A 279951-nucleotide genomic window follows, 5' to 3' on the forward strand; every position below is an offset into this window, starting at 1 on the left:
TCTTTCTTTCTCTCTCAAAATAAAAAGACATTTTTTTAAAAAGAGTATATATTCTGGTGTTGTTGAGTGGTATGTTCTATGAATATCAATTTAGTCAAGTTGGTTGATATGTTTTTTTATGTCTTCTTCCTACTGGTTTTCTGTCCACTTGCTCCATTATGGAGTGAGGAATGTTGAATACTTGATCTCTAATTGTGGATTTGTTTATTTCTCCTTTTGATCATCCTTAATTTCAACTTTCTATATTTTCCTCCTTAATTCTTAATGGAGTACTTCCTCCAAAAGTATTTTCAAAGGTAGTCTTTGTGTACAGCAAAGCTCTGACCCCTCATATAAATGAAGGTACTTTTTCATCTGCTATCACTTTTAAATGATAATGATTTGTATGGATAAAAACTTTAGGCCAAAGTTCTTTTTCCTCAGTATTTTCATGGTATCCCCCATGAGCTTATTGAATCTCCTGTGTCTTGAGAAATCTGAGGTTGATCTTGTTCTTTTGTCATTTATCAGTCTTTGCCTTTGGAGGTTATTGAATTACCCTTGACTTTCTTAAATGTCACTGTGATGCGTCTACGTATAGGTTATCTTTATCTGACTTGTATGGCTAACCTTTCATTGAAATATTTTTGTGTTCTTTAAATATGTTCTTTCCATCCCCTCCCCGTCAGCCTTTCATGCTGACTCCCAGGAGAGTTCCTTAGTTGTTGGTTTTTTCCCTTGTTTTCCTGTCTCGGTAAGTCATTCCTCAACTGTATTTATCCCATCTGTTATGTTTTTCATGCTTAATGTGTTTTCACATAGGCTGATTTCATATTGTTAATATTTTCTCTTTTTTCTAATGTTAGTATAGATATTAATGTAGATTATAACTTGGGGTTCTCCCAAAAGAATTCGTTAGTAATACTGTGCAGTTGGTTGTCTCTTTCATTGTGAGTGTATTCTAAGGATGTCTAGCTATTTGGGCCTGTCAACTCGTGTTCCCTTGGGGCATATTAAGCTATTTTGGCAATGACAGATTAGAAAAGAGGGAGAATGACACTCCCTCCCCCCCAGGAGAGAGCACCCACAGTCACCACAGAACCATTTGTTACCCACTCTTGTTTGCTGATGTTGCATCAGGCATGCAGGCTAGTTGGGGATTCACCTTCACATTCTTCGAAATAAACAGTATTGGGAAGGAGCAGTTTCTTTATCTGGTGATTTGTTGGGGGAAGGGAAGGCTGTAGAGGAAGAAGTAGGGGCGGGATGCGGTGCCGTACCAGCGCTGCAGTGTTGCTGACACAGGCGGCGGCCATCTTACCGTGAATTCTCGGTGACGGTTTGTGATGGGGCGCTTTGGACTGGCTCTGGTTTCCATCGCTCTTGGCAGTGCACTTGGCAGGCCCTGTCAGTCAAAGAACTCATGAATTTCTCTTCTCGAACTCTTCCTGAATTATTTTGATCATCTCCCTTTCCATTTTCTTGGTTCTCTCTTTCCAAAAATCCTATTATCTGGTTGGACAGGTCTAATTTAAGCCTTTCCCCCCCTCTTTTTCCTTTTTGCACTTTTTCTCTCCTTGCTGGAAAACTACTTCAATTCCATCTTCTAACTTTTCTAATTAATATTTTAAAGTAAACTCTTACTGAAGGGCAGCATGTACATGGAAAAGTGTATCCTAAGTTCAGAGCCCATGGAATTTTTGCACAGTGACATCCTTTTAAACACCATCCAGATAAAGAAGTAGAGCATTTCCTGCACTTTTGCCGCCTCCTAACCACTACTTCCTCCCCAAAATCTGTATTGACTTTTAACACCTGGTTTATTTTTGTCTGGTTTTGAACTTGGTATAAATGGAAATGTAGACTCCGTGTCTAGTGTCTTTCTCTCAGTTTCATCCATGGTGCTACACCTCTTAGTAGATCTCACTGTGTCATTGCTGTGTCGTGCTATGTCATGTGAGTCACTACCGTTTATCCGTTTGACTGTTGATGGACATTGGACTTGTTTATGATTTGGGACTATTACAAATACTTTTGCTGTGGACATCCTCAAACATGTCATTTCTTGTGTATATGTACACACCCGTGTTGGGTCTGAACCTGGGAGTTGGAAGCCGAATCAGGGTGTGCCAATGTTTACCTGCAGACCATGTTAGAGAATGTGTTGCCACTTTTCCTGTGGGTCAGGAACTTGGGAGCAGCTTGACTCGGTGATTGTGGCCCAGAGACTTTCACAACGTAGTAGAATACTGGCAGGGACCACAGTCCTCTGAAGGCCTCTTCAAAAATGGCTCACTCACATGGCTATTGGCAGGAAGCCTCAGTTCCTCACCACGAAACTGCCTAGATACTGACAAGGCAGCAAACTTCCCCCGGAGCAAGTGATCCAAGAGAGTTAGCAGTTGTTTTAGTCATTCTGGAGGGCATATTGTAATGTCTTATTGCCGGTTTTAGTTTGTATTTCCTTGATGACTATTGAGACTAAGTATATTTTTGAATATTGACTACTTTTAAATACTTCTAAATACTTTTGCTCTTCTGTTTTAATTTCCAGTAGTTCCTTTTTATTTTCAGAATATACATTTTTGCTGACATCTTGTTGTTTTTTTTATGGACCTAGTATTTTTTCTTGCATCTCTCATGATATTAAGGATAATCCCTGCCCCCTGTCAAGGTTTTCATTTCCCTGCACAGTTTCTGTTTCTTCTGAGTTCCTTCTTTTTCTCCTTGTTGTCTGCTTTTGATGTCAGGGTTTTTTCTTAAATGTCTCTGAGCTTTTGGCTATCTGTTTATATTTAAGAGCTGCCTTCTAAAAGGGGCCGACGGAAGTATTCCAGGCACTGAATGACCATGGACTTCACTATAGGGCCTCAGGATTGGGGTGTTTCACTATGAACTAACTCTCAGTATCAGGATCTGGACATTTACGTCTTTTTCCCCCTTCATGAATTGTCAGATTGCCCAAAGCATACTCCCTCGTCTACTGTCTGTAAGGTGTAAGCCTGGGAGTCTCAACATTTAGTCTGTAAGCCTTGGGTTTTAGGACTCTGTTTGGACTCTCAGGTGCGCATGGGAGCTCCCCAGTCCCTTGTTCCCATTTCTAGAGAAGAAAGCTTAGTCGTCGACTGGGTGGAAGGAAGACTGTTGGGAGAGGACCAGTGCTCAGACTGCCTCTTCGCCGGTCCAGGCCAACCTGGCTTCTCAGATCTCCTGTTGCTGGTTTAGTGTTTCCTTTTCGCAGACATGCCAAGTTAGCGCTCTGTTCCTCTTTTCCCACTTGGAGAAAATTTCACATTCATTAGCTCTGCTTTGTCTTTGTGGGTTTATGCCTTTAAAGAAATCTTTTAATGCCATTCTTACAGGGGTTTAGGAGACAGTAGAGAAGGTAAGGACATGCGCTTAATCACCATCTAACTGGCAATATTGTTTAAAAGAGTGTGTGTGTTTCAAGAAAACTTAAAATTTTGGGATCAACTTCCTTTTTCTCCATTGACTATATCAGGTTACCTCTACAAGCATTCAGAACTGTTCTTGAAAGTCAGGTTTCATCTCATTTCTCACCCTGTGGCAGCAACCAGGAGCATCTCTTCAAGGCTCCTTCTTTGTTTCTTTGCAGATTGCATTTTAGGCACTGACCTAGTGTTCTCTCTAATCTGCTGGAGGAGTGGTGGTGAAGGTGAAGGGGACGAGGAGGAACGTGCTTGGTCTCAGGATCTGTCTCCAGGAATTTAGCGTTCTGCTCATTTCTGCAAATACCCCATTTCCAGCAAAATAATTTTCCTACTAGTCTCATCATAGAAGGACCTTTCATGTTGTTCTTGATGATCAGGTTTTATGTGTGACATAGATGTTGCTTTATCCAGATTTTCTGAATCTACTTCTTGGCATTGCAAAGGATAAAGCTTTCCAGGAGTGGGCACAGATGATTCGGGAGGTTAAGTAACAAATGTAGTCATGCCACTATAATTATTTGATGGACCAATTTGGTTCTTTGGACCTATATAAAGAATCAGCCGTGGAAATTTAACTGTAATTCTGAATTTTGTAGTCCTTTGTTACAATCTTCAGTGTTACTGTGGTGAAAGTGTTGGCATCAAGAGGTGGTGTTAACTTTTAATCTTAAAAGTGCTAAGGGATCAGGTTCTCTAGCTGAGGGCATTGGAGAGTAGCCGCACACCTATAATCATCTGTGGTCATCTTCATTATCAACTGTTGGGATATTTTAAGGGAAGTGGGTATTGTGGGCAAAGTTAACAATAAGTGACAGTTAACTTTCTAAATTATTTGTCCCTCTGGCTTGAACTTGGAATAAATATTTAACATATAGATAATCATCATATCTTGAATCATGATCAGTGCCTTTATTTGGGAAGAAAATCTATATTTCTCAGGATAAAGATAGAGCCACCAGGACCTCCAAGTTCGAAGTTATCGTATTTATGTGTTTAGAATGATAGCTAAACTGAATTGAATGAATAGATATTTTAAATCTCTTCTGTCCTTTGATTCTTATTAAAAAATACTTTGTGAAATTGGTATGGTTATATCTCTTTTACTGGTAAGAAAGCAGATTCTCGGAGAGACTAAGAAATTTGCCCAGGAGTATGGGCCTCAGTTGACAGAGTTAGAATTTTGTCCTAGATCACTCTTAGATCTAAAAACAGACCTAGATCACTCCTAGGTATAAAAAACTGAATAGAAGTAGAAGCTGACAGGTGAATGGTTCGTCCTGTTGATCAGTTTGCAGAGGATTATGTTTGTGAGTATTGGTCACAAGAAATGTTTAGGGATTCTCTCCTAATGAGTTTCTCTTTATAAGGTCTGTTGTTGTTTAACTAAAGCCTTTGGAATTTCAGTCATTTCCTTCCCAATCTCTCTCGCCCTTCAATTCTTCCCACCCCCTCCCCCTTTGTCTTTTTCCCCCACCCATTTTGGCTCTCCTCCAGTTCTTCTTCTCCCCTTCCAGCAATACCTATTGGCTTGGCTAGACTTACCAGAGACTTTAGTAAGTAGATTCTAAAATGTGATTGCGCCAAGCAAAGTTGACTAATGAATGAGAAGTTTCTCAAAACTTATTTAGAATGAGAGATACGGATTAATAGCCTCAGCTCACAGGCTCTGGGAAAAGCTTAAAGGTGATTTCTTGCAGAAGCTTTTTATGAGCAGCCTTGCCCTCAGACTAGGTCACAGTCTCTTGAGAGATTCTTTCCTAGAACCTTTCTCACAGCACTCATCACCATTGAAATTGAATATCTCATTGTATAATGAGGAGTTTCATCTGTCTCCTCCACTAGCATATAAGCTTTATGCAGGCAGACCGCACCGGTCGCACTGCTGACTGGGCTTCAGTGAGCTTACTGGCTCCACATGGTGGACACCCGTGTTGGCTGGAGGGGTGAATGGATGGTGGCTGGATGGATAGAGTAAGTAAGTGAATGAAAAGACATTGGTCTTTGATTGCATTTCTTCTGCTTTTGCTTGGACTATCGCAGGAGCTTCCTACTGTTCTCAGTGTTACCATCTCAAAGCTGTTATCTGTACGGTTCCACCCTCCCCTCAGTTATCTCCAAAGGAGATCTTATCTTACTCCTTTCCGCCTTCAGAAACCTGTGACTTCCCACTGCTGTTTGTCAGTAAGACACCTCAGAGTTGAGCTCCAACAACCTCTCTAGTCTCATTCTCACTCCCCCCTTGGACCCTACACCCCAGCTACCGTGCATTATTCACCACAACCTATCATTCCTGTGTCATTTCACATCTCGCTGAATTTACGTATGCAGGCAATCTGATTGAAGCATCCTGTCTCCCTTGCTTGGCAGATTTCTGCTTATCTTTCACACCTTAACTTGGCTATCTCTACTCTGTGGAACCTTCCCCCAGCCAGAATTCATCAGTCCTTCCTTTGTGTTCAAGGTGACTTTATCTTTAGAAGTTACATGTAACATTTGTTATTTAGTTTTGTAATTATTTACCTAATCGACCCCTCTCTTAACTTGCTGCTCTCTAAAGATCGGGTTCTTCCTCTCTTTTATGGCTCCCTCAGGGTGGAGCGTATGGGAGACAGTGTGGAGTGATTAAGAGTGTTCTTTAGTACCAGAGAGACGTGGCTGTGATTGAAATTTTGGTCTGCCACATGCTATTTACTGGAATTATTCTTTTATACTAATGCCTTTTCTTTTCTTTTCTCCCTGTCTCTCAACAAGTCACCTCAAACCTGATACTCAGAAAAATATAAACATTGAATTTCAAATGTAAGTTTAGTGGTATTTGTAAAGGATTGAAATGTGGATTTATAAAATCATTTCCAACATCTTACCTAAGGAGAAACATAGAATCCATTCATTCAGAATTCTCAGAGTGTCTTTTTTCCTAACGAAAGTTGCCATCTTCCCACCGGTTCAGTATTTGGGTGTGTGATGCCGCGTGTCCAGCATTACTTGTTAGGAGTCAGTGAGCACACCACATCCGTATCCCAGGCACTGTGTGCCACCTAGATGTCATTTTAGTCCTCAGAATAATCGTTGGACGGGGCACCTGGGAGGCTCAGTCGGTTGAGCGTGTGACTTTGGCTCAGGTCATGATCTCATGGTTCCTGAGCTCAAGCCCCACATGGTCTCGCTGCTGTCAGCACAGAGCCCACTTCGGGTCCTCTGTTTCCCCCTCTTTGTCCCTTCCCTACGCATGCTCTCTCTCTCAAAAATAAATAATGGAAAAACATTCAACAACAACAACAAAATCAGCAGAAGAATCCTGTACAGTGGGGACTACTACCTTCTCCTTTGAGGAAACAGGGTCAGAAACCTTGAGCACCATTTTCTGTAAAGTGGTGAAAGAAAAATCATGATGGTAGAAGATAAGGAGAGGAAGCGGCTTCTGTTGCCTGACTTACGCATTTGATATTTCCCAGGGGCGAGTAGGAAATGAAATCGCTACTTAGTGGAATCAAGATATTAGTAATGTCTGAAGCCCAATGTCTTGAGAATCCAATAAAATGGCATTCAGAGTTTCTTCCCCTGGAGATTGCAGGTTAGTTGTGGAAGGAGACATGGGCTTTTCACACTGCATGGATTTCCTGGACAGTTTCAGTAGCCAGAGTGTCTTTCCAGGGGACGGACTTAACGTATCCTGTTTGAAAAGGGTCTGCAGGCTATCATCAGAGAGTTATGAAAAGCCACATGAGTACTGATGTTGTATATGAATGTGAGGACAGTGGCATAGTTAACCCAGTGTTCTCATCTTTGGTCAGGACTCTTAGCTGCATAGTTCTTTGCTATGTGGGGGGCTCTTGTAAACTGCAGGGTATTCAGTGACATCCCTGGCCTCCACCCACTAAGTGCCAACCCCTCCCACTACCCAGTCGTCACATCTAAAACTGTCTCCAGATCTTTCCTGCTGATGCTTGGGGGTGGGGACAAAATTGCCCCTGATGGAGGGGCGCGGACCTAAAGTGAGGTTTTCCAACGCTTCCCGGCTCTGTTTTGAAGTCCCAGAACAGGCATGTTGCTGAGCAGTAAGTAGAAGCTTGCCGAGAGCCCACGCCCTTGAGCTGCTGAGGGCCCGTGAGGCTGGTTGAGGTCTTTTGACTAGGGACAGTATTTCTAGTAGGCGACTGAAATAGCTCTGGTTGAGGCTCTTAGTAAAAATTTGTTTCAAAGAAGTTTAACATCTGTTTTCATTTCTGCTTTTGTAACTTGCTTTGCTACTCAATTCCTTTATTTTAGATGCCTTCCTCTTAGAACTTAAAATACTAGAATATAGGTCAGAATTTCCAGTTTAACGGGAAATACATTTTATTTGAGCAGAAATAAAAAATATTAATTACTTCAACTTATGGTAGGACAGTGGAAAGTTTAATGTTAGTTCTAGCTGAGATGACAGCAGAGTAGATAATAAATAGTGAAGGGAACTTGAAGTCTGGTGTATTCAAGATTCACTTCCTGTTCTTGTTTATCATTGGAAAGTTGCACCTTATGAAAGATTTGAGATTCAGATCATTGCATTATTCTAAGAAAAAAAACTCAAAATGCTAACCACGTCTCGGTAACCATAGCAAAATATACAGCACACAAAAATAATCTCATACCTATCTTCGGGTTGAATTTTTTTGTATGCGATATATACTGAGTTCTGAAGTATCCGATGTGCTTTTATTATCTGAGGTCAAAGGGATAAAGACCTTCTCAGGAGAGCCCAAGCGCGCCCATCAAGTGAAGTAATTGAAGTAACCAACTCCCGCTTATTTAGTGGAAAGGGAGTTTGTTATTAATGCAGTTCAGAGGATGTCTAGAAGGGCAAAGACCTAGTCATGGATGCAACAAAGCCAGAATCACACTCAAAATAATCCCCTCCCCTAAACTGATAGAATTTGTTAATTAATGTTTAATGTTGGCTTGTAGAACCTAAGATGAATTCACCAGGACAGGTTGGTCTATATTATTTTCAGCTCTCATCCTCGTGTGTGGAACAGTGTGAGGTTAATAGTAAGCCCTTAATTGACATTTGTTGTATAAATAAATTAATATAAGGATATATTAATGTTAGCAACAACATGGAGAAAAAATACATAGTAGTATTATGAAATGTTAATATTATATATTCTATTTGGAGATTTTTGATAGCTGAATTTACTCTTTCTTTTAAGGAACCTTGACAAATACATCTTGAATGACTATTTTGTACCCTAGAGCCTTGTTGTACGTATGTTCCTGATGGACATGAACATCCACAGCAGTCTTGCAAGAGTAGATGTTAGTCTCGCTGTGTCCGTGAGAAGGAAGAGGTTCTGAGAATCGGTTGCATCACTGGGGTCATGTCTGTGTATTTAAGAGGCAGATCCAAGGTTGAAATTCATGTCTGTTTGACTCTTAGCTCAGACATTTCCTTTTGTGTAACACAGCTTTAATGCAATTTTTTAAGGTAAAAGATATAGTTCATGGTTCTCTCTTTGCTGAACTAGAACGTAATTTGAGTGTGTAAACTCACCAAATTGGCACTTCTTATATACATTCTCAACTGCAATGTTGCAGATGTTTATAAAAGTATATGTTAGTGTCTAAAGGCAACTTTTAGATTGTATTCAAATTTTGTTGCTAAAATGAGAAGTAAAAAATAAGCACATGCTGCAAGAAACTTTTCAAATTGGGGGAAAACGCCCCATGGAAAAGGTTCTGAAAAAGCACTAACTACACACCACTCCAGTTATTTGGCTATTAATTTTCTTTTTCTTTTTTCTTACTTTTCAGAGAGAGAGAGACAGAGTGTGAACAGGGGAGGGGCAGACAGAGAGGGAGACACAGAATTTGAAGCAGGCTTCAGGCTCTGATCTGTCAGTACAGAGCCCACCAGGGGGCTCGAACTCGGGAACTGCAAGATCATGACCTGATCATCCGAAGTCAGATGCTTAACTGACTGAGCCACCCAGGCGCCCCTATTAATGTTCATTTTAACTTAATAGAAGAAACCGTGCTGTTCCTCTTCAGAGCTCTCCAATGCTGCCACTATGTTTTATACTTTAAAAACTTTTTTTAGTGCTTATTTATTTTCAGACAGAGAGGGACAGAGAGAGTGCAAGCAGGGGAGGGGCAGAGAGAGAGGAGAGAGAGAGGATTTGAAGCAGGCTCCTCTCCATCAGCACAGAGCCCAATGCAGGGCTCAAACCCATGAGATCATGACCTGAGTCAAAGTTGGCCCCTCACCCAACTGAGCCTCCCAGGCTCCCCCCAGACATTTTTGAAGTAGTTCTGGCTCATAGAAAAGTTACAGGAAGAGGACAGAGAACTCCCTTAGACCAAAAACCCGGATGCCCTGATTATTAACATTTTTTACATTTGCTTTATCATTTTCTCTCTATATTATGGTATTTTTCTGAATCATTTGAGAGCAAGTTGTAGATGTAATGCCCCTTTAACTCCTAAATGCATCAGTATGTATTACTTTATTCGTATTTCGCATTTGTCCAAATAATGTCCTATTTTATAGCAAAAAAAAAAAAATCTGGTCTTTGGTCCAGTCCATTATTGCATCATTCATTTAGTTGTTATGTCCCTTGACTCTTTAATCTGGAACATTTCTCATTCTGTCTGTCTTTTATGGCCTTGACATCTTAAGGAATATAAGCCAGTTACTTTATGGAAGACAAACCTTATTTTAATAATGTGGTAAAATTAAAGTTTTAAAAATGAAGCATTAGAAAATAATTTGTACTTTCCATGTTTCTCTTGGTATAACCTGTTAAAGGTTTTTATCATGAAAAATTTCACAAAAGCAGGGAGAATAAGGAAATGAGCCCTCTAACCCAGATTCAATAATTACCATTTAGCATTTCTTCCTTCTTCTGTTCCCCTAGAAACAAAGTACTTTTAAGTATTTTGAAGGAATTTCAAGACATCAAAATATTTTCCTTCATGTTTACATTCTAAAAAAAAAATTTTCTTGTATAACTATATTATTTTACCTAACAAAATTATTTGTAATTTCTTAATATTATATACTACAAAAACTATGTTCAGATATCTTCTCTTACTTTGAAGCCCTTTTATACTTGGTTTTGCATTTGACTGTCATGTCTCGTTTCTTTTTTTTTAATTAATCACTCCTTTCCTTTTGGTAGCATATTTTGGTATTTCCTATGGTATGATGGATACGGTGAGATTGGCTTGCTTGTTACCTGTTGCATGGTCCTCCTAGTGTACCTCCACATAAACCAGAGGGTGGAAGGCTGACTGCTTGATTTCTTAAGCCCCCTTGCATCCAGAGTTCTGGGTATGATTTGGCCTCCACCAGTCAGAAGAACTTGGATGGTGCCTGAGTTCAATGTGAACCAAGGCAGGAGCATACAGATACTAATTTTGTGATCCAGTTCCACAGACCCAACAGCACTCTGGAGGTTATAATTCACACAGCTTCCTGGTTCCTAGATCCTACAGTGATGATGTAATGACTTCCTGATTTCCCAGGGTCCTGAATGTGGCAGAGGAAGCAGTCTTCCAGGTAGACCAGTTGTTCTGTGTTGTTCCTGGAGCCACAGCCTGGATCTGCCTTTCTAGCACTTTCAGTAGTTTTACAAGTTTTACAATTCTGTGTACTAAGTCTTTTTCTGCCCAAGACAGCTTGAGAGCTATTCTGTTATCTATAAGTAAATCTTTGCTGACAGGACTGGTAATCAAGAAAATTCAACTTTTACATTTGACTTCAAATGTGTATATACAAAGTGATGTACCTGACTCTGAAATGCTTAGATTTGAACTGCAACATGCTTTAAGGAAAAGGAAGTGGCCCTTTGTGTTAGGAGATCAGTGGAGCATTATTGTGTGTGCATGTGTGGATGTTTATGAAACACTGACAATCTTTTCATGTGGATTTCTAGTATAACCTGTTCTTTGCTGGTGACTTTGTCACTAAAAACCGTCTCTTACCAGGACTTCTTGAAGGGCTGTTGAGACTATTCTTCCATGTGTTCTTAAAATATGCACATGACCACATGTGTCCCGTTCCTGTCTTTTTGTATGATTTGAGTTGTGTAGCTAACTCGTTAGAGACAGACGCAGCCACTTGATGTATGGCGCCATCTTTCTCTCAATCTTTGGTCAGGCTGTCCCTGATTTTTTGCTTCCACCCTTCATGTAATAAGAGTATGGGAATGTGTTGGTGACTACACTTAACCAGTTTTTAAAATGTACTACAAAAAAAATTTCAAACATACACAAATGCGGAGAGGATACTATAATGTCTACCATGTACTCGTTACCTTATTAGCATTTTGCCAGACACATAAATGTCAAGTAATTTGACAATTGGATCCCTTAATGGGATACTTTTTTTCTTTTCATGTGCCATTTTATTTTTACCATTTGCTGCCTCAGTTCTGCATGGCCAAGACCTACAGCATCTTTCAGCCCTGCCCCTGCCTCTGACTGACTGGCCTCCCCCTGGTTCTTTCCAGAGACCTTTGTTCATGGGAACGGGCACAGCTGAAGGCCATGTCCCAAAGCATTTACCAGTTGATGGGACTAAAAACAGGGGTGCTTTGATCTCCTAGTTCTGTGAGTATGGTGTGTATGGGTGTTTTGATGATGTTTTCTTAGCACCTCTTCTTTAGGGAAAGCTAATAATCTCAAATTCATGACCTTTCCTTGCTCTTGATCCTTTAACAGGGAAAAGAGGCAATCATATACAAGATAGCATTAATGATACTTTCCTTGCCCTCTTGTGTTGTAGTATGTATATGGTGAACCAGTGCATCGTCCAGTTGTTATTTATTTGTCAAACCTGAACGCAGGCAGTAACCCCATATATTTTCACTATATATGTTTAAAAAAAAAAAAAAAAGCCTGTGTTTCACTGTAAGACGTAAGGGGAAAATTGTAGAGCTGGTGCCCTCCTGCAGTAAGAATGCATCACAGTGTTACCATTTTTAGAGCTCGATTAAAACCTTTTGTAGGCTCCTTGTAGTTTCATTCTGACACACTTTTTTTCTTCTCAAAACCTGCCTGGGAAAAGTCATTCTTAAAAGTATAGAAATCAGAAATAAATGTTCTCACACTCTGAGAAAATTGAAAAATGTCAATCAAATGCTATTTGAATTCTTGGTATGGATCACTTGTGGGAGGTGGCCATATGGGACCAAAGAGTAAGGTGCCTATGAGTGGCTTGCCGTTTAGTTGAGTAGACAGGACATCCAAAAAGCATTATTAGCAGCGAGAAGCCACATAGTAGGTATACAAATAAAGACAAAAAGAAAGTCTTTAAAACTTTTGAGGAAGATGAACTGTTGAAAACTAAGGTCATGTATTTTCCCACATACGTTACCCTCTTACATGTTGTCTTCTCTCCAACAACTGCAGTGCGGCGGGTTCCTCTGAGGTAGAGCAGTCTGGATATGTATTATCAGGGGGACGTTAAACAAATGTATGTGTCATCCGTTGCTTCCTTGTATGTGGAAGGCAGAGGAAAAGGTAGGGGCACCCCTCATATTGCAGCAGAAAACCGCTTTCTGGTTTTTTTTTTTTGAAAAGGAGTCTTGATTGATTTCAGTGTCATTCCAGTTTCCAAATCAGTGTATTTTTCATGCTTAATTTCAGTATGAAGCATATATTAATTATCTGTTGCTGTCTAGCAAGTTATAATAGGCGATAGTAAAACTCCTTGTGCATATACTTTAGTAGTAGCTAATATTTGATGACCTGTAGTAAACCTGTATTTTATGAGCATTATCGATGTGCAAGATGCTGTGCCTGGAGTTACTCAGAATTGAGAGGGAAAAATGCAAGGTCTCTGGCCCAGAGAAGCTTATGTTTCACTTGAAGGATGTAGGAATGATGCACATGAAATAATAGATCATGGGCAGTGTGATGTTGGCAAGGAGTTTACACATTATTTTTTTTTGAGATGTTTATTTTTATTTTTGAGAGAATGAGCATGCATGTGCACACACGAGTTGGGGAGGGGCAGAGAGTGCAGAGCAGAGGATCTGAAGCAGGCTCTGTGCTGACAGCAGAGAACCCCATGTGGGGCTCGAACTCAGGAACTAGGAGATCCTGCCAAAGTCAGACACTTAATCAACCAAGCCACCCAGGCGCCCTTCCGCATTATCTAATGCTGTTGTTTTGCTGATAAGAAAACTGAAATCTCAAACGGCTAGAAGACTGGACAGAGGTGGTGTCGCTGATTAGCGGTCAAACCAGAACCAGGCCCCAGGCTTCCGGGCCAGTATGTTTTCTCTTTTCTTTTATTGTAAGATAATAGACATCTAAAGTTAAAACTGTGTGGTATTGAATATATAAAATCCAAGAAAGCTGAGGAAAGGAAGATGGGTGGCTGTAGGTGGTCCAAGAAGAATTTTAGGAGGTATGATTGGGATGTGAATATAAATAGAGGAAGCAGAATAATTCAGTGCTTGAGAATCAAATATTTGCCATAGTCATGGTCCAGAAACAAAACCAGCTACACTAACTTGAAAGGTACATGTTGGGCAATAGAGGGAAACTAGGCTGCAGAGGCTTGCAAGTGTGGAGAGGAACTTGGACTTCGAGTGGGGAACTGCTCTCCATCCTGGAGCCTGAAATGACACAGTGAAAGTGGGATTAAGGAAGATTGTTTGTTTGCCAGGAGAACTGGAGAGTGTCTGCATTTTTCTTTTCTTACGCTCTGTTTATTGGTCTGTTTCATTTTAAGCACACTAAATACTGTGTTAGTCAGAACACTGGGCTTTTGTTATAGCCACACATTCACCCTGAAATCTCGGTGGCTAAATACAGAAGTGGATTTCTTACTCCGCGCTCCTTGGCCAACACAGGCGGATGGGGTATGAGGTGGGAAGCTCCCCGTTTACTCATTCAAGGGGCCAGGCTGACAAAAATTGCCACCATCTAGAACATCTCTGGTCGCTGTGCTAGGAAACAAGAAGGGAATGAATCTCTCTCACTGCTCTCTAACACTTCATCTTGGAAGTGACATATGTCACATTTGCCTCCAACCTACTGGCCAAAAGTAGTCACATATTCCCCTAAGGGAATTTGAGGGTATTTGGTCGACAGTGCCTCTTCTCTTCCAAGACTCCTGGAGGACGTGGACCGTATAACTCTACTTGTTTAGGAGAAATCATACAGTGATTAAGAGGGCAGACCCTGGAATTGGACTGTGGGGGTCTAGAGCCTGGCGCCCCCACTTATAGCTGTGTGACGTTGGGTACCTTACTCAGTTTCTCTGGGGCATAATTTCCTTGTTTGTAAAACAGGGATAGTAATGAGATGAGCCTCACAAAAACGTTATGAGGCTTGAATGAGATTGTGTGTGTGTGTGTGTGTGTGTGTGTGCGTGTGTAGAGTGACTGTATGTATGTATGTATATTGCTCAGAGCTTTATGCCATGTAACTGTTAGCAAGTATTGGTTGTTGTTACTCTGCTGGCTTCCCGTAAAGCATCTGAAAGGAAGGCCAGTTTCTGACTGTAGTTGATGGACTGGGGGAAAGACACTGTAGTAAATATAGGTGTGCAGTGCCAGCATCTTTTCATCCCAGAAGAGATGGGCAAGGGAACATGCATCGGGGTGGGGGGGGGACCATCCAAGCCTAGATCCCACGGATGACAGGAGGGCCATCGGGTGTGGGTGTCTGAGAGAATGAAGCCTGAGTTTGCAGAGGAATTGGGGGCAAGGAAAGAGGGTGCATGGAAGCCCTGATGTTCTGGTGGGGGGCACCCGAGGCAAGGGGGAGGGAGCCGTCTCCTAATGGACATGCTTCTGTAAGCAGGGACATGCTTGCTCTCGGAGTTGGCCTCCAGGCACAGGCCGGATGCTGTGGATTTCATTCCTGACTCCACTTCTCCATGTGGCCTGGCACTCCATGTCCCTCATCAGCACAATGGCGATGATAATTGTCCCCATCTCTTAGGACAATGAAGAGTAAGTGAAATAATGTCCAGCAAGTGCTTGGAAATGTGGCATGAAGGAAGGAGTCAGTGAATATCATTCTTAGCTAATGGAGCTTTTATTTTAAAAGAAATTTAGGAATTATCTTTTAAATGACCATTTTCTCAGAGTTTGATCTAAACAGACCTGGATTGGCAGGGGTTCTCACAAGTGCTTTAGCCCTCCCTGGATTCGAGAGAATGGGCCATGTTGTCACCAGATGAGCTTTTCATTTTTTCGTTCTAACCTGAATGGTCAATCAGCAAATGTTTTTAGCTTTGCAAAGAATAACAAACTGGAATGGGCTAAAGATTGACCAAAATAGACCCTTTTAAAATTGTCTGGTACTTTACTGATTGGTAGGAGTCACTGCCCTTGCCTTCTGAAATATCAAATTATTTCCAAACAGAATATACTCTGTGTCTAGATTTAAATTGGCTTGTTGAGTAATTAGCTCTATTTTTTAATCTGCCTTGTTTAAAGTTGGGGTCTTAGGGGACCACTGTCTTCAATTATACAAATGTTCTAGTATATGTACTCTGTACATGTAATTAAGCATGTAAGGCATGTTTTTTCATTGAAAAATGAAGAACTTCACAGATATTTCAGTAGGGCTTTAGAATTTTGCTAGTACTAATACAAAACAGGTGCTATCCAGTTAGATGGCTATTTGAGGACTTTTTGTGAGCCAGGCTCTACCCCAGGTGCTGTGCACATAACTGATGGCGTCCTTGTCTTCATGGAACTCCCAGCCAAGTTTATAATCTACCTACTGCTGGCTCTTTGTCCTGTTTAAGAATTTGATGGTCTCCTGGCGTATAATAAAACAGTTAAGGGGCGCCTGGGTGGCTCAGTCGGTTAAGCGTCTGGCTTCGGCTCAGGTCATCATCTCACGGTTCGTGGGTTCGAGCCCCGCGTCGGGCTCTGTGCTGACAGCTCGGAGCCTGGAGCCTGTTTCGGATTCTGTGTCTCCCTCTCTCTCTGACCCTCCCCTGGTCACACTCTCGCTTGCTCTCTCAAAAATAAATAAAAAACATTAAAAAATTAAAAAAATATTAAAAAAACAGTTAAGTCTTCTGATACTTTTTCAGGGTCTGTGTGATGCAGTTCTGTCTACTTTATGGCTAGGATATAGAGTCAGGGTTACATTTCTGATGTTGCTTCTCACTTACCAGGTGCCTTTTCTGAACTTGGGTTTAATAAAGTATGAGTGATGCTACATGCTCCTCCTGTCTCACAGGAATATGAGAAGGAAGACATTACATAAAGTTTGGACTACTTTGTAAATTATGGAGCTCACCACATATACCCAATACTATTTCTAACACTTAACATTTACTATTCTATACCATCTATGCTAGTCTACACTGTCATGGAAGAGCTGATACATTTATATTGATTCAAACTAAATAGGTTTGAGGGTTTTTTAATTTTAAATTAACCAAATATCCTTTCAGAAAAATAAAATAAAATTATGGAGAGGGAAATTTAATTAGCTGCTGTAAAACTGTCAGCTTTCCTAGATGAGTTTTTCTAGTTCGAGATTACAATTTAAAATTGTTAATAATAGATGACCTGGTTCATGTAGAAAATACTTAGAGGTTTGTGATTTTCAAACAATGTGTTGTATATAAGGCACCTCCTTTGTTCTCTAACAGAATACAAACATTACACAGCGCCGTCCCTGGTCTCCAAGTTTACCAGCTCCACGAAGGAAATAAATGTAAAGCCAACTGATAATACAAGACAGTGGCAGGGTGCGCAGAGGCCATGTGTGAACCATGGCTGCATGAAGAAAGGAGTAAGGGCCTTTTAAAGGAGAGTAAATAGTTGAGTTTCCCTGGAGGACTGGCTGGGTTTTTTTGTTGTTTGTTTTTCTTTTTTAAGATTAGTTGGAGATGGGCTTAAAGTTTACCTTTTTGGCAATATGACTACTGATCGGAGAAAATCATTTATATGGATTTGCAGTATATTGGAGGCAGGAAGCAGAAAACGGCACAGATACGAATGTGGTATTTGCTGAGTGACATAGATGTTTACTTCCTTGTTTGAAGGATCTGAGATCCTCGGCACCGAGAGGACTTTCTCACGTGTTGCGAAGCCACACGCACGTTGGCTCGTGCATCAGCTAGTCTGTCTCACATGTCGTGACAAAACTCGTACGCCGTGAAGACACCGAAACTAAGGAGGCTTTGTTTCAGGTTTTCCTTCAGTTGCTTTCATACTTGTTTTTCTTTTGGGATCCAATTCAAATGGCTGTGTAGGTGCCCCTTGCATATCATGTAGTCCTCTGCCCTTTCTTCCACTTCACTTGGGTTTTCTGTGTGGCCTGAGGAAAGACCCTCACAAACCGACTTGCATCCGTGTTGTCTCACCTATCTCCATCCGCTGTGACCAAGGTCAGTGCCTTTTTTTTTTTGGTCCGGGGCTTCAAGGTCAACAGCTCTTTTTGAAATTCACGTAATACAAACCTGAAAGTACTCAGTATAATGGTGTTGACTCAACCGTAAAGATACATCTTCTTATAGGATAAAGGTTGAAAATGAGTAAGATAAGAATTCGAAAGAAAAGATTTCCAGGATATAAAGCCTAATAAAAATGTAAAGTATGACTCATGATGTAGCGCCTCACTTCTGTAGGTTCCATGATCAAAACTGGTAGTGTTGCTAATATAAATACTGCATTGGGGCAGCTTGGGGATTTAGTAAAACACATTTGAGCTGGCAGATAGGACGACAGTATTGCAAAGGTCTTGAGTTTGCCAGTACCTACTTATGCTCAGGTTTTTGTGTGAGCAAATGTATGATGTTGTGAAGAGCCCTGGGAACTCTTCAAGTTCGTAATTCTGCACTTTTCTCCTGGCTCACTTAGGCGAGCAGCAGCCGTGGCTCCTGCAGCTTATTCTCCTTGCCCTTTCTGCTAACCCCGGACCGTTGAAATGCAGAGCAGGGCACTGCCAACCTGTGATAAAAAAAAAAAAAAAAAAAGAGTGGTCCCCTAGACCCAAGGAAACCAAGCATATTTGCAAATTCTTTATTCCCAACCAGAATTCAGCAGTGGACCCTCCTCTCAGTGGTACGGCACCTCCACATAAAATCCTTGCTCTATTCCTGACCTCTGGGCCCTTAACTACTCTGCTGGCTGTTTGGGGAAGAGCCCGGTGCATTCATTTGCCTCAGTCACCATCATCATTTATAATGTTGCCATCCAAATCTGTTCCTGCCAATTCTGTTCTCTCTCTAAGTAAGCATTTAAAGACATACTCTTAATTTTGTAGCATCCTGCTCTTTATTCCAGAAGAGTTCTCTGAAACAAAATTTTATGACTCAGAACAAAAGAAAGCAAAATGCTGATATTATCAAGGAGATTAAAGTCAAAGATTGAAAGAAGTATGAGTTAAAGAAATATGTTAACAAAAAGAAACATGTTACAGTATTGACATTTTTACATGGCAATATACAATCTTACAGTCTTTTTTTCCTCTGCCAAATTTTTGGCAGGAAATATTGATGTTTAAATTTTTCAATAACATAAAAATCTTTTTATGCTGAGAGATATAAAATAGCCTCCCTTTTGGTAGAGTATTTTGTTACACATTAGAACTTTGCTTTATGTTGTTTTCTTGAGTATAAAAAACGATATCCACCCATTTACTTCCAATATGGAGGTAGGAACTCATGCCCAGTGAAAGGACTTTATAAGAATCCTAATTGGAAGTTGAACAATCGCTTTGCTTTATAAGAAAAGTTCAGCAAAGTTCATCATACAGTCTACTTTGCTATAAACTCAAGATTTAATTCTTCTTTTATTTTCCATTTAAAGACTTGGAATGTATCATTGTTTGAGTTTCTGTCATTTCACGTGAGTTTTCTTCAGGGGCTGACCTCACGGCACTGGAAATTGATACACTGACCTGACGCTTCAACATCTTCATAACCTTTCTCTTGTACCCTTTACATGCAAAGAAATATATGAAAGGGTCCATACAGCAATTGAAGTTCATCAGACATACTGTAAAGTGCAGAGAAATCTGGAATGAATGTCTTTGGCTACATTCCAGGAAATCAGGAAAATGAAGCTTCTTAATCATGTGTTGAATAATTGCAACATGGTAAGGTGTGAAACAGAGAACAAACACAACAATTATAAAAATGATTGTGTTGAGAGCCTTTTTGTTTACACCAGATTTCTCAGTCAGTGGGTTTTGTTTGGCAGTTTTAAAGAGTTTGCAACAGATTTGAGAATAGCAGATGAGAATGATTAGGAGAGGGAGCACATAGCCTATGAAACACGCACCAAGCAGAATCCAGGGAAGAGATTTTGTTTCTTCGAAGTTCGGATACTCCATGCATGTAGTCCTTTCTTGCTCCTCCTTTGACATAGGATTTATGAGTAGTGGGAGTGTTTGAGCGAATACTAGAATCCAGACAAATATGCAAATGCACTTTGCATGTTCAATCCTTTTCATCTTGTTGTAGCGCAGTGGGTGCACCACGGCGAAGAACCGGTCGATGCTCAAGCAGGTCATGAAGTTCACGCCTGCGTACGTATTGATGTAGAACAGGAGCGCTGTGATCCTGCACAGGGCCTCGCCCATCCTCCAGTCAAAGCCCATTGCGTAGTAGGCTATCCGCGTCGGCAAAGCCGTGGTGAAAAGTATATCAGAAATCACCAAATTTGTTGAATACAGCGTGGTTGAGTTGATTTTTTTCCTGTTTTGAATAATAACAACCAAGGCTAGCACGTTTCCCACAAGCCCGATTACGAAGACAATGCTGTAATGTAGAGGCATTAGTATCCTGGCCGTGTGGTGGTGTGAATAGAGGTCACAGTCACTTTCTTCAGTTGCTGCAGAAGGTGTAGTAAAATTGTTGTCCATTTTTGTATCCATCAGTGGTGTTCAAAGTCTCTAGGGAAAACCAAGGAGAGTACTTTTAAATAGAAGCATATTTAATTAAAAGTTATATAAACTGCCTTTTATAGATCTAACTTTTAAACTCTGAAAATTTATATAATTTTTAAAAATCTTTGATAATTTTACACAGTAAAGGAAACCATCAACAAAACCTTTAAAAGGCAACCTGGTGAATGGGAGGAGATACTTGCAAATGATGTCTAATGAGGGGGTCATATCCAGAACACATGAGGAGCTTCTATGACTCAGAACAAGAGTAATCTTGATTAACAGTGAGCAGAGGACCTGAATAGGCATTTTTCCAAAGAAGACCTACAAGTGGCCGGCAGACATACGAAAAGATGCTCAACATCCCTAACCATCAAGGAAATGCAAATCAAAACCACAGTGAGATATCACCTCACACCTGTCAGAATGGCTCGTATCAAAAAGACAAGAAATAACAAGTGCTGCCCTGGATGCGGAGAATAGAGAGTCCTCATGCATGGTCGGTGGGAATGCAAGTGTTTGCAGCTGCTGTAGAAAACAGTATGGAGCGTCCTTAAAAAATTAAGAATAGAAATACCACACATTTCAGTAATTTCACTACCAGGTATTTAATGGAAACAAAAACACGTATTCAAAAAGATATATATGTACCCTTGTGTTTATTTTAGCATTACTTGTAATTGCCAAGATATGGAAGCAACCCAAGTTTCCATAGGTAGGTCAGCAGACACCACACACACACACACACACACACACACACACACACACTCACTCACAAGAATATTACTCAACCATAAAAAAGGGAGATCTCGCCATATGCACAATGTGGATGGACCTAGGGGCTATTACACTAAATGAAATAAGTCTGAGAAAGACAAATATCAGACAATCTTTCTTACATGTGGGGTCTAAAAAGCAAAGCAAAACAAAACAAAACAGCAGGAATAGATCCATAAATATAGAGAACAAGCTGGTATTTGCCAGAGGAGAAATGAGGTGGAGGGTGGGGAATGGGTAAAGTAGCTCAAGGAGATTATTAAGAAGCACAGCTCCAGGGGTGCCTGGGTGGCTCAGTTGGTTAAGCATCTGACTTTGGCTCAGGTCTCGATCTCACTGTGAGTTAAAGTCCCACATCAGGTTCTGTGCTGACAGCTCAGAGCCTGGAGCCTGCCTCAGATTCTTTGTCTGTCTCTCTGTCTCTCTCTCTCTCTCTCTCTCTGCCCTGCCCTCACTTGTGTTCTATCTCTGTCTCAAAAATAAATAAACATTAAAAGTTGTTTTTTTCTTGGGGCACCTGGGTGGCTCAGTTGGTTGAGCATCCAAGTTGGTTTGACTCAGGTTATGATCTTGTGGTTTGTGAGTTCAAAGCCTGCATTGGGCTCTGTGTTGACAGCTCAGAGCCTGGAGCCTGCTTCAGATGCTGTGTCTCCCTCTCTCTCTCTGCCCCTCCCCCAGTCTCGCACTGTCTCTCTCTCTCTCTCAAAAACAAACATTAAATTTTCTTTAAATGTTTTTCTTTAAAATAAAAGCACCCCTCCAAAAGAAAAAAATCTATGATCTGTGTTTACATATATAGTAACAAGAACAGAGAATAAAATTTATGTTTTTACTCACAACTTGGTAATTTTGACAAAGCCCTGGCAGAGGAAATAAGAACCATCTATGTAGAGCAAATGTATTTTTGTGACGAGAGGGGACGTGATAACTTTTTAGTCAGAAATACTGCCCCCCCCCGCCTTTTTCGGAATCATTGTCTGGTTAAGAACAAAATGGTGTGTCACACCCCACATTTCAGATGGGAGTAAAACTTTGCTTTTAAATTGAATTTCAGTTGGACTTTTTTTTTTTTTGGCCAAATGCGTATCACTGCCAGGAAATGAAATCAGTCACACATTTATTTAGTGTAATAGAACTTACCACAGTGATCTGATTTGTGTTAACCTAAAAAGTATGAGAACAAGCTAAGGCCTTGTTAGGAACTGAAAGGTAGGTATACTTTAAAAAAGAGAAGATGATGACCACGACAACCACGACAAAAACGATGAAAAAGAAAGAAAAAACTGAAACCGTTTCAGGGGAAATGTTAAGATTAATTCTGAACTAGACTGTTCCCCATGTATACCACGGCTGCGTGCAGTGTACATTCCTACGTTTCGCACGCTCGTAAGCATTACACGTTGTGGTGTCTTGTGCTCTGCTTTCCTCACTTCACAGGTTCATGGACCAGTGTAATCTGTTTGTCATGTGTAGATCTTACGTGGACATTTGATAGATATCTGTGCAGTATTCCAGTGTGTTAATACATAATTTGCGTGGCTACTTCCTTGATGAATACTTGCAATATTTCCAGTTCTTTCTTGTTATAAATAATGTTAAGATGAAATTTCAAGTCCTGCGTTGAAAAGTGGAAAGCAATAAGACGACTCCTTATACGAGGCTGAGCTTTGATAAAACTTACGAGGAGCAGAGCAGTAAATGCTGTGAAGTTATCTTTAGAAGAAGAATGATATTCGGATAGGACTGTGTGCACAAATCTCATCTGAAAGCCACCAAAATTGAGGGGAAACGTCAGTTTATCTTGCAATGATGGTTTATGTTAAAAGAAAAACATTCTCTCCCTGCCCGTATCAAAACACCAACCACTATTCTGACCTCTGTATTAAATGAACTGCATCTCTACTAACTTAGTCCTAACAGTCCTAAACAGTGATGGTAACAGACAGTGGGGGTCTTCAGAGCATGCCTTCATGTTGTAGGTGTGTGTTATTATACAGCGTCGATAGGTTAATTGTTAAAATATGGAAATACAACCTCAAGCAAAAGGGAACAAAACTGGAAGTGGTACTTTCTGTTAATCAAGAAAATACAAGAAGGGAGACTGTGAGAAAGAAATTTAAATGGATTGATCTCACCTATTAAAAGACACTGTCGGTTTGGATTTAAAAAAAATCCAGCTGTATGCTGCTTAGAAGAGATATGACTCAAAAAAAATGACTCAGAAAGGTTGAAAATAAAGATTTGGGAAGACATGTATCAGGCAAATCCCAGCCAGTAGGAAGCTAGAGTTAGCAATGCCACCATCAGAAAACAAACAGAAATGAAGACAAATTCAATATTAATAGGGATGAACAGAGTCACCACAGAAATTAAAAAGAGCAGTTCACACAGAATATAAAAATCATCTTGAACTGTGCATGTAACAGCAAAACGTAAAGGAGGAATTGGAGATTTAGATGATGCCAGATACAGATTAAAGACTTAAAAAATTTACCCAGTGAGACTTTACAGAATTTGTGCTGAAGGTACATGAACATTTTATGGAAGTTTGGTGGTGTACAAGGTCCTCATAGAGCCTCTGAGCTTTCAGAAAAAATGTTACCTAGCAGCTGACGTTCCAGTGACTACAGTGCAACTAAATTAGGAATGAACAACATAGAGATAAAGGATACATTTAGAATCTAAAAAAATATATATATGTTTCTAAGGAACGCATGGGTTAAGAAATCACTATAGGAATTCTGAAAAACTTAGAACAAAATACTGAAATACTATATGCCAAACAATGGGATACAGCTGAAATGTTAATCTAAGATAGATGTAGAACCTTGAATGCATTTATTTTATTTGCAGCATTTTCATTTTGAAATAATTTTTATTTGAGTATAACTAACACGTAATGTTACTTTAGTTTCAAGTGTATAGTACAGTGACTCAGCATCTCTATATGCTTGTGAATGCATTTACTTTTTTAAAAAATTGAAAATAGATAAATATATAGCTCAGGAAGCTAGAGGAGAATTGTTTACCCTAAAAAAGTAGAAGAAAATAATAATAAAGGCAGTTGCAAAAATTAAAAAAATAGAAAACAAAACAAATGCCCAGTAAATACAGAATTTCCGTTTTGTGCAGAAAAAAAATAGAGTGATTCTTGAAAAGGAAATCACGGGAATTGCAGCTGTGGAATGAAAGTAGCAAAACCTTATCCAGTGACTTGAGAAAGGCTGTGAGAAGTTAACTTTTCAAGAACTGAGACTAGACACAGAGAGGTGAAAATTCCGGGCAGGGGTTGCGACTTAGGAACAGGTAGCAAGAACTTCTTTTTGTACTTTCTGTGAATTTTTTTTCCCCTGAAAATCTCAATATGTATATTTTATTTTGAGGAATATTTCTCAGCAGATCTGGGAAATGTTTTTAAAACAAATATTAGGATAGAAATTCTCCATATGAGTAAATATCAGTGTAGAGATTAGGAAAGATGCGTTAATGTAAGAGTCAGAGCAGAATGTCCCATTGCTGGCCCTGGTGTACATGCATGTCCAACTTCTTACTGGAGTGTGGCCTCCGGTAGAGCCACACGTGGCAGGGCTTTCAGAACATCTGAGGCTCAAGCCTATAACTAACACGGTGTTAGTTATAGGGATGCAAATTTGCAAACAAATCAAATGTCCATCATTAAGGCATTGGCTAAATATTTTATAGCATAGCCATAGAGTAGAAATGACTGTGCGCATGCCTGTTTCTTGACCGGGAATAATGGTAAGTAAGGAAAGCAGACTACACAACATGCCACTTTGCTGCGGAGGAAAAGCACGTGTGTGTACATACATGTATACACGTCTGTGCGGATATGTATGCCAGGACATAATTTTATACATGTAACTTTTGAGTTTTATCCATATACTCTTAAACTTTTCTTCTTTTTTTAAAATGTTTATTATTTTGACAGAGAGGAGCAGAGAGAGAAGGGGAGAGAGAATCTCAACCAGGCTCTGCATGAGCCCAATGTGGGGCTCAGCCTCATGAACCATGAGGTCATGATTTGAGCAGAAATTAAGAGTTGGTGGCTCAACCAGCTCAGCCACTCAGGTGCCCAAATATACTTTAATAAAATTTTTAATGAATTGACTATGAAATGAGTAAATAGGTAAATAACTTAATGTGAGAAAAAACATTTTTTTCAGTTCAGTTCTTGCAAAAATCTTGTCATCTCACATACATTTCAAGGGTAGCCCTTCAGTGCCCTTTACTCAGATTGATGCATTAATTTTTATTCAGAGCCTACCTTTAAGTCCTGTCCGGAAGAACACTCCTATTGACCCCGTGGGCTAAGTGCTGCTCTCCGCTACCTACTTGCCATGTGTGGAAAGCAGGTGCCATGGAAGTTAAAAGGTCATGCCGGATCCTTCTCTCTGCTGACCTGGCTTCAGGTCTCCTACTCTGTCCAGTTCTTGGCAAGGGCAGGTGGTTCTGTTCCCTTGAAGAACTGAGAGTCTGTGGTTTTGAAGGGGTCTGGGCTTTAAGAGCCATCCTTCTCTGGAAACAAACAGCTTGGGAACAGTGTGGCCCAGCCGCTGCAGAGCTGGGCACCGATCCTTCCTGGGGACAGTGGGGCACCCATTTCTAGGACAGCGTAGATCCCTGGGGGGAAGACTCTTGAGGGACCTCTTACTGCCCAGCCTCATCCTGAGTCAGTCAGAGAAAGACACCTGCACAGTGCGGGCATGTAAATGGGATGGCTCAGGATGGTCTTTGGCAAAGACGAATGTAGGCTGTCTAGAAATCGGGTGATGTTCCAGTAACCTCTCCAAGGTTGATTCTGTTAGTGGCCCTAGTATGTCACCTTAGTTCTTGATTATACCTGTCCTGGGATACTGATGCTGTTGTTTTAGTCATTTTTTATCTTTTCCAAATTGAGAGAAAAATTCTTTAATGGACTTGACTGTTGTTATCCCATTCTTCCCTGAATCAATTCATTTATTATCATCTTCCGTCAGATATTATTTTATACCCTCCTTTAATCATTTTAGGATTCAAGATTACTTTCCTGAACCTTATTTTTGAATACATTTTAAGTATTTTACAGTTTTTAAAATAAGTTTTCCCCCTCCTTTTTTTTTTTTTTTTTAAGTTAGCTCTATGCTTAACATGGGGCCTGAAATCATGACCCCGAGATCAGGAGTTGCATGCTCTCCTGACTGAGCCAGCCAGGCGCCCCTTTAGTATTTTACATTTTTATAATCATTAGACAACAGCTCTGTCGTGTTACTAGGATGAATACACAAGTCGTGCTTGGAGGTACCATGGCATACCGTTCCACTGCCTAGAGAAAAACATAAAGAAGCGTTTGTTCTAAATCTTCTTTTCCGTATAAGTATCTGTAGGAATTCTAATTCCCTCATTAGGCTTTCTAATGAAAAGGTATGTGTGGCCACTAAATGGTCCTTCCTGCCCACCCCCAAGGAACATGGCTGGAGCCTGTGCCCCGCGGGCGCAGCCAGTAACTGGGCTGCAGGACGTGTGGGGCCATATTGAGGGTCCACCTGAGGAGCCCCCGTGCCTCCTGAAAGGGAGCTGTCTGCAGCCACCCTGCTGATCCTCCGGCGGTCACGTCACTGAGGGAGGGGCTCTGGCCCAGGTTTGTCTCTGTGACACGGTAACGGTACCTCTCCTGCTCTGGTAACATATGTAAAACAGCGAGTTCTCCCACAGCAAAATATCCTGCACTGTATTTTTACTTATGTTTTCGGAAGTGGGTCTGTGTGTTTCTCTAGAGTTGATTTCATTGCTACTAGAGTAGCTAACGTATCTTAAGACATTATCATCTCATTTTTGCATAACCGGACGTGTTGACATGAACTGACAAGTTCTTTCTAGCCACAGAAAGAGGAAAATAAAACGTTCCCCCCAAAAAACTGATCTATTAATATTTAAGAAAATTGTCTGAGCACTAATGTAATTTTTACACTGGAAATATTTACCCTGGCGTCTGACTCAGAGGCTTTTGGGATTGCTCACAGATCTGCAGTCCCAATCTACTTGCTTGGATAGTTATTTTCTTAAATTTCATTTGTGGCAGAAACAAAACCTTCACTGCATTCATAGATTTAGTATGAACTAGAATACTGGCTTTTAACTTTTGCTTTAAGATTCTGAAATTTCACCTTTACCCCTAATGTTTATTCACTTAATAATCATCAACAGCCTTCAATGAAAAGGGGTTAAACTTCTAGTAATTTTGTTTAAATTCAGGCCTTAGCAATGAATTGAATGACTCAAGTCATGTGAAATGATAAGCCATAGAAGTGACTTCTCTATAAGTCCAAGTCTGCTCAAGGCCATGTTTACACTTCAGCACAATCTGACTCACAGTACCCACAGGGGCATGCACCAAAGAGGAAGTTCCAGGAGCACACTTTCGAAAACAAGAGCACAAAAATGTGGACATAAAACACGAATTGTATTTGTATAGTATTAAATGAGGAGTGTTGATTGATCTCTTTCTCTGATTTCTCTGGGGACACTGTCCTTTGGCTATTTTGTTGAGAGGTAAGGTTGAGGGAAAGCTTCTGGAGTCGGAAAAGATGAAATCATTGAGAAAGGAGGGTGCAGGCAAAAGCTTGGGGTTCCGTAGAAGAACGAGGATTCTGTCTACCGAGGAACCAGGTGAGCACAGACATCAGGATGGCAGGCAGAAGCTGGTCTGGGCCCTTGTGGGTAGACATACTCCTTGGAAGAAAGAAATCATTGCCTCTTCCTCTGGTTACCTAGTTGGTGAGCATTTGTCAGTTGCTTGAAAGAAACCGCCTTGCTCTGACTCACACGGGGACTTTGGAGTTTGGTCGTGGCCTAGCTTTTAACCAGTGGTTTTTTGCCCACCTTCTTTTTCGTTGACTAAATAACCATCACCTGAGCGGCTGTGTGGGCCATTGGCCGGTAAAACAGGCAGGTGGGAGACGTTAATTCCGAATTGTGGGAAAGAGCCCTGGGGCACAGCCTCTCATCACCCCACCAGCAAGTCAGATTGTTCCAGTAAGCTGCTACTCGACTGTTTAATGGTCAGTGTGCGCCCCAGTTCACTTAGTGAAATAAGTCCTTCTACACTGTCAGGCAACTTTACCCCCAACCAGCTTTGAGTCCCAAGTTGATGGCTCACTATGTCTGTGGTCAGGATTCATTTTTGGAAGGATATAGGGAACGTTGTCCGGCAAGGTTGCAGGCACACTGACAGCCGCCTGAACTTTCCCAGGACAGAACCTCACACCTGCCAGAATGTTAATGTTCAGAGTGCGGCTGTCTGTGGCCGGCCTGTCTGAGGGGACTTCCCGGCCCCGCCTCTGGGTTTGTGGAAGTGTGACCCTCCTGCTGACCCCAGGGCACAGGCTGGTCCTCACCACCTTGCAGTAGGTCCACAGAGGGTCACTTACAGGACAGTGCACAGAAAACTCCTTCTTGGCTTTTTTTTGGTTTTGTTTTGTTTTTAATTTTAGAGAGAGAGGGAGGGTGTGAGCAGGGGAGAGGGCAGAGGGAGGGAGGGAGGGAGAGAATCCTAAGCAGGCCCCAACCTGAGCCTGGGCTTTGCGGTGCTCGATGCCACGACCCTGGGATTACGACATGAGCCAAAATCAAGAGTCAGACAGTGAACTGACTGAGCCACCCAAGTGCCCCAAGAACTTCTTGAAGACATAAAAAACCAAACCTGTGTTCGCCAATTTGTAGTTTACTAGTGTCTCTGTGGCGTCCTGACCTAACGGGCAGTGACGGAGGAAGACCACCTCGCCTTCCATAAACATGTGCATTAGAATTGAGGCGAAAGTGAAAGGGGCCTGACATTTGATTACTTGATAACCACCCACTTGCACATTTGGGGTTTCGTATATTCCAGCGATTTTTCTTTCCCCTTTCACTGATTTTCTTTGTGTGGTTTTTGGCAGCTTTAATATACTGAGTAGGATGATGTGAAAGTTGCCTATACGAAGACAAAGGAGGTGGTAATACTAAGGACAAGAGTTACACCACATAATGTTCAGGAACTTAAGAAAACAGAGTCCCACTAGAGTGCTCTTCGCAGTGAGGAGGACAAATGTGTTTCTGTGGGGCATGATTTGACCTATAAGTACAATAACTGGATAATATAAAAAGATTGTTTTGTTTTTTAATGTTTATTTTTGAGAGATACAGAGTGTGAGCAGGGGAGGGGCAGAGAGAGAGAAGAGACGCAGAATCTGAAGTCAGCTCCAGGCTTCGAGCTGTCAGCACAGAGCCTGAAGCGGGACTCGAACTCATGAACTGGGAGATCATGACCTGAGCTGAAGCTGGACGCTTAGCCAACTGAGCCACCCAGGCGCCCCATAAAAAGATTCTTTATAGTAAAGATCTGGTTTTGTATAGTCTTCTTTTTTTTTTATGCTTTTTAATTTATTTTTGAGAGACAGAGAGAGACAGTGAGAGCAGGGGAGGATCAGAGAGACAGGGAGACACAGAATCTAAAACAGGCTCCAGGCTCTGAGCTAGCCGCCAGCACAGAGCCTGATGCAGAGCTTGAATCCATGAACCTTGAGATCATGACCTGAGCCGAAGCCAGACGCTTAGCTGACTGAGTCACCCAGGCACCCCTGGTTTTGTATAGTCTTTATCCCTGGAGTCCCAACTGTTTCTAGAAATAATATATATGTTTTCTCCTTAGAGTTCAAGGGAGTTTCAGGTTTTGTTTTTTGTCTCATCTCATGGAAACTAGTCTGAAACAGTAATTACCCTTATTTTATGGAGGAGCAGAATTCCAGAGAGATTAGATCATTTGCTCAGGGTCCTCCCTCAGTTTAGGTACCAAGTCAGGAGTCACAAAGGTGTCCAGGAGTCCACACCCTCCCTCACCTGCTCACTCTGCCAAGCCAGCGGTTCCTGTGCCTGCGGCCTCTCCTCCACACCACGCGTCCTCTGTCCATCCGCCTGTCTGTATGCTACCCCCACGTCCACTGCCCGCCTTCAGGGCGCATCTCTCTGATGCTACTGCGAGCCTTCCACAGGGCCTTTCACGTGCGGCCCAGCGAACTCTGGGCCAGTGGGCTGATGGAAAGCTCTCTGACTCTGTGGCTGGCCTCTGCCTTTCTCTTCAGCTGGCTCTCTGACCATCTTCTCCCTCTGATGCCCTGGCTCCAGCTTTACTAAATTATTTGCGGTTTTTTTGACATCCCGTGTTCTCTCACAGCTCTGTGCCTTTCTGGCACTTTCCTTCTGTAGGATGCCTCCTCTTCTTTGTCCTGTATCCTCAGCTCTTACTTTCCTTCAAGACTTAGTGTAGAGGGACGCCTGGGTGGCTCAGTCAGTTAAGCATCCAGCTTTGGCTCAGGTCATTACTTTATGGTTTGTGGGTTCGAGCCCCGCATCAGGCCCTGTGCTGACAGCTAACTCAGAGCCTGGGGCTTGTCTTCGCATTCTGTGTTTCCCTTTCTCTCTGACCCGCCCCTGCTCATGCTGTTTCTCTGTCTCTCTGTCTCTCTCTCTCAAAAATAAATAAAATCATTTAAAAAAGTAAAAAAAAAAAAAAAGGATTTAGTGCATCAGTCTGCTGTTCCTGGAATCTCCCTTGGGCTTACCCTCTCCTGCTCTGTTGCCAGCACCCTCTGGACAGACAGCATGGACTGTCCTTGTGAGAGCACTGTGTTCTGAATTCGCACCTGTAGGTTGAATTTATTTTTCTGTTTCCCACTAGCCTGTGGGGTCTTGTGAGTGGGGACTGTGTTAATTATTTTTATCTCCAGCCAACCCATGACTGAGGCACAATAAATACCCACTGAAGAACAGCAAAGTCCCAGCTTTCTAGGTCTTTAGGCAAAGGTTCTTCATCAGCATTCTTGGCTAGTATTAGGATCCAGTGTCACTAAGCGCGGACTCTCCTCCAGATGCCATATAGGCTCTGGCTATGCTCACTCACTGCACCATCACCGAGCTTTCCCAGACCCGTGTCCAGTGGTGCAGCTGAAACACAGAGCACTTACATGACTTGCCTAAAGACATCGCTGCTAAATGTTAGGATTCAGTCCTGGCAGCTTGGCTCCTGCAATCCTATTTTGTGCGATGTGTTTTATCCCTGGCTCCTATTCCCAAAGTGATCTGATGTTACTGGCAGAAAACAGGTTAAAAATAGGAAGATTTCCCAAAATTTAACATGTACCAACTCCTCCTTCTGAACTAGAGAGAAGAGGAGAGCTGGGGAGCTGGAAGGAGGCAGAGGAGGAGGGAACTATGTTGCTATAAATAAAGGCACTCATTAATTTACTTATATTTTAAAGTAAGTAAAGGCTTTACAAATGAATTTAAATTTTACCAATTTTAACCATATTTCCATAAACCAGTTTGGACTGAAAGAAAATGGTGAATACCTAGAGTAGTTTTGTGCTGTAAATTTATTTTTATGCTACTTTTTAGTATTTATAGATATTTAACAAAATATTTTTTATTCTTTCTGAGCTTTCAAGACACTGCAAGGATCTTTGTTTAACTGTACAGTTTTCAGATGATTTTCACATGCATTATCTCATCTGATAGTGAAGCCTCGTGTTTTACAGACTTCTTGGGAAGCTCAGGGACTACGGGGCTAGAGGGGCTTGCGCACCCTTAGCACGCGCCCACCGTGCTCTGTGGCCTTGACCGCTGCCCCCGTGGCAGGGAGGGAGGCTTCACTTGTAAACTCCGCTAGGCCGGGAAGCTCTTCTTTTTTAAATGCACTCTTCTTAAGGTGGGTGGCTTTCTCCCCTGCAACAGTTCACCCCGCAGAGTGTTTCAGAGCCATCCTCCAGTAGATATTAGTAAATGTCGGTGGATTTCTCACATGAAGGAAATTCATATAGTGATCTGAGGTAGAGTTTATTCTAGTAAATGATCGGTCATGTTACTAATAAGTTCTAGGAAGCCAGTTAAAGTCATTTATAAGAGGCATCCCCACTCCCGCCTCATGACAGGTGAGTGAGGGGACTTCGTGCAGCAGCGTGTTCTGTGTAGCGTTGTGTCCCCAAAGTATGATTAAGTCCTGGGGAGGGAGCACGCTCTGACCTACTAGCAGCTGCAGATGCAGACTCCAAGCACGTTAGATGCTTCCCCTCCATAGACTCCGGTAAGAAAAATACTTCTCACAGAGTGGTCGGGCGAGGAAACTGCCTACTGGATTCACCCTTCGGTAGTCTAATGGGTAGAGTAGCAGTTTTCTAGGGATTACTATGACAGCCAATGTGACAAGGGTTTGGCAGTATCATTACTCCCCATTTCACAAATGAGGCAGCTGAAATCAGAGCCTGCCCAAGGCCACACAGTTTAGGAGTAATCGAACCCAGGTCCAAGCCTGATTCCAGAGCCCTGAACCAGGACACTGTGTGGTACTTGGACTGATACCCTCAAGGGCCCCCAGACACACCTTCCTTTAGAGGAACTCTCCTCATAGCTTACATTTTGCCAGAAATTCCTATTACTGCCATTCCCAACCTGGACATAAATCTTGCCAATCATCCCAAGCACTGCAGTGTTTTGTGACATTTTTTTAGGCACATGGAAATTCTAGAAAAAATAGACTTGTTTAGCATTAGTGATCATCAAATAAATATAAACCAAGCAACAGATCCACTTTTCACTTATCACATTAATTGTTTATATTTAGAATTAAAATATTCATGTTGGCTCAGAAGCAGTGAAGTCCAGACGGGCAGGGGGCCAGTGTGGACAGCAAATTCGTAAAATGTTTTTGTAAACCAAAAAAATACCAATTTACATATAAAGCTTTAGAAACATTTATACCCTTTGCCCAAGGAATCCTAGTACTGGGATTCTGTCCAGAAAAATACTTTCTAGTATAGAAGTAATGGTGTATAGAAGAGACCTTTAGGTATATAGATACATGGTCAAATAGGAGAATGTAACAACTTTTTTTTATTTTAAATTGTGCTAAATAAGTTCTCTACACATGCACTTAAGTAGAAACACTCCATATTAAAATGATTTTGTTCCTTTCCCTTCATACTAGAGGACCCTGAGACGCTGGCATTATTTGCTGACTTATACTCGATACTGTTTTCTGTAACTGTGAGTTCACGTAGAAGCACAGAGTAACTGTGTTTGGCGTAGATTTTTTGGCCTGGCCCCTTGCTCTCACCTCCCTTGGTGTTAGCTAATTAGAAGGCCAATCATCAGAGACTAAAGTATATTCATGATACGATTTTTGTTAGAAATGTTTATAGTTGTCATTGAATAGATTGTATTCTTTGTACCTTAATTAGGCTTTTAAAGTTTTACAGAAGACTTTATTTAAAAGAAACAAAATATCTAGTACTCACCTCTCGGTGACTTGTTGGGGCCCCTGTGCAGGAGCAGTCAGTGTGTGCCCGACAGAAGTAGGTTACTTTGGCATGTTGCTCGAGGGTGCAGACATCCTTTTATGGTGCTGGTGGTGGCTGTAATGTCGCGCTGTGACTGAGCATAGCGATGATCACTTACCCTCACATATGCGTGTGCACTTTTTTTTTAAATGGGAAGTGAAATTTTTCTGTTAGTGATTGTTTTTTTTTTTAACAATTATCCAAAAACCCCTTGGAATTTATGAATTGCTAATATCTGTGGAACTTTGTAGGTTTTTTAAATAAAGATTTAAGTCAGTATTTAAAAAATTTCTTTGAAAGGAAGACTAAAGCAATAAACCTTCACCAGAAAAAAAAAAAAAAGAATGAAAATTACCAATGATTTTGTACCTACATTCTGTGTAAAAGTAGGAGTTTTTCAATGCTTTAAAGAAAACAATGTCAACTGTGACAGTTTGGGGACCTGGAAACCTGACACGGAGAGCCGTGTGCCGTTCTCGCTCTGAGCAGCGAGAAGGAAACCCAGGTTTCTGTGGTGAGTGGGAGACGATGCTCTGGCGCGGCACGGGGACTAGCTGGTGTTCAGGCAGGCGCCCGGCGCACAGGGCCGCTGACTGCGTGGACACGTGGGCGACAAGCGAAGCGTTGAAGGGGGACGTCGCACGGCTGACCGCCCAGCCTCTTCGCCTTTCAGTGCTGGGTGGCTCAGTGTCAGCCAGCTCCCGTCACGGGGCTGTCGAAGCGCAGCGTCTGTGTCGGCTACGTGATGGCCGTGCGGCGGCCAGAACGGAGCGGGCCCCCTGACACTCACTCGGAGCTGGCCTGGCCCTTCCCAGTCAGTCGGGGTGCCGCGCTTGGCGCAGGGCGTAGAGGACCACGGGAGTGGGCTGGCCGGGGGTCTGGATCCCAGGTCTCAGGAGAACCGATGCAATACACTGAGAACGTTTAGAATGTTTCGGCGTGGCCGGGATGTGGGCATCTTTCTCCTGCTCTGGAAGCTGCCCCGTAGAAACGGGGTTAGGTCGTGCCTGTCAGTCCTCCCGGCTCCAGAGAATAGAAAGAAGGCCAGTAAGAGGAAGTCACCAGGGACAGCTCTCAGATCCAAATAGGAAGGTCGTTCCCAAAAGCTCGGATCGTTACCAAAAATGGAAGAGGCGCTTTCTTATTTAGGTGCCTCCATAAGCTGCTTGACTGTTCTGAGGGAAGAGACAGAGAGAATTGAATCACTTGGTAGGAAATTATTCCTTTGACCTCACGTCCTCCCTCCAGAACCTGTCAGACTAGCGAAGCAGCTGCAGCGCCTCCTCAGTGGCGTCATTCCATCTCACAGCTTTCCGGGTTCTTCTACGCTCGAAAGTGCCGGGGATGGCGAGCACTGTCAGAAGACCAACCGCTCGCCCAATCCTTTGTGCCTCCACCTCCCTGTAAAATAGAGGTACTGAAGTAAATGATCGCCAAGATAGTTCCTAGTGCAAAAGTTCTGAGAGGGAAGTACAGAGATTTTATGATTTGGTGGTAGATATAATAAAATATTCTAGAATTAATTTATTTAAAACTTGGATTGAGGAATATTTGAAGAAGACACTGTCGAGAAGCTTCTCAATTTGTTGAGAGGACATATTGGCATGGTGTTTTGGCTTTTAATTTTTGAAAAACTTTTTTTTTTAATGTTTTTTATTTTATTTTTGCGAGACATAGAAAGCGCGACCAGGGGAGGGTCAGAGAGAGAGGGAGACACAGAACCAGAAGCAGGCTCCAGGCTCTGAGCTAGCTGTCAGCACAGAGCCCAGCGCGGGGCTCGAACCCACAAACTGTGAGATCATGACCCGAGCCAAAGCCGGACGCTCAACCGACTGAGCCACCCAGGTGCCCCGAAAGACTTTTTATTAAGTAAAACACTGTTTTATAATGAAGAACTCAACTAGGTAAAGTAAATGTTCCAGCGAACTGGATCTTCCTCCCGTTTGGGAGTAGAGTGGTTGAGTATATAAAGAAAAGGATGCAGGGTGATGGTCCTGGGAGATGCTGTGGGGGGTTGGTGGGCGCTAATTTCATGAGCCCACAACCCGTATTTTTATTGTTGTTGAAAGTTACCAGGATTTCTTTTGTTGTACTGTAAAAGTGCAGTCCTTTTCTGTAGAAGAGATAAGATGGACATTTGTGACCCAAACTGAGTGTTTTTTATGATTTTCTTCTATCATGTACAGTTGGGGTATACAGTAGATTATAAATATTACTGACAGTAGTTGAAAGAAAAAGAAAGAATGAATTATAACCTATTTTCCTCTTTTCTCTATTTCACCTCATATGCGCAAGTCAAATAGGGCTTCCAGAAGTTAGCTATTCACAGTTTGGAAAGGGTCAAACTGAATTATTGTTGACAATATACAGAACAGATGTTGTATCATGAAATAAGGAAAAGAGAAAAACTGGTCAGTGACTAATAACATTATGATAGTTTGTGAAGTCTGGGCGTATAGAAATAGCAACGGAAATTTCTACAAAACAACCTGTATATTCATGGTCTGAAATGTGTGCTTTTTTATTATGGGTGTATGTGGTCTAGTACTTAGTCATCTTTTAAAACTACACAGTGATTAATAACTTCTAAGGAATTTTTAAACTTCTTTTATTGGTATATAAGACATGAACTGTGGTCATTAAAATTCCTATCAGTATTGTCTTAGTTTACATTGAAATGTAATCTCAAACAAGAACATGACTTCAGATTGTCTATTGTAATATCATCCATTACACTTTATTGGAACTTCTATAAGTTAAGTACCTCCAAGAACATGTTCTGTGGTGAGATCTCTCAAGTACAACCAAAATAGAGTTTTCTTATTACCAGGAGACCCAAAGGCCATATTTTGAGTGTACATATGAAATTATGTTTTAATCTCACTAAAAATAAAACAAGATGGTTTTTTAAATAAAAGGCAAATTCTGGGTAGTTTGCCCTTTTAAAGAGAAACTTCTTTAGTGGGCAAATATTTCTTAAGCAGCCCCTCTGTGCCAGGCACCGTTTTAGAGAGTGGTGATAAAGCAGCAAACAAAACAGGCAGAAATTCCAGCCTCCGCGGAGTTTCCCTCCAGTCAGGGAGACAGATGGTAAGTCAGTCACACAGTAGATTATGAGCTTATAGGTGCTGTGGAGAAAGGAAATAGAGAATGCGGAGCGGGGATGGGTCTGGAAGGTAGGGTAGGGGCTGTGCTTTGGGACGAGGCGGCCGAGAAGCGCCTCCCTGAGAAGGAGCCATTTGAGTAAAGACCCGAAGGGCCTGAGAAAATAAATGGCGTGCGTGTCTACGGGAAGGTGGCCAGGACAGGCACGCACCGTGGGGCACCAAGTGCCTGCTGGTGCCGGGAACAGCGGCAGCCAGCGGTGGGGGGCCGAGCAGAGGTAGGAGTAGCAGTAGAAGACCAAGTCTTGAGGTCTGGGTTGCAGGGCCTTGTGGGTCTTTGTGAAGACTTTGGCTTTTACTCTAGGCTGGGGACTCGCTGCAGGATTTTAAGCCCAGGAGTGACTAACTTGCACTTTTTCATGGGGAGAATACACAGCTACTTAATCAACTTTGTTTGGGTTTAGATAAGTTGAATTGGAACAAAACAGTTTCTTGTGTAGTATTTAGAATGGCAACTTAAGTCTCTGTTGCAGAGTATTTCTGAAAGGAAATGTGTAGCTCAGGGTCTGGCATGGAATAGGTAAGGAGGTCAGTTAACATTTACTAGATGAGGGAAAAGAAGAATTTTCTACACAACAACCAGAACATTCTTTCAGGAAGGACAACTATGTCTTTGATTTGCTCTTGGACGTATGTCTCATTCAACTATAGTCACAAAGAGGAAGTTTGTTTATAGAGAGCTACTGCCAACATTTAAAGCTATTTTCTCTATTAATACATATTTCAAAGCTTAAAAATTCATGGAGAAGAAAGTTATTTTCTCTTATGATGTTAGTAAACTTTGCATCTTTGCTGAATAATTCTTAAGACTGCTGAGTGTACAGAGTTGAGAGATCAGCAGAGATGATGGTTACAAAGTAGATCAGATAGTTTTTGTTCCCTAACAAACCATTCTAAACCCGGTGATTGGGGCACGTAGGTGGCTCAGTTGGTTGAGCGTCAGATTTGGGCTCAGGTCAAGATCCCAGAGTTGTGGGATCAAGCCCCACATGAAACCTGCTTAAGATTCATTCCTTCTCCCTCCTCCCCTCCCTCTCCCCCTCCCCCTTCCTCTGCCCTCCCCCTTCCCCTCCCCCCCTCTTCTTCCCTCCCTCTGCCCCATCTCCCATTTGTACACACTCTCTCAAAAATTAAAAAATTTTGAAAATTAAAAAAATAAGTCTCTGCTCATTAAAGTTGCCTTGTCAGGTTTTTAAAATAATCAGACAAATATTGAGAGTCAATTATGTGTTAGAATTTACATTAGGTATTGGGAGACGCAGTGCTAAGTAAATATTGGACTTTCTGACAGAATTTGATAGGAGACTTTTTAAAACCCTGCATAGTTAAAATGTGATCATAAAAATAACCTCAAAATGGGTTAGACCTAAATGTGAGGCCTAAAACTATAAACCTCCTGGAAGACATAAGCAGCAACCTCTTTGACGTGGGCCATACAAGCTTTTTTCTAGGTATATCTTCTCAGGGAAGGGAAACAAAAGCAAAAATAAACTTTTGGGACTACATGAAAATTAACAGCTTTTGCACAGTGAAGGAAACCATCAATAAAATAGCAAGGCAACCTACCAAATGGGAGATCCTGCAAATGATTTATCCAATGAGGGGTTAATATCCAAAATATGTAAAGAACCTATATAGCACAACTCATAGAAGCCCCACAAATAATTCAATTAAAAAATGGACAGACCTTGAATAGACAGTTTCCCCCAGAGGACCTACAGATAGCCAACAGACAGATGAAAAGATGCTCAGTTGTCAGGGACACGCAGATCAAAACCACAGTGAGATATCATCTTAATCTGTCAGAATGACCACCATCAAAAATACAAGAAATAACAAGTGTTGGCAAGGATGTGGGAAAAAAAGGAACCCTCACACACTGTTGATGGGAATGCAAATTGGTGCAACTGCTGTGGAACACAGTATGGAGGCTCCCTAAAAAATTAAAAATAGAATTACTGTATGATCCAGTAATTTCGCTACTCAGTATTTACTGAAAGAAAATGAAAATGCTAATTAAAAAGATAAATGCTCCCCTGTGTTTATTGCAGCATTATTTACAGTAGTCAAGATATGGAAGCAACCCAAGTGTGCACTGATAGATAAATGGATAAAGATGGAGTGTGCATGCACACGCACACCTGTGCGTGCATGTACACACACACACACACACACACACACACACACACACTGTAATATTAGCCATAAAAGAAAGAATGAGGAATGAGATCTGGAGGGCTCTCGGTGATAGGAGCACTGGGTGTTGTATGTAAGTGACGAATCCCTGGGTTCTACCCCTGAAACCAGTACTACCCTGTTACGTTAACTAACTTGAGTTTAAATAAATCATGTGCTCAAAAAAAAAAAAGAGCTCTTGCCATATGCAACAACATGGATGGACCTAGAGTGAATAATGCTAAGTAAAGTAAGTCGGAGGAAGACAAATCCCTTGTGGTTTTAGTCACATGTGGAATTAAAGAAACAAGACAAATTACCAGAGAAAATAAAAGACAAACAGAAAAACAGACTCTTAAGTAAAGAGAACAAGTTGGTAGTTGCCAGAGGGGAGGTGAGCGTAGGCAAAGGGGTCAAGAGCACATTTATTGGGTGTAAAGGGAGAGAGAAAAACAGAAGGACCAGGCAGATGTCTACGTAAAGAATACTTCGAGCACCAGATCCCTTCCTTGCCTCAGATTGGTGGGTGGCTGCCCAGTCTGTTCTCACCCCAGCAGAAGTCTGGGGTTTTATTCTCTGGAGAGGGCTCAGAACTGCAGGATGCTAGGCATACCCTAACCCTGATCCCCTGGAGAGGTCTCTGAGCACATGCCTTAACTCTAACCTCAACCCTAACCCTAGATTAAAAAAAAAAAGTACATGGGATGAGCACTGAGTAATGTATAGAAATGTTGAATCACTATATTGTACACCTGAAACTAATATAACCATATGCTAATTATACTACAAATAAAAGTAACAAAAAAGACTACAATTATAACCGTTAGGTTATTCTCCTAAAATTCTCTCCCATTATATATTACCATATATGACGGTCATACAGCTGTCCAAGAGTAAGGACTATCTATCTCATGCCCCAAATTGAATGCGATGCCAGGCTGTGCCAAGCACTGTGGCGCTTGCTGGAGGATACAGTCCAGGAAGATGCATTCCCTTCCCTGCTACGGGAGGTGCTCTGTCTGGGAGGCGAGCCAGATGAGTGAGGCATTTGAAACTGAGCCACTGTCCTGCCTACATACCTTGGCTGCCCTGTCTCCATCATCCTTCCCACAAGACCAGGAAAGATTGCTTCTGACACATCGGTGTCTCCGGTCCTTGCCGGGTGTCTGGCACTTAGGTGCCCCGCTAATTGGGGTTTTCCCTCTTCTAGTATTTACTGCATTTTTGATGCCTATAGATGCTTCTGCCATTTTTCACATTTGCAGTGTATGTTTGTTTTCATTTTGTTTTTGGAAGCAGAATTGGGAGGACAGTGAGTGATTTTGTTTTTTTAATAACATGATCTCTATCAAAGAAGGGAAATTTTGCACAAGAAGCCAAGAGTGTTCTGTGTTTCGACAAAAATGGTAATGAGAACATTTCTTGCATTTTTTTTGTGGTAAAGATATATTCATGCCACTCACCAAACACATACAACAACAATAACACAGAGGAAAAAATAAAAGGTACGTTGAGTCATTAAGCCAAGCGTCTAGTGAAGAATGAGTGCAAGTATGTGCCCAGACCACTCTCCCATTCATGTTTCCTGCTTAGCCCTTGCGGGAATGTGCGTGTGCAATTCTGGAGCTAGTTCCTGGAGACTAGAGACTGCTCTAGTAGATGGGGCTTCTGAAGCTGGGCTGCCACCTCACCTGGTGCAGAGGAAATTCACTGATTGACTGAGACAGTGAAACTGAGGTAGCTTTTAGTGGAGAGGAGGGAGCTTCTGGCCACCCAGAGGAGCTGGAGTAGCGGCTGCAGGAAAAATTGAGCTGTTGAACGCTGAACGTGTTTCCTGAGCAGAGAAGTGGGAAGGACGTTTAGGTTGAAAGGATAACTTGTGTCAGTGAATAGTCAAAAGAGCCTACTGTGCCCAGGGAGCGTCTTTGGGGGTTGAGATGATGGGAAGGAACCAGATCGGGGGAAGGGAGAGGACAGTTGTGGGAAACTACACTAATAAGCACGAATTGGAGGGCTTTGCTATTTCATGCTAATATTTACATTGGATCCCAGGCACCTGTGGAAGGAGAGGTTTAAATGGGGTGACATGATCAGTGTTGTGTTTTGTTGTCAGCAGTGTAAGTGATGGATTGGAGAGAAACAGGACTTTAATTAGAAAGACACTTTGTGACTTCTGAGTATGTCAAGTCGAAGGTATCAAATGGAATGGCTTGTGACAATACCAAGGAGAGACTGGAGTAAGAAGAGGCTCTGGTGAGCCCTGGAGAGGGTAGAAGAGTGGCAGGGGAAATCTGGGAGGCCAGCAGGAACAGGTTCTAAGGTGGGGAGAGGTAGGGGATTGAGGAAGGAGACAGGAGTGGGAAGGGTGTCAAGTGCCATGGTGATCTAACAGGACAGTATGAGATGAGACTTCGGGATGTGAGCATGATAAATTACATTAGTTGCTTTTGTTAAAACCTCTTTCATTAGATTTAAGTCATTCAGGGGAAGAAAACGTAGCAGCAACTTTAAATTTTCTCGCAATGCCTGACAATTAGTAGATGCTGAACCACCTTTGCAGTCATTTTAGGAGAATCTATAAGTATTCAGATAGAGTTTTCATAAAACGTTATATATAACTAAAAATTATCTCAGATGTGATGCACATACACAATCCAGCTTGTACATCTGAGACCATGCTTTCAGATAGAGATAAAATTATAAGCAATATTCAAATATATATGTGCTCTCTGTATTTTAAATTGAGTACTTTACTATAGTGATTTTTTGTTTGTTTGTTTGCATAGCCTGGCACCTGTGTTTGCTCTGTTTGTACCATTTTACTGCTCCGTACCAAGAGTCCAAGTGGCACAAATTCTGGGCCCGTTGTCCATCACAAACAAGACGTTGATTTATATCTTGGGACTACAGGTACAGTACGCATTTTTATGTTCATGTTTCTTTAACCAGATCTTTTTTTTTGGTGGGGGGAGGTGTCTTCTCATTTGATCTCCTTGAAAACAATGTTTTTTTCCCATAAGTTTGGCTTCATGATCTATATCAAATGTTGAAAGGAAGTGTTACAGAACAAGAACATCAAGGTATATGAAGTACTAGAATACTTTCATAGTCTTTAGAAATCTGATAAGAGCTTTCACTGTAATTTGTATCAGTGGAAAATATTTTAATTTCATTGTACAATTCTGTGTAAGTACCTTTAAAAAATCACAGTATGAAGTGGAAACAAATGAGAACCATTGAAAGGTGGAAAGTGGAAATTCACTGTCAAAATTAATGAATACAGTGTCACAAATGGAGCGCTGAGGAAGAAACCAGACATGCCTCACCACCTTTGTAACTTCTGTGCTGCATGGCCACTTGGCTAAGCGGTTTGGTTCGAAGACTGTTGAGAGTTCTAATTGTGTGATTGAAAAAGGCCGTGTTCACCAGTATCCTGTGCCATTGACCTACCTCTGCCGGGTTCCAGGCCAAGTGACAGGAGATACCCCATTTTCATTTTCTCCCTGTAATAATACTCGTCACTTTTCTTTCACTCTCACAGCTTTTGATGTGAACTTTTATTCTACTGTTTCCTGCAGCGCCATGGCCTTTTGATCCACTGTTAATACTCATAACATTCCTTATTCCGCATGTATCAAACCGGATACTAGTGTCTCTGTCAAATGCCCTCCTCTCTCCCCTTTTAACCTTTGGTATTTCCTCCAACCTGTCTAGCGTGCTGGCAGGTGTTATCAGTGGTTCATCTGGGGTGAGTGTTTCCTCACCACTTTTACAACTGTTTCTCATGAAATGGTTGTTCATCTCTCGGCCTGCATGCAGTTACACTCTCCCGGATCCTTCCTAGTGTTGTGGCACCTAATAGGCCCTTTCTGCAGTTTATTCTTACTACTAGGATTTGCTGTGACATGTTTACTTTTTAAAAGATTTTATTTATTTATTTTTTTTGAGAGAGTGACTGAGGGAGAGAGGCAGAGAGAAAGAATCTTAATCAGGCTCCATGCCCAGTGCAGAGCCCAACATGGAGCTCAATCTCAGGACCATGAGATCATGACCTGAGCCAAAATCAAGAGTCAGATGCTTAACTGACTGAGCCATCCATGCACCCCACATGTTTACCTTTTAAAAAATGTTAACAGCAGAAGGCAAAATGCAGTGGTAGAAGAGTGCCCTGGCCCTGGGGCAGGAGACCCAAGTTCTAGTTCTACATGGCGACAAGACTTGGGTCAGTTGTAGAAGCCCTGTGAGCCTCTTGTTGACTCTAGAGTGCCTTCTGAAACAAGTTACAGAGCGTCCTTGAGGGTGAAAAGTGTTGTTTTATTAATTATGGGTAGGAATTCAATGGAGCATTATGGAAAGTCTTTGGAGCCAAATGGACTTTGGTTTCATTACTTGTTCTGGTAGTTATTTGCATTGTCACTTTTCTGAGCTCCTGTTTGCTGGTCGGTAAAGATAATGTCTATCTTACAAGGTCCCTTGAAGGATTAGCGATAGTAGTGTTGGTCATTCAAGATAATCCAAACAGATAATAAGAACTAAGTCATTTGGCTTCAGAATTAATTAATTAATTAATTAGTGTCTCTTGGTTTTTCTGAGATTGTGAGTATTACTTTTTCTTTTCTTCTTTTTTTTTTTTCTTTTTTTTTTGGTGAGTAGAAATTAGTATCAGAAAAGAGAGGTGGAGATGCCTCCTTGGCTTCTTGAAAACCTCTAACGTCCTGACCATGGATGGCATCCAGGGTTCCTTTTGCCTGTTCAGTATCAGCTGCCACCCCTCCCTACCTTGAGGTGAATGTGGACCCCTTATTCTCAACGTTTGTCTTCTCTCCCTACCTCCCTCCTCCCTTGACCTGCACATATGTTTCTGCATCTTTCTGTCTCCTGCATAACCTTCTTGAAGCCAGGAACATTGGATGAATGAGTGAATGAGTGAGGGAAATGAGTGAAAGATGGAATGATTTTAATCATTGTCAGAGGAGCAAAAATGTTTGTGATGGTATCAGATGGCCTGAGGGCCCATCATATAGTGCCCTTGCTGGGGGCTGTGGAGGAGAAAATGAAGTGTGAGGTGTGGCACCTGTCCCCAAGGAGCCCACACTGAGAAACAGCACTGACTGCTAAAACGCATGCGCAGGCACAGTGGGGCCCAGGCACGCAATAAGATGAGCGGCTAAGAGTCCAGAGGAAATAACTTTGGATTGACGAAATTGATGATACGCTCTTCTTACTCGTGTATGAGACGTGGCAGTCTGGAGGTCATGATCAGTGGGCAGCGGAGCCAGACCACGTGGGTACACTGCCAGCTCCACCACCCACCAGCTCTCTGACCTTGAGGAGATTATTTCACCTCTCAGTTTTCATGGTTAAAATACAGCTAATAATAGAACTTACCTCATAGGGTAATTAGGAGGATTCAATAAGTTTAATATATGAAAAGCGTTAAGATCGATCCTTGGCACACAGTAAGTGCTATGAAAGTGTTAGCTAAAAACAAACACACACACACAAAAGTGCAAAAAAGTGTTAGCTGTTTTATTCTTTATATTTTTAGAATAAAACTACAGATAAATATTTTTCCATGTAATTCTCATCCTTGTTATTTTCAAAGTTGTTTAGGCTGAATAAGCACCCATGCTTGGTAAAAGGAGTAAATTTTAGATCAAGGGATTAAATTTAAATTTGCAACCCGTGCTTCTTTCTCTGTAAGTTAGCACTGAGAGCACAATTTGTCAGCCTCCTTTTTGCCTGGGCTTTGTCATCTCTTACCTTTATATCTCTCTTCTGTTTATGCTTCTCTCTCACTCACTCTCTCTCTCTGCCTCTCCCTCCCTCTTTCCGTCCCTCCCTTTCTTTTTTATGGACTCTTGGTAAATGTGCAGAACTTTGAGATTTTCATCTAGCACAGTGGCTGTAGTTAAGCCCTGGTCCTGCTTCTCTGTGTAGGAGCAGAAGTCCTCATATGCCCAATATAATGGTATAAATATGAGCAAACAGCAGGCTCTAGATCTTTTCCTCCTCACAGCAGCCCTTTGAAGGGATGTCTCACGACCTTAGTTGTGTGCTCTCAGCACAGCTCTCCTATGTAAATGATCTGGAAAACAAAGGGAGAGATTTTATGAGACAATTCTGGACTCACCTCCGTATCACCGTCTAGTTTGCTCTTCCCTGAGTGACCTGGGCTGGGCGGCCCCGCAGGGAAGCCCAGCAGCCCCGGATGTGCCTGCGCGCTCGCACAAGTTGGCCGTCCAGAGTTAGAGTGACAGTGGTGAGGAGTTAAATGACAGAACCATGGGAACCAATGTCGCCTGTCATTACTCAGCACCAGGCCTGGGATGGTGGCTGTGTGGTTTGTATGTTGTTGATTGTAATCATTGCTTCGTACGTGGTATTTTACTTTGTTTAAATCAATTAATGTCCACAGGTAAATAAGAATATGCCTGAATTTCACTTATTTTTCTTTGCACAGGAGCGGGCTAAGTGCAGTCTAGTTTAGGCTATGGAAAGGCAGAGAGCTTGATTAAAAAAAAAAGAAAAAACATTATTTTCTTTTGGATGATAGAATTAATATTTCTTAATTTTCTACTTGTTTATATTCAGAAATACACAATTACTATTTAAATGGTTATCACTGTAATTATATGAACAGAAGTATGCTGTGACTGGCGGTTGAATTTCATTTTTAGTTGCCTTGTTTTTCTTTTATAGCTTTTTACCTCTGGTTCCTACGTCTGGATTGTGGCCATAAGTGGACTTGTAAGTGTGATTCCTACCCCCCCCAACTCACTTTTCTGAAGCAACTTTAGGGAAAATGTCGAGTTTGGATTATTGACACATTCCCTGGCCTCCACCATTCATTCGTCACGTGCTACTTCCTTAGTAATGCACCACAGCCAGTTACCGGGCAGTGAAGATCAAGGGGCCAGTTTGTCTCCATTTTCAAGGTCATTTTGATGAAAGTTTTAGCTGAGTTTCTTGTTAGTTTGTTTTTTTTTTTCAAAAAAATGTTTTTAAGTAATTGATTTGAGAGAGAGAGGAGAATGAGCAGGGGAGGGGCAGAGAGAGAGGGAGACCGAGGATCTGAAGCAGGCTCCCTGCTGACAGCAGAGAGCCAGTGCAGGACTTGAGCTCACAAACCATGAGCTCATGATTTGAGCAAAAGTTGGACACTTAACCAACTGAGCCACCCAGGTGCCCCACTAATTTTTTGAATTCTGTTTATTTTGAGAGAGAGTGTGAGCAGGGTAGGGGCAAGGAGAGAGGAAGAAAGAGAATCCGAGGCAAGCACTGTACTGTCCGCATGGAGCCTGATGTGGGGCTTGAATTCATTCATAAACCATGAGATCATGACCTGAGCTGAAATCAAGAGTCGGGCCTTTAACTGACTGAGCCACCCAGGCGTCCCTCTTGTTACTGTTCTTTAAAATTACCTTACCTGTTGAACTCATCAGAGGAAAAAAATGACAGGAAAAAAAATGAAGTTGGATTTACTAAAAATAACCTGAGATGTTCTGCTTGTTTTGTGAAGAGACATTGTCACGCAAGGGGAAAAATAAGGCAAAACGGAAAGTCAGGTGGACCGGAGAATCGTCGGGGTGCGTGGCTGGAGAAGGAGCAGGGACAAGCGGAAGGATTTGGGCCGCGTCCTCACCCGTGGGCTGGAATGGGGCCATGCCAGGATGCCCATCCCCCTGCCGTGCTGTTTTATTTTATCAAGTGTTTGTCTCAAACTCTAGTCGTGAGATATTTCAAAAGAAATCTAGAACATGAAGTTGAGTTTTATTTTTCGTCTATAACTTAAATTTCTACTCCCAAGTTTATATAAAAATAAGTTTAGAATTAGTGTGTATGAAATAGTTTTAATCTTTTTCTTGGGGAAGACTAATGCAGAAGGGATTCCTGGTGATTTACAGCCTCACGGGGAAAGGAATTTGAAATATCCGTGCACTCCCCTGTGGACGTTTTCGGTGCTCTCACGATTTAGTCTTGTTTCCTGGTGGGTGGGTTCGGGCCCCTGTGCTGTTACTTTAGGCCTGCCGACCTCTCTCCTTCCTTTATGCGCTCTGTACAGTTTCTTCTGTGTGCCCGTTCTTTTCACTTACAATGTAGTTCTTCATTCCCCAGCTGCCAGCCCTCGTCCTGAAGGTTGAAGTCACTTTGTTTCCCCCTCCCGAAATACCTGTCTCAGGCGCCCCGATGACTGCGTGGCCTCAGGCCCCCCGAGCTGACCTCCAGTTTGTGGTCTGCAAACCATCCAAGCTGCTTGGTGTTCCTGAGGCTTCGCAGTGACTTGGTGACAGTGTGGGATCCGACCCGTCTGTGGGGCACGGTCACCAGGCTCCTCATCTCCTCGCTGACCTGAACTGTCAGTTTGATCAACAGCTATTTCACTAGTGTGCAAACGATAGATAGTGCGATGCTCTCACGAGGGCAGCGGGACAGTCTCCTCGGTCTTTCCTGACACCTTCTGTCGGCCTTTGCAGGTCGGGGTCTCGCGTCCGTTGTGGGTATTTTCCTAAAGCACTCAAGAATTTGAGAAGCACTGGACTGTGCTGTTTCACCGTGTTAGTTGACTGTTGGTTGATTGTCTCTCATTATCCAAAGCCTTCTTTAATAACTCATTACATGACATTGGTTTTAAAACATATTTTATTTCTTTATTGATTTCAGACTTCTGGTTTTTTTTTTAATTTTTTTTTTATGGTTTTTATTTTTTTTTTTTTGAGAGACAGAGACAGCGTGAGCAGGGGAGGGTCAGAGAGAGAGGGAGACACAGAATCTGAAGCAGGCTCCAGGCTCTGAGCTAGCGGTCAGCACAGAGCCCGACGTGGGGCCCGAACCCACAAACTGTGAGATCTTGACTTGAGTTGAAGCCGGACGCTTAACCGACTGAGCCACCCAGGCGCCCCCAGACTTCTGTTTTAAATCAAGTGCTTGGTATCACCTCAGAAAGTTTTATTTTGTGGCATTCAGTGCTCTAGAATTAGAGGTTGCATTTTTTTTTTTCATTTCTTTGTAGTCTTTTTAAAATCTAAAATGTGCATGTTGTGGTCACAGTCTTTGCCAGTACATGTTTAACAGGTAGTGGGTTCTTGTTTAAATTTTTTCTAATTAAGTTTTTATTTTAATTCCAGTATAGTAAATATACAGTGTTCTGTTAGTTTGGGGTGCTTGTTGTGATAAGAGCTGAGTGACATATGGAATTGTTGGATTTTTTTTTAAATAAAAGTTTAACCAACTTTTAACATAAAAATCCCTTGTTTAAGAAGAGTAAGTAGAGGGGGCGCCCAGGGGGCTCAGTCGGTTAAGTGTCCAACTCTGGCTCAGGTCATGATCTCACAGTTCGTGGGTTAGAGCCCCGCATCAGGTTCTCTGCTGCCAGCACAGACCCCATTTTGGATCCTCTGTGCCCCTCTCTCTCTGCCCCTCCCTGTCTTATGCTTTCTCTGTCTCTCTCAAAAATAAATAAACTTAACAACAACAAAAAAAGTAAATAGCATTGCACAGTATTTGGAATATAATTCCTAGAATTGAGCATTTAAACAGTCCACATATTCGTGAACACCTCTGAGCCCATTGAATTTTCACTTTTAACAGTAATGAACTGAGCCTGTGTTGACCTACAATGAACACAAATCTGACAAATACTCATATCACTTTTGTTCTGCATTATATTCCACCGTAATTAGATGACACAATTTACTTCCAGTGATTAATATCAGTCATAATCACAGCCAGTTTTCCTTTCCTTTAGGCCTTAGAGTAATGTTAGTGCTTGTTTTGAATTTAATGAATATTTATTTCTGACTTCCCCCTAACACGTTTTTATTATAAAACATTTAATAAAATATGGTACATTTTGGATAAGGATAATTCTAAAGAAGGATAGTAAAATAATTTGTGAATGTTCAGTTTACACATTACTGATTATAGAATCAGAGTCTGAGACTCACAGAGCCACAGCTTGTCCCAGATGTCTGTTGCTCAACGTGACTTCTCTCCCGTGTATATCAAGTGACTTCCCTTTTTTTTTTCTTAATCCTAAATAAAATGCTAAAAAGAAAATAAAATTCTTACTACCAAAAAGAAATGCACAGATGGTATTCAGTGTTCTGGGAGAATGGTGGGAAACTTGTTAATGAAATTTCACCTTCCAGCACTGAATCTAATAGTTCTCCCGACATACTGTGTGTGTTAAGGAAGTGATTTTATTTCAATCTGGCAATTCTGTGTTGTTTAAGAGAAGGAGCTTTTTTTGAAAAAGACATTTGTGTAAAACATAAGTAATGTGTATCTGCTGTCATAGAAACCACAAACTTTACTCGTGCTTTTTTGGAAAGCTGCCAACTTCAGATGTATTTTAATATTTAGTTACTGGTGGATTCAATTTGGGTTGGCTAGTTTTTATCTCTCCATGTGTCATTTACTCTTGCATGATTATAAATGTTTCCGAATAGAAAACTTTAAAATACCTCACTGACTGAGAGGAGAGAGGTTGATAGAATTGAGTCAGGACAGCACTTAACTTAGATAGGAGTCCGCTTTCTGACTTCAGCGATGTCACAGAGAAAAGGAGGACTACATTTATTTCCTGGGGTGAGAGGGAAAGAGTATCTAGCTTTCCACGGGCAGTCCTGAGTCAGTTGCCTAGGACAGCTGTCACTCTTCAGTTCTGTTTTGTGATCCAGCCCAGATTCCACCTGCTGCCCAGAAAGGGCCAGGGGCATTCAGCTTTGCTTCGACATTACTTCGAGATTATTCCCATGTATCGTGAACACATGTTTTATGTTGTGCTGTTTCTCCTTTGGTAATTCTGGCTTTTAATACCAACAGTTAATATTTAAAATAACATGGGGCACCTGGATGGCTCAGTCGGTTAAGCATTGGACTTCAGCTCAGGTCATGGTCTCACTGTTTGTGAGTTCGAGCCCCGCATCGGGCTCTGTGCTGACAGCTCAGCGCCTGGAGCCTGCTTCGGATTCTGTGTCTCCCTCCCTCTCTGCACCTATCCCACTTGTGTTCTGTCTCTCTCTTTTTCTCTCTCTCAAAAAATAAATAAATATTTAAAATAACAACCATTTCCATGAAAGGTCACAAAATTGTAATTGGAAAGCTTGGCTACAATGGCCAAGTGAAATATCTCAGTTGGAGCATGAACTTCAAGGTGTTCGTATCCACCTCTTCTTCAGGCCTTTGGAGAGAGGCCTTCAGAAATGGGGGGGCACTCTTTAAATAATAACAAGTTCTCTGGTCTTGTTACACATGAATACTTTTCTCCTTAAAGATCATGTTGTTTCCGTATAGAACTTTAAGTTCTTTTGTGGTTCTGCAGAGAGCCTTTGGGCCATCCGTATCCCTGAACTTCTTCATTTTCTGCCATTTTATGAATCATAGTAGTGAGTCATTACCACTGGGATGTACCCTAATTCTCAAAAGTTGAAGTCTCAGGCCTGAGCTGATTCTGGAATGATTAAAACAGAAAGAGCCCGCTTTCGCCAATTTTCTTTTTCCAGTTCACATGTTTATCGTCATTTGGTCCTCTTTCGAACTGTTTGGGGACCCATATCTCTCAGACTCCAGGCTTCTCTCCTTCAGCTGTCCTTGCAGCTTGCCTGTTTCCTGCGTTCTTCTCTACAACATGCCAGACTTTGATTAGCTTATGATCAAGCAACCTAGTGTGGAAAAAAAGTCTGCCCTACCCAAAAATAAGATTAGAAACATAGATTGATGGCCGATTATTTAGAACTTTGAATGTGGTTTGAGTTTGTATTTTCTTCTGTAGGCAGAGGGGATCTTTAAAGCTTTTCAGAAAAAGAAAACCTCACGATGGTGGGAGATTACAGAAGTCTCATTAGGGTTTGTAAATCATGAAAAAGAGGAAGGGAAAAGTGAGCAATCCTGTAGAAGTCGGGATGCCTCATTTGTGGGCTACAAGGCTTTCTTTTCTCATCCGTCCATAGTGGTTTTAAAGAAAAAGTATAAAACATTGTCTTTTGGTAGCTGAGAAAAAAGCATCAGACAGAACCATATGTTTTTTTTTAAATAACATGTATTTATTTATTTTGAGAGAGAAAGAACAAGCAGGGAAGGGGTAGAGAGAGAGGGAGAGAGAGACTCCCAAGCAGTGACACGGGGCTCGATCCACAAATGTGAGATCATGACCCGAGCTGAACTCAAGAGTTGGATGCTCAACAGACTGAACCAGTGAGGCATCCCCAGAACCTAATGTTGACTGGCTTTCCAAGGGATGAAATGACGTTACGGGGAAAGCTTATGGGACTAGCAAAATCTGTGGAAATCTAAACTCTTTGGAGTTAAGTTTGGAGCCCTGACTGCTCCCTGGTGAATGAGAATGGCGTGTTGAGTCCTCTGTACCTTCTCCTCCTTTTCATGTCTTTTTCTTCTCCTCAGACCTCCTTTTCCTTTTTCTTTCTTCCCTTCTGTTTCTTTTCTGGATTGGCCAAAGAACGGTACAATAGAGTGGGTCAGCTAACTCCTCTGATGCCTGAGGTTTTCGGTCCATTGGACCGAGGGCAGGCCCAGCAGAGGGAAGTCAAGGCTGGATGGAGCCGTGACGTTGGCTGGGCGTGTGGAAGGGCCAGGTGGAGAAGTGGAAGGCGGCAGTGACTTCCCAGGAGCCTCCAGACGCACAGGGTGCCCTCACCTACTTACAGTTAACGTGGCGCTTAGGATCCCAACACCCAGCGGACTGCTTTTCGGCCCGTCGCACATCACACGCGCACGTTGTCTCTCTCATATGGACTCATTTGCTCCTCCTCCCTTAGCTCCCTTTCCTCCCCTTCCTCTCCCCGCCCCTCTCCCCCATCCTGACCACATAGCCAGGACCTATTGAAGGAACCCTTCTGTCCCTCTGCCATAGTGTGTCAGTTGTCACTCCGCTCAGGGCTGACAGTGTGAACGTCCTGTTAGACAGGCATCCACAGGGAGGGAGTGACCAGTAGACCTTGATTTTTACACGCTTAGTGTAGAATAAATGAGCTTACTATTACCAGTGTATTGATGAAGCTGTCACAGAAGTGCTCATAAAATAAAGGTGTAAAATTTTTATTGCTGCAATATATCTTACACCTGTAGGCAAAAATCTAGCCTCCTTTCAAAGCCTTTCAATATTTGGCCTCCGCTTACCGGCCTAACCCCCATGCGCCGTATACTTCAGTGACTGACTAAGCTTGCCCCTTCCCGAACACCGTGTCCTGCCTTGGGATTCTGTGCTGTTTGCCGTCGCAGCTTCTTTACTTTCTCCGTACCAGGCACGTGTGGGAGATTGTGTTCTTTCTTCAGTACTTCTGTTTGTTGCCCTTTTCTAGCCGGGGCTGCCCTGAGGGCCTCGCTGTGCTCTGTCAACAGCAGCCTCTACTCTGTGACTCACGGTAGCGCTAAAAGTGATGATGCTTCTCAAGCAGCAGTTCTGCCACCGCGGCACAGCCCCCCATTCCTCTGCTCCCTCTGCCCAGAGAGAAGCTGCTCCTTCAGCCCCAACGTCAGAAAGAAGGGCGCGCGTGGAGCATGGCTGGGCCGACATGTAAAATGAGTGAGAAATAAATGTTTGCTGTCAGCTGCTGGAATTTGGGATGCTCTGTTCCCACGGCATAGACGGCCTAGAGAAAGCAGAGTAATACAGCTCTTTTCCAAGTACTTTATAAATATTATCGTTTTTAAAAAATGTTTGTTTTTGAGAGAAACAGCAAGCAGGGGGAGGAGCAGAGAGAGAGGGAGACGCAGAATCTGAAGCAGGCTCCAGGCTCTGAGCTGTCAGCACAGAGCCCAACGTGGGGCTCGAACTCATGAGATCATGACATGAGCCGAAATGGATGCTTAACCGACTGAGCCACCCAGGCGCCCCTACAAATATTATCTTAATTAGCATTTATAAAAGCCTGATGAAATAGGGACTGTTTTCCTCATTTTTAAATTTTATTTTAACATTTATTTATTTTTGAGAGGCAGAGAGAGACACAGAACGAGTAGGGGAGTGGCAGAGAGAGGGAGACACAGAATCTGAAGCAGGCTCCAGGCTCTGAGCTATCAGCGCAGAGCCTGACGTGGGGCTTGAACCCACAAACTGCGAGATCATGACCTGAGCTGAAGCCGGATGCTTAGCCAGCTGAGCCTCTCAGGCGCCCCTCCCCATTTTATAGATGAAACAAAGGCACAAAGGATTAGGTAATTTGTTAAGAATACAAACTAATAAGTTGTGAAGACAGAGTTCAAATGCAGGTAGTCTAGCTTCAGTGTCTGTCCTAAGAGGTAGGTTTGTCTAACCACATGCAGTTTCTTCCATCTGTATCCCTCCTTTCACCGTCAGATCCCTTCTTTTCTGAGCAAAATCTCACTCATTTAGGTCCTGACTCTGAAACTTTTTCTGAGTCAGCTTTGTCTTTCAGTTTAGGAATTAGACATTATTCTTTATAATCCCCAGATAATCTATAAATAATTATTGAGTTTCAAAATTCACTGTTCACAAAATTCACAAAACAGTGTCTGTGCTCTGAAGCATTACTGTGTAATACGTTGTGACTGTCAGGGTGCTTTCAGTGTGCACCACCACACGAAGTTGTTACCAGGCCCCGCGGTGGTGGAGAAAGCGGGCTTCCCAAATGGGAAATCAGAGATTTCAGAGATGGGGCTGCTGAGCTTCAGATTGCACAATTGATGTGTGGCAGCACCAGGACCAACGGCCAGATGTCTGGTCCCAGCCCAGTGGGTCCAGAGCCTCCTGTTGCACCTTCCGGGGCTCTCATCCATGTCTGTTTCAACCACAAGACACGCACAAGGTCATTGTTAGATCCTCCCTTGACTACACCACTAACATGGGCCCTGTTCATTGTCAACTGTAGACATGATTCTGGAGGGAGATCCTGGATATGAAGAAATTTTACAAATGCCCAGCAGTGCTGAAAGACACGTGTCAACTTTCTGTAGCCTTTGTTGTGACTTTTGTGCCTTATCCCATTGGCTGCCCCTACTGCCCTTCTGATGTGAAGAATCTAGCCTATGGCTGTACTTGCTCTTCTAGGATGAAGATATTTAACTGGTCTTCTGTATAATGGGTTAAAGATGCAGCTCAGGGGCACTTGGGTGGCTCAGTCAGTTGAGTGTCCAGACTTTTTTTCTCCAATGTTTATTTTTAAGAGAGAGAGAGAGACAGACAGAGCATGAGTGGGGAGGGACAGAGAGAGATAGAGAGAGGGAGAGAGAGAGAGAGAGAGAGAGAGAGAGAGAATCTGAAGCAGGCTCCAGGCTCTGAGCTGTCAACACAGACCCCAACACAGGGTTTGAACTCACAAACCATGAGATTATGACCTGAGCCAAAGTCAGATGCTTAACCGACTGAGCCACCCAGGCGCCCCTCATGTCCAGCTCTTGATATCAGCATAGGTCATGATTTCATAATTGTAGATCAAGCCCCATGTCGGGCTCCACACTGAGCATGAGCCTGCTTGGGATTCTCTTTCTCCGTCACTTTCTGCAACCCCCTCTCAAAGAAATATTAACCAAAAAAAAGTACAGCTCAGACCTCACCTTTCAACAAACAATTCATTGCCTTGTGTTTCTGGCATTGTCAAGTACAAGAAAACAAAGTTTAAAAGGCTTTGGGAAAGTTGAAAGGATAATTTAAAATGTATTAACCTGCAGGTGCCTGGGTGACTCCATTGAGCATCTAACTCTTGGTTTTGGCTCAAGTCATGATCTCTGGGTGTGTGAGTTTGAGCCCCAGAGGAGGCACTGCCAGTGCGGAGCCTGCTTGGGATTCTCTCGCTCCCATTCTCTCTGTATGCGCCTGCCCGACTTGTGGGCTCTCTTTCTCTCTCTCCCTCTCTCTCTTTCTTTTTCTCTCTCAAAAATAAATAAATAAAACTTTAATAAGTAAATAAACTGTTAAAATATATATATATATTAACCTGGTTGAGTGTGCTACTGGTCAAAGGAGAAAGAAATGAAGATAAGGTCGCGGTTACCAAGAAAACACCCATACTCGTAAATTTTAGATGATTACTGGTAGATTATCTTGTCAGTTGAAGCACAGAGCATTTTCCCACAGGGTCTTCTCATTGTTTTCCTATCAAGATATGGAAAGTCTTCAGTCAATTTTAGTTATCTCTTTAAGCTTTCTTGGTTGCGTTTTTTTTTTTTTTTAATAGACGCATCCAATGTTCTTTTTTTTTAGGGAGTGATTGTGTTGATATTTCTCTTCTATCTTAATGATAGCCTGTGGGAAAGGACTATGGTAAAAATCAATGCATGTGATTTTGAATTTATTAATTATAAGCAGTGGCATAGCTTATTACCAAAAAGTTCTGTTAGTTCATGTTAACTGGGAACATTTTCAATATATCAGAAGTTTTTGTTGCTGAAGATTGTTTTTACTTCACTGAAGTCCCACCTCTTATAAAATTGAAAAGATTTATGCATCTAGAAATGTCTAGATCTTTCTAGATCTTCACATTCACTTTCTTATGAAAACTTCTTTTTCTCCAAAACTTTAGTTTATTAAAGTATTATTTATATCCAATAAAACTTACCAGTTTTAAGTGCACATTTTGGTGAATTTTGGTAATTGTGTACAGTCGTGTCACTACTACCACAATCAAGATAATTGTATACAGTCATGTACCCAACACTGCCGTCAGGGTAGTTATCGTTTTTTCATTCCTTTTGCTTTTGCTCTCTTTCCGCCCACCCAGCTGCCATTCCCAGGCAACCACTCATATTCTTTATGTCATTTTCATTTTTCCTTTTCTAAAATTTCATATAATCGGAATTATATAGTGTGAAGTCCTTTGTATTTTGCTTCTTTCAGGTAACATGAGGTTTTTAAGATCGGTCTTTGTCTTATTGGTCTTAGTCTTTGTTACTGTACTCACCTGGGGCACGGTCGAACCACGGTTTGTCCGTTCACCGGTTGATGGACATTTGGGTTGCTTCCAGGTGTGAGTTGTTAGAAATAATGTTGTGTTGGACATGTTTCCCCTTCTCTTGGGTGAATATCTAGGAGGAGAATTGCTGAGTCATATGATAAATGTATATATAACATTATAAAGTAGTACAATATGGTCTTACTGTGGCTGTTCCATTTTGCATTCCCACCGTCAGTACATGAGAGTTCCAGTTGCTCCACGTCCTTGCTAACACTTGGCTTTGTCAGGCGTTTTAACGTTAGCCATTCAGGTTGGCATGTAGTGATACCTTAGGTTTCATTTTGTATTTCTCTAATGACTAATGGTTTGAACATCTTTTCTTCTGCCTGTTGGTCATTTGAATGTCTTCCTTTGCAGGGTATCTGTTCAAATATTTTACGCACTTTTTCATTGAGTTACATTTGTCTTATAATAGTTAAAGGATTCTTTATATATTCTGGACATAGACCTTTGTTGGATATATTTTGTAAAAATTTTACCCCAGTCTGTGGCTTGCCTCTTTGTTTCCTTAACTATGTCTTTCAGTGAACAAAAGTTTTTAATCTTAATTAATTCAGTGTTTCAACTTTTAAAATAGTTTGTGCCTTTGGTGTCTTATTTAAGAATCTGTGGTAATCCAATTCCATGAAGATTTTTATTTGATATTTTCTTCTAGAATTTAATAATGTCTGCTATTGCATTTAGGTCTTGATCCCATTTGAGTGTAATTCTTGTGAGGTAAGAGTTGAGATAGATTTTTTCCATGCAGTTATCTAGTATCATCCCGTCACCGTTTGCTGAAGAGACTCTGCTCCTTTGCATTACCTTGACACCTTTGTTGAAAATCAGTTTACGGGGCGTCTGGGCGGCTCAGTCGGTTAAAGTGTCTGACTTTGGCTCAGGTCATGATCTCATGGTGTGTGAGTTCGAGCCCCACATTCGGCTCTGTGCTGACAGCTCAGAGCCTGGAGCCTGCTTCAGATTTCGTGTCTCCCTCTCTCTCTGCCCCTCTCCCACTGATGATCTGACTCTGTCTCTGTCCATCAAAAATAAATTTAAAAAATTAACATTTTTTTAAATTAAAAAAAAAAAGAAAATTAGTTTACCCGTGTTAGGTCTCTTTCTTGACTTTCTTTTCTATCCCAGTGATTTATATGCCTCTTTTGTACCAATACTATCATAGTACCATCCTGTCTTGAGTAATTTTGCCTGATGGTAAGTTGAAATCAGATAATGTCAGTCTTCCAGTGTTTTCTTTTTCAAAACTGGTTTAGCTATTTTTGGAACATTTACTTTCCATATACATTTTTAAATCAGCTTATCATTTCTTCAAAAAAAAGTAGTTAAGATTCTGTTTGGGATTTCACTGAAACTATAGATCAATTCGGGAGAATTACCATTGTGATGAGTTGAAAATATGCCCACAAATCCTTCTAGAATTCAAGAAATAGAGTTTAATTTCCCCTCTCCTAGAATGTGGCCTATACTTAGCAATTCACTATGGCAGAAATGCTGTGGGACTCCAGAGAGCAGGTCATAAAAGACACAGGTGCTTCCATCTTGCTCCCTCAGATCCTTTGCCCTGGGGAAAGCCAGCTGCCATGTCCCAAGGACACTGAAGCAGCAATATGGACAGGTCCACATGGCAAAGAGCTGTGGCCTCCTGCCCACAATCAGCACTGATTTGCCAGTTGTTGTTTTTTGTTTTTTGGTTTTTTTTGGTTTTTTTGAGCCACTGTGGAAGCTGATCCTTCATGTCAGGTCATCATATGAGCACAGGTGGGCTGATGTCTTAACTACAGCCTCGTGAGAGACCTTGAACCACAATCACCCAATGAAGCTTCCCTCAGATTTCTGACCCTTATATACTATGTGTATGACAAATGCTTATTTTAAGCCACTGAGTTTTGGGTAATTTGTTATTCATTAATGAATAACTAATATAAGCATTTCAACATTATTGGGTCTCCAGTCCATGAATATGGTATATCTCTATGTTTATTTAGCAAGTCTTTAATTCTCCTTTACAGTTTTTAAATATTCAGTTTATAGGCCCTGCACTTCTTTTATTAAATGTATTCCTAGGTATTTGTGGGTTTTGATACTATTTTAAATAGAGTTGTTTTTATAATTTTTTTCTAATTGTTTGTTGTTAGTATATAGAAATGCAGTTGATTTCTGTATATTGCTATTGTATCCTGCAGTTTTGCTAAATTTGTTTATTTCTGGTAACTTTTCAGTGGAATTCTTGGGGTTTTCTACATACGTGATCATGTCATCAGGAAATACATTTTGTGTATATGTTTTACCTCTTTCTTTCTGCTCTATGTCTATTTTTTTTCCTTATTGCATTACCTAAGACCTCTAATACAGTGCTAAATAAAAGTGGTAAGTGGATATCCTTATCTTACTCCTGCCTTAAAAAGCATTGGGATTTTCACCATTGAGTCTATATCTACAAATGTAGAAATCATTCTACATCTTCACATTCATTTTTAGTTTATTTAGGAAACAAGTTTCAATATAAATCTGTTTTCTTTTTGTTTTCTTAAATGAGTTTATGAAAGTGGATATCATTTTAAAGGGGGATGGTCTCCTTTTTAAAAGGAATATTGAAAGAGATTTACATTTATACATCTGATTAAGCTTTTTCCGTGTGCTAGAGACTCTAGTCTCCTGACGTAGCAGAACCTTCATCTTATTTGGGGCATTAGTACCTTCGACTAAATAAAATACCACATTTCCCAGTTTCCAGTGCATCGAGGTATGGCCATCACGTTAAATCCTGGCGTCCTGACCAGTGAGCTGTAAACCCGCAGGTTGGTGGGACTTCTGGAAGGGCTCCTTAAAGTAGCCTTTGTTCTTCTGTCCTCCCTCCTTTTCTTCTCTCTGCTGCCTGACGTGCAATTAAGATGTTAGAGCTTTTATAACGTGAAGAAGAATAAACTTATGCTGTATGTAAAGCCATTGTTATTTGTGGTTTTCTGCTTTGCACACTTTACCTAATAAAACTGATGCGTGATCTTCCAAAAGGAAAAGTTTAGAGCCGCCTCCTAAGACGGTGTGTTTAGAGACGATCTGTGGGGCGCCGGGGCGGCTCAGTCAGTTGGGCATCCAGTTCTTGATTTTGGCTCAGGTCAACAATCCCAGAGTTGTTGGATCGAGCCCTGCACTGTGCTCATGCTGAGGGTGGAGCCTAACTGGGATTCTCTCTCTCCCTCTGTCCCTTCCCACTTTCCTCAAAAAAAAAAAAAAATTATCTGATCAGTCTAATTAATTCTGTCCCTTTTCCAGTTAAACTTCCCAAGAATCGGGATACCCAGTGCTTTTAATTAGATACTTGAAAATGATATTAAAAGACGAGCCACAGGAAGTTCATCTGAATCATTTTTGCACTTGACAAAGAACAAGATTGCAAGAGTCTTTCAATAAGTACTGAAGTCCATGATTCATTCTGTTATGAAAAGAATAACCATTTCATAATTAATCATAAATGGCAGAAATAACTTTAGGCAGCCCTAATTTGCATACATATTCTTTGGGTAAAACGAAGTAACTCCAAAGTTTCTTCCTTCTTCGTTTAGCACTTTTAGTGAAGAAAGGGAATAGGTAGGTCTAAGTTCTGTTAAAAGAAAAGATTCTCCTTGTTTTGCTCCCCGCTGTATCCCAGCATTTAGAACACAGCCTGGCACACCGTAAGTGTTACATGTGTGTCGAGAAGCAAGTGTTGGATGAAAAGCCTCAGCCAGTCTAGTTTCCTCAGGACCTGCGTATGCCGGTGCCCGTGCGACAGGGTCCCAGTGCTGAAGGCCGTTTATTCCCTTCATTCGTCCCTGTCTTGTTACGCAGCAGTTTCTCCCCAGAAGAGCAGCTCCTGGTGTTCTTCCTGTTGCCCAGTCAGGTGATAGGTTTCTGAATGTCGGGACCATGGCTCACAGGACCCTAGGGGGCAGTTTGCTTGTAGGTTTCTGTTTAACCACAGCTGCCTGCAACAGGAGGTCATCAAACACCTGGGTGGCTGTCCTTGCCCAGTCATGGTTTCTTATCTTTGTCAGCTGTGGTTTCATGCCAATACTGAGAAGGACCAGGACACTTGAGGTTTACTGTCTGTGATCAAGAGGGTTTCATCTATTTTATGCCCAGCAAATTAAATTCTTTACATGTCCGATGCGCATTATTTTATGGTTCCCTTTCTAAAAGGACTACTAATCTGAAAAATCAGCATAAGTGTGTAATTGATGCCCATGTTTACTAATGGCCTAGAAGAAAACCATTGCCCGAGTTTTACATTCTCGGTTAGATTTATGAGCTAATAGCTTCTGTTGGCGCATGGGGAGCTCCTGGCACTAATCCTGGGCTGTGGCCTGGGTCTTTGGCCTGTGCTTTCCACTGCATGTGGCCTAGCGTGCTCTCCTGACCTCTGAGCTTCTTTTCCTGGGCCAGGGTTCCTAATTTCTGCTGCTTGAATGCTCGGATTCTGGCGCTAGCTGGCCTTCCCAGGGCTGTGTCACTTGTCCCATAGCTGGTCATCCTGGACCTCAGTCCCCACCTTCCCAGCACCAGTGCTACTGCTTTGTCCCTTGTCATTGGGCCTGTCAGCTTGATCTCGGGCTTCCCGCTCTGTTAGTGTTTCCCCTGGCCTCTCGACATGCAAATCTGAGCATCTAGTCTATTTTTAAAGCCTCTTTTTTCACAAACTGTGGGTTTCGAGAAAATTCTCATTCAGAAGTCCCAGTACATGGAAGGTTTATGAGATTATGAAAATTAAAGTTAAAAGTAATGTGTAAAGGGACGCCTGGGTGGCTCAGTTGGCATCCGACTTTGGCTCAGGTCATGATCTCATGGTTCATGGGTTCGAACCCTACATTGGGCTCTGTGTTGTCAGCTCAGAGCCTGGAACCTGCTTTGGATCTTTTGTCCTTACCTCTCTCTGCCCCTCCATTGCTCAAGTGCACGCACTCTCTCTCAAAATAAATAAACATTAAAAATAATGTATAGATGTAAGGTAGTATAATAATACTACTCTCTCAAAGCTCGTGGTAGTAATGAGGTATAACTTAGGGAGAATTTAATGCAGTCATTCTTAGCTTTCCCATCTTGTCATAGAATAGGGTGGTAATTATCAAATATTAATGGAAAACTAAACTGTCTAAGCTCTACGTATTTTAATCCTTTATGAATAGCTGAAACATTTATGAATAGCACTTTATTTATTTGACGACTTGAGGTCATGCTGGTGTGCCAGAGGCACAGACAGGTGAACTGTACCTTTGCGTCATGTGGGAAAGTATAAACTTAGCACCAAAAATGTGTCTGCTGGCAACTTTCTAATGTCCTTAAAAGAATCTGAAATAACGTATTTATTTTTGTAGAGCATTATTCATTTGCCCATTCTCCCAAGTAAATACTTTTAAGGGTTCTTATCATGTGCCGGGCACTGTTCTAGGTGCAGATCAAACTGATCAAAACCAACCACAGTTCTTCCTCTTCAGAGCATACATTCAAACAGGAGGCGATGGGGCACCTGGGTGGCTCAGTCGATTGAACATCTGACTTCAATTCAGGTCATGATCTCACAGTTTGTGGGTTTGAGCCCTGCATTGGGCTCTGTGCTGATAGCTAGCTCAGAGCCTGGAGCCGGCTTCTGATTCTATGTCTCCCCCTCTCTCTGCCCCTCCTCTGCTAATGATCTATCTCTCTCTGTCTCTCAAAAATAAATAAATGTTAAAAAAAAAATAGGAAGCAAACCATTAGGATGAAATTTAAGCAAATGAAATCAAAAACCCTATTTTATCCCTGCCAGAATTTGCCATAGTATACTTATTTATTAATGGGTTTTAAGTTATCCTAATTGTTCCAGGATGGTCTACTAACACTGAACACACAGTTTTGGTGAGTGTGTCCATGATGGAAGGTGAGGGGGCAGGCAGAGACCTGGGCAAGAGGGTAAAAATCTTTATCTTTCATCAATTCCCTGAAAAAATCTATTGCTCCCCCACTCTCCATATTAAGAACCCCTGCTAAATTGTTAACTCCTTAAATAGAGGCAACAGCTGTGGATTTTCATTATTTTTACCTAATTTCTGTAGCAGACATACGATTACATAAAGCAAAAGTAACATCATGCAGCATAAACTATATAGAGGTACACTGTATAAGACAAAAAAGTGGCATTGGCTAAGCACGACTGTGTACTCTTGCCAGCTGACTGTATTTTACTTGAAGTAATTCCGTATTAACACTAAGCACATTGCGGTAAGTTAAAGACGGGTTCTGTAAGATCCCTGCAGCAAACACAAGAAAAATATGCAGGGAGATATTGCTAAAAGCAAAATGAAACCCAATAAAATTAAAATGAAGTACTAAAAAACTATTGTTTTAACACAAAAGAAGATAGGAAAGGAGAAACAAAGAACAAAAAACAGATGAGACAAATAGAAACCAAACAGCAAAATCCAACTATATATCGAAGTAAGTACATTAAGTATGAAGAGCTCAACACTCTAATCAAAAGGCAGAAATAGTCCGACTGGAATTAAAAGTCAGAAACTGCTATATGCAATCTACAAAACACACTAAACACAGACACACACAAAAAGGTTGAAACTCAAAAGATAAAGAAGTATCATGGAAACAGAAAGCTGAAATCCCACATTCATATTCGACAAAATAGATTTCTATAGGAGTATTACTAAAAACAAAAAGGGATACTTTGTTATGATAAGGGCCAATTGCCTAATAACAATTTCCAGACGCGTACAAGATGTTAAAAGGGAAATAAAGGGAGAAATAGATAAACTCACAGTCATAGTGGAGGCTTTGAAGCTAAAAAACAAACTTTAAAAATTTTTTACTTAATTCAGATCTCTCAGTTCTAATTTGATGAATCATTTTCCTATTTTGTTAGGTTTGTAACACCATGTTGCTCTCTTCAGCAAAACCAGTGCAATACAGCCCCGTTTTCTGTTTTCCTTCCTACCCAGATTTTTAGAAAAGGATTTTCTAATTCCTTGCCCTCAATCCATTATGTATTTCTGCCATAATACTTCCTATCTCTTTCTTTGTTAAAAAAAATTATAAATATAAGCAGATAGTGCTACCCCCATCCCTCCCCTCTTCCGCATCCTGCCCTAGAAGCCTCTCTCCATGTTCTGCACTTAAGGTATAAGGATGTGTCCATAAATAGTCTATACTATTATTTTGTGTTTTGGAATCTCAGGGAAAAGATGGATACAATGTATGATACATTTAAAAAATATATTAACAAGGGGTGCCTGGGTGGACCAGTCGATTAAGCATCCGACTTCGGCTCAGGTCATGATCTCACAGTTCAAGCCCTGCATCAGAGCCTGGAGCCTGTTTCGGATTCATTTTCCTGTCTTTCTGCCCTTCCTTGCTCTCATTCTGTCTCTCTTTCTCAAAAACAAATAAACATTAAAATTAATTAATTTTAAAAATTAAAAAAAATACATGAGTACATGTACACCTGGCTTATTTTAACTGCTGTTTAGGGATCCCCTGGATGAGTAGCCCAGTCTGTGCCAGGGGTCTCGCGGGGACACTTGGTCTCATCTCCTGACCATTAAGGACAGCACTGCCGTGGAGCATTCCCCAAAGCGAGCCTGCCGCCCAGCTCGGGTTCGGTCACAGCCACATTGTCCTCCGGAGAGCTTGCGTCACTGGTCCTCGGGCCTGTGAGGCTTGCCACTTCTCCTCATCCTCACCAAAACGTGATCCCTGATCTTTCCATGTTTTCCAGATTATTATTATTTCAACATTTCATTTCCCTAAAAACAAGTGAGAATAAACATCTTTTCATATGTTTGTTGCCCTTTTGAATTTCCTCTTCTGAAATTGCCTTTTCACCTACTTTTTAAGTTGGGTTGATTATTTTTTTCTGATAAATGCATAGATTCTCTTTATGTATTTTGAATACTTGTTGACTTCAAGGATTCTAAATACTTTCTTTAGGCTCTTACTTTTCCCTTTACTTCATTTATGGTGACTTTTGGCACACTGTGGCTTTTGAATTGTAATTGAATTGGTTAAGCGTCTGACTCTTGATTTCGGCTGAGGTCATGATCTCACAGTCCATGCGATCGAGTCCCTTGTCGGCACCGTGTGCTAACAGTGAGGAGCCTGCTTGGAATTCTCTCTCTCCCTCTCTCTGCCCCTCCTCCCCCCCATGCTGCTCTTTCAGTCTCTCAAAACAAATTAATAAACTTAAAAAAATATTTTATTTTAAATTATATTGAATTTATATCAATTTGGTGAAAATTCGTATATTAACAGTTTTTTAAATTCCCATTCATGGATATGATGCCTTTATTACTAGGTGGTTTTTTAATGTGCCTTTTTATATAGTTTTTTAGTTTTCTTTATAACAGTTTGCTGTTCTGCAGATAGTTAATTGTTTTTCCTTTCTAAGCAGTCTATATTTTATCTCCGGTTACTTTTAAGGACTTCTTTCTTTGTTTCACATTAGTGAATCTAGATATAAATTTTCTTTTGTTATCCTTCTTGGGACTCCTACATTTCCAATCTGAGATTTTTATTCTTTATTAATTCTGGGAAAACTCTCTTAACTATTATCTCTTAAAATAGAGCCCCCCCTATCCCCACACCCACTCTGTTGTCTTCTGGACACTCTGTGAGGGCCTATCTTTTCTGTGTGGAATCTCGTAGGTGGATCCCCAGGCCTCCTCTGAGCTGGCTCTGCCCGCTCCAGAGCTTTCCTGCGTGCCGCGCAGAGCTCTTCCCCTTCCCCCGTGGAGGAGAGTGGGCGTGTGGGCGTGCCCTGTGCTGGGGGGGCGTGCCCTGCGCTGGGGGTGGGGCGTGCGCTACGTTGGGGGGCGGGGAAGGCAGGAGTCGAGAGTCGAGCTGCATCCTCACAGAGTGAAGTAGCGCCCCGTTTCACCCGCCTGCCTCTGATCCCGGAGCCGGTCTCAGCTCTGGGGCCCCTTGCCAGCATTTGGGTTTACCTTTTCTTCCCATATGCCCAGTTATTTTATAATTCCTCCATGTGTTTTCTGTTTTGTTTAGTTGGCTCGGATTACAGATGCTTGTTTTCATTTTCTATGTTGTTTTGTACCATTTTTGAGAAAAGTGACATGGAAATGATTTGAAACCAAAGCTCCTCCACTTTTACTCTTCCCTCTCTGCAGTCGGTCTTTGGCGCCTACTGCTGCACCACAGCTGTTTTTGGAAGGTCCTCAGCGGTGTCTGTTCTGCCAAGTCCGGGGTCATTTTCCTCCCTGTCCTGCTTGAACGTGGCGGAGCTGCAGGTTCTCCACCGCCTGTTCGCAGCTTAAAACACTCTTCTCTTTGCTTCATGGTGCTGTGTCCTCCTGGCTTTCCTCCTGCCCCCAGCAGCCCTCCTCAGAGCACGTCACTCGCTCTCCTCTTGGTCCACCCACAGAAGACTGCTGGGCTGAATCCTAAGTTCTCTTCACCCTTCTGTTCGTCCCGCAACCTTACTATTATCTCATGTAGTCCCATCGCTTTCACTGCTGTCAGTGCCGGTGACCTCTAATCTTTATCTCTCTCAGTTTTCTCCTAAGTTCCAGGTTTGTCTCACTATCCAGTCAGCATCCCCGCTAAGATTTCTAACAGACATTCCCAGGCTCACTCCTGCGTCAGGTTTGCTGTTTTCACTGCCTGAAGTGTGCTTCCTCCCGTCCTTCGAATCTCTGGCATCTCATTATCCTGAAGATCTTTGCTCAAATGTCACTTCCGCCAAAGCTTCCCTGACATCTGACCTAAAGATGGTCCCTGCTCGAAGCCACTTTATTTTGTCGCCTTCACAGAACGTATCTGGAATTACTGTGTTTGCTCATTTACTGTGTGTTCTCCGTGTTGACCACTGTTACCTCCGTAAGAGTAGGGTCTTGCTTACCTTGTCTTCTGGTGTCCTCTGAGTGCCTAGAACAGAGTACCCACTAGAGGCTCAACAAATCTTGCCTAATTAATTGATATAAATTTTATTAAGAAAATATTAAGTGTATTTATTAGCACATTATCAATTATGTTCTAATTTGGTTTGAATAACCTCTTATATGAAGAAGACTCAAATTCACAGAATTAAAATTTTTTTATTAAAAAAATTTTTTAATGTTTGTTTATTTTTGATAGAAGCAGAGCATGAGCAGGGGAGGGGCAGAGAGAAAGGGAGACAGAATCTGAAGCAGGCTCCAGGCTCTGAGCTGTCAGCACTGAGCCCAATGCGGGGCTTGAACTCACAAACCATGAGATCATGACCTGAGCCTAAGTCAGACACTAACTGACTGAGCCGTCCAGGCGCCCCTAAAGATTTTTTTTTTTTTACAGAGGAATTGCCATGCTCATTTTAACCTAACAAACCATAGAGTCTTCAGACGTCTATTATCATATAAATTACCTTAAAGGTATGAGTTTCGTAGGCTTGGTTGTGAATAGAATTGTTAATTACTAACTCTTGGTGAGAATTTTAAAACTAGAAAAATCAGTACCTGAAAAATGTATTAGTACACCATGTAAATTTTAGATTGTCTTTATTTTCTGACAAATGATTTTAAATTTTATTTTAGAGAGAGAGAGCATGTGCAGAAGCTGGAGAGAAAGAAGCAGAGAAAGAGAGAGAATCTTAAGCAGGCTCCACACTCGGCACGGAGCCTGATGGGGAGGCCTGATCCCACAACCCTAGAATCATGACCTGAACCAACATGAAGAGTTAGACGCTCGGCCAGCTGAGCCGCCCAGCCGCCCCTGTGTTCTGATAAATGTATCATGTGGCTGGATCACACCATTAAAGCTGTCATCTGCTGGTGTCTCTCTTTGATGGCCATCTGCCAGTAAGAGTAACCACAGCGTTGGTATAGTGTGAAAGTGTTTTGATGATCAGGTCTTATACAACCTTTTTTTTTTTTTTAAGAAAATATTGTTTCTTAAAATATTTTACCAGTACTTAGGATTTTGCCACCTCTTCTAGCTTTAACAAAACAAATATTTTTACTGAGTAAATTAAATTTTTGTTGATTTGTCCTCCTTATTAGTCAGCAACTTGGTAGGGTTTTGGTTATCACCTAACACTGCTGAAATGAAGAAAAATACCATCTGAACTACCTCGTGGTTCTTGATTTCTATGTTAAACGCGTTCTTTAACACTGTTGCGGTGAAGCAGCCCAGCTGGACTTTGCTCTTTCAGATCTCGGGCGTCTGCTACCACAGTGGAGTGTTTCAGGTCCACCGGGTTCTCTGCGTCCCCAGCTGGGCGGCAAAGTTCTGCTCCTGGACTCTCGAGCCCATCTTCTCGTCCTCGGAACCCGCGGCCGAAGCCAGGATCGGGATGGGGGCCACGGTGGACATCCAGAGACAGCAGAGGATGGAGCAGCTGGACCGGCAGCTGATGCTCTCCCAGTTCGCCCAAGTGAGGAGACAGAGGCAGCAGGTGAGTCAGCAGACACGCCCCGCAGCCCGGGCACGCTCGCCGCGACGGCCGTCTGTACGGCGGAGAGGGCACTTCACTCCTGCGTGTCGCAATGTGGATAGTTTGACGTTTTCCCAGGTAGGATGTAGGTCTCTGATCGTGGCTATTCTCAGGGTTTTTTAAAGATAAAAAAAAAAAAGGTAGTTGAAAGACTGGTCAAACTGGACATTCTCGTTCCACTCCTATTAGATAAACAGTATTTCTTAGAGAAACACCAACCTAGTTAACAAGACGTGATATTTATCTGTTCTTTTCATCTTGTAAAAGCCACAGTGTCTTCCTGTTAAAGTGCTTATTATGGCGTGCTCTGGAGTGAAGAGCACATGTAAAACTTCTTGACTTTCCTTGGCTGAAATGGTGAGAATATGGAGGTAAGAAAACTTCAAGAGAACAACCAGCAAATCAAATAAATGCTGTTTTCCTAACTTTGTTATCAGGCATCAGGAGATACTGAGCATTTATCTACCAAAACTGCTGTATTCCAACACTCTGGTAGCACGCTTGTCCTTCAAGGGTTCCTGTCTATCAGCCAGAACCTCCTACCTGGGCTCTCTTTGGCTGTGAGCCAGCCCAGTGAGTGGGCTCTCTGTTTCCGGTCTCCATCTTCTTTACCGTCTGGGACATGAGAGAGGGCACTGTTCTCTCCTGACTTCACGGGCATGAGGATTGGGGCCGCAGGCCTCAGTGGTCTGGGGAAGTGAGCGCAAGTGTGGCATCCGGTGTCCACTGGAGATTTCGGTCCCTGAGTCTGTATCGAGGTAGAAGAAGGGGTCTCTTATTAACAGGCTGAGTCCACTGATGAAAGAGGGAAGCACAGGTTGTTCCCCAGAGATGCATTTGAACTTGAGGTGACTCTGGAGCATACAACAAAGACACCTGTGATGTAGTTAAATGTGAAGAAGAGACCTCCCTCTCAGAGAGGTCAGAGCTGGGGTTCTAGATCGTGGAGTCAGCTGTGGAGGGTAGGGAGGTGAAAGCAGGGTGCCAGACGAGTTCTTTGAGAGCCTTATGTCCATGATGAACATAGGCTCAGCCTTGTATGCAGCCAGAGGAGGAGCTGGATCCTTCCAGGAAACAGAAGGGAGAATGAAAAGTATGAGAACTCAGAATAATCAGGGTCCCAAAAATGAAGTCATTGTGAATATAAATATTTTCCAGGCAGAACGGACAGAGCTGTGAGGGAGAGAAAGAGATAGGGTACAATTCTGAGGATACGACTCTGAGGTTTCTGGCCTCGGTAATTGGATACAGTAGATCGATGATAGCCCCATTTCACCAACGTCTGGAGAGCAAATTTGGGGGAAATAGACTGACTGAGGTGCCTTCAGAATGCCCAGACGCCCTGTTAGGTGGCTCTGGACCTTGTGCTCACGAGCAAGCCGGGCAAGTTGGATCACTCCGCCAGGCGTCTCCAGCCACATTTTTGCGCATGATGTTTCCCAGACAACAGTGTCTGGATCAGCATCTTTTGGGGGAGGGGTGGTGAAGGACACAGGGTGGCTGAATGGCAGTTATGAAGAGGGTCTGAGCCCGCCTCACGGGGGGCTGTGGAACGGAGGAGCCCCGGATTCGGCCAGGGAGTGAACCTCCCCCAGCCAGCAACTGGGTGCAGACTGCAGGTCTCGGGCCAACGGCTCTCAGGTGTGCTCCATCCACAGAGGGGGCAGCCCTGGAGAGGTGTCAGCTGCCGGCACCCCCATAGCAGGAAGGTGGGGCGCTTCAGTGCTGGGGGAGGTGTGGGTTTGGGGGGGCGGTGGACCAGAATATCCCCCTTGCATCGTCCTGGTTCACGTAAGTTCTCGGAACAGCAGATTCCCGTGGTGTTCTTTTCCCAGGAGAACCTTCAGGAGGAAGGTCAGCAGGGCACACTTTACCCTTCTGCTGGAGCTGGTCCCCAGGCCACACTGGCCATCATCTCCCTCCACTACTTCCCATTCCACTCTCAGCTGGAAGGCGCACTTGGTGAAGTGACACAGAGCCTCATCCCTGTGGGGTCTGAGTCCTCGTCACCATGCCTTTCTCAGGCTGTGTCTGCTGCCCTTGTTCATCTGTTTACTGTAAAATCCGGGGCACGGGAGTACAAGGGGGGATGGCCTAGTGCAGCACCAGGGAGTACCAAGTGACATCCTGGTGCAGCACCTGGGAGTACCAAGTGACGTCCTGGTGCAGCACCTGGGAGTACCAAGTGACGTCCTGGTGCAGCACTTGGGAGTACCAAGTGACGTCCTGGTGCAGCACATAAACCCATGGAGTCTAGAGTTTCAGGGGCAGGAAGCAGGATTCCCAAGTGGGTCACTGGGTAAGAGGGTAATCAGGATCCCGTCCCCTCCTGCCTCTTACTTCCAAGATCCACCTGTTGGGGACACAGTCCATGGATAACGTCTGTTGACTTAGGGTCTGCACTGGGTGCTGGGGCCACGAGTGCCGTCCTCGCAGGGCATCCTCTGCAAACTGGCATTTCACTCACACCTTCAACTGGCGGTCTCGTTGGTCTGGCCAGCTGGCAGCTCCCAGGTCGTATGAGACGTGAGAGGGTCACTACATCCCGTGGCCTTTTCACTGCTGTGCATGCTTTGTTGTAAGTGGCCTCATTATCTGATGCGATGTTAGTTGGAACCCTGGTCAGTAGCTGAAACTTCTGTGAACCCACAGGTAGTGATGCTGGTTGGCAGGAAAGGCAGACAGACCCATAACCAGAAGATGTGTCAATTTCAGTCAAGATTTGCTGCTCAGGCTGCCATAACCGAGTACCACCAACTGACTGGTTGAAACAACAGAAAAAAATTTTTTCTTATTGTTCTGGAGGCTAGAAGTCCAAGGACAAGGTGCTGGCAGGGTTGGTATTTGGAGAGGACCCCCTGGCTTGCAGATGACAACCTTCCCATTCTGTCCTCATGTGGCCTTTCCCTGGAGTATGCGTGCTCCTGGCGTCTCTTATGAGGACATGAGTCCTGTTGGATCAGGATCCCATCCTCAGGACCTCATTTAACCTTACTTGCCTCTGTAAAAGCCCTGTCTCCAAAGACAGTCACATTGGCGGTTAGGAACTGCAACTATAGATTTGGGAGTGGGCACATTCCAGGGTGAAGGGCCCGGTGCAGTCAGTGTGGCACTGCCCGTTGATTCTCCTTGAGGGATGGTGGTGTCCGAGGGCTCAGCATTGGTCTCTGCTGCTGTCAGTAGCTGGTTCTCCCTTGAAGTGGGACAGGGCCTCCATGTCTGCCCTCATGGCCACTGTGTCCCCGTGCCAGCCCTGGGGTGGCCGGTGATAGAGGCTGGCTCGTGTCTGTTAGCTGAGTCACTCTGTCCCCCTCTTGTCTGGTAGAGGTTTCTGATAGATAAGACTTCGGCATTATTTTGGAATGCTTGTTTCAGTGTATTCCTTTCTATTTCTTTTGCCTTGTTCTGTCATATTTCTCTCACTGCCTGGCAGCAGCTTAGTGCTCTCTGTCCCCTACCCCCTGTGGGCCCCACTCGGCTCTGGGGTCATGGCCGGTCGTTACTGGAAATTAAGCAAGACTGGTGAAGAATGGGTACTCTGTGGGCACAAGAGAAGTGAAAAACATGTCCTTTCCCTGAATAAATTTGTGACCAACTTCAGGGAGCTTGGACAGAGTGAGCTGACACCCAAAAACGACGAAACACTGGCCCGAGTTCCCGGAGCCGTAAGCAGTCTGAGAAGCACGTCAGCACAGCCTGAGACCACGTGGGTCCAGGGCCTGGAAGGATCAGCAGGATTGGGTGGGCTGACGTGAGGCAGGTTATCCCCTGAGCAGAGGACCAGCAAGAGTGGTGCAGGCGTGCCCAGGCCCCCTGACTGAAACATGGAGGGCACAGAGTGAGAAGTGGAAAGTCGTGCCGCACCTGTAACGGAGGGAGCAGTGTTTACACCCGACCTCAGATTTGGGTTTTGAATAGGAGACTGTGAAAAGCGGTTTAGACAGTAGTAAAGGTAGACAGTGTTCTAGAAAAATCCATCTTACTGCAGTGTGTCGGTGGAAGGGAGAAAGGGGAGAGCAGGGAGGAGGCCATCTTGAAATCCAGCTCTCAGCTGTGTGGGCACCGAGGCCCGGATGCAGCCAATCATATTGAGCACCGCCGGCTCCCTCCTGTTGCCCGAGGCCCACCCATCCCAGTAGGGGACCTCAGTCCCACCCATCCACCCCACTGAACTCCAGCTGCCAGATCTAGATCGGGACCAGACTCCTCCCTCCTGGGCTCCACACCTAACCCTCCCAGCGCCTACTGGGCACCACCACTTGAACGCTCCACAGGCACCTGACGCCTTCCATTTCTCTGCCTAACTGGGCTTTTCCTCCTCACTCACTCTTCTCATGGAGAGCACCACCACCTGCCCAAAGACCGGAGCCAGGACATCTGGCTTCACCTGAGAGAAGGAAAGCTGTCACTCCCTGTCTGCACCCCACCTGGAGCCTTGCCACGACCACCTCCCAGTCCCCACCTGGCCCCCCGACTTGTCCCCAGGGTGATCTGTTTAACAGCACAAATCTGAGTGTTTTGCTCCACCCAACTCCTTTGGAAGCGCTTCGTGGCTTTCAAAGTCATTAACACTCATTACCTGAGCCCTACCTGCGTCTCAGCCACGTGGCCTCCCCTGGCCCGACGCGCAGCCTTAGGCTAGCCTTGCCCAGCTGATTGTCACTGGCTGCCCTCACTCCTGCCCCTGCTCTGCCACAGCACACGTCCCCGTGCTAGCCTCCCGGTCCCCAGCACACACACGAGGCTTCACCCCTGCGTCCCTTTCAGGTCTCACCTCCTCTGGGAAGCCTGTCGAGCCTCCCAGTAGGCTCTGATCATCCACCTCCTCTGGGAAGCCTGTCGAGCCTCCCAGTAGGCTCTGATCATCCTTTCTCTGTTCCTACGGCCCCTGCGTGTCTCTTTCCTGGCGCTCACCAGCACAGCCCCTCCCTCCTGAGTGACTGGTCTGCCAGTAGACACACTACCAGTGTGCCTTGGGGGTGGGCTGAGACATTTTCTTTGTATCTCCGGTATGTGAATAATGCTTAGCACATGCTGGGAACTCACATAGTTAGGGAATTAATATTAAATATGTGTATAATCAGTATTCACAGAATTAATATACTGAGGCCAGCCGAATCCAGGTGAATAGTCAGGGCTGCAAAGTGTACAGATAACCTCTGAGAGGACAGGTGTGAAGCAAACCATTAAAGACACACTGATAGGGGCACCTGGGTGGCTCAGTCGCTTAAGCGTCTGGCTCTTGATTTCGGCTCAGGTCCTGGTCTTGTGTTTCATGAGTTTGAGCCCTGCATGGGGCTCTGTGCTGACAGCACGGAGGCTGCCTGGGATTGTCTCTCTCTCTCCCTCTGCCCCTCATGTGTGTGCTCTCTAACTCTCAAAAAAACAAACTTTAAATAATAATTAAATAAAAATGTGATTCATTTATTAAAAAAAAAGACACCCTGAGACCCACATGTCCTGAGCACAGAGAGGAGGAAGGAAAGCATTTCCAGGGAAGTGAGAAAACCAGAGTTCAGGCAGGGAGAAAGTGTCTGAGGGGTCGTGGGAGAGCGGTGTTCGCATTCAGGGGCCACCCACTCCCACCCCCACAAATTAAAAGCCAAGCAGAGGGGCACGTAGGTGGCTTAGTCAGGTGAGCATCCAACTTCGGCTCTGGGCATGATCTCACAGTCTGTGGGTTTGAGGCCCACATCAGGCTCCATGCTGACAGCTCAGAGCCTGGAGCCTGCTTCAGATTCTGTGTCTCCCCCTCTCTCTCTCTGCCCCTCCCCCACTCGTACTCTGTCTCTCTCTCTCTCTCTCTCTCTCAAAATTAAATAAACATTTTTTTTAAATGTAAAGGAAAAAAGAGCCAAGCAGAGTTAGCAGGAAAAGACCACGAGACTCGGGAAAAATTGGTTCACTTTTGAAAGGAGTGTCCTCCGAATGCAGCACCGAGCAGCCGCCCATGGATTGGATGAACACGCATCCCTTCCAGTCCAAATCGCTGGCCTCATTCTGGGACACATCTGTGGTCATCACAGCTCCGCTCGCCCAAGTTAACAGTGATGTTACACCACTGAAAACGTTTCTAGAATGCTCCGTAGCGTCTACAGATTGCATGGCTCTAAAGGACAGTGAGCAGTGGGGAGACTGTTGACTTTGCTTCTTCTGGAGCCTGAGACCCTAGCCCTGCGGGTCAGTGTGTGGTGCCCTCATGTTCATCAGGCACAGTGATGTGACCTTTCTGGACCTGCCATGGCAGTTACCTGCCGAGAGGCCCAGGACGGTGGTGGTGAGGACTTGCAGTGAGGATCGTGGAGCTCACCGCCTGTGGTTCCAGTGGGCGGGCTGCTCGGTCACCCTGACTCCCCTCGCAGGTGCTCCCCTCCCCCTCACAGAGGCGCTGGCCACGTGGCTGGTGACAGCGCCGACTCATTTTGGTACCTGCAGCTGCAGATCATTTTTCCATTCGGGGCCATCGCATAACTTTTCACAAGCTTAGCTTTTATTCAGTCGTCTAGTAGTAGGCGAACTCTTGAAGGCCAGGACCTGCGTGTTTTACATATTTTTTTCTCTCTTGGTCCTTCTGGAGCATGTAGCCGGGAGGGACTAGAGGACACTGCTCTGACCCCCCAGGGGTGTGCGGCCCCCCCAGGGGAGGGTGGGTGCGTCAGTCCCGGGTGCTGGGCTCCTGCTGGAGTTTGTAAGCAGCAAAGCGAGAGTCCCCACCTCCCCGCGTGGCTGAGGGAATCTTGAAGATGCCGACGTGCAGGTGGACGTTTCAGGCCGGGGCCCAGGGAGCCTCGTAAGGAAGCAGAGGGGTTCAGAGCAGCTCGGGGGGAGGGGCAAAGAGCAATTGTATTTGCCTAAGCGCTGGTTTCCCTAAGAGGCAGTGGAAGACGAGGCTGGGGAGAGTGCGGAGGCCAGGACCGAAGGGGTCTTGGGCCACACGAAGAGTTATTTTTCCTTTTGTTCTAGAAGTAATGAGTCATGAAGCCTTTTAAGCGGGAGAGCAGGTTAGGTTTGTTTTTAGGAAGGATTATTTGGGCCACAGACTGATCTGTGGAAAAGGGGGGGGGGGCGGGGAGGTGACAAGGACTCCGTATTTCAGGGTGTTCGCGGTGGCGAGGCGGAGCGGCCTCACTGCACAGTGGCAGTGAGGGGCCACAGTCAGGCTTTGCAGAGCCTCTGTGTTCTCACCTCCAGGGCAGTCACTGAAATGCCCTACAGTCGTGAGCGGCCAACAGGATCGCTGCCCGTGTCCCCACGGCTTCCGGGCATGTTGTTCCTCTCCGCAGTCCGGAGAGAACAGACCCGCGCTCACAATAGAAAAGCCGTGGAATATACCTGAAGGAGCAAGGAGTGTGCGGTTAAGGGGTCAGCCCTGGGTGACAGGGTGCTCTGTACACCATCTACCTAAGAGCCTTGTCATGAGAATAAAGTAACTTATACAGAATTACTTTACGTGCCGGGAGGATCTACCAGATATTAGTTGTTATGATCTCATTCATTGGACCTCTGCTTTCTGGCTCTCAGGAAGTGTGAGAGAGAGTTAGTTCTGATTTAGGAGCTAATCTGATAGTTACAGCTCTTAAAAACTTGTAACCTTTAGAACAAGGGTCAGTAGGCTATAGCCCCTGGGCCAAACCCAAAGCTAAGAATGGTTTTTACATTTTCGCTGGTTCGGTAAGTACCTGTGTAGTGTCTCCAGTTTTGCCTCTTGGTCTTCAAAGGCTAAAACTTTTACTGTCTGATCTGTCATTAAAAGCAAGCAAACAAACAAAACCTTTGCCAGCCCACTGCTCTAGACGGTTATGTAGCAGCAGCTTTCAAAGCAAGGTTGTACCAAGAAGTCTTTCTCTGGGTCTTGATCATCTGTTATTTGTGGGACCACCATTTTCTCTGTTGGCTGTAGATGATAATGCCATTGTATGCTGCAGTGTAAACTTGGTGATTGAACTTTCCAGAAAGTGCCTCCATAAGATCTCCATTTCCATTATAAGCAGAGTGAGGGTGAGGCCCACTGTGAATGCATCATGCCAAGTGGGAGTCTTGCCAGCAAAGCAATGGAGTGTCAGTTGGTGGTGATTTCTTCTTTATTCTTCACTTCTTTGGGCTGCCAGTGTTTTCCTGCTTAGCACTTCTGTTTTCAGCAACAAGCAGTCTGTTTGGCCTGTGCGGAGGGATGTTGGTGCCTACAGCAGCTCACCATTACTCACGCATGCGTGTCAGTTATTTTTGTGGTGTTCAGTTAAACTGAGCTAGATCTATTCTCACCCTCGCTTCGCCACCTTTTGTGGCTGTGAAAATTGCTTCTCTCGTTATCCACCCCGGCAACAGTTGTTAGGTAACATCTAACATATGCATTATTATGAGTCATTTCTGCCTTGTAAATCATGGGAGTTCCTATCTTTAATCAAGTATTTTTAATTTAGTAAAATATATTTAGTGTATTAAAAGTGCTTTCAAGTTCTCAATGTGTTTTTTAAGTTTTTTAATAGCTTTATTGAGGTAGACTTCACATACCTTATGATTCATCTACTTAAAGTATACAATTCAGTGATTTTTAGTATCTGCAAAGCTGCACAACCATCACCACATTCAAGGTCAGACCATCTTTATTACTCCAAAAAGAAACTGCCCAGTAGCGGCCACTTCCCAACCTTCCTATCTCCCTAGCCCTAAGCATTTGCTAATCTGTTCTCTATAGATTTGCCAGTTCTGGGGGTGCCTGACTCGCTCAGTCAGTACAGCACGAGACTCTTGATCCCAGGGTCATGAATTCAAGTTCCATGTTGGAGGTAGAGTTTACTTAATAAAAAAAAATTGCCTCTTCTGGACAGTTCGTACCCTGTCTGGTCCTTTGTGACCAGCTCCTCCCGATTGCAGTGGGCACAGTCCTCAATGCGCTTAACTAGCAAGACCCACCCAGGGGACCTCTGTGCTGCAGGTGCCGCCCCGTCGAATGAGTTTCTTTCAGGGCCCCTGCCTCAGCCCAGGTCTCTGAGTAAGCTGCTTACTCATCTCCTGGTCCCACCGGCACTACGGTTTCCATGAACCCTTACTTTCCACAAAATATGTTTAGTAGTCCAGCCAGGCCCCGGGGAGCGTCACAGTGACCGGGACAGCATGGTCCTTCCTCTCCCAGAGCTGAGAGTAGAACGAGGCTATTATAATAAAGTGTCGTGAGCACTCTTGTAGGAGAGGCACCTAGCCTTGCCCAGGGGGCTACACAGCTTCCGGAGGAGGCACACTCCGTGGGGAGCCCTGAAAACCGTATGCTGTACCTTCCCGTGCGTGTGTGAGCGTGTGAGTGCATGTGCACACAGTGGAGGGGTCCATCTTGAATCCTGAGGGAGCAGGCTCTCAGCCTAGATGAACCCAGGCCACTTTAAAGACAGCCTGTGGCATACTTCTCAGCACTTTTCCTTTTTAGCTTTGCTCTTTCACTTTTTGGTGCAATTTGATTTAAAAACCATTCTTGTTGATTTGCCGTGCTGCCTTGTCAGCCAAGCAATCTCATCAGTTAGAGCTGCTTCTTTTATGACTTTTTTCTCGTATGAGTATGAACTGTACAGCATCAGGTGTGGGATAAGCTACTAGGGCTTAGTTGATAAAAATCTGCAAATTAAATGAAAATTAGGTGCCAGAACTCTGTTTTCAAGTGAAATTAAAGCTAAGCTGTTGATTTCAATCTGTGCCTCCCTGCAGAAGCCGTTGTCACGGTTTTGGTGCTCCTCTGCTTGATCGCACTGACCTTTCTGACAAAATTCAGAAGAGAAAGATAGGATCAAGCTAAATTCTAATCCCTTCCAAGACTGACTCATTAAGTGACCTCGAGAAAATCATTTCTATTTTCCATTCTGCCTTGTGCCTTCATGAGAAAGAGGAGTGTGGCACAGTCTCATGATGACATAGTCAGGATTTTGGAGAGAGAGAAGGCCTAAGCAATCCTTGTCTTTTTTTATAACTTTTCTTTTATCCTTTATCGGTCACTTTTTAAGACCACAAGTGAATTTAGAGATGTAGCCTGAAGCAGACATAATGGCAAGGAGGGGCATATTAGAAAAATCATCTTCATAATCATTTGACAACTTTTTCCTCCCCCAAGAAAGCCATCCCTTTGGGTTTTCAAAACCAGAACATGATTCTAGTGCAGGAAAGATCACTGGAGTCCCTAGGAGTGTCTCGGGAAAAGGCCTTCTGATCATCTTGAAAAGGCTTGAATTTCAGGGAGCCCACCCCGGCCGGGCGCAGACCCTGCAGCCTGACTCTGCGGGTGACAGGTGTGGTTTTGTGAGCAAAGCAGCAGGAGCCCAGGAATTTCCAGAGTGGTGAGTGATGACTCTCATCTGAGATCATAACATAGATTAGCAATACCGAGATTTTTAAAAATCGCATTTTTTAAAATGATAGAGATTTATACACACATATATGGAGGCTGGATTCCCAGGGTGGACGGACCGTGGGGAGCAGGCTTAGCTGGTGGCTCAGAGCACAGGCGCTGGGCTGGGAGCGACCACCCCACACAGCACTTCGTCCTCCGCTGCTCGCTCAGAGGCCCTCCACGCTGCAGGTCTGGTAGCTGGGACTGCTCGAGGAGCTCATGGTTCCGGCCTTGATCAGTGCAGTAACACTCGAGAGGGGTGCAGGGGAGCGTGAGGCGGAGCCCCGGGACCAGCGTCGCCCAGGAATCCCTCCTGCAGCGGCTTGGGCAGGTAGGTGGCCGTTGGGCTCCCTTTGAGCGAGAACTGCTTGGCTTCAGGATATTCTTTAATAGATTGATTAGGAAGAAGCAGCTCATAATTAGTTTAAGGATCGTCTAGTCCAGCTTCCCACTTTCCAGATGAGGAAACACGGGCTCTGTTATATTCTCTAAAATTGGCAGCTTGACTGAGTTCTCTGGAAGTTGAGCAGAGAGAGAGAGAACGGTAAGAATTTGGATTATCAGGAAAGAAGCCAATTACAGATCCAAAACAAGGGCTAGGCCCTGTGCAGACTCCTGGGGGGAGGGAGGGGGAGCAGGGAGGGCATTTCAGGGACACAGGCACACTTTGAGCAGATGTTGTCACCAGGAGCACTTCCACTGACTGGAAGGAACGTGCAGGGGAGAGTAGGAAGTAATTTAGGATGGGCCTGGTTTGGGGGGACCTTCAAACAGGACAGGATAGTGTAGACATTATGTAGTAAGATTTTCAGTGGAGGTGGCGGCATTGTGAAAATAAGGAAGTTTCACCTGGGGGCAGCATTGGTGACAGCGATGTCACCTGCCCACGGTGCGTATTGGACGGGGTCGAAGTCGGTGGCAGTGATGTCATCCAGGAGGCTGTTGGCCTAACCTCAGGGTGTCACACGAAGGGTTTAAACAGTGGCGTGGCGTACCCCTTCAAAGGACAAACCGCAAACCTGAGGACGGCTGGATTTGCTGCGCAGAGCAGAGCGCCGGGTCCCAGAGCTCTCTGGGCGCGAAGCTGACCCCAGGAAGGAGGGCGATGCCGCCCTGGCTCTGTGCTTGCTGAAGGACAGGGACAGGCAGGGGAGCCAGAAGTGGTCACCGATGACGTGAAGATGGACGGCTTCCCTGTGGAGGGAGATATAAAAAGAGGGGAAATCTTGAGTAATACCCAATCTCATTTTTAATAATGAGTTTCACCTCTTCTGTCAAAACACTTATGGTAACAAGCACCAGCACTCATTTTAATTTTTACTTTTACTTAATAATTTTTGTTGAGAGCATAAGTGAAGGAGGAAAAATAATGACCAGAACTCCTTTAGACAGAGAAGGGAGACAACAGGAGCTGGAATGCAGAAGTGAGTCATTTCCGTACCGAAAGATGCTTTCACTCCTGTGTTCAAGGAAGCCGGGCAGGAGTCCTTGCCCTGCGCGCCCCTTGCCCCAACTCGTGCTCGGTGGTCACAGTGTGGAAATAAAACTAAGAGAAAACCCGTAGGATGAGAGCTACATGTCCTCCTCCTGCACCAGGCGTGCCGGGTCTGAGGGGCCATGTTGTCTTTCTCACACAGCCCCCACCACCGCCCCCTCCAGCCCAGATGGAGTGTTCTCATGCTCTACCAGAATCAGAACTCCCCCCAAAAAAGCCAGGGACCTCTTTGATCCTGGCTTTCCCTGGAGGAAAAGATCCCCATCCGAAGAGAGGGGTCAGCGCACCAGCCTTCAGAAACGGAGATGAGCTAAACGCTCCCAGCGCCACCCTGGGCCCTGGCCGTGGAGGGCGGGCAGCAGAGTGCACAGCCAGCCGAATCCGCATCTGCTCCTAGTCCGGATCCGGATCCACTGCTCTGCTTCCGGAGTCCTCGCCTTGGGCGCCGCCAGTGGCTCACGCCCCAGGTCCAGCGCCCATCACAGCGCTTTCTGGGGGCAGCCCCTCTGTGGCCCTCTTCTCACTGGCACCCAGGCTGGCCCCCCTCCCCACCCAGAACACGGCGGGACAGGAACAGAGGGGGGCCGGGCAGACAGCAGCAGTACCCCCAGAGACCTCTGCCTTCCGCACAGGGTCTCTGAAAACTGAGCAGCACGACGTGTTTTGTCCTGATCTCACTAGTGTGGAAAGTGCTCTCTGTTTTGCTAAAAAGAGTGGTATGACATATCTGAGCCCCAAAACTGGTCAGTAGCATAAACCACAAAGAAAAAGGGAAACCCGAGAGCTGTGAAACTAGCCTGGGATTTCATCTCGTCTCCCTCCAGCTTCTTATTTTCTCCCAACACCTGCTAAGATTGCTTACTGCTGGGAAAGACACCGGAACATGCCATGGATAGATGCAGGGGTGTGACAGTGTGACAGCTGTGGACAGGTGCAGGGGTGTGGCACCGTAACACACTGTGGACAGATGCAGGGATGTGACACTAACACACTGTGGAAAGACATAGGGGTGTGACACTAATACACTGTGGGCAGATGCAGGGGTGTGACACCTCACATCTCGTGGCTACATTCCGGCTCTGGCTCCAGGCCAAGCACTGGTCAGGGCTGTCAGCTACCGGTGGTGACAGTCGCTCTGACCCTGCAGGAGGGCGTGTTCTGTGCCTCATCCTTGCCCCTCCCGTCTTTTCCCCCCCGAGGGCTGAACGGGTTGCTGGTTCCTATGTGAGAGGGTGATTTTTGCATCTTTCCAATTTCGGCCATGAACTGCATTATCCTAAGTCTCCTTGAGATGCCCGTCACTTAGCCCTCAGCCACATGCCACATCTTTGTGCCTCTTGTTTGGTTTCATGTGACCCCAGCCGAGCTCTTGAGGGCTGCGGGAAATTAGTCACTCCTGTGGGTCACAGCCCAGTCCCCTGGCCGCGTATCACGCCATGCACGTGGCAGATGCATGAATGCACTGAGGCACATCCCTGCCTACCCACAAGCTGCAGCCTCCGCGGGGCACTTGGGAGCAGTACGGTGACATACAGGTACTGCGTTCACACACGAGAGGAGCCCGCGTGTGGTCGCACGGGCACCCGCAGGGGCTCGCAGCAATGGCGGGTTGTTCCTGCTCGGTCCTGCGCGTCCCTGTGACGTGTCCTGCACTGTCCTCGGAGGGTACGGTGCGAGCCTCAGGGCAGATGAGCATCTGGGGGTTCGGGGAGCAGCAGCCTAGGACGTGAGGTGGAGAAGGACCTCTGGAGCGGGGAACAGGAAGCTGGGAAGCCACAGGAAGAAATCCCAGCTGTACCCCAAAAGCAGTGGGGACTTGCTGAGAAGTGTCAAAGAAGAGCATCTACAGTTATCTGAGAAGACCCTTAGTGTACTCAGTTTTTCCCTAACTAGGTATCTGTTTGTGGCTAGATTTTCTTTGTATGCTTCGAAGGCCAAAGTAACAGGGGCTCCTGGGTGTCTCAGTCAGTTAAGCGTCCAACTTCAGCTCAGGGCTTGTGAGTTCTAGCGCCACGTCGGGCTTCTGTGTCTTTCTCTCTCTCCCTGCCCTTCCCCCTTCTCTCTCTTTCTCTTTCTTTCTGTCTCTCTCTCAAAAATAAACACACACACAAAAAGGCCAAAGTAACATATAACAGAATTGAATGCAGGAGCCAATGTGAGAATCCAACTATTGTTAAGTCAGACCTTTAAAAGATTTGCGGCAAGAGAAAACAGTGGCTTTCTTCTCATGGACGGATGCTTTTTCATGTCCCTAAAGAATGTATCAACCCTCATAGAAAACAGGTTTTGGAAAACACTGTTATTTTTTGTAAGAATATATTATCTTAGCAAGTGCTGAGTTCATGGTTGTTATTAATGAGTTAGTAAATATTTTAAGATTAATGAGAAGGCAGTGGGGAAGCATTGAAGGGTTTTTAAGTACAAGAGTGAGAGTGACATGAGGAGATTTGTATCTCAGGAAACTCCACCGTTGATGCAGGTGTGAAAGAAGGCAGCGAGAGTGGAGAGCGAAGGATAGATTCAAAGACACTGAGGAGTTACAGTCGGCAGAGCCTGGTGGGCTGCCTTACGCAAGTGGGTGGGTATTGACGTCATTCCCCAGGATTGGGGACAGGGGCAGAGGTATGGGATTGAAGATGAGTGTTGTTTGGGACATGTGTCATTGTAAATTTTTGTTAATGTTTTATTTTAAGAGAGAGAGAATATGAGCAGGAGAGGGGCGGAAAGGGAGACACAGAATCTGAAGCAGGCTCCAGGCTCTGAGCTGTCAGCACAGAGCCGGAATCAGGGCTCAAACATATGATTCGCCAGATCATGACCTGAGCTAAAGTCAGAGGCTTAACCAGCTGAGCCACCCAGGCATCCCAAGGGACGTGTGCCATTTTAGATGTCTCTGGAACATCTGAGTGGCAGTGTCCAGGAGACTGTTGGATATGTAGCTGTGGGGTGCAGGACACATGGTGCCTAAAGCCCTCAGAATGCACGAGCACCTAGGGACAGAATGTGGACAGAGAAGACAAGTGATCCTAAATAGAACTTTACAGGACACTTGTATTTAAAGGCTATAAGTAGGAGAAGATGGCTCTGAGAGAAGTGAGAAGGCCTGACTGGAGAGCTGGAAAGCCAAAGAAAGTGGGGCACCACAGGAGCCCAGGAGGAGGGGGCAGGGGGCCCAGTTCCTCTGGGGTTTCGGGCAGGAAGCCGAAGCAGCTCTGTTGGGTCAAGCAAAGGGTCTTGTTGGTACCCTGGAAGAAAAAGGAAAAAAAACCTAGCTTCTAGAAGGCAAGGCATTGTCTTACTTCTCTCTCCAGCCTCTTTGCCCGAGGTACTGGCAGGCACATTACTAGACACTAGGTAATTCTGGTGCTTTTAGCTTCACTAGAGCTACTAAAACAGACTGGTCTTTTCTGCCCTTGAGCCTCATGCTAGGTCATCCAGATCGCTCACGTTAAATGAATAGGTATTTCCTGAACATCTGTGGTAGAACTTCCCACCCACGGTGTTACGATCACAGGTGGGCTGAGATATCGATGCCCTCAGCCCACAGGGCAGCTGGTGGCCAGCAGCTTTGGCTGTCTGTCCCGTGTGTCCTGCGGACCTGTCTTCTCTGTGCCGTGGGAAGTCTTGGTCTGTAACCGGGTTACTGATTCCTTGTACGGGTGCCGCCTCGCCTCCTGTCTGCCCGAGGCAGACGTCACCTCACAGTCTTCTCACTGTCCCTGCTGAACCCACACCCTCCCTCTGAATCTTCCTAGCATGGTGCCCAGGCAGCCACAGACAGCGCAGGAGAGGGAGGTGGTCCCACTGCCTGTTTGACACCTCAGAATCCAGCACGCCGGTAAAGCCGTTCAGATCAACAGATGCACTTTTTTTTTTTTTACAGTGACCGACCACCTTTTTTTTTTCCTGAGAGAGAGCAAGTGTGCCCGCGCACACAAGTGGGGGAGGGGCAGAAGACAAGAGGGAGCCCTCCGCAGGGCTCTGTCTCAGGACTATGAGATCATGACCTGAGCTGAAATCACAAGGCAGACACTTAATCAACTGAGCCACCCAGGCGCCCATCCAGTGACCAGCCTTTTCAAAGTAAGATGAGAGTGCTTCCAGAAAGAATCTGAATTGCTCTGAACCATCACACCCATTGTGTCCACTCTGTAATTGTTCTTCATTTTGTTCTTTGGCAAAACGCCTCCTTGACTGGAGAATGAGTGCAGGCTGCCCTGAGCTGTAGGGAGTACCGTTCTCACCCCATCATGGCGCCGCAGGCTCCACAGTCGAGTTGGGCAGACCAGAAAGAACACACAATGCAGATAGTAGATGGTGGTAATAGCAAGTACATAAGCTTTTAGAAGTTCTCAAACTCGGTTTTAAATGCTTTACTTGTATCAACTCATTTATTTCCTGTCTTAACCCGGACTCAGGGTCGCGTTCCTTCACTGAGCCCTGCGTTGGGCGCCAATTGTCTAATCCCGGCGGCCGGGGCCTGCTCGTCCGCCCCGTCCGCTTCCATCCCAGGCTGGAGCGGCACTTGTGGGTGCCGCGGTGTGCTAGCTCGCCAGGTCTAGGGGCGCCAGGTCCCGGCTTTGAGCGCGCCTCCGTCGCGGGTCCTTCTCTTGAGGGAGGGAGAGAAAAAGGGGGCAGGAGAGGGAGACGCACAGAGAGTAAAGACACAACTCATGGTTTCCGATCAGGCAAAAGAGAGAGAGAGAGCTTTATTCAGAAAACTGTCTCTTATAAAGGTTTCAAGGCAGGAAGACAAAGCAGCTGACCAAGGTCAGTTACCAGGTAAACAGAGTCAAATGAATATCAAAAGAAATGCCCAGATTTGCCTCAGCAATACTGGGAAGGGGGGAGTTAGCACTGAATAATCCAAAATACGGTTTTGATCTTTTGTGCACCTTGGCCACTCCAGTCTGGCCCAGCATGACAGATGCCAAAGTTATTTTGACCAGGAAATGGCAGTCTCCAGCCTCTAGATGCAAATCTTGTTTACTGGTTCACTCTCAGGAGAGTGATAATCCTTGCCTGAGGCAGACAGAAAACTTGGCGGCCCCCAACAATTTCCTACATCCTTATGAGGTAAGTGTAGGTATTCCCATCTTACAGATGAGAAAACTGAGCCTCAGATCCAGAAAACTGGATTTGAACCCAGGTAATTTGGCCTTCAAGACCACTTGCAGTCACTCCGCTTCCTCTGCCATTTCCTCCTCTGTCACGACTTGTTAGCACCGCCTTGCCCCTCGAAAGAGGTAGAAACCTGTTTTCAGTTCCCTATCTCTGAGCGGGTGATGGTGGCGCTCCTCTCTGTTGTTGAGGTCATCTTCACCTTTAAAATTCAACTGAGCCTCCATCTGCTTTGACATTTGACCCCCGTGCTTGGCTGTGATTGGTTGGTGCCCACTCTGAACCTTCCGAGCCCTTTAACTGATGCCACTCAGCTTCCTTTTTAATTATGTGCCACCTTGCCTCCTGACCTGTTCCATTTGCGGATGTCTTGTGCTCCCCTGAGGAGATCATGGGCTCCACCTGCCCCTGGCTTGTGCCCTGCCTTGGAAGCTGCCCACAGAAAGCCCCTAGTGAGCTCCTCCTACCCAGCTTCTCCGTGGAGACACTTCTCTGTACACACCGCCTGATCGTCCCCATCCTGAAGCCTGCCAAAGCCATTAGAGATGCAGTCCCAATCCGTGTGATGCCACTTAATAAAAGGTTACAAATACTTACTATTCTCAGCTGGGAAATTAGTCATTTTTTTCAATTTTCACAAGAAATTTTATTTTATTTGAAAATCTTCTTACCGACTAATAACATATTTCATAAAATGGTGTTCAAAATGCAAGCTGTTTCCTTTTTCCTCTTTTAAATATGTGGTTGTTGCTTTTGAAGAAGACAAAGTGAAGGAAACGTTTCCTGTTTGTAGAGTCTCGGAGTTAACCTGCACCGAGACCAGATGAGTGCCAAAACATCCTAGCGCCGAGAGCTCCGCTAACTTTCTGCTTTTTAAGCACTTTTTCACCATCACAGGAGCAGGGGGTTAGGGTTCAGTTTTGCTTTGCCTGCTCTTCCACTCTCACTCCCTTTGAAGAAATAAAATGTTACAGTTTCAACCAAAGGCTCATTGTCCTTCCCGCTGTCCTGCAGCTGGTGGGTGGGTCTAAGCCTGTGCCTGTTTGTGTCTTTAGCACATGTTTTTGCGGTAGAGCACATCCTAGACACTGTGGACACTTTGGTCCAGACCATTCTCTGGTGGAGGCTGTCCTGCGCATTATAGGACATCCCTGCAGCGTCCCTGCCCTTGCCCCCACCACACACAGCACCACCATTGGGTCCCCCGCCTCCCACCCCCACCAGAAATGCCTCCCACCCCCTAGACATTTCCACATATCCCCTGGGGGGCAAAATCACTGCCAGTATATATCCACATAGTAGTTTCAGTAGTTTACTGTTATTCTGAGTATTTTTAAAATTCATGTAAGCGCTATATTCTCATACAGCTCTCTGTGTTCTTTCAAAATTGTATTTTGGAGACTTATCTGGTAGATCTAGTTCATTTATTCTGGCTGCTCGTATAATAGTCCTTTCTCTAGTAGAACCATTTATTAGTTTATTTATTAGTTTACTTCAGGACAGTTGCATTGTTTACATTTTCTTACTTAATATTCTAATCGGTGCTTCACAGAACATCGTCATAAATGCACCATTAGGCACTTGTAGCCACCCGGAGGTGAAACTGCTGGGTCATAGAAGGTCCTCAGTTACGCTCGATCTGGACACATTGTTCTCCAAAATGTTTGTCCAACTTTTCCTCTCACCAACAGTACACGAGCCCCATTTCCTTCACACCATCCCCATACCTGGTATTTTTAGACATTTTGTTTTTGCCAGTCTTGTGGGTATGAAATAACATTGCTATTTTAATTTGCATGTCCTAACCCTGGTGGGTCGAACGTCTATTCTTATCTTTATTGACTCAGGGTTCCCTCTTGTGTAAATTGTTCCCCTTGAACAACATGGGGGTTAGGGGCATCAAGCCTCAACACAGTCAGAAATCCATGTATAACTTTTGACTCCCCAAAACTTAGTTACTGACAGTCTGTTGTTGACCAGAAGCCCACCGATACCACAACTATACTGTGTTTATCAAGAACTGAGGATAGGTGGATCTACACAATTCAAACTCATGTTGTTCAAAACTTAGCTGTGTGTTATCCATTTCTTTCATAAGTCATTTATTTCTTTTCATTAATTCTTTATGTATTCTGGTTATTAGTTATATATATATGTACATCTGTATGTGTATATATGTGTGTGTACATACACACATACACATATATAATCTACACATCCACGTCTTCTTTATCTTTTCTTCTATCAGTGGACACTGGGGCTGCTTCCACAATTTAGCTGTTGTAAATAATGCTGCAATAAACATGGAAGTTCATGTATCCCTTTGAATTAGTTTTTTATATTTTGGGGGTAAATACCAAGTAGTGCAATTACTGGATCGTAAGTTTGTTCTATTTTTAACTTTGCACCAATTTGTATTCCCACCAACAGTGCATGAGGGTTCCTTTTTCTCCACATCCTCACCAACACTTGTTTCTTGTGTTTTTGATTTTAGCCATTCTGAAAGGTATGAAGTGATAGTTCATTGTAGTTTTAATTTGCATATACCTGGTGATGAGTAATGTTGAACATCTCTTCATGTGTCTATTGATCATCTGTATGTTTTCTTTGGAGAAATTTCTGTTCATGCCTTCTGCCCATTTTTTAATTGGATTATCTTTTGGGTGTTGGGTTGTATCAGTTCTTTATATATTTTGGATACTACCCCTTTATTGGATATATCATTTGCAAATATTTTCTCCCATTTAGTAGGTTGCCTTTTAGTTTTGCTGATTGTTTCCTTCATTATACAGAAGCTTGTTTTTGATATAGTCTCAGTAGTTTATATTTGCTTTTATTTCCCTTACCTCAGGAGACCTATCTAGAAAAATGCTGCTATAGCCAATGTCAGAGAAATTACCACCTGTGCTCTCTTCTAGGATTTGTATGGTTTTAGGTCTCACATTTAGGTCTTTAATCCATTTTGAGTTTATCTTTGTGTATGGTGTAAGAAAATGGTCCAGTTCTCATTCTTTTGCATGTAGCTGACCAATTTTCCCCAATACCATTTGTTGAAGAGACTTTTCCCATCACATATTCTTTCCTCCTTTGTCAAATATTAATTGACCATGTAATTTTGGGTTCTTTTTTGGGCTTTCTGTTCCATTGATCTATATGTCCATTTTGGGGCTGGTGTACTGTTTTGATTACTACACCTTTGTAATAGAACTTGAAGTCTGAAATTGAGGTACCCCCAGTTTTGTGTTGCTTTCTTTTCTTTTTCAAGATTGCTTTGGCTGTTCGGAGTCTTTCGTGGTTCCACACAAATTTTAGGATTGTTCTGGTTCTGTGAAAAACGTTGTTGGTAGTTTGATCGGGGTTGCATTCCATGTGTAGACGGCTTGGGTGGTATAGACATGTTAACCATATTTATTCTTCCAGTCCGTGTCTTTCCATGTATTGGTGTCATCTAAATCTTTAAGTTTATTTTTTAAACAGACTTATTTTTGTAGATGATATGAAGTGAAGGTCTAATTTTATCTTTTTTCCAGATGGCCACTTGTCCCATTTGCTCTCTTCCTACTGATTTGTAAGGTCTCCTTTACTGTCGACCAAGTGCCGGTGCTTCTGATTCCTAGACACTAAGGATCTCTTGCTGTTTATTGTACACACTGAGTCTTACTTATGATGGGTTTTTTCCTCATGGGTTTTGAATTTTGGGTTCTAAGTATTTCCCACCTGGAGTTTTAGCTATAAACCCCATGTAGTCCCAGGATAAGAGATGGCCCTCTAGAGTAATTTTACATTTGCTTTTGCTTGGTCCTTAGATCTATCCAACTCTGTCCCAGAACCAGTTCTTATGTAACTTTTGATGTGTTCTTAAAACACATATTTAATATAACTGCAACCTCAGATTTCTCATTTCTCATTTCTTAATTCTCAGGTGGGCCAAAATGACTGCCTTCTCCCTCAGAAAGATCGCCTTTCGGGTTTGTTTCTTCTCATCTTCTCGCCCACCGAGGGTGTTGCCATGTGAGGGTCGTGCCTCTACGCAGGTGCTAAGCTCAGCATCGCTGCCTCTTTCATACTCAGGCCTCATCTCCTAAACCTAGTAGATGGTGAAACCGCGGTGGCTCTAGGTCAGCAGGGTGTGCCCCCCCCCCCCGGCTGCCCCGCCCCCGGCAGCTTGCAGCTTGCTTGCTTACTCTTCTGCTTTTCCAGCACGTGTTTTAAGGACCCTGGGGCCTCCATTTGTTCCTCTCGTGTTCAGCTGTGCAAGTCAAATATTCTTTTATTTTGTCCAGCATTTTTAGACATTCATAGTAGTCTTAGTCTATAATTTTTCCTAAATCTAGAAATAGAGAAGGTATAAATTGATAAATAAAATATTGGCAGATAGCTAAAATCATGGATTTTTATTCTTTTATTTATACTTTTTTAAATTTTTATTTATTCTTGAGAGAGAGGAGGAGCGCACGCACAAGCAGAGATGGGGCAGAGGGAGAGGGAGGCACAGAATCCAAAGCAGCCTCCAGGCTGAGCTCTTAGCACAGAGCCTGACATTGGGCTTTAACCCACAAACTGTGAGATCATGACCTGAGCAGAAGTCAGACGCTTAACCAACTGAGCCACCCAGGTGCCCTTAAAACCATGGATTTTTTTTTTAAAAAGCATCACACTACACATCTTCCTTTACATGGTGGCCTTTTTTTTTTCATTGATGACATAGAATAAGCAAAAAATGACATTGCCTTCAATCCAGGTTATCCCTAGAGCCACTCACGAGAACAGTTCTGATCCTTACTTCCAAACTTCTTGTGTGTGTGGGTTTGCCTTCTTATTCTCCGCCCTGTCCCTTGAGCGGGGTTTCATCTCTGCCTGTAGTCTACTCGAGTGTGCATGCTCAGAAGTTACTTAAAGCAGAAGGAGAAGGAAAAGGATCAGGAGAAGGGAAGACAAGGAGTGTGTTAACCACCTGCTGTGGGAGCTCCGGCTGCTCTCCATGTCTCGCCGGCCACAGCTGGCAAAGCCCCGGGCCGCTCAGGGCAGCAGAGATGGAGCGGGGCAGTGGGCACCCACTGAGGCTGAAGTTGGGAAGGTCTGCACGCGTCTTCCACTGCCTTCCAGAGCCAAGGTGCACAAGTAACTCTGGTGGCATCTTTCTCTGTGTACCGCCCCCCGCCCCTCCCCCCACCAGGCCATTGCCTTCATCCTGGTGACTGAAGGGTGGTGTGATGCTTTAGGGTGTGGACTGCTTGCCTTCAGTAGAACCAGTATAACCTTTCATTTCCCAGTCTGGACATGTGAGCTCATGGCAGGAAAACACACTCTCAAGCATTGATAAGATGGCTCTCCTTCTGGGTCTGATCATTGTGTCTTGGTCTCTTTTTAGGGAGGAATGATCAATTGGAATCGTCTTTTCCCTCCTTTACGTCAGCGACGGAATGTAAACTACCAGGATGGTCGGCGGTCTGAACAACAAGCATCTCCTCCTCTAGAGGTTTCTGAGGAGCAGGTAATCGGTAACACTGGTTCTTACCCTAAACCTGTGTTTCAGACTTAAAGAGTTTTGGCAAACAAGACTTGAAATAATCAAGCATATGAATACAAAGATCTTGAGAAAAGTTAAACCACTAATCATGATAGACACTTGGGCTTTATTAGTTACTAGGGGTCTTGTAAGTCTGAGGAAGGCATGATTTAGGGGGAAAAACGCACTGTGACCACTTATTTGAAATCGGTAATACTTTATACATAAAGGAAACTACTGACATTTGTTCTCTGTAAGGGGTCGGAGACAACGGGACTGGGGGTGGGGGGTTGTTTCTTTGAGAGAGCCTTTGTGTGGTTTGACTTTAGGGATCAGGTTCGTGTTTTACATATTCAGAAAGCAGAGCAACAGTAAGGGAGGTGTAAAACCAGAAAGAAACAAATAAAAGATTCAACTGTATTTTAATGCATAACATAGGAGAGAGGGAAGAATCCATTTTTGTAACTTTTGAACATAATATATCCTCAGTCTAAAGAAAAAAAAGAACAAAGAAATCTTAAGCTCTTCCCAGGTTCGTTTTCACAGTAGTCTGAGTACAGCAGCTCTGAAGTGATGTTGGTTGTATTGTAGATTTGAGCAAACGAGGAAACGGGCTGCTCCTACCGTCGAAGAAGGAAAATACACACACAGGATAGGGGCATCGGGAGAGCCAGGGGGTGCTGTCGGGTTGGAGTGGAATTAGAAGTATCAGCATACACTCGTGATTTAGTAGGAGAGAGTGTGTGTGTATGTGTGCGCGCGCACACGTGTGTGTACCCATGTGTCTCAGCTGTGTCTACTTAAAGGAATCAGAAGCAAAGGCACCCCAGTAACACTGACCACCCGTGCCGCCCTGATCTAGTCTCCAAATAATGCTGGCCGACTGACAGAAACGAGCTTCTTGAGAGAAATGGTGGGGCCCAGGCCCAGGGTTGGCAAGGAACAAGATGACCCTGCACCGCCATGCAAGGAACTAAGGAAGTGCTCCCATAACTAAGGGATCAGGTCCCAAGGATATCCGATTTGGGTATCAAAATAAGTAAGGACCGTACTTAATATAATCCACTCGGCAGGGGGGCAGTCCATGCTGATGTTAGGAGATAAGTATTTATATGGGTATATGTGTCCACAAGGGAAAGGGATGTAAAGTAGTAAGTAGAGGGTTATGGATGGTATTAGAAAATTACAATTTTGCAACTATCAGTAAAAATCAACTCAGGGACAAATCATCAATATCTGAACAAGAGACCGTTTCTATAATCTCTGAGTATCTCCCCAAAAGTTGCTTATTAGTTACAAAAGGGAAATACTTAACCATATAGTGGAGAAACTGGACACCAGCGTCACCACGGTATCAGAGTCAGCAGAGAGGCTGGCGGCACGCCCTGGAAGGGCCCCAGGCACATCTTCCAGGAACTGGCCCATAATTCTCATCATAAGGAGAAAGCGGATAAGCCAGTTCAAGGGACAGTCTGTAAAATACGGCCCCGTATTCTTCAACAATACTCACGCTGCAAGCTGTCGCGGATTGAAGGGGACGAAGGCACGTTCACAAAATGTCAGACGTGATCCGACTGCACTCTGTCCTGGAAGTGCAGTGCGAAAGTTTGTGGTGAACGAACATTTTAGAGCCAGTTGATGAACTTGGACTGTGGATTAGATCGTAGTTTTACATTAATGTTAAGTGTCTGGGATTTGGTATCTACACAGACTGTGGTTAGGAGAGAGAATATTCTTGTTCTTGAAAAACACGCAGTGAAGTGCTAAGGGGTAAAGGGACACGGTATGTGCAACTTAATCTCATGTTTCAGGAAGAATAAGTGAGGAAGCGTATTGGCCGAGAGAGAGAGACAGACAGACAGACAGATGTGGCAAAGTAATAGGGAATCTGAATGAAAAATAATTGGTTCTAGGTACTATACTTGAAACTTTCCTCTAAGTTTTTAGATTATTTCAGACTAGAAAGTTAAATCTATGAAAGAAGTTTAGAGCATTGTAGTAACGACACTTTTAAGTTTCCTTCTACATATTTGTTTTCTTCTCATCAAACAAGTCAGGGGCAGCATCTCTTAGCTGGTCACACCATCCAGGCCATCACCTCCCCTGTCCCCAGAGTACATAAAGGTCATTTGGACCCAGGGCCCCCAGTCTGTGTGGCAAAGCCGTGTCCTGACTTTTTCTGGAACTCATGAGGGGCCTCTGGGCAGAGCTCCCATGGCCACCCTGGATTAGGCCAGTAAACACCCTGGAAAGAAACCCATTGAATGTGCCTGATGAATTGTTCCAGCTCCCCTCACCCCTGCTCACTCAGACCCACCGTTTTCATGCCTCCTCAGGACTGAGAGGTGGAGGAAGGAGCCCGTTCTCTTCCACTTCCGTTAAGAGAATTTATTTTTTAATGTTTTTAGGTTTATTTATTTTGAGAGAGACAGGAACAGCCTGAGCAGGGGAGGGGCAGAGCGAGAGGAGACGGAGAATCCCAGGCAGACTCGTGGGCCAGCGCAGAGCTGATGATGTGCGGCTTCAACTCACAAAATCGAGAGATCTGACCTGAGCCAAAGCCAAGAGCCAGACACTTGACCAACTGAGCCACCCAGGTGCCCCTAGAGAATTTCTAGAAAACTGTTTTCCCCATAACTATGAAAATAAAGCACAGTAACTCATTTTGTAAGATATTTATGGTAACATGTTGAGAAATAAGCTAAAGCTCTCAAATTCAAGTAAAAAGTAACAGTTCTCTTACACTACCGTTTACTTACTGTGCTAGAACCACCAGTCTCATTGCTCAGAGCAGCCGTTAAGGACATGAGGTGTTAAAGGTGAGAGAGCTCTTAGTGTTGGCACTTTGAGGGGAGAGAAAGGTGTCAAAAGTAACAGGGAGGAGAATGTGTGTGATTGAAGTCTTCGGGTGTTTTAATGAGTCATTTTCCTTGATCCTCCCAGAATGACGCCAGGTTAGCATGTTGTCAGTATCAATTTAAACAGCATTAACTTCTTCCTGGCTCGGGCATGAAAAGATGTAAATATGTGAGAGGCTGTTTTTAACATACGCTTCCTTATTCACTGATTTTCTAAACCTTGTTTCTTGTGTTTCTTGATTTTCCTGAGAATGGCCATCGCAGACTGTCATTGCCCTGAACCCCAGATTCTCCCCTGCCGTTGTTTAGGATGTAGACTCCTGGCGGTGTTTGTGAAAGGTGCTAGCCGGCCTGTAAAAGAGGGGAAATGTTCTTGCTTTCAGGTCATATACCGTAGTGTTTAGAAACATATAGTTAATATATAATCTCTTGGTTACTTTGAAGCTAGACACTATCTAAAATACTGTCTTTTAGTAACATAGTAAGATAGCTTGGATGAACAAAACCGCTTTATGTTTAATTCTTCAGTTACATGTGCTGTATCTTTTAAATATCAGAGTCCTGCCATTTTAATGCAGTAGGAAACTTAATAATTTTCTAAGTCAAAAACAATGAAAACTATTGTTTTTTTCTCAGGTAAAAAAAATACTTAAGGAATTTTAGTTAGAGTTCTTCTAGATCAGAAAACAGAATATTCTAAGAAAGAATGTGCATCTCTTATTACATCTTATATAGGCTAACATATGGCCACAGAAAAATTTAGCCACTTTTTCTCCTTTTGCTGTTGTTAAGCTTATGAATTTTTAGTTCTTCACAGTCTACTTTTTCTATTTTTCAACAAGTGGACTCAACACCTTTGCCAGTCTGTCGCCCCTTGAAGATGCCACCTCTGGCCACCCCCCCTTTTTAAAAATATTTTTAAATGTTTATTTTTAAGAGAGAATGCAAGGGGGGAGGCTGAGAGAGAGGACAGAGGATCTGAAGCGGGCTCTGTGCTGACAGCAGAGAACCCGACGTGGGGCTTGAACTCATGGATCATGAGATCGTAACCCGAGCTGAAGTCAGACACTTACCTGACTGAGCCACCCAGGGACCCCAGCCCCAGCCTTTCTTAAGAATATGTCACAACCAAGTGCCACCCTATAAAAACTCTTAATAATAACAAATGTGCTCAAATGTCTACTATCTTGAAATATATACATCATTCCATTTCTCTTCTTTTCTTTTTAACCAGGGATTTTCATATTTACACCTATAGTCAAAAATAACAATGAACTTCTGTCATTAGCTTCCTCCTTTTTTTTTTTTTAATCAAAGGAGAAAAAAACTTACCAAGTTTGTCTTTTTTGAACCCTCCTAAGCTTGGAAATGACCCTTCAGTTTTTCCTTAATGGAATACACAGGTAAAAGTGGACAAGGAAATTAAACAGGACTAAACCAGAGCTGGGGCCCGACAGAGCGAAGATAAGTGAACTGTTACAGATCCCAGCTTCCCGTCGTCCAGTCACACCTTTTCCTCCTCCTCAGCCAAGAATGATCAGCTGTCTGCATCAGGCTGGCCACTGGGCTAGGTTCTTGAAACACAGAGATAAATAAGGCATAGTTTCCTGCCCTCAAGTGGTGCAGAGCCTGTCTGGGGAGCCGGGCCAGCGACATCGCTAGTCAGCTCTGCACAAGTGTCCCAGTGCTGGAGGTGTGGCCCACCCCGTCATCCTGCAGACGTGCCAGAACGGCCACCTCTCTGCTGGAGGCACTGAGGAACCACAGCAGGGTCTTGGACCCGGAGTTGCACCGTTGGGTTTCCCTGGAGGGCAGACTACCATGGAGGAAGGTGTGCATTATAATCACGATGTGACTTCCTCCATCCCTGCCCAGGAGACAGGCTTACGAGTGCTTACGAGACTCTCGCTCAGTACGGCCGTGATACGTGAGACTCGTTGTGTGCATTCCCTTCAGGTTCTCCGAAATAGTCACTGACCCAACTAGAGAGAGAACAGCGTTCACACGAGACACTTTCAGTCTTAGCTGATAAATAGCAAAATGCGTTTAGTCGGAGAGAATCTTAATCTTAGTGAGGTTTTCTTCTCTCTTTGCTTCTCCAGAATCTTCACCACTGTCACCATAAGAACTCACCCCTAAACAGTTCCCTCGCTAATAGGCTACTTTGGGGTACACTTTGTACTTCTTCTGGGTATTTATCATTGTTGTGAGTTGGGAATTGGTCCAGCAGTGACTCAGGTTTTGTCTGTTTTCCCTGGTGACGGCAACCTCGTGAGGGCTAATATCATGTCTTCCTGTTTCCCACGCCTCATGGAGCCTGACACAGAGGCACCCGCAGTGGTTAGAACAGGGCTGAACGTGAGGCTGGTAGAGAGTGGGAGTGTGTCGGACCTTTCCACCGGGCGCTTAGCCTGGAAATAGGGTTTCTCAGAGAATAGCAAAGCTGAATGTCTTAGAATGAAATATTGGGTGGCGGTCAAATAATTAGCCAGCTTTTGGGGGGGGGGGGGCTCTTTCTGCTGGGTCGTCTAACAGATATAAGCAGTGGAGCTCATCCTGTCGGTCGTGAGGGCCTTCTCAGCCCCAGAGCCTGAACAAAGCAGAAACGCAAAAATAAGGGGCCTCTGAGCAGCCTGTAGCCGGGAAGGAACATAAAATAACCAGAAACCGTTCACTCCCCCAATACATGTGATCAAAGGGGTTCAGCATTTCTGAGGAGGAGGGGAGTGGTCAGGGGCCCGTGGAAGAGAGGCGCGCTTGCGGTGGGGAAGCCACGAGGTAGGAGAGCTGGCTTGCCCTGAGTGGCAGCAGGGTCGTTGTGCTGAAGCGGGGGAGGCGAGCCACATCCCCAAGGCTTCTGTTGGGGTGCTCCTCCCGGCAGGGCGTGGGCTTGGGGGGCGGGCATCGTTCAGGTGGGCATCACTTCCTGCAAGGTCAGAATTTGGGAAGTAGAACCCAAAAACCGTTGGTTTTTGACACCCTTAGCTAAAGGGAAGTTAAAGAAAACCACAGTCTCACTTGAACAAAACAAAAGGAGTAGGTCACTGAGAGGAATGCCGTCCACTCCATTGGGATGAGCGCCTAGCTCGGGGTGCCACCGCGGACCTGCGTCACCAAGAGAAGGCAAAGCAGGACTTTGTTTATCTTCTTTAGTGAGAATGACCTCGAGATCGGAGGCACACGTGTCCCAATCAAAGAGGATTGTTTTGTTTTGTTTTAAGTAAAGGAAAACCGATAGGGATTTATTTCCATGTAGGTTTCTTTCTTGTTCAGCAGGGTCTCTCTTTGGGAAACCTGCTCTGGGGAAAGATTGTTCTGCCTTGTTTGCATTCGGCGCACCCCTTCTCCCACGGGCTGGCACTGTACAGGGGGCCTCGGGCACTTGACCAAGAGCCTCCGGCAGAGTCGCAGGTCGCCGGGGGGACGTGCCACACTGCAGGCTACAATTCCAGTAGCGGCCCGTCCTTGCCAACCCTCACAGAGTTACTCTGAGCCTCCTCTAGAAAGTTAAGTCTTCCAGCACAGAAAACCGGCATCGTTGGTGTCACACTCAGGCCCCTTCAGTTTTTATGAATGAGGGGTGTGGGAGACAGGAGGGCATAACTCTCTCACTGGATGTTAACCCAGTTACCGTTTAAAGCAAACAGAACAGGATTGTTTTGGTGTTTAGACTAGAAGCGCAGATAAACTCTATTCTGATGTTCTGTGGTGACAGTGTTTACACGGAGGCTTCCCTGTGAGGCACCAGCAGGAGGAAGGGACTTACTCTGCTCCGAAATGGACAAGGAACGTTGAAAGAAATACTTTTCAGAAAATTCTATGGGCCTTTTTTTTTTTTTTTAAGTTTTCCAGACAGCCCACTGCCAAGCCAGCCAGTCCAAGACTGACTGAGGCACCAGCCGTGTGTGGCTGAGGGCTGTGCATGGCTGAGGGGTGTGCGGCATCCTGAGGGTTTTGCCAGCATGGGCATCTGGGCCCCGAGCCGTGTATTTGGTGGCCATCCCCCTGCAGACAGTCAGTTCCTCAAAGAACACACATCGCTGAACTTAAACTCCTTCTCTGACCACTGCTGGGCACCTTCTGTGTGCCAGGCTCTGGGTCAGGTGGGGGACACAGCAGGTGGGGTCCCAGTCCCCACGGAGCTCACCGTCTGCCTGCGGGGAAGGCAGACAAGGCCAAGTCAGCTCACCGCACACCTCACACGGACCCTCGGAGAGTCCGGGAGCGTCCGTTGAGTGAATGACATTCCACTGCTGTCCCCAACTTGATTTAAACTGAGTAGGAGGCGTTTTTGTATCTTTGTCTTCTAGTCAAGACCAAGAGCTTTTACACCGACATTTTCTCTTCCTTTGGATGTTCTATCTGATCAGGTACCAGATGGCTCTCATTCCAAAAGCTGAACTGAAAAGACAAGAAACAGCCTGTAGAGGAAACAAATTAGGTTTCCAGTGTGAGTTGGTGTGTTATGTGGCTGATACATATGCCCTGGACAGGGAGGGAGGTGGATGGAGTATCTGTAAATACCGTCATTTATATAATCGTCACAGTTGAGTATTTGCTGGAGTGTGTACAAATATAAAGTAAGGTCTTCTAAGAGTCACTAAAATAATGTGGGCTTTCGTTAGAATTTTGTGCTCATCTTTTAAGGAAAGATTTTTCCTACCTTTTTGACTTCTTAGGCCAGTTCTTACGTGTGCCTTTTAAACCCTGAAACCGTGTAACACAAATCATTCTGGCGCTGGTATTAAGTGTGGCTGTATTTAACTGTGGGGATGGGTGCAGGAGGGCGAACTCTGCCGCGATGCCCGTGTCTGACCCCGGGTCCCGGGGCCCTGATTTTCTGCCTGAGACTCTCCTTCCCGCTGCTCAGTGCTCGTTGGGGCTCCCGGAAAACCCGCATGTGCTTGATTGTTGTAAAAGACACAGCAGTTCTTCTGCCAACAAAGGATATAAAAAAGCAAAGTGAAAGCAGCTAAAGTGAATGCTGAAAACCAAGCTGAGGGTGGTTTTGTCAAGGTTGTGGGAACCTCTGAACTGCGCCCACGATGGTCACCGGGAGGGACCCGCTTACCTGGGCCAGCCAACTCCCCGGTGGGGTGAGAGTTATGACAGGGGCGGGGCTCCCGAGCACCTGTCCAGCGCCGGTCACCAGGCCGGGCAGCACTGGGAGCCCGAGGTGTCGTCCCCAACCTGGCTCGCGAGGTGAACACATGGCAGATGGGGGCCCAAGCTCAGGGCCCAGGCTCTCCCCGCCCGCTGACAGGCACCCCCCCCCCCCACAGGGTGGCTGGGGTGACTCTCTGGCACTTGGGTCCCATCTAAAACGGCTGCCGGCCTCCCCTGTGCTTTTCTTTCAAGGCATTGGGCACTTTGCGAAGCCTGTCTGTGTTTGCGTGTGACCGCAGGTCTGCACAGGTCTTGATTTTCTCTTTCTGCCATCTGAGCAGAGGGCGCGTCCTTCACACGGAGCCGGGGACGGAGCCACTGGCATCGGGCAGGTTGGGCTTCTCAGCACAGGGAACTATCAAGTCCGCAGCAAGTAGCTGCTACGTTGTTGTGACTGTTACATCGTAACGAGGTTGTTCTACCGCCCAGGGGAGCTGGAGCCCCAGTTCTGCTCCGGTTCGTGCATCTGGATGTGAGCCTTGAACCAGGCCCCAAGAAAGGGCAGCTGTGGGGTGCACTGCGGGATGCGGGCAGTTAGACAACACCCGTGGGGCCTGCAGTCTCTCTGCTTCTAGTCTTTTCTGGCTCATTATTGTCCACATTCCTAAGCCCAACACACACTTTCACTTTTCCTTGTATGTTTACTATTTGGGACACTAGGGGAAACTTACAGATGCACTTTCTTGGTGTAATTGTTCAGTTTTTAAATAGAACTATTAACATTCTTTATTTCTGCTTTGTTTTCTCATCTGGTTAAAGCGCCAGGTCATTTCGCCGTGAAAATTCTCCAGTCACACTTTTCCTCTCACCCCTAAACAATGCAGAGAGCCCCGAAGCCGGCTCTGGCTAACGGGGCACGCTCGCCAGCCTCCGGAGGGCGCCCAGAGCCGCGCGGGCTCATCAGTGCGGCAGACACGCTCCTGAGCCAAGCCTGTGAAAACCCAGCCCGGTTGTCAAAACCCGCACTGGTGCACGTGTGGTTGCCCATTTCTGAGAGACTGAACGAACTTGGGAGGGAGCCTCCCGTCGGCACCGACGTGGTGTGTGCACGTAGGACACGGCCCGGCCGTCCAAGACCGGAGGGCCCCTCCAGGGTGGTGTGGCCGACGCCGGGGCTGTGCCTTGGTGGCCTGTGTGGCCAGCCCGTCATCAGCTTCTTCCAGATTCCAAACTGGATTCCGAGTCCGTGGAGGGAAGACTAAGTGCCAGCTGGGAGTGGTGGCCCTCCCCTCACCTGCTGGCCAGGTGCCAAGAAGCGGCCCGTCGGTAGATAGCTGTGCTTGAAGTGCTGATGGTGACAAAGCAGTGATCGTGAGTGCAGCGGGGGCCACGCTGTTCGAAGTCCTTAAGAATGGCCGCGCTGGTGGGCGGTGGTGCTGGGTTCGCGGTAGCAGAGAGAAGGCAGGCGGAGCTGCCCACCCCCTCCTCCTGGGCCGCATTAACTCCACTAAAGGTAGTGGCTCTTAACTGGAAGTAAGTGGGATAAACATCACTAAAAGTTACCTCAGCCCAGGAACTAACCGAGAAAGGCTCGCCTGGCTCTGGTGTGCGTCCAGCCCAGGCCCCGGAGCCCGTCTCCCCGAGTGCTGTCGGGGTCGAGAACGCAGGGCGAGCCACTCTGTGAAATCCCCACGAGGAAAGAGCAAAGTGTGGATCCTCATAATCAAACGGCAAAATTGATGTTTCACATCTGGCAGAGCCTGAGACAGAGCGTAAGGTGACTCGAGTGTTAAAGGCACTGTGGTTTGCACTCACCAACCCGCTCCTGCTAACACAGGATGCCACCAAGACGTCTGATGACTGTAAAAGACACAGTGGTGACATGTGCAATGGATAATGTGAAGTGGGTTTTAAACCAGTTAAAAATGTCTTTAAAAAGTTGGTTAGCCACTTGAATAGAAAGGCAGGTCTGTAGGCAGTTGGGGGCCCTACCTTTGATTTTTGCCTGCTTGAAACTTTCATCAGTAACTTGAGGGACATTGTAGAGGCTTGCTACTCCAAATTGGGGGTAATAAAATTTTGATGGAGCTGAATAACCTAAGAGACAACAGAATTTAAACTGAAATTAGGGACGCCTGGATGGCTCAGTCAGCTCAGCGACCAACCTCAGCTCAGGTCATGATCTCAGTGGTTCATGGGTTTGAGCCCCATATCGGGCTCTGTGCTGACGGCTCAGAGCCTGGAGCCTGCTTCGGGTTCTGTCTCCCTCTGTCTCTGCCCCTTCGCCGCTCATGCTCTGTCTCTCAAAGATAAATAAACATTAAAAAAATACTAAATTAAAAAAATAAATTAGATTTGGTTAGCTAGAAAATGACCAGAGGGGATTTAACAGAAGTGTGCAATCCTAAACCCAAAAGACCAAATAAACTTACAGGGCAGGATTTGAGAAGCCCGGGGGGTGTTTTCAGCAGGTGGCAGCGTAACTGGCCACACCGGGAAGATGTGGTCTCTCACACGAGCACGGGCACATGCACACACACGTGTGTGCACGCTGCCGGAACGGGTCTGCTGTGACCAGCGCTGCGAGCACAGGACAGCAGCATCGGGGGAGCATTGCGGGGCGGGGTGGGGGGGTAGGCTGCACTGAAAGGAAGTGGAAACTGGGGTGCAGGAATGAAGAAAGCAGCACAGCCCCTGTTTTCAGGAGGCTCACGGCACAGTGACAGGGAGCCCAGGGCACAGTCAGTGGAGCCACAGAACTTTTTGTCTGGGCTTCCTTCTGGTCCGGGAGAACGGGACAGGGACGGGTGCTCCCAGAGCCAGTGGCTGGAGAGGAGCCACCCAGGCCAAGGACAGAGGGAAGAGCCTTCCGGCAGAGGGAGCACCGGTTGTAAAGGCGGGAGAGGGCCCCCGATGCCAGGCCTCGAGGAAGACACGGGAGGGCGGCCTTCGGCCCTTCGAAGTGCTTCACCCAGCAGAGGGAACAGGGTTGTTTTCTGTCACTTCCAAGGGCAAAATGCGGACCTGTGATGTCCCCCGGACGACAGCCAGCGAGAGGCAGTGTGCTTCTGTGGAGGCGGCGCCTTCCCCCCGGGCCATGCGGGAGGAGGGTGTGTGGTGCTCTGGGAAAGATCCTTTGCTCGAGCGGGAAATGAAAGCAGAAGATTCCCACCGTTCTGTCCACACTGCCCCTGGCCCAGGGAGTGGGTCCCCGACGTGTGCCGGCCCCTTTCCCAGGCACTGAGCGCCCCTCCGGGCATCAGCTGTCAGGTGTGTGCGACCACAGCCCGCGGCGAGCGCGACACGTGTGCAACGGAAACGGGGCTCAGCGGAAGGAGGGTCCCCACCACCTCCCGGTTTGAGGCCACTCCTTCCTCACGGGGTTCATGACGCACTGATGAGGGATCACAGCCCTACTTCGGAGAAGACGAGCTAGAACCCCAGCCGCTGACAAGTGTCCCCTGTGTGTCACTTCCACTCAGCGTCTCCCTGAGGCTCCTGGGGGGACGCGGGGTCTGGGTGTGGGCCCCTGGCTCCCGCTTGGCTCCCCACCCTCCTCCCCCCTCTCCTCCTTTGCTGCCCCACACCTGCCCCGACCCCACAGCATCAGGCGTGTTCTGTCCACTTTGCACCGAGGGCACTGATTTCTGCAGGAAGGCCAGAAATGGTGACTCAGTCCTCAGTCCACAAAAGCCTCTTTAACCCACATGTGAAAATCCCAACATTTGTGACAGTGTCGTTTTTCACTGTATCTTATTACAAACGTATGTTTCAACAGAAGTGCAAAGAATAGCTTCCTTTGACTGGTCTAGGGTCATAAATCTATTTATAACACATTTGTAACTGGGAAGATAGGTTACGCATGACCTTCAGTGGCACTGCCTGCTTCGCTGGAAATCGTATGTTGAAAGTGCAGGAAACCTCTGCGTTTACAAATTCGGGATTTATGGTCAAGAAAATGCAAGCCTCAGCCCTCCCTACACTTGTTGACTTTCACTACATCCTTCCCCCCTGTTCTGCGCCAGGCTTCACCTCCCTCTGCCCGCAGGCGGCCGCCTGGGAGCCCCCCAGCCGGGGCCCGAGCAAATGTTGCACCTCCACGAAAAGTTCATGGTCTCTGGCCTCGGGATCCCAGGAACCGGCACACAGTGTCAGCATCGGCGTCTGCGAGCATCAGAAATTCATCTTCAGTGAAGCAGTTGTTCATGTGCACAAGGAAACGCGGCTGAGAAGTGGTTCGCAGGAATCCAATCCAACGCTGAAGGGGCGTGCGGGCGTGTGAGCGCGGGGCTGCGGACGGCCGGCTTCCCGGGCCTCGTCCGGGCTCGTCCGGGCTGCCCGGCCCTGGGAGGCTCATTCCCGTCTCTCAAGTGAGGATCAGATGAGATACTTACACTTATGAGCTATATGTTAAGTACTTTAAAATGTGCCTGTTAAAAAATGTAAATCGTATTTCACACTGAAATTAAAATTATAGTGTTTTGTTTTGTTTTTAAAATCTTCCCTGCAAAACTCAGCTGAAGAACACTCTGCGGCGGGGGGGTGGATTAGCAGCGGAATCGCCGGCCTCATCAGGTTTCTGGTTTTCTGTTTTCAGGTGGCGAGGCTCATGGAGATGGGATTTTCCAGGGGAGATGCTTTAGAAGCGCTGAGAGCTTCAAATAATGACCTGAATGTGGCCACCAACTTCCTGCTGCAGCACTGAGGGTCCTGGGCAGCGACACGGACTGGCCACGGGGGGCGGCACCGTCCCCGCCACTCAGTCAGCCTGAGGCCACGCGCTCTGGCGCTGACCGTCCCCGTGTTCTCATGGGCGAAGGGTGGTCCCCGCTGCTCCTCCCTGAATTCCAAGATCACTATTGTTAAAAGAGTATCAAAAATAAGTTTGCCATTAAATTAGCATGTATTTTCTGTCTTTATTTTTTTATTGGGCATTTCCCTTAGTTTGGAGAATCGTCACTTGTTCCTAATGTGTTTAAAATGCATTAACATTGCAGGTTTCTGTAAGCAGTTGAATAGCATCCCTGATGGGAAATTACTGCTATTGTAATATTATTCTTCTTGGCGGTCACGGATCCATCCACGTCATCTCTGATCATAAATGCCCCCACTGGGGAAAGGGGTATGTTATTCAGGAAGAACATGGCAAAATATTCCTATGGACTTTTTCTCATCACTATTTTTTTCCTCAAATTTGCTTTCAAGCCACAGTGGCAGTTTCGTGCCCACTTTGCGGGGGGCGAGCAGTCCGTATCTTGGATGGGCATGGGTGCGGAGGGAGAGATGGAGCCAAACCCGCCCACACTGTCCCAGCCCGTCTCAGTCCGGGAGTCTTTCCTACTCCCTTTCCCTGACTTCCATTGAGAAATACTGATTCTCAAGTACTGATGCAAGGCTCTGGAGAACCCTGTGAAACTTCTTGGGGTTCCTTTTGCTCAGAATATCTACAGTTAGCCTCTCAGGTGGAAACGGGAGGGAAGAAGGGGCTCAGCCCTGGAACTTCTGGAGGCCCGTTTTCCCGGCCCCGGGGGTGACCAGGATCTCAGCGAGAGGCAGGACACGGCCGAAGGGAGGTGGGGGTGGGACAGGCAGTTGTGTGACTCTTGTGTTCTGCAGAATGAGCAGAAATGTATCAAATTGATGCAAATTTGGACAAGTGTAATACTTATAATAAAGTTTTTAATGTGTTTTACTTTGTGGTATTTTTTATTCGACTTACCTAAATAAAACTTTGTTCGAGGCTATATAATTTACCCAAAAAAAACTTTTTTTGCCTGTGCTCTTCATTCTTCAGATTTGGGTGGGGTTTTTTTGTTTTGTTTTGTTTTGTTTTGTTTTGTTTGGGAGTGAGAGAAAAAGTCCCTTTGTTCCTGTAAGACTGGTCCTGTGAGGCCCCATCTGTAGGCTTGGTAGGGCCTCAGGCTGTTCACGATGGGTGTTGGGGTGACTTTCTGGGAAGCCAGGCGGCTCCAAGTGTCTCGTGTCAGCCCGGAAGGACGGCAGTGGGTGTCCGCGCTGCACTCCCAGGCTGGTGGCCCGGAGGAGACGGGCACCGACCCCCATGCCCATGTGGATCCACCCCTGACCTTCCGGAGCAGAGGTCCCAGGGGACCGCGCCCCGCGTCCAGAGACCCTGTTCTCAGACAGCACTGAGCAAGGTCACACCAAAGCACAGGCGTAGTTGTCACTCAGCGGAGGCTTCTCCGTGCCCGCCTCACCGAGGATGGCAGCAGAGGGGCCCAGAGCGAGGCCTCAATCACGTGATCACATCTCAGAGACCCTCATCCTGCCCAAAGAGCCTAAGCGCCCTTCCAGGGTGGAGAGTATAATTTAATATAAATTGAGGCAGTGCTGGTGTTGTGACCACAGCCCCGCACCTAAGAGTGGTGGGGCCGGGAGACCCCCTCAGGCTTTTCCTGACCCCCAGCCTCTTTCCCAGCTGCCTACAGCTGCCAGGTTCCCAGTAGCTTCCATCCTTTCCACATGACTGCCTGGGCTTTGCCCACCTTCCTAGTCCCCCCCCCCCCCCCCCCCCCCCCCCCCCCCCCCCCCCCCCCCCCCCCCCCCCCCCCCCCAGCTCATCCCCATCCCGACCGCTCCCCAGCCCCACACACATCCGACTCTTCGGGCACATCCTCTGGACCTTGCTGGAGTTCCCATCCCTGGCTCACTGTTGCTCCCCGCAGAATTCAACCCAACAGCCACCAGTTGCGGGTTTGAATACCTGAAAACACCCCCCACCCTGTCAAGACCCCCAGAAATCTTTCAGGCTGACGAGACCCCCCCCCAAAAAAACCTTTTGTGTTTGATGCATGGTGATGTGTGCCAGGCGGGGGCATCAGTGAGCCATTGGCGTGGTTTCCTAACATCTTGAAAAGTTCATGTGGACATTTGACTTCGTGTGAATGGTAGCAAACAGATGGGCCTCGTTTTCAAGAAAGTCAATTCCAGTTGAAAAGAGGAAGGAGGAGAAAGTTGTCTGTAGCGATCCCCTCTCTCCCCCAGATTAAGGAGAATCTGCCTCTGGAGTCCTGATTCATCAGCATGGACTGTGTTTGGGATTCGAAACGTTTCTCAAGGAAATTGAGCATAAAATTGTGAGCGCACACGTTGCAGCAGGACTTAGAACTTTGTCCGAGTCCCTGAGTGTAGATTTCTGCCACAGTGCTTCTTGAGTACAGATGAAAGCGTCTAAATTGTTAACTTGAGGCGTTTTTTTTTTTTTTTCACTCAGGTTGCTGAAGTGATTTAATTTGGGAGAATCAAAGGGTCTTTTTCAGAATCCCCTAGCCCCTGTAGTGTGTGTATAAAGGGATGGTCCAAGGATATCATAGTTGCCTTCTGGCTTAGACTAAAACTTTAGTGCCGAAACTGAAGTCTCGTGTGTCAGAATCATGTGAATTTGCTAACCCGCTTGCTATCCAACAGAGAACCCACACTCGCTAAATGGCTGTGCCCCAGTAGAGTTGGGATTTCAGGATATGCCCCCGGGGGTTGGGGGCACAGGCACCGGATGTGGGAAATCAATCTGGAAAGAGGGGATTGGAGAAGGAGACCTGAAGTCCTGCTCTGGGGATCATGGAGGAAGGCGGGTGACAATATGGAGAGAGGAAAGAAGAGGGTCGATTTCCTGCACTTCTAGTGGAGGAGGTGAGAATAGGAGGTCTGCAGTGATGCAGGGCAAGCGGGGCACTGGAACGGAGGACAGGAGAGCGAGCCAAGGTCTGCTGCGTGCCCTGGTCCCGGAAGTGTGGGGAAGGAGGGGACAGAGGGCACTGTCCCTGGGTTGGCTTGTAGGTCTAGGTAACCAAGCCGGTGATGAGAGACCAGAGCTGTAGACCCTGGAAGGGGTATGATCAGAACCGAGAAGAGAGGTTGGCCTTGGGAACAAAGAAGGGGGCTCTGTCCTCCAGAACCAGAGACAGTTAAGGAAGTTAGAGGTGAGTTGTAAACTATGAACAAAATTGAAGATGTTCAGGTGCTAGTGTCTGTCTTCTTAATGAAGCAGGAAGGTGAGGGACCAGGAGCTTGAGGACAGTAGATGCTGAGGGGCAACCAGAGGTGGGTAAAGGCTCGTAAACACAAACACTATATTGGCCACTTTGGCTCATTGGTATGGCTAAGCCCCATATGCCGTGGGAATTTCAGAGCCCTGAGGGATTTAGACAAATTCAGAAGGTCCCAGAAACTAGCAGCACACTGCCCTGCCTGGTACCTTCAGGCTGACCCCCACTGTGCCCTTTCTGTTCTGAGCGGCCCCAGGTCTGGGGAGACTTGGCAGGAGAAGGCAGAGAAAGCCCGCTGCTGAGGAGTTGGGCACAGGGGTCCCTGACCGGCCCTGGTTCTCACCCAAACAGGAGAGTGCCTTAGGGACCCTGTGATTGCTCCGAGGCCGGGTGTCCCCACCAACCCCTAGCCAAACCCAGACATCCCAGGGCCTCCATTTGGCTGGTGCAAAAGGAGAAGCAGCAAATGATTGCAGGGTGACCCAGCCACCCACAGTGGTCACTGAGCAAACTTCCACAGTCCCCACTGCTCAGCCCAGGCTCGTGGGAACTACACTCAGTTGGATTTCTGCCACTTCACACAGACTCTTCAGTCCCCTTGACACTGACAGGCTGCTGCTGCTTCTTGGGTGGGGTCAGAGAGAGCCAGGGCAGAACAAGGACAGGGCGGGATGGGCTCAAGGCTAAAAGCGGTGAGCCTGCCCTGCCGGCCAGGCCTGTGCGCCATCCTCAGCCCCTCCCCAGGCAGCTCCTGGTGTGGGGCCACCACCCTCCAAAGTCAGCATTTCTCCCTCTGGCTGCTCTAGACCAGGGCTCTGCCAGCCTGCAGAGGAGTGTGGGGGCTGGTGGGCTTGGAACCTCCCAGGGGAGTGGCCTGAAAAATGTCCACAGGGCTGCAGGAAGTACTCTCACTGCAGGAGGCCAGGAGTCCTCTGGGGCCGGAGTTGTCTTTCCACACCACGAACGTGCCCAGAGCCATGTCCACCTGCTCTGCCCCACGTGCTTCTGAGAAACCACAGGTGCTCTGCTATCACTGCAGACGTTCAAGTTCAGGACGGTGTCCCTGCAGCTTTCCAAGAGCATTGCCGGAGGCGATCCTATGTCTCCTCTGGAGGTTAAACTGGCATTTAGGACAAGTCCCCTTTTCCAAGGTGGGACCCAAGCGGCAGACTGGATTTGATGCCTTTGGGATTTTTTTTTTTTTAAGTTTACTTAGTCTGACAGTGAGCAAGTGAGAGAGGGAGTAAGAGAGAGAAAGAGAGGGAGAGAAAGGGAGAGAGCGAGCATGGGAGGAGCAGAGAGAATCCCAGGCAGGCTCTGAGCTATCAGCACAGAGCCAGACTCAGGGCTCCAACTCAGGAACTATGAAGTCATGACCTGAGCTGAAGTCAAGAGCCGGATGCTTTGGGGGTCTTTAAACAGAGGCTGTGGTTTCCTTCGGGGCCGGCCCTCGGAGCCTTACTCTGAACTCAGCACTTGGCTGAAGTACCGAGATTGCAGGCCGGGGATCCCTCGCTAGGCTGGGCTGTAATGAGGAGGACTTATCAGAAATCCGCAGGGAACACCGAGGCCGAGGGCCTGTTTCATGATGGGAAAGGGGCTCCCAGCTCCTTTCCTGCCCCCCCTCTTCAGAGATGTGCTGCGCCCCCAGGGGCGGCCTGGCAGCCCGGCTAGCTGGCTTGTCTGTCCTCGTTTGTTCACAGGGGACCATGGTCGGTTTCGCTCTCTCGCTGTCTCAACAGCTGTCTGTCTGGAGGTTTTATTGTTAGGTTATGTGGTGATTTCGACAGAAGTGCCCATTGTATCTGAAAAACGTCCGGCCTCCTATTGTCTGTGCAGATCTTGCAAAACCCTTACTTCTGTCCCTGTGGACTAACCCCAGTCTTTCATGTGCATAAAGCTGCGAGGGTCACACAGGTCTTTCCAGAACAGGCCTCATCTGCACGCCAGGGGGTGGTGGCTAAGATGCTGCATCCTCGGCGGGTGGGGACCAGGTGGTGTGTAAATCCGCACAAAGATGAGTGTGATGTCCACATCCGCCGCCGCCCTGAGCACCTCTTCAAAGGGAGGAAGTGCACTTCTTTTGTTTAAGCAAAAAAAAGTCAAGGAAATACTTGGAAAAGCCAGCAGGCCAAGTCCAGCCCCTCTCCCGTCTGGGAGGAGACAGGCTGAATGAAGGTGGACAGAACAACCAATAAAGCCGAATACCGACTTCCAGCCTTGTATTCCTGATTGTATGAGGGGCCGTGTTAGATACTCACAAAATTTTCTAAACTCAGAGTTCAAAGCGACTCCAACATGATAGAAACAAATTGGGGATTTAATAGTTTTGGGAACAGAAGAAGGAAGTAGAGAAAGTGTGGGGCATAAGCGTATCTGTTTTTAATGTTTTTATTTATTTTTGATAGAGAGACAGAGCATGGGAAAGGGAGGGGCAGAGAGAGAAGGAGACACAGAACCGGAAGCAGGCTCCAGGCTCTGAGCTAGGGGGTCAGCAAAGAGCCTGACACGGGGCTCGAACCCACGAACGTGAGATCAGACCTGAGCCGAAGTCGGAGGCTTAACCGACTGAGCCACCCAGGTGCCCCAGGATTAGTTTTTTTTTTTAATGTTTTATTTATTTTCGAGCACGAGTGGGGGAGCGACAGAGAGAGGTGGGGACAGGCTTTGCAGTGGGCTGTGCTGACAGTGGCCTCAAACCCACGAACGTGAGATCAGACCTGAGCCGAAGTTGGGTGCTTAGCCGACTGAGCCCCCAGGCGCCCCATGTTTTTAACATCTTACACAGACGCTGCGTGTATGCCTTTGTGTTATAAAATACTCAATACGAAGTTGAAACCCTCCAGACAAAGAGATCCTTCTTCAGGACTTGCCGACTCCTGGGGGTTCAGACGGGGGATGAGTGCGCCCCGTGTCGGGAGCACCCCGCTGGTGGAGTGTCCTCCACCCAGAGGAACAGCACCAACGGGAGTTTCTCACACCCCCACCCTCATTTCCGTGAAGACACGGGCTGGGGGCAGAGCGCAGCGTTTCCCTGGGACTCACCCGGGAACTCTGATGCTTTCCAAGAGATTTCTGCCCGGGCTCAGTCTGTATCCTTCCTGCCCAAAGCTGGCGGCCATACCGTTAAAGAGCACCAGACCCAGGCCCCCGTACTGCGATGTCTGCCTGGGCTTGTGGTTGGGCGGAAATTAATCGTCCTTGGTCCTTGAGTATGCTGCAGCCACAGGGGGTCTAGAGCCCCCGCCCCAGGGAGGTGCGGGGACACATCTGCTGGGACTAAGGGCCTGGCGTCAGGGCCGGGGACCAGTAGCCAGCACCTGACAGGACAGGAGGTGGCATTTGACACAGGCCCAGCCCTCCAAGGGGACCCTCCTGGAAGCCGAGCTAAGTGACGCTCCTGGAACACTTTGACAGCCATTCTGCTCAGGCCAGTGATTCTCTGCTGGTGCCACCAAGGGCCAAAATAACCATCAGAAGCCCACTGTGGGCGAGTGCCATGCTCCCAGCACGGCCCCAGCTTTCCTTGCAAGCCCAGGCCTCCAGCCGGGGACTGAGTGAGTGAAGACTCAATGAGGGACGCCTGGCCGGCTCGGTCGGGGGAGCAGGACGCTCTTGATCTCAGGGTCGTGAGTTTGAGCCCCACGCTGGATGTAGAGATTTCTTACAACTAAAATCTTAGGGTGCCTGGTGGCTCAGTCAATTGGGCATCCAACCCTTGGTTTCAGCTCAGGTCATGATCTCACGGTTTGTGGGTTCGAGCCCCTGCGCTGATGGCATCGTGAGGTCTCGAATGCAGACACCACTCAGATCTCAGCAGCAGAAGGACGACAGTGATCATCTTGACTAATGTCCTCTGTCTGCACATGAAACCAGGTTTCAGAACTGCCAGTGACTCACTGGGGCTCCTGGGGGCCCAGCACCTAGTGAGGCCGCCATCTGGCATATCTCCTCTGTCCCCACCCAGCTGTGTCGGGCTCAGGCCGGAAGGGCTGGAGGTGACAGAACTCTCGAGAGCCACTTCCCAAGGAAGATGCCTCCAGACATGCGGCCTCTCTCCTCTTCCACCGGCCACGTGGAAGCCAGTTTTGCCAGCTCTGCCCAGGGAGGAGACATCAGAGGACCATGGTTAGCGTTCCCCTTCTCAGTCACAGCCCCACATACAAGATGAGCACATGGATCAAACAGCAGATAAGATGAACAGACTTCTGCAGAAGTGCATGACGGAGCAGGCCAGTTGTGCAAGTCGGAAACAGTCTTTCGGCCGTCGGGTGAATGGGGGCTCTACAGGAAAGCTCCTCCGTAGATCCGGGCATCACTTGGCCTGGGACAAGAAAGCATCGCCAAGCTGCTGTGTCCAGTACCCGGTGTCCCCCGGCTCCAGCCCCTGGTCAGCCTCACGCCACATGCTGCCCACCCCAGAAGGCTCACTTACAGCAGACACGATGCATTTGTTTGCTCTTGGAGGTGCCTAAAAAAATAAGTGGAAAAGTAACACTTGCTGTATTTTGGCCTCTACTCTTCTTTTAACAGGTGCTAGGAGGTGTGACGTTCGAAGAGAAGAGCAGGACCTATTTCTTTGCCTTAAATCAGGTAGAAAATTAAAAATACCATACAAGTGTGCTGGGGCTGGAGTAAAAAAATACACAGATGGGAGCGGCTTAAATGACAGAAGTTTTTGTCCTCACAGATCCGGAGGCTGGAGGTCTGAGACCAAGAGGCGAGCAAGGTGGTTTCTTCTGAGGCCTCTCTCCTTGGCTTGCAGACGGCTGCCTTCTGTGTCATCGAGTGGTCTTGCTTCTGTGGGTTCCTGTATCTGGTTTCATCTCTAGAGACACCAGTTTGTTGGATCAGGGCCCACACTAATGACCTCACTTTAATGACTCTGTCTCAGAGGCACCTGCGTGGCTCCATTGGTTAGACGTCCGACTCTTGGTTTCAGTTCAGGTCATGATCTTGGTTCAGATTCATGGGATCAAGCCTCGCGTCAGGCTCTGCACTGACAGCATGGAGCCTGCCTAGGATTCTCTCCCCTTCTCTTTCTGCCCCTCCCCCAGTCTCTTTCTTTCTCAAAAATCAATGACTAAACATTCAAATAAATAAATAACTCAAGACTCTGTCTCTAAATGCAGTCCCATTTGGAGGTTGGGACTTCACCATGAATTCTGGCTGGACGCAAATCATCCCATAACAAATCCCCCAAGGACAGAATGAAGGACGCTACTGCTGACGACGTGACCCACCGTGCTCCGCTCCATCCTGATGATGACCGCTGGGGCAGCGATGGCTTCCCAGCCCAGTTACAACCAGGCCAACAAATACGCTGGAGAGGCAGCCTGGTGTGTGAGACACCCCGCCTCTCCAGGTGTGACTCCGTGGGCCCCGGCAGCTGTGTGACTGCCGATGGCCGTGGCCTTCCCGCACGGTGAGAGCGCTGCCCGCCCAGCTCCGGGTGCCTCGGAGGGTTTCCTCGGCTGGCGGGCCTGCCCTCACTCAATGCCCTGCCACTGCCCCTCAAAAATGCTTCGCTTACCTGCAGTCCTTTGCCAAACTAGGCGGTGTCCAGGGCGCTGGCTTCTCCCCTCACTTGGGCCATGCCGAAAATGTAAAATTTCGTGCAGATGCCTGAGCCTTAATGTCTCAAGGGGTAGACCTTTAGCCGATGCCATTGCTGTTATTATGGGGCCAAAGGGAAGAACAGCGATTATTGAACAGATTTGGGGCAGACCCAAAGTAACAAAAGATGGTGTGACCGTTGCAAAGTCAACTGACTTAAAAGATAAATATAAAAATATTGGCGCTAAACTTGTTCAAGATGCTGCCAATAACACAAACGAGGAGGCTGGCAATGGTACCATGCTGTTCCTGTGCTGTCGTGCTCTACCGCCTCAAGAAGACTCGCAACGGTACTGATCCAGTGGAAATCAGGAGAGGGGTGACGTTAGCTGGTGACGCTGTAACTGCTGAACTTAGAAGCCGTCTGAACCTGTGACCGCCCCTGAGGAAGGTGCTCAGGTTGCTGCCGTTTCTGCCAATGGAGACAAAGAAACAGGCCACATCATTTCTGATGCAATGACAAAGGTTCGAAGAAAGGGTGTCATCACAGTAAAGGATGTGAAAAGAGTAAATGATGGATTAGAAATTATTGAAGGCATGAAGTTTGATTGAGGTTATATCTCTCCATACTTTATTAATACATCAAAAGGGCAGAAATGTGAATTCCAAGATGCCTATGTTCTGTTGAGAGAAAAGAAAATTTTTAGTGTCCAGTCCATTGTACCTGCTCTTGAAATTGCCGATGCTTGCTGTAAGCCCTTGGTCGTCATTGCTGAAGATGTTGATGGAGAAGCTCCGAGTACACTCAGTTTGAATAGGCTAAAAGTTGGTCTTCAGGTTGTAGCTGTCAAAGCTCCAGGTTTTGGTGACCACAGAAAGAACCAGCTTAAAGATATGGCTATTGCTACTGGTGGTGCAGTGTTCGGAGAAGACGGGTTGACTCTAAATCTTGAAGATGTTCAGCCTCACGGCTTAGGAAAAGTTGGAGAGGTCATTGTGACCAAAGAGGATGCCATGCTCTTAAAAGGAAAAGGTAACAAGGCTCAAATTGAAAAACGTATCCAAGAAATCATTGAGCAGTTAGATATCACAACTAAGGAGTGTGAAAAGGAAAAGCTGAGTGAACGTCTGGCAGAACTCTCAGTTGGAGTAGCTGCGCTGAAAGCTGGTGGCACAAGTGATGTTGAAGTGAATGAAGAGAAAGAGAGTTACAGATGCCTTCAGTGTGACCGAGCTGCTGTTGAAGAAAGCATTTTCTGGGAGGGGGTTGTGCCCTGCTTCGGTGCATTCCAACCTTGGATTCAATAACGCTAGCTCATGAAGATAAAAAAAATTGGTATAGAAATAATTAAGAGAACACTCAAAATTCCTGCAGTGACCATTGCTAAGAATGCAGGTGTTGAAGGATCACTGATAGTTGAGAAAATTGTGCAGAGTCCCTCGGAAGTTGGTCATGACGCTGTGCTTGGAGATTTTGTGAATATGGCAGAAAAGGGAATCATTGATACAACTAAGGTCCTAAGAACTGCTTTTTGGATGCTACTGAGCAGCCTCTTTGTTAACTACGACAGAACTTGTAGTCACCGACATTCCTAAGGAAGAGAAGGACCTGGAATGGGTGGAATGGGAGGTGACATGGTCTGATTCCTAGAATGGTGCTTTACCCTTGGTAATGAACTGTGAGAGGAGGCTCAAGGCGTGAGCCTCAACAGTAACTTCAGAGAAGTCGGTTGAAGGAAATGACTGAAGAAAAGGCTGGCTGACATTTAAGAAAATCACTATTACGATCAATTACTGGTTTCAGTTGACACATATAATGGTTTACTGCTGTCATTGTCCATGCCTACAGATAATTTATTTTGTATTTTTGAATAAAAAGACATTTGTACATCCCTGATAACTGAACACAAGAGCCATGTACCAATGTGCTGCTTTCAACCTAAGTCACTCAGGCTTTTTTACTACTGTTCTGTTAAAATCAGGATTTTAGTGCTTGCCATCCATCACCAGATGAAAAGTTAAGAAGCAGCCTTTCTGTGGAGAGTAAGAATAATTGTGTACAAAGTAGAGAAATCTCCAATTATGTGACAACCTCTGTGTAATAGAAATGTATTTAAAGGTAAAAAAGAATAAACTGTGAAACAGTGTATTTGTGGAATATTCTTCATGTGTTATGATACTAATAATAAGCTATCCCTGATTTTGAAACTGGACGCTGAAGATTCTGGTATCTTTAATGTCGGGCACCGCTCTGGCCGACCTTAGTCAAGAAATGTTCCCACGAAGCTGGAAACCTGTCCATCTGTGCCTGAACCTCCACCCCCACCCCATCCTTCTTCTCTCCTCCTGAAAGAAGGATTTGTTTTAAAATGGTGTATATCACCAGAGACTTATCCACTGTCTTCTTCCTTCTGTGTATCTTCACCTTCAGCCTCTTCTCCGACTTCTTCCCTTTCAAGACTGAAACCATAACAATTTCTCTGATTTAAAAAAAAAAAAAAATCCCAGGGCGCCTGAGTGGCTCTGTTGGTTAAGCGTCTGACTCTTGATTTCAGCTCAGGTCATGATCTCACAGTTTGTGAATTCGAGCCCCACATCAGGCTTGCTGCTGTCAATGTAGAGCCTGCTTGGGACTCTCTCTCTCTCCCCCCTCTCTGCCCTTCCCCTGCTCTCTCTCTCTCTCTCTCTTAAGAATAAATAAGCATTAAAAAAAAAGAGTGATAAATGTTTAAAAAATAAAATCCCAGCCCCTAGCCCCCTCTTCCGATTCATCCTTAAAGACAAATCTCTCAAGACGTGCTTGGACACCTGCTGAGCGCACCCCCTCAGCCTGCTAGCACCTGACCTCCGTCCCCGCTGGTCCAGGGTTTTGCCAAGTGCAAGGCCCCTCTTTCGGCTGCTAGCCACTTCCTTCTCGTTCCTTCATCTCCCTTGACTTTTGTAACATCGCCCTCTTGGTTTTCCTGCCACTTTTCAGTCTCTCCTGAGTTCCTCAGCGGCTTCCCTCCCCTTCCTGGCAGTGTCCCTCATGGTCCTCTGCTAGGTCTCTGTATTAATCACATCTTGTTATTTTCTGTGTGTGTTTTTTTTAAGTAGGCTCCACACCCTGTGCAGAGTCCAACACTGGGCTTGAATTCACTACTCTGAGATCAAGACCTGACTGAAATCAAGAGGCAGATGCTTGGGGCGCCTGAGTGGCTCAGTTGGTTGAGCATCTGACTCTTGGCTTGGGCTCAGGTCACGATCTCAAGGTTTGTGGTTTCGAGCCCCTGCATTGGGCTCTGTGCTAACATTGTGGAGCCTGCTTGGGATTCTTTCTCTCCCTCTCTCTCTCTCTCTCTCTCTCTCTCTCTCTCTCTCTCTCTCTCTCTCTGCCCTTTCCCTGCTCATTCTCTCTCCCTCTCTCTCGCTGTCTCGCAAAATAAATAAACTTAAAAAAAAAAAAGACACCTTGATACTTAACCTTAACCACCTGAGCCACCCAGGCACCCCTGGCTTCTGTATTCCAATGCATTGATGTCTGGGGCCTCTCTGACCCTGAAGGGACTGCCCTTCCCAGGCTTAGCCAATTCCTGGAGGTAATAACTCTCGCTCAAGAGTACACTTTTTCAAATGCAGGCCAACCAATCCAGAGCCCTTCTTCATCAGACTCGCACAGCCCCCTGCCCTACTCACCCCAGGACCTTGTACCAAACTTCTGGAACCAGATTCCATGCCCCAGAGCCCAGGGCGGTGATTCAAGCTAGCCTGTCCTACGTCTCTCTACTGTGTCTCACCTTTCCTGTCTTCTCTTGTCCCCTCTGAGCCCTGACCCCCTCCCCGTGCATCTGCATGCGGCCCTGCAGAGTGACCACGCCTTCCTCTTGGGAACTAACTTTTCAATGGCAAGTACCTCCTGACCTGTTAGCCCCGCCGATGCTGACGGTACTAAAGCCTACCTTGTCCAACGGGCTCCCGCAACTCTCTCTGGGAATTCTGTCTGCCTCTTCCCTCCCACATCCGCACCCTCAGCCTGAATCCCTGTTCTCGGCCTCAAGCGTCACATGCCCTGCTCTGTACTGGGCGCTTCCATATGCCTGCCCACCTTCCCCCGCCCCCACACTCTCTCTTATCCCAGATTCCCTATCGGGAATGACACCACCATCAATCCAATCTTCCAGCGCCAAACCTGGGATCCCTCCCAGCAGCCCCCAATCTCTTCTCCCATAGTCTGTGAGTCTCCACCTAACACCGAGCACATTCTTTGTCTGATTGCAGTTGTGCGTCACCTACTGGTCTACACAACCCACGAGGTTTAGGGGCTGTGTCCCCGCTTTTCCCCGTGTATGCACCGAGCCTAGGCTAATGCTTGATACACGTGTGAATTAATGAAAGGAGTACTGGCCCACAGACAGAATGGTAACTCACTCAGAAGTTGGGTGTCCCCAGCCTGCCCTTCCTTTTTTATTTTTTTAAGTTCATTTATTTATTTTGAGAGAGAGAGAATATGAGTGGGAAGAGACAGAGAGAGAGGGTCCCAGGCAGGCTCCATGCTGACAGTGGGGCTTGAACCGACAAACTGTGAGATCATGACCTGAGCTGAAATCAAGAGTTGGGTGTCTAACAAATTGAAGGCTGAAGAGGGAGATGGGAGGGGATGGGGGGTGAGGGTCATGGAGGGGGGTACTTGTGGGGAAGAGCACTGGGTGTTATATGGAAACCAACTTGGTAATAAACTATTTAATTAATTTTAAAAAATCTTAAGCAAGAAAAAGAAAGAGTTGGATGCTTCACGGCTGAGCCTCCCCAGTGCCCCCAGCCCCAGCCCGCCCTCCCCGCACGGGCTCACGAGCGTCTCTCGGAGCTGGCGGAGAAGTCACTTGTGGATTCAGCTGCTGAGGGTTTACTGGGACTTTCTGGCAAAGTTCCCAGCACTTTACCCCTTCCGTGCAGCTGGGCAAAGGGAATGCTGCCAGGCGGGAGCAAACAGAGGGCGCTGCGCCTCCCGGGACAGACCCCTCCCACGGCCATTGCCGGCTGCAGAGGCCACAGACACCTCTCAGGGCCTCTCAGGATCGCAGAATGCGGGCACGGGAAGGCGGCACAGACCTTTGGCGTTAGAAAACAAGACCTTCAAGCCCCCAGCAGTTACAGAGGATCAAGGACACCTACGTCTTGAGGGGTTCGTATGGCCCGGGGTGTGATCTGACCCGTGCACAGCAGGGCTGGGGTCTCTGAGGGGGATGAACCTGGCCCTGAGCCCGGCTGCCCACAGCTCCTGCCCTGCAGACGAGCCCCTTGGTCCCCGCCTGTCCCGCACACGGTCACTTGGTGAAGTGAGAAAGAGAAGTGCAGGGAAAGCCGGATGGTGGATGACGTGTGGTGTGCAGGAACCCCAAACACGGTTCTCAGTGACAACACACATTCTGGAGAAAGCCAGGAGGCGGCAGGGACATTTGGGTATCTACGACCTTGATTTATGAAACTCTCTGCTCTTCCCCCTTAAAATGTCAAGTGATTCAGATTCCTAGAAGTCTTCAGGAGACCCTCCAGCCCAGTGCAGAATCCCCTGCACACCTCTGCTGGGTGGGCACCCTTTGTCCACCCCCAGGGAACCGGACCGGGGGACCTTATCACAGGGCCTTGACCTCCAGAGCTGCTCTGGGCCTCCTGGCATACCCTGGACTGCTGTCCCGCGTGGGGGGTGAGGAGACCCTGATACTTGCGTGCTGGCATGCGGTTATTCCGACAGAGCCTGGAAAATAAGCGATGGCGGCCACACTTTACCTGGGGTTTAAAACAGGACCCTCTTACCCCTTCCTCTGAGCCTCACCTTCACCGTGGGGCTCTGAGGCGGTGTGAGGGCTTAGAGCTGGGGAGAGGCGAGGGATGGGGTGGGGCTCCAAAGAGCCTGGAAACACGGGTGTTCAGCAATGGATGGGTGTTACGGGTTGAATTTTGTCCCCCCACGAGGATAGGATGAAGTCTCAGTGTCTGTGTTTGTGACCATAATCGGAAGCAAGTTCTTGGCAAGAATGATCCAGTTAAGATAAATGTGGTCAGGGGCACCTGGGTGGCTCGGTCAGTTAAGTGTCCGGCTTCAGGTCAGGTCATGATCTCACAGTTCATGGGTTCGAGCCCCACATCAGGCTCTGTGCAGAACGCTTGCTCAGAGCCTGGAGCCTGCTTCAGATTCTGTGTCTCCTTCTCTCTCTGCCCCTCCCTGCTCACGCTCTGCTCTGTCTCTCAAAAATAAATAAATGTACAAAAAAAATTTTTTAAAGATGAATGAGGTCATTAGGATGGGCCTAACCCAAGATGACTGGTGTCCGTAGGAAAAGATGAAAATGCCACGTAAAGACGGAGACGCACCAAGGGCGTGCCACGTGGAGACGGAGGCAGAGATCGGGTGATGCTTCACAAGCCAAGGAACCCCAAAGATCGCCAGCAAGCCCCCAGAAGCTGAGGAGAGGCTGGAACGGATTCTCCCTCACAGGCTCAGAAGGAACCAGCCCTGCGGATCTGGGACTCTGAGCCTCTAGAAGTGAGAGAGCATAGGGTTCTGTTGTTTCAATCCACCCAGCTGATGGTGCTTTGTAACCGCAGCTTTAGCAAACTAACACCGTGGCAAGAGAGATGGGGCCGGAGTCTGGGGGGTGGGGGTGGGGATTGCCCCAAGGGTCTGTTCAGACACCCAGTGCAGGCCCCTGCCACAGAGGGGTGGCGCCCGAGAATGTGCATTTCTAGCACGTCTCTCGGTGCAGCTGGGCCCAAGACTGCACTGGGACAGCCACTGCTCTAGGGGCACGATGTGGCCCAGGCGCTGCAGCCTCTGAGTCCCGGCAGTAATTCCCTGATCTGACTTGTGCCATCTCCCTTAGAAAACCGCAGTGTCCACAGTCCATTTGCATTTTAAATCATCATTTTTAAAAAAGTATTTATTTTGTGAGAGAGAGACAGAACATGAGAGGGGGAGGGACAGAGAGAGAGAGGGAGACACAGGATCTGAAGCAGGCTCCAGGCTCTGAGCTAGCTGTCAGCACAGAGCCCGACGCCAGGCTCAATCCCACGACCCGTGAGATCATGACCGGAGTTGAAGTTGGCCACCCAGCTGACTGAGTTTAGTTTTAACTGGCTTACGCCCAAGTTGGTTCATGGACCTTCCCCAGCCTCCAGCAATAGTAACCCCAGGTGACAGGTGCCTGGGCCCCTGTTTACCCACCGGAGAATGCGGCTCAGGTGAGGGAAGGGTCCTCAGCAGGGCACGCTTCCCTCGCGACTCCCTGAGCTCAGGATCCCACACTCGGAGCCCAGCCTCAGAGCATCCCTGCCGAGCGCAGCCCTCAGAACTCAGATGTCCCTCTTTGTAAACTACGTCTGAAGAGCGAGCTGTCCCTGTCCGTCCCTGGCTGGCTTTGCAAACCCGAGGTGAGTCTTAGCTCAGCCCTCTTTCCCCACCCGCCAGGGCGGCCTCTTTGCCGGATCCCACGCCCTGGCCCTCTCTCCTGATCTGCCTTTATTCCCCAACGCCCTCTGGGCGCGCCTTCTCCTTCCTGCTCCCATGGCCCCAGCAAACCACCCGAGCAGCTCTGGAGCCGAGAAGCCTGGTGTCAGGGGGACGGAGGGGGGCGAGAAGGCCGAGTAAGGACCAAGGTCAGACAGGCCTGGGCAGCCCTGCGTGCCTGTCTGGTCTCCAAGGAGGAGGCTTCCTGGTCTTCAGGGCGGCTCCGTCTGTCCCGTCTGCCAGCCATCTGGGCCCCCTCTTGCGGCCCCCATGCCCTTTGGTAAGTGCTGGGTTAGTGCGAACAGAGCAGAAGTGGAAGCCTTGCACGACGAGGGCAGCTGGGGTTTGCTCAGCGCGGTGGGGGGGGTGGGGGTGGGGGACTCTCGGGGGCCTTCCGCATGGTGAACACACAGGACCCCCAGAGCAGAGTTCCAAATTCTTTAAACCTTTGGCAACCCCCGCCCTCAGCAGGCCAGAAGCGCCAACACTGAGCACTTGGCTCTCGTATCCCCACATCCGTGCGGGGACCTGTCTAGCCAGAGGGGCCCACGGCCATGGTGTCTGAGGGAAACGCAAAAGCTGAGTGTCCTCCCTGCTCGGAGCCCAGGGGAGCCAGACGCCAGGGCGGAGTGGAGGGAGAGCAAGCCCTGAACTGTGACTGACACCCCCCCCCCACGCCGCCGCCCCGGGGTCTCTGGATGGGATGCAGTGTATCCGACTGCAAGAGACGAATTGTCCGCATAGCCTAAACCAGCGAGAACGGACGGATCGCCACCTCTCCTTACAGGCGGAGGTGTCTGCACCGCGGGTGGGGGACAGCGACTCAGCCACCGGCGGGCTCAGGAACTCCTCAGGCCAGGTGACGCGTGACACCCCTTCCAGAGAGCGGAGCCTGAGGCTCCAAGCGGAGGAGAGTCATGTGCCCCAAATGTCAGAAACTGCGAGAGGCACGAAGCGGAAGGTCACTGCAGGACAGGGACGGGCGACTCCGCGGAGAGCCCCTGCGGCGCCTCGGGGCAGGGACCCGAGGGAAGGGCGGGGGCGGCTGACGCGGCGCCAAGCAAGGCACTGCGCAAATCGCCCAAGTCCAAACGCGCCGCCACGTCGCTTTAAAGTGGGGAAGGTGCAAAGAAAGGTTTGTCTCGGTCGCCTGTCATGCGTTCCCGTGAATAAGCACTTGCAGACAGGCGCTAAACTAGTGAGAAACCCGTATCCTCCACCGCCTTTGTCCCCCGCGGCACGGGTAATAGGGACGAGGTGGGTCCGCACAGGGAGCCTGGCGTCGGTGCACCTGCCACTCCTCTCCGTCCCTACCCGCGAGCCCCCAGATCCGGATCCCGAGTGCGTCCCCAGAGCTCTCTGACATTTCCAGGAAAACCTTGGCGTTTTAGTAAATGTTAACTTTAAGCCTTTACAAACTCTGTCTTGAAGGAGGGGCACTGTTGCTCCTCCCAAACTCGAAACATTGTTCTTTTGGTCTTTTCTGCATTTACTATGTAAATTCCCCCCCTCCCCCCACCACCCGGGAAGAAACTGCACACACCCGGCCCTTCGGAGGCCCAGGAGCCCCCCTGTTCTTTATTTCAATCCATTAGCAGTGCTGCATCAGGAAGCTAGCAAGTTCAAGCTCTGGGGACCCCCACCTACCATCCGAGACTCTGTACCTAATTTTGCATTTATTCCCCTATATTCTTATTCTTAAAGAACCCACCCCTCAAATTATATAAGCTTCAGGCCCCCAGTCCTGCACCCCGCCCTTGATGAAGTCTCACAGCCAATGACTCATTAGACCGTATTGTCTTCTAAGGGCTCTGAGCCTCCAGTCTGCTTGATTCTTCTGGTTTCCGAGGAAGTTTTCCCCGCAAAGAGGAGAAGGAAGATGCTGGCACTCTGAGTTTTAACACTTTTTTTAATGTTAATTTATTTTTAAGACAGAGACAGAGTTCGAACAAGGGAGGGGCAGAGAGAGAGGGAGACACAGAATCTGAAACAGGCTCCAGACTCTGAGCTGTCAGCACAGAGCCTGATGAGGGGCTCAAACCTATGAATTGTGAGATCGTGACCTGAGCTGAAGTTGGACACTTAACCAACTGAGCCACCCATGCGCCCCTGGCACTCTGAGTTTTAAAAGGCCAAGGAGCCATTTCCTTGGCAAAGAAGTAAATGATGGGGGTCAGTACCATAGTTCATGTTCACACGGGGCACGGTGAGCTGAAGGGACGGTCTGAAAGCCCTCTGCTCCGGGCAAGACGGCGGCCGGAGCGTCTCTCCCAGTGTGAACTGGATGAGGCCGAGGCGCTAGGGGCCGAAACACAGGGGCGCAGCCGCCAGCACCACCGTGATGAGCAGGCCCTCCGGTGGCGGCCTTTCTGGCTCATCAGAGAGTTTTCCAGGGCCGTCCTGCATGGCTTCGAGGTGATCCTCATGCAACAAAACAGCACGATCGCCACCGAACCACAGAAGCTCACAGTTCAGGCCGCCAGGACCATGGAGGGGGGGCTGCCTGAGGAGTCCCTCAACGCCATCATTCTCCATGCGGGTCAGCTCGCCTGCCACCGGCGTGGTCAGGGGGATGCAGAGCAGGGCCCCATCTGCAGCAACGCCGGGGCCCAGAGAGCCACCCAGATGGGCCTCGCTCGGCCGGTATCGCGGAGCTGGGGCCCCGGTGGGCGCAGACCACAGCCAGGTAATGGTCCACGCTCACACACGTCGGGAGGGAGACCCCCACAGGTGTTCACATGGCGGCCAAGTGCCGTCAGCCTGCAGGGCCCTCCGCCGAAAGGCCAGCTGCTGTCCAGCACGTGATAAGTGGTCCTTCTGGGCAGGGCCAGTGTGGACAGGAGGTCAGACGCTGCCAGGTGGACCAAGCAGACACCTGTCGAGTTGACCTTCCTGCCCTTTTGACAGGCAAGGCATAGGGCAAGGATGTGGAGCACCGAAGACTGAGAGGGCTGTGTAGAACAGAGAGAATGCCACACTGACTGCCCGGGGCGGGTAGTGAGGGAGGCAGGAGCCGGGCTGGGGCCACCCATGCCGGAAGTCCTGTCATTGAGGTCCTTGGGGAGACAAAAAAAAAAGGAAACATAATATTGCATCTGTGGGGTTCTGCCCATGTAGTAATAATAAATTTGCTGGAACAGCATGCAAATGAGCAGCGTTATCTCTTTTTAAGTCAACTTTGTGGGGACGCCTGGATGGCTCAGTCGTGAAGTGTCCAACTTCAGCTCAGGTCACGATTTCACGGTTCGTGGGTTCGAGCCCGCCGCCGGGCTCCGCGCAGCTCCCAGTTCTGTCCGCCATGTTACCCCCAATATGTAGCTGCTTCAGACACACTTTATTGTGTTCGCAGTCAGGATTTGAACAGGACAGAGTAGGAGTGGCTTTTCTCTGCCCCTGGGTGCTGGGAGCCTCCACTGGGAAGAAGAGGCACAATGGGGGCTACTCGATGGCAGAGCCTAGGACCACCTGGGGGTGACTCACTCAGACGAACGGCAGTCGGCGCTGGCTTGTGGCTGGCATGGTGCTCAGGGGCGTCAGCCACGGCTCCCGCACGTGCGCCTCGTGCGACCCGGGCTTCCTCACAGCCCGCGGCCTGGAGGGGACTTCCTTTCTGCCACAGCAGCTCTAGGCTTGAAAAGGTCCTAGAAATGAGACAGAAGCTCTGTGTGTTAACCACTCCTGTTACTTCCTGCATTCTGATGCTTTCAAGTCTTAGGGCCTCGCTGACCCTCAGGGACTGTCTCTTCCTGGGTCTCGAGTGTACTTTTTAGGTGTGAACCATCTGCAGTCACACCCCCGCCACCTCCTTTTTTGGGCTCTTACACTCTGGGCCACTGTCCACCTGCCCTGTCTGCCCGCAGGACCAGATGCCCGATGACCAGGGCAGCCCCCGTGGCCGAGGGCCCCCTGGAATGATCCAAACGAGCCAGCCCGAAGACGCACGTGGGTTTCTCTCTGCGGAAACCGCACTGGCAGTTCTTGCCCACCTTTCCGCCTTGTCTGTCTGCTGGCCAGCCTGGGTATTTCCCCCGCATGTCGCCTGTCCCCTCTGCTTGGAATCAGTGAGTAACACGCTATCTTTATCAATGGAAATCGTCTCCTGATCTGTTGGCCTTCCTGAACCTCAGTTTTTCTATTAATACACTGTAATTTACAACACCTTTTCTGACCTGGCCCCAGGAGAATTACATCATCACCTCCGCCTCCTATTGGTTACGAGAGTCATAAGCCCACTCAGAATCAAGAGAACATAGCTCCCACGTCTCCATAGGAGGAATGCCAAAGAATTCACACCCATTTAGAAATGCCAACACTTATGTGCAAAAGTGTGCACAAGTCATAAAAGGACAGCTTGAGGCTTTTCACAAAGTGAAACCTCTATGGGATCAGCACCCACACGGAGAAACATACCTCACCAGCCTGCCCACAGCTTGCCTCTGTGCCCTCTGTCCTCTGCCTCCACACCAGGGTAACTGCCATCCTCACTTCTAAAATCACAACTCAGGGGCGCCTGGGTGGCTTGGTTGGTTGAGCGTCTGACTCTTGATTTCGGCTCAGGTCATGATCCCAGGGTCGTGGGACTGAATCTGCCTCAGGCCCTGTGCTGAGTATAGAGCCTGCTTGGGATTTTCTCTCTCTTTCTCTCTCTCCCTCTGCCCCTCTCCCCTGCTTGCACACGGGTTCTCTCTCTCTCCTTCTCTCTCTCTAAAAGCAAATTAATAATAAAATTAGAAAATCACAACTCAGTTGTGTGTCTGCTTCCAAACTTTAAACCAATGAGGGGCACCTGGGTGGCTCAGTTGGTTGAGCGTCCGACTTCGGCTCAGGTCATGATCTCATGGTTCATGGGTTTGAGCCCCGAGTCAGGCTTTGTGCTGACAGCTCAGAGTTTGGAGCCTGCTTCAGATTTTGTGTCTCCCTCTCTCTGCCCCTCCCCTTCTCATGCTGTCTCTCTCTCTCAAAAATAAAGTAAAACATTAAAAAAATAAATAAACCAATGACATCACACACTATGTGTATGTGTATTCACACACGGGCAGCCTTCTTTTTTTTTTTTATAATAGTTTATTGTCAAATTGGTTTCCATATAACACCCAGTGCTTCTCCCCACAAGTGCCCCCCACCATGACCACCACCCCCTCCCTTTCTCTCCCCCTTCAGTCCATGGTTCGTTTTCAGTATTCAGTAGTCTCCCTTGATCTGTGTCCCTCACTCTTCCCTGCTCTCTTTCCCCCTTCCTCTCCCCATGGTCCCCTGCCAGGTCTCTTCTGTTAGACCTATGAATGCAAACATACGGTATCTGTCCTTCTCTGCCTGACTTACTTTGCTTAGCATGACACCCTCAGGGTCCATCCACTTTGCTACAAAGGGCCATATTTCATTCTTTCTCATTGCCATGTAGTACTCCATTTTATATATATACCACATCTTCTTGATCCGTTCATCATTTGATGGACATTAAGGCTCTTTCCATGATTTGGCTATCGTTAACAGTGCCGCTATGAACATTGGGGTACATGTGCCCCTATGCATCAGCACTTCTGTATCCCCTGGATAAATCCCTAGGAATGCTGTTGCTGGGTCATAAGGGAGTTCTATCGATAGTTTTTTGAGGAACCTCCACACTGTTTTCCAGAGGGGCTGCACCAGTTTACATTGCCACCAACAGTGTAGGAGGGTGCCCGTCTCTCCACACCCTCGCCAGCATCTATAGTCTTTTGATTTGTTCATTTTAGCGACTCTGACTGGTGTGAGGTGGTATCTCAGTGTGGTTTTGATTTGAATTTCCCTGATGATGAGTGACACTGAGCATCGTTTCATGTGTCTGTTGGCCATCTGGATGTCCTCTTTGGAGAAGTGTCTGTTCAGGTCTTCTGCCCATTTCTTCACTGGATCATTCATTTTTCGTGTATGTAGTTTAGTGAGCTCCTTGTATACTAGCCCTTGATCTGATGCGCCATTTGACGGGCAGCCTTCTTGAGTCAACACGAGCTTGTGGGATTTACCTGATTTGTCCGGTGTGGTTGGAGCTGGCTGGTTCTCCGGCTGTAAGATACTCCCTGTGTGAACGCACCACACGGAGTTGCCCATCCTACTGTGAGGACCACCTAGACTGTGTGCAGACGCGATGTCAAAGTCTGCGCTCCCCCTTCTCTCGCGTGTCTTTGGTGAAACACATACTCGCATTTTGCTGAGTGTTCAGCTAGCAGTCTAGCGCTGGTCAGTCCCCAGATCCCCAGGTTCTGTGCATGCTTGGTTTGGGTACGGCCTGGCAAGAAGTTTGTCAACGTAGCCATTTTTCACACCCCCAAAATGTGTGGGGGCTCCTGCAGCCCCTCGCCCTCACCAGCACTTGGCGTCGGCAGTCTTTTTCAGGTGAACCGCTGTGGTGGGTCTGTATGGGTGTCTTCTTGTGGTTTTAATTAGTGTTTCCTTAATGGTGACTGATGCTCAACACTTTCTGACGTGCTTACTGGCTACGTTTACACCTTCTTTATGAGGTGGCTTATGAATACTTTGTCCCTTTTTCTATTGGATTGTTTGTCAAAAATGCTTATGATTGGGGTGTCTGGGTTGCTCAGTCGGTTAAGTGTCCAACCTCAGTTCAGGTCATGATTTCACAGTCCATGGGTTTGAGCCCCACGACAGCCCAGAGCCCGGAGCCTGTTTTGGATTTTGTGTGTGTCTCTCTCTGCCCCTCCCCCACCCATGCTCTGTCTCTATCTCTAAAATGAATAAATATTTTTTTTTAAATTGTAATGCTTTTTATTTACTTTTGGGAGAGAGAGAGAGAGAGAGAGAGAGAGAGAGAGAGAGAAGAAGCAGTGAGATCAGGGGAGGGCCAGAGAGAGAGGGAGACACAGAATCTGAAGCAGGCTCCAGGCTCTGAGCTAGCTGTCAGCACAGAGCCCGACACGGGGTTCGAACCCATGACCGGAGCCGAAGCCTGATGCTTAACTGACTGAGCCACCCAGGCGCCCTCAAAATGAATAAATATTTTAAAAAATATTTCATGACATCCTATTTCCAATCCATTTCCCCCAATCTGCTAACTTGGCCTTGCCTTTGATGTGCACACCTCCATTTCTATTATCTGCGTTCTGATCATCCTTTAACTTTTCATCTCTATACCATGACGGTAAGAGCTGGGCCAGGTCTACCCAAAGCTCCCTGCGTGGCAGGGGGGGCCTGAGGGACTCTCCCCATGGTGCACACGTAAGTGCTGAGGTGACAGAGGGCGTGTGGCGTGTCCCAGGACCACAGTAGCTCACAGAACTGGGATCAGAGACCCAGCTGAAGAATGTTGAGCATCTGACTCGAAGGGCACCAGCTCCGTGAGCCCCCAAATCTCACTTGCATCAGGACATAGTTGTCCCCTTCTTGACCAACTCGGGGCTGGCTGGTGGGGAGCCTGCTGTAGGTTGTGGCTTATTTTAACCTAGGCATAGAAGGTTCTGTCTCGTCCCCACAGATGGAGAAGGGGCTTCCATTCTAATGGAAAGTAGGAGAAGTCCGGCTGAAAGAAAGAGGAACACTGACAGTCCTTTGAATCTCAGAGAGCTGGCTGGCTGGGTCTCAAGATGACAGACAGATGATCACATTAAGAGACGAATGACTGGACTCCCTAAAAAAATGAAGTAAACGTATTTTTAATTTTACCAAGTAATTCCCAAGTGCTATGCCAGCTACTGGTTATATACTGGTTATATTCAGAAGATGCAAAAGAATCAAGTTTTTACTACTTGAGCCTTACAGTCTGGTTGAAAAGATAAGGTGTGCAGGTGAAAATTGCTAAAGAAGAAGAAGGAGGAGATGCAGAGGGAGAGGAAGAATGAGGAGAAGGAGAGAGAGAAGGAGGGGAAGGAGGAGGGGAAGGAGAAGCAGCCATCACTAGCATTCTTTATACTTTTCTTTCTGCTGTTTGACAGGATAAATCACCAGTACAATCATGAATGTCGAAAACCATGCAATTCCCCTTCTGCTACTTTGTTTTATCTTGTTCTTTCTTTTTGCAAATCAGCTGTTTTCCCAGCACCCCAAGCCTGAGATGCATAAAAGGACTTGTGCCTCTTGGATTGCACCGCGGAAGCTGCCTTTGCCCGACCGTGGGTTTAGGCAGAGCCTCACCTGTTCTCACCTCTAGTCCCTGAGCTGCACTCGGGGAAGAGAAGGGCACGTGCAGGGACAACAAATATGAGGAACTGGAAGGGGCTCTGCAGCACTTGGCCCAGCTCAGGGTTAAGGATGGCCTCCGCAGAGAAAGGAGTAGCCCCCTTTATGCCCCCACCCCCACCCGGCTCATCCTGAGGCTCTGAACACAGTCCACAGGAAGCCCCTGACTCTGATTCTCTGAGCCCAGAGATTTCACTCTGCCCAGAGACATGGGAGAAACCGTCCCCAGGATGGCCTCCTGCCTGGCCTGGGAGAGGCAGCCTACACCTGCCCCGAATCTGGGCCGCACCTGCACCTGCCCCACACCTGCGCCTGCCCCACACCTGCGCCTGCACTCTGAAGCCCTGCAGGCAAGGAGAGAAGGTGATTTTCTTCCCTCCTTTCCCATGGCCCCGCGTGCTCTCTCTTCCACACTCACATGCACACACACACACACATGTTCTCTCACACACTCACTCTCGCACACCCACGCGTTCACTCACACATGCACTTAATCTCTCCCTCCTGCTCTCATGCTCATGAGCACATCACGGTCTCTCACACGCTCACACTCATGCGTGCCACGGGGAAGTATGACCCGGGGGGAAAGGCAAACGCTGCGACCTGGGGACCGCTGCCCTGTGTGTAAGCAGCTCCAAGGAGGAAACAGAGCACAACCCTCTCCAGGAGTCTTGCCGGCATCCACACAAGAGGGCAGCCTCTTCTTTCTTGTCTTCCTTCCATTCCTTCCTCCTCCGGCCACATGAGCGAGGGGGGGGAGGGGCTTCTGTGCACCCCAAGCAGGGGGGAGGGTCCGAGCAGGACAAGGGGAGCCTTTGCCAGGGGCCAGTTGAGTTCAGGAGGGTCCCAGCCCCAGATCGACTCGCCTCCCCCTCACCTGCTCTAGCCACAGAGATGCTGTTTGCTGCCCTGCATACTTGGGACGCGCATCCTTCCCAGTCTGTTTAGGACGCACAGGGCACAGGGAAGGACTGGCAGCTGTGGTACTGTCCCCTCTTCCTGATATCCCGCCTCTTCCCCAAGGCACGCCAACACAGGCCCGAGGCTCACCCCCCAACCTGCTCCTTTCCTCAGCTGAGGGGGTCCCCGTCCCTCCCCCGTAGGGCCCAATAAGTGCCACCTCCTCCCCTGGGCGTTTCCTTGGCATTTGCTGGCTGGTGACTCTCAGGTACACTTTTCACAGTGCCCGACACCGCTCACCTATACCTCTCTGCATCGCCAGTAACCGCAGGCCCCCGTGGGCCTCTGCCCGTCTTATGTTGGCTTATGACACAAGACCAGTGCTCTGGGCTCTGGGAGCCCCGTGGTCCCTCTTCCCAGGGACACCCACAGAGAAAGCACATCCGTGCCCCAAGGGCAGGTGCCCTTACTACTGTGAATCCAGGGAGATCAGACCCAAAAGAGGAGCCATGGAGAGAGGGGCGCACTGTCGGGCCTCCGACTGCCCACCTGCACCGCCCCCCACCCTCCGCTGGTCGGTCCCGTGCTTACTGCGCTGCTGCAAACCTCAGCGTGAACTCCTGCCCCACGAGCGGCCACTAACTGACCATCGCCAAATGGGCAGACTGTGCTTTGTGGGCTCTGGCCCACACCTGCCCAAAGGCGTGCCCCTGGGCCCCTCTGCGCCCGTCAGCCGCACCCCACGGGTCCTCCCCCACAGGCACAAAGCAGCCTGTTCCTCCTGCCCCATCCCATGTGCTCGTAGGAGATAACCCAGTCCTGGTCATTTATGACTTAACACGAATTTACTAATGCATCTCCCTCTCAGGGGTGTGTTGGCCTTTTGAGACGCAGAGTTGTGACTGCAAAGTGCAGCGTGGGCCCCGTTAAGGGATTATCAATTAGTGTGACCATAGGGGAGAGTTATAAAAGGAGCTTCCAGAAGGTCCCCGCCCAGGCCTGGCCCAGGGGAGGCAACTCGGTCCTGTCAGAGGGTTGCACTCAGTGACTTGACAGTGACGCTGGCCTTCATTCCTTCTGGCCTGAGCTGTCCTTCTGCTCAGACGAGAAATGGCAGGGGTGCCACTGCTGGGCTGGGGTCTGCGAGGACTCCGGACCCAATGATCGCAGAGCAGAGAGACATGGTGAGGAGCGGCTACAAGCCGGGCCTTTCTCTCGGAGCCCAGCGCCTTCCTCACACCCTGAGAAGAGTCACCTCTGGTCACCTTACCTGGTCACCAAGGCCAGCACCCGGGGAGCCAGGCAGAGCCCGGTCCAGGGCCCAGCGCCTTCCCAAGCAGCCGGGGGTGCCCTCTCCGCCCTGCAGAATCGACTCAGGGCACCGCACGTGACTCCTCGCTCTCCCTCCCTTCACCCACTCCTGCTGAAAAAGAAGAAACAAAGGGGAAACACACACACACAAACCCTGAGGGCGTCAGACGAGGTGATCTTTCTGCAAGAGACACACAGGCACGGCCGCGGCTGCTGAGGAGGAGGGAGGCGAGGGGAGTCGCCCGGGGGAAGCCGGTTTCCATTCTATCCCATCTCTGTGCCCCCCACAGGCTGTGATGCGAGCCGTATTCATGACCCTCAGTCACCAGAGTCAGGACATTCAAAAGCAGTCACCGGTCTCCCTCCTGACAGGGAGCAATGAGCTGGGGAACGCAAGAAGTTGGGACAGGGACACACCCAGCCTGGGAAAGTGGCGGGGAGCACTTTCCCGGGGCTCGGGCCCTGGCAAGATGTTCTCATGGAGCCGAGAGCCGGATTTGCAGCCCTAGGAGGCAGTGCCCCGAAGCACAGCTGGCAGGGGCAGGACGTCCCCCGGCAGGTCCCTTGCCACCGCTCTTTCCTTCCTCTCACTTCCAGGGAACGGTTTTCCTCACTGCACAGCTGTCTAGTGAATGAGGCACCAAACCCAGCGTTTGGTTACGACTGTGCCCCGCTCCTGAACTGTCGCCCCTGGCACTGTGGGCATTGTCCCTGCAGCCTCCTCTGAGCACCCTGGGGCTCCTCAGCCCAGCCTGAGACATGGGCTCCCAGACCCCACGTGCCTGGGTTGCCCCCAGTCTAGAATGTGTGTCAACACGCTCCCCTACCTGGGCTCCCACCAACAAAGGCCACAGGACCCAACTGTTGCCGTGTAGAAATGGGGCCCAAAACATGTCCCCAAAATCTCCTGATCTGTTGGAGAGAACTTGCGTAAAGAAGCCTTATCTTACCAGAAACTTTCACCATAAACTTCCCCTCTCCGCCCCCAGAAGGAAGAGCTAAGGCAGTTTCCAGAAGTGCCTGACGCATCACAGATCATGAGCCCTGGGAGAACCTTCCTCTGTGTCCTCAAGAATTTGGGATTCTCCTGGTCAAAGGATCCAGAAGGCCTAAGAAGGGCAACACAGTATGAAATATGTCCTGCACTGTTGTTCATTCAGGATTCATTCAATAAGCATATGCTGGCGGCCCCCTGGGGGGCTCAGTCGGTTAAGGGTCTGACTCTTGATTTCGGCTCAGGTGATGATCTCATGGTTCATGGTTTCGAGCCCCACTTCAGGCTCCGCACTGGCAGCACGGAGCCTGCTTGGGATTCTCTCTCTCTCTCTCTCTCTCTCTCTCTCTCTCTTCCTCCCTCCCTCCCTCCCCAGCTCCTCTCTCAAAATAAACAAATAAACATTAAAAAAAAAAAAAAAGCATAAGCTGAGTGCCCCCTGGGAATCAGGCAAAGTACCCGTAGGAGCAGGGGGAGGAAAAGCCGTCCTCCACCCTCCCCACCTAGGGCTCTGCTGATTAAACCTACAATCAGATTAACAGAAAAGGCGTATGCATTTTATTTGATGTTAATCATTTTAAGTGGCGTAGGAGCCTTCATCTGCAAATAGCGGGGACCCAAAGAAAGAGTTACACCTAAGAGTTGACAAAGCACTTTCACAAAAGCAATGCATGGGGTGGGGGTGGGGGGTTGTTGGCAGGACAGAGGAAAGTGGGAGGTAAAAGGAATTGGAGACCAGGCCTGTTGAGTGAGTTCTGTCATGCCGGGAACTCTCCGTGGGCTCTGGGCTATGAGCAATGCTCTGCTGGGTGTGGGGAGCGAAATAACTTGTAAACGGAGATTTGTATCCTGCTTGGAGATAGATGGGTGGGGGTGGGGGGACAGAGAGCCTTTCCCTCTCTTTCTTCTATTTCTTAACTGCCTTCAACCCCAAGTAACCCTTCTGCCACGCTGGCGCATCTGGGTGCCACATTCTGGTCGCCTTCGTGGGTACGTGAGCCTGGGAGTGTGTGACGGGCCTCACGGGGCCGTACAAACACACGGGCCAGTCGCTTAGCACACACCTGGCCTGGAATCTGGCCAGCCCCCCACCGAGTGGCCCCCTCGCCTGCTTGGCTCAGCAGCAGCCCCCACTGGTGAAGTGTCAGGGTGATGGAGGCGTGAGCCGGAGCCGATGGCTAAGAAAGGATTCTTGAAGACGACTTTGGTGCAAAAAGGGGGCTGTGTCAAAGCACGGGGACAGGACGCTCCGGGGGGAAGAGCTGCGCTGGGGCCCTGGCGGTGGATCCTGCAACCTCAGGGTAGGGATAGCCCGGGTCTCTGAGGAATTTTGGAAGCAAGGTTTCCAGGACCTTGAGGAGCTCGCTGTTGCGAGGCAAATGCCATGTATTACCATTTAATAAAACCTCAGTCGTGAGACCCTTCAGATGCATATCGGGCCATGAGCTTGGGGTGTGATTGCCAGCATGTATCTTGGGGCGGTTGAGACCAAGGAAGTAAACTTCCAGGATCCTCCAGGTTGGGACAACGTGTCCCCAGCAAAGTGACATCATCAGGGCAGCCCAGCTCCTAGAGGGAGGTCACTCTGCCGGCCTCAAGGACTGCCTACAGCGGTAAGGGAATTTGATTTTTCACTTTCCTTCGTTTCCCACATCGCCATGGCCAGCAATTAAACCCCTTTCCTTTGTTCTCGGGTAGCCAGCAGCATCCGGGCACTATGACACATATTCTGCCTGGGAGGGGGAGCTGTTAGCCTGTACTTTGCCCTCAGCTGGCCCCGCCCCCCTCATTAGCCGCTCTCTCCTTTCAGTTCCCCATCCTGTGACGATGGCCCGTAGGGTGCCCTGGATTTCCCGTCGTCTTTGGGCTGTTGTCCAATTGTTTCTCGTGGGGGTGGGGGCTGTCAGCCAGCAACCTGGGGTAGGGCCTGCAGCAGGCTCTTTTATCCAAGCTGATGAGGGAGCCTAAGGCAGGCTGAAGGCAAGGTAGGAGCTAGCGCGCGTGCGCACACACGCACCCCTGAGGTGGGACATGTGTGGCATTCCTCAGGCACTGCTGGCTGCCCGAGGACAAAGGGAAGGGCAGGAAACAAATGGTTAAACTGACAGAAGCTCCAACAGTTCACAAACATCTTGGTAAATGACAAGGAAAAGGCAGTCTTATCCACAATAGACTTTCCTGGAGCCCCAACAAAGGCAAGAAGGAAACAACAGGTAAAGTTAAACTTCCTCAGAGCCTGCAGCCCACTGGCAAATACTTGAGGCAAATACAGAGTATATATAAACGTTTCTCCAGGGGGGCCCTACCGTCCTAATGTTAATGCTTTGCTAAAGGGAAAAACAACCTTAGCTCGGTAAGACCTAGGCCTCCGGGATTCTGGGCGTTGTTAGCATATGAAAGTCTCTTTGGAAACTTCCCTTTTGGGTTTGCCTCCGAGTGCTTAGAATGTAACCAGTCATTCTACACAACCCCAGTGCAGCCCTTCCGGTCCCGTCCCCTTGCTTTAATAAAATCCCCTTTTTGCACCAAAGAGGTCTTCAAACTCTTTCTTGGCCATCAGCTCTGAACCCCACCTTCACCCCCAAAACCTTATCAAAACGGGCTGCTTAGAGTGGAAGGTACCAGGGACACCATCTAGTCCAAGGGGGGCCAGAACTTGGTCGTCATGAACCTGGATGGGAAACAACGCAGCTGTGTTGTCACTAGGGTCTGACTATGATGTGGCGCCACAGTCATGCGCGTGGGCGGCCAGCCACAGCGCTGCGACGGGTCCCAGGGACTGCATCGCTGATAGAAATCAGGGATATTCTCATCACCCATCACAGACGATTCCGGTACCTCAAAATATGAAGCACTTGGAAAATCTAGTCGTTATTTGTTAATAAAGAATTATATGTGGGGCGCCTGGCTGGCTCCGTCCGTAGAGCATGTTGACTCTTGATCTCAGGGTTTTGAGTTTGAGGCCCACTTTGGGTGTAAAGATTACTTTAATAAAATATATTTTTTAAATCATTTGTAAAATTATGTCCAAAATCTATTTTTTTAAATAGTTTAATGTATTTTAATAGCAAACTTACAGGAACAGCACTGAAGACAGGGAATATTAAAAATCGGGACTTGCATGTAGGACAACCCAGTCAGAGAATTGTAGTGAATGGATAGAATCAAATGTGTGATAAAAACGCCACAAACACCACCTAGTTGCCAGCAATAGGAAATTTACGTCTTTTTAAAAAAAAACAAATGCTAGCATTTTCCAGAAAAATTTAACAGGTTTATTTATCACTGTGATAAAGTTGCCCTGCCGATCCGTGTTCACTGAAACATTTTGACTTGTGTCTCCACATTTATATTAAAAGTTCACACCCAAATCAGGGTGCCTGGGGGCTCAGGGCATGATGTCACAGTTTGTGAGTTTGAGCCCCATGTCCAGCTCTGTACTGAGTCTGTGTCTCTCTCTCAAAAATAAATAGACATTTACAACTTTTGTTTTAATTCACACACAAATCGGGGTGCCTGAGGGCTCAAGCGTCCCACTCCTGATTTCTGTTCAGGTCACAATCTCACAGTTGGTGAGTTCAAGCCCCCTGTGGGCCTCTGTCAGGCAATGTGGAGCCTGCTTGGAATTCTCTCTCCCTCTCTCTCTGCCCCCCTCCCCTTCTTGCACATGCACGTGCGCTTTCTCTCTCTCTCTCTTCTCTCTCTCAAAATAACTAAATTTAAAAAAAAGTCACACACAAATGGACATGGAAAAACTTCTAGCACCTGACTTCTGTCCCTTATTTTTCTACTTTCAATCATAAACTTCGGTACCCTTTGACCCCACGGGAAAAAATATCTAAAGTTCAGAACTCCCAGTCACAGGAAGAAGAGGAAGAAAAGTTGTTTTTAAAGAATGAAACGTTTTCCATCGTAGTGAACTTTTCAGCACGTCCCCCACCCGGGCGGCGGGCTGGCCGGATGTCCTCTGGAATAACTGTTAACCCGTTCGACACGGATCGCACACTCGTTGGTGTCAAAGAGGCGCCCCGGCAGGCCTCCCCTGCCTCCCGGGCAGACCCAGCAGCGGTGCGTGGGGCGCACAGCGCTGCTCGGGGTCCCGACGAGGCCTCGCACCTGGCGCTGGAAAGGCGGTTCGCGGCGGAAGCTCCGCCACCTTCTGCTCACCTGCTGCTTCCCGCGGGCCCGAAACGATGAGGTTCCGCCCCCCTCCAGGAGGGGGCGCCCTCGGCCCGCGGCTTTTGTAACCCGTTGCTTCCCGGGGCGCCTGACGGATTTGGATTTGCGGGTGTCTGCTTTCTTGGCCTGGGTGTGGAGACCTCTCCTCCCCAGTTCTCCATCAGCAGAAGCAAGTGAGGCGGCCTGTTTTTTTTTTTTTTACTCTTTCTTTCCTTCCTTCCTTCCTTCCTTCCTTCCTTCCTTCCTTCCTTCCTTCCTTCCTTCCTTCCTTCCTTCCTTCCTTCCTTTTGGTGTTTATTTATGTTTGAGAGAGAGCAGGGGAGGGGCAGAGAGAGAGAAGGAGACACAGAATAGGGAGCAGGCTCCAGGCCCTGAGCTGTCAGCACAGAGCCGGACCTGAGCCTTGAACTCATGGACTGCGAAATCATGACCTGAGCTGAAGTCGGAAACTCAACCGACTGAACCACCCAGGTGCCCCACGTTTTTTTTTTGGTTTTTTTTTTAACATTTTCTTAACTGTATTTTAATATGTACTAGTTTTTGTAATTTTATATATTTTACTTCATGCATTTAAAACTGTTGCTCCAAGAAGGGTGTTTCGGCTTCACCAGAGAGGGCGGTGGCACATGCAAGGTGGAGGGCTGTTGATCTAGTGTAGCGCGCTGGACTTACAAACGGGCAGAGAGGCACCTGCAAAGGGGCAGAGAGGCGCCGGATCCCCCACCCCCACCCCTGCCCCAAAGCCTCCCAGCTCTGCATCCAGGTGGGGCCTGAACGCTGGCGTCTGGTGCCTCTTTGGCTCTCCCCTCGCAAGGCCGAGCCGTTTGCTCCCTACGCCCTACTTCCCCGCAGGACCAGACACAGGCCGACTCAGCAAGTACTGGTCCCCAAAGGCTGGGATTTGGACCTCAGGTGTGGCTCCCTGACCCACTCGCTGTCATTATTTCTTCTTCTGATGGCTTAAGAAGCCTCTTTATTTGTTTTCTGTTTGTTTTTTAAATTTTTTTGTAAGTTTGTTTATTTATTTATAAAGAGAGAGAGAGAGATCATCCCTAGCAGGCTCTACGCTGCTAGCGCGGAGCCCAACCCGGGGCTCAAACACATGAGCTGAGCTGAAATCCAGTCGGACACTCAACCGAGCCACCCAGGCACTCCTGTTTTGTTTTGTTTTGTTTTGTTTTGAAGATTTTAATTTTTTAAGCGATTTAGAAGCATTGTATTTAAGAGTGTAAAGTTGAGAATTTCAATAAGGTATTTTTAAAAATAACTAGTGAGGAAGACAGAAATTATTCATCCTACTCTTTTATTTTTTTCCTTTTTTAAGCTCTTGTTTTTTTTTTTTTGGGTTTTTTTTATAATAGTTTATTGTCAAATTAGTTTCCATATAACATCCAGTGCTTCTCCCCACAAGTGCCCCCCCTCCATGACCCTCCCCCCTCCCCCCTCCCCCTCCCCTTTCAGTCCATGGATCGTCTCCAGTATTCAGTAGTCTCCCTTGATCTGTGTCCCTCGCTCTCCCCTGCTCTCTTTCCCCCTTCCTCTCCCCATGGTCCCCTGCCAGGTCTCCCGTTAGACCTATGAATGCAAACATACGGTATCTGTCCTTCTCCGCCTGACTTATTTCGCTTAGCATGACGCCCTCGAGGTCCATCCACTTTGCTACAAATGGCCAGATTTCGTTCTTTCTCATTGCCATATAGTACTCCTTTGTATATATACCACATCTTCTTAATCCATTCATCAGTTGATGGACATTTAGGTTCTTTCCATGATTTGGCTCTTGTAGATAAAGTGCTGAGGCATAGGAGCACATGTACCCCAATGTTCATAAAGATTTTATTTTTTAAAGTAAAGCTAGACCCAATGTGGGACTTAAACCTACAACCCCGAGATCAAGAGTCACCCGCTCTCCCATCTGAGCCATGAGGTGCCCCGACAAGCCTCTTTCCTTGTAACTGTTTGTCACGTGCCACCTGGCCCTGAAGGGAGCCCGGCTGCGCCTCTGCTCACTGAGGCCCAGGACACCGGCAGCAACGACGGGAACAGGAATGGCATTCTTGACTGAAAACCTTTATATCAGCCCCACTTAGCTGTCCTAGGTATGCCTCCCCATGGCCACAAAGGGGCATTATTATCTCCAGTTTAGAGATGAGGAAAATGAGGTTCAGGGAAGTTAAGTGATTTGTCCAAGGCCACACAGGCAATGGCGTCAAAGATCAGGTGTTTCTGCCAGGTTCAATCACAAGAAGGTTGTAGCTGGGGCTGGAGGGAGGTGGCCAAGGGACAGTGTCACCCAGACCTGGAGAAGTTGGTGTCGCTCTTCCCGGGGCAGGTGGAGCCACCGCAGCGGTGGCTGGTGACTTCCCAGCTTGGCAACCATCCTGGGTGTCTTTACCGCTAGAGCGGCTTCCCCAGGCACTGATTTCTGACCCAATCTGTTCCTGCCCGGGAAGGCAGAGCTGGCCCGTGTCTCATCTCTGTGGTTTGCACATCTCTGTTCCGTGAGCGTCTTCAGCCCCAGCGTAAGCGGAGAGGCCCGGTGTGGTTTTGTTCCGGGTACAGCCACCGTGGGAGAGGGGGCTCGGCGGCTGTCCGGCGGCAGGGTGGGGGGAGGGGTGGGGTCCACAAAGCCAATGCCTTTCTTTCCCTTTTGTTTTTAAATGGTGAGGAGGAAAAGGATTAGTACTGATGTTTCTTTTTTTTTTTTTTAAATCCATTTACTTATTGATCTCATTTCAGACACTAAATATATTCATTCACTTACAGGTACAGGACAGACAGACCCTCCACCTAAATGTGCCGCTTGGCACGTAGATTATTTTGAGCTGAAGGCGCTTGAGACCCTGTGAGGCCAAAAGAAACTTTTTTCCTCCCTTAACCACATGGAAGAATGTACATTTAGGGCCTTTCCCAGAATAAGGGTTATTGGCAGAGATAAATTTTATCTGAGTGACCCATCGTACACCAAGGCAAACATCTAATTACTGAACGTCTGCTCTGCTTACCGCCCTGTGAAACGCCTTCCTTTCCTCTGAAGCTCGTACCCCTTGTCCTTAGTTCAGAATGACACAGAGGCCGCCTTTTGCCCGTCTGTGGAATTTCCATGTCTGTGGATTCCCCTATGTACGCCTGTTAGATTTGACTTTCTCTTGTTAATCAATCTTGCATCGATTTGTTTCTTGGTCCAGCTAGAAGGACCTTTTTTTTTTAAATGTTTTTTTAAAATTTATTTTTGAGGGACAGAGAGCATGAGCAGGGGAGGGGCAGAGAGAGAGGGAGAACAGAATCTGAAGCAGGTTCCAGGCTCCGAGCTGTCAGCACAGAGCCTGACGTGGGGCTCGAACTCACGAACCGTGAGATCATGATCTGAGCCGAAGCTGGATGTTTAACTGACTGAGGCACCTAGGTGCCCCTAGAAGGACCTTTAAGGGGACACGGTTTCTTGCTTCCCGACAACTCATCTGCAGCGAATGTCTGCGTCATGCTGAACTTGCAGAGCTGGCTAGGGACCCAGCATCGACAACCCCTTCCTTCCGGTAGAGCAGGCAGGGAAGGAGGCAGACAAGACATCTGTGGAGACAGATGCCAATGGCAGTAAGTTCTGGGCACTAAAGGAACATCCAGAAAGGTTCTTCCCATACCTGAGAGGTCACAGGGGGTTCCCCGAGGTCGTGATGAGGCTGAGAAGCAATGCGTTCAGCATGTCCCCCCAGCAAAGCCGAGGGACAACGTGGGGATTGTGCGCTGGGTCTCTTTCACTCGTGCCCACAAGTCACCGGCCACACCTAACTCCCGGGGGGAGGGGAGGAGCCCCAGAGAACCAAAGACTCCCACCCACAGGCTGTGTCTGTCTCTCCCACAGGGACACACGTGTCCAGCTGTCTCTGGGCCACCTCCCGGGTACGCGGGGTCAGACCCACTGGCCCTCCCGGATCGGCCCAGCTCCACGAGGCACACCCGCCGGGCAGTCCTGCCAGCCTCCCTCCCGTGCCTCCATGCGCCAGCCACCCCGAGGCCGTCCACCGCAGGCTCCGGGCAGCCACCGCAGCCGAGACCAAAACACCCCTCTCTGGGAAGGCGACCACGACTTCGTGCCCTGGTCTTGGCTCTCAATCCTGACCCTTGTTCGTCTCCATCTCGCTGTCAGACTGAGTTTGCCAAAATGCACCGTGGTCTTGTTTGTTTGTTTGTTTGTTTGTTTTACATAAGCTCTACACCCAACATGAGGCTTGGACTCACAACGCTGATATTGAGTCCCACGCTCTACTGACGCCCAGCCGGGGCCCCCTGCCCCACTTTGCTTGTAGAATACAATCCTAATTCCATGACCTGGCATTTGAGACTCTCTGCTGGAATGCATTCTCCCTCTCCCACACGTCCTGGTTACTCGACTTCACTCCTCCTGGTCCAAGACAGCTCTGGCGCCATCTCCTCCAGGCAGTCCACTGTGACTGCTCTTACCCCCCACCTAACTCAGACACGCCTCCCGTGTATCTGCACATCTCTCCGCTAGTGTCCATGATGAATGACCACCATCTGTCAGAGCCGTTGCGGCAAGTGCTGGGCTCGCATGCATGTCAGTCCCTCGAGGGTCTGACCGAGGGGCCAGGCATGGAAGGCGTGCGTGGGAAGTGACGACTGCGCACAGGGCAGTGGCGAGGTGCGGCCATGCCAAGCCGTCTGCAGCAGATCCTGCTGGCTTGTCTTCCCGCCTCATCCAGAGCCTTCTTCCTGCGAGGATTCATGGAGCATCTCCTTTGCCCCCTGAGCCAGCCAGCAGGGCGGGGGTGCAGCTTAGTAGGAGAAATGTCCACACCCAGGGAGCTTTCAGTTCGAGCGGGAAGCGGAGACATTGGTCACTGAGAGCCGTGTGGCCCTGGCCGTGGGGATGACGGCCGGGGGCGAGAAGCCAGGTCCCTTCCGTCTTCCTTCGCCGCATGGAGTCACCAGATGGAGGAACTGGACAGGACTCCTGTCCAATCTGCCCACATTCCAGATGTGGCAGAGAGACCCGGAGGGGTGAAGTGAGTTAGCCACAGTCACACAGGGAGCTACGGATGACACTGAAGTCTAGAGCAGCTGGGGCTTCCCAAGTGCTCTTTAAGAAAAAGAAGGTACAGGGGCCCCTGGGCAGCTCAGTTGGTTGAGCGTCTGACTCTTGATTTAGGCTCAGGTCATGATCCCAGGGTCGTGGGATTGAGCCCTCCGTCCGGCTCTGTGCTCTGCGTGGAGCCTGCTTAAGATTCTGTCTCCCCTCTGCCCTCCCTTGTTGGTGCTGCCTCTCACTCTCTCACTCTCACTCTCTCTCAATAAATAAATAAATAAAAGGAAAAAGAGGACCATGAACGATTTAGGAGATACTCCTTTTATGTCCAAACTCTGCAGTAGAAAAACCAGAAAGAAGAGTATGCGTGTTCAGCGTGGATTCTTGGTGACTGACTCCGGTGCTGCGCGGGCCCTGGGGAAGGGCGGCACGCCCATCTTTCCGGAAGTTTGCAGTTTTTAATCTCATTTCATGGATTCTGTGCGTTTTCAGCTGCAAGCCCCTCGGCGGAGTCCGGCAGCCCAGTGCGGCCAGGCGCAGAGCTGGGGCAGGGGCAGGGTGGAGCGGAGCGCAGGGGTCTCCCTGGAGTTGGTTTTCTGACTAAATCCCTCCTGGGGGCATTTTCCTGAGAAGTTTTTGCAAACTGTCTTCCTTGTCTGAACCACCCATGTGGCCTTTCCCTTGCGTTCTGGGTATCGCGTTCGCACACGCACCTTGTTCCCACAGCTTGAAAGCAAGGGTGGGGTTTTCTCTCGAACCTTCAGCTGTGCCTTGAGCCTGAAAAGTGCTTAAATCACAGTTATTGACTGAAAGAGAGAAAAAAAGAGAAATTCGATTAAATTATGACTTCCTCTTGAAGAAAGAGTGAGAGAAGAGAAGATATAGGTTGGTTCTACTGAACTGAGGGTTTGCTTGCATTCTTGATGTGTGTTGTGTGTGGGAGGCGCCCACACCTTTGTATTTGATGTGTGTGTGTGTGTGTGTACTTTGAGAGAGAAAGGGAGAGAGAGCACATGCACACACATGAACAAGGGAGAGAGAGAGGGAGAGAGAGAAATTTAAACTCTGTCAGAAAGAGGGGCTCCTGTGTAGCTCAGTCGGTTAAACGTCCAACTTCGGTTCAGAGCCCTGAGTTCGAGCCCTGCATGGAGCTCTGTGCTGACAGCTCAGAGCCTGGAGCCTGCTTTGCATTCTCTCTCTCCTCCTCTTTGCCCTTCCCTGTTCACGTGCTCGCTCGCTCTCTCCTTCTCTCTCTTTCTCATTCTCTCTTTTAAAAATAAACATAAAAAAATAAAAATAAACAACTCTTTGTCAAAAGAAACTTCCTGGAGGCGCCTGGGTGGCTCAGTCGGTTGAGCATCTGGCTTCGGCTCAGGTCATGATCTCACGGTTCATGGGTTCAAACCCCATGTCAGGCTCTGTGCTGACGGCTAGCTCAGAGCCTGGAGCCTGCTTCAGATTCTGTGTCTCCCTCTCTCTCTGATCCTCCCTGCTCATGCTGTCTCTCTCTCTCTCAAAAATAAATAAAACATTACAAAAAAAGGAAATTTCCTTCTGTTATTGCACAATTTGATTTTTCAAATAGTATTTGGAGGAGCAGTTAGATACTGTGTAGTGCGGTATTTTTCAACCATTCAGTTGAAATCCTCAAAGGGTTGAAAACCTTTTTAAAATGATGATGAAATGCACGTAACAGATCTCCTGCCTCTCCTCTTTGCTGAGACCAGCGCTGCTGAGCTGGGCAACCATCCGCGTGACGAGCGGCCCCGTCTTCACAGCCCCCTCCTCTGCTGGGGAGAAGGGACCTCCTTCTCCCTGCCCCTCGAGTTGGTCCCTAGCAAGTTTTGCAGAAGGAGCCTGGCCCCAACTACCAGCACCTTCTGAACCTCTTCAAACCCAGGGCGCCCGTTTGACCCTGTTTGCTGCAGGGTCAGCCAGGAAGAGTGCAAACCCTAGAAACTTAAAAGAAGAGTGGGGAAAGGGCCTGTGGTTTGACATTTTTCAGAATTTTTTCTTGTGTGTTTGTGTGTGTTAAGGGCACTTTTCAAGTGAGGAGTTGGGGGGAGGAAGCACTATAAATAGAAGGGGCCGCAGAGGGGGCAGTGGGAGAGGAGGAAGTGTGTTCAGAACACCTGCTTGCCTCCGCATCCAGCGTCCCGGCGGGGCTTTTCGGGGGCCCTTCCCCACGCCCCACCCCGCCTCCTCTCGGCCCATCAAACCCAGAGCTGGTGTCAAGTGCTTGGACCTGGTCTCCACAGCCCGGCTCCGGCCGGTCCCCACTGCGAGTCCACCCAAGACAGCCCCCTGGGAGGAAGGGGACCCATCCCACCTTGGACCTGAGTCCCCTGGGGTCGTTCAGCTCAGAAGTCCCGCATGGCTTTCGCCCTCCACCTGCTAACCGTGTCATAACAATGGTTCAGCTGGGTCTCATGCCAGTAAAAACCCAGCAATGCCTTCCCGAAATTCCACTCGCCACACCTCGGCAGCCGATGGGGGCTTTGTAACCAGGTGGGCACGGCGGGGATGGGCAGGGGGCGGGAGCGGCATCTGGGGACTTGGTCTGCAGAGCAGCAATTTGCAATAAGCATGTTCCCTCCCTGGGGCCGGCTTTGATGGGAAGAGGTGAAAAGGCCAAGGACACTAGTGGGGGGAGAGGCCAGATTCCCCTTCTAGCCCTCCCCCAATCACTGACCACTTTCCCGTCCCCCCCGGGCACAAGGCCCCCGCCGGGGCCTCCCCCGCCCTCCCTCCTCCTCACCCAGAGCTGCTCCTGCCTTTCAAGCGTCCACCTCCGGAGCCCAGTGCACTGGAAGGACCTGATGCATGATGGGGCCCTTCCTTCAAACACCTTACGTGTTGCAAGTCAGGTTTTGATTTGTGTTATTATCAGGTCGATAGCTCTCCCCCCCAATAAACCGTGAACTCCGCAAGACGGGTCCATCTTGGTTTTGTTCACTGCGGTGTGCCCACCTTCCAGCACGGTGTCCGCACCAGCAGTGGTGCCCAGTATGCTGCGTGTGAGAGGAGGGAGGGGAGGGGGAAGGGGAGGAGAGAAGAGGGGATACAGGGGAGAAGGGGGAGGAGGGAACGGAGAGAGAAGGGGAGAAGGCCAATTGTTGGCAAGGCGTGAGCAGTTCCGTCACCCCACAAACGCGGTCTGACAGGGTCCCTGGCCCTAACGAGGCGGCACCAGCCTTTCAGCCGAGAGCCAGTGAGCAACTAGCGAGAGGCCGTGGCAGGCAGCTGCAGAGACCTGGTGGACCGGTGAGTCTGCAGCCCTCAGGGGGGTCCTGTCCAAGGTTAGGAGGGGGCCTCAGCCAAGGTGACCGGGTACAGTGGGAGGGCCCCAGCCCAGGGTAAAAAGGTGGGTGGGAGAGGGGTGCCTAGGTGGCTCAGTCAGTTAAGTGTCCAACTTTGGCTCAAGTCATGATCTTGCAGTTCACAGGTTCAAGCCCCGCGGTGGGCTGTGTGCTGACTGCTTAGAGCCTGGAGCCTGCTTTGGATTCTGTGTCTCCCTCTCTCTGCCCCTTCCCAACCTATACTCTCTCTGTCACTCAAAAATAAATAAAACATTAACAAAAATTTTTAAAGGTGGGTGGGAGCAATTGACCTAGAGGTTTTGGTTTGGTGTACTGAGGTGTGTGATTTGGGAGCCAAAGCTGAGCTCTTCGGAACCATAAGCTGCGTCCTTCACCCAAGCAGTGGTCCCCCCACACCTGTCTAAATTGTCAAAGAGTATCCGTTGGAGAGAGTGCTTAATTCTAGTCCGCCTGGTGTACTTTATGGAGATATGACTGGCATACCATAGAATTCACACTTTTTAAGCACAAGTCAATGACTCTTAGTAAAGTTAGTGTTGGGCAGCCATCACCACAATCCACGTCAAGAACATCCTCATCACTCCAAAAAGACCCTTCATGTGTCTTTTGGGGTTCTTCCTCCTGCCACTCACACCCAGCCAACCACTAATCTTCTCTATCTAGAAAGAGATTTGCCTTTTCTGGGTGTTTCTTATAGATAGATTCATACAGTACGTGGCCTTTGGCATCTGGCTTCTTTCATTGAGCATGTATTAATGGTTTGGTTTTTTTTTATTGCTGAATAGTATTCCTGGGTCTTGGTTTCTTATCAACAAAAGGAAAAGATATTTTCAGTGATGCAGAAACCGTTCCTCAGGCACCTGAGTGGCTCAGTCAGTTTAGCGTCTGACTCTTGATTTGGGCTCAGGTAATGATTCCGCAGCTCATTATGTGAGATCCAGCCCCACATTGGGCTCTGCACTGACAGTGTGGAGCCTGCTTGGGATTCTCTCTCTCTCTCTCTCTCTCTCTCTCTCTCTCTCTCTCTCTCTCTCCCCCCTCTCTCTCTGCCCTTCCCCTTCTTGCCCCCCACTTCTCAAAACTTAAATAAAAAGAAAAAAAGAAATCATCCCTTCCTTCAAGAACTCAACTATAGGGATGTTGGCCAGTGCAAGACTTCAGTGCCTGGGAGACAGAGAGAACATCCTGTCATGACCTTGGAGACCTGGAAAGTACACAGGATGGAAAAGATCCAAAAAGATCTCCAGGGGAGGGAAGGATAAGCAGAAACCAATTAGGTCAAATGCCAAAAACATCTTCTCAAATACCAAGTGCATAAGTGCCAGAAGTGTGCTTTAGGGGTTCTTCAGTGGGAGAACAGAAGAGCTACACAGGAGCATGGCCCAATGCCAGGGTCATCCCTGGATCATATAAATGAGAACCTCCCAGTGTAGATTAGGCATCAGGAGTCATGTGTCCAATGTACAGCCAAGGTCAAAGTCATGGAGGACTGCGCTAAAGGTTACTAGGCACCCAAAATAACTGACCCAACTGTACAAGGAGGTAGGGTCCTGTGCCGTACTTTCCCTCCTCAACAGCCCCACGCAGGCCTCCTCTTCTGGAAGGAGGGTGTGGCAATTGCCCTTACTTGCCCTAATGCTGACCCCACAGAGAGGGCCTGAATCCTGTGCGGGAATCCTGAGTCACCACCCACACTTCCCCGGGGGGAGAGTATAGACAAGGCCAGCTTGTCACAGGACAGAGAAGGCCAATTCCTCCTGTTTTATTAAAAAAATTTTTTCACAGTATGACATGAGTATTTTCTCATAGAAAAGTCATAAAGAAAGTCCCCCACAAAAAAAGGGGTCCCCTGGTTGGACTCAATCAGTTAAGCATTCGACTTCAGCCCAGATTATGATCTCGCAGGTCACGAGTTCGAGTCCTGTGTTGGGCTCTGAGCCATCAGTCTCTCAAAATTAAATAAAACATGAAAAAAAAGGAAAGAAAAGAAAATATCACCCACAGTCAATCATAACAGTTTGATATGTATGCTTCTAGACATTTTTCTATAAATTTACCTCCATAGCTAAATATACGAATATGTAGTTTTTATTTAGTTGGTAAACAAAGGAGATTATGTCCAATGCTTGAGGTGTTACATGAAAACGTGCTTCTCAACAGATCCCCAGGATAACTTCATGTCAGAACTCACGTCTGGGCTTCCTTTCGACACCAGCCACAAAAGGTGAAGTGACATTCCTCCCTGAATCATGCCCCGCTACCGAAAACGTGCGTTGTTAGCATTGTTTGCTCTTTCAGATGTCATTTCTGTGAGCCTCTTTGTATCTATGCACATGCGCACTGTTTTGTTAACGAGGTCCCTTCTTAGCCATGGCATGTCTGGGGGCTCTCCATTCAGTCTGGTTCACTTATACACCTGTTCCCGAGCCTGTAGCGTTTTGGTGACTATTATAACACTATCATCAGTTCTTTCATTTATAATTGTGTTATGGATTCTGTCACCCTTGTGAGTGGATTCCATTCCCCCTTACATTTTCTAATTGGCTAGAGTTAGTGATTAAGAAAACTGATTTTTACATTATGATAATACACACATAAAATTTACCATTTTAACCAATGGTTCTGTGGCTTCAGGTATGTCCATCAATCATCACCACTTATTTCCAGAATTTTTTCATCCTCCCAAATAGACTCTGCACCCTTTAAACAGTATCTCCCCCCGGGGCTGCCCTACCTCCAGCCCCTGGCATCCACCATTCTACCTTGTGTCTTTAGGACTCTGGCCACTCTAGGAATTTCATAGAATATTTGTTCTTTTGTGATCGACTCTTTCACTTAGTATAATGTCTTCAAGTTTCGTCCATATTGTAGCACGTATCAGTATTTCATTTCTTTTTATGTTTCAGCATCCCATTGCACATATATGTCACATCCTGTTTATACATTCATCTGGCAATGGACTTGGGCTGCTTCAGCTTTCTGGCTATTGGGAATAATACTGCTGTGGACATGATGAATAGTAAGTGTACAAATATCTGGTGGAGTCCCTGCTTTCACTTCTTTGGATATATATCCAGAAGCGGAATGGTTTGGTCATAGGGCACTCCTGTGTTTAATTTTTTGAGGACTTGTCATACTATTTGCCATGGTGGCCGCACCATTTTACATTCCCATCAGTGAGGCACCAGGGTTCCAATTTCTTCACTTCCTCACCAACACTTATTTTCTGTTTTTTTTTTTTTCTTAACAGCCATCCTAATAAATGTGAAGGCCCCTGGTTTATGTATTCTACCACCTTACCAAGTTCTGTTAGCTTTTCATTTGGTGTCTTGCATTCTTTAGGAAGTTCATCACATCACCTGCAATAGCGACAATATTTTTTTTGCCACATTAGACTCGGGCCCCATTTTCTTATTTTATTGTCGAGGACCCGCATTACAAGGTTGAAGAGAAGCAAGGATGGAAGGTGACCCCTTGTTTCTCGTATCGCACTATTATATGTCATGATTTCTGCAAGTTTCTGGTGTGTGGCCTGGTTAGGGTTGGTGTGGCCTTCCATGCCTGGATTGCTAAGAGTTTTATCAACAATATTCAACCTTGTCACATGCTTTTTTGGGAGTCTATTGAGAGAACTGTATGAATCAATACAGTAAACTACACGGATGGATCTCCTATGATAAGCCATTCTTGGGTTTGTTGAATAAACCTACTCATCATAAAGTATTTGTGTTTAATGTAGAGTGCCTGGACTACACTAGATTATGAATCCAAATGAACAAGTGGCCAATGGTTAAGGAAAAGAGGAGGTAGTGATGAAAATGGATCATGTCCTTGCCCCGAGGAGGGCACGTTAGTCCAGGGAAATTCCAAAGGGGCAAGGTTTTTTCAAAGACCTGATCTGTCTTTTTTTTTTTTTTTAGGATTATTTATTTATTTTTGAGAGGGGAGGGGAACCAGAGAGAGAGGAAGAGGGAAAATCCCAGGCAGGCTTCATGCTGACAGCCCCGACACAGGGCTCCATCTCACTAACTGTGAGGACATGATCTGAGCCAAGGCCAAGATCGCTTAAATGACTGAGCCACCCAGGTGTCCCAAGACTTGACCTGTTGAAACAGGATGAAGAAGATTCTATTTATCAAAGTTAATCTTAAAAAGAGGTCTGGATGTATTTGGAAGAAACACTGGGGTAAATAGCTTGCAATTGTTGCCCTGCCTACCGAAGGAGAGCCTGTGTTAGTCCAAGAGCCTGAATTGCTGGGATGGGCAGGACTGCAGTCGAGCTGACTTCTCTGTGGAATAAAAGGAAAGGAAGTAAAGGAAGAAGGGGGAAGCCAGAGAGACCAGGCAGTGCTTGGGAGAAAGGAGCAAAACAAAAGGAAGCAAATTCTGGCATTGGGGCAGCCACGGAGGCCAATGGGGAGAAGGGAAGGTCTATGGGACTCATGGGCTATTTGCTGTAATTCCCTGGGGTCATGATGGTGATGCACTGGGGACAGGACAGGTGGGGTGGGCAGGTGATGCACTGGGGACAGGTGGGGTGGGCAGGAACAGGGACCAAGTTCTCTCCGCATGGAGGACACTGTACACGTAGAGGCTAGGGACCGAAGGCACCTGACTTCAGACCACCCCAAGGTTTAGGAGGCGGTGGAAACTTGCACTTGAACTGACTGGGGGGTTGCACAGTGCCAGAACTCAGTACGAACTGGAAGAAGAAAGGTCTAGGCTGGAGGCTCTTAAACAAGTACAGGCAGGGCCTTTAAGGAGTCTGTGAGTGGAACATAAGGGGTCCACAAATTCATTTTTTTAACAAGTTTAAACAATTTTTATTACAAAAATTTTTTGTTTATTTATTTATTTTGAGAGAGGGAGGGAGTGGGGAGGCAGAATGGGGCAGAGAGGGAGAAAGAGAGAGAGAATCCCAAGCAGGCTCTGTACTGTCAGCACAGAGCCTGACGTGGGGCTCAAACTCCTGAATTGTGAGATCATGACCTGAGCCGAAACCAAGAGTCAGACACTTAACCAACTGAGCCACCCAGGTGCCCTCAATTTTTTATTTCGTAAGTAACCTCTGCCCCCCGATGTGGGGCTTGAACTCACAACCTTAAGATCAAGAATCATATCCTCTACCAACTGAGCCAGCCAGGAGCCACAGATCCATGACTTTAAATAGGAAAAATCACCTCTTTATTTTTACTAATCTCTAATGAAAATTTAGCATGTCCTTTTATGAACATTGGCAACAACTGCTTCATTTTAGTCTCACCAAGAAACATAACAGAGGGCCATGAGTTCGAGCCCCGTGTTGGGTGTAGGGATTACGTAAAAATAAAATCTTGGGCACCTGGATGACTCAGTTGATTAAGCGTCTGGTTCTTGACTTTGGCTCAGGTCATGATCTCACGGTTGGTGGGTTCGAGGCCCACATCAGGGTCTGTGCTGGCAGTGCAGAGCCTGCTTAGGATTCTCTCTCTTGCGCCCTGCCCCTCCCCAACTCATGTGCTCTGTCTCTCTCTCTCTCAAAATACATAAACTTAAAAAAAATTTTAATATGAAATCTTTAAATACAAAAGAATAACAGATTTTCATACCACACTTTAGTTGTTGCCAATAATAAAATACCATTTATGTTTGTGGCTACTTAGAAATCACGTGGTCGTAGACCCTTGGGCATCAGAGTGTGATAGAGCTGGACCCAAATGACCGGACTGAAGGCAGTTCCAGCTGGGCCTTGGGGTTTTCCTGCAGCCCAGCACATCCTCCTAACCGGACCCCAGTGGCCTGGGGCGGGTACACAGGCGGGGACCGGCCTGGAGGAGCTCAGGGGCGGGGACCCGGCCTGGGGCGGAGCTCAGGGGCAGGGAGGCACACCGGTGGGCCAAGCAGCGTGACTCACGCTTTGAGAGCTCCGAAGAAAGCCTGGAGGGTCAGTCAAGGCTTCTTGACATTTAAGCTGACTTTTCCAGGATATATTAAGAAGTGTTTGCAGGGACACAAGATTCTCCTTTAACCAGAAAAATCCCACCTCGAGCGTGTGCCGAGCTCAGCTTATAGTTCAGAAGAGTAGAAAGAAATTTCCCCCCGCTGTGGGGCTGAAACAGGAAACCACCCAGAAACCCTCAGCAGGAGGGCGGGAATTCCCAGCACCCCAGGACCGAGTGGACGTTTTCACAGGAACCTCTGGGGGGGAGGGGTCTGCATCTGTCCGCACCTTCTCCGTGGAATGGAAGCTCCAGGAGCTCACACGTCCTTGCCTGTTTGTTTGCTAATGAATCCCAAGCACCTAGCTGCAGATCTGGCCCCTGCAAATATTTGTTGAATGGGTGAGTAAATAAAGCCACATCCTTCCACAGCTGGTGGGGGGCAGGCCACGACACTCTCACTCTGCATATCTGACGATTGTGTCTCCAGCCCCACTTGCCCTGCACTCTAGGCAGGAAGGGCACCTAGGAAGATCCCCCCCACGAAACTCCTGTGGGCTCCTATGTGTTTTGCAGCATTAGGCAGGTGGAGAGCCCAACACCTGGGCTGCTCAGGTGCGCATCATCTCTGGGGCCGCAAGGCGTTGTCACCAGGACCCCTTTCCTCAGAGCACGGTTGAAGCTGGAAGCTTGAGGTTCCAGGTTAGGGGGTGCAGAGAGCTGGAGGCCCACGGGAACCTTCATCTTTGAGTTCGCGGTAGGTGAGGAAGGTCACCTCCCCATGGGGTCCATGAAGGGTACGGCAGAGCATTTCCACCCCACTCTGCTCCCTCAAGTGATGTTACAGGCTGACTTCCAACCCCCAAACCCATCTGTTGAAGTTCTAACCCCTAACACCTGAGCCTGTGACTACATTTGGAGATAAGGTCTTTAAAGACATAATGAAGTTAAAATGAGGTATTTCGGATTTCCCTAACTCAATAGGACTGGCATCCTTTTAAGAAGAGGGCGGTCAGAACACACCTGCACAGGAAAGACCCAGTGAAGATGGAGGGAAGACAGCCATCTACAAGCCCAGGAGAGGCCTGGGGAAAGCGCCCCTCCCAACTCCCCGTCTTAGACTTCAGCCTCCAGAACTGTAAGGAAATACATTTCTATTGTTTAAGCCCCCCTAGCCTGCAGGTCTTTGTTATAAGACCCTAGGAAACAAATCCAAATAATTCCACTGCACAAAAATTTTTCCAGTGGGCTCTCAGATCACACCCACGCTTTCCATCACCACAAAGGAGAAACAAACAGAAATGTTCCTCAAAGTCTCATAGGCTAGAAAGGCCTCCTGACTCAAGGAATGGTTATTTGGTTATTTGGTGACCTTAAGGCTTCCTTAGTAAGAAATATGGGGTTTCAGGGCTCAACTTTCCCAGAAGGACAAGCCACTCCTTGCTGATGTCAGAGGGCCCACGCACGAGAGATGCTGATGTTTGCTAACATCAGTTTTACATACTGAGAAGGAGAACCACAGGCCCTGAGGTTAAATGGCCCATATCTGTAGGGAGGTTAGTGGGTTTTGATGTTAAAAAAAAAAAAAACTCATGCCATGCCTGAGTCTTTTGTCAGGTTTGTTAGAAATGTGCCTGACTTTACAGCACAAAGAGAATAATAAAAATAAGTCCGACTTTGAAGTTTCGTAAGGTACTTGGCAGCCGGTCTTTAAGCTTTAAATGCATTTCACATCACTGATTACCTGGAAAAACCTCAGAAGACTCTGAAATGCAGCCCCCCTGCCCTATTGCCTCCCCTGCTACAAATTACCCCACAAATGAGGCCACCAGCCAGGTCCCCTCTCAGGAAGACCAACCCCTCCCTCCACCTCCCAAGAGAGCCCCTTCCACGCTTTCCACAGCTGTTCTGACCGATGGCCGAAACCCTGTGAAACCAGGGCTGGGCTGGGCCCCCGCCCGCCATCCCCACGGCCCCACGTTAGTGAATTAATTCCTCCTGCTCCACTTTCTGGGCTTCTGTGTGCTCCCGTACAGTGAGAATCATAAAAACAGCCCCTCAGGGGCCTCAGAGAGTTAAGGGACCGACCGTGTAAGGACTGGTCTGGGGTCTAGCCAGGCCCCACGTCTGTTCCCTCTCTTCCCGGCCCTCCTCAAGGGCAGGACTGTGGCTTCTACTCGGCGTCCCCCACATCCCCGCGGCCCCATACTCAACTCCCCCCGAGATCCCAGTGAATCGCTTTCCTGGTCTCCTCCACATGCCGCATGTCTCTCATCTGTATGGGCTCTGCCGGGACCCTCTTTGAAGAATGTGAACTTTAAAACTATCTTTCTGATAAAAGTCGTTCATGCTCCTCCAAGTCAGTCTGGACAGCGTTCATAAGAATAAAAAAGGAAATAAATATCATAGCCCCTCTGCCCCCCAGAGATCATTGTCTGTTACTATGTTGTGATACTTCTTTCCAGTCTGTCTTCTGCGTGTGCTCACATCTGTCCTGAGCATTCCCGGCCTTCCCCCCAGGGTTCCTGGAGGAACAACAGGCCGCTTCCAAACCTCAGAGAAAAGACCTCACTAATAGCACAGCTCGATTTGACAGCTTACTGTCCTTCGACAGTTGACTTGGTGTGGCTGTGTAGCGCTGTCAGACCGTCCCCCGTTTCTGCCTTGTGGACGGTAAAGTCTGCTTCCCTATCAACCGTAGGATTGGGAAAACTGCCACCGGGGGTTTTTCCAGCCTGTCAGCTTGTAATGAGTACCTGTTTGAAGGAAGCAAATGATGGAAATGGAAGCATTTCTCCAGGTTGTTCTGTGCTTTGTTATCTAGATGAAGAAATATAGTAATCTTGGTTTTATTCTGGTTGAGGAGAACCTAGAGGCCAGTCCCCCAAGCCAGATCCTTTCCCCAGATCAGAGGTTCACAGAGACCATCTGAGGACTGGTACCCTGTGCGTCTCGACTGTCGAAATGCTGCTAATTCCGCGCTTGACCAAAGTCAGCCTGCGTGCTCAGCCAGGAAGGAGGTCAAGTGAGTTTGTAAGTCTGGGCTGCTTAATCTGATCCAAAGCATTTTCAGGAAATAGCAATGCTGAGATTCTTTGGCTCAGGTAGGAGAGATTTGCGGAGTCCAGCCAGGCTGTCAAACACCCCTTCTGATGTGGGGCAGGGCCCACAAATTCACACCAGAAGTGTAAGCAGAGCCACAGCTTGGTCGGTGATTCCCACGCCCAGTCATCACAGCCATAGGCTCCACGGTGAGAGCTTTCCAGGTCCTGACATCGTCCCTTGATAATTGCCCCCCTACCACCATCCCCAAGCCAACGAGCCAGCTGCCCTGGATATATGAGGGGGCGTGTAACTGTATGTTTGTATGTGTGTAACGTGTGTGGTTGTGTGTGTGTGTGTGTGTGTGTGTGTAAAGGGACAGAAAGGGGAACCGCTTCAAGTTCAGCCTTGCACAATTTCTTCTTAGTTACGGAAAGCTTTTTAAAATATTTTGATTTGGGAATATCTGCTTCTCTATACAATTTTTTTTCATAGTATTTAAACACTACCCTCACCCTGAAACATACCAGATTCCTAGAATATATTTAATTGTGTGTGGGGGGGGCATGTGTGTGTCTATGAGTGTACTTAAATACAGTGCCCCGAAGGCATGCAACAAATGACTATTCTTGTTATCGTTACTTTGTTCTATTATTTTTTATTATATTATTTTTGTTATATTTGTTCTACTATTATTGTTCCATTGTTACTTTGTTCTAGCCTTTAGAACGGAGGGTGAACGAAAATGGAGGCCCCAGGAGCACGGACCTACGGCCCCAGGACTGTGTACCTGAGCTCATGCCTGCGCCCCCTTGTGGTGGAAGGGGAGCAAGACAGGGTGACTGGTCTGCGGCTCTGAAAATGTTTCCTTTGTATGAATGTCAGTTATCCCTATTTTATTATTATTATTATTATTACTATCATTACTTTTGCCACCACTATGCTTTCTAATGCCTGTTATTATTTATGAGGACGCTATAAGCCCTATATCCTGGCACGGTGCTGAGTAAGCACTTCATGTACTTTATTTCGTGAAAGACTTGTAACAGCGCTATCGTGTAAATTTGCCAGCACTGCCTTTTATCAAGCAGGAAGCTATAGCCCAGGAGGTTGAGCGGCTCGTCCAGCAGCACAGAAGTCATAAACGGTGAGTCGTAACCCCAGGCCTACCCCCTGCCCTTGACCTCTTACCCATTGCAGCAAGCCCCACCATACGCCATAGCTGGTTACAACAGTGCTTCTCCAACGTGAGTTACATGCAGACCCCCTTAAAAGAAAATGCTTTCTTACTTTACTTTACTTTAATTATTATTTAATTTGAGAGAGAGAGTTTGTGAGCAGGGGTGAGGGGTAGAGGGAGAGAGAGTAAAGGAGAATCTCAAGCAGCCTCCACACTCAGCGCAGAGCCTGATGTGGGGCTTAATCCCAAAACCCTAAGATCATGACTTGAGCCAAAATCAAGAGTCAGATGCTCAACTGACTGAGCCACCCAGGCACCTCTACAAGAAAATACTTCCTTATGAACCAAAGAAAAGTGAGACTCTTGGGGAACTTCGCTGACAGCAGAGCCTGTAACCATGGGTGACTCCCTGATGCCACCGAGGCCATCCATGTGGCACCAAGGCCCACCTGTCAGGGCCTTTCCTGGATGGCATCATCTAGTCAGTGCAGAATAAACCTACCCATTTTTCTAGATTATCGCTGAAATGAAAACGTAGCTAAATTTCATTCTCAAGGGGCATGTGGGCAAGGCACCGCCTTCCCCCATCCACTCTGCCAACCAGTTTTAAGGGCCCCCAGTCTGGGAACTATGGGTTGAGAGCATGGGCAAAGAATAAACCACTGGTGCCATAGGGCCCTCTAACAGGGGCCCCCCTAACAGTCCCTAAGTAGCTGGCCCTTTAATTCTTATATTTTAAAACATTCTGCAAGTCTTTTCTCGGATTTCATTCGAATCTGAGTCTTGAAGGGAAGGACCTGCCTTGGGCAGAGTTCCCTTCCCCCAAGAACCGAGCCAAAGTCTGGGCCGCAGTTCATGTAGTTGACCAGGAAGTGACCCCAGGAGGCAGGAGTGAAGGAGGGAAGACAGGCACACAGCCGAGCTGCCGCATCGCCCACCAGAACCCTCTGCAGAGCGTGTAGAGTGATGTGGAGATCATCCACCGGCCCAAGGAGGCTGTCTGCCCTTGCGGGGCTCAGTGTCCCACCCACACTGGTGGAGGGGGCAGTAACCCAGCCCCGCTGGGCTGTCTGCTGAGTAGCCATCACAAATCATCACACACTGGAACCTTAAAAACCAAAGACATTAATTCTCTTGCACTTTTGGAGACCAGAAGTCCAGTATCGGTTGCTCTGGGCCAAAATCAAAGTGCCCTGCTCCTTCTGGACGCTCTAGGGTAGAATCCACTCCCTGCCTCCCTCCTGGGCTTGGAGCCACCCCCTCTCCCCCTACCCTGGGCCTCCGTCTCCATGTCCCCTTCTCCACGTGTGCCGGAGCTCCCTCCTCCTCTTTCTCATAAGGACACTTGTGATGTCATTGAGGGTCCGCCTGGGTAATCCAGGACGATCTTCTGGTCTCAAGATCCTTAATCACATCTGCAAAAATTATTTTCCCAAATAGGGTGGCATTTACAGGTTCTGGGCATTGCGGCGTGGATCTCCCCAAGGGGGCTTGGTTTTTGGCTATGCTTGCATCAAAGTGGGGGACCGGCTTGCTGGCTGGAGGCGAGAGGCAGCCCCACGCATCAGTTCTGTCCAAGATGGAGAATTAAGAGAATCCGGGAGAATGCCTGGGGCATCTTTTTCTACCCATGTTTGCTTTTCACTCACCTGGAACACTACTGGGGTAATTGCGGGCGGTGCCTACCTGGTCGTCTGCCTTCCCTTTCTCCACCCTCAGAGAGCTTTATCTCCAGAAAGCGAATCTGCCCACACCCCATGCGTGGCAGCCTTTCCGCGGCTCCCAGGGCCCAGAGTCCTCACCAAGGTGCTGCGGAATGGCTCCGGGACGGCGCTTTGCACCAAAACCCATGCTCTTCCTAGTCTTTTGCTTCTGGGGAGGGGACGTCTGAAGACAGGAGAGACAGAGATAGAAACAGAGACACGTAGAGGAGACATAACATCGTAACTCACCGAACAGTTGTGCCGCATGAGCCAGAGAGGGGCTTGCCAGGCGCACATCCTCCACTGAGAAGTGGGAAGCTCTAAAGACCTAGAGTTCAAGGCAGCCCTTCCAGAGCAGCACCGGCCTTCCCACTGCGTGTGTGTGCCAGCCACGCAGCTGCCGGCAGGATGCGTTCACGGATCAAAGTAAGCCGATAGCATTGCTTGTACTTTGAAAATGCAATAAAACCTGGGATTGCAAGTAACCTGTGCGAGTGTTCCGGAGACGAGCAAACATTTCTAGTAAATTTTAACTTGATACAGGAGCGACGACTTGCAACACGAGTCGTACCTGATGCCCAACACCACACCATCACAATGGAGCCAGTGGTTCTTGAAATGTGCTCTGATATACAAGTACTTTGGATGACATGCAGGCTTCTGGATCGAATTATGTTCACAAACCAAGGTTTTACTGTATTACCAAGTTGTAGACTTCTCATTGTGCAGGTGACGCACCCATGGGGCTGGGAATCCAGAAGGTGCAGAAGGATGCACACCTCCCCCCCCCAGGCTGCTGGAGAGGCGGTCAGTGCTGTCTGCACCGTGGGTGTCTCTGTTCATGCGCACACGAGCCAGGATGTGTGTGCATAATTGCCTTCTCTTACCTCACAAGGCCTTGGAAGTCATTCCCCTGGAGTTTTTAAGGAACTCTTTTTTTCTGCTTTCTTTCCCAGTTGCCTAGTGTCTAGTTGAATAGGAGTGCCATTGGTCACTTACCCTAGTCTATTAGTGGGCGTTTCCGTTGTACTCAGTCTTTTTCAAACAGTGGAGTAGTTCATTACCTTTCATGAAATTTCAAGGTATGCCAGGCAGATGTCAAAGAGATGCCGTCACCAGCCAAGGAAAGCCCTGGGGCTACCACAGCCTGGAGGAAGGAGAAGGATGCTCTTCTAGAGGCCTCAGAGGAAACACGCTGCTGCCAACACCTTGATCTTGGACTTCTGGCCTCTAGAACTGTGAGACCGTGGATTTCCGTTGTTTGACCACTCCGCTTGTGGAACTTCACAATGGCAGCCTCAGGAAACACACACACGATCTTAAATTTCATCATCAAAAGAAATCACGTAGATTTTCTTTTTCTTTCTTTTTTATCAAAGCAGGCTTCACACCCAGCACAGCGCCCAACATAAGGCCTGAGCCCATGACTTTGAGATCAAGACCTGAACTGAAATCAAGACTGAGGATGCCCAACCACCTGAACCGCCAAGGCGCCCCAGAAATCAGATATTTTCATGCAAGATTATCATTGTCACAATATCTTGAAGTGTTGTTTCAGTGCATCATTACTTCGAAATTACAATATTTAGGCTCAAAGCTAGATCTTTTTATTTAATGAGGTAGTAAATAACTTATAATTTTGTTTTAAGATATTTTGATATTCCTATAACTGTACTTAAACAAATTATTTCTTTATTCTATGTTATGCATTTATTTTTTAAAGTTTATTTATATTTTTTGAGAGAGAGAGAGAATCCCAAATAGGCTCCGCACTGTCAGCGAGGAGTCTGACGCAGGAATCAAACTCATGAACCATGAAATCATGACCTGAGCCAAAATCAAGAGTCACACGCTTAACTGACTGAGCCATCCAGGCGCCCCGTCTATTTTATGCACTTAAGAACATTATTCTGAGAAGGCTTCACCAGACTGCCAAGGGCTTGCTCCATGGCCCTGTGGTCAGCCTGAGTTGCAGTACTAAAGCATTTCCAGCAGAGGGCACTAGAGCACCTGCACAAAGCTCATCAACCATGCTGCCTGTTTTACTGTATTTTCCTCCATTGCCGAAATAGAAATCTCCTTTAAATTCATATTATTTTTAGACTATTAATAATGTATGCACTGTGATCAGAATATGGAAATATTTTCAGGTCTGCTATCCTACTTATTTGTTGATTCTTAAAATTTCCATACCATTTTTTTTTAAATGCTTAAATGAACAGTTGGTACTGAGTTATTTTTAAACTGTATCCTATAGGTGAAACTACTTTGTAATTTCTATGTCCTGTATGAAAGTATGCAGTGAGCATCAAATAGAAATTAATATAAAGAATAGCATGCTACTCTTGATCTTGGGTCATGAGTTCGAGCCCCGCACTGGGAGTAGAGCCTACTTAAATAGGGTGACAAAACACCGAATAATGTGATTCATAGTGATAACAGTTTGAAAGGGCCTTCTAGGTCTTGCCCGAACCAACTAGAACATTATCTAAAGGCTTCCCAGCGTATGTAGCACAGTCCTCTTTTTTCTCAGTGAAAGAAACCCTTTTGGAATGCTTTTTCTCAGAGGGTGTGATCACTTCGATATTTGTTAAACTATCTGAATGAACTGGGCGCTGGGCTATTCAGTTGCTCATCTTACACAACAGTTTTGACTGGGAGACCAGTCCAACCCCTAGCTGATGGCTCTTCAGGACAGCAGACTTCAAAGACTTCCTCCTGCCTGGGTTTTCTGGAGGCTCGGGGCCAGAGGATGAGTGAAATGCTGCGGCAAGTAAGCACCACCTAGTTTTTCCTTTGACATTGTTAAGTCCTCTGATTAAAACTTAGCCTTCCAGGAGGATATCCTGTATGTCTCTATGGTCCAGGGAGAAATATTCTCCAAGCCTAAAAACTCCATCCAGGGCAGAGCCACCTCCTTATACTGTAGGGTAATAGTATCACATAATTTGGGGTTTAGACAAATATGACTTCAAATCCTAACTGCACAGTTTAAGTGGTGTTGGTCAAATTACTTATCTTTTTATTTTTTTGAGAGAGAGAAAGAGGCATAAGTGAGGGGCAGAAAGAAGGGTGGGGGGAAAAAGAGAGAAAGAGAAGCCAGATTCACCCAAAGCAGGACTCGAGCTCACCTGATGCGGGGCTCGAACCCATGAACTGTGAGATCATGACCTGAGCCAAAGTCAGATGCTTAACCGACTGAGCCACCCAGGCGCCCTCAAGTTACTTATCTTTGAACATGATCTCTGAATAATGAAATTACCTCTGAATACACCGAATGCTCATCTCCATTAATACTTATCTCTGAACAATGCACATCTCTGAATAATCTCTGAATGTGCGTTGTCTCTTCCATACAATGGGGTCGCAATTACTGTTATATGGGGTTGTTGTGTAAATTGGGTTCAATTTTGTTTGTAAAGTAGCAGTGTACATATTCCACCAATGTGAACCCCAATCCACTTCTGCTCCCCCAAAACACATGCCCCCTTCTATATGAAAGAGCTACACAGAACAAGATGCATGTCAGTTCGTGATCCCAAAAGACTTAGAAAGAGGCGAGGGTGGGGGGTTTGTTCAAAGGTAAATTTCAGGAAAAGGTAAAATCATGACTCTCCAAATATAAGAATGGACACATGCTAACGGCATTATTTAGCTCCTCCATTCAATTCAGGAACCAGACAGATTTTATAACACTAAGTCCAATAAAGAAATCAAAAGCAAAAATCTATAGGGAGTAAAGGAAATATTGAAATTAATTGAAAGGAGGCAAAACTGCTTTTTCCCCCCAGAAGTGGAGGAGGAGAGTCCATTAGAATTCTCCTAGACGGACAGGATTCCCATGGACACCAGTTATCTACAGCTCAGAGTTATAAAACGGCCCAGAATCAGAAGGGGGAAAAACCAGAATTAGATAAGGCAGAAAAGTCTGCATAATTCTCCATTGGGAAACACTTTTTTTTTCTACCACTGAAGGTATATGTGGTAACAATGGACTCCTGTATTATTTCCTACTTCTTAGAATTAGGTCATATGTATACCATCCTGCTGTGGCCCAGGTCTGTTGTGAAAGCACTAAAAATCAAGGACCCCGGTCCTAGAAGGAAGTTACATGCTCTTAGCTGTGTGCTAAGGATCTGTGCGTTGCTACAAAGAAAGCACCAGCGGTGCACACACAGCCCTTGGGCCCAGGAGCCTACGTGTCCACCCCCCCCCCCCCCCCCCCCCCCCCCCCCCCCCCCCCCCCCCCCCCCCCCCCCCCGCCAACCTGCGGCCAGGTAGGTGCGCGCCGGCGAGGGCGCTGGGAGGGAAATCTGCTAGCTTGCTGGTCTCCTACTCAATTTCACATCCAGCAGGTTAGAGAAGCACCACAAGCTCCCGTTTTCCAGCAGTCTGCTTACTAACAAGAAACAAATGCTTTCCCCAACAGCTCAAATTTTTGAGACTCCCCAGAAGACCATGCACCCCAGTTTGAGACCCTCCCGCCTCTACTCCTCAGCTCAGAAGAATGTTAGTCCAAACGTGGTTCCATCACGTTGCCAACGGGTCGGCATTTGGTCTGCGTGGTCGGTTTGGTCATCTGTCGTTCTTAGGTAGTGCCTTGTTCATCACTCAGGGTTAGTAATTAAATGCACAAGGAAAGTGATCCAAAATCATGATGTTTATTGATTGACCTACCTGGCCTCTGTGTTGAACAGCAAGTGGATTTAAAAAATCTATGATGAACAAAATTTAAATATTTTAAATGAAAGAGGATTCAACCCTGTACATGCAGGACCCTGAGGGTGCGTCCTGGTCGTGCCCCCCAGCCAGCCAGGCACAGGCAAATCAGGCCGCACAGAGCCCAAGCTGTGAGATCATGACCGGAGCCAAAGTCGGACACCTAACCAACTGAGCCACCCAGGTGCCCCTCAGTAAAGCTGTTGTTAACAAAAATGCCATGGGAGACTTAACACTGCCTGCAGGCACAGAGATTTGGGGCCTGCCTCGTCCTTTCTCTGCATGCCAGGGCCCTTGCTCCTCCTGAGTCAGAATGCAGGCAGTGCTGGGCAAAACAACTTTGCTGTTGGAAATCCGGCAGACGTTGATGGCTATGAACTGGACCAGTCACCTAGCTGTCTCTGAATGGACGGCGGTCAGCAGTTTCCAAAGACCACAGGACTGCCTAGTGCCTCGAAAATCTAATATTATTATATTTGTTACATAATGCCATTAGGGACGATTTCTTGGCACTGTGAGGCATAACTACAGTAATGGAGTAGTCATCGAAACAAAGTGGATTGGAAACGCATCCTAGCCCTAGGACACGTTATAAAATGAATGGGGCTTTTAGAATGAATAATGTAACGGTGCTAATGAAGACGGTACAGCAGAGGGCATAAGGAAAAGTGCATCGGGGATAAAAATGGCCGTGCGTGGCTTTTGGGGTATGAGGCTTTTAATAATTTACATGGTTGGTCGAAAATCTGGCTTCAGGAAACCTCTAACTCAGCCTGATGAAGAATGAAAGGAATTTCCATTAGTTACTTCAGCTCTCATTCAGTCCTTCTGATGACACAAGAAAATGGAAGCCACTGAGGTGTGCCTTATATATCCAAGAATATTGATTTGATTTGAGCAGGTGATAAACTTGGCAGCAATGCCGTGTGGGATTGGGTGAAGTAGGCCACACAGTCATGGGTTTTCATCAAACTCTCTTTTAAACAAACACCAATCCAGAAACTTCTCTTGCATTAGATGGGTTTCACAAAATGTTATCTTATGGGTGTGTAATTTTCAGAATGTTTATCAAAACGAGAGAATCCTGTGGATGGCAAACCCTCCAAGTGACTTTGCTCCTGGAAGATAATGATTCTACTGGTGAATTTTTATTACCTTTTTGGAAGATAAAATTTCTCACTGAATTTACAAGTATTCTAAAATACACTAGTGTTGTCTTACTTTAATTGTAGGAATTTTAACTTAACTATGCCAAATAACACATGAATATATTCTGTTCATAAAAGGTTCAAACAACCCAGAAGTATCTGGAGTAAAAGTGAAGTCCTACCCCACCACCAATCCCAATTTTGCTTTTGCTGTAGTTTTAGCAACTGTGACAGTTTAATGTGCATCCTGCTAGCAATTAATTTATTTATACTCATATGTAGTTTTCATGGTATGATATGTTTTGGTTATATTTTATGTTGTGACTTACCTTTTGTGCTTATAAGAGTCTGGATGTCCTTTAAATGTGTTTGTGTGTGTATGCATGTGTATATATGTATATTTTTTAATGTTTATTTATTTATTTTGAGAGAGAGAAAGAGAGAAAGAATGAGTGAGGGAAGGGCAGAGAGAGAATCCCAAGCAGGATCCACGCTGTCAGTGCATAGCCCAACACGGGGCTTGATCTTACAAACCATGAGATCATGACCTGAGCCAAAATCAAGAGTTCAATGTTCAACCAACTAAGCCACTCAGGCACCTCTATCTATCTATCTATCTATCTATCTATCTATCTATCTATCTATCTATCTGTCTGTCTATCTATCTATATCTTTCATTTATCTGCATACCAGTCATGATGCTTTGACTTGGCAAGTTATGCCATGTACTTTGAATACATTCCGTTTTTACTTTAGTTAACCAAGCTTGGGTTCTATTGCTTATGCTCAGAGAAGCTGGAACAAGTGTCTCCAAGTGGAATGCCGCACGGGCCAACCCCACCACGTAGAACTGGCCGAGTCAAGATAAGACAGGAGAAGCTCCCATTCTTCACGGGGAGGCTGGAGGTTCCTACACAGTGGTTAGAAATTCCTGGCTGTGTAGATGCTGCTGTATCCTGGAATTCTGTCCATGTATCTTCTGTGGCTAGAGCTGTAGGACCCTTGAGAAAGGACGCCATGTCTGGGCTACTCCTCGAGGCTTTTAGAAGCATCTTACCAGAAAGAGGCAAGCTTTGGCATAAAAAGAAAGCCCTAGCAGGAAAAGAGAAGGGGACATCCATGCCCGTGTCTCAAAGACCAAATCCATCAGTTCTACGTCAAGGTCTCAGGATCATCACCATGACCAATGATGGGTGGACTTAAGGAGCCGGGGATCGCTAGAACGTGGGGTCCTCAGGACAGGGGCTTTGTCTTTTTCTCTGCTGTATTGTCTAAGCAGGCACCTGGTAAGCACTTGGTGTTTGCTGAATGAATGACTCAGCATTACCAAGCAAGCATTTGATGAAGTGCAAACTGGATGAGAGGCCACCATGGATTTATCAGAGTTGTATTTCCAGAGAAACCGAGAGGCTTTCAAGTGGTGGAGTCTGGGTGGCCTTGGCTCCTTGCTGTCACCCTCATCCTCAGTCCCAGGGGTGGGCACAGAACCCAGGTATGGCGAATGCACTGAGCGACTGATAGAGAGAGAAACATGACCCAGGCCAAGTCAGTTTGGGTTTTCCGAACTAGGCTGAGCCGTGGTGTGAATCGCTTACAGTGCCAGCACTGTTCTGGAAATTGGTTTGAGAAATGAACTGTCAAGCTGCTCATGCGAGTAGGGAGCAGACTGTTGCCCTCAGTCTGCAGGCTCCTGCTCTTGTGAGCTCTGGTATTTTATCTTCCCTCTTGCCGCTGGAGAATTCCTCAAATCTCTATCCTTGACCTTCAGCTCATTCTTGAAATTCCCTCTCCCTGTCTCACCCTCTCTTATCCACTGCCATCTCTCCATCTTTACCTTCCTTTGGATAACACTAAAATTTCACCCTAAAGTCTCTTTTCTCCAAAGAAAGATGTATGCAAAGCAGAGAGGTCATTCCCAGGATGAGAGCACACACCACTAGGATCAGGGAAGTTTCCACAGAAATGGTAACTTGGCTCTAAAAAATTAGCAAGAACTGGTCTGGGAAAAAAGGGGTTGAGCAGAATTCACCATGCAAACACATTCCAGACAGAAGACATACGTGAATGTAGGGAGAGATAGATCTATAGAAATAAGGTTGTAATAGTAGTTTAATCCTTCATTTTTAAAAATGATTTTTAATTATTTTTGAGAGACAGAGAGAAACAGCGCAAGCAAGGGAGGGGCAGAGAGAAAGGGACATGGAATCTGAAGCAAGCTCCAGGCTCTGAGCTGTCAGCATAGAGCCCAATGGGGGGCTCGAACTCACAAACTGTGAGATCATAACCTGAGCTGAAGTCAGAGGCTTAACTGACTGAGCCACCACCCAGGTGCCCCAATCCTTCATTTTTAATGTGATCAAATATAAATAAATCACTGAAGGTACGCCTGGGTGGCTCAGTCTGTTAAGCCTCCAACTTCGGCTCAGGTCAGATCTCACGCTCATGGGTTCGAGCCCCGCGTCGGGCTCTGTGCTGACAGCTAGCTCAAAGCCTGGAGCCTGCTTCTGGTTCTGTGTCTCCTTCTCTCTCTGCCCCTCCCCCTCTCATGCTCTGTCTCTCTCTCTGTATCAAAAATAAATAAAACATTAAAAAATTTAAAAAAAAGAAATCACTGAAGAGACAAAGGGTCTGAACAATATAGTTACTAAGATAAATTAATCAGTCGTGCAGGAAGTGTATGCCACAAGGTTATAGGATTTCCTTTCCCCAAGCTTTTATTTGGAGACAGTTAAACTTGGAGGGAAGTGAGAGACACAGTCTTTTCCACTGGGATGTGTGGTCTGGAGCCACAGACATGGCTGAGAATAGAGCTGCCTCCTGGGGGGCCTGTTTTCTTCGAAGATTCCAAGGGGAGTGTAACATTATTTTTATAACAAAGCCACCTTGAGTATTTCTTAAAAGTTTTTAAATGTTTATTTATTTTTGAGAGAGAGAAAGAGACAGACCATGAGTGGGGGAGGGGCAGAGAGAGAGGGAGACACAGAATCTGAGGCAGGCTCCAGATTCTGAGCTATCAGCACAGAGCCCGGTGCGGGGCTCAAACTTACAAACTGCGAGATCATGACCTGAGCTGAAGTCAAATAGTTAACCGACTGAGTCACCCAGGCACACACACACTCCCCCCGCCTTAAAAAATTTTTTTAATGTTTATTTATTTTTGAGAGAGAAGAGTGTTACTTTCTTATTAATAATTTATTTGTTTTTTAATTTACATCCAAGTCAGTTAGCATATGGTGCAACACTGATTTCAGGAGTAGATTCCTTAATGCCCCTCGCCCATCCCCCCTTCCACAACCCCTACAGCAACCCTCTGTTTGTTCTCTATATTTAAGACTCTTATGTTTTGTCTACCTCCCTACTTTTATATATTTTTTGCTTCCCTTCCCTTATGTTCATCTGTTTTGTATCATAGAGTCCCCATATGAGTGAAGTCATATATGTCTTTCTCCAACTGACTAATTTCATTAAAAAAAATTTTTTTTTTTTGAGAGGTGGAGCTCCAAATAGGGCTCTGCCCTGAGAGTGTAGAGCCTTCGTGGGATTCTCTTTCTCTCCTCATTTCTCACCCTCCCTCCCTTATGTGCTCTTTCTCAAAATAAGAAAATAAACTTTAAAAATTTCAAAGGAACATTTGTGATCTAATACTCCATGCACCTACCTTCCCCCCTAGAACATATAAGCTTCATGATGCCAAAGTACAGCTCCCTCTGCCCTCAGGTCCAGTCTCTGTGCTATTTCAATAACCTATCTTCCACCATCCAACATCTCAGGAATTGTTTCTTGACCTTTGTGCCCTATGCTCCCACAATATAGGGTTTCGTTGAAAGCTTTTGTTTCAATCCTCATTTCTCCTCTATTCTATCAGAATTTTAAGATGGAAGCATATGAATAATAGAATTCTTCTTCTGAAAATACAAAGTAAGTAGAGGAGTATATTTGTATCATGAGTGTGGACTAAATTAACAACCTAGAGGATAGAGGTCCGAGGGATTTAGAAACCCCAGACCGAGCGGTCAGTATCTCTACTACACAAAGATGAGGGCACTCGTTGTCCAGTAGAAACTGGAGGGATCTGGGTTGGGATCAAGTGGTCAAGAAAGTATTCTGGAGACCTCTTTGGTTATTAAAAAAAAAAAAAAAAAAAGGGCTGTTTTCATTACAGCGTAAGGAGAGGAATTGTGGGCACCAAAAGCTGCAGTTTGATTGTGAGACTCCACTAATTTTACAGTTGAAATCAGAGGCATAGAGATAAAAGCAGTTTCTAATGGATTTTCAGATAGACTGAAAGAAGACTTACGGGATACTGGAGTTTTATTTATATTTGTGAGAGAAGGAGAGAGACAGGGACAGAGAGACAAAGAGAGAAAGAGAGAGAGAGAAGGGCAGCATGAGCAGGGGATGGATAGAGAGAGAGAGGGAGACACAGAATCTGAAGCAGGCTCCAGGCTCTAAGCTAGCTGTCAGCACAGAGCCCGATGTGGGGCTCGAACCCATGAACTGTGAGATCCTGACCTGAGCCGAAGTCAGACACTTAACTGACTGAGCCACCCAGGCACCCCTCCAACTGACTAATTTCAGATAGCATAATACCCTCTAGTTCCATCCACATAAGTTGCAAATGGCAAGATTTCATTCTTTTTGATTGCTGAGTAATACTCCATTGTATATATATTCCACATCTTCTTTATCCATCATCCATCGATGGACATTTGGGCTCTTTCCATACTTTGCCTATTGTCAATAGTGATGCTATAAACATTGGGGTGCATGCGTTCCTTCGAAACAGCATACCTGTATCCCTTGAGTAAATATCTAGTAGTGTAATTGCCAGGTCGTAGGGTAGTTCTATTTTTATTTTTTTTTTGAGGACCCTCCACACTGTTTTCCAGAGTGGCTGCCCCAGTTTGCATTCCCACCAGCAGTGCGAAAGTGATCCTGTTTCTCTGCATCCTCACCAACATCTATTGTTGCCTGAGTTGTTAATGTCAGCCATTCTGACAGGTGCGAGGCGGTATCTCATTGTGGTTTTGATTTGTTTTCCCTGATGATGGGTGATGTTGAGCATCATTTCATGTGTCAGTTGGCCATCTGGATGTCTTCTTTAAAGAAGTGTCTATTCATGTCTTTTGACCATTTCTTCACTGAATTACTTGTTTTTTGGGTGTTGAATCTGATAAGTTCTCTATAGATTTTGGATACTAACCCTTTACCTGCTATGTCATTTGCAAATATCTTCTTCCATTCTGTTGGTTGCCTTTTAGTTTTGTTGATTGTTTTCTTCACCGTGCAAAAGCTTTTTATTTTGATGAAGCCTCAATAGTTCATTTTTGCTTTGGTTTCCCTTGCCTCTGGAGATGTGTTGCATAAGAAGTTGCTGTGGCTGAGGTCAAAGAAGTTTTTGCTGCTTTCTCCTCAAGCATTTTGATGGCTTCCTGTCTTACATTTAGGTCTTTCATGCATTTGGAGTTAATTTTTGTGTATGGTGTAAGAAAGTGGTCCAGGTTCATTCTTCTGCATGTCACTGTTCAGTTTTCCCAGTACCATTTGCTGAAGAGACTGTCTTTATTCTATTGGATATTCTTCCTTCCTCTGTCAAAGATTAGTTGGCCATATGTTTGTGGCTCCATTTCTGAGTTCTCTATTCTGTTCCATTGATCTGAGTGTCTCTTTTTGTGCCAGTACCATACTGTCTTGATGATTACAGCTTTGTAATACAGCTCAAAGTCTGGGATTGTGATGCCTCCAGCTTTGCTTTTCTTTTTCAAGATTGCTTTGGCTATTCAGGGTCTTTTCTGGTTCCATACAAATTTCAGGATTGTTTGTTCTACTTCTGTGAAGAATACTGATGTTACTTTGATAGGTATTGCATTGAATATGTAGATTGCTTTGGGTAGTGTTGACATTTTAACAATATTTTTTCCTCCTACCCAGGAGCATGGAATATTTTCCCATTTTTTGTGTCTTCTTCAATTTCTTTCATAAGCTTTCTATAGTTTTCAGTGTATAGATTTTTTTTAGCTCTTTGGTTTCTAGGTATTTTATGGTTTTGGTGCAATTATAAATGGGATCGATTTCTTGATCTCTCCTTCTGTTGCTTCATTACTGGTGTATAGGAATGCAACTGATTTCTGTGCATTGATTTTATATCCTGCCACTTTGCTGAATTCATGGATCAGTTCTAGCACATTTTTGGTGGAGAGAGAGGAGTATTTCTGATGCAGAACCAAACTTCTCATTTTTTAAGGCGACACTCACACCTTCACAGATGATTTTCAGAACGTCAGAGCATATCTTTGTGGACTCTGATCAACAGTATTGTTCCCAGTTAATCACCCTCCTTGCCAGTAGTAGTCCTTTATTTGTTGCTTGGTGACTTGCAGTGACCTCCCCGTGGGAGGAGGAGGATTTTCATGCCTCACCGATAGCCAGCTCTCGGCCGTATGGCTTGCCCTTGGCAAATGGATCTGAACAGCAGTAACAAACACCACATCCAAATAGAAGCTCTCAGAGACACTGCAAGGCTCTTCTGTCTTCTCTCTGCCACCAGAAAACAGCATGTTCCCAATAGGAGCTGCTCTTTCAGACTGGAGTCTGGAGTGAAGAAGACCCACGGAAGAGAACTGTTACCAATACACAGCTGAGGTGTGACATGATTGGGAAATAAATCCTTGCTCTCATGAGCTACTGAGGTTTTGGGGGGGTGGGAACCAACTCAGAACCCCAGAGTTGGTCTAGTTATTATAAGAAGCTAACAAGATTATTATAAGAGTGTTACAGGAGGCTAACTACAAGCAGCAACAATTCTTGGAAATACTGCTTCCATAAATTTCTCTTTAAGACAGATCTCTTCCAGGAAGGGAGAACAAAAGTAAAACCCATCCCAAATCCCTTTTCCAGGGGAGATACGTGGCTCTGAAGGAAACGGGAAGATCACTGTACCTATGTAGACAAACACTATCAAAAATTTTCTTATTTCCTCTTTGTTCTCCTGAAAATCCACCTGCCTTTCCAAAAATGCATTTGTTTCACTGCAAGCGCATTTCTCCCCTTCTCTTTCACCTCTGGGGATGGTATATAAGACCCAAGTTCTAACCATCCTTTTGTGTTACTCAGCATTGTTTACCCATATGTGGATGTGGATGTGTGTTACACATGTAGGTAAACTGGGGTTTTCCCTTCCTAACATGGTGTTTGTCAGCTTCTTTTTAAAAATTATTTTAAAAATTTTTTAATGTTTTTATTTATTTTTGAAACAGAGAGAGACAGAGCACGAGAGGGGGAGGGGCAGAGAGAGGAGACACAGAATGGAAGCAGGCAGCCTCCAGGCTCTGAGCTAGCTGTCAGCACAGAGCCTGATGCGGGGCTCGAACCCACGAACATGAGATCTGACCTGAGCTGAAGCTGGAGGCTTAACCGACTGAGCCACCCAGGCGCCCCTAAAACTTATTTTTAACATTTATTTATTTTTGAGAGAGATAAAGTGTGAGCAGGGAGGGGCAGGGAAAGAGGGAGACAGAATCTAAAGCAGGCTTCAGACTCTGAGCTGTCAGCACAGAGCTCAATGCAGGGCTTGACCCACGAACTATGAGATCATGACTTGAGCTGAAGACAGATGCTTAACTGACTGAGCTACCCAGGCGCCCCTGGTTTGTGTCTGTTTAATTCATGGGCTTTCGGTACAGAACACAGAGGAAAAGGTTTTCCTCCTCTACATGGGCCATTGTTTACTGTAACAAAGCTGATCAATACAGAGACAGGCAGGCCTTAGTTTCTGATTGTGTCGGTACCATTTGCTTGCTAGGGGAAGCTCATGTTCTGGAAGACTCTTGGTCAAATGTTCCTTTATAGTCTTATAAATTGAATATAGTTAATGATTTTGCCTTTCTTGTTAAAAAAAAAACAGGGTGAAGAATTGTGACTGTCGTATGCTGGTATAACTCACAGTTGCACGTCTTCTTTTTCAGAAGATAAATTATGCATGTTACAGTGAGAAACAGGTTGGATCGTATTTGCCAAATTCCTGTGAGAAATCTCTCTGTTTATAAATTATTCTTCCTTGCTGTTTTAATGTTTCAATTAAAGAATAAGGAAGGAAGTGTCCATTAAATGTGCTTGAAGCCCCCATTTAGAATCAGGACTGGCTGTCACAGGGACCACCATTACTGCCCCAGGAGAGGCCATCGAAGGGACTGAGGTCCTCACCTCCCCGAAGCTGGCATTTTGCCCTCTCCACAGAGCTTGGCTGTGGGTCACACCCAGCACTTCTGTATCTGCCCCTAAGACCGAGTAGAGTCCCAGAAATGCTCAGGCATTTGGAAAATTCATCTCAGAGCAAGAGGCTAGAGAGTCATGTGGGTCTTCTCAGGTTTTGTTAAGCAAATCATTTGAGAGAAAAAATAAGAGACGTACTATACTCCCCATTTGGCTGGTTACTGCTTTATGAAACAAGAGATACCACCAGTTGGTAACTGATGTGGCTAGGTGATGGGTACATGGGAATTTCTTGGACTTTCTCCCAATCTATGTTTCATTTGATTTTTTTCATAAATAAAAAGTTGAAAGAGAGAAAGAGGATCAAAATAGGCTTATTCCAGAGAAGAGGGTCACCTAACTTTAGCGAATGTTTAAAACAACTTAGCAAATGAACTTGCTGAGCTTTAATTTCTTCATCCATGATATGGGATTAATAATACCTCTCTTAGGGCGCCTGGGTGGCTCAGTCAGTTAAGCATCCTACTCTTGGTTTCAGCTCAGGTCATGATCTCACAGTTTGTGAGTTCAAGTCTCATATCAGGGTCTGCACTGACAGTCCAAAGCCTGTTTGGGATTCTCTCTCTCCCCTTCCCCTGTCTCTCTGCCCCTCCCTTACTCAGGCTCTCTCTCTCTCCCTCATAAATAGGTAAATGAACGTTAAAAAAAACATTACCTCTCTCATAGAATCGTGTCTTAGCAAGGGTTTCCAAGGATAGCACCCTTATTTCCATAAAATACATACCTGTTTGTAATGAGACATTTTCCCTCTGGTTACTAAAGTAATCCTCAAAGTATTTCAGGTCTCTAGGTAGAAAGGCTCCTGGGTGGCTCAGTTGGTTAAGTGTCTGATTTCGACTCAGGTCATGACCTCACAGTTTGTGAGTTTGAGCCCCGCATTGGACTCAATGCTAACAGTGCGGAGCCTGCTTGAGATTCTCTTTCTCCCTCTTTATCTCTCTGTCCCTCCCCTGCTCGCTCTTTTTGTCTCTCTCAAAAATGAATAAACAAACTTAAAAATCTTTTTAAATTAAAAAAAGAAGGTTTGCTGTTACAGCTTGATTATAATGAAGCACTTAGACTTGGCAGCAGTACTTCTTAAAATATAAATATGTGATTAGCTTTTAGCTAAATATTTTAAGAGGCTGGGTGGATGTATCTGTCTGGGCAGACTCTAATCACCTGCCTGTTCTCTGTGGATGCATAGCGCCCACCAGACGGCCTCATGGATCACTCCTTAGAAGACCCAGGGCTCCTCCCAGCTGACCCTGAAGAGCGAAGACCCAAAGTCCATCCTGGCAGGACAACCCAAGGTATCTGTGTTGCTACTTGAGCCTGCTGAAGTTCACTGTTGAGTGTAATATTCCTCCACGAACCAGAGAAGAACATAAGGAGGCTTCCTGAAGAAACTTCTGTTCCGCCCCCCCCCCCCCCCCCCCACCACTGGCATGCACGGATAGTTAGGAGTTGTAATCTTTATTGTCTTCTTTGTCTGGAGATGAATTCATCCCTTCTTTCCCACTGAATCTTAGGATGAAAGGCACTTTAGAGGAAAAAGAACCTGATACTAATTTTACTTTGGAACTAGATATGTCTTTTTAAAATCTTTTAATGTTTATTTATTTTTCAGAGAGAGACAGACAGAGTGAGTGGGGGAGGGACAGAGAGAGAAGGAGACACAGAATCTGAAGCAGGCTCCAGGCTCTGAGCTGTCAGCACATAGCCCGACACGGAACTTGAACCCACAAACCACGAGATCATGACTTGGGCCAAAGTCAGATACTTAACCAACTAAGCCACCCAGGTGCTCCTAGAATAGTATTTCTTAATTCAGACTAAGGCAAATAAATTGATAAATAACTTGATGCCATTCTCAATCAATATGAGTTTTCTATCTCATTGATTTCCCATAGATCTTGTTTAGCATTTAGAATGTCCTGTTGTAGCATTTAGATACAGTATATCATTTATTTTCCCTGTTAGTGGATTCTTCTGAGATATGATAGATGATCACTCAATGGTTACTAAATGGATGAATGAGGGTGCCCAGTGGCTCAGTCTGTTAAGCATCCAATTCTTAATTTCAGCTCAGGTCATAATCTCATGGTTCATGAGATCAAGCCCCAGGATGGGCTCTGTGCTGACAGCACAGAACCTACTTGGGATTCTCCCTCTTCCTGTCTCTCTGCCCCTCCCCCCTCAAAATAAATAAATAAATATTAAATGGATACATGCAAGCATGGATGAAGGATGGGTATGTGTGTGAACAAATGACTGTATGGGTCAATGGATGGGTGGCTAGAGCCCTCTTTAACCTATGTAGCATCCCTCCAAGATTTCTGCATAGGGTCTGTATTATGGGCTGAATGTTTGTGGATCTCAAAATTCATATTTTGAAGCCCTCATCTCCAACATGATGTATCTGAAGGTGGCACCTTTGGGAAGTAACTGGGTTTAGATTAACTCAGGAAGGTAGGATCCTCATGATGGAATTATTACCCTTTTAAGAAGAGAAAGAGACACTGGAGCTTCTCTCTCTTTCCATATACATGTGTGCATTTTGCTTATTAATAAGAATAAAAGTGTAAGCAGGGGGCGCGCCTGGGTGGCTCAGTTGGTTAAGTGTCCGACTTCAGCTCAGGTCATGGCCTCACAGTTTGCGGATTTGAGCCCCGCGTCAGGCTCTGTGCTGACAGCTCGGAGCCTGGAGCCTGCTTCGGATTCTGTGTCTCTTTCTCTGACCCTTCCCCACTCATGCTCTCTCTCTGCTTCTCAAAAATGAATAAATATATTTTTTAAAAAGCCTAAGCAGAAATACTACATGATTCCAACAGCCACCATTTACAGAGTACATAGCATGTGCTGGCATTATAGTAAAAGCTTTTACAAACACAATTTCACTTCCCCTTTCGGGATGGTTCTCAGGCCGAGGTTGTCAGCGCGTGGGCACTGTTGCAGCCATCCCAGCTGTTAAGACACGGGAAGACTACAGACTGGTTGGTCACCAGGTGATGCCTGAGGACCTAGCACCTCCCTCCCTCCACCCACCACTCTGGCTTTAGGTAAGGCATCCGGGGGGGGCTGCCCTGGTAACTGCCACCTGCACCTGCTCGGGCAACTCCCACCCCATCTGTAGCCTCCAGACCCACGGAATAGTGACCATTGCTGACCTGGCTCCGCGAGCACCGTATGCACCTGCTGCCATCTGGAACCCTCCATAATTACAGCAGCTCTTTGGTAGAAGAACCCTAGTGGCATATAATACAGGTTATTTGATATTTTGAATGTCACTCCTGCCTTTCTTTTTCTTTTCGTTTTCATTTTGCACCAACCACAGCAAGATGAAAGCAAATCCACCTAAAAGATTAATTTAAATCTTCCCAGCAATCCGATATTTTTTCCATTTTTACCTGCTGTCTTGGAGACCTTGTATGTATGCATGTACAATTATTACACACTTGTGATCACAGCAAGGTTCAGTTTTGTGTCTTGCTTCTTTTGAGTAGCATTACATCATAAGCACTTCCCCAAATCATTACATGAGCCTTCAAATGTCCTATTTTTATGATTTATTAGATCTTACTTTGATTTAAGCCAGAACCCTGTCTATGAAATTATGTGTGGTAGATGGGGGAGGGGGGAGGAGAGAGAGAGAAAAAAAAGAAAGACAATCCAATGTCCTCTCTCCCTAGTCCCTGCAGATTTTCCCCAAAAGGTGTCAAACAGCCAGACAAAGTATATTGTTCAAATTTCCTACGGGGCTGAATTGATAGCTCTGGAGGAGAAATTCCTGTGGAACTTCACAAACAGCTAGAATGACAAATTTCTCAATTTGGTTCGGCATTACTTGCTTTATGACCTCTTTCTTGGGGAGTTCAATCCCCATGATACCTCAGAGCTTTTCTGAAAGTCATAAGACTACAATTAAAGGAGAGCAGCTAGAACAAATGGCTAGTTTTGAAAACATAGCCTGTCCATTAAGTTCTAAAAAAAGATCACTAATTTCTCAGGAACATCCCTTGATCTCAGAGTGATTAACTTGTTTATTTATAAGGACATTAAAAAATTGAGTCCTTTGCCATGCCCTAAATCAATGCTCTCTAAATTTCCCTATGTCTTTTTGTAAGCTGGAAAAGTAATAAAGAAAAACAGAAAAGGGCTTGATAACACTAGGTATCCAGAACACTTTCTTGTTGCTAAGGCTTTAAAATTCTTTTTCCGCGGAACACAGGATTGTGTGCTTAGCTTGCTGGAGGTAATTTAGCAACAGGATTTACCTAACAGCAGTTTTTACTTGATCTAATTTTAGATAATTACCTCTTGTTTCCAAGCTTGTTCCCACACTGCTCTGCTGGTTCTGGTTTGTCAGACACACATGTACCCCAGGGTCTCCTGCTCATATGGACAGCTCCATTTCCTCCATCCAAGTTCAAGCATGAACTATAAGTAAATGTGTAAAATAAGGAATTCCACACCGGTCATAAAAACCTACCCACGAACAGGCGAAGAACGGAAAACAAAAATAAAAACAAGAAAAACCTAAATCAGAGGTCCTACGTCGATAAAAGATCTCATGAAACCCGCAGATGCTAACATTACGGACAGCTGGATATCGAATCTGAGTCATTACCCAAATAGGGCGCCCTAGTTAACGTTCACCAAATACCGGAGGTTTTCATTCAAAGGCAGTTTTCCTGGGTCTGGGTTTGCTAATGCCTTAATAAAGTTAGTCCCTGGAAATAAGGAAGGAAGTCGGCTGTCTCCTCAGCAACTTCTCTCGGGTTTTGGAAAAACATTTCTTTCTTATAGAACCTTTCATCTTTTTGTTTGAGCACATTAAAAAAAAGCTTTACCTCAAATAAAGGGGTCCGTTTCCAAATATTCATTACAGAGAACAGAGGGAAAACATCTTTTCTTTAAGGCTTCCTCTGTGCCAGGCGCTGAGTACGTGCCTTCTGGGTGTTTCTAGCGGAGACTCGGCTAAGCTACATACTGAAAACTGTCCCCAGAGGCTCCACAGCACTGGTTCTCTGAGCAGATACTGTATAGCTTCCTACTGATATCACAACTTTTTATCACAAAGTTTGTATGAGGACCAAATGAACGAAGCCGTTGGCCTGGGGTGGGATTGAGGGGGTACTTCAAACTCCTAAGAGCAGTTCCTTGTGCAGGGTAAGATGCTCCCTTCGACTTTAGACAGGCTTTTTTAGGTTTATTTATTCATCCTGAGAGAGAGAACATGAGCAGGGAAAGGGGAGAGAGAGAGGGAGAGAGAGAATCCCCTGCAGGCTCCATGCTGTCAGCGCAGAGCCCCACACAGGGCTCAGTCCCACCAACCATGAGATCATGACCTGAGCTGAAACCAAGAGTCAGACGTTTAACCGACTGAGCCCCCCAGGTGCCCCTTTGGACATTTTTCACATTATGCATTATGTTTGAAACAATCAACTTTTCAATAATGTCTTTTCATTTACACAGAGTGTGCTGAAGTGTCTTTGAGTCTGTACCATATTACAGAAACAGGACAATTAGTAGACTTCACTTTCCATTTAATGAGTTGTTTCAACCTAATGGAAAATGAAAAAAATACCATCTGAAAAATCCCTTTTTTAATAACTAGACTGATTTTTTGAGCAGCTTTAGCTTTATAGAAAGAATTAGCAGCAGTACCTATAGCTCTCATACATCTCTTCCCTGTACATCCTTTCCCTGTGGTTAACATCCTGCCCACGGTGGTACATTTCTTACAATTGACGGGCCAGTGTCGATGCATCAATATCAGCTGAAGTCTGTAATTGACATTGGGTTCACTCTTCGTGTACTTTCTGTGGATTTTAACAAATACATAATGACGGGTACCTACCACGACAGGATCATACAGTTTCATTGCCCTTAAAAGTCCCTTACGTTCCACCTGTTTATGCCTCCTTCCCTCCCCACCAAAACCCCTGGTATAACCACCAACAGTAACCCTGGCCAGGCTCCTCTGAGCTCCTTCTTGACTAGGCCTCAACCTTGGCCCAAGAAGACTTGAACAAACACTAACATAATTGTTAAGGATGTTAACTTACACTAACATAATTAACAACAACTTAACATAATTGTTAAGCCCAAGCCCCTCAAAGTACCTGCCTGAGAAAGCACAAGGGTCCCCCAAGGAACTGACTGGTGTAGCCAACACCTGAAGACAGGGCCTTTGTCCGCCCACCTTTGTGGGATGGTAGGGGCCTACCTTTTACAAGCTCCAGTAAGCAAGCACAGCTGACTTTTATATGAACTAAACCCCATGCCCATTCTTGCTTTTTGTAAATTTTCTCCACTCTCCCCATCCCTTCTTCCCTTAAAATGCCAGTCCCCTCTGCACAGTTCAGGGTCAAGTTCGGTCCACTCTGGATTGGTTTCCCTATTGCAATTGCTCGAAATCTGTCCTTCCCATGCTAGCCAGCAGCCAGCCTTGTTTATCGCTGATGTGTATAATACACCGTGGTTGGTACCACGTGGTTTCATCCCACACTGTGACGCTGGCCGCACTGACTAAAACATTATCAGGGGCCTGGTCCAACAGCAGAATGTAGCTTTGGAAGTGGCCTTTACCTACCAGGGACAAGCTAATAGGGATCTTTCGTTTGATCTACCAAGAAAATATACTCCCTTCTTTTGAAAAGCATTCCTTCAGACCATGTAGCACATATCTGGCAAGACTTGTGGCCACAGCAATTAGTCTAGGGGTGGGTTCCAAAACCATGTTGGGCCAATCACAGCCTTTATCCTGAAATATTTTAATTGGGAACCAGTGAGTCTAAAATTCATTGCCTCTCTGACAATGACAACATGAATTTCTGCAGCTGTCAGTCATCACATTCCCTGCCCTGTGCAAGTAAACTGTTTGAAACAGAGGTGAAGCTCATAGAAGTAGAAGCAAGAGTCAAGGTGGCCTTCCAGGCCCTGATTTCCACTATTCTTGAGACCCCTGTCCTTCCTGTAGATGTACAATAGTATCCCCTTTTAACTTAAACTTTTTTTTAATGTTTATTTGTCTTTGAAAGAGAGAGACAGAGAGAGACAGAGTGTGACCAGGGGAGGGGCAGAGAAAGAGAAGGAGACAGAATCTGAAGTGGCTCCAGGCTCTGAGCCATCAGCACAGAGCCAGATGCGAGGCTGGAGCCCATGAGCTGTGAGATCGTGACCTGAGCTAAAATGGGATGTTTAACCAACTGAGCCACCCAGGCGCCCCTTAATTTACTCTTTGACCTGGGTTTGTGTTATCAGCTGAATTCTGATCCACCCAAATTTCCACCCCAAATTCCAGAGTTGAAGCCCCAATACCCAGTACTTCAGAAGGTGACCTTATTTGGAAATAGGGCTATTGCAGAAGTAATTAGTTAAGATGACATCATTAGGGTGGGCCCTAATCAAATATGACTGGTGTCCCTGTGAAAGGGACTGAATTTACAGAGAGAACGCCGTGTGAACATGAAAACAGCCAACTATAAGCCTGGGAGAAGGGCCTGGAACAGATCCTTCCCTGTCAGCCCTCAGAAGGAAACAACCATGTCACCGTCTTGATCCAGGACTTCTAGACTCCAGAACTGTGAGATAACACATTTCTGTTACTTAAACAACCCAGTTTGTAGTGCTTTGTGATAGCAGCCTAGAGAATTAATAGTTTGTTATGTGCAACCAAGACTTCTGATTACCATGAGCACTCTCTCATGGACGGTGAGGAAGAAATCAATTCATTCTTCTCTTAGGGAGCTGGAATGACAAGGCTCAATGAATTGGTTGAGCAATAGTGTCAAGGGCACTAGATGTGGAGAAGTGCATAATTATTCACAGGGACAGGGCCCTAACCTAGGGGACAACAGACTCAACGTTTCTTCTGAGTTGCTATAAGATGATTCAAGTACTGTTTTGATTTCCTGTGAAGCCAGCTACATTTGATATTAAAACACTTTCCCTCATTCTTATTGTATTCCCTATTACCTGAGCTACTTTTAATATTTTTTATGTTTATTTATTTTTGAGAGGGAGGGGGAGAGAGAGAGAGAGAGAGAGAGAGAGAGAGAGAGAGAGAGAGAGAAACAGAGTGCAAGCAGGAGAGGGGCAGAGAGAGAAGGAGACACAGAATCCAAAGCAGGCTTCAGGCTCTGAGCTGTCTGCCTAGAGTTCAATATGGGGCTTGAACTCATGGACTGTGAGATCATGAGCTGTTGGATCCCTAACTAACTGAGCCACCCAGGCACTCTCTGAGCTACTTTGAATGTGTCTTTGTTCCCTGCAACCTGAAAGATCTTGAATCTGCAAAACCAATAATATTTTTTAATTGAAAATTTTATTGAGATAATGATAGTGACTCACATGTAAGAAATAATACAGAGAGATCCAGTGTACACTTTAACCAGCTTTAGAGGTAGTACATTCAAAACTAGAGTATAATATCGCCACCAGGGTATTGACATAGATCCAACCCATCCACCTTATTCAATTTTGTCTTAGTTATGCTCCTGTGGGTGTTTAGTTCTATGCAATCTTATCAGCTGTGTGTGTCCATGTGTACAACACCACAATCAAGATTTTCAATAGCAACAGATATTTGTTTGAGAGAGAGAGAGAGAGAGAGAGAGACCGAGAAAGCCCAAGTGGGGGAGGGGCAGAGAGAGAGACAGAGAGAATCCCAAGCAGGCTCCATGCTCAGCATGGAACCTAATGCAGGGCTCAATCCCACAACTATGAAATCATGACCTGAGCCGAAATAAAGAGTTGGACACTTAACCAATTGAGGCATCGAGGTGCCCCACAAGAGATAGTTTTGAAGTTTTCTAGAAGTAAGAATAGAAACAAATACAGTTTCCTGGCAAAGACGAGTTTAACATAAAACCCAGCAAAACAGATCAGCCATATCCCAACTGGCCCATTTGCTTCCTATACTTCTCTTAGAACACTATTTCACTTTTTACAATAGTGTTACACACAATTGTGTGTAATTCCCACTAACTTCCATTGTATACAAGGGCAAGAACTCTGTCTGGCTTGATTATCATTGTATTCCAAATTCCCAGAGGCAGCCACTTTCAAATTTCCTAATTATTTTATCTAGTATTTATGCCAAAATTTCTAAACAGTATGTTTATAATAAATTAATTCCTTTTATAGTGAGATGGCATCAGTTGGCTCCTGTTATGATCAGTGAGTATTATTCTTCCTTATGTCATCACTAACACATACACTTCACAATCTTCCTAGAATAACAATTTGACATTTAAATTAATATATAAACTTTACATTAGGACAATATAAATGTTCCTTCCTATTGGACCACATTGGAATACTGTGAAAATTCCTTTACTACATGACTGATTGTTCTAGGGTTAACAAAAAAATTATATTTCTACTTGCTTAGTTTTCCACATACCTATATTAAGTCTATTGGTAATATATATAGAAATCAGTTGAGTTTCTCCTTCTTCTCCCATGTCCCTCCCCATCCCCCTTCTTCTTCTTCCTCTCCTCCTCCTTAGAAAATGAGAGAAAGAGAGAGAGAGCGAGAGAGAGGGTGAGAGAGAGCGAGCGCACAAGACAGGCAGCAGGAGAGGGGGAGAATCTTCAGTAGGCTCCACACTGGGCGTGAGATCTCACAACTGTCAGATAATGATCTGAGCCAAAATCAAGTATTGGACGCTTAACTGACTGAGCCACCCAGGCACCCCTCAAGTAAGTACCAAATTTATCTTTCCAAGAGGTATAAATCATCCAAACCACTTTCTATTCCTGGCCTTTGTTCCAAACTCTGGAAATTCTCACTTCCCTTAACTTCCATAACCTTGTCCTCTTCTGGTTTGCTATTGATCTAGCTGTTCCTGTTTGGCCTCCCTCGTCTTTTATCCACAGATCCCTTCAATTTCAGCTTTCCTCACAGTCATGGGCTTCTTTATTATCCTAGGCTCCTGAGAGAAATAAGCCATTAATAACAAAGGCTGGAAATAAGAGAGGCTTCAAAACAGAATACAGAAGTATTTTTCCTCTCTCTTATAAATGAAGTCCAGTGGAAGCAGACCCAGGGCCAATACGACCACTCCAAATGGCATCAAGGACCCAAGCTTTTGTCTTTCTGACCTGTAATCACAGAACTGCTGCCTGTGCTCCAGGCAACATATCTGTCTTTCAGAGAGAAGAGAAGAGGAAGGAGTGAGGGGCGCACCGGGTGGCTCAATCGGTAAAGCCTCAGACTTCAGGGCAGGTCCTGATCTCACAGTTGGTGGGTTTGAGCCCTGCATGGGTCTCTCTGCTCTTAGTGCAGAGCTTGCTTCAGATCTTCTGTCTCCCCGCCCCTTGCTCTCATGTGCTCTTTCTCTCCCAAAAATAAATAAACATGTAAAAAAATTTTTTAAAAAGGAAGGAGTGAGGGGAGGAAAAAAGGTACCTGGCAAGTATCTGCCCACCTTCTTAATCATCCACTTAGCTTTAAAGAAGCTTAGGAAATAAAGCCTTTTGGCTAGCCATGGTGTCCCCAGCATATAATTAGTGTCTTTTACTAAGGAAGAGAAATAGATTGGTTATTTGCTAGGCAAGTAGCAGTCTCTGCCATGATTATTATAGCTCACACCCTTAGTTTTAACTGTCTGGTCCAGCATCTGTACCCCTTCCTTTGGTGACGGCACTACAATTTTCCCCTCCCCCATTGCCTGAAGTCTTGGTGGGACTCTCAGTCAGGATGCCACTATGTTCTCTTGGTCAAAGAGTAAATACTTAACTTGGATAGGTCAATACTCTTTCCCTGTAACTTGACTCTTAGATCCATGAAGTAGTTCTGCTTCCTATCAGGGTTGTCTTTTAATTCTTTGAGCTGCCTGCATCCTTCTGATAAATTCCCTCTTTCCTCCGTAAGTTAAAGCACTTTCTGCTGCTTGAAACCAAAGCATCCTACTTGCTACCACTCAGCCTCTCCCATCTCCACTCTGAAAACCTCTTCACTGCACAACTCCAGAAAGTGCCATTTGTACTGCATTCTTTTGAGCTGTGAATGGTGCCTTGACATTGTGCAAGAACTGGCCCTATCATGCCAGTTGTTCCCTACCCCATTACTAGAGTTAGCTGTCTAAGGAAACCTACGTATGTCAGTATCAACATGCCGCCTCCTTCCTTGAAAAACTTTAATGGCTCTCCATTACAATAAAGAGTAAAAGCCAAACTGACTTCAATACACTTCATATTGTGGCTCCCATTAGTTTTCTTAGCACTGCCGTCCTCTACACATTTCTCCTTTCCACACCATCTTGTTTATTTTTCACACCCACAACTGGGCATACCGGACAAGCCATATTTAAAAAAAATTTTTTAAATGTTTAATGTTTTATTTATTTTTGAGAGAGAGAGAGACATTGTGAGCAGTGGAGGGTCAGAGAGAGAGGGAGATATGGAATCTGAAGACAGGCTTCAGGCTCTGAGCTGTTAGCACAGAGCGTGACACGGGGCTCAAACCCACGAACTGTGAGATCATGACCTGACCCGGAGCTGGCTGCTCAACAAACTGAGCCACCCAGGCGCCCCTGGACAAGCCATATTTTAATACATCCTGTGTTCTTCTGCCCCCATGCCTGGTCCAGTGTGGGAATCTCTTCCCCTTTATTCCCAATGCCTCAGCAGTCAACATCCTAACTACCATGGAAAGTCCTGCTGATATTCTACTGTCATTGGCTTCCTAGATCTTCTGATTAGAATGTATCACCTCATCTTCCACTGGCCATTGTACTTCATGCCCCTGGTTACTGTGCTTCCCACCTCCTCTCTGGAATGATAGTCTTAATCAGAAGTCCCTTTCCTCCATTTTTACCATGTGCCCTAGAAAACAATCCTGTCTGCTTGCTGTGCCCCATGGCTTCCCAGCAAAGTTCCTCACTCCATTCATGTTTTCCACTCAACAGAATGGAAACCTTTAAAATTGGACAGAAAGCAGTTCAGGGAGCTGGAGAGAGTCGCTTTGGGGAATCAGAGGTAAGTGACTCTTCTGAGCTGACTTTGGCCTCCTCTCTTGCCCACCATACAATGCTCTCTCTTAAGCTCTGTGCCCTCAGCTCCAGCTGGAGGCTCTGAGTCCCTATTCAGCTTTATTATGCCAACGCAACCAACAAGAAAATCTTCATCTTCCTGTAAATGTCCTTTATTACTAAAGAACAACATGCAAAGAACCTGAAAGAATGAATTAATTAAATGAATAAACACATTAGAGAAGGACATTTTCTCTAAAAACAGGTATTTTTCTTCAAATATTAAATGATCTATCCCCTCACCATTCTTGTAACTCTATTTCCTGAGAGATAGTGAGGATACATGTGATTTTGTAATGTCTTGGACAATAATATCTTAAATTTTAGTAAAGGGAAAAATATAATTATGTATATATAAAAAAGACTCACATTATTATTCAATTACTTACTTTCTTATTATGTCAGACTGTACCCAGAATAAAATAATAATAGAATTTAAGGGCAATCATCAAAGAGTCTAATTCTCTTACTGAGAAATTCTGAATGCTTAAACGTGGGATATATTAATAACTACAGTATTTTATTTTAGTGACTTGTTCCTTCCCTGGTAGAACATTTATCCCTGTAACTTCTATGAACTTTTATTGCTTTTAACCTAACATGGTGACTCATTTTCCTGTACTGAATCACATACTGCAATTTCCTAATGAAAGGTAATGACCTTTTATCTGTCATGGTCCCTTTGAAACATTCTCATTCTCAATTCTCCTGAAGAATGCCTTAATGATGGTAGGAAGGAAGGAGGGGATGAAAGAAGGGAGAGAAGGAAGAAGAGAGGGAGGAGAAAGAGAAAGGAAGAGCCTTCTGCTCTTTCTGCTATTAGTGATCACTGAACCAGATTCAGAAGCAAGCTTCTCAAAAAACCTCAACAGTGACTCAAGCCTTCAGCTTTTTCTTTTTCTTTTTCTTTTTCTTTTTAAATACTTTTGCAGGTCTCTTTAGTATCTGGTTTAACAGAAAGCTCGATTCTCTAACCTGCTTCTGCATTCCATCTGTTGTGGTATCGATGTTTTTATTATTATTACTATTGAAGTAGACTTGACACGCTGTCTTACATTAGTTTCAGGTGTACAACACAGTGACTCGACAGCTCTATGGGCTGTCACACCACAAACTTACCACAAATGTAGCTGCCGTCTGTCACGCAGCACTATTACGAGAGTGTTGACTCTATTCCCTGTGCTGTGCCCCTTTCAGCTTTTTCTTAAGACTGACTCTTTAACTCAGTCTTCCTTTTTCTGTGGGAGTTATTAATATCACACACAACACCTCTTGTTCCTCTAAGACGTTCTTCTACGCAGACCTCAGGCCACTCGTCATTGTGCTGATCCTCTAGAACCTTCTCTGCCCCCAGATCTAAATTTCTCATTCTAGTGGCTCTGGTTGTCCTCCTCACCAAGCTGTGTCCTCTGTGCCCTAGTCACACATACCCTGCTGGTCCACCCAATCACCGAGTCCTCTAAAACTTCACCAGATACTTTTGTCACAACATCTAGCTTTCAAATAATGAGTAAATTGTCACACTGTATTATTACCATATTTTGGTCTGGCTTCCTCTTTGAACAGGGAGCTTGTCAGGAATGGGAACCTTTGAAATCCCCGCTTGGTGGGGAGTTGGAAGCCCTTTCTTTTCACTTTCTACCCAGGAAAATCTTCCTCTTAAGCTGAGACGCAGATTCAGTGAGGCTGTTTCTCAAAAGGCCTCTCTTGGCCTCGCCTGGCCCATTACACTCATTTGGTGTAGATGGTTCTGAAGGTGTTCCTCCTAACCTCGTCCCCAGCTTGTTCCCCTGTCCCCAGAAGCTATTCACCAGATGTTCCCCTCTAGAATCTCATCTCTTTTCTTCTGTCACGTGGTCACTCTTTGTTTCTGGATATTCTAACACTTCACATTCACTCAGCAGTAAAAACAAAAATAATCCAATCTGAGGACAGTTTGAGTATTACTAGACCAACAAATTCTATTGTGTAATTTCTCTCGGGGTCTTTTCCCAACTATGACACTACCTTCTCTGTTCAATGTTATTCAAATCATAATTCTTTTTTGAAAATTTTTTTGACGTTTATTTATTTTTGAGAGGCAGAGAGACAGAGCATGAGCAGGGGAGGGGCAGAGAGAGAAGGAGTCACAGAATCTGAAGCAGGCTTCAGGCTCTGAGCTGACAGCACAGAACCCGACGCGGGGCTGGAACTCACAAACCACGAGATCATGACCTGAGCTGAAGTTGGCCACCCAACTGACTGAGCCACCCAGGCACCCCTCAAATCATAATTCTTAGTTTTGGTGTTTTGTATACTCCTCCAGACTTCCATCGTTAAGGAAAGAATGGAAGACCTTCGTTTCTGTCAAATTCATCTGTCCTTAAATCCTTCAGAACACCTGCTTTTACAAAATGACAACATAGTGAATTTATCCATCTTTCTTCTTCCCCCCAAAAGGGACTTAAGATTTAATTTTAGAGTTCACAGATAATATATGTGTAGAGACTTCAGTCCTTACAGACAAATTTAAAATGCCCCATTTCCAATCTTCACTATTGTCACCAGCTGATGTGAACCCTTCTAGGTACTTCCTATACACATCCCTAGATGTTTGGGTAACTGTGGAAATGTATAAAATTTTTGGTTTTGTTAGAGTTGTGCAACTATTCATGGGAGTCAAGGCCAAACCCCTAAGAAATTCCAACATGTCTGTTCCAGCCTTTGGTAAAATCCTTGCATGAGCGGTGGCACAGCTCTTAAGGCGCCCCGTTACTCACTGTTAAACTGCCAAGCTAAAGCATAATGCCTGATTATAAGAGTGGGTTTTTGAGAAACAAATTGGCCTATAGGATGCCGATCGCCTCACTTCCTGCCGGTAGCTGTGGCAGGCAGAAATGAGGGAGGCTGGCCCCCCTGAGGGAGTGGTTGGCGGTATTGGTTGCCATGGTCCAGTAGGGGTCTGCTGTCAGGGCAAGAGCCTTCTCGTGTCCGCATTTCAGGTGGCTGTCATGGAGGTGACAAATAATGAGGGTGTAGGCCAAATGGCTACCTGAAACATGGTTTGCATTTATCTGTCTTGATTTGTGGATAAAACTATTGAATGATTTTATCTAGCGTAACTTTAGGTTTGTGTCCTCAAGCAAAATCAAATAAGTCAAATGTTATCAGAACTCTTGGCTTCTCTTTTATTATTTTTTTTTAATTTTTAAATGTCCATCCAAGTTAGTTAGCATATAGTGCACTAATGATTTCAGGAGTAGAATCCGGTGATTCGTCCCCTATGTATAATGCCCAGTGCTCATCCCTTGCCCCTTGCCCATTTAGCCCATCCCGCTACCCACAACCCCTCCAGCAACCCTCAGTTTGAAAGTCCTGATTTCCTAATGCTTAATTGTTGATGAGAATTCTCATCTGTTTATAAGACAAACTAGAATTGATGAGAAAGAGAAGCAAATACTTCATCTATGGTATTGCATCAACATCCCTACATTTCCATTTTGTAAGGAATTCTGGCTACATATCACAAAGTGGAATCTGTTGGTTAATGGATGCTAATGGGAGACCTGATGGTGCTGCAGAAGTCTGGGAGTCTGTGTGCTGTGCCCATGGAAAAGCACAGATTTATGGAGCAAAGAGAGCACTACCAGTTCTTTCATAAATAAAAGAAATATCTTATCCAAAAGATAGTTTTTTCTAATAACTCAGTGAAGTTTCTTTGCCTCCGAAAGGCTGAAGCAATAGGAAATAATCGCAGACATCACTCAAGTTTTCCTATAAAAAATTTTAGGTACATAAATATTATGTATCTAAGAAAAGTCTCTTCATAAGTGAACATATGTTCATTATTTTTAAAACTGGAAATACTCCACAATCAAGAGGGAGGATATCACCTGTATTTGCCTGCCTGGAAATAACCCACTGTAAAAATGGAATGTGTGTCTTTTCATTATTTTTTAAATGTTTATTTTTGAGAGAGGAAGACAGAGACAGAGCATGAGTGGGGGAGGGGCAGAGAGAGGGAGACAGAGAATCCAAGGCAGGCTCCAGGCTCTGAGCTGTCAGCACAGAGCCCAATGAGGGGCTTGAACTCATGGACCATGAGATCATGACCTCAGCTGAAGTCGGACGCTTAACCGATGGAGCCACCCGGGCATCCCTACTTTTTTCTTGAGAGAGAGAAAGAGAGCACATGTGTGAGCAAGTGCAAGTTGGGGAGGGGCAGAGAGAGAGAGAATCTTTTTTTTTTTAATGTTCATTTATTTATTTTGAGAGAGAGAAATTGTGTCTGCGCATGAGCCGGGGAGGGGCAGCAAGAGAGGGAGACAGAATCCCAAGCAGGCTCTGTACTGTCAGCACAAAGCCCAATCAAGAGGTCAGTCTCACTAACCATGAGATCATGACTTGAGCTGGCATCAAGTCAGCGGCTTAACGGACTGAGCCACCCAGGCGCCATTTTCATTCTTTTTTTTCTGTGTCTATACATATTTAAAAAATTTTAAACATCTCTATGAGTTTTAACACACTCACCAAAATCAGGATATGTGACATTTCTATCACCCCCCAAATTCCTCTTGTTATCCCTTCGTGGTTATATCTTCCTTTACCCCTAATCCTTGGCACTAGCAAACACTTCTCTATCACATAGGATTTGGGTTTTTGAAATTTCATATAAATAGAATCACAGAGTGTGTAATCTTTTGAGATTGGCTTTTTTCAATTAGTGTGTATGAGATTCATCCAAGATGTTTTGGGTAGCACCAGCTCATTGCTTTTTATTGCTGAGTATCCCACTGTATGAAGGTACCCTGGTAACTGTGAATGGAGCTGCTATAAATATTCGTGACAGATAGAGTTTAAATACCTAGGAGTAGCATTACTGGGTTACATGGTAGGTGCATGTTTACTTTGGAAGAAGCCATGGCACTGTTTTCCATAGCGGCTGAACCCTGTTACAGTCTCAAGAGCAATGTCTGAGAGTTCCAGGCCCCACACCCTCGTCAGATTTGTGGTTGTCACTGTATTTAACTTTAGTTATTCTAATAAGTGTGTAGTGGTATTTCAGCATGGTTTTAATTTGCCTTTTCCTGTTGGCTAATGATGTTAAACATACATACTTATTTGCTGTCTACATATCCTCCTTAGATAAAGTGTCTGTTCAAATCTTTCACCACTTTTAAATTGTTTTTTTTTTCTTGCTGATGAGTTTTGAGAGTGTTTATATACTAAAATATTTATATGTTGTTGGCCAGGTGATTTACAAATGTCTTCTCCCCATCTGTAGTTTATCTTTGTATTATTATAACAGTGTGTATAAATTTTTTTAAATAAAAGTGAAATCCGGGGTGTCTGGGTAGCTCGGACAGTTAAGCATCTGACTCTTGATCTTGCTCAGGTCATGATCTCATGGGTTAGTGAGTTTGAGCCCCATGTCGGACTCTGCACTGACAGTTGGGATACTCTCTCTCTCTCTCTCTCTCTCTCTCTCCCCCCCCCCCGCCACCTCTCTGCCCCTCCTCCTTCTCAAAATTAAATACTAAATAGGCATTTAAAATTTTTTAAGAAGCCATGAAATCAAAATGTGCATGCTATTTTATAATGTACTTTTTTCATTTAGCAATGTGTCTCAACATACTTCCAGTGGCTATACGGTATTCCATTGTGTGCATGGAGAACCATAATTTATATGGTTTATGTAAATTATAAAAACTATAAATATATCATCTATTTAACAAACTCATCTTTTGAACATTGACACTGTTTTCCATTTTTTTTTTTTTACTGTTAAGAACATTACACTGGGGAATAAAGTTCAATCCTTAAAGTCCAATCTTTTCAATCTGTTCAATCTTTTCACACATTTTACATATTTCCTTAGGACAGATCCTGAGAAGTGGAATTATTCTTTCTGATTATATGCATTTTCTTGGCTGTGAAAAAAAATACATTATGCTAAATTGTCCTCCAGAAAGGCTATTTAATTCTCATAGTCAAGGTATGAAATAATACCAGGTGCTATTGTTGCTTTTTAGCTTTGCCTCCTTGATAGGTTAAAAAAAAAGCATCTCACTGATTTTTTAAAATATGCCATTCTTTCATTACAAGGCTGAATATTTATTTGCATGCTTTTTGCTATTTGTATTATCTTTGTGTGTGTGTCAATTGTCTCTTCATGTCTTTGTGCATTTTTATATGGGAGGGGATCATCATTTTTCGAGTATTTAATAATTTTTTTTATGGCAAATGTTTTTCCCCAAAGTCTCATTTCAATGTACCTTAATCATGCAAAGCCCCTTGTTGGGATGTTTGTAAGTGAAGGACCCATCAGTGTGAGGGTTGCCAGATTTAGCAAATAAAAATAAACAACGAATTTTTAAGCCCCAAGTCGACTTGGGAGGTACTTATACTAAAAAGTTACTCTTCCTTTATCTGCTATGTAAATGTAATTGGGTGTCCTGTATCCTATCTGACAACCCAGCCAGGGGTCACCTCTGTAGTGAAGTGAGGGCTGAATTCTCTTTGTACTCTAGGAATACATCAAGTGATTCAGTGGAAACATAACTCCTTGCTAATATTTGAATAGTATAGATTGGATAATAAATTCTCTTAGAAGCATTATACTTTGTGTACTCTGTTACTTTCTGTCTCATTTTTAATGGAACATTAAGGAAACACATTATTTTAATTGTAACTCTGCCAATATCTGTCAATATCTTTAGGCCTGTTGCTATTTTTCTTGCCAAGAAAGGCAGGATTACATTTTTTTCCCCAGACAGCATTGGTGTAGTGTATTCTTGGTTATCAAAACACTCATAGTTTTGGGAGTTTGAAATGGCAAACGTTCATGGTGTGTAAAAAAGCATGTCCATAACTATACGATCTTACTTACATGAAAATGCTTAGTTGTATAGATACACATGAGACCTAGAAGTCAAACTATGAACTGCTTGTGATTATGGATGAGTTTGTTCTTTGCTGCTTGTGTTTTTCAGTTTCCTTTTATGCACATGTTAGCTTAAAAAAATAATTAAAAAAAATCTAATAAAAAAAAGAAGCTTACCAAAATCAGTATTCACAGGGTTCTATCTTCTACCTTATATAGTAATACTTAGGCTCAATGAAGTTGAAAACTTCTCAGGAACAGAAAGAAAGTCCCTGGGCAGATGGTTGGTCATTTAAACCACGTCACTCTGTGTAACTAGGTATGGGAGGAAAATGGCGAGGAAACGAATGTGCTCCTGATATCCTATAAGCTTTTTCTGTTTTATATCGGTTTCTGAAATGTTGAAACAAGTATTTATTGGTAGTTGTAATTCAACAAGATACAGTAGCAAAGTTCATGTCACATGGGTATTATGTTCTAAAGTTAGCTCTTAAGGAAAACATGACCAGGCTGTGACTCCACTGAATTATTTTTATATAGTTACCCTTCAGTCCATGCTCCCCGACTCCCCCAGTCTAAATTGTATTTTCAACATTCTGACCCCAAATTACTCAAATATTTTTCTTCTGGGGGAACATGTATATTTTGGCCCGTGCAGCAGCTACTTAACGGTAATCATGGTAATGGGCCTTATATTGCTAGTTATGCAACCGTGTGCTGTTTCAGGCATCCTGTGTCTTTATTTCTTTTTATGGATGTTTTTCTAAAAATTTGACCAACATTATATTTTAGTGAAATATATGTACTGATACTCAGAGGTTTCAAATTAATCATTAGCCAGGAGTCCAAAGCAAAATGTATAGAAAGATTTATTCATTTTGGGGAGCCCACGTGGCTCAGTTGGTTGAGCACCCCACTCTTGATTTTGGCTCAGGTCATGATCCCAGGGTTGCGGGATCAAGCCCCGCATCAGACTCCATGCTGATTGTGGAGTCTGCTTGAGATTCTTAGTCTCTCTCCATCTGACCCTCTCCCCCGTCGGTTTCTCTCTCTCGCTAAAAATAAAAAAAAGTACTCAGTTTTCTCAAACAATTCATGAATGACATTCAAATCTCATGTATTTCTAGCATATTCTAAATATTCCCATGAAATAAAAAATGTGTAATCCTAGCCTAAATTCATTTTAATAAGATTTGGCCTGTACTAAATGGCTCTGTCATATTGTCTGCATTCTCTTCCATATATTGATATCTATTCCATAATATAAAAATAATATGCTTTATTTATTATTTATAATGATATGTATTTAATAACATATATAAAAATGTTCACTCAGATTGTTGTTTTACACATTAGATATCTTGTTTTTGCTGGCTTCTACTATCTAAGCACACAAACTTTCTCCTTATATGTTAATTTCCAAATCTAACACATTATAAAGGAACCACATAGCTCTATTCATGTTGCTGTGGTCTCTGGAAAATGATGTTCATTTTTGAGCAGACTGGCAGGTCATGGTGAAACTCAAACATTTATAAATAAACATAAAAATATACATACATAAACACACACACAAATGTGTGTGTGTGTGTGTGTGTGTACTTTTTTAAAACTTTTTGTGGAAAATTTCAAATGCACCAAAGTGGAGAAAATGGTATAATCAACCTCTGTACCCAACACCCAACTTAATGATTACCAACTTTTCCACAATAACAATAAATATTTTAATAAGCTTTTTTGGAAAGGGCAGCATACATACAAAAAAGTGCACAGTTCATAGGTGTGCAGCTCTATGGATTATTACAAAGTCACTGCACCCAGGTAACTGCCACCCAGATCAAGATACAGAACATTACCAGCACTGCACAGCACCTACCACGTGCTACCACTCTTTATAGCTTCCAAAAGGTAACCACTATCCTGACCTCTAACTTCATAGATGACTCTTGCCTGTTATTGAGCCTTATGTAAATGGAATCCTGCCAGCATTCTTTCTCTTTTACTTAATATCATATTTGTGACATTAATACATGTTGTTGTGTTTAATAGTAATTTGTTTCCATTGTTGTGTGGTATCCTACAGGAGAACTCTACTCTTTTTATCCATATTACTATAGATAAACAGTAGAGCTCTGTTTTGGTGAACACTTCTTTAGGTCTAGAAGTGAAGTTTCTAGGCTATAGAATATGTGTGCCAAATGATTTCCCATCAATTTACACTCCCACTGGCAGTGTATGTGCCTTCCAGTTGTTCCACATCCTCGTCAACACTTGATGTTGTCAGTCTACTAAGTCTTAGCTCTTCTGCTGTGTACGCTGTGTAGCTGTATCTCATTGAATCATTGAAGTTTTGTTTTGTTTTGTGAGAGAGAGAGCACACAAGTAGGGGTAGCAGGGGGCAGAGGGAGAAGGAGAGAGACCCTCAAGCAGGCTCCATCCAGCACAGAACCCAATGCAGGGCTCAGTCTCACAAGTGTGAGATCATGAACTGAGCCAAGATCAAGAATTGGACACTTAACTGACTGAGCTACCCAGGCACCCTCTCAATGAAGTTTTAATTTGCAATTTCCTTTAAGTAATGAGGTTGAACATGTTTTCATTTATGTTGACCACTGATGATCTACTCTTGTGATGTTCTGTCTCTTGTTCATTTTTATACTGGGGTGTCTTTCAAAAAAGTGATTTATAAGAATTCTTGTATCCTGGGTAGGAACCCTTCGCTGGTTATATGCACAGAAAATATTGATAAACTGCATTTGGAAGATGCAGGGTCCTGAAATAAAGCAAATAAATAAAGAATATCAAAATTGTTGTTCATTGCCTCAAGATGAGACACCCTTATAAGATGAAGGGTAAACCACTTTCAAATCCATAAAAATGACAACAATCTGAGTTTGAGTATTGGAGTTTACCAAATGTCTATTATTTTTGCAGAAAGATCAAGAAAAAGGCAAGTATATCCAGTGGTACAGAGGAATGAATAGATGGTTAGTTACCCAGACAAATGAATGACATTATTTTGGTAAGAAAAACATGCCTAGACATGAGGATCTGGCCTTAATGAATATGTGAACATTGGACTAGACCACTCTGACCTTGATCAAGACAAAACACAACCCCTTTGTAATTATGTCTAAAGAACAGACAAAACCTGAACATTGGCCAAACCACAAAATGACCAAACATTCCCCCTACTCTGGCTAAGAATAGTGACTGCTGTTTCTTTACCGATTAAAGCTTTAGCCTCAGTCTAGTCTGTGATCCTTCTAGATAAGGCTCATTAAGATATCCAGTCTTAAGAATTAGCCCAGCTTCCTGGCCACATCCAATCCAGTGCAAAGCTTCACTTCCTTAAATACTCCTCCAAATCATCCAACACAAGCTCCAATCCTATAATGAGTCCCTTTCTAACATCTCACTGAGATGTCCCAAGATTTCCCATGATATACATCCTTCCTCCCTCTATTGAATAATAAATCTGACTAGTAATGAACTGAACCACTGGTATGTTCCTGGTGGCCTTTGGATGGAGGACATTAACTTTGGAGAATCCAGGACAACCTGGAAGCCTGAGACAAGTAACTTGTCAGAACACTAAAAATATACTTTTCTCTGGGGTGAATTTACATTAGCCACAGACACAGAAGTGGATGGATAAGTAAGATTATTTATCTTTTTTAAGTTCCAGAGGAGACAGAAAAGACAAATTTATAGAGATAGAAAGTAGATTTATGGTTGCCTAGAGCTGTGTATGGAAAAGGGGATTAAATGTTAATGGTCATCTTGTTGGGGTGATGGTCTAAATATTATGTTGATGATGGCATACCTCAGTAAATTTGCTAAAAAAAATCATTGAATTGTACACTTAAATTGAGTGAATCGGATGGTATGTAAATAAGACCTCAATAAGGTTGTTAAAAGAAAACATGAGTAATCCCACAGGAAAACACCTCCTTGAAGCTAGCAAACATTCTCTCTCTTTAAGCAAACTACATGGCAAGCTACAATGTAAGCAGAAAGTTGGTTGGAGGGCGTAAATTCAGAGTAAGTAGAATTAGCAATGTGATTAGAGTATGTTACTCTGTATCACAGAGACAAACCACCACCCATATTGCAGATGTGCAATCTTTGGGCCAGGCCATTATTACCTCCCCAGAGTTATGCTTCAGTGCTGTTTGCCTCTGTGGCTTTCATTCTCCTGGATTCTGCTGTTGGAATAATCCTTCTTCTGGTTTCAACTCCTATTTTAGCTTATAAATCAAGTCTTGTCCTGGGAACCATTCTTTTATCTTAAAACTTAAGATCTTTGATAACCTTAGCTCTTAACTACTGTGACTTACCTTTATAGCCTATTGTTCAGGGGCAGTTTTATTGCTAAGTAGTAATATTTAGCTTGGGGAAGAGGATCATGGATGATTCATTTTTTGTCCCTTGGACTATCTCAGTTTTATATTAGGAATTGAAGGACAATGAAGTGATTTTTATCTTCTAGAAAATCCTGAAAGCCCATTCATTTATAGGCATACAATTAGCAGAATACAGGTGCCCTTGCTGCAACTTGACAGAGACGTGCAGTTGCCAGATAAAATGCATGCATGTCCCAAGGAATATTTGGGATGTACATGCACTAAAAAACTGTTCATCATTAACCTGAAGTTAAGGTTTAACTAGGCATCCTGTACTTTTATTTGCGAGTAAACATATAGAAGCGATGGGAAACTCAGAAAAACAGTCTGTCTAAATTACTTTGGCAGAGAGAAGTGGAAAAAAAAAAAAGCTCCAGATGTCAAGAACCTTAAAAGGGAGTCATCAAATTCTATGTCTCAGAGGAAAGGAGAAAATCATTATCCCTCAAGTTTTACAGCCGAGTCTCAAGTATTAATACTTCGAGAAAGGGAGCATCACAAAGGGAGGACAGAAGGAAAACTTCATTTCTTCCTAGTTTGTAATTGGAATTCCCACTCAGGCTTTCTGCTTGAGAAAGTCAACGAAAGGAGCATCCTCAAACCAGGGACTCCATTTTGTGGTCCGGACAAGGGGGTGGGGCGATCTCTCTAAGCCACGCCCCGGGCACCACGCCGATACCAGGTACCCAAGGGAACCCCAGGGAAGGCGTTTCCGGGAGAGGCCGGATCCGGAAGTAAAGTGTCCACTCCGTCCCGCGGCCGAGCCCCGCCCCCCGCCCTCCCACCAGGCCCGGCCGCGAGGGATGACGTGTCTGAACTCTGGAGGCGGAAGCCGGCAGGAGGTCGTCGGGGTAGGAGTTGGTGAGGTGAGGCCTGCTGGCCTTGCGCGTGCGCGGTCCGCGCTCTGGTCAGACCGGTTTGCGACTTGGCGTCCGGAGACCAGTTATTCAGGAAGACTCCACTTCTCCGGGTTTTTGGTAATGCTGAGTTCCCGTAGGTTAAAGAGGCGGCGCGGTGTGGAGGAAAGAAGATTGGGGGCCTCCTTGAACCCTTCGACCGCTGTGGCCTCAGCCTCGATTGACTGCGGGCAATCGTTCCCCTCACGTTGCTTTGCAAAAGGTTAAATGCATCTGGAAAACCTGAGGTTTTATTTCAACGCTGAAAATCTGCGATTCTAAGTTCAGGTTTAAAATTTCTTTCGCCCGGCCAGTACTAGTCATGTGGTGTTTTCCACTTACTTGCTCCTTGTCTCCTTTATGTGCCACACGCTGCTCTAGGCTCTGGGGATGTCGAGATGTAGGATGTAGAGACGGAGCCCTTACTCGCACGGAGTTTACATATAAAGGGGGAGTGAGACTGTAAACATACCCACGTCAATTCCAGATAGTGACAAGCAGCATAGGGTGCAGGGGTTAAGCAGAAGGATTGAGGGACTTAAAGATTTTATAAGATAGCTCTTGGCAAGAGTGGAAGCTGATACGCAAATTGCAGTAAGTAGTCCAGGGGATCAAAGATTGTGGCTTGGACTAGGGTGTAGCTGTGGATTTAGCCTAGTTCAGCGCCTCGCAAGCAGAACTTGGACTGTTATGAGAATGAGGGAATGAAACATTTAGGTTATCTCCCAGGTTTGGTTCCTTGAGTAAGGGGCAGCAGTGCCATTTCCTGAGATGGGGAAAAACTGGAAGAAGAAAGGTTGGGAGTGAGAACAGTGAGAAAGTGAAGGTCAAGGAAAAATAAAAGGTAGTGAACAAAAATATTACTTTCTATTCCCTCTCCTTTCTAAATGGAGAACATCTGCTTTCTCTTAAATTGGAAATTTCCAAGTATAGAACGTAATAAGCCCCATTCCCTAGCCCAAAGTAGATGTTCAACAAATACGTTCATTAATTTGCCGAAGGAAGAGGTTGCACTACTCAGGCCCCTGCTAGCTTGGCATTTCCTTAACATACATTTTTTTCACTTAATTCTCGCAACAACCTTAAGAAGATGGACATGGGGCGCCCGAGTGGCTCAGTCGGTTAAGCGTCCGGCTTCGGCTTAGGTCATGATCTCGTGTTCGTGGGTTCGAGCCCCGTGTCGGGCTCTGTGCTGACAACTAGCTCAGAGCCTGGAGCCTGTTTCAGATTGTGTCTCCCTCTCTCTCTCTCTGACCCTCCCCTGCTCGCGCTGCCTCTCTGTCTCTCAAAAATAAATAAAAAACATTAAAAAAAAAAAAGAAGATGGACATTCTTTTCTCTCTGCTTTCCAGTTCTACCTCCTGGGACTTGATTGATTAACTTGCTGGAGGTCACATTAGCCAGATAGTATTCCCGCTGGAGTTCTTAGTGCAAACTGCCTTTGCAAGCAAGAATTTTATCTTTCATCGTTCTGTTACTCCACATTAGAGAATAGTGGTTCTTAGCCTTTTTTTGTAGAGTCACAGATCCCTTTGAAAATTTAATGAACGTTGTAAACTTTACAGGGAGGAAATGTGCACACACCCACAAGAATTTAGATAGAATTGCAAGGGGCTCCACACTTTTCCGAATTGCCCATTTAGCAAACTTGCCCATTCTTGAGCTGGAGGTACTACCCGGTTTGGATTCCTTGTTATGTAGTCTAAGTTGATGCACTTTTTAAAAAATTTTTAGGGGTGCCTGGGTGGCTCAGTCGGTTAAGCCTCCGGCTTCGGCTCAGGTCAGATCTCAGGTTCGTGGGTTCGAGCCCCGCGTCGGGCTCTGTGCTGACAGCTAGCTCAGAGCCTGGAGCCTGCTTCCGATTCTGTATCTCCCTCTCTCTCTGGCCCTCCCCCTTTCATGCTCTGTCTCTCTCTGTATTAAAAATAAATAAAAAACATTAAAAAGAAAGTTTAAAAAAATTTTTTAAATGTTTTTATTATTTATTTTTGAGAGAGAGAGAGTGAGAGAGAGAGAGAGAGAGAGACAGTGTGAGCAGGGGTGGGTCAGAGAGACACAGAATCCGAAGACAGGCTCCAGGCTCTGAGCTAGCTGTCAGCACAGAGTCCAATGCGCGGCTCGAACCCACGAACCGTGAGATCATGACCTGAGCCGAAGTCGGACGCTTAACCAACTGAGCCACCCAGGTGCCCCGAAGTTTATGCACGCTTACAAAGTATTCTCTTTTCCCCCTTAATGTTTTATTTTTGTGAGAGAGCACAAGCGGGAGAGGGGCATAGAGAGGGACAGCAGATTGGAAGCAGGTTCTGCGCGGACATCAGCGAGTCTGAGGGGCTCGAGCCCACAAACCATAGGATCATGCATGAGGTGAGCAGTTTGAAGCTCAAAGAAGACTGAGCCACCCAGTTGCCCTACAGAGTATTCTAAAGCTCAACTGAATTAACTTTATGTCACCAAAAGCAAGTTGCTCCTTGAAAAATACTCAATTCACACACACCCAACGCACACAAATACATAAGTGCACATACAAACACGTATATGGTGTCAGGTCAGTAAGTGACAGAAACTTGCTTGAGGGTGATCATACAACATTGCTATTTCACTTTCCTAACTGAACTTTTGCCCCCGTCTACCTTTGCAAGGAAATGCCAAGGTAGACACTACCTTCTTCTGTGTGGCTACTCCAATTTTCCTCCCCACCTCATTTCCACTCATCTTTAAAGAGATCTCGCTCATTCTGTGTAATCACTGTCTCATGCAAGAATGTCCCATGGCATCCAATACTTGGAACCTGTCCGTGCAAACACCAGAGTAACTATTTGAGACTTTCTGGCTAGTTTTTCCCCTATTTGTTTCCATAGCCTCCTCCCGACCAGGTGTCTCCCAAACTTCGTCCCGCCTCCATCAGCAAGTACTTTCTGAAGCACCAACTGTAACAGGAGTTGATGTGTAGTGAGGAAACATCAAGATACTTATGGGAAACTGAGCTAAGGCAGCAAGCTGGGAGCACCAGCCCGACAATTGGGATGATCCAGGACACCCCCAGGGAGCTAATCGGAATTTGGAAAGGGACTGTGAACGCGGAAGCATGCAGCCACCTAGTCGGCCGGCTGAAAACCCGGAAAATGGATTTCCTCCGCGATCCCTTCCGGAAACTCCTCGGGGCGAGGGCAGCCCCTTTCACTGAGCATGCTCAGGCAGCGTTGCGCATGCTCTGTCGAGCTCCGGCTCGGTTTCTGTTGCGGGACCCGCGGTGTCTCCTAGCGCAACCGGAACTGTCCATCGCGGGCCCGGCCTCCTTCAGCGCCCACGGTCTTGTAGTCGTCTCCGAGCCTCCCCGTCCCTCCTTCCCTCTTCACCCCCTCGGCTCGGCTGCCCTTTCCCCGAAACAGCCGTCATGAGCGCGAGGCTGCTGGCGTTGTCTCCACTTCAGTGGTCGGGGCTGTTGGTGCTGTCGCTCCTGCTGGGGGCGGCCCCAGGCCCGCGTCCGGGAGCCGCCTTCTACCTGCCCGGCCTGGCGCCCGTCAACTTCTGCGACGAAGAAAAAAAGACTGACGAGTGCAAGGTGGGTGAGGCCTGGCGGACCTTGAGTGCTCTGACCGAAGGGGAAGTCACCCTTGCCCGGGGAGCTGGGTTCCGAGGAGAAGGGGGCGTAGCTGGGATGGGATCAAGTGTCGGGAGAAGCGCTTGGGGTAGCCCCGGCCGTAGGTAGGAGGTTCCGGAACGGCCTTATGGGGGTAGATTCTGCGGGACTCGGAGGGCTTCAGGCTCGCCTCGCGTCTAGAGGACCAGGTGGCACGGGCAGCTGTATTCCGCTTGCCTGGGAACGGGGACTGCGGGGCGCTCCCTGGGAGTTGGGTGCGTGCGGGTCAGCCAGCGTTCCACGAGTGAGTGTTCGCTCGCAGCGCTGTGTCCAGGTCTTCCAGTTAGTTTTTATTTCGTTGCTTCCGGTTTTATTCTACTTTCCTGGAACTCCTGGTTGGTTTTGAGAGCTTGTTTCTTTCTAAGACTTGGGTATTTTAACTTCAAGCTTAGCAGTTGGTTCTTTATTTGTGAATTGTAACACCCAGAACCGGGTAAACTGCATTAATCAAGAGTTGCTGTAATGGTTGAGACCGTTAATGTCTATCTCTTAAGGTAAAAATAATTTTTTTTAGTATGCAAAAAATGTGTAAGAGCCCACTATTCAGTTTCTCTGAGATTGTTTTAAACACTTCAAAGAAGCAGACGATAGGAGAAATTGGTGTTTTCTTCCTAGGGCAAATCTTGGACCCACTTTGGACCCACATCTTTTGTAGCATATCAGATTTCAATAATCTGTTCATAAGCTTATGCCTTTTACTTTGAGGTCCCTAGAAGACAGGGATGCATTTTTTTTTTTTTTGGTCTCTACAGCACTAGGAATACAATATAGGATTGCTGTTAAATTTAAATTTACAGACCAAATACTAGGTTTCAAAGGTTGGTTACTAACATATTTAGTGGAAAAACCAGTGTGCTTTCAAGCCTAGGTCTCTTTTCCACTCGAAAGCACTACTAAGTCATTACTAAGTCATTACTCTCAAAGAGTAAAAGCCTCTTGCACTGCAGGGTATGAAAGTTACAGAATGCCAAGTGGTAACCGTGGACTTCAGTAAACGTTAAAGATCTTTAGACATTTTCAGAGATCCAAGATTTTAAAACCAAAACTGTAAAATGCTATGAAAAATTTAATAGCTTATTTAATGCCCTAAAATAAGCTCGAAATTCACAGCTACAGTAAAACTAGCAGTAATAAAATAAACACCACCTTTTAAAAGTAAAATCAAACTAAGTAAATAAACCTATTTATAGACTGTAAAAGTTGCTGAGTGATTTGAATTGTTAAAGTTATTAATGGTTTTGGAGATCCTTATGCCCCATTGGTGTTAGCGACTTAAAATAACTGCGTTATGTATACTGTCATGCTCTATGCCGAATAATCTAAAAGCAAGTTACTTAAGCCTCTTTTGCTAGCAGTTAAACTGAAAACCTAAAGTAAAGGTCGTAAGAGATCAAAGTTTTCATACCCTGCAGTGCAAGAGGCTTTTACTCTTTGAGAGTAATGACTTAGTAGTGCTTTCGAGTGGAAAAGAGACCTAGGCTTGAAAGCACACTGGTTTTTCCACTAAATATGTTAGTAACCAACCTTTGAAACCTAGTATTTGGTCTGTAAATTTAAATTTAACAGCAATCCTATATTGTATTCCTAGTGCTGTAGAGACAAAAAAAAAAAAAATGCATCCCTGTCTTCTAGGGACCTCAAAGTAAAAGGCATAAGCTTATGAACAGATTATTGAAATCTGATATGCTACAAAAGATGTGGGTCCAAAGTGGGTCCAAGATTTGCCCTAGGAAGAAAACACCAATTTCTCCTATCGTCTGCTTCTTTGAAGTGTTTAAAACAATCTCAGAGAAACTGAATAGTGGGCTCTTACACATTTTTTGCATACTAAAAAAAATTATTTTTACCTTAAGAGATAGACATTAACGGTCTCAACCATTACAGCAACTCTTGATTAATGCAGTTTACCCGGTTCTGGGTGTTACAGTTCACAAATAAAGAACCAACTGCTAAGCTTGAAGTTAAAATACCCAAGTCTTAGAAAGAAACAAGCTCTCAAAACCAACCAGGAGTTCCAGGAAAGTAGAATAAAACCGGAAGCAACGAAATAAAAACTAACTGGAAGACCTGGACACAGCGCTGCGAGCGAACACTCACTCGTGGAACGCTGGCTGACCCGCACGCACCCAACTCCCAGGGAGCGCCCCGCAGTCCCCGTTCCCAGGCAAGCGGAATACAGCTGCCCGTGCCACCTGGTCCTCTAGACGCGAGGCGAGCCTGAAGCCCTCCGAGTCCCGCAGAATCTACCCCCATAAGGCCGTTCCGGAACCTCCTACCTACGGCCGGGGCTACCCCAAGCGCTTCTCCCGACACTTGATCCCATCCCAGCTACGCCCCCTTCTCCTCGGAACCCAGCTCCCCGGGCAAGGGTGACTTCCCCTTCGGTCAGAGCACTCAAGGTCCGCCAGGCCTCACCCACCTTGCACTCGTCAGTCTTTTTTTCTTCGTCGCAGAAGTTGACGGGCGCCAGGCCGGGCAGGTAGAAGGCGGCTCCCGGACGCGGGCCTGGGGCCGCCCCCAGCAGGAGCGACAGCACCAACAGCCCCGACCACTGAAGTGGAGACAACGCCAGCAGCCTCGCGCTCATGACGGCTGTTTCGGGGAAAGGGCAGCCGAGCCGAGGGGGTGAAGAGGGAAGGAGGGACGGGGAGGCTCGGAGACGACTACAAGACCGTGGGCGCTGAAGGAGGCCGGGCCCGCGATGGACAGTTCCGGTTGCGCTAGGAGACACCGCGGGTCCCGCAACAGAAACCGAGCCGGAGCTCGACAGAGCATGCGCAACGCTGCCTGAGCATGCTCAGTGAAAGGGGCTGCCCTCGCCCCGAGGAGTTTCCGGAAGGGATCGCGGAGGAAATCCATTTTCCGGGTTTTCAGCCGGCCGACTAGGTGGCTGCATGCTTCCGCGTTCACAGTCCCTTTCCAAATTCCGATTAGCTCCCTGGGGGTGTCCTGGATCATCCCAATTGTCGGGCTGGTGCTCCCAGCTTGCTGCCTTAGCTCAGTTTCCCATAAGTATCTTGATGTTTCCTCACTACACATCAACTCCTGTTACAGTTGGTGCTTCAGAAAGTACTTGCTGATGGAGGCGGGACGAAGTTTGGGAGACACCTGGTCGGGAGGAGGCTATGGAAACAAATAGGGGAAAAACTAGCCAGAAAGTCTCAAATAGTTACTCTGGTGTTTGCACGGACAGGTTCCAAGTATTGGATGCCATGGGACATTCTTGCATGAGACAGTGATTACACAGAATGAGCGAGATCTCTTTAAAGATGAGTGGAAATGAGGTGGGGAGGAAAATTGGAGTAGCCAAACAGAAGAAGGTAGTGTCTACCTTGGCATTTCCTTGCAAAGGTAGACGGGGGCAAAAGTTCAGTTAGGAAAGTGAAATAGCAATGTTGTATGATCACCCTCAAGCAAGTTTCTGTCACTTACTGACCTGACACCATATACGTGTTTGTATGTGCACTTATGTATTTGTGTGCGTTGGGTGTGTGTGAATTGAGTATTTTTCAAGGAGCAACTTGCTTTTGGTGACATAAAGTTAATTCAGTTGAGCTTTAGAATACTCTGTAGGGCAACTGGGTGGCTCAGTCTTCTTTGAGCTTCAAACTGCTCACCTCATGCATGATCCTATGGTTTGTGGGCTCGAGCCCCTCAGACTCGCTGATGTCCGCGCAGAACCTGCTTCCAATCTGCTGTCCCTCTCTATGCCCCTCTCCCGCTTGTGCTCTCTCACAAAAATAAAACATTAAGGGGGAAAAGAGAATACTTTGTAAGCGTGCATAAACTTCGGGGCACCTGGGTGGCTCAGTTGGTTAAGCGTCCGACTTCGGCTCAGGTCATGATCTCACGGTTCGTGGGTTCGAGCCGCGCATTGGACTCTGTGCTGACAGCTAGCTCAGAGCCTGGAGCCTGTCTTCGGATTCTGTGTCTCTCTGACCCACCCCTGCTCACACTGTCTCTCTCTCTCTCTCTCTCTCACTCTCTCTCTCTCAAAAATAAATAATAAAAACATTTAAAAAATTTTTTTAAACTTTCTTTTTAATGTTTTTTATTTATTTTTAATACAGAGAGAGACAGAGCATGAAAGGGGGAGGGCCAGAGAGAGAGGGAGATACAGAATCGGAAGCAGGCTCCAGGCTCTGAGCTAGCTGTCAGCACAGAGCCCGACGCGGGGCTCGAACCCACGAACCTGAGATCTGACCTGAGCCGAAGCCGGAGGCTTAACCGACTGAGCCACCCAGGCACCCCTAAAAATTTTTTAAAAAGTGCATCAACTTAGACTACATAACAAGGAATCCAAACCGGGTAGTACCTCCAGCTCAAGAATGGGCAAGTTTGCTAAATGGGCAATTCGGAAAAGTGTGGAGCCCCTTGCAATTCTATCTAAATTCTTGTGGGTGTGTGCACATTTCCTCCCTGTAAAGTTTACAACGTTCATTAAATTTTCAAAGGGATCTGTGACTCTACAAAAAAAGGCTAAGAACCACTATTCTCTAATGTGGAGTAACAGAACGATGAAAGATAAAATTCTTGCTTGCAAAGGCAGTTTGCACTAAGAACTCCAGCGGGAATACTATCTGGCTAATGTGACCTCCAGCAAGTTAATCAATCAAGTCCCAGGAGGTAGAACTGGAAAGCAGAGAGAAAAGAATGTCCATCTTCTTTTTTTTTTTTTAATGTTTTTTATTTATTTTTGAGAGACAGAGAGGCAGCGCGAGCAGGGGAGGGTCAGAGAGAGAGAGAGGGAGACACAATCTGAAACAGGCTCCAGGCTCTGAGCTAGTTGTCAGCACAGAGCCCGACACGGGGCTCGAACCCACGAACACGAGATCATGACCTAAGCCGAAGCCGGACGCTTAACCGACTGAGCCACTCGGGCGCCCCATGTCCATCTTCTTAAGGTTGTTGCGAGAATTAAGTGAAAAAAATGTATGTTAAGGAAATGCCAAGCTAGCAGGGGCCTGAGTAGTGCAACCTCTTCCTTCGGCAAATTAATGAACGTATTTGTTGAACATCTACTTTGGGCTAGGGAATGGGGCTTATTACGTTCTATACTTGGAAATTTCCAATTTAAGAGAAAGCAGATGTTCTCCATTTAGAAAGGAGAGGGAATAGAAAGTAATATTTTTGTTCACTACCTTTTATTTTTCCTTGACCTTCACTTTCTCACTGTTCTCACTCCCAACCTTTCTTCTTCCAGTTTTTCCCCATCTCAGGAAATGGCACTGCTGCCCCTTACTCAAGGAACCAAACCTGGGAGATAACCTAAATGTTTCATTCCCTCATTCTCATAACAGTCCAAGTTCTGCTTGCGAGGCGCTGAACTAGGCTAAATCCACAGCTACACCCTAGTCCAAGCCACAATCTTTGATCCCCTGGACTACTTACTGCAATTTGCGTATCAGCTTCCACTCTTGCCAAGAGCTATCTTATAAAATCTTTAAGTCCCTCAATCCTTCTGCTTAACCCCTGCACCCTATGCTGCTTGTCACTATCTGGAATTGACGTGGGTATGTTTACAGTCTCACTCCCCCTTTATATGTAAACTCCGTGCGAGTAAGGGCTCCGTCTCTACATCCTACATCTCGACATCCCCAGAGCCTAGAGCAGCGTGTGGCACATAAAGGAGACAAGGAGCAAGTAAGTGGAAAACACCACATGACTAGTACTGGCCGGGCGAAAGAAATTTTAAACCTGAACTTAGAATCGCAGATTTTCAGCGTTGAAATAAAACCTCAGGTTTTCCAGATGCATTTAACCTTTTGCAAAGCAACGTGAGGGGAACGATTGCCCGCAGTCAATCGAGGCTGAGGCCACAGCGGTCGAAGGGTTCAAGGAGGCCCCCAATCTTCTTTCCTCCACACCGCGCCGCCTCTTTAACCTACGGGAACTCAGCATTACCAAAAACCCGGAGAAGTGGAGTCTTCCTGAATAACTGGTCTCCGGACGCCAAGTCGCAAACCGGTCTGACCAGAGCGCGGACCGCGCACGCGCAAGGCCAGCAGGCCTCACCTCACCAACTCCTACCCCGACGACCTCCTGCCGGCTTCCGCCTCCAGAGTTCAGACACGTCATCCCTCGCGGCCGGGCCTGGTGGGAGGGCGGGGGGCGGGGCTCGGCCGCGGGACGGAGTGGACACTTTACTTCCGGATCCGGCCTCTCCCGGAAACGCCTTCCCTGGGGTTCCCTTGGGTACCTGGTATCGGCGTGGTGCCCGGGGCGTGGCTTAGAGAGATCGCCCCACCCCCTTGTCCGGACCACAAAATGGAGTCCCTGGTTTGAGGATGCTCCTTTCGTTGACTTTCTCAAGCAGAAAGCCTGAGTGGGAATTCCAATTACAAACTAGGAAGAAATGAAGTTTTCCTTCTGTCCTCCCTTTGTGATGCTCCCTTTCTCGAAGTATTAATACTTGAGACTCGGCTGTAAAACTTGAGGGATAATGATTTTCTCCTTTCCTCTGAGACATAGAATTTGATGACTCCCTTTTAAGGTTCTTGACATCTGGAGCTTTTTTTTTTTTCCACTTCTCTCTGCCAAAGTAATTTAGACAGACTGTTTTTCTGAGTTTCCCATCGCTTCTATATGTTTACTCGCAAATAAAAGTACAGGATGCCTAGTTAAACCTTAACTTCAGGTTAATGATGAACAGTTTTTTAGTGCATGTACATCCCAAATATTCCTTGGGACATGCATGCATTTTATCTGGCAACTGCACGTCTCTGTCAAGTTGCAGCAAGGGCACCTGTATTCTGCTAATTGTATGCCTATAAATGAATGGGCTTTCAGGATTTTCTAGAAGATAAAAATCACTTCATTGTCCTTCAATTCCTAATATAAAACTGAGATAGTCCAAGGGACAAAAAATGAATCATCCATGATCCTCTTCCCCAAGCTAAATATTACTACTTAGCAATAAAACTGCCCCTGAACAATAGGCTATAAAGGTAAGTCACAGTAGTTAAGAGCTAAGGTTATCAAAGATCTTAAGTTTTAAGATAAAAGAATGGTTCCCAGGACAAGACTTGATTTATAAGCTAAAATAGGAGTTGAAACCAGAAGAAGGATTATTCCAACAGCAGAACCCAGGAGAATGAAAGCCACAGAGGCAAACAGCACTGAAGCATAACTCTGGGGAGGTAATAATGGCCTGGCCCAAAGATTGCACATCTGCAATATGGGTGGTGGTTTGTCTCTGTGATACAGAGTAACATACTCTAATCACATTGCTAATTCTACTTACTCTGAATTTATGCCCTCCAACCAACTTTCTGCTTACATTGTAGCTTGCCATGTAGTTTGCTTAAAGAGAGAGAATGTTTGCTAGCTTCAAGGAGGTGTTTTCCTGTGGGATTACTCATGTTTTCTTTTAACAACCTTATTGAGGTCTTATTTACATACCATCCGATTCACTCAATTTAAGTGTACAATTCAATGATTTTTTTTAGCAAATTTACTGAGGTATGCCATCATCAACATAATATTTAGACCATCACCCCAACAAGATGACCATTAACATTTAATCCCCTTTTCCATACACAGCTCTAGGCAACCATAAATCTACTTTCTATCTCTATAAATTTGTCTTTTCTGTCTCCTCTGGAACTTAAAAAAGATAAATAATCTTACTTATCCATCCACTTCTGTGTCTGTGGCTAATGTAAATTCACCCCAGAGAAAAGTATATTTTTAGTGTTCTGACAAGTTACTTGTCTCAGGCTTCCAGGTTGTCCTGGATTCTCCAAAGTTAATGTCCTCCATCCAAAGGCCACCAGGAACATACCAGTGGTTCAGTTCATTACTAGTCAGATTTATTATTCAATAGAGGGAGGAAGGATGTATATCATGGGAAATCTTGGGACATCTCAGTGAGATGTTAGAAAGGGACTCATTATAGGATTGGAGCTTGTGTTGGATGATTTGGAGGAGTATTTAAGGAAGTGAAGCTTTGCACTGGATTGGATGTGGCCAGGAAGCTGGGCTAATTCTTAAGACTGGATATCTTAATGAGCCTTATCTAGAAGGATCACAGACTAGACTGAGGCTAAAGCTTTAATCGGTAAAGAAACAGCAGTCACTATTCTTAGCCAGAGTAGGGGGAATGTTTGGTCATTTTGTGGTTTGGCCAATGTTCAGGTTTTGTCTGTTCTTTAGACATAATTACAAAGGGGTTGTGTTTTGTCTTGATCAAGGTCAGAGTGGCCTAGTCCAATGTTCACATATTCATTAAGGCCAGATCCTCATGTCTAGGCATGTTTTTCTTACCAAAATAATGTCATTCATTTGTCTGGGTAACTAACCATCTATTCATTCCTCTGTACCACTGGATATACTTGCCTTTTTCTTGATCTTTCTGCAAAAATAATAGACATTTGGTAAACTCCAATACTCAAACTCAGATTGTTGTCATTTTTATGGATTTGAAAGTGGTTTACCCTTCATCTTATAAGGGTGTCTCATCTTGAGGCAATGAACAACAATTTTGATATTCTTTATTTATTTGCTTTATTTCAGGACCCTGCATCTTCCAAATGCAGTTTATCAATATTTTCTGTGCATATAACCAGCGAAGGGTTCCTACCCAGGATACAAGAATTCTTATAAATCACTTTTTTGAAAGACACCCCAGTATAAAAATGAACAAGAGACAGAACATCACAAGAGTAGATCATCAGTGGTCAACATAAATGAAAACATGTTCAACCTCATTACTTACAAGGAAATTGCAAATTAAAACTTCATTGAGAGGGTGCCTGGGTAGCTCAGTCAGTTAAGTGTCCAATTCTTGATCTTGGCTCAGTTCATGATCTCACACTTGTGAGACTGAGCCCTGCATTGGGTTCTGTGCTGGATGGAGCCTGCTTGAGGGTCTCTCTCCTTCTCCCTCTGCCCCCTGCTACCCCTACTTGTGTGCTCTCTCTCTCACAAAACAAAACAAAACTTCAATGATTCAATGAGATACAGCTACACAGCGTACACAGCAGAAGAGCTAAGACTTAGTAGACTGACAACATCAAGTGTTGACGAGGATGTGGAACAACTGGAAGGCACATACACTGCCAGTGGGAGTGTAAATTGATGGGAAATCATTTGGCACACATATTCTATAGCCTAGAAACTTCACTTCTAGACCTAAAGAAGTGTTCACCAAAACAGAGCTCTACTGTTTATCTATAGTAATATGGATAAAAAGAGTAGAGTTCTCCTGTAGGATACCACACAACAATGGAAACAAATTACTATTAAACACAACAACATGTATTAATGTCACAAATATGATATTAAGTAAAAGAGAAAGAATGCTGGCAGGATTCCATTTACATAAGGCTCAATAACAGGCAAGAGTCATCTATGAAGTTAGAGGTCAGGATAGTGGTTACCTTTTGGAAGCTATAAAGAGTGGTAGCACGTGGTAGGTGCTGTGCAGTGCTGGTAATGTTCTGTATCTTGATCTGGGTGGCAGTTACCTGGGTGCAGTGACTTTGTAATAATCCATAGAGCTGCACACCTATGAACTGTGCACTTTTTTGTATGTATGCTGCCCTTTCCAAAAAAGCTTATTAAAATATTTATTGTTATTGTGGAAAAGTTGGTAATCATTAAGTTGGGTGTTGGGTACAGAGGTTGATTATACCATTTTCTCCACTTTGGTGCATTTGAAATTTTCCACAAAAAGTTTTAAAAAAGTACACACACACACACACACACACATTTGTGTGTGTGTTTATGTATGTATATTTTTATGTTTATTTATAAATGTTTGAGTTTCACCATGACCTGCCAGTCTGCTCAAAAATGAACATCATTTTCCAGAGACCACAGCAACATGAATAGAGCTATGTGGTTCCTTTATAATGTGTTAGATTTGGAAATTAACATATAAGGAGAAAGTTTGTGTGCTTAGATAGTAGAAGCCAGCAAAAACAAGATATCTAATGTGTAAAACAACAATCTGAGTGAACATTTTTATATATGTTATTAAATACATATCATTATAAATAATAAATAAAGCATATTATTTTTATATTATGGAATAGATATCAATATATGGAAGAGAATGCAGACAATATGACAGAGCCATTTAGTACAGGCCAAATCTTATTAAAATGAATTTAGGCTAGGATTACACATTTTTTATTTCATGGGAATATTTAGAATATGCTAGAAATACATGAGATTTGAATGTCATTCATGAATTGTTTGAGAAAACTGAGTACTTTTTTTTATTTTTAGCGAGAGAGAGAAACCGACGGGGGAGAGGGTCAGATGGAGAGAGACTAAGAATCTCAAGCAGACTCCACAATCAGCATGGAGTCTGATGCGGGGCTTGATCCCGCAACCCTGGGATCATGACCTGAGCCAAAATCAAGAGTGGGGTGCTCAACCAACTGAGCCACGTGGGCTCCCCAAAATGAATAAATCTTTCTATACATTTTGCTTTGGACTCCTGGCTAATGATTAATTTGAAACCTCTGAGTATCAGTACATATATTTCACTAAAATATAATGTTGGTCAAATTTTTAGAAAAACATCCATAAAAAGAAATAAAGACACAGGATGCCTGAAACAGCACACGGTTGCATAACTAGCAATATAAGGCCCATTACCATGATTACCGTTAAGTAGCTGCTGCACGGGCCAAAATATACATGTTCCCCCAGAAGAAAAATATTTGAGTAATTTGGGGTCAGAATGTTGAAAATACAATTTAGACTGGGGGAGTCGGGGAGCATGGACTGAAGGGTAACTATATAAAAATAATTCAGTGGAGTCACAGCCTGGTCATGTTTTCCTTAAGAGCTAACTTTAGAACATAATACCCATGTGACATGAACTTTGCTACTGTATCTTGTTGAATTACAACTACCAATAAATACTTGTTTCAACATTTCAGAAACCGATATAAAACAGAAAAAGCTTATAGGATATCAGGAGCACATTCGTTTCCTCGCCATTTTCCTCCCATACCTAGTTACACAGAGTGACGTGGTTTAAATGACCAACCATCTGCCCAGGGACTTTCTTTCTGTTCCTGAGAAGTTTTCAACTTCATTGAGCCTAAGTATTACTATATAAGGTAGAAGATAGAACCCTGTGAATACTGATTTTGGTAAGCTTCTTTTTTTTTATTAGATTTTTTAAATTATTTTTTTTAAGCTAACATGTGCATAAAAGGAAACTGAAAAACACAAGCAGCAAAGAACAAACTCATCCATAATCACAAGCAGTTCATAGTTTGACTTCTAGGTCTCATGTGTATCTATACAACTAAGCATTTTCATGTAAGTAAGATCGTATAGTTATGGACATGCTTTTTTACACACCATGAACGTTTGCCATTTCAAACTCCCAAAACTATGAGTGTTTTGATAACCAAGAATACACTACACCAATGCTGTCTGGGGAAAAAAATGTAATCCTGCCTTTCTTGGCAAGAAAAATAGCAACAGGCCTAAAGATATTGACAGATATTGGCAGAGTTACAATTAAAATAATGTGTTTCCTTAATGTTCCATTAAAAATGAGACAGAAAGTAACAGAGTACACAAAGTATAATGCTTCTAAGAGAATTTATTATCCAATCTATACTATTCAAATATTAGCAAGGAGTTATGTTTCCACTGAATCACTTGATGTATTCCTAGAGTACAAAGAGAATTCAGCCCTCACTTCACTACAGAGGTGACCCCTGGCTGGGTTGTCAGATAGGATACAGGACACCCAATTACATTTACATAGCAGATAAAGGAAGAGTAACTTTTTAGTATAAGTACCTCCCAAGTCGACTTGGGGCTTAAAAATTCGTTGTTTATTTTTATTTGCTAAATCTGGCAACCCTCACACTGATGGGTCCTTCACTTACAAACATCCCAACAAGGGGCTTTGCATGATTAAGGTACATTGAAATGAGACTTTGGGGAAAAACATTTGCCATAAAAAAAATTATTAAATACTCGAAAAATGATGATCCCCTCCCATATAAAAATGCACAAAGACATGAAGAGACAATTGACACACACACAAAGATAATACAAATAGCAAAAAGCATGCAAATAAATATTCAGCCTTGTAATGAAAGAATGGCATATTTTAAAAAATCAGTGAGATGCTTTTTTTTTAACCTATCAAGGAGGCAAAGCTAAAAAGCAACAATAGCACCTGGTATTATTTCATACCTTGACTATGAGAATTAAATAGCCTTTCTGGAGGACAATTTAGCATAATGTATTTTTTTTCACAGCCAAGAAAATGCATATAATCAGAAAGAATAATTCCACTTCTCAGGATCTGTCCTAAGGAAATATGTAAAATGTGTGAAAAGATTGAACAGATTGAAAAGATTGGACTTTAAGGATTGAACTTTATTCCCCAGTGTAATGTTCTTAACAGTAAAAAAAAAAAAATGGAAAACAGTGTCAATGTTCAAAAGATGAGTTTGTTAAATAGATGATATATTTATAGTTTTTATAATTTACATAAACCATATAAATTATGGTTCTCCATGCACACAATGGAATACCGTATAGCCACTGGAAGTATGTTGAGACACATTGCTAAATGAAAAAAGTACATTATAAAATAGCATGCACATTTTGATTTCATGGCTTCTTAAAAAATTTTAAATGCCTATTTAGTATTTAATTTTGAGAAGGAGGAGGGGCAGAGAGGTGGCGGGGGGGGGGGAGAGAGAGAGAGAGAGAGAGAGAGAGAGTATCCCAACTGTCAGTGCAGAGTCCGACATGGGGCTCAAACTCACTAACCCATGAGATCATGACCTGAGCAAGATCAAGAGTCAGATGCTTAACTGTCCGAGCTACCCAGACACCCCGGATTTCACTTTTATTTAAAAAAATTTATACACACTGTTATAATAATACAAAGATAAACTACAGATGGGGAGAAGACATTTGTAAATCACCTGGCCAACAACATATAAATAGTTTAGTATATAAACACTCTCAAAACTCATCAGCAAGAAAAAAAAAACAATTTAAAAGTGGTGAAAGATTTGAACAGACACTTTATCTAAGGAGGATATGTAGACAGCAAATAAGTATGTATGTTTAACATCATTAGCCAACAGGAAAAGGCAAATTAAAACCATGCTGAAATACCACTACACACTTATTAGAATAACTAAAGTTAAATACAGTGACAACCACAAATCTGACGAGGGTGTGGGGCCTGGAACTCTCAGACATTGCTCTTGAGACTGTAACAGGGTTCAGCCGCTATGGAAAACAGTGCCATGGGTTCTTCCAAAGTAAACATGCACCTACCATGTAACCCAGTAATGCTACTCCTAGGTATTTAAACTCTATCTGTCACGAATATTTATAGCAGCTCCATTCACAGTTACCAGGGTACCTTCATACAGTGGGATACTCAGCAATAAAAAGCAATGAGCTGGTGCTACCCAAAACATCTTGGATGAATCTCATACACACTAATTGAAAAAAGCCAATCTCAAAAGATTACACACTCTGTGATTCTATTTATATGAAATTTCAAAAACCCAAATCCTATGTGATAGAGAAGTGTTTGCTAGTGCCAAGGATTAGGGGTAAAGGAAGATATAACCACGAAGGGATAACAAGAGGAATTTGGGGGGTGATAGAAATGTCACATATCCTGATTTTGGTGAGTGTGTTAAAACTCATAGAGATGTTTAAAATTTTTTAAATATGTATAGACACAGAAAAAAAAGAATGAAAATGGCGCCTGGGTGGCTCAGTCCGTTAAGCCGCTGACTTGATGCCAGCTCAAGTCATGATCTCATGGTTAGTGAGACTGACCTCTTGATTGGGCTTTGTGCTGACAGTACAGAGCCTGCTTGGGATTCTGTCTCCCTCTCTTGCTGCCCCTCCCCGGCTCATGCGCAGACACAATTTCTCTCTCTCAAAATAAATAAATGAACATTAAAAAAAAAAAGATTCTCTCTCTCTCTGCCCCTCCCCAACTTGCACTTGCTCACACATGTGCTCTCTTTCTCTCTCTCAAGAAAAAAGTAGGGATGCCCGGGTGGCTCCATCGGTTAAGCGTCCGACTTCAGCTGAGGTCATGATCTCATGGTCCATGAGTTCAAGCCCCTCATTGGGCTCTGTGCTGACAGCTCAGAGCCTGGAGCCTGCCTTGGATTCTCTGTCTCCCTCTCTCTGCCCCTCCCCCACTCATGCTCTGTCTCTCTCTTCCTCTCTCAAAAATAAACATTTAAAAAATAATGAAAAGACACACATTCCATTTTTACAGTGGGTTATTTCCAGGCAGGCAAATACAGGTGATATCCTCCCTCTTGATTGTGGAGTATTTCCAGTTTTAAAAATAATGAACATATGTTCACTTATGAAGAGACTTTTCTTAGATACATAATATTTATGTACCTAAAATTTTTTATAGGAAAACTTGAGTGATGTCTGCGATTATTTCCTATTGCTTCAGCCTTTCGGAGGCAAAGAAACTTCACTGAGTTATTAGAAAAAACTATCTTTTGGATAAGATATTTCTTTTATTTATGAAAGAACTGGTAGTGCTCTCTTTGCTCCATAAATCTGTGCTTTTCCATGGGCACAGCACACAGACTCCCAGACTTCTGCAGCACCATCAGGTCTCCCATTAGCATCCATTAACCAACAGATTCCACTTTGTGATATGTAGCCAGAATTCCTTACAAAATGGAAATGTAGGGATGTTGATGCAATACCATAGATGAAGTATTTGCTTCTCTTTCTCATCAATTCTAGTTTGTCTTATAAACAGATGAGAATTCTCATCAACAATTAAGCATTAGGAAATCAGGACTTTCAAACTGAGGGTTGCTGGAGGGGTTGTGGGTAGCGGGATGGGCTAAATGGGCAAGGGGCAAGGGATGAGCACTGGGCATTATACATAGGGGACGAATCACCGGATTCTACTCCTGAAATCATTAGTGCACTATATGCTAACTAACTTGGATGGACATTTAAAAATTAAAAAAAAATAATAAAAGAGAAGCCAAGAGTTCTGATAACATTTGACTTATTTGATTTTGCTTGAGGACACAAACCTAAAGTTACGCTAGATAAAATCATTCAATAGTTTTATCCACAAATCAAGACAGATAAATGTAAACCATGTTTCAGGTAGCCATTTGGCCTACACCCTCATTATTTGTCACCTCCATGACAGCCACCTGAAATGCGGACACGAGAAGGCTCTTGCCCTGACAGCAGACCCCTACTGGACCATGGCAACCAATACCGCCAACCACTCCCTCAGGGGGGCCAGCCTCCCTCATTTCTGCCTGCCACGGCTACCGGCAGGAAGTGAGGCGATCGGCATCCTATAGGCCAATTTGTTTCTCAAAAACCCACTCTTATAATCAGGCATTATGCTTTAGCTTGGCAGTTTAACAGTGAGTAACGGGGCGCCTTAAGAGCTGTGCCACCGCTCATGCAAGGATTTTACCAAAGGCTGGAACAGACATGTTGGAATTTCTTAGGGGTTTGGCCTTGACTCCCATGAATAGTTGCACAACTCTAACAAAACCAAAAATTTTATACATTTCCACAGTTACCCAAACATCTAGGGATGTGTATAGGAAGTACCTAGAAGGGTTCACATCAGCTGGTGACAATAGTGAAGATTGGAAATGGGGCATTTTAAATTTGTCTGTAAGGACTGAAGTCTCTACACATATATTATCTGTGAACTCTAAAATTAAATCTCAAGTCCCTTTTGGGGGGAAGAAGAAAGATGGATAAATTCACTATGTTGTCATTTTGTAAAAGCAGGTGTTCTGAAGGATTTAAGGACAGATGAATTTGACAGAAACGAAGGTCTTCCATTCTTTCCTTAACGATGGAAGTCTGGAGGAGTATACAAAACACCAAAACTAAGAATTATGATTTGAGGGGTGCCTGGGTGGCTCAGTCAGTTGGGTGGCCAACTTCAGCTCAGGTCATGATCTCGTGGTTTGTGAGTTCCAGCCCCGCGTCGGGTTCTGTGCTGTCAGCTCAGAGCCTGAAGCCTGCTTCAGATTCTGTGACTCCTTCTCTCTCTGCCCCTCCCCTGCTCATGCTCTGTCTCTCTGCCTCTCAAAAATAAATAAACGTCAAAAAAATTTTCAAAAAAGAATTATGATTTGAATAACATTGAACAGAGAAGGTAGTGTCATAGTTGGGAAAAGACCCCGAGAGAAATTACACAATAGAATTTGTTGGTCTAGTAATACTCAAACTGTCCTCAGATTGGATTATTTTTGTTTTTACTGCTGAGTGAATGTGAAGTGTTAGAATATCCAGAAACAAAGAGTGACCACGTGACAGAAGAAAAGAGATGAGATTCTAGAGGGGAACATCTGGTGAATAGCTTCTGGGGACAGGGGAACAAGCTGGGGACGAGGTTAGGAGGAACACCTTCAGAACCATCTACACCAAATGAGTGTAATGGGCCAGGCGAGGCCAAGAGAGGCCTTTTGAGAAACAGCCTCACTGAATCTGCGTCTCAGCTTAAGAGGAAGATTTTCCTGGGTAGAAAGTGAAAAGAAAGGGCTTCCAACTCCCCACCAAGCGGGGATTTCAAAGGTTCCCATTCCTGACAAGCTCCCTGTTCAAAGAGGAAGCCAGACCAAAATATGGTAATAATACAGTGTGACAATTTACTCATTATTTGAAAGCTAGATGTTGTGACAAAAGTATCTGGTGAAGTTTTAGAGGACTCGGTGATTGGGTGGACCAGCAGGGTATGTGTGACTAGGGCACAGAGGACACAGCTTGGTGAGGAGGACAACCAGAGCCACTAGAATGAGAAATTTAGATCTGGGGGCAGAGAAGGTTCTAGAGGATCAGCACAATGACGAGTGGCCTGAGGTCTGCGTAGAAGAACGTCTTAGAGGAACAAGAGGTGTTGTGTGTGATATTAATAACTCCCACAGAAAAAGGAAGACTGAGTTAAAGAGTCAGTCTTAAGAAAAAGCTGAAAGGGGCACAGCACAGGGAATAGAGTCAACACTCTCGTAATAGTGCTGCGTGACAGACGGCAGCTACATTTGTGGTAAGTTTGTGGTGTGACAGCCCATAGAGCTGTCGAGTCACTGTGTTGTACACCTGAAACTAATGTAAGACAGCGTGTCAAGTCTACTTCAATAGTAATAATAATAAAAACATCGATACCACAACAGATGGAATGCAGAAGCAGGTTAGAGAATCGAGCTTTCTGTTAAACCAGATACTAAAGAGACCTGCAAAAGTATTTAAAAAGAAAAAGAAAAAGAAAAAGAAAAAGCTGAAGGCTTGAGTCACTGTTGAGGTTTTTTGAGAAGCTTGCTTCTGAATCTGGTTCAGTGATCACTAATAGCAGAAAGAGCAGAAGGCTCTTCCTTTCTCTTTCTCCTCCCTCTCTTCTTCCTTCTCTCCCTTCTTTCATCCCCTCCTTCCTTCCTACCATCATTAAGGCATTCTTCAGGAGAATTGAGAATGAGAATGTTTCAAAGGGACCATGACAGATAAAAGGTCATTACCTTTCATTAGGAAATTGCAGTATGTGATTCAGTACAGGAAAATGAGTCACCATGTTAGGTTAAAAGCAATAAAAGTTCATAGAAGTTACAGGGATAAATGTTCTACCAGGGAAGGAACAAGTCACTAAAATAAAATACTGTAGTTATTAATATATCCCACGTTTAAGCATTCAGAATTTCTCAGTAAGAGAATTAGACTCTTTGATGATTGCCCTTAAATTCTATTATTATTTTATTCTGGGTACAGTCTGACATAATAAGAAAGTAAGTAATTGAATAATAATGTGAGTCTTTTTTATATATACATAATTATATTTTTCCCTTTACTAAAATTTAAGATATTATTGTCCAAGACATTACAAAATCACATGTATCCTCACTATCTCTCAGGAAATAGAGTTACAAGAATGGTGAGGGGATAGATCATTTAATATTTGAAGAAAAATACCTGTTTTTAGAGAAAATGTCCTTCTCTAATGTGTTTATTCATTTAATTAATTCATTCTTTCAGGTTCTTTGCATGTTGTTCTTTAGTAATAAAGGACATTTACAGGAAGATGAAGATTTTCTTGTTGGTTGCGTTGGCATAATAAAGCTGAATAGGGACTCAGAGCCTCCAGCTGGAGCTGAGGGCACAGAGCTTAAGAGAGAGCATTGTATGGTGGGCAAGAGAGGAGGCCAAAGTCAGCTCAGAAGAGTCACTTACCTCCGATTCCCCAAAGCGACTCTCTCCAGCTCCCTGAACTGCTTTCTGTCCAATTTTAAAGGTTTCCATTCTGTTGAGTGGAAAACATGAATGGAGTGAGGAACTTTGCTGGGAAGCCATGGGGCACAGCAAGCAGACAGGATTGTTTTCTAGGGCACATGGTAAAAATGGAGGAAAGGGACTTCTGATTAAGACTATCATTCCAGAGAGGAGGTGGGAAGCACAGTAACCAGGGGCATGAAGTACAATGGCCAGTGGAAGATGAGGTGATACATTCTAATCAGAAGATCTAGGAAGCCAATGACAGTAGAATATCAGCAGGACTTTCCATGGTAGTTAGGATGTTGACTGCTGAGGCATTGGGAATAAAGGGGAAGAGATTCCCACACTGGACCAGGCATGGGGGCAGAAGAACACAGGATGTATTAAAATATGGCTTGTCCAGGGGCGCCTGGGTGGCTCAGTTTGTTGAGCAGCCAGCTCCGGGTCAGGTCATGATCTCACAGTTCGTGGGTTTGAGCCCCGTGTCACGCTCTGTGCTAACAGCTCAGAGCCTGAAGCCTGTCTTCAGATTCCATATCTCCCTCTCTCTCTGACCCTCCACTGCTCACGATGTCTCTCTCTCTCTCAAAAATAAATAAAACATTAAACATTTAAAAAAATTTTTTTAAATATGGCTTGTCCGGTATGCCCAGTTGTGGGTGTGAAAAATAAACAAGATGGTGTGGAAAGGAGAAATGTGTAGAGGACGGCAGTGCTAAGAAAACTAATGGGAGCCACAATATGAAGTGTATTGAAGTCAGTTTGGCTTTTACTCTTTATTGTAATGGAGAGCCATTAAAGTTTTTCAAGGAAGGAGGCGGCATGTTGATACTGACATACGTAGGTTTCCTTAGACAGCTAACTCTAGTAATGGGGTAGGGAACAACTGGCATGATAGGGCCAGTTCTTGCACAATGTCAAGGCACCATTCACAGCTCAAAAGAATGCAGTACAAATGGCACTTTCTGGAGTTGTGCAGTGAAGAGGTTTTCAGAGTGGAGATGGGAGAGGCTGAGTGGTAGCAAGTAGGATGCTTTGGTTTCAAGCAGCAGAAAGTGCTTTAACTTACGGAGGAAAGAGGGAATTTATCAGAAGGATGCAGGCAGCTCAAAGAATTAAAAGACAACCCTGATAGGAAGCAGAACTACTTCATGGATCTAAGAGTCAAGTTACAGGGAAAGAGTATTGACCTATCCAAGTTAAGTATTTACTCTTTGACCAAGAGAACATAGTGGCATCCTGACTGAGAGTCCCACCAAGACTTCAGGCAATGGGGGAGGGGAAAATTGTAGTGCCGTCACCAAAGGAAGGGGTACAGATGCTGGACCAGACAGTTAAAACTAAGGGTGTGAGCTATAATAATCATGGCAGAGACTGCTACTTGCCTAGCAAATAACCAATCTATTTCTCTTCCTTAGTAAAAGACACTAATTATATGCTGGGGACACCATGGCTAGCCAAAAGGCTTTATTTCCTAAGCTTCTTTAAAGCTAAGTGGATGATTAAGAAGGTGGGCAGATACTTGCCAGGTACCTTTTTTCCTCCCCTCACTCCTTCCTTTTTAAAAAATTTTTTTACATGTTTATTTATTTTTGGGAGAGAAAGAGCACATGAGAGCAAGGGGCGGGGAGACAGAAGATCTGAAGCAAGCTCTGCACTAAGAGCAGAGAGACCCATGCAGGGCTCAAACCCACCAACTGTGAGATCAGGACCTGCCCTGAAGTCTGAGGCTTTACCGATTGAGCCACCCGGTGCGCCCCTCACTCCTTCCTCTTCTCTTCTCTCTGAAAGACAGATATGTTGCCTGGAGCACAGGCAGCAGTTCTGTGATTACAGGTCAGAAAGACAAAAGCTTGGGTCCTTGATGCCATTTGGAGTGGTCGTATTGGCCCTGGGTCTGCTTCCACTGGACTTCATTTATAAGAGAGAGGAAAAATACTTCTGTATTCTGTTTTGAAGCCTCTCTTATTTCCAGCCTTTGTTATTAATGGCTTATTTCTCTCAGGAGCCTAGGATAATAAAGAAGCCCATGACTGTGAGGAAAGCTGAAATTGAAGGGATCTGTGGATAAAAGACGAGGGAGGCCAAACAGGAACAGCTAGATCAATAGCAAACCAGAAGAGGACAAGGTTATGGAAGTTAAGGGAAGTGAGAATTTCCAGAGTTTGGAACAAAGGCCAGGAATAGAAAGTGGTTTGGATGATTTATACCTCTTGGAAAGATAAATTTGGTACTTACTTGAGGGGTGCCTGGGTGGCTCAGTCAGTTAAGCGTCCAATACTTGATTTTGGCTCAGATCATTATCTGACAGTTGTGAGATCTCACGCCCAGTGTGGAGCCTACTGAAGATTCTCCCCCTCTCCTGCTGCCTGTCTTGTGCGCTCGCTCTCTCTCACCCTCTCTCTCGCTCTCTCTCTCTTTCTCTCATTTTCTAAGGAGGAGGAGAGGAAGAAGAAGAAGGGGGATGGGGAGGGACATGGGAGAAGAAGGAGAAACTCAACTGATTTCTATATATATTACCAATAGACTTAATATAGGTATGTGGAAAACTAAGCAAGTAGAAATATAATTTTTTTGTTAACCCTAGAACAATCAGTCATGTAGTAAAGGAATTTTCACAGTATTCCAATGTGGTCCAATAGGAAGGAACATTTATATTGTCCTAATGTAAAGTTTATATATTAATTTAAATGTCAAACTGTTATTCTAGGAAGATTGTGAAGTGTATGTGTTAGTGATGACATAAGGAAGAATAATACTCACTGATCATAACAGGAGCCAACTGATGCCATCTCACTATAAAAGGAATTAATTTATTATAAATATACTGTTTAGAAATTTTGGCATAAATACTAGATAAAATAATTAGGAAATTTGAAAGTGGCTGCCTCTGGGAATTTGGAATACAATGATAATCAAGCCAGACAGAGTTCTTGCCCTTGTATACAATGGAAGTTAGTGGGAATTACACACAATTGTGTGTAACACTATTGTAAAAAGTGAAATAGTGTTCTAAGAGAAGTATAGGAAGCAAATGGGCCAGTTGGGATATGGCTGATCTGTTTTGCTGGGTTTTATGTTAAACTCGTCTTTGCCAGGAAACTGTATTTGTTTCTATTCTTACTTCTAGAAAACTTCAAAACTATCTCTTGTGGGGCACCTCGATGCCTCAATTGGTTAAGTGTCCAACTCTTTATTTCGGCTCAGGTCATGATTTCATAGTTGTGGGATTGAGCCCTGCATTAGGTTCCATGCTGAGCATGGAGCCTGCTTGGGATTCTCTCTGTCTCTCTCTCTGCCCCTCCCCCACTTGGGCTTTCTCGGTCTCTCTCTCTCTCTCTCTCTCTCTCAAACAAATATCTGTTGCTATTGAAAATCTTGATTGTGGTGTTGTACACATGGACACACACAGCTGATAAGATTGCATAGAACTAAACACCCACAGGAGCATAACTAAGACAAAATTGAATAAGGTGGATGGGTTGGATCTATGTCAATACCCTGGTGGCGATATTATACTCTAGTTTTGAATGTACTACCTCTAAAGCTGGTTAAAGTGTACACTGGATCTCTCTGTATTATTTCTTACATGTGAGTCACTATCATTATCTCAATAAAATTTTCAATTAAAAAATATTATTGGTTTTGCAGATTCAAGATCTTTCAGGTTGCAGGGAACGAAGACACATTCAAAGTAGCTCAGAGAGTGCCTGGGTGGCTCAGTTAGTTAGGGATCCAACAGCTCATGATCTCACAGTCCATGAGTTCAAGCCCCATATTGAACTCTAGGCAGACAGCTCAGAGCCTGAAGCCTGCTTTGGATTCTGTGTCTCCTTCTCTCTCTGCCCCTCTCCTGCTTGCACTCTGTTTCTCTCTCTCTCTCTCTCTCTCTCTCTCTCTCTCTCTCTCTCTCTCCCCCTCCCTCTCAAAAATAAATAAACATAAAAAATATTAAAAGTAGCTCAGGTAATAGGGAATACAATAAGAATGAGGGAAAGTGTTTTAATATCAAATGTAGCTGGCTTCACAGGAAATCAAAACAGTACTTGAATCATCTTATAGCAACTCAGAAGAAACGTTGAGTCTGTTGTCCCCTAGGTTAGGGCCCTGTCCCTGTGAATAATTATGCACTTCTCCACATCTAGTGCCCTTGACACTATTGCTCAACCAATTCATTGAGCCTTGTCATTCCAGCTCCCTAAGAGAAGAATGAATTGATTTCTTCCTCACCGTCCATGAGAGAGTGCTCATGGTAATCAGAAGTCTTGGTTGCACATAACAAACTATTAATTCTCTAGGCTGCTATCACAAAGCACTACAAACTGGGTTGTTTAAGTAACAGAAATGTGTTATCTCACAGTTCTGGAGTCTAGAAGTCCTGGATCAAGACGGTGACATGGTTGTTTCCTTCTGAGGGCTGACAGGGAAGGATCTGTTCCAGGCCCTTCTCCCAGGCTTATAGTTGGCTGTTTTCATGTTCACACGGCGTTCTCTCTGTAAATTCAGTCCCTTTCACAGGGACACCAGTCATATTTGATTAGGGCCCACCCTAATGATGTCATCTTAACTAATTACTTCTGCAATAGCCCTATTTCCAAATAAGGTCACCTTCTGAAGTACTGGGTATTGGGGCTTCAACTCTGGAATTTGGGGTGGAAATTTGGGTGGATCAGAATTCAGCTGATAACACAAACCCAGGTCAAAGAGTAAATTAAGGGGCGCCTGGGTGGCTCAGTTGGTTAAACATCCCATTTTAGCTCAGGTCACGATCTCACAGCTCATGGGCTCCAGCCTCGCATCTGGCTCTGTGCTGATGGCTCAGAGCCTGGAGCCACTTCAGATTCTGTCTCCTTCTCTTTCTCTGCCCCTCCCCTGGTCACACTCTGTCTCTCTCTGTCTCTCTCTTTCAAAGACAAATAAACATTAAAAAAAAGTTTAAGTTAAAAGGGGATACTATTGTACATCTACAGGAAGGACAGGGGTCTCAAGAATAGTGGAAATCAGAGCCTGGAAGGCCACCTTGACTCTTGCTTCTACTTCTATGAGCTTCACCTCTGTTTCAAACAGTTTACTTGCACAGGGCAGGGAATGTGATGACTGACAGCTGCAGAAATTCATGTTGTCATTGTCAGAGAGGCAATGAATTTTAGACTCACTGGTTCCCAATTAAAATATTTCAGGATAAAGGCTGTGATTGGCCCAACATGGTTTTGGAACCCACCCCTAGACTAATTGCTGTGGCCACAAGTCTTGCCAGATATGTGCTACATGGTCTGAAGGAATGCTTTTCAAAAGAAGGGAGTATATTTTCTTGGTAGATCAAACGAAAGATCCCTATTAGCTTGTCCCTGGTAGGTAAAGGCCACTTCCGAAGCTACATTCTGCTGTTGGACCAGGCCCCTGATAATGTTTTAGTCAGTGCGGCCAGCGTCACAGTGTGGGATGAAACCACGTGGTACCAACCACGGTGTATTATACACATCAGCGATAAACAAGGCTGGCTGCTGGCTAGCATGGGAAGGACAGATTTCGAGCAATTGCAATAGGGAAACCAATCCAGAGTGGACCGAACTTGACCCTGAACTGTGCAGAGGGGACTGGCATTTTAAGGGAAGAAGGGATGGGGAGAGTGGAGAAAATTTACAAAAAGCAAGAATGGGCATGGGGTTTAGTTCATATAAAAGTCAGCTGTGCTTGCTAACTGGAGCTTGTAAAAGGTAGGCCCCTACCATCCCACAAAGGTGGGCGGACAAAGGCCCTGTCTTCAGGTGTTGGCTACACCAGTCAGTTCCTTGGGGGACCCTTGTGCTTTCTCAGGCAGGTACTTTGAGGGGCTTGGGCTTAACAATTATGTTAAGTTGTTGTTAATTATGTTAGTGTAAGTTAACATCCTTAACAATTATGTTAGTGTTTGTTCAAGTCTTCTTGGGCCAAGGTTGAGGCCTAGTCAAGAAGGAGCTCAGAGGAGCCTGGCCAGGGTTACTGTTGGTGGTTATACCAGGGGTTTTGGTGGGGAGGGAAGGAGGCATAAACAGGTGGAACGTAAGGGACTTTTAAGGGCAATGAAACTGTATGATCCTGTCGTGGTAGGTACCCGTCATTATGTATTTGTTAAAATCCACAGAAAGTACACGAAGAGTGAACCCAATGTCAATTACAGACTTCAGCTGATATTGATGCATCGACACTGGCCCGTCAATTGTAAGAAATGTACCACCGTGGGCAGGATGTTAACCACAGGGAAAGGATGTACAGGGAAGAGATGTATGAGAGCTATAGGTACTGCTGCTAATTCTTTCTATAAAGCTAAAGCTGCTCAAAAAATCAGTCTAGTTATTAAAAAAGGGATTTTTCAGATGGTATTTTTTTCATTTTCCATTAGGTTGAAACAACTCATTAAATGGAAAGTGAAGTCTACTAATTGTCCTGTTTCTGTAATATGGTACAGACTCAAAGACACTTCAGCACACTCTGTGTAAATGAAAAGACATTATTGAAAAGTTGATTGTTTCAAACATAATGCATAATGTGAAAAATGTCCAAAGGGGCACCTGGGGGGCTCAGTCGGTTAAACGTCTGACTCTTGGTTTCAGCTCAGGTCATGATCTCATGGTTGGTGGGACTGAGCCCTGTGTGGGGCTCTGCGCTGACAGCATGGAGCCTGCAGGGGATTCTCTCTCTCCCTCTCTCTCTCCCCTTTCCCTGCTCATGTTCTCTCTCTCAGGATGAATAAATAAACCTAAAAAAGCCTGTCTAAAGTCGAAGGGAGCATCCTACCCTGCACAAGGAACTGCTCTTAGGAGTTTGAAGTACCCCCTCAATCCCACACCAGGCCAACGGCTTCCTTCATTTGGTCCTCATACAAACTTTGTGATAAAAAGTTGTGATATCAGTAGGAAGCTATACAGTATCTGCTCAGAGAACCAGTGCTGTGGAGCCTCTGGGGACAGTTTTCAGTATGTAGCTTAGCCTAGTCTCCGCTAGAAACACCCAGAAGGCACGTACTCAGCGCCTGGCACAGAGGAAGCCTTAAAGAAAAGATGTTTTCCCTCTGTTCTCTGTAATGAATATTTGGAAACGGACCCCTTTATTTGAGGTAAAGCTTTTTTTTAATGTGCTCAAACAAAAAGATGAAAGGTTCTATAAGAAAGAAATGTTTTTCCAAAACCCGAGAGAAGTTGCTGAGGAGACAGCCGACTTCCTTCCTTATTTCCAGGGACTAACTTTATTAAGGCATTAGCAAACCCAGACCCAGGAAAACTGCCTTTGAATGAAAACCTCCGGTATTTGGTGAACGTTAACTAGGGCGCCCTATTTGGGTAATGACTCAGATTCGATATCCAGCTGTCCGTAATGTTAGCATCTGCGGGTTTCATGAGATCTTTTATTGACGTAGGACCTCTGATTTAGGTTTTTCTTGTTTTTATTTTTGTTTTCCGTTCTTCGCCTGTTCGTGGGTAGGTTTTTATGACCGGTGTGGAATTCCTTATTTTACACATTTACTTATAGTTCATGCTTGAACTTGGATGGAGGAAATGGAGCTGTCCATATGAGCAGGAGACCCTGGGGTACATGTGTGTCTGACAAACCAGAACCAGCAGAGCAGTGTGGGAACAAGCTTGGAAACAAGAGGTAATTATCTAAAATTAGATCAAGTAAAAACTGCTGTTAGGTAAATCCTGTTGCTAAATTACCTCCAGCAAGCTAAGCACACAATCCTGTGTTCCGCGGAAAAAGAATTTTAAAGCCTTAGCAACAAGAAAGTGTTCTGGATACCTAGTGTTATCAAGCCCTTTTCTGTTTTTCTTTATTACTTTTCCAGCTTACAAAAAGACATAGGGAAATTTAGAGAGCATTGATTTAGGGCATGGCAAAGGACTCAATTTTTTAATGTCCTTATAAATAAACAAGTTAATCACTCTGAGATCAAGGGATGTTCCTGAGAAATTAGTGATCTTTTTTTAGAACTTAATGGACAGGCTATGTTTTCAAAACTAGCCATTTGTTCTAGCTGCTCTCCTTTAATTGTAGTCTTATGACTTTCAGAAAAGCTCTGAGGTATCATGGGGATTGAACTCCCCAAGAAAGAGGTCATAAAGCAAGTAATGCCGAACCAAATTGAGAAATTTGTCATTCTAGCTGTTTGTGAAGTTCCACAGGAATTTCTCCTCCAGAGCTATCAATTCAGCCCCGTAGGAAATTTGAACAATATACTTTGTCTGGCTGTTTGACACCTTTTGGGGAAAATCTGCAGGGACTAGGGAGAGAGGACATTGGATTGTCTTTCTTTTTTTTCTCTCTCTCTCCTCCCCCCTCCCCCATCTACCACACATAATTTCATAGACAGGGTTCTGGCTTAAATCAAAGTAAGATCTAATAAATCATAAAAATAGGACATTTGAAGGCTCATGTAATGATTTGGGGAAGTGCTTATGATGTAATGCTACTCAAAAGAAGCAAGACACAAAACTGAACCTTGCTGTGATCACAAGTGTGTAATAATTGTACATGCATACATACAAGGTCTCCAAGACAGCAGGTAAAAATGGAAAAAATATCGGATTGCTGGGAAGATTTAAATTAATCTTTTAGGTGGATTTGCTTTCATCTTGCTGTGGTTGGTGCAAAATGAAAACGAAAAGAAAAAGAAAGGCAGGAGTGACATTCAAAATATCAAATAACCTGTATTATATGCCACTAGGGTTCTTCTACCAAAGAGCTGCTGTAATTATGGAGGGTTCCAGATGGCAGCAGGTGCATACGGTGCTCGCGGAGCCAGGTCAGCAATGGTCACTATTCCGTGGGTCTGGAGGCTACAGATGGGGTGGGAGTTGCCCGAGCAGGTGCAGGTGGCAGTTACCAGGGCAGCCCCCCCCGGATGCCTTACCTAAAGCCAGAGTGGTGGGTGGAGGGAGGGAGGTGCTAGGTCCTCAGGCATCACCTGGTGACCAACCAGTCTGTAGTCTTCCCGTGTCTTAACAGCTGGGATGGCTGCAACAGTGCCCACGCGCTGACAACCTCGGCCTGAGAACCATCCCGAAAGGGGAAGTGAAATTGTGTTTGTAAAAGCTTTTACTATAATGCCAGCACATGCTATGTACTCTGTAAATGGTGGCTGTTGGAATCATGTAGTATTTCTGCTTAGGCTTTTTAAAAAATATATTTATTCATTTTTGAGAAGCAGAGAGAGAGCATGAGTGGGGAAGGGTCAGAGAAAGAGACACAGAATCCGAAGCAGGCTCCAGGCTCCGAGCTGTCAGCACAGAGCCTGACGCGGGGCTCAAATCCGCAAACTGTGAGGCCATGACCTGAGCTGAAGTCGGACACTTAACCAACTGAGCCACCCAGGCGCGCCCCCTGCTTACACTTTTATTCTTATTAATAAGCAAAATGCACACATGTATATGGAAAGAGAGAGAAGCTCCAGTGTCTCTTTCTCTTCTTAAAAGGGTAATAATTCCATCATGAGGATCCTACCTTCCTGAGTTAATCTAAACCCAGTTACTTCCCAAAGGTGCCACCTTCAGATACATCATGTTGGAGATGAGGGCTTCAAAATATGAATTTTGAGATCCACAAACATTCAGCCCATAATACAGACCCTATGCAGAAATCTTGGAGGGATGCTACATAGGTTAAAGAGGGCTCTAGCCACCCATCCATTGACCCATACAGTCATTTGTTCACACACATACCCATCCTTCATCCATGCTTGCATGTATCCATTTAATATTTATTTATTTATTTTGAGGGGGGAGGGGCAGAGAGACAGGAAGAGGGAGAATCCCAAGTAGGTTCTGTGCTGTCAGCACAGAGCCCATCCTGGGGCTTGATCTCATGAACCATGAGATTATGACCTGAGCTGAAATTAAGAATTGGATGCTTAACAGACTGAGCCACTGGGCACCCTCATTCATCCATTTAGTAACCATTGAGTGATCATCTATCATATCTCAGAAGAATCCACTAACAGGGAAAATAAATGATATACTGTATCTAAATGCTACAACAGGACATTCTAAATGCTAAACAAGATCTATGGGAAATCAATGAGATAGAAAACTCATATTGATTGAGAATGGCATCAAGTTATTTATCAATTTATTTGCCTTAGTCTGAATTAAGAAATACTATTCTAGGAGCACCTGGGTGGCTTAGTTGGTTAAGTATCTGACTTTGGCCCAAGTCATGATCTCGTGGTTTGTGGGTTCAAGTTCCGTGTCGGGCTATGTGCTGACAGCTCAGAGCCTGGAGCCTGCTTCAGATTCTGTGTCTCCTTCTCTCTCTGTCCCTCCCCCACTCACTCTGTCTGTCTCTCTCTGAAAAATAAATAAACATTAAAAGATTTTAAAAAGACATATCTAGTTCCAAAGTAAAATTAGTATCAGGTTCTTTTTCCTCTAAAGTGCCTTTCATCCTAAGATTCAGTGGGAAAGAAGGGATGAATTCATCTCCAGACAAAGAAGACAATAAAGATTACAACTCCTAACTATCCGTGCATGCCAGTGGTGGGGGGGGGGGGGGGGGGGCGGAACAGAAGTTTCTTCAGGAAGCCTCCTTATGTTCTTCTCTGGTTCGTGGAGGAATATTACACTCAACAGTGAACTTCAGCAGGCTCAAGTAGCAACACAGATACCTTGGGTTGTCCTGCCAGGATGGACTTTGGGTCTTCGCTCTTCAGGGTCAGCTGGGAGGAGCCCTGGGTCTTCTAAGGAGTGATCCATGAGGCCGTCTGGTGGGCGCTATGCATCCACAGAGAACAGGCAGGTGATTAGAGTCTGCCCAGACAGATACATCCACCCAGCCTCTTAAAATATTTAGCTAAAAGCTAATCACATATTTATATTTTAAGAAGTACTGCTGCCAAGTCTAAGTGCTTCATTATAATCAAGCTGTAACAGCAAACCTTCTTTTTTTAATTTAAAAAGATTTTTAAGTTTGTTTATTCATTTTTGAGAGAGACAAAAAGAGCGAGCAGGGGAGGGACAGAGAGATAAAGAGGGAGAAAGAGAATCTCAAGCAGGCTCCGCACTGTTAGCATTGAGTCCAATGCGGGGCTCAAACTCACAAACTGTGAGGTCATGACCTGAGTCGAAATCAGACACTTAACCAACTGAGCCACCCAGGAGCCTTTCTACCTAGAGACCTGAAATACTTTGAGGATTACTTTAGTAACCAGAGGGAAAATGTCTCATTACAAACAGGTATGTATTTTATGGAAATAAGGGTGCTATCCTTGGAAACCCTTGCTAAGACACGATTCTATGAGAGAGGTAATGTTTTTTTTAACGTTCATTTACCTATTTATGAGGGAGAGAGAGAGAGCCTGAGTAAGGGAGGGGCAGAGAGACAGGGGAAGGGGAGAGAGAGAATCCCAAACAGGCTTTGGACTGTCAGTGCAGACCCTGATATGAGACTTGAACTCACAAACTGTGAGATCATGACCTGAGCTGAAACCAAGAGTAGGATGCTTAACTGACTGAGCCACCCAGGCGCCCTAAGAGAGGTATTATTAATCCCATATCATGGATGAAGAAATTAAAGCTCAGCAAGTTCATTTGCTAAGTTGTTTTAAACATTCGCTAAAGTTAGGTGACCCTCTTCTCTGGAATAAGCCTATTTTGATCCTCTTTCTCTCTTTCAACTTTTTATTTATGAAAAAAATCAAATGAAACATAGATTGGGAGAAAGTCCAAGAAATTCCCATGTACCCATCACCTAGCCACATCAGTTACCAACTGGTGGTATCTCTTGTTTCATAAAGCAGTAACCAGCCAAATGGGGAGTATAGTACGTCTCTTATTTTTTCTCTCAAATGATTTGCTTAACAAAACCTGAGAAGACCCACATGACTCTCTAGCCTCTTGCTCTGAGATGAATTTTCCAAATGCCTGAGCATTTCTGGGACTCTACTCGGTCTTAGGGGCAGATACAGAAGTGCTGGGTGTGACCCACAGCCAAGCTCTGTGGAGAGGGCAAAATGCCAGCTTCGGGGAGGTGAGGACCTCAGTCCCTTCGATGGCCTCTCCTGGGGCAGTAATGGTGGTCCCTGTGACAGCCAGTCCTGATTCTAAATGGGGGCTTCAAGCACATTTAATGGACACTTCCTTCCTTATTCTTTAATTGAAACATTAAAACAGCAAGGAAGAATAATTTATAAACAGAGAGATTTCTCACAGGAATTTGGCAAATACGATCCAACCTGTTTCTCACTGTAACATGCATAATTTATCTTCTGAAAAAGAAGACGTGCAACTGTGAGTTATACCAGCATACGACAGTCACAATTCTTCACCCTGTTTTTTTTTTAACAAGAAAGGCAAAATCATTAACTATATTCAATTTATAAGACTATAAAGGAACATTTGACCAAGAGTCTTCCAGAACATGAGCTTCCCCTAGCAAGCAAATGGTACCGACACAATCAGAAACTAAGGCCTGCCTGTCTCTGTATTGATCAGCTTTGTTACAGTAAACAATGGCCCATGTAGAGGAGGAAAACCTTTTCCTCTGTGTTCTGTACCGAAAGCCCATGAATTAAACAGACACAAACCAGGGGCGCCTGGGTAGCTCAGTCAGTTAAGCATCTGTCTTCAGCTCAAGTCATGATCTCATAGTTCGTGGGTCAAGCCCTGCATTGAGCTCTGTGCTGACAGCTCAGAGTCTGAAGCCTGCTTTAGATTCTGTCTCCCTCTTTCCCTGCCCCTCCCTGCTCACACTTTATCTCTCTCAAAAATAAATAAATGTTAAAAATAAGTTTTAGGGGCGCCTGGGTGGCTCAGTCGGTTAAGCCTCCAGCTTCAGCTCAGGTCAGATCTCATGTTCGTGGGTTCGAGCCCCGCATCAGGCTCTGTGCTGACAGCTAGCTCAGAGCCTGGAGGCTGCCTGCTTCCATTCTGTGTCTCCTCTCTCTGCCCCTCCCCCTCTCGTGCTCTGTCTCTCTCTGTTTCAAAAATAAATAAAAACATTAAAAAATTTTTAAAATAATTTTTAAAAAGAAGCTGACAAACACCATGTTAGGAAGGGAAAACCCCAGTTTACCTACATGTGTAACACACATCCACATCCACATATGGGTAAACAATGCTGAGTAACACAAAAGGATGGTTAGAACTTGGGTCTTATATACCATCCCCAGAGGTGAAAGAGAAGGGGAGAAATGCGCTTGCAGTGAAACAAATGCATTTTTGGAAAGGCAGGTGGATTTTCAGGAGAACAAAGAGGAAATAAGAAAATTTTTGATAGTGTTTGTCTACATAGGTACAGTGATCTTCCCGTTTCCTTCAGAGCCACGTATCTCCCCTGGAAAAGGGATTTGGGATGGGTTTTACTTTTGTTCTCCCTTCCTGGAAGAGATCTGTCTTAAAGAGAAATTTATGGAAGCAGTATTTCCAAGAATTGTTGCTGCTTGTAGTTAGCCTCCTGTAACACTCTTATAATAATCTTGTTAGCTTCTTATAATAACTAGACCAACTCTGGGGTTCTGAGTTGGTTCCCACCCCCCCAAAACCTCAGTAGCTCATGAGAGCAAGGATTTATTTCCCAATCATGTCACACCTCAGCTGTGTATTGGTAACAGTTCTCTTCCGTGGGTCTTCTTCACTCCAGACTCCAGTCTGAAAGAGCAGCTCCTATTGGGAACATGCTGTTTTCTGGTGGCAGAGAGAAGACAGAAGAGCCTTGCAGTGTCTCTGAGAGCTTCTATTTGGATGTGGTGTTTGTTACTGCTGTTCAGATCCATTTGCCAAGGGCAAGCCATACGGCCGAGAGCTGGCTATCGGTGAGGCATGAAAATCCTCCTCCTCCCACGGGGAGGTCACTGCAAGTCACCAAGCAACAAATAAAGGACTACTACTGGCAAGGAGGGTGATTAACTGGGAACAATACTGTTGATCAGAGTCCACAAAGATATGCTCTGACGTTCTGAAAATCATCTGTGAAGGTGTGAGTGTCGCCTTAAAAAATGAGAAGTTTGGTTCTGCATCAGAAATACTCCTCTCTCTCCACCAAAAATGTGCTAGAACTGATCCATGAATTCAGCAAAGTGGCAGGATATAAAATCAATGCACAGAAATCAGTTGCATTCCTATACACCAGTAATGAAGCAACAGAAGGAGAGATCAAGAAATCGATCCCATTTATAATTGCACCAAAACCATAAAATACCTAGAAACCAAAGAGCTAAAAAAAATCTATACACTGAAAACTATAGAAAGCTTATGAAAGAAATTGAAGAAGACACAAAAAATGGGAAAATATTCCATGCTCCTGGGTAGGAGGAAAAAATATTGTTAAAATGTCAACACTACCCAAAGCAATCTACATATTCAATGCAATACCTATCAAAGTAACATCAGTATTCTTCACAGAAGTAGAACAAACAATCCTGAAATTTGTATGGAACCAGAAAAGACCCTGAATAGCCAAAGCAATCTTGAAAAAGAAAAGCAAAGCTGGAGGCATCACAATCCCAGACTTTGAGCTGTATTACAAAGCTGTAATCATCAAGACAGTATGGTACTGGCACAAAAAGAGACACTCAGATCAATGGAACAGAATAGAGAACTCAGAAATGGAGCCACAAACATATGGCCAACTAATCTTTGACAGAGGAAGGAAGAATATCCAATAGAATAAAGACAGTCTCTTCAGCAAATGGTACTGGGAAAACTGAACAGTGACATGCAGAAGAATGAACCTGGACCACTTTCTTACACCATACACAAAAATTAACTCCAAATGCATGAAAGACCTAAATGTAAGACAGGAAGCCATCAAAATGCTTGAGGAGAAAGCAGCAAAAACTTCTTTGACCTCAGCCACAGCAACTTCTTATGCAACACATCTCCAGAGGCAAGGGAAACCAAAGCAAAAATGAACTATTGAGGCTTCATCAAAATAAAAAGCTTTTGCACGGTGAAGAAAACAATCAACAAAACTAAAAGGCAACCAACAGAATGGAAGAAGATATTTGCAAATGACATAGCAGGTAAAGGGTTAGTATCCAAAATCTATAGAGAACTTATCAGATTCAACACCCAAAAAACAAGTAATTCAGTGAAGAAATGGTCAAAAGACATGAATAGACACTTCTTTAAAGAAGACATCCAGATGGCCAACTGACACATGAAATGATGCTCAACATCACCCATCATCAGGGAAAACAAATCAAAACCACAATGAGATACCGCCTCGCACCTGTCAGAATGGCTGACATTAACAACTCAGGCAACAATAGATGTTGGTGAGGATGCAGAGAAACAGGATCACTTTCGCACTGCTGGTGGGAATGCAAACTGGGGCAGCCACTCTGGAAAACAGTGTGGAGGGTCCTCAAAAAAAAAATAAAAATAGAACTACCCTACGACCTGGCAATTACACTACTAGATATTTACTCAAGGGATACAGGTATGCTGTTTCGAAGGAACGCATGCACCCCAATGTTTATAGCATCACTATTGACAATAGGCAAAGTATGGAAAGAGCCCAAATGTCCATCGATGGATGATGGATAAAGAAGATGTGGAATATATATACAATGGAGTATTACTCAGCAATCAAAAAGAATGAAATCTTGCCATTTGCAACTTATGTGGATGGAACTAGAGGGTATTATGCTATCTGAAATTAGTCAGTTGGAGGGGTGCCTGGGTGGCTCAGTCAGTTAAGTGTCTGACTTCGGCTCAGGTCAGGATCTCACAGTTCATGGGTTCGAGCCCCACATCGGGCTCTGTGCTGACAGCTAGCTTAGAGCCTGGAGCCTGCTTCAGATTCTGTGTCTCCCTCTCTCTCTCTATCCATCCCCTGCTCATGCTGCCCTTCTCTCTCTCTCTTTCTCTCTTTGTCTCTCTGTCCCTGTCTCTCTCCTTCTCTCACAAATATAAATAAAACTCCAGTATCCCGTAAGTCTTCTTTCAGTCTATCTGAAAATCCATTAGAAACTGCTTTTATCTCTATGCCTCTGATTTCAACTGTAAAATTAGTGGAGTCTCACAATCAAACTGCAGCTTTTGGTGCCCACAATTCCTCTCCTTACGCTGTAATGAAAACAGCCCTTTTTTTTTTTTTTTTTTTAATAACCAAAGAGGTCTCCAGAATACTTTCTTGACCACTTGATCCCAACCCAGATCCCTCCAGTTTCTACTGGACAACGAGTGCCCTCATCTTTGTGTAGTAGAGATACTGACCGCTCGGTCTGGGGTTTCTAAATCCCTCGGACCTCTATCCTCTAGGTTGTTAATTTAGTCCACACTCATGATACAAATATACTCCTCTACTTACTTTGTATTTTCAGAAGAAGAATTCTATTATTCATATGCTTCCATCTTAAAATTCTGATAGAATAGAGGAGAAATGAGGATTGAAACAAAAGCTTTCAACGAAACCCTATATTGTGGGAGCATAGGGCACAAAGGTCAAGAAACAATTCCTGAGATGTTGGATGGTGGAAGATAGGTTATTGAAATAGCACAGAGACTGGACCTGAGGGCAGAGGGAGCTGTACTTTGGCATCATGAAGCTTATATGTTCTAGGGGGGAAGGTAGGTGCATGGAGTATTAGATCACAAATGTTCCTTTGAAATTTTTAAAGTTTATTTTCTTATTTTGAGAAAGAGCACATAAGGGAGGGAGGGTGAGAAATGAGGAGAGAAAGAGAATCCCACGAAGGCTCTACACTCTCAGGGCAGAGCCCTATTTGGAGCTCCACCTCTCAAAAAAAAAAAATTTTTTTTAATGAAATTAGTCAGTTGGAGAAAGACATATATGACTTCACTCATATGGGGACTCTATGATACAAAACAGATGAACATAAGGGAAGGGAAGCAAAAAATATATAAAAGTAGGGAGGTAGACAAAACATAAGAGTCTTAAATATAGAGAACAAACAGAGGGTTGCTGTAGGGGTTGTGGAAGGGGGGATGGGCGAGGGGCATTAAGGAATCTACTCCTGAAATCAGTGTTGCACCATATGCTAACTGACTTGGATGTAAATTAAAAAACAAATAAATTATTAATAAGAAAGTAACACTCTTCTCTCTCAAAAATAAATAAACATTAAAAAAATTTTTTAAGGCGGGGGGAGTGTGTGTGTGCCTGGGTGACTCAGTCGGTTAACTATTTGACTTCAGCTCAGGTCATGATCTCGCAGTTTGTAAGTTTGAGCCCCGCACCGGGCTCTGTGCTGATAGCTCAGAATCTGGAGCCTGCCTCAGATTCTGTGTCTCCCTCTCTCTCTGCCCCTCCCCCACTCATGGTCTGTCTCTTTCTCTCTCTCAAAAATAAATAAACATTTAAAAACTTTTAAGAAATACTCAAGGTGGCTTTGTTATAAAAATAATGTTACACTCCCCTTGGAATCTTCGAAGAAAACAGGCCCCCCAGGAGGCAGCTCTATTCTCAGCCATGTCTGTGGCTCCAGACCACACATCCCAGTGGAAAAGACTGTGTCTCTCACTTCCCTCCAAGTTTAACTGTCTCCAAATAAAAGCTTGGGGAAAGGAAATCCTATAACCTTGTGGCATACACTTCCTGCACGACTGATTAATTTATCTTAGTAACTATATTGTTCAGACCCTTTGTCTCTTCAGTGATTTCTTTTTTTTTAATTTTTTAATGTTTTATTTATTTTTGATACAGAGAGAGAGACAGAGCATGAGAGGGGGAGGGGCAGAGAGAGAAGGAGACACAGAACCAGAAGCAGGCTCCAGGCTTTGAGCTAGCTGTCAGCACAGAGCCCGACGCGGGGCTCGAACCCATGAGCGTGAGATCTGACCTGAGCCGAAGTTGGAGGCTTAACAGACTGAGCCACCCAGGCGTACCTTCAGTGATTTATTTATATTTGATCACATTAAAAATGAAGGATTGGGGCACCTGGGTGGTGGCTCAGTCAGTTAAGCCTCTGACTTCAGCTCAGGTTATGATCTCACAGTTTGTGAGTTCGAGCCCCCCATTGGGCTCTATGCTGACAGCTCAGAGCCTGGAGCTTGCTTCAGATTCCATGTCCCTTTCTCTCTGCCCCTCCCTTGCTTGCGCTGTTTCTCTCTGTCTCTCAAAAATAATTAAAAATCATTTTTAAAAATGAAGGATTAAACTACTATTACAACCTTATTTCTATAGATCTATCTCTCCCTACATTCACGTATGTCTTCTGTCTGGAATGTGTTTGCATGGTGAATTCTGCTCAACCCCTTTTTTCCCAGACCAGTTCTTGCTAATTTTTTAGAGCCAAGTTACCATTTCTGTGGAAACTTCCCTGATCCTAGTGGTGTGTGCTCTCATCCTGGGAATGACCTCTCTGCTTTGCATACATCTTTCTTTGGAGAAAAGAGACTTTAGGGTGAAATTTTAGTGTTATCCAAAGGAAGGTAAAGATGGAGAGATGGCAGTGGATAAGAGAGGGTGAGACAGGGAGAGGGAATTTCAAGAATGAGCTGAAGGTCAAGGATAGAGATTTGAGGAATTCTCCAGCGGCAAGAGGGAAGATAAAATACCAGAGCTCACAAGAGCAGGAGCCTGCAGACTGAGGGCAACAGTCTGCTCCCTACTCGCATGAGCAGCTTGACAGTTCATTTCTCAAACCAATTTCCAGAACAGTGCTGGCACTGTAAGCGATTCACACCACGGCTCAGCCTAGTTCGGAAAACCCAAACTGACTTGGCCTGGGTCATGTTTCTCTCTCTATCAGTCGCTCAGTGCATTCGCCATACCTGGGTTCTGTGCCCACCCCTGGGACTGAGGATGAGGGTGACAGCAAGGAGCCAAGGCCACCCAGACTCCACCACTTGAAAGCCTCTCGGTTTCTCTGGAAATACAACTCTGATAAATCCATGGTGGCCTCTCATCCAGTTTGCACTTCATCAAATGCTTGCTTGGTAATGCTGAGTCATTCATTCAGCAAACACCAAGTGCTTACCAGGTGCCTGCTTAGACAATACAGCAGAGAAAAAGACAAAGCCCCTGTCCTGAGGACCCCACGTTCTAGCGATCCCCGGCTCCTTAAGTCCACCCATCATTGGTCATGGTGATGATCCTGAGACCTTGACGTAGAACTGATGGATTTGGTCTTTGAGACACGGGCATGGATGTCCCCTTCTCTTTTCCTGCTAGGGCTTTCTTTTTATGCCAAAGCTTGCCTCTTTCTGGTAAGATGCTTCTAAAAGCCTCGAGGAGTAGCCCAGACATGGCGTCCTTTCTCAAGGGTCCTACAGCTCTAGCCACAGAAGATACATGGACAGAATTCCAGGATACAGCAGCATCTACACAGCCAGGAATTTCTAACCACTGTGTAGGAACCTCCAGCCTCCCCGTGAAGAATGGGAGCTTCTCCTGTCTTATCTTGACTCGGCCAGTTCTACGTGGTGGGGTTGGCCCGTGCGGCATTCCACTTGGAGACACTTGTTCCAGCTTCTCTGAGCATAAGCAATAGAACCCAAGCTTGGTTAACTAAAGTAAAAACGGAATGTATTCAAAGTACATGGCATAACTTGCCAAGTCAAAGCATCATGACTGGTATGCAGATAAATGAAAGATATAGATAGATAGACAGACAGACAGACAGACAGACAGATAGATAGATAGATAGATAGATAGATAGATAGATAGATAGATAGAGGTGCCTGAGTGGCTTAGTTGGTTGAACATTGAACTCTTGATTTTGGCTCAGGTCATGATCTCATGGTTTGTAAGATCAAGCCCCGTGTTGGGCTATGCACTGACAGCGTGGATCCTGCTTGGGATTCTCTCTCTGCCCTTCCCTCACTCATTCTTTCTCTCTTTCTCTCTCTCAAAATAAATAAATAAACATTAAAAAATATACATATATACACATGCATATACACACAAACACATTTAAAGGACATCCAGACTCTTATAAGCACAAAAGGGAAGTCACAACATAAAATATAACCAAAACATATCATACCATGAAAACTACATATGAGTATAAATAAATTAATTGCTAGCAGGATGCACATTAAACTGTCACAGTTGCTAAAACTACAGCAAAAGCAAAATTGGGATTGGTGGTGGGGTAGGACTTCACTTTTACTCCAGATACTTCTGGGTTGTTTGAACCTTTTATGAACAGAATATATTCATGTGTTATTTGGCATAGTTAAGTTAAAATTCCTACAATTAAAGTAAGACAACACTAGTGTATTTTAGAATACTTGTAAATTCAGTGAGAAATTTTATCTTCCAAAAAGGTAATAAAAATTCACCAGTAGAATCATTATCTTCCAGGAGCAAAGTCACTTGGAGGGTTTGCCATCCACAGGATTCTCTCGTTTTGATAAACATTCTGAAAATTACACACCCATAAGATAACATTTTGTGAAACCCATCTAATGCAAGAGAAGTTTCTGGATTGGTGTTTGTTTAAAAGAGAGTTTGATGAAAACCCATGACTGTGTGGCCTACTTCACCCAATCCCACACGGCATTGCTGCCAAGTTTATCACCTGCTCAAATCAAATCAATATTCTTGGATATATAAGGCACACCTCAGTGGCTTCCATTTTCTTGTGTCATCAGAAGGACTGAATGAGAGCTGAAGTAACTAATGGAAATTCCTTTCATTCTTCATCAGGCTGAGTTAGAGGTTTCCTGAAGCCAGATTTTCGACCAACCATGTAAATTATTAAAAGCCTCATACCCCAAAAGCCACGCACGGCCATTTTTATCCCCGATGCACTTTTCCTTATGCCCTCTGCTGTACCGTCTTCATTAGCACCGTTACATTATTCATTCTAAAAGCCCCATTCATTTTATAACGTGTCCTAGGGCTAGGATGCGTTTCCAATCCACTTTGTTTCGATGACTACTCCATTACTGTAGTTATGCCTCACAGTGCCAAGAAATCGTCCCTAATGGCATTATGTAACAAATATAATAATATTAGATTTTCGAGGCACTAGGCAGTCCTGTGGTCTTTGGAAACTGCTGACCGCCGTCCATTCAGAGACAGCTAGGTGACTGGTCCAGTTCATAGCCATCAACGTCTGCCGGATTTCCAACAGCAAAGTTGTTTTGCCCAGCACTGCCTGCATTCTGACTCAGGAGGAGCAAGGGCCCTGGCATGCAGAGAAAGGACGAGGCAGGCCCCAAATCTCTGTGCCTGCAGGCAGTGTTAAGTCTCCCATGGCATTTTTGTTAACAACAGCTTTACTGAGGGGCACCTGGGTGGCTCAGTTGGTTAGGTGTCCGACTTTGGCTCCGGTCATGATCTCACAGCTTGGGCTCTGTGCGGCCTGATTTGCCTGTGCCTGGCTGGCTGGGGGGCACGACCAGGACGCACCCTCAGGGTCCTGCATGTACAGGGTTGAATCCTCTTTCATTTAAAATATTTAAATTTTGTTCATTATAGATTTTTTAAATCCACTTGCTGTTCAACACAGAGGCCAGGTAGGTCAATCAATAAACATCACGATTTTGGATCACTTTCCTTGTGCATTTAATTACTAACCCTGAGTGATGAACAAGGCACTACCTAAGAACGACAGATGACCAAACCGACCACGCAGACCAAATGCCGACCCGTTGGCAACGTGATGGAACCACGTTTGGACTAACATTCTTCTGAGCTGAGGAGTAGAGGCGGGAGGGTCTCAAACTGGGGTGCATGGTCTTCTGGGGAGTCTCAAAAATTTGAGCTGTTGGGGAAAGCATTTGTTTCTTGTTAGTAAGCAGACTGCTGGAAAACGGGAGCTTGTGGTGCTTCTCTAACCTGCTGGATGTGAAATTGAGTAGGAGACCAGCAAGCTAGCAGATTTCCCTCCCAGCGCCCTCGCCGGCGCGCACCTACCTGGCCGCAGGTTGGCGGGGGGGGGGGGGGGGGGGGGGGGGGGGGGGGGGGGGGGGGGGGGGGGGGGGGGGGGGGTGGACACGTAGGCTCCTGGGCCCAAGGGCTGTGTGTGCACCGCTGGTGCTTTCTTTGTAGCAACGCACAGATCCTTAGCACACAGCTAAGAGCATGTAACTTCCTTCTAGGACCGGGGTCCTTGATTTTTAGTGCTTTCACAACAGACCTGGGCCACAGCAGGATGGTGTACATATGACCTAATTCTAAGAAGTAGGAAATAATACAGGAGTCCATTGTTACCACATATACCTTCAGTGGTAGAAAAAAAAAGTGTTTCCCAATGGAGAATTATGCAGACTTTTCTGCCTTATCTAATTCTGGTTTTTCCCCCTTCTGATTCTGGGCCGTTTTATAACTCTGAGCTGTAGATAACTGGTGTCCATGGGAATCCTGTCCGTCTAGGAGAATTCTAATGGACTCTCCTCCTCTACTTCTGGGGGGAAAAAGCAGTTTTGCCTCCTTTCAATTAATTTCAATATTTCCTTTACTCCCTATAGATTTTTGCTTTTGATTTCTTTATTGGACTTAGTGTTATAAAATCTGTCTGGTTCCTGAATTGAATGGAGGAGCTAAATAATGCCGTTAGCATGTGTCCATTCTTATATTTGGAGAGTCATGATTTTACCTTTTCCTGAAATTTACCTTTGAACAAACCCCCCACCCTCGCCTCTTTCTAAGTCTTTTGGGATCACGAACTGACATGCATCTTGTTCTGTGTAGCTCTTTCATATAGAAGGGGGCATGTGTTTTGGGGGAGCAGAAGTGGATTGGGGTTCACATTGGTGGAATATGTACACTGCTACTTTACAAACAAAATTGAACCCAATTTACACAACAACCCCATATAACAGTAATTGCGACCCCATTGTATGGAAGAGACAACGCACATTCAGAGATTATTCAGAGATGTGCATTGTTCAGAGATAAGTATTAATGGAGATGAGCATTCGGTGTATTCAGAGGTAATTTCATTATTCAGAGATCATGTTCAAAGATAAGTAACTTGAGGGCGCCTGGGTGGCTCAGTCGGTTAAGCATCTGACTTTGGCTCAGGTCATGATCTCACAGTTCATGGGTTCGAGCCCCGCATCAGGTGAGCTCGAGTCCTGCTTTGGGTGAATCTGGCTTCTCTTTCTCTCTTTTTCCCCCCACCCTTCTTTCTGCCCCTCACTTATGCCTCTTTCTCTCTCTCAAAAAAATAAAAAGATAAGTAATTTGACCAACACCACTTAAACTGTGCAGTTAGGATTTGAAGTCATATTTGTCTAAACCCCAAATTATGTGATACTATTACCCTACAGTATAAGGAGGTGGCTCTGCCCTGGATGGAGTTTTTAGGCTTGGAGAATATTTCTCCCTGGACCATAGAGACATACAGGATATCCTCCTGGAAGGCTAAGTTTTAATCAGAGGACTTAACAATGTCAAAGGAAAAACTAGGTGGTGCTTACTTGCCGCAGCATTTCACTCATCCTCTGGCCCCGAGCCTCCAGAAAACCCAGGCAGGAGGAAGTCTTTGAAGTCTGCTGTCCTGAAGAGCCATCAGCTAGGGGTTGGACTGGTCTCCCAGTCAAAACTGTTGTGTAAGATGAGCAACTGAATAGCCCAGCGCCCAGTTCATTCAGATAGTTTAACAAATATCGAAGTGATCACACCCTCTGAGAAAAAGCATTCCAAAAGGGTTTCTTTCACTGAGAAAAAAGAGGACTGTGCTACATACGCTGGGAAGCCTTTAGATAATGTTCTAGTTGGTTCGGGCAAGACCTAGAAGGCCCTTTCAAACTGTTATCACTATGAATCACATTATTCGGTGTTTTGTCACCCTATTTAAGTAGGCTCTACTCCCAGTGCGGGGCTCGAACTCATGACCCAAGATCAAGAGTAGCATGCTATTCTTTATATTAATTTCTATTTGATGCTCACTGCATACTTTCATACAGGACATAGAAATTACAAAGTAGTTTCACCTATAGGATACAGTTTAAAAATAACTCAGTACCAACTGTTCATTTAAGCATTTAAAAAAAAATGGTATGGAAATTTTAAGAATCAACAAATAAGTAGGATAGCAGACCTGAAAATATTTCCATATTCTGATCACAGTGCATACATTATTAATAGTCTAAAAATAATATGAATTTAAAGGAGATTTCTATTTCGGCAATGGAGGAAAATACAGTAAAACAGGCAGCATGGTTGATGAAGCTTTGTGCAGGTGCTCTAGTGCCCTCTGCTGGAAATGCTTTAGTACTGCAACTCAGGCTGACCACAGGGCCATGGAGCAAGCCCTTGGCAGTCTGGTGAAGCCTTCTCAGAATAATGTTCTTAAGTGCATAAAATAGACGGGGCGCCTGGATGGCTCAGTCAGTTAAGCGTGTGACTCTTGATTTTGGCTCAGGTCATGATTTCATGGTTCATGAGTTTGATTCCTGCGTCAGACTCCTCGCTGACAGTGCGGAGCCTATTTGGGATTCTCTCTCTCTCTCAAAAAATATAAATAAACTTTAAAAAATAAATGCATAACATAGAATAAAGAAATAATTTGTTTAAGTACAGTTATAGGAATATCAAAATATCTTAAAACAAAATTATAAGTTATTTACTACCTCATTAAATAAAAAGATCTAGCTTTGAGCCTAAATATTGTAATTTCGAAGTAATGATGCACTGAAACAACACTTCAAGATATTGTGACAATGATAATCTTGCATGAAAATATCTGATTTCTGGGGCGCCTTGGCGGTTCAGGTGGTTGGGCATCCTCAGTCTTGATTTCAGTTCAGGTCTTGATCTCAAAGTCATGGGCTCAGGCCTTATGTTGGGCGCTGTGCTGGGTGTGAAGCCTGCTTTGATAAAAAAGAAAGAAAAAGAAAATCTACGTGATTTCTTTTGATGATGAAATTTAAGATCGTGTGTGTGTTTCCTGAGGCTGCCATTGTGAAGTTCCACAAGCGGAGTGGTCAAACAACGGAAATCCACGGTCTCACAGTTCTAGAGGCCAGAAGTCCAAGATCAAGGTGTTGGCAGCAGCGTGTTTCCTCTGAGGCCTCTAGAAGAGCATCCTTCTCCTTCCTCCAGGCTGTGGTAGCCCCAGGGCTTTCCTTGGCTGGTGACGGCATCTCTTTGACATCTGCCTGGCATACCTTGAAATTTCATGAAAGGTAATGAACTACTCCACTGTTTGAAAAAGACTGAGTACAACGGAAACGCCCACTAATAGACTAGGGTAAGTGACCAATGGCACTCCTATTCAACTAGACACTAGGCAACTGGGAAAGAAAGCAGAAAAAAAGAGTTCCTTAAAAACTCCAGGGGAATGACTTCCAAGGCCTTGTGAGGTAAGAGAAGGCAATTATGCACACACATCCTGGCTCGTGTGCGCATGAACAGAGACACCCACGGTGCAGACAGCACTGACCGCCTCTCCAGCAGCCTGGGGGGGGGAGGTGTGCATCCTTCTGCACCTTCTGGATTCCCAGCCCCATGGGTGCGTCACCTGCACAATGAGAAGTCTACAACTTGGTAATACAGTAAAACCTTGGTTTGTGAACATAATTCGATCCAGAAGCCTGCATGTCATCCAAAGTACTTGTATATCAGAGCACATTTCAAGAACCACTGGCTCCATTGTGATGGTGTGGTGTTGGGCATCAGGTACGACTCGTGTTGCAAGTCGTCGCTCCTGTATCAAGTTAAAATTTACTAGAAATGTTTGCTCGTCTCCGGAACACTCGCACAGGTTACTTGCAATCCCAGGTTTTATTGCATTTTCAAAGTACAAGCAATGCTATCGGCTTACTTTGATCCGTGAACGCATCCTGCCGGCAGCTGCGTCGCTGGCACACACACGCAGTGGGAAGGCCGGTGCTGCTCTGGAAGGGCTGCCTTGAACTCTAGGTCTTTAGAGCTTCCCACTTCTCAGTGGAGGATGTGCGCCTGGCAAGCCCCTCTCTGGCTCATGCGGCACAACTGTTCGGTGAGTTACGATGTTATGTCTCCTCTACGTGTCTCTGTTTCTATCTCTGTCTCTCCTGTCTTCAGACGTCCCCTCCCCAGAAGCAAAAGACTAGGAAGAGCATGGGTTTTGGTGCAAAGCGCCATCCCGGAGCCATTCCGCAGCACCTTGGTGAGGACTCTGGGCCCTGGGAGCCGCGGAAAGGCTGCCACGCATGGGGTGTGGGCAGATTCGCTTTCTGGAGATAAAGCTCTCTGAGGGTGGAGAAAGGGAAGGCAGACGACCAGGTAGGCACCGCCCGCAATTACCCCAGTAGTGTTCCAGGTGAGTGAAAAGCAAACATGGGTAGAAAAAGATGCCCCAGGCATTCTCCCGGATTCTCTTAATTCTCCATCTTGGACAGAACTGATGCGTGGGGCTGCCTCTCGCCTCCAGCCAGCAAGCCGGTCCCCCACTTTGATGCAAGCATAGCCAAAAACCAAGCCCCCTTGGGGAGATCCACGCCGCAATGCCCAGAACCTGTAAATGCCACCCTATTTGGGAAAATAATTTTTGCAGATGTGATTAAGGATCTTGAGACCAGAAGATCGTCCTGGATTACCCAGGCGGACCCTCAATGACATCACAAGTGTCCTTATGAGAAAGAGGAGGAGGGAGCTCCGGCACACGTGGAGAAGGGGACATGGAGACGGAGGCCCAGGGTAGGGGGAGAGGGGGTGGCTCCAAGCCCAGGAGGGAGGCAGGGAGTGGATTCTACCCTAGAGCGTCCAGAAGGAGCAGGGCACTTTGATTTTGGCCCAGAGCAACCGATACTGGACTTCTGGTCTCCAAAAGTGCAAGAGAATTAATGTCTTTGGTTTTTAAGGTTCCAGTGTGTGATGATTTGTGATGGCTACTCAGCAGACAGCCCAGCGGGGCTGGGTTACTGCCCCCTCCACCAGTGTGGGTGGGACACTGAGCCCCGCAAGGGCAGACAGCCTCCTTGGGCCGGTGGATGATCTCCACATCACTCTACACGCTCTGCAGAGGGTTCTGGTGGGCGATGCGGCAGCTCGGCTGTGTGCCTGTCTTCCCTCCTTCACTCCTGCCTCCTGGGGTCACTTCCTGGTCAACTACATGAACTGCGGCCCAGACTTTGGCTCGGTTCTTGGGGGAAGGGAACTCTGCCCAAGGCAGGTCCTTCCCTTCAAGACTCAGATTCGAATGAAATCCGAGAAAAGACTTGCAGAATGTTTTAAAATATAAGAATTAAAGGGCCAGCTACTTAGGGACTGTTAGGGGGGCCCCTGTTAGAGGGCCCTATGGCACCAGTGGTTTATTCTTTGCCCATGCTCTCAACCCATAGTTCCCAGACTGGGGGCCCTTAAAACTGGTTGGCAGAGTGGATGGGGGAAGGCGGTGCCTTGCCCACATGCCCCTTGAGAATGAAATTTAGCTACGTTTTCATTTCAGCGATAATCTAGAAAAATGGGTAGGTTTATTCTGCACTGACTAGATGATGCCATCCAGGAAAGGCCCTGACAGGTGGGCCTTGGTGCCACATGGATGGCCTCGGTGGCATCAGGGAGTCACCCATGGTTACAGGCTCTGCTGTCAGCGAAGTTCCCCAAGAGTCTCACTTTTCTTTGGTTCATAAGGAAGTATTTTCTTGTAGAGGTGCCTGGGTGGCTCAGTCAGTTGAGCATCTGACTCTTGATTTTGGCTCAAGTCATGATCTTAGGGTTTTGGGATTAAGCCCCACATCAGGCTCTGCGCTGAGTGTGGAGGCTGCTTGAGATTCTCCTTTACTCTCTCTCCCTCTACCCCTCACCCCTGCTCACAAACTCTCTCTCTCAAATTAAATAATAATTAAAGTAAAGTAAAGTAAGAAAGCATTTTCTTTTAAGGGGGTCTGCATGTAACTCACGTTGGAGAAGCACTGTTGTAACCAGCTATGGCGTATGGTGGGGCTTGCTGCAATGGGTAAGAGGTCAAGGGCAGGGGGTAGGCCTGGGGTTACGACTCACCGTTTATGACTTCTGTGCTGCTGGACGAGCCGCTCAACCTCCTGGGCTATAGCTTCCTGCTTGATAAAAGGCAGTGCTGGCAAATTTACACGATAGCGCTGTTACAAGTCTTTCACGAAATAAAGTACATGAAGTGCTTACTCAGCACCGTGCCAGGATATAGGGCTTATAGCGTCCTCATAAATAATAACAGGCATTAGAAAGCATAGTGGTGGCAAAAGTAATGATAGTAATAATAATAATAATAATAAAATAGGGATAACTGACATTCATACAAAGGAAACATTTTCAGAGCCGCAGACCAGTCACCCTGTCTTGCTCCCCTTCCACCACAAGGGGGCGCAGGCATGAGCTCAGGTACACAGTCCTGGGGCCGTAGGTCCGTGCTCCTGGGGCCTCCATTTTCGTTCACCCTCCGTTCTAAAGGCTAGAACAAAGTAACAATGGAACAATAATAGTAGAACAAATATAACAAAAATAATATAATAAAAAATAATAGAACAAAGTAACGATAACAAGAATAGTCATTTGTTGCATGCCTTCGGGGCACTGTATTTAAGTACACTCATAGACACACACATGCCCCCCCCACACACAATTAAATATATTCTAGGAATCTGGTATGTTTCAGGGTGAGGGTAGTGTTTAAATACTATGAAAAAAAATTGTATAGAGAAGCAGATATTCCCAAATCAAAATATTTTAAAAAGCTTTCCGTAACTAAGAAGAAATTGTGCAAGGCTGAACTTGAAGCGGTTCCCCTTTCTGTCCCTTTACAGACACACACACACACACACAACCACACACGTTACACACATACAAACATACAGTTACACGCCCCCTCATATATCCAGGGCAGCTGGCTCGTTGGCTTGGGGATGGTGGTAGGGGGGCAATTATCAAGGGACGATGTCAGGACCTGGAAAGCTCTCACCGTGGAGCCTATGGCTGTGATGACTGGGCGTGGGAATCACCGACCAAGCTGTGGCTCTGCTTACACTTCTGGTGTGAATTTGTGGGCCCTGCCCCACATCAGAAGGGGTGTTTGACAGCCTGGCTGGACTCCGCAAATCTCTCCTACCTGAGCCAAAGAATCTCAGCATTGCTATTTCCTGAAAATGCTTTGGATCAGATTAAGCAGCCCAGACTTACAAACTCACTTGACCTCCTTCCTGGCTGAGCACGCAGGCTGACTTTGGTCAAGCGCGGAATTAGCAGCATTTCGACAGTCGAGACGCACAGGGTACCAGTCCTCAGATGGTCTCTGTGAACCTCTGATCTGGGGAAAGGATCTGGCTTGGGGGACTGGCCTCTAGGTTCTCCTCAACCAGAATAAAACCAAGATTACTATATTTCTTCATCTAGATAACAAAGCACAGAACAACCTGGAGAAATGCTTCCATTTCCATCATTTGCTTCCTTCAAACAGGTACTCATTACAAGCTGACAGGCTGGAAAAACCCCCGGTGGCAGTTTTCCCAATCCTACGGTTGATAGGGAAGCAGACTTTACCGTCCACAAGGCAGAAACGGGGGACGGTCTGACAGCGCTACACAGCCACACCAAGTCAACTGTCGAAGGACAGTAAGCTGTCAAATCGAGCTGTGCTATTAGTGAGGTCTTTTCTCTGAGGTTTGGAAGCGGCCTGTTGTTCCTCCAGGAACCCTGGGGGGAAGGCCGGGAATGCTCAGGACAGATGTGAGCACACGCAGAAGACAGACTGGAAAGAAGTATCACAACATAGTAACAGACAATGATCTCTGGGGGGCAGAGGGGCTATGATATTTATTTCCTTTTTTATTCTTATGAACGCTGTCCAGACTGACTTGGAGGAGCATGAACGACTTTTATCAGAAAGATAGTTTTAAAGTTCACATTCTTCAAAGAGGGTCCCGGCAGAGCCCATACAGATGAGAGACATGCGGCATGTGGAGGAGACCAGGAAAGCGATTCACTGGGATCTCGGGGGGAGTTGAGTATGGGGCCGCGGGGATGTGGGGGACGCCGAGTAGAAGCCACAGTCCTGCCCTTGAGGAGGGCCGGGAAGAGAGGGAACAGACGTGGGGCCTGGCTAGACCCCAGACCAGTCCTTACACGGTCGGTCCCTTAACTCTCTGAGGCCCCTGAGGGGCTGTTTTTATGATTCTCACTGTACGGGAGCACACAGAAGCCCAGAAAGTGGAGCAGGAGGAATTAATTCACTAACGTGGGGCCGTGGGGATGGCGGGCGGGGGCCCAGCCCAGCCCTGGTTTCACAGGGTTTCGGCCATCGGTCAGAACAGCTGTGGAAAGCGTGGAAGGGGCTCTCTTGGGAGGTGGAGGGAGGGGTTGGTCTTCCTGAGAGGGGACCTGGCTGGTGGCCTCATTTGTGGGGTAATTTGTAGCAGGGGAGGCAATAGGGCAGGGGGGCTGCATTTCAGAGTCTTCTGAGGTTTTTCCAGGTAATCAGTGATGTGAAATGCATTTAAAGCTTAAAGACCGGCTGCCAAGTACCTTACGAAACTTCAAAGTCGGACTTATTTTTATTATTCTCTTTGTGCTGTAAAGTCAGGCACATTTCTAACAAACCTGACAAAAGACTCAGGCATGGCATGAGTTTTTTTTTTTTTTAACATCAAAACCCACTAACCTCCCTACAGATATGGGCCATTTAACCTCAGGGCCTGTGGTTCTCCTTCTCAGTATGTAAAACTGATGTTAGCAAACATCAGCATCTCTCGTGCGTGGGCCCTCTGACATCAGCAAGGAGTGGCTTGTCCTTCTGGGAAAGTTGAGCCCTGAAACCCCATATTTCTTACTAAGGAAGCCTTAAGGTCACCAAATAACCAAATAACCATTCCTTGAGTCAGGAGGCCTTTCTAGCCTATGAGACTTTGAGGAACATTTCTGTTTGTTTCTCCTTTGTGGTGATGGAAAGCGTGGGTGTGATCTGAGAGCCCACTGGAAAAATTTTTGTGCAGTGGAATTATTTGGATTTGTTTCCTAGGGTCTTATAACAAAGACCTGCAGGCTAGGGGGGCTTAAACAATAGAAATGTATTTCCTTACAGTTCTGGAGGCTGAAGTCTAAGACGGGGAGTTGGGAGGGGCGCTTTCCCCAGGCCTCTCCTGGGCTTGTAGATGGCTGTCTTCCCTCCATCTTCACTGGGTCTTTCCTGTGCAGGTGTGTTCTGACCGCCCTCTTCTTAAAAGGATGCCAGTCCTATTGAGTTAGGGAAATCCTAAATACCTCATTTTAACTTCATTATGTCTTTAAAGACCTTATCTCCAAATGTAGTCACAGGCTCAGGTGTTAGGGGTTAGAACTTCAACAGATGGGTTTGGGGGTTGGAAGTCAGCCTGTAACATCACTTGAGGGAGCAGAGTGGGGTGGAAATGCTCTGCCGTACCCTTCATGGACCCCATGGGGAGGTGACCTTCCTCACCTACCGCGAACTCAAAGATGAAGGTTCCCGTGGGCCTCCAGCTCTCTGCACCCCCTAACCTGGAACCTCAAGCTTCCAGCTTCAACCGTGCTCTGAGGAAAGGGGTCCTGGTGACAACGCCTTGCGGCCCCAGAGATGATGCGCACCTGAGCAGCCCAGGTGTTGGGCTCTCCACCTGCCTAATGTTGCAAAACACATAGGAGCCCACAGGAGTTTCGTGGGGGGGATCTTCCTAGGTGCCCTTCCTGCCTAGAGTGCAGGGCAAGTGGGGCTGGAGACACAATCGTCAGATATGCAGAGTGAGAGTGTCGTGGCCTGCCCCCCACCAGCTGTGGAAGGATGTGGCTTTATTTACTCACCCATTCAACAAATATTTGCAGGGGCCAGATCTGCAGCTAGGTGCTTGGGATTCATTAGCAAACAAACAGGCAAGGACGTGTGAGCTCCTGGAGCTTCCATTCCACGGAGAAGGTGCGGACAGATGCAGACCCCTCCCCCCCAGAGGTTCCTGTGAAAACGTCCACTCGGTCCTGGGGTGCTGGGAATTCCCGCCCTCCTGCTGAGGGTTTCTGGGTGGTTTCCTGTTTCAGCCCCACAGCGGGGGGAAATTTCTTTCTACTCTTCTGAACTATAAGCTGAGCTCGGCACACGCTCGAGGTGGGATTTTTCTGGTTAAAGGAGAATCTTGTGTCCCTGCAAACACTTCTTAATATATCCTGGAAAAGTCAGCTTAAATGTCAAGAAGCCTTGACTGACCCTCCAGGCTTTCTTCGGAGCTCTCAAAGCGTGAGTCACGCTGCTTGGCCCACCGGTGTGCCTCCCTGCCCCTGAGCTCCGCCCCAGGCCGGGTCCCCGCCCCTGAGCTCCTCCAGGCCGGTCCCCGCCTGTGTACCCGCCCCAGGCCACTGGGGTCCGGTTAGGAGGATGTGCTGGGCTGCAGGAAAACCCCAAGGCCCAGCAGGAACTGCCTTCAGTCCGGTCATTTGGGTCCAGCTCTATCACACTCTGATGCCCAAGGGTCTAGGACCACGTGATTTCTAAGTAGCCACAAACATAAATGGTATTTTATTATTGGCAACAACTAAAGTGTGGTATGAAAATCTGTTATTCTTTTGTATTTAAAGATTTCATATTAAAATTTTTTTTAAGTTTATGTATTTTGAGAGAGAGAGAGACAGAGCACATGAGTTGGGGAGGGGCAGGGCGCAAGAGAGAGAATCCTAAGCAGGCTCTGCACTGCCAGCACAGACCCTGATGTGGGCCTCGAACCCACCAACCGTGAGATCATGACCTGAGCCAAAGTCAAGAACCAGACGCTTAATCAACTGAGTCATCCAGGTGCCCAAGATTTTATTTTTAAGTAATCCCTACACCCAACACGGGGCTCGAACTCATGGCCCTCTGTTATGTTTCTTGGTGAGACTAAAATGAAGCAGTTGTTGCCAATGTTCATAAAAGGACATGCTAAATTTTCATTAGAGATTAGTAAAAATAAAGAGGTGATTTTTCCTATTTAAAGTCATGGATCTGTGGCTCCTGGCTGGCTCAGTTGGTAGAGGATATGATTCTTGATCTTAAGGTTGTGAGTTCAAGCCCCACATGGGGGGGCAGAGGTTACTTACGAAATAAAAAATTGAGGGCACCTGGGTGGCTCAGTTGGTTAAGTGTCTGACTCTTGGTTTCGGCTCAGGTCATGATCTCACAATTCAGGAGTTTGAGCCCCACGTCAGGCTCTGTGCTGACAGTACAGAGCCTGCTTGGGATTCTCTCTCTCTTTCTCCCTCTCTGCCCCATTCTGCCTCCCCACTCCCTCCCTCTCTCAAAATAAATAAATAAACAAAAAATTTTTGTAATAAAAATTGTTTAAACTTGTTAAAAAAATGAATTTGTGGACCCCTTATGTTCCACTCACAGACTCCTTAAAGGCCCTGCCTGTACTTGTTTAAGAGCCTCCAGCCTAGACCTTTCTTCTTCCAGTTCGTACTGAGTTCTGGCACTGTGCAACCCCCCAGTCAGTTCAAGTGCAAGTTTCCACCGCCTCCTAAACCTTGGGGTGGTCTGAAGTCAGGTGCCTTCGGTCCCTAGCCTCTACGTGTACAGTGTCCTCCATGCGGAGAGAACTTGGTCCCTGTTCCTGCCCACCCCACCTGTCCCCAGTGCATCACCTGCCCACCCCACCTGTCCTGTCCCCAGTGCATCACCATCATGACCCCAGGGAATTACAGCAAATAGCCCATGAGTCCCATAGACCTTCCCTTCTCCCCATTGGCCTCCGTGGCTGCCCCAATGCCAGAATTTGCTTCCTTTTGTTTTGCTCCTTTCTCCCAAGCACTGCCTGGTCTCTCTGGCTTCCCCCTTCTTCCTTTACTTCCTTTCCTTTTATTCCACAGAGAAGTCAGCTCGACTGCAGTCCTGCCCATCCCAGCAATTCAGGCTCTTGGACTAACACAGGCTCTCCTTCGGTAGGCAGGGCAACAATTGCAAGCTATTTACCCCAGTGTTTCTTCCAAATACATCCAGACCTCTTTTTAAGATTAACTTTGATAAATAGAATCTTCTTCATCCTGTTTCAACAGGTCAAGTCTTGGGACACCTGGGTGGCTCAGTCATTTAAGCGATCTTGGCCTTGGCTCAGATCATGTCCTCACAGTTAGTGAGATGGAGCCCTGTGTCGGGGCTGTCAGCATGAAGCCTGCCTGGGATTTTCCCTCTTCCTCTCTCTCTGGTTCCCCTCCCCTCTCAAAAATAAATAAATAATCCTAAAAAAAAAAAAAAAGACAGATCAGGTCTTTGAAAAAACCTTGCCCCTTTGGAATTTCCCTGGACTAACGTGCCCTCCTCGGGGCAAGGACATGATCCATTTTCATCACTACCTCCTCTTTTCCTTAACCATTGGCCACTTGTTCATTTGGATTCATAATCTAGTGTAGTCCAGGCACTCTACATTAAACACAAATACTTTATGATGAGTAGGTTTATTCAACAAACCCAAGAATGGCTTATCATAGGAGATCCATCCGTGTAGTTTACTGTATTGATTCATACAGTTCTCTCAATAGACTCCCAAAAAAGCATGTGACAAGGTTGAATATTGTTGATAAAACTCTTAGCAATCCAGGCATGGAAGGCCACACCAACCCTAACCAGGCCACACACCAGAAACTTGCAGAAATCATGACATATAATAGTGCGATACGAGAAACAAGGGGTCACCTTCCATCCTTGCTTCTCTTCAACCTTGTAATGCGGGTCCTCGACAATAAAATAAGAAAATGGGGCCCGAGTCTAATGTGGCAAAAAAAATATTGTCGCTATTGCAGGTGATGTGATGAACTTCCTAAAGAATGCAAGACACCAAATGAAAAGCTAACAGAACTTGGTAAGGTGGTAGAATACATAAACCAGGGGCCTTCACATTTATTAGGATGGCTGTTAAGAAAAAAAAAAAAACAGAAAATAAGTGTTGGTGAGGAAGTGAAGAAATTGGAACCCTGGTGCCTCACTGATGGGAATGTAAAATGGTGCGGCCACCATGGCAAATAGTATGACAAGTCCTCAAAAAATTAAACACAGGAGTGCCCTATGACCAAACCATTCCGCTTCTGGATATATATCCAAAGAAGTGAAAGCAGGGACTCCACCAGATATTTGTACACTTACTATTCATCATGTCCACAGCAGTATTATTCCCAATAGCCAGAAAGCTGAAGCAGCCCAAGTCCATTGCCAGATGAATGTATAAACAGGATGTGACATATATGTGCAATGGGATGCTGAAACATAAAAAGAAATGAAATACTGATACGTGCTACAATATGGACGAAACTTGAAGACATTATACTAAGTGAAAGAGTCGATCACAAAAGAACAAATATTCTATGAAATTCCTAGAGTGGCCAGAGTCCTAAAGACACAAGGTAGAATGGTGGATGCCAGGGGCTGGAGGTAGGGCAGCCCCGGGGGGAGATACTGTTTAAAGGGTGCAGAGTCTATTTGGGAGGATGAAAAAATTCTGGAAATAAGTGGTGATGATTGATGGACATACCTGAAGCCACAGAACCATTGGTTAAAATGGTAAATTTTATGTGTGTATTATCATAATGTAAAAATCAGTTTTCTTAATCACTAACTCTAGCCAATTAGAAAATGTAAGGGGGAATGGAATCCACTCACAAGGGTGACAGAATCCATAACACAATTATAAATGAAAGAACTGATGATAGTGTTATAATAGTCACCAAAACGCTACAGGCTCGGGAACAGGTGTATAAGTGAACCAGACTGAATGGAGAGCCCCCAGACATGCCATGGCTAAGAAGGGACCTCGTTAACAAAACAGTGCGCATGTGCATAGATACAAAGAGGCTCACAGAAATGACATCTGAAAGAGCAAACAATGCTAACAACGCACGTTTTCGGTAGCGGGGCATGATTCAGGGAGGAATGTCACTTCACCTTTTGTGGCTGGTGTCGAAAGGAAGCCCAGACGTGAGTTCTGACATGAAGTTATCCTGGGGATCTGTTGAGAAGCACGTTTTCATGTAACACCTCAACCATTGGACATAATCTCCTTTGTTTACCAACTAAATAAAAACTACATATTCGTATATTTAGCTATGGAGGTAAATTTATAGAAAAATGTCTAGAAGCATACGTATCAAACTGTTATGATTGACTGTGGGGGATATTTTCTTTTCTTTCCTTTTTTTTCATGTTTTATTTAATTTTGAGAGACTGATGGCTCAGAGCCCAACACAGGACTCGAACTCGTGACCTGCGAGATCATAATCTGGGCTGAAGTCGAATGCTTAACTGATTGAGTCCAACCAGGGGACCCCTTTTTTTGTGGGGGACTTTCTTTATGACTTTTCTATGAGAAAATACTCATGTCATACTGTGAAAAAAATTTTTTAATTAAACAGGAGGAATTGGCCTTCTCTGTCCTGTGACAAGCTGGCCTTGTCTATACTCTCCCCCCGGGGAAGTGTGGGTGGTGACTCAGGATTCCCGCACAGGATTCAGGCCCTCTCTGTGGGGTCAGCATTAGGGCAAGTAAGGGCAATTGCCACACCCTCCTTCCAGAAGAGGAGGCCTGCGTGGGGCTGTTGAGGAGGGAAAGTACGGCACAGGACCCTACCTCCTTGTACAGTTGGGTCAGTTATTTTGGGTGCCTAGTAACCTTTAGCACAGTCCTCCATGACTTTGACCTTGGCTGTACATTGGACACATGACTCCTGATGCCTAATCTACACTGGGAGGTTCTCATTTATATGATCCAGGGATGACCCTGGCATTGGGCCATGCTCCTGTGTAGCTCTTCTGTTCTCCCACTGAAGAACCCCTAAAGCACACTTCTGGCACTTATGCACTTGGTATTTGAGAAGATGTTTTTGGCATTTGACCTAATTGGTTTCTGCTTATCCTTCCCTCCCCTGGAGATCTTTTTGGATCTTTTCCATCCTGTGTACTTTCCAGGTCTCCAAGGTCATGACAGGATGTTCTCTCTGTCTCCCAGGCACTGAAGTCTTGCACTGGCCAACATCCCTATAGTTGAGTTCTTGAAGGAAGGGATGATTTCTTTTTTTCTTTTTATTTAAGTTTTGAGAAGTGGGGGGCAAGAAGGGGAAGGGCAGAGAGAGAGGGGGGAGAGAGAGAGAGAGAGAGAGAGAGAGAGAGAGAGAGAGAGAGAGAGAATCCCAAGCAGGCTCCACACTGTCAGTGCAGAGCCCAATGTGGGGCTGGATCTCACATAATGAGCTGCGGAATCATTACCTGAGCCCAAATCAAGAGTCAGACGCTAAACTGACTGAGCCACTCAGGTGCCTGAGGAACGGTTTCTGCATCACTGAAAATATCTTTTCCTTTTGTTGATAAGAAACCAAGACCCAGGAATACTATTCAGCAATAAAAAAAAACCAAACCATTAATACATGCTCAATGAAAGAAGCCAGATGCCAAAGGCCACGTACTGTATGAATCTATCTATAAGAAACACCCAGAAAAGGCAAATCTCTTTCTAGATAGAGAAGATTAGTGGTTGGCTGGGTGTGAGTGGCAGGAGGAAGAACCCCAAAAGACACATGAAGGGTCTTTTTGGAGTGATGAGGATGTTCTCGACGTGGATTGTGGTGATGGCTGCCCAACACTAACTTTACTAAGAGTCATTGACTTGTGCTTAAAAAGTGTGAATTCTATGGTATGCCAGTCATATCTCCATAAAGTACACCAGGCGGACTAGAATTAAGCACTCTCTCCAACGGATACTCTTTGACAATTTAGACAGGTGTGGGGGGACCACTGCTTGGGTGAAGGACGCAGCTTATGGTTCCGAAGAGCTCAGCTTTGGCTCCCAAATCACACACCTCAGTACACCAAACCAAAACCTCTAGGTCAATTGCTCCCACCCACCTTTAAAAATTTTTGTTAATGTTTTATTTATTTTTGAGTGACAGAGAGAGTATAGGTTGGGAAGGGGCAGAGAGAGGGAGACACAGAATCCAAAGCAGGCTCCAGGCTCTAAGCAGTCAGCACACAGCCCACCGCGGGGCTTGAACCTGTGAACTGCAAGATCATGACTTGAGCCAAAGTTGGACACTTAACTGACTGAGCCACCTAGGCACCCCTCTCCCACCCACCTTTTTACCCTGGGCTGGGGCCCTCCCACTGTACCCGGTCACCTTGGCTGAGGCCCCCTCCTAACCTTGGACAGGACCCCCCTGAGGGCTGCAGACTCACCGGTCCACCAGGTCTCTGCAGCTGCCTGCCACGGCCTCTCGCTAGTTGCTCACTGGCTCTCGGCTGAAAGGCTGGTGCCGCCTCGTTAGGGCCAGGGACCCTGTCAGACCGCGTTTGTGGGGTGACGGAACTGCTCACGCCTTGCCAACAATTGGCCTTCTCCCCTTCTCTCTCCGTTCCCTCCTCCCCCTTCTCCCCTGTATCCCCTCTTCTCTCCTCCCCTTCCCCCTCCCCTCCCTCCTCTCACACGCAGCATACTGGGCACCACTGCTGGTGCGGACACCGTGCTGGAAGGTGGGCACACCGCAGTGAACAAAACCAAGATGGACCCGTCTTGCGGAGTTCACGGTTTATTGGGGGGGAGAGCTATCGACCTGATAATAACACAAATCAAAACCTGACTTGCAACACGTAAGGTGTTTGAAGGAAGGGCCCCATCATGCATCAGGTCCTTCCAGTGCACTGGGCTCCGGAGGTGGACGCTTGAAAGGCAGGAGCAGCTCTGGGTGAGGAGGAGGGAGGGCGGGGGAGGCCCCGGCGGGGGCCTTGTGCCCGGGGGGGACGGGAAAGTGGTCAGTGATTGGGGGAGGGCTAGAAGGGGAATCTGGCCTCTCCCCCCACTAGTGTCCTTGGCCTTTTCACCTCTTCCCATCAAAGCCGGCCCCAGGGAGGGAACATGCTTATTGCAAATTGCTGCTCTGCAGACCAAGTCCCCAGATGCCGCTCCCGCCCCCTGCCCATCCCCGCCGTGCCCACCTGGTTACAAAGCCCCCATCGGCTGCCGAGGTGTGGCGAGTGGAATTTCGGGAAGGCATTGCTGGGTTTTTACTGGCATGAGACCCAGCTGAACCATTGTTATGACACGGTTAGCAGGTGGAGGGCGAAAGCCATGCGGGACTTCTGAGCTGAACGACCCCAGGGGACTCAGGTCCAAGGTGGGATGGGTCCCCTTCCTCCCAGGGGGCTGTCTTGGGTGGACTCGCAGTGGGGACCGGCCGGAGCCGGGCTGTGGAGACCAGGTCCAAGCACTTCACACCAGCTCTGGGTTTGATGGGCCGAGAGGAGGCGGGGTGGGGCGTGGGGAAGGGCCCCCGAAAAGCCCCGCCGGGACGCTGGATGCGGAGGCAAGCAGGTGTTCTGAACACACTTCCTCCTCTCCCACTGCCCCCTCTGCGGCCCCTTCTATTTATAGTGCTTCCTCCCCCCAACTCCTCACTTGAAAAGTGCCCTTAACACACACAAACACACAAGAAAAAATTCTGAAAAATGTCAAACCACAGGCCCTTTCCCCACTCTTCTTTTAAGTTTCTAGGGTTTGCACTCTTCCTGGCTGACCCTGCAGCAAACAGGGTCAAACGGGCGCCCTGGGTTTGAAGAGGTTCAGAAGGTGCTGGTAGTTGGGGCCAGGCTCCTTCTGCAAAACTTGCTAGGGACCAACTCGAGGGGCAGGGAGAAGGAGGTCCCTTCTCCCCAGCAGAGGAGGGGGCTGTGAAGACGGGGCCGCTCGTCACGCGGATGGTTGCCCAGCTCAGCAGCGCTGGTCTCAGCAAAGAGGAGAGGCAGGAGATCTGTTACGTGCATTTCATCATCATTTTAAAAAGGTTTTCAACCCTTTGAGGATTTCAACTGAATGGTTGAAAAATACCGCACTACACAGTATCTAACTGCTCCTCCAAATACTATTTGAAAAATCAAATTGTGCAATAACAGAAGGAAATTTCCTTTTTTTGTAATGTTTTATTTATTTTTGAGAGAGAGAGAGACAGCATGAGCAGGGAGGATCAGAGAGAGAGGGAGACACAGAATCTGAAGCAGGCTCCAGGCTCTGAGCTAGCCGTCAGCACAGAGCCTGACATGGGGTTCGAACCCATGAACCGTGAGATCGTGACCTGAGCCGAAGCCAGATGCTCAACCGACTGAGCCACCCAGGCGCCTCCAGGAAGTTTCTTTTGACAGAGTTGTTTATTTTTATTTTTTTATGTTTATTTTTAAAAGAGAGAATGAGAAAGAGAGAGAAGGAGAGAGCGAGCGAGCACGTGAACAGGGAAGGGCAAAGAGGAGGAGAGAGAGAATGCAAAGCAGGCTCCAGGCTCTGAGCTGTCAGCACAGAGCTCCATGCAGGGCTCGAACTCAGGGCTCTGAACCGAAGTTGGACGTTTAACCGACTGAGCTACACAGGAGCCCCTCTTTCTGACAGAGTTTAAATTTCTCTCTCTCCCTCTCTCTCTCCCTTGTTCATGTGTGTGCACGTGCTCTCTCTCCCTTTCTCTCTCAAAGTACACACACACACACACATCAAATACAAAGGTGTGGGCGCCTCCCACACACAACACACATCAAGAATGCAAGCAAACCCTCAGTTCAGTAGAACCAACCTATATCTTCTCTTCTCTCACTCTTTCTTCAAGAGGAAGTCATAATTTAATCGAATTTCTCTTTTTTTCTCTCTTTCAGTCAATAACTGTGATTTAAGCACTTTTCAGGCTCAAGGCACAGCTGAAGGTTCGAGAGAAAACCCCACCCTTGCTTTCAAGCTGTGGGAACAAGGTGCGTGTGCGAACGCGATACCCAGAACGCAAGGGAAAGGCCACATGGGTGGTTCAGACAAGGAAGACAGTTTGCAAAAACTTCTCAGGAAAATGCCCCCAGGAGGGATTTAGTCAGAAAACCAACTCCAGGGAGACCCCTGCGCTCCGCTCCACCCTGCCCCTGCCCCAGCTCTGCGCCTGGCCGCACTGGGCTGCCGGACTCCGCCGAGGGGCTTGCAGCTGAAAACGCACAGAATCCATGAAATGAGATTAAAAACTGCAAACTTCCGGAAAGATGGGCGTGCCGCCCTTCCCCAGGGCCCGCGCAGCACCGGAGTCAGTCACCAAGAATCCACGCTGAACACGCATACTCTTCTTTCTGGTTTTTCTACTGCAGAGTTTGGACATAAAAGGAGTATCTCCTAAATCGTTCATGGTCCTCTTTTTCCTTTTATTTATTTATTTATTGAGAGAGAGTGAGAGTGAGAGAGTGAGAGGCAGCACCAACAAGGGAGGGCAGAGGGGAGACAGAATCTTAAGCAGGCTCCACGCAGAGCACAGAGCCGGACGGAGGGCTCAATCCCACGACCCTGGGATCATGACCTGAGCCTAAATCAAGAGTCAGACGCTCAACCAACTGAGCTGCCCAGGGGCCCCTGTACCTTCTTTTTCTTAAAGAGCACTTGGGAAGCCCCAGCTGCTCTAGACTTCAGTGTCATCCGTAGCTCCCTGTGTGACTGTGGCTAACTCACTTCACCCCTCCGGGTCTCTCTGCCACATCTGGAATGTGGGCAGATTGGACAGGAGTCCTGTCCAGTTCCTCCATCTGGTGACTCCATGCGGCGAAGGAAGACGGAAGGGACCTGGCTTCTCGCCCCCGGCCGTCATCCCCACGGCCAGGGCCACACGGCTCTCAGTGACCAATGTCTCCGCTTCCCGCTCGAACTGAAAGCTCCCTGGGTGTGGACATTTCTCCTACTAAGCTGCACCCCCGCCCTGCTGGCTGGCTCAGGGGGCAAAGGAGATGCTCCATGAATCCTCGCAGGAAGAAGGCTCTGGATGAGGCGGGAAGACAAGCCAGCAGGATCTGCTGCAGACGGCTTGGCATGGCCGCACCTCGCCACTGCCCTGTGCGCAGTCGTCACTTCCCACGCACGCCTTCCATGCCTGGCCCCTCGGTCAGACCCTCGAGGGACTGACATGCATGCGAGCCCAGCACTTGCCGCAACGGCTCTGACAGATGGTGGTCATTCATCATGGACACTAGCGGAGAGATGTGCAGATACACGGGAGGCGTGTCTGAGTTAGGTGGGGGGTAAGAGCAGTCACAGTGGACTGCCTGGAGGAGATGGCGCCAGAGCTGTCTTGGACCAGGAGGAGTGAAGTCGAGTAACCAGGACGTGTGGGAGAGGGAGAATGCATTCCAGCAGAGAGTCTCAAATGCCAGGTCATGGAATTAGGATTGTATTCTACAAGCAAAGTGGGGCAGGGGGCCCCGGCTGGGCGTCAGTAGAGCGTGGGACTCAATATCAGCGTTGTGAGTCCAAGCCTCATGTTGGGTGTAGAGCTTATGTAAAACAAACAAACAAACAAACAAACAAGACCACGGTGCATTTTGGCAAACTCAGTCTGACAGCGAGATGGAGACGAACAAGGGTCAGGATTGAGAGCCAAGACCAGGGCACGAAGTCGTGGTCGCCTTCCCAGAGAGGGGTGTTTTGGTCTCGGCTGCGGTGGCTGCCCGGAGCCTGCGGTGGACGGCCTCGGGGTGGCTGGCGCATGGAGGCACGGGAGGGAGGCTGGCAGGACTGCCCGGCGGGTGTGCCTCGTGGAGCTGGGCCGATCCGGGAGGGCCAGTGGGTCTGACCCCGCGTACCCGGGAGGTGGCCCAGAGACAGCTGGACACGTGTGTCCCTGTGGGAGAGACAGACACAGCCTGTGGGTGGGAGTCTTTGGTTCTCTGGGGCTCCTCCCCTCCCCCCGGGAGTTAGGTGTGGCCGGTGACTTGTGGGCACGAGTGAAAGAGACCCAGCGCACAATCCCCACGTTGTCCCTCGGCTTTGCTGGGGGGACATGCTGAACGCATTGCTTCTCAGCCTCATCACGACCTCGGGGAACCCCCTGTGACCTCTCAGGTATGGGAAGAACCTTTCTGGATGTTCCTTTAGTGCCCAGAACTTACTGCCATTGGCATCTGTCTCCACAGATGTCTTGTCTGCCTCCTTCCCTGCCTGCTCTACCGGAAGGAAGGGGTTGTCGATGCTGGGTCCCTAGCCAGCTCTGCAAGTTCAGCATGACGCAGACATTCGCTGCAGATGAGTTGTCGGGAAGCAAGAAACCGTGTCCCCTTAAAGGTCCTTCTAGGGGCACCTAGGTGCCTCAGTCAGTTAAACATCCAGCTTCGGCTCAGATCATGATCTCACGGTTCGTGAGTTCGAGCCCCACGTCAGGCTCTGTGCTGACAGCTCGGAGCCTGGAACCTGCTTCAGATTCTGTTCTCCCTCTCTCTCTGCCCCTCCCCTGCTCATGCTCTCTGTCCCTCAAAAATAAATTTTAAAAAAACATTTAAAAAAAAAAGGTCCTTCTAGCTGGACCAAGAAACAAATCGATGCAAGATTGATTAACAAGAGAAAGTCAAATCTAACAGGCGTACATAGGGGAATCCACAGACATGGAAATTCCACAGACGGGCAAAAGGCGGCCTCTGTGTCATTCTGAACTAAGGACAAGGGGTACGAGCTTCAGAGGAAAGGAAGGCGTTTCACAGGGCGGTAAGCAGAGCAGACGTTCAGTAATTAGATGTTTGCCTTGGTGTACGATGGGTCACTCAGATAAAATTTATCTCTGCCAATAACCCTTATTCTGGGAAAGGCCCTAAATGTACATTCTTCCATGTGGTTAAGGGAGGAAAAAAGTTTCTTTTGGCCTCACAGGGTCTCAAGCGCCTTCAGCTCAAAATAATCTACGTGCCAAGCGGCACATTTAGGTGGAGGGTCTGTCTGTCCTGTACCTGTAAGTGAATGAATATATTTAGTGTCTGAAATGAGATCAATAAGTAAATGGATTTAAAAAAAAAAAAAAGAAACATCAGTACTAATCCTTTTCCTCCTCACCATTTAAAAACAAAAGGGAAAGAAAGGCATTGGCTTTGTGGACCCCACCCCTCCCCCCACCCTGCCGCCGGACAGCCGCCGAGCCCCCTCTCCCACGGTGGCTGTACCCGGAACAAAACCACACCGGGCCTCTCCGCTTACGCTGGGGCTGAAGACGCTCACGGAACAGAGATGTGCAAACCACAGAGATGAGACACGGGCCAGCTCTGCCTTCCCGGGCAGGAACAGATTGGGTCAGAAATCAGTGCCTGGGGAAGCCGCTCTAGCGGTAAAGACACCCAGGATGGTTGCCAAGCTGGGAAGTCACCAGCCACCGCTGCGGTGGCTCCACCTGCCCCGGGAAGAGCGACACCAACTTCTCCAGGTCTGGGTGACACTGTCCCTTGGCCACCTCCCTCCAGCCCCAGCTACAACCTTCTTGTGATTGAACCTGGCAGAAACACCTGATCTTTGACGCCATTGCCTGTGTGGCCTTGGACAAATCACTTAACTTCCCTGAACCTCATTTTCCTCATCTCTAAACTGGAGATAATAATGCCCCTTTGTGGCCATGGGGAGGCATACCTAGGACAGCTAAGTGGGGCTGATATAAAGGTTTTCAGTCAAGAATGCCATTCCTGTTCCCGTCGTTGCTGCCGGTGTCCTGGGCCTCAGTGAGCAGAGGCGCAGCCGGGCTCCCTTCAGGGCCAGGTGGCACGTGACAAACAGTTACAAGGAAAGAGGCTTGTCGGGGCACCTCATGGCTCAGATGGGAGAGCGGGTGACTCTTGATCTCGGGGTTGTAGGTTTAAGTCCCACATTGGGTCTAGCTTTACTTTAAAAAATAAAATCTTTATGAACATTGGGGTACATGTGCTCCTATGCCTCAGCACTTTATCTACAAGAGCCAAATCATGGAAAGAACCTAAATGTCCATCAACTGATGAATGGATTAAGAAGATGTGGTATATATACAAAGGAGTACTATATGGCAATGAGAAAGAACGAAATCTGGCCATTTGTAGCAAAGTGGATGGACCTCGAGGGCGTCATGCTAAGCGAAATAAGTCAGGCGGAGAAGGACAGATACCGTATGTTTGCATTCATAGGTCTAACGGGAGACCTGGCAGGGGACCATGGGGAGAGGAAGGGGGAAAGAGAGCAGGGGAGAGCGAGGGACACAGATCAAGGGAGACTACTGAATACTGGAGACGATCCATGGACTGAAAGGGGAGGGGGAGGGGGGAGGGGGGAGGGTCATGGAGGGGGGGCACTTGTGGGGAGAAGCACTGGATGTTATATGGAAACTAATTTGACAATAAACTATTATAAAAAAAACCCAAAAAAAAAAAAACAAGAGCTTAAAAAAGGAAAAAAATAAAAGAGTAGGATGAATAATTTCTGTCTTCCTCACTAGTTATTTTTAAAAATACCTTATTGAAATTCTCAACTTTACACTCTTAAATACAATGCTTCTAAATCGCTTAAAAAATTAAAATCTTCAAAACAAAACAAAACAAAACAAAACAGGAGTGCCTGGGTGGCTCGGTTGAGTGTCCGACTGGATTTCAGCTCAGCTCATGTGTTTGAGCCCCGGGTTGGGCTCCGCGCTAGCAGCGTAGAGCCTGCTAGGGATGATCTCTCTCTCTCTCTTTATAAATAAATAAACAAACTTACAAAAAAATTTAAAAAACAAACAGAAAACAAATAAAGAGGCTTCTTAAGCCATCAGAAGAAGAAATAATGACAGCGAGTGGGTCAGGGAGCCACACCTGAGGTCCAAATCCCAGCCTTTGGGGACCAGTACTTGCTGAGTCGGCCTGTGTCTGGTCCTGCGGGGAAGTAGGGCGTAGGGAGCAAACGGCTCGGCCTTGCGAGGGGAGAGCCAAAGAGGCACCAGACGCCAGCGTTCAGGCCCCACCTGGATGCAGAGCTGGGAGGCTTTGGGGCAGGGGTGGGGGTGGGGGATCCGGCGCCTCTCTGCCCCTTTGCAGGTGCCTCTCTGCCCGTTTGTAAGTCCAGCGCGCTACACTAGATCAACAGCCCTCCACCTTGCATGTGCCACCGCCCTCTCTGGTGAAGCCGAAACACCCTTCTTGGAGCAACAGTTTTAAATGCATGAAGTAAAATATATAAAATTACAAAAACTAGTACATATTAAAATACAGTTAAGAAAATGTTAAAAAAAAAACCAAAAAAAAAACGTGGGGCACCTGGGTGGTTCAGTCGGTTGAGTTTCCGACTTCAGCTCAGGTCATGATTTCGCAGTCCATGAGTTCAAGGCTCAGGTCCGGCTCTGTGCTGACAGCTCAGGGCCTGGAGCCTGCTCCCTATTCTGTGTCTCCTTCTCTCTCTCTGCCCCTCCCCTGCTCTCTCTCAAACATAAATAAACACCAAAAGGAAGGAAGGAAGGAAGGAAGGAAGGAAGGAAGGAAGGAAGGAAGGAAGGAAGGAAGGAAGGAAGGAAGGAAGGAAAGAAAGAGTAAAAAAAAAAAAAACAGGCCGCCTCACTTGCTTCTGCTGATGGAGAACTGGGGAGGAGAGGTCTCCACACCCAGGCCAAGAAAGCAGACACCCGCAAATCCAAATCCGTCAGGCGCCCCGGGAAGCAACGGGTTACAAAAGCCGCGGGCCGAGGGCGCCCCCTCCTGGAGGGGGGCGGAACCTCATCGTTTCGGGCCCGCGGGAAGCAGCAGGTGAGCAGAAGGTGGCGGAGCTTCCGCCGCGAACCGCCTTTCCAGCGCCAGGTGCGAGGCCTCGTCGGGACCCCGAGCAGCGCTGTGCGCCCCACGCACCGCTGCTGGGTCTGCCCGGGAGGCAGGGGAGGCCTGCCGGGGCGCCTCTTTGACACCAACGAGTGTGCGATCCGTGTCGAACGGGTTAACAGTTATTCCAGAGGACATCCGGCCAGCCCGCCGCCCGGGTGGGGGACGTGCTGAAAAGTTCACTACGATGGAAAACGTTTCATTCTTTAAAAACAACTTTTCTTCCTCTTCTTCCTGTGACTGGGAGTTCTGAACTTTAGATATTTTTTCCCGTGGGGTCAAAGGGTACCGAAGTTTATGATTGAAAGTAGAAAAATAAGGGACAGAAGTCAGGTGCTAGAAGTTTTTCCATGTCCATTTGTGTGTGACTTTTTTTTAAATTTAGTTATTTTGAGAGAGAGAAGAGAGAGAGAGAGAAAGCGCACGTGCATGTGCAAGAAGGGGAGGGGGGCAGAGAGAGAGGGAGAGAGAATTCCAAGCAGGCTCCACATTGCCTGACAGAGGCCCACAGGGGGCTTGAACTCACCAACTGTGAGATTGTGACCTGAACAGAAATCAGGAGTGGGACGCTTGAGCCCTCAGGCACCCCGATTTGTGTGTGAATTAAAACAAAAGTTGTAAATGTCTATTTATTTTTGAGAGAGAGACACAGACTCAGTACAGAGCTGGACATGGGGCTCAAACTCACAAACTGTGACATCATGCCCTGAGCCCCCAGGCACCCTGATTTGGGTGTGAACTTTTAATATAAATGTGGAGACACAAGTCAAAATGTTTCAGTGAACACGGATCGGCAGGGCAACTTTATCACAGTGATAAATAAACCTGTTAAATTTTTCTGGAAAATGCTAGCATTTGTTTTTTTTTAAAAAGACGTAAATTTCCTATTGCTGGCAACTAGGTGGTGTTTGTGGCGTTTTTATCACACATTTGATTCTATCCATTCACTACAATTCTCTGACTGGGTTGTCCTACATGCAAGTCCCGATTTTTAATATTCCCTGTCTTCAGTGCTGTTCCTGTAAGTTTGCTATTAAAATACATTAAACTATTTAAAAAAATAGATTTTGGACATAATTTTACAAATGATTTAAAAAATATATTTTATTAAAGTAATCTTTACACCCAAAGTGGGCCTCAAACTCAAAACCCTGAGATCAAGAGTCAACATGCTCTACGGACGGAGCCAGCCAGGCGCCCCACATATAATTCTTTATTAACAAATAACGACTAGATTTTCCAAGTGCTTCATATTTTGAGGTACCGGAATCGTCTGTGATGGGTGATGAGAATATCCCTGATTTCTATCAGCGATGCAGTCCCTGGGACCCGTCGCAGCGCTGTGGCTGGCCGCCCACGCGCATGACTGTGGCGCCACATCATAGTCAGACCCTAGTGACAACACAGCTGCGTTGTTTCCCATCCAGGTTCATGACGACCAAGTTCTGGCCCCCCTTGGACTAGATGGTGTCCCTGGTACCTTCCACTCTAAGCAGCCCGTTTTGATAAGGTTTTGGGGGTGAAGGTGGGGTTCAGAGCTGATGGCCAAGAAAGAGTTTGAAGACCTCTTTGGTGCAAAAAGGGGATTTTATTAAAGCAAGGGGACGGGACCGGAAGGGCTGCACTGGGGTTGTGTAGAATGACTGGTTACATTCTAAGCACTCGGAGGCAAACCCAAAAGGGAAGTTTCCAAAGAGACTTTCATATGCTAACAACGCCCAGAATCCCGGAGGCCTAGGTCTTACCGAGCTAAGGTTGTTTTTCCCTTTAGCAAAGCATTAACATTAGGACGGTAGGGCCCCCCTGGAGAAACGTTTATATATACTCTGTATTTGCCTCAAGTATTTGCCAGTGGGCTGCAGGCTCTGAGGAAGTTTAACTTTACCTGTTGTTTCCTTCTTGCCTTTGTTGGGGCTCCAGGAAAGTCTATTGTGGATAAGACTGCCTTTTCCTTGTCATTTACCAAGATGTTTGTGAACTGTTGGAGCTTCTGTCAGTTTAACCATTTGTTTCCTGCCCTTCCCTTTGTCCTCGGGCAGCCAGCAGTGCCTGAGGAATGCCACACATGTCCCACCTCAGGGGTGCGTGTGTGCGCACGCGCGCTAGCTCCTACCTTGCCTTCAGCCTGCCTTAGGCTCCCTCATCAGCTTGGATAAAAGAGCCTGCTGCAGGCCCTACCCCAGGTTGCTGGCTGACAGCCCCCACCCCCACGAGAAACAATTGGACAACAGCCCAAAGACGACGGGAAATCCAGGGCACCCTACGGGCCATCGTCACAGGATGGGGAACTGAAAGGAGAGAGCGGCTAATGAGGGGGGCGGGGCCAGCTGAGGGCAAAGTACAGGCTAACAGCTCCCCCTCCCAGGCAGAATATGTGTCATAGTGCCCGGATGCTGCTGGCTACCCGAGAACAAAGGAAAGGGGTTTAATTGCTGGCCATGGCGATGTGGGAAACGAAGGAAAGTGAAAAATCAAATTCCCTTACCGCTGTAGGCAGTCCTTGAGGCCGGCAGAGTGACCTCCCTCTAGGAGCTGGGCTGCCCTGATGATGTCACTTTGCTGGGGACACGTTGTCCCAACCTGGAGGATCCTGGAAGTTTACTTCCTTGGTCTCAACCGCCCCAAGATACATGCTGGCAATCACACCCCAAGCTCATGGCCCGATATGCATCTGAAGGGTCTCACGACTGAGGTTTTATTAAATGGTAATACATGGCATTTGCCTCGCAACAGCGAGCTCCTCAAGGTCCTGGAAACCTTGCTTCCAAAATTCCTCAGAGACCCGGGCTATCCCTACCCTGAGGTTGCAGGATCCACCGCCAGGGCCCCAGCGCAGCTCTTCCCCCCGGAGCGTCCTGTCCCCGTGCTTTGACACAGCCCCCTTTTTGCACCAAAGTCGTCTTCAAGAATCCTTTCTTAGCCATCGGCTCCGGCTCACGCCTCCATCACCCTGACACTTCACCAGTGGGGGCTGCTGCTGAGCCAAGCAGGCGAGGGGGCCACTCGGTGGGGGGCTGGCCAGATTCCAGGCCAGGTGTGTGCTAAGCGACTGGCCCGTGTGTTTGTACGGCCCCGTGAGGCCCGTCACACACTCCCAGGCTCACGTACCCACGAAGGCGACCAGAATGTGGCACCCAGATGCGCCAGCGTGGCAGAAGGGTTACTTGGGGTTGAAGGCAGTTAAGAAATAGAAGAAAGAGAGGGAAAGGCTCTCTGTCCCCCCACCCCCACCCATCTATCTCCAAGCAGGATACAAATCTCCGTTTACAAGTTATTTCGCTCCCCACACCCAGCAGAGCATTGCTCATAGCCCAGAGCCCACGGAGAGTTCCCGGCATGACAGAACTCACTCAACAGGCCTGGTCTCCAATTCCTTTTACCTCCCACTTTCCTCTGTCCTGCCAACAACCCCCCACCCCCACCCCATGCATTGCTTTTGTGAAAGTGCTTTGTCAACTCTTAGGTGTAACTCTTTCTTTGGGTCCCCGCTATTTGCAGATGAAGGCTCCTACGCCACTTAAAATGATTAACATCAAATAAAATGCATACGCCTTTTCTGTTAATCTGATTGTAGGTTTAATCAGCAGAGCCCTAGGTGGGGAGGGTGGAGGACGGCTTTTCCTCCCCCTGCTCCTACGGGTACTTTGCCTGATTCCCAGGGGGCACTCAGCTTATGCTTTTTTTTTTTTTTTAATGTTTATTTGTTTATTTTGAGAGAGGAGCTGGGGAGGGAGGGAGGGAGGAAGAGAGAGAGAGAGAGAGAGAGAGAGAGAGAGAGAATCCCAAGCAGGCTCCGTGCTGCCAGTGCGGAGCCTGAAGTGGGGCTCGAAACCATGAACCATGAGATCATCACCTGAGCCGAAATCAAGAGTCAGACCCTTAACCGACTGAGCCCCCCAGGGGGCCGCCAGCATATGCTTATTGAATGAATCCTGAATGAACAACAGTGCAGGACATATTTCATACTGTGTTGCCCTTCTTAGGCCTTCTGGATCCTTTGACCAGGAGAATCCCAAATTCTTGAGGACACAGAGGAAGGTTCTCCCAGGGCTCATGATCTGTGATGCGTCAGGCACTTCTGGAAACTGCCTTAGCTCTTCCTTCTGGGGGCGGAGAGGGGAAGTTTATGGTGAAAGTTTCTGGTAAGATAAGGCTTCTTTACGCAAGTTCTCTCCAACAGATCAGGAGATTTTGGGGACATGTTTTGGGCCCCATTTCTACACGGCAACAGTTGGGTCCTGTGGCCTTTGTTGGTGGGAGCCCAGGTAGGGGAGCGTGTTGACACACATTCTAGACTGGGGGCAACCCAGGCACGTGGGGTCTGGGAGCCCATGTCTCAGGCTGGGCTGAGGAGCCCCAGGGTGCTCAGAGGAGGCTGCAGGGACAATGCCCACAGTGCCAGGGGCGACAGTTCAGGAGCGGGGCACAGTCGTAACCAAACGCTGGGTTTGGTGCCTCATTCACTAGACAGCTGTGCAGTGAGGAAAACCGTTCCCTGGAAGTGAGAGGAAGGAAAGAGCGGTGGCAAGGGACCTGCCGGGGGACGTCCTGCCCCTGCCAGCTGTGCTTCGGGGCACTGCCTCCTAGGGCTGCAAATCCGGCTCTCGGCTCCATGAGAACATCTTGCCAGGGCCCGAGCCCCGGGAAAGTGCTCCCCGCCACTTTCCCAGGCTGGGTGTGTCCCTGTCCCAACTTCTTGCGTTCCCCAGCTCATTGCTCCCTGTCAGGAGGGAGACCGGTGACTGCTTTTGAATGTCCTGACTCTGGTGACTGAGGGTCATGAATACGGCTCGCATCACAGCCTGTGGGGGGCACAGAGATGGGATAGAATGGAAACCGGCTTCCCCCGGGCGACTCCCCTCGCCTCCCTCCTCCTCAGCAGCCGCGGCCGTGCCTGTGTGTCTCTTGCAGAAAGATCACCTCGTCTGACGCCCTCAGGGTTTGTGTGTGTGTGTTTCCCCTTTGTTTCTTCTTTTTCAGCAGGAGTGGGTGAAGGGAGGGAGAGCGAGGAGTCACGTGCGGTGCCCTGAGTCGATTCTGCAGGGCGGAGAGGGCACCCCCGGCTGCTTGGGAAGGCGCTGGGCCCTGGACCGGGCTCTGCCTGGCTCCCCGGGTGCTGGCCTTGGTGACCAGGTAAGGTGACCAGAGGTGACTCTTCTCAGGGTGTGAGGAAGGCGCTGGGCTCCGAGAGAAAGGCCCGGCTTGTAGCCGCTCCTCACCATGTCTCTCTGCTCTGCGATCATTGGGTCCGGAGTCCTCGCAGACCCCAGCCCAGCAGTGGCACCCCTGCCATTTCTCGTCTGAGCAGAAGGACAGCTCAGGCCAGAAGGAATGAAGGCCAGCGTCACTGTCAAGTCACTGAGTGCAACCCTCTGACAGGACCGAGTTGCCTCCCCTGGGCCAGGCCTGGGCGGGGACCTTCTGGAAGCTCCTTTTATAACTCTCCCCTATGGTCACACTAATTGATAATCCCTTAACGGGGCCCACGCTGCACTTTGCAGTCACAACTCTGCGTCTCAAAAGGCCAACACACCCCTGAGAGGGAGATGCATTAGTAAATTCGTGTTAAGTCATAAATGACCAGGACTGGGTTATCTCCTACGAGCACATGGGATGGGGCAGGAGGAACAGGCTGCTTTGTGCCTGTGGGGGAGGACCCGTGGGGTGCGGCTGACGGGCGCAGAGGGGCCCAGGGGCACGCCTTTGGGCAGGTGTGGGCCAGAGCCCACAAAGCACAGTCTGCCCATTTGGCGATGGTCAGTTAGTGGCCGCTCGTGGGGCAGGAGTTCACGCTGAGGTTTGCAGCAGCGCAGTAAGCACGGGACCGACCAGCGGAGGGTGGGGGGCGGTGCAGGTGGGCAGTCGGAGGCCCGACAGTGCGCCCCTCTCTCCATGGCTCCTCTTTTGGGTCTGATCTCCCTGGATTCACAGTAGTAAGGGCACCTGCCCTTGGGGCACGGATGTGCTTTCTCTGTGGGTGTCCCTGGGAAGAGGGACCACGGGGCTCCCAGAGCCCAGAGCACTGGTCTTGTGTCATAAGCCAACATAAGACGGGCAGAGGCCCACGGGGGCCTGCGGTTACTGGCGATGCAGAGAGGTATAGGTGAGCGGTGTCGGGCACTGTGAAAAGTGTACCTGAGAGTCACCAGCCAGCAAATGCCAAGGAAACGCCCAGGGGAGGAGGTGGCACTTATTGGGCCCTACGGGGGAGGGACGGGGACCCCCTCAGCTGAGGAAAGGAGCAGGTTGGGGGGTGAGCCTCGGGCCTGTGTTGGCGTGCCTTGGGGAAGAGGCGGGATATCAGGAAGAGGGGACAGTACCACAGCTGCCAGTCCTTCCCTGTGCCCTGTGCGTCCTAAACAGACTGGGAAGGATGCGCGTCCCAAGTATGCAGGGCAGCAAACAGCATCTCTGTGGCTAGAGCAGGTGAGGGGGAGGCGAGTCGATCTGGGGCTGGGACCCTCCTGAACTCAACTGGCCCCTGGCAAAGGCTCCCCTTGTCCTGCTCGGACCCTCCCCCCTGCTTGGGGTGCACAGAAGCCCCTCCCCCCCCTCGCTCATGTGGCCGGAGGAGGAAGGAATGGAAGGAAGACAAGAAAGAAGAGGCTGCCCTCTTGTGTGGATGCCGGCAAGACTCCTGGAGAGGGTTGTGCTCTGTTTCCTCCTTGGAGCTGCTTACACACAGGGCAGCGGTCCCCAGGTCGCAGCGTTTGCCTTTCCCCCCGGGTCATACTTCCCCGTGGCACGCATGAGTGTGAGCGTGTGAGAGACCGTGATGTGCTCATGAGCATGAGAGCAGGAGGGAGAGATTAAGTGCATGTGTGAGTGAACGCGTGGGTGTGCGAGAGTGAGTGTGTGAGAGAACATGTGTGTGTGTGTGTGCATGTGAGTGTGGAAGAGAGAGCACGCGGGGCCATGGGAAAGGAGGGAAGAAAATCACCTTCTCTCCTTGCCTGCAGGGCTTCAGAGTGCAGGCGCAGGTGTGGGGCAGGCGCAGGTGTGGGGCAGGTGCAGGTGCGGCCCAGATTCGGGGCAGGTGTAGGCTGCCTCTCCCAGGCCAGGCAGGAGGCCATCCTGGGGACGGTTTCTCCCATGTCTCTGGGCAGAGTGAAATCTCTGGGCTCAGAGAATCAGAGTCAGGGGCTTCCTGTGGACTGTGTTCAGAGCCTCAGGATGAGCCGGGTGGGGGTGGGGGCATAAAGGGGGCTACTCCTTTCTCTGCGGAGGCCATCCTTAACCCTGAGCTGGGCCAAGTGCTGCAGAGCCCCTTCCAGTTCCTCATATTTGTTGTCCCTGCACGTGCCCTTCTCTTCCCCGAGTGCAGCTCAGGGACTAGAGGTGAGAACAGGTGAGGCTCTGCCTAAACCCACGGTCGGGCAAAGGCAGCTTCCGCGGTGCAATCCAAGAGGCACAAGTCCTTTTATGCATCTCAGGCTTGGGGTGCTGGGAAAACAGCTGATTTGCAAAAAGAAAGAACAAGATAAAACAAAGTAGCAGAAGGGGAATTGCATGGTTTTCGACATTCATGATTGTACTGGTGATTTATCCTGTCAAACAGCAGAAAGAAAAGTATAAAGAATGCTAGTGATGGCTGCTTCTCCTTCCCCTCCTCCTTCCCCTCCTTCTCTCTCTCCTTCTCCTCATTCTTCCTCTCCCTCTGCATCTCCTCCTTCTTCTTCTTTAGCAATTTTCACCTGCACACCTTATCTTTTCAACCAGACTGTAAGGCTCAAGTAGTAAAAACTTGATTCTTTTGCATCTTCTGAATATAACCAGTATATAACCAGTAGCTGGCATAGCACTTGGGAATTACTTGGTAAAATTAAAAATACGTTTACTTCATTTTTTTAGGGAGTCCAGTCATTCGTCTCTTAATGTGATCATCTGTCTGTCATCTTGAGACCCAGCCAGCCAGCTCTCTGAGATTCAAAGGACTGTCAGTGTTCCTCTTTCTTTCAGCCGGACTTCTCCTACTTTCCATTAGAATGGAAGCCCCTTCTCCATCTGTGGGGACGAGACAGAACCTTCTATGCCTAGGTTAAAATAAGCCACAACCTACAGCAGGCTCCCCACCAGCCAGCCCCGAGTTGGTCAAGAAGGGGACAACTATGTCCTGATGCAAGTGAGATTTGGGGGCTCACGGAGCTGGTGCCCTTCGAGTCAGATGCTCAACATTCTTCAGCTGGGTCTCTGATCCCAGTTCTGTGAGCTACTGTGGTCCTGGGACACGCCACACGCCCTCTGTCACCTCAGCACTTACGTGTGCACCATGGGGAGAGTCCCTCAGGCCCCCCCTGCCACGCAGGGAGCTTTGGGTAGACCTGGCCCAGCTCTTACCGTCATGGTATAGAGATGAAAAGTTAAAGGATGATCAGAACGCAGATAATAGAAATGGAGGTGTGCACATCAAAGGCAAGGCCAAGTTAGCAGATTGGGGGAAATGGATTGGAAATAGGATGTCATGAAATATTTTTTAAAATATTTATTCATTTTGAGGGCGCCTGGGTGGCTCAGTCAGTTAAGCATCAGGCTTCGGCTCCGGTCATGGGTTCGAACCCCGTGTCGGGCTCTGTGCTGACAGCTAGCTCAGAGCCTGGAGCCTGCTTCAGATTCTGTGTCTCCCTCTCTCTCTGGCCCTCCCCTGATCTCACTGCTTCTTCTCTCTCTCTCTCTCTCTCTCTCTCTCTCTCTCTCTCCCAAAAGTAAATAAAAAGCATTACAATTTAAAAAAAAATATTTATTCATTTTAGAGATAGAGACAGAGCATGGGTGGGGGAGGGGCAGAGAGAGACACACACAAAATCCAAAACAGGCTCCGGGCTCTGGGCTGTCGTGGGGCTCAAACCCATGGACTGTGAAATCATGACCTGAACTGAGGTTGGACACTTAACCGACTGAGCAACCCAGACACCCCAATCATAAGCATTTTTGACAAACAATCCAATAGAAAAAGGGACAAAGTATTCATAAGCCACCTCATAAAGAAGGTGTAAACGTAGCCAGTAAGCACGTCAGAAAGTGTTGAGCATCAGTCACCATTAAGGAAACACTAATTAAAACCACAAGAAGACACCCATACAGACCCACCACAGCGGTTCACCTGAAAAAGACTGCCGACGCCAAGTGCTGGTGAGGGCGAGGGGCTGCAGGAGCCCCCACACATTTTGGGGGTGTGAAAAATGGCTACGTTGACAAACTTCTTGCCAGGCCGTACCCAAACCAAGCATGCACAGAACCTGGGGATCTGGGGACTGACCAGCGCTAGACTGCTAGCTGAACACTCAGCAAAATGCGAGTATGTGTTTCACCAAAGACACGCGAGAGAAGGGGGAGCGCAGACTTTGACATCGCGTCTGCACACAGTCTAGGTGGTCCTCACAGTAGGATGGGCAACTCCGTGTGGTGCGTTCACACAGGGAGTATCTTACAGCCGGAGAACCAGCCAGCTCCAACCACACCGGACAAATCAGGTAAATCCCACAAGCTCGTGTTGACTCAAGAAGGCTGCCCGTCAAATGGCGCATCAGATCAAGGGCTAGTATACAAGGAGCTCACTAAACTACATACACGAAAAATGAATGATCCAGTGAAGAAATGGGCAGAAGACCTGAACAGACACTTCTCCAAAGAGGACATCCAGATGGCCAACAGACACATGAAACGATGCTCAGTGTCACTCATCATCAGGGAAATTCAAATCAAAACCACACTGAGATACCACCTCACACCAGTCAGAGTCGCTAAAATGAACAAATCAAAAGACTATAGATGCTGGCGAGGGTGTGGAGAGACGGGCACCCTCCTACACTGTTGGTGGCAATGTAAACTGGTGCAGCCCCTCTGGAAAACAGTGTGGAGGTTCCTCAAAAAACTATCGATAGAACTCCCTTATGACCCAGCAACAGCATTCCTAGGGATTTATCCAGGGGATACAGAAGTGCTGATGCATAGGGGCACATGTACCCCAATGTTCATAGCGGCACTGTTAACGATAGCCAAATCATGGAAAGAGCCTTAATGTCCATCAAATGATGAACGGATCAAGAAGATGTGGTATATATATAAAATGGAGTACTACATGGCAATGAGAAAGAATGAAATATGGCCCTTTGTAGCAAAGTGGATGGACCCTGAGGGTGTCATGCTAAGCAAAGTAAGTCAGGCAGAGAAGGACAGATACCGTATGTTTGCATTCATAGGTCTAACAGAAGAGACCTGGCAGGGGACCATGGGGAGAGGAAGGGGGAAAGAGAGCAGGGAAGAGTGAGGGACACAGATCAAGGGAGACTACTGAATACTGAAAACGAACCATGGACTGAAGGGGGAGAGAAAGGGAGGGGGTGGTGGTCATGGTGGGGGGCACTTGTGGGGAGAAGCACTGGGTGTTATATGGAAACCAATTTGACAATAAACTATTATAAAAAAAAAAAAGAAGGCTGCCCGTGTGTGAATACACATACACATAGTGTGTGATGTCATTGGTTTATTTATTTTTTTAATGTTTTACTTTATTTTTGAGAGAGAGAGACAGCATGAGAAGGGGAGGGGCAGAGAGAGGGAGACACAAAATCTGAAGCAGGCTCCAAACTCTGAGCTGTCAGCACAAAGCCTGACTCGGGGCTCAAACCCATGAACCATGAGATCATGACCTGAGCCGAAGTCGGACGCTCAACCAACTGAGCCACCCAGGTGCCCCTCATTGGTTTAAAGTTTGGAAGCAGACACACAACTGAGTTGTGATTTTCTAATTTTATTATTAATTTGCTTTTAGAGAGAGAGAAGGAGAGAGAGAGAACCCGTGTGCAAGCAGGGGAGAGGGGCAGAGGGAGAGAGAGAAAGAGAGAGAAAATCCCAAGCAGGCTCTATACTCAGCACAGGGCCTGAGGCAGATTCAGTCCCACGACCCTGGGATCATGACCTGAGCCGAAATCAAGAGTCAGACGCTCAACCAACCAAGCCACCCAGGCGCCCCTGAGTTGTGATTTTAGAAGTGAGGATGGCAGTTACCCTGGTGTGGAGGCAGAGGACAGAGGGCACAGAGGCAAGCTGTGGGCAGGCTGGTGAGGTATGTTTCTCCGTGTGGGTGCTGATCCCATAGAGGTTTCACTTTGTGAAAAGCCTCAAGCTGTCCTTTTATGACTTGTGCACACTTTTGCACATAAGTGTTGGCATTTCTAAATGGGTGTGAATTCTTTGGCATTCCTCCTATGGAGACGTGGGAGCTATGTTCTCTTGATTCTGAGTGGGCTTATGACTCTCGTAACCAATAGGAGGCGGAGGTGATGATGTAATTCTCCTGGGGCCAGGTCAGAAAAGGTGTTGTAAATTACAGTGTATTAATAGAAAAACTGAGGTTCAGGAAGGCCAACAGATCAGGAGACGATTTCCATTGATAAAGATAGCGTGTTACTCACTGATTCCAAGCAGAGGGGACAGGCGACATGCGGGGGAAATACCCAGGCTGGCCAGCAGACAGACAAGGCGGAAAGGTGGGCAAGAACTGCCAGTGCGGTTTCCGCAGAGAGAAACCCACGTGCGTCTTCGGGCTGGCTCGTTTGGATCATTCCAGGGGGCCCTCGGCCACGGGGGCTGCCCTGGTCATCGGGCATCTGGTCCTGCGGGCAGACAGGGCAGGTGGACAGTGGCCCAGAGTGTAAGAGCCCAAAAAAGGAGGTGGCGGGGGTGTGACTGCAGATGGTTCACACCTAAAAAGTACACTCGAGACCCAGGAAGAGACAGTCCCTGAGGGTCAGCGAGGCCCTAAGACTTGAAAGCATCAGAATGCAGGAAGTAACAGGAGTGGTTAACACACAGAGCTTCTGTCTCATTTCTAGGACCTTTTCAAGCCTAGAGCTGCTGTGGCAGAAAGGAAGTCCCCTCCAGGCCGCGGGCTGTGAGGAAGCCCGGGTCGCACGAGGCGCACGTGCGGGAGCCGTGGCTGACGCCCCTGAGCACCATGCCAGCCACAAGCCAGCGCCGACTGCCGTTCGTCTGAGTGAGTCACCCCCAGGTGGTCCTAGGCTCTGCCATCGAGTAGCCCCCATTGTGCCTCTTCTTCCCAGTGGAGGCTCCCAGCACCCAGGGGCAGAGAAAAGCCACTCCTACTCTGTCCTGTTCAAATCCTGACTGCGAACACAATAAAGTGTGTCTGAAGCAGCTACATATTGGGGGTAACATGGCGGACAGAACTGGGAGCTGCGCGGAGCCCGGCGGCGGGCTCGAACCCACGAACCGTGAAATCGTGACCTGAGCTGAAGTTGGACACTTCACGACTGAGCCATCCAGGCGTCCCCACAAAGTTGACTTAAAAAGAGATAACGCTGCTCATTTGCATGCTGTTCCAGCAAATTTATTATTACTACATGGGCAGAACCCCACAGATGCAATATTATGTTTCCTTTTTTTTTTGTCTCCCCAAGGACCTCAATGACAGGACTTCCGGCATGGGTGGCCCCAGCCCGGCTCCTGCCTCCCTCACTACCCGCCCCGGGCAGTCAGTGTGGCATTCTCTCTGTTCTACACAGCCCTCTCAGTCTTCGGTGCTCCACATCCTTGCCCTATGCCTTGCCTGTCAAAAGGGCAGGAAGGTCAACTCGACAGGTGTCTGCTTGGTCCACCTGGCAGCGTCTGACCTCCTGTCCACACTGGCCCTGCCCAGAAGGACCACTTATCACGTGCTGGACAGCAGCTGGCCTTTCGGCGGAGGGCCCTGCAGGCTGACGGCACTTGGCCGCCATGTGAACACCTGTGGGGGTCTCCCTCCCGACGTGTGTGAGCGTGGACCATTACCTGGCTGTGGTCTGCGCCCACCGGGGCCCCAGCTCCGCGATACCGGCCGAGCGAGGCCCATCTGGGTGGCTCTCTGGGCCCCGGCGTTGCTGCAGATGGGGCCCTGCTCTGCATCCCCCTGACCACGCCGGTGGCAGGCGAGCTGACCCGCATGGAGAATGATGGCGTTGAGGGACTCCTCAGGCAGCCCCCCCTCCATGGTCCTGGCGGCCTGAACTGTGAGCTTCTGTGGTTCGGTGGCGATCGTGCTGTTTTGTTGCATGAGGATCACCTCGAAGCCATGCAGGACGGCCCTGGAAAACTCTCTGATGAGCCAGAAAGGCCGCCACCGGAGGGCCTGCTCATCACGGTGGTGCTGGCGGCTGCGCCCCTGTGTTTCGGCCCCTAGCGCCTCGGCCTCATCCAGTTCACACTGGGAGAGACGCTCCGGCCGCCGTCTTGCCCGGAGCAGAGGGCTTTCAGACCGTCCCTTCAGCTCACCGTGCCCCGTGTGAACATGAACTATGGTACTGACCCCCATCATTTACTTCTTTGCCAAGGAAATGGCTCCTTGGCCTTTTAAAACTCAGAGTGCCAGGGGCGCATGGGTGGCTCAGTTGGTTAAGTGTCCAACTTCAGCTCAGGTCACGATCTCACAATTCATAGGTTTGAGCCCCTCATCAGGCTCTGTGCTGACAGCTCAGAGTCTGGAGCCTGTTTCAGATTCTGTGTCTCCCTCTCTCTCTGCCCCTCCCTTGTTCGAACTCTGTCTCTGTCTTAAAAATAAATTAACATTAAAAAAAGTGTTAAAACTCAGAGTGCCAGCATCTTCCTTCTCCTCTTTGCGGGGAAAACTTCCTCGGAAACCAGAAGAATCAAGCAGACTGGAGGCTCAGAGCCCTTAGAAGACAATACGGTCTAATGAGTCATTGGCTGTGAGACTTCATCAAGGGCGGGGTGCAGGACTGGGGGCCTGAAGCTTATATAATTTGAGGGGTGGGTTCTTTAAGAATAAGAATATAGGGGAATAAATGCAAAATTAGGTACAGAGTCTCGGATGGTAGGTGGGGGTCCCCAGAGCTTGAACTTGCTAGCTTCCTGATGCAGCACTGCTAATGGATTGAAATAAAGAACAGGGGGGCTCCTGGGCCTCCGAAGGGCCGGGTGTGTGCAGTTTCTTCCCGGGTGGTGGGGGGAGGGGGGGAATTTACATAGTAAATGCAGAAAAGACCAAAAGAACAATGTTTCGAGTTTGGGAGGAGCAACAGTGCCCCTCCTTCAAGACAGAGTTTGTAAAGGCTTAAAGTTAACATTTACTAAAACGCCAAGGTTTTCCTGGAAATGTCAGAGAGCTCTGGGGACGCACTCGGGATCCGGATCTGGGGGCTCGCGGGTAGGGACGGAGAGGAGTGGCAGGTGCACCGACGCCAGGCTCCCTGTGCGGACCCACCTCGTCCCTATTACCCGTGCCGCGGGGGACAAAGGCGGTGGAGGATACGGGTTTCTCACTAGTTTAGCGCCTGTCTGCAAGTGCTTATTCACGGGAACGCATGACAGGCGACCGAGACAAACCTTTCTTTGCACCTTCCCCACTTTAAAGCGACGTGGCGGCGCGTTTGGACTTGGGCGATTTGCGCAGTGCCTTGCTTGGCGCCGCGTCAGCCGCCCCCGCCCTTCCCTCGGGTCCCTGCCCCGAGGCGCCGCAGGGGCTCTCCGCGGAGTCGCCCGTCCCTGTCCTGCAGTGACCTTCCGCTTCGTGCCTCTCGCAGTTTCTGACATTTGGGGCACATGACTCTCCTCCGCTTGGAGCCTCAGGCTCCGCTCTCTGGAAGGGGTGTCACGCGTCACCTGGCCTGAGGAGTTCCTGAGCCCGCCGGTGGCTGAGTCGCTGTCCCCCACCCGCGGTGCAGACACCTCCGCCTGTAAGGAGAGGTGGCGATCCGTCCGTTCTCGCTGGTTTAGGCTATGCGGACAATTCGTCTCTTGCAGTCGGATACACTGCATCCCATCCAGAGACCCCGGGGCGGCGGCGTGGGGGGGGGGTGTCAGTCACAGTTCAGGGCTTGCTCTCCCTCCACTCCGCCCTGGCGTCTGGCTCCCCTGGGCTCCGAGCAGGGAGGACACTCAGCTTTTGCGTTTCCCTCAGACACCATGGCCGTGGGCCCCTCTGGCTAGACAGGTCCCCGCACGGATGTGGGGATACGAGAGCCAAGTGCTCAGTGTTGGCGCTTCTGGCCTGCTGAGGGCGGGGGTTGCCAAAGGTTTAAAGAATTTGGAACTCTGCTCTGGGGGTCCTGTGTGTTCACCATGCGGAAGGCCCCCGAGAGTCCCCCACCCCCACCCCCCCCACCGCGCTGAGCAAACCCCAGCTGCCCTCGTCGTGCAAGGCTTCCACTTCTGCTCTGTTCGCACTAACCCAGCACTTACCAAAGGGCATGGGGGCCGCAAGAGGGGGCCCAGATGGCTGGCAGACGGGACAGACGGAGCCGCCCTGAAGACCAGGAAGCCTCCTCCTTGGAGACCAGACAGGCACGCAGGGCTGCCCAGGCCTGTCTGACCTTGGTCCTTACTCGGCCTTCTCGCCCCCCTCCGTCCCCCTGACACCAGGCTTCTCGGCTCCAGAGCTGCTCGGGTGGTTTGCTGGGGCCATGGGAGCAGGAAGGAGAAGGCGCGCCCAGAGGGCGTTGGGGAATAAAGGCAGATCAGGAGAGAGGGCCAGGGCGTGGGATCCGGCAAAGAGGCCGCCCTGGCGGGTGGGGAAAGAGGGCTGAGCTAAGACTCACCTCGGGTTTGCAAAGCCAGCCAGGGACGGACAGGGACAGCTCGCTCTTCAGACGTAGTTTACAAAGAGGGACATCTGAGTTCTGAGGGCTGCGCTCGGCAGGGATGCTCTGAGGCTGGGCTCCGAGTGTGGGATCCTGAGCTCAGGGAGTCGCGAGGGAAGCGTGCCCTGCTGAGGACCCTTCCCTCACCTGAGCCGCATTCTCCGGTGGGTAAACAGGGGCCCAGGCACCTGTCACCTGGGGTTACTATTGCTGGAGGCTGGGGAAGGTCCATGAACCAACTTGGGCGTAAGCCAGTTAAAACTAAACTCAGTCAGCTGGGTGGCCAACTTCAACTCCGGTCATGATCTCACGGGTCGTGGGATTGAGCCTGGCGTCGGGCTCTGTGCTGACAGCTAGCTCAGAGCCTGGAGCCTGCTTCAGATCCTGTGTCTCCCTCTCTCTCTCTGTCCCTCCCCCTCTCATGTTCTGTCTCTCTCTCACAAAATAAATACTTTTTTAAAAATGATGATTTAAAATGCAAATGGACTGTGGACACTGCGGTTTTCTAAGGGAGATGGCACAAGTCAGATCAGGGAATTACTGCCGGGACTCAGAGGCTGCAGCGCCTGGGCCACATCGTGCCCCTAGAGCAGTGGCTGTCCCAGTGCAGTCTTGGGCCCAGCTGCACCGAGAGACGTGCTAGAAATGCACATTCTCGGGCGCCACCCCTCTGTGGCAGGGGCCTGCACTGGGTGTCTGAACAGACCCTTGGGGCAATCCCCACCCCCACCCCCCAGACTCCGGCCCCATCTCTCTTGCCACGGTGTTAGTTTGCTAAAGCTGCGGTTACAAAGCACCATCAGCTGGGTGGATTGAAACAACAGAACCCTATGCTCTCTCACTTCTAGAGGCTCAGAGTCCCAGATCCGCAGGGCTGGTTCCTTCTGAGCCTGTGAGGGAGAATCCGTTCCAGCCTCTCCTCAGCTTCTGGGGGCTTGCTGGCGATCTTTGGGGTTCCTTGGCTTGTGAAGCATCACCCGATCTCTGCCTCCGTCTCCACGTGGCACGCCCTTGGTGCGTCTCCGTCTTTACGTGGCATTTTCATCTTTTCCTACGGACACCAGTCATCTTGGGTTAGGCCCATCCTAATGACCTCATTCATCTTTAAAAAATTTTTTTTGTACATTTATTTATTTTTGAGAGACAGAGCAGAGCGTGAGCAGGGAGGGGCAGAGAGAGAAGGAGACACAGAATCTGAAGCAGGCTCCAGGCTCTGAGCAAGCGTTCTGCACAGAGCCTGATGTGGGGCTCGAACCCATGAACTGTGAGATCATGACCTGACCTGAAGCCGGACACTTAACTGACCGAGCCACCCAGGTGCCCCTGACCACATTTATCTTAACTGGATCATTCTTGCCAAGAACTTGCTTCCGATTATGGTCACAAACACAGACACTGAGACTTCATCCTATCCTCGTGGGGGGACAAAATTCAACCCGTAACACCCATCCATTGCTGAACACCCGTGTTTCCAGGCTCTTTGGAGCCCCACCCCATCCCTCGCCTCTCCCCAGCTCTAAGCCCTCACACCGCCTCAGAGCCCCACGGTGAAGGTGAGGCTCAGAGGAAGGGGTAAGAGGGTCCTGTTTTAAACCCCAGGTAAAGTGTGGCCGCCATCGCTTATTTTCCAGGCTCTGTCGGAATAACCGCATGCCAGCACGCAAGTATCAGGGTCTCCTCACCCCCCACGCGGGACAGCAGTCCAGGGTATGCCAGGAGGCCCAGAGCAGCTCTGGAGGTCAAGGCCCTGTGATAAGGTCCCCCGGTCCGGTTCCCTGGGGGTGGACAAAGGGTGCCCACCCAGCAGAGGTGTGCAGGGGATTCTGCACTGGGCTGGAGGGTCTCCTGAAGACTTCTAGGAATCTGAATCACTTGACATTTTAAGGGGGAAGAGCAGAGAGTTTCATAAATCAAGGTCGTAGATACCCAAATGTCCCTGCCGCCTCCTGGCTTTCTCCAGAATGTGTGTTGTCACTGAGAACCGTGTTTGGGGTTCCTGCACACCACACGTCATCCACCATCCGGCTTTCCCTGCACTTCTCTTTCTCACTTCACCAAGTGACCGTGTGCGGGACAGGCGGGGACCAAGGGGCTCGTCTGCAGGGCAGGAGCTGTGGGCAGCCGGGCTCAGGGCCAGGTTCATCCCCCTCAGAGACCCCAGCCCTGCTGTGCACGGGTCAGATCACACCCCGGGCCATACGAACCCCTCAAGACGTAGGTGTCCTTGATCCTCTGTAACTGCTGGGGGCTTGAAGGTCTTGTTTTCTAACGCCAAAGGTCTGTGCCGCCTTCCCGTGCCCGCATTCTGCGATCCTGAGAGGCCCTGAGAGGTGTCTGTGGCCTCTGCAGCCGGCAATGGCCGTGGGAGGGGTCTGTCCCGGGAGGCGCAGCGCCCTCTGTTTGCTCCCGCCTGGCAGCATTCCCTTTGCCCAGCTGCACGGAAGGGGTAAAGTGCTGGGAACTTTGCCAGAAAGTCCCAGTAAACCCTCAGCAGCTGAATCCACAAGTGACTTCTCCGCCAGCTCCGAGAGACGCTCGTGAGCCCGTGCGGGGAGGGCGGGCTGGGGCTGGGGGCACTGGGGAGGCTCAGCCGTGAAGCATCCAACTCTTTCTTTTTCTTGCTTAAGATTTTTTAAAATTAATTAAATAGTTTATTACCAAGTTGGTTTCCATATAACACCCAGTGCTCTTCCCCACAAGTACCCCCCTCCATGACCCTCACCCCCCATCCCCTCCCATCTCCCTCTTCAGCCTTCAATTTGTTAGACACCCAACTCTTGATTTCAGCTCAGGTCATGATCTCACAGTTTGTCGGTTCAAGCCCCACTGTCAGCATGGAGCCTGCCTGGGACCCTCTCTCTCTGTCTCTTCCCACTCATATTCTCTCTCTCTCAAAATAAATAAATGAACTTAAAAAAATAAAAAAGGAAGGGCAGGCTGGGGACACCCAACTTCTGAGTGAGTTACCATTCTGTCTGTGGGCCAGTACTCCTTTCATTAATTCACACGTGTATCAAGCATTAGCCTAGGCTCGGTGCATACAGGGGGAAAAGCGGGGACACAGCCCCTAAACCTCGTGGGTTGTGTAGACCAGTAGGTGACGCACAACTGCAATCAGACAAAGAATGTGCTCGGTGTTAGGTGGAGACTCACAGACTATGGGAGAAGAGATTGGGGGCTGCTGGGAGGGATCCCAGGTTTGGCGCTGGAAGATTGGATTGATGGTGGTGTCATTCCCGATAGGGAATCTGGGATAAGAGAGAGTGTGGGGGCGGGGGAAGGTGGGCAGGCATATGGAAGCGCCCAGTACAGAGCAGGGCATGTGACGCTTGAGGCCGAGAACAGGGATTCAGGCTGAGGGTGCGG

General features: G+C 46.4%; 2 protein-coding genes and 1 pseudogene across 4 annotated transcripts; 2 read left to right on the top strand and 1 right to left on the bottom strand.

Annotated features, from left to right (window-relative positions):
* Nucleotides 1–18650: 18650 nt before the first annotated feature.
* Nucleotides 18651–33532, bottom strand: LOC115284740 (G-protein coupled receptor 183). Of its 2 annotated transcripts, XM_029931227.1 has the most exons (3): nucleotides 33389–33532; nucleotides 22747–22827; nucleotides 18651–20292 (listed from the first exon to the last, which is right to left on the bottom strand). In XM_029931227.1, exon 3 carries the CDS (start codon nucleotides 20274–20276, stop codon nucleotides 19191–19193), a length of 1086 nt encoding a protein of 361 aa, XP_029787087.1. In that variant the 5' UTR covers nucleotides 20277–20292; nucleotides 22747–22827; nucleotides 33389–33532; the 3' UTR covers nucleotides 18651–19190. The 2 variants fall into 2 exon arrangements, with proteins under 2 accessions (XP_029787087.1, XP_029787086.1); XM_029931226.1 differs by lacking the exon at nucleotides 22747–22827.
* On the top strand, nucleotides 32115–103299 carry LOC115284741 (ubiquitin-associated domain-containing protein 2-like). Of its 2 annotated transcripts, XM_029931228.1 has the most exons (6): nucleotides 32115–32178; nucleotides 41556–41679; nucleotides 45472–45519; nucleotides 66865–67107; nucleotides 89506–89628; nucleotides 102205–103299. In XM_029931228.1, the coding sequence occupies exons 1-6, from the start codon at nucleotides 32156–32158 to the stop codon at nucleotides 102310–102312; spliced, it is 669 nt and encodes a 222-aa protein (XP_029787088.1). In that variant the 5' UTR covers nucleotides 32115–32155; the 3' UTR covers nucleotides 102313–103299. The 2 variants fall into 2 exon arrangements, with proteins under 2 accessions (XP_029787088.1, XP_029787089.1); XM_029931229.1 differs by lacking the exon at nucleotides 45472–45519.
* A 7418-nt stretch (nucleotides 103300–110717) lies between these two features.
* On the top strand, nucleotides 110718–112813 carry LOC115284743 (annotated as a pseudogene).
* Nucleotides 112814–279951: the final 167138 nt, after the last annotated feature.

This window comes from Suricata suricatta, unplaced genomic scaffold, assembly GCF_006229205.1.
Source record: "Suricata suricatta isolate VVHF042 unplaced genomic scaffold, meerkat_22Aug2017_6uvM2_HiC HiC_scaffold_181, whole genome shotgun sequence".
NCBI lineage: Eukaryota > Metazoa > Chordata > Mammalia > Carnivora > Herpestidae > Suricata > Suricata suricatta.

What these genes read in the sequence shown, in the direction of transcription:
- LOC115284741 (XM_029931228.1), top strand. Translation starts at nt 32,156, where the DNA reads ATGCTTCCCCTCCATAGACTCCG. An exon ending in TTGTGGCCATAAGTGGACTT is followed by an intron (nt 45,520 to 66,864) that starts GTAAGTGTGATT and finishes TTGCTCTTTCAG; the next exon opens with ATCTCGGGCGTCTGCTACCA. An exon ending in TGAGGAGACAGAGGCAGCAG is followed by an intron (nt 67,108 to 89,505) that starts GTGAGTCAGCAG and finishes GTCTCTTTTTAG; the next exon opens with GGAGGAATGATCAATTGGAA.
- LOC115284740 (XM_029931226.1), bottom strand. Translation starts at nt 20,276, where the DNA reads ATGGATACAAAAATGGACAACAATTTTACTACACCTTCTGCAGCAACT.